Genomic DNA, 259,817 nt, shown 5'->3' on the forward strand with positions numbered 1-259,817 from the left:
TCACTCAATAGGAGCAGATCCCTCTGCACTGACTGGATATAGACTGTCAGCTCTTGGGACTAATCCTGACACCATTCTAATACCAGCACAGAGAAGAGATCCCTCAATAGGAGCAGATCCCTCTGCACTGACTGGATACAGATTGTCAGCTCTTGGGACTAATCCTGACACCATTCTAATACCTGCATAGAGAAGAGATCACTCAATAGGAGCAGATCCCTCTGCAATGACTGGATACAGACTGTCAGCTCTTGGGACTAATCCTGACACCATTCTAATACCAGCAGAGAGAAGAGATCCCTCAATAAGAGCAGATCCCTCTGCACTGACTGGATACAGATTGTCAGCTCTTGGGACTAATCCTGACACCATTCTAATACCAGCAGAGAGAAGAGATCCCTCAATAAGAGCAGATCCCTCTGCAATGACTGGATACAGATTGTCAGCTCTTGGGACTAATCCTGACACCATTCTAATACCAGCAGAGAGAAGAGATCCCTCAATAGGAGCAGATCCCTCTGCAATGACTGGATACAGATTGTCAGCTCTTGGGACTAATCCTGACACCATTCTAATACCAGCAGAGAGAAGAGATCCCTCAATAGGAGCAGATTCCTCTACACTGATTGGATACAGATTGTCAGCTCCTGGGACTAATCCTGACACCATTCTAATACCAGTACAGAAAAGAGATCCCTTAATTGGATCAGATTCCTCTACATTGACTGGATTCAGATTGTCAGCTCTTGGGACTAATCCTGACACCATTCTAATACCAGCACAGAGAAGAGATCCCTCAATAGGAGCAGATCCCTCTACACTGACTGGATACAGACTGTCAGCTCTTGGGACTAATCCTGACACCATTCTAATACCAGCACAGAGAAGAGATCCCTCAATAGGAGCAGATCCCTCTACACTGACTGGATACAGACTGTCAGCTCTTGGGACTAATCCTGACACTATTCTAATACCAGTACAGAGAAGAGATCCCTCAATAGAAGAGAACACACATCATACACTCAGTGAGATGAGATCTCAGCCTCTAGAGGCCGCTATGACTGCTCAGGCTCCATCTTGTCGGGGTTCTCTTCTGTACGGTTCGGTCTCCGGGAAGATGGCCGCCGCTCCGATTAGGTGAGGGAACGTCACACGTCGGACGTGGGGATTCCGGAGGATTACCCAGAATACACAGCGGGAAGATGGCTGCCCGGAGGTGAGAAGTACTCTGTGTGAGGGGTGTAGTGGGAGGTGTAAGCAGTGTAGGGGGTTGTGAAGGGTGCAAGCAGTGTAGTGGCGAGTGAGGGGTATGGTGTTGGGGTGTAGTGGGAGGTGAAAGCGGTATAGTGTTGGGGTGTGAGGGGTGTAGTGTTGGGGTGTGAGGGGTGTAGTGTTGGGGTGTGAGGGGTGTAGTGTTGGGGTGTGAGGGGTGTAGTGTTGGGGTGTGAGAAGGTGTAGTGTTTGGGTGTGAGGGGTATAGTGTTGGGATGTGCGGAGGTGTAGTGTTGGGGTGTGAGGGGTATAGTGTTTGGGTGTGAGGGGGTGTAGTGTTGGGGTGTAGTGTTGAGGTGTGAGGGGGTGTAGTGTTGGGGTGTGAGGGGGTATAGTGTTGAGGTGTGAGGGGGTGTAGTGTTGGGGTGTGAGGGGTGTAGTGTTTGGGTGTGAGGGGTGTAGTGTTTGGGTGTGAGGGGGTATAGTGTTGGGGTGTGAGGGGGTATAGTGTTGGGGTGTGAGGGGGTGTAGTGTTGGGGTGTGAGGGGGTGTAGTGTTGGGGTGTGAGGGGTGTAGAGTTGGGGTGTGAGAAGGTGTAGTGTTGGGGTGTGAGGGGTATAGTGTTGGGGTGTGAGGGGTATAGTGTTGGGGTGTGAGGGGTATAGTGTTGGGGTGTGAGGGGTATAGTGTTTGGGTGTGAGGGGTATAGTGTTTGGGTGTGAGGGGTATAGTGTTTGGGTGTGAGGGGTATAGTGTTTGGGTGTGAGGGGTGTAGTGTTGGGGTGTGAGGGGTGTAGTGTTGGGGTGTGAGGGGGTATAGCGTTTGGGTGTGAGGGGGTGTAGCGTTGGGGTGTGAGGGGGTGTAGCGTTGGGGTGTGAGGGGGTATAGCATTTGGGTGTGAGGGGTGTAGTGTTGGGGTGTGAGGGGGTATAGCGTTTGGGTGTGAGGGGGTGTAGCGTTGGGGTGTGAGGGGGTGTAGCGTTGGGGTGTGAGGGGGTATAGCATTTGGGTGTGAGGGGGTATAGCGTTTTGGTGTGAGGGGGTGTAGTGTTGGGGTGTGAGGGGTGTAGTGTTGGGGTGTGAGGGGTGTAGTGTTTGGGTGTGAGGGGGTATAGTGTTGGGGTGTGAGGGGGTATAGCGTTTGGGTGTGAGGGGGTATAGCGTTTGGGTGTGAGGGGGTATAGCATTTGGGTGTGAGGGGGTATAGTGTTTGGGTGTGAGGGGTATAGTGTTTGGGTGTGAGGGGTATAGTGTTTGGGTGTGAGGGGTATAGTGTTTGGGTGTGAGGGGTGTAGTGTTGGGGTGTGAGGGGTGTAGTGTTGGGGTGTGAGGGGTGTAGTGTTTGGGTGTGAGGGGGTATAGTGTTGGGGTGTGAGGGGGTATAGTGTTGGGGTGTGAGGGGGTATAGTGTTGGGGTGTGAGGGGGTGTAGTGTTGGGGTGTGAGGGGGTGTAGTGTTGGGGTGTGAGGGGTGTAGAGTTGGGGTGTGAGAAGGTGTAGTGTTGGGGTGTGAGGGGTATAGTGTTGGGGTGTGAGGGGTATAGTGTTGGGGTGTGAGGGGTATAGTGTTGGGGTGTGAGGGGTATAGTGTTGGGGTGTGAGGGGTATAGTGTTTGGGTGTGAGGGGTATAGTGTTTGGGTGTGAGGGGTATAGTGTTTGGGTGTGAGGGGTATAGTGTTTGGGTGTGAGGGGTGTAGTGTTGGGGTGTGAGGGGTGTAGTGTTGGGGTGTGAGGGGGTATAGCGTTTGGGTGTGAGGGGGTGTAGCGTTGGGGTGTGAGGGGGTGTAGCGTTGGGGTGTGAGGGGGTATAGCATTTGGGTGTGAGGGGTGTAGTGTTGGGGTGTGAGGGGGTATAGCGTTTGGGTGTGAGGGGGTGTAGCGTTGGGGTGTGAGGGGGTGTAGCGTTGGGGTGTGAGGGGGTATAGCATTTGGGTGTGAGGGGGTATAGCGTTTTGGTGTGAGGGGGTGTAGTGTTGGGGTGTGAGGGGTGTAGTGTTGGGGTGTGAGGGGTGTAGTGTTTGGGTGTGAGGGGGTATAGTGTTGGGGTGTGAGGGGGTATAGCGTTTGGGTGTGAGGGGGTATAGCGTTTGGGTGTGAGGGGGTATAGCGTTTGGGTGTGAGGGGTATAGTGTTTGGGTGTGAGGGGTGTAGTGTTGGGGTGTGAGGGGTGTAGTGTTGGGGTGTGAGGGGTGTAGTGTTTGGGTGTGAGGGGGTATAGTGTTGGGGTGTGAGGGGGTATAGTGTTGGGGTGTGAGGGGGTATAGTGTTGGGGTGTGAGGGGGTGTAGTGTTGGGGTGTGAGGGGGTGTAGTGTTGGGGTGTGAGGGGTGTAGAGTTGGGGTGTGAGAAGGTGTAGTGTTGGGGTGTGAGGGGTATAGTGTTGGGGTGTGAGGGGTATAGTGTTGGGGTGTGAGGGGTATAGTGTTGGGGTGTGAGGGGTATAGTGTTGGGGTGTGAGGGGTATAGTGTTTGGGTGTGAGGGGTATAGTGTTTGGGTGTGAGGGGTATAGTGTTTGGGTGTGAGGGGTATAGTGTTTGGGTGTGAGGGGTGTAGTGTTGGGGTGTGAGGGGTGTAGTGTTGGGGTGTGAGGGGGTATAGCGTTTGGGTGTGAGGGGGTGTAGCGTTGGGGTGTGAGGGGGTGTAGCGTTGGGGTGTGAGGGGGTGTAGCGTTGGGGTGTGAGGGGGTATAGCATTTGGGTGTGAGGGGTGTAGTGTTGGGGTGTGAGGGGGTATAGCGTTTGGGTGTGAGGGGGTGTAGCGTTGGGGTGTGAGGGGGTGTAGCGTTGGGGTGTGAGGGGGTATAGCATTTGGGTGTGAGGGGGTATAGCGTTTTGGTGTGAGGGGGTGTAGTGTTGGGGTGTGAGGGGTGTAGTGTTGGGGTGTGAGGGGTGTAGTGTTTGGGTGTGAGGGGGTATAGTGTTGGGGTGTGAGGGGGTATAGCGTTTGGGTGTGAGGGGGTATAGCGTTTGGGTGTGAGGGGGTATAGCGTTTGGGTGTGAGGGGGTATAGCGTTTGGGTGTGAGGGGGTGTAGTGTTGGGGTGTGAGGGGGTATAGTGTTTGGGTGTGAGGGGGTATAGCGTTTGGGTGTGAGGGGGTATAGCGTTTGGGTGTGAGGGGGTATAGCGTTTGGGTGTGAGGGGGTATAGTGTTGGGGTGTGAGGGGGTATAGTGTTGGGGTGTGAGGGGGTATAGTGTTGGGGTGTGAGGGGTGTAGTGTTGGGGTGTGAGGGGGTATAGTGTTGGGGTGTGAGGGGGTATAGTGTTGGGGTGTGAGGGGTGTAGTAGGAGGTATAAGAGGTATAGTTTGAGATAAAGTGGGGGTGTGAGGGATATAGCGGTGGTGTCATGAGTATAGTGAAGTATAAGAAGCATATTGTAAGGGGTTGAGGGGTATACTGAGGTGTTGGTACAGGTTAGTGGGTGTATAGTAGGAGGTGACAGTTCATGGTGGGGTGGTGTACAGTGGGGTGACAGTTCATGGTGGAGAGGGTGGGGGCTGTATAGCAGGGGGGTGACAGTTCAGGTGGTGTGGGTAGGGGTTGACAGTTTATGGTGGAGAGGGTGGGGGATGGTGGGGACAGTTCATGGAGGTGTGGGTGAGTTTATAGTAGGGGGTGACAGTTTAGGGTGGGGGGTGTATAGTTGGGGGGGGGGCAGTTCATGGTGGAGAGGGTGGGGGGGGTGACAGTTTATGGTGGAGAGGGTGGGGGGTGGTGGGGACAGTTCATGGAGGAGAGGGTGAGTTTATAGTAGGGGGTGACAGTTTAGGGTGGGGGGTGTATAGTTAGGGGGGCAGTTCATGGTGGAGAGGGTGTAATGGGGGGGGGGTGACAGTTCATTGTGTAGGGGGTGACAGATTAGGGGGGGGTGAGTTTATAGTAGGGGGTGACAGATTAGGGTGGGGGGTGAGTTTATAGTAGGGGGTGACAGTTTAGGGTGGGGTGTATAGTTAGGGGGGGCAGTTCATGGTGGAGAGGGTGTATGGGGGGTGGGGGTGACAGTTCATGGTGTAGGGGGTGACAGATTAGGGGGGGGGTGAGTTTATAGTAGGGGGTGACAGATTAGGGTGGGGGGGTGAGTTTATAGTAGGGGGTGACAGTTCATGGTGTAGGGGGTGACAGATTAGGGTGGGGGGGGTGAGTTTATAGTAGGGGGTGACAGTTTAGGGTGGGGGTGTATAGTTAGGGGGGGGGCAGTTCATGGTGGAGAGGGTGTAATGGGGGGGGGGGTGACAGTTCATGGTGTAGGGGGTGACAGATTAGGGTGGGGGGGGTGAGTTTATAGTAGGGGGTGACAGATTAGGGTGAGGGGGTGAGTTTATAGTAGGGGGTGACAGTTTAGGGTGGGGGTGTATAGTTAGGGGGGGCAGTTCATGGTGGAGAGGGTGTAATGGGGGGGGGGGTGACAGATTAGGGTGGGGGGAGGGGTGTATAGTGATGGTCTGGTAATAGATGAGATGACAATGTGTTTTTTTTTTCATTTACAGGTGAACCGCTCACTGTCTGTGTTGCTGCAGATGTTCTTAAAGGAGGCGGAGCTGTCATTTCACAAGGAGGCGGAGCTGTCATTTCACAAGGAGGCGGAGCTGTCATTTCACAAGGAGGCGGAGCTGGAAAGTAAGAGAATGCACCAATAAAATTGTATCCTCTGCCATAAAACGTCTCATTCTGTCTGGCCAGTTTTGTGATTTGTATTTCTTAGTGGGGCAGTCCAGTTAGGAAGGTGACATCACAGTCTGTGTTAGCATTAAGGAATATGGGGTTGTCACCTTCTCCTCCCTGGCCTGGTGGTGAAGAGTCATTTTTTTCATTCTTTCTCCTCCTGTCAGTTCCCAGACACTGCAGTAGTGATTGTTTCCTTGCACAGCCCCTCTTCCAGTCTGAGGGCAGCGCTGTGCGGGTGATGTGAGGATGGATTTCGGTTCTTACACTTCCTGTGTTGACATCCATTTGATTGTTTTAAGGAAGTGATTTTCTCCTCCGGCTTGCTAAGCTTTTGGTTGCAGTTATCTCTGTGGGGATAATGATGGTTCTCTGGTCCCGTGTCTGCATTGTGTATGAGATGTAGATTTCGGGGGAGGTATTCTCTGATTGGTAGTGACAGAGCAGTCAATACTGTAACTACCCCCCCCCCCCCCCCCACCACACACCTTCCCCCGTATCTCTGGATTTTGACCCTCTCCACATCTTCACTGCTGATGGACTTTGGCCGCATGTCGTAGTCTTGTAAGTCTCGCCTGGCTGCTCGGAGTGTTGGTGATCCGGAGCACAGGGCAGGATGCCGGCTGTCTGAGGCAAGTTTGAGACCCTGTACTGTGTGTCTAGGAGGGGTGGGGGCAGGGATTGAGTATGTGAAAGGGGGCGGTGGGCAGTTATTGGGACATTGGGGGTGACAGGAGTTGGGGGATTTTTTTGAGGAATAAGGTTAATTGGAGGAAAAAAGGGGATTAGGCCCATTTTTGAGTGGGTAGGGTAGGAGTTTTATTACCAGTGGATGTTGTGAGATGAGGAAGCGGGGGTCAGTGATTGGGGGATATGGGGGTGCTAGTGATTGGGTGCAGTGATTTGGGAATATGGGGAAAAGTTGCAGGCAGTGTTTCTGTGTTAATAGAGTATTGGTGAACCCAAGCACGGAGCAGAACTCTGGGCACCCGACTGGTCTTCTCAAGGCAAGTGTGTGTATGAGGGGATTGGAGGGAGGCAGTGATTGGGGGATATGGGGGTGCTAGTGATTGGGTGCCGTGATTTGGGAATATGGGGGAAGGTTGCAGGTGGTCTTCCTGTGTTAATAGAGTATTGGTGAACCCAAGCACAGAGCAGAACTCTGGGCACCCAACTGGTCTTCTCAAGGCAATTGTGTATGAGGAGGTTGGAGGGAGGCAGTGATTGGGGGATATGGGGGTGCTAGTGATTGGGTGCCGTGATTTGGGAATATGGGAGAAGGTTGCAGGTGGTCTTCTTGTGTTAATAGAGTATTGGTGAACCCAAGCACAGAGCAGAACTCTGGGCACCCAACTGGTCTTCTCAAGGCAATTGTGTATGAGGAGGTTGGAGGGAGGCAGTGATTGGGGGATATGGGGGTGCTAGTGATTGGGTGCCGTGATTTGGGAATATGGGGGAGGGTTGCAGGTGGTCTTCCTGTGTTAATAGAGTATTGGTGAACCCAAGCACAGAGCAGAACTCTGGGCACCCGACTGGTCTTCTCAAGGCAAGTGTGTGTATGAGGGGGTTGGAGGGAGGCAGTGATTGGGGGATATGGGGGTGCTAGTGATTGGGTGCCGTGATTTGGGAATATGGGAGAAGGTTGCAGGTGGTCTTCCTGTGTTAATAGAGTATTGGTGAACCCAAGCACAGAGCAGAACTCTGGGCACCCGACTGGTCTTCTCAAGGCAAGTGTGTGTATGAGGGGGTTGGAGGGAGGCAGTGATTGGGGGATATGGGGGTGCTAGTGATTGGGTGCAGTGATTTGGGAATATGGGGGAAAGTTGCAGGTGGTCTTCCTGTGTTAATAGAGTATTGGTGAACCCAAGCACAGAGCAGAACTCTGGGCACCCGACTGGTCTTCTCAAGGCAAGTGTGTGTATGAGGTATGAGATAATTGGGGGGATGTGGCTGGGGGGGTGGGGGGCTGGTGGCAGCAATTGATGGTGGAGAAGGTTGTGGGTAATCATTGGGGGGGGGGGGGTGATAGGAATTGAGGGATGTGATTTAGGGATGATGTTAATTGGAGGATGTGTTCAGAGAAAATGGGATTCATTGTAATTTTTGAGGGAGGAGGATATGGATTGGGGCCAATGACTGGTGGATGTTGTGAAAGGGGGTTGGGAGCCATGATTGGGGGAGGATGGGCTAGGGCTGTGATGGTGAACTTTGGCACCCCAGATGTTTTGGAACTTAATTTCCCATGATGCTCAACTACACTGCAGAGTGCATGAGCATCATGGGAAATGTAGTTCCAAAACATCTGGGGTGCCAAGGTTCGCCATCAATGGGCTGGGGGAAGTGATTGGGGGATTTTAGGGCTTGGAGCAATGATTGGGGGATGGTGAGGTTTGGGGACAGGGATTTCAGGAAGGTGGTGGTTGAGGACCGGGATTGGGTTGTACAAAGAATAGGGAAAATTATTGCTGTTCATTGGAAAATTGTGGGCAGTGATTGGAGGATGATGGGGGATTTGGGCAGTGATTGGAGGATGATGGGGGATTTGGGCAGTGATTGGAGGATGATGGGGGATTTCTGCAGTGATTGGAGGATGATGGGGGATTTGGGCAGTGAGAGGAGGATGATGGGGGATTTGGGCAGTGAGAGGAGGATGATGGGGGATTTGGGCAGTGATTGGAGGATGATGGGGGATTTGGGCTGTGAGGGGAGGATGATGGGGGATTTGGTCAGTGAGAGGAGGATGATGGGGGATTTGGGCAGTGAGAGGAGGATGATGGGGGATTTGGGCAGTGAGAGGAGGATGATGGGGGATTTGGGCAGTGATTGGAGGATGATGGGGGATTTGGGCAGTGATTGGAGGATGATGGGGGATTTGGGCAGTGATTGGAGGATGATGGGGGATTTGGGCAGTCATTGGAGGATGATGGGGGATTTGGTCAGTGATTGGAGGATGATGGGGGATTTGGGCAGTGATTGGAGGATGATGGGGGATTTGGGCAGTGATAGGAGGATGATGGGGGATCTGGGCAGTGAGAGGAGGATGATGGGGGATTTGGGCAGTGATTGGAGGATGATGGGGGATTTGGGCAGTGATTGGAGGATGATGGGGGATTTGGGCAGTGATAGGAGGATGATGGGGGATTTTGGCAGTGATTGGAGGATGATGGGGGATTTTGGCAGTGATTGGAGGATGATGGGGGATTTGGGCAGTGAGAGGAGGATGATGGGGGATTTGGGCAGTGAGAGGAGGATGATGGGGGATTTGGGCAGTGATAGGAGGATGATGGGGGATTTGGGCAGTGATTGGAGGATGATGGGGGATTTGGGCAGTGAGAGGAGGATGATGGGGGATTTGGGCAGTGAGAGGAGGATGATGGGGGATTTGGGCAGTGAGAGGAGGATGATGGGGGATTTGGGCAGTGAGAGGAGGATGATGGGGGATTTGGGCAGTGATTGGAGGATGATGGGGGATTTGGGCAGTGAGAGGAGGATGATGGGGGATTTGGGCAGTGAGAGGAGGATGATGGGGGATTTGGGCAGTGATAGGAGGATGATGGGGGATCTGGGCAGTGAGAGGAGGATGATGGGGGATTTGGGCAGTCATTGGAGGATGATGGGGGATTTGGTCAGTGATTGGAGGATGATGGGGGATTTGGGCAGTGATTGGAGGATGATGGGGGATTTGGGCAGTCATTGGAGGATGATGGGGGATTTGGTCAGTGATTGGAGGTTGATGGGGGATTTGGTCAGTGATAGGAGGTTGATGGTGGATTCGGGCAGTGATTTGAGGTTGATGGGGGGTCTCTGTCCTCATTGGATGGATTGATAGCAGCAGGAGCCGTTGGCTTCCGCTGCTGTCAATCAAATCCAGTGACGCGGTAGCGGGGCACATTTTCGGTTTTGTTTTTGGCCAGGCATTTTCAGTTTTGGCACCATTTCCATTCAGTGCAACTCTAGTTTGAGGGTCACAAGAGTTCATCTGTGATGATGATAATAGGGGGATGTGATCAGAGAGGATGGGGATTAGGGGCATTTTATTTGGGGGAGGTTGGGATGGTTATTGTGGAAAGAGGATGACAAAGTACAGATTTAGGGGTGGGGCAGGAATGGGGGGGGGGGGGGATAATGAGAGATTAGGGCAGTGCTGAGGAATGATTAAGTTTGAGGGTCACAACAATTGGGGAATGACGTTAAACGGAGGTTGTAATTGGAGAGGATAGGATTAGGGTTGTTCTATTTGGAGAAGGATGGGGGAAGGTTTGGGCATTGTGGTTAGGCATCAATGGATGATGGGATTGGGGCAATTATTGGCAATAATGAGGGTTGGGGGAAGGATTCGGGTGAAGTGAAGTTATTAGAAGATTAGGGGGATTGGGGGCAGTAATAAGTTGTTATAACCAACAAAGGCAGTGATAGGAGGATGATGGGGATTAGGGGCAGTAATTGGGGTGTGATGGGGGCTGGGGAGGGGATTAGGGGATGATGAGGAGTTGAGGGAGGTGATCAGAGAAGATGAGCATCAGAGACATTTTTTTGTGGGAGAAAGGGTCAGTGATGGGCAATTCGTGGGAGATCAGGGCAGTGATTGGGGGATGATAGGGGGTTCACAGTGACAGGAATGGAGGAATATGATTGGGCCATCTAACCAGAGAGGGGTTGGGTATTGTGGAAGATGGTTGAGGGATAATGGGGCATTGGCTGGGGGAGGGGGGATTGGGGGCAGTGATTAGGGGATGATGGTGGGTTAAGAGAAGGAATTGGGGGATCAAGGGGGTTGGTGGCGATGATTGGGGGATGATGAAAGATTAGGGACAATGATTGGGGGATTATATGGGTTGGGGGCAGTGACTTTGGTATAATGAGGCATAATGGCAGTGTTGGATGGATATTGGAAGTTGTGTGTATAGGTTGGGGAATAATGGGGTTTGGGGACAGTGATGGGACTCTGTTATAATGGAACGATTTAGGGATTGGGGATGATGAAAGATTAGGGACAGGGATTGGGGAATTATGGAGGTTAGGAGCAGTGATTTGGGTGTAATGAGGGAAAGTGGCAGTGATTGGGGGATAATGGAGGTTAGGAGCAGTGATTGGTGGATAATGTGGGTTGTAGACAGAGATTGGAGGCAGTGATGGAGTGTTATAAGGACAGGGGCAATGATTGGGGGGATGACGGATGGAGACAATTAATTGGGGATGACGGATAGGGGCAATGCTTGGGGGGATGACGGATAGGGGCAATGAATGGGGGATGACGGATGGGGGCAATGATTGGGGGGATGACGGATGGGGGAAATGATTGGGGGGATGACGGATGGGGGCAATGATTGGGGGATGACGGATAGGGGCAATGATTGGGGGGATGACGGATAGGGGCAATGATTGGGGGATGACGGATGGAGACAATTAATTGGGGATGACGGATAGGGGCAATGAATGGGGGATGACGGATGGGGGCAATGATTGGGGGGATGACGGATGGGGGAAATGATTGGGGGGATGACGGATAGGGGCAATGAATGGGGGATGACGGATAGGGGCAATGCTTGGGGGGATGACGGATGGGGGCAATGCTTGGGGGGATGACGGATGGGGGCAATGCTTGGGGGGATGACGGATGGGGGCAATGCTTGGGGGGATGACGGATGGGGGCAATGCTTGGGGGGATGACGGATGGGGGCAATGCTTGGGGGGATGACGGATGGGGGCAATGAATGGGGGGTTGACGGATGGGGGGTTGACGGATGGGGGCAATGATTGGGGGGATGACGGATGGGGCAATGATTGGGGGGGAATGATTAGGGGGGTTGACGGATGGGGGCAATGAATGGGGGGTTGACGGATGGGGGCAATTATGGGGGTTGACGGATGGGGGCAATGAATGGGGGGTTGACGGATGGGGGCAATTATGGGGGTTGACGGATGGGGGCAATGATTGGGGGGGTGGGGGGTTGACGGATGGGGGCAATGATTGGGGGGAATGATTAGGGGGGGTTGACGGATGGGGGCAATGATTGGGAGATGACAGATGGGGGCAATTATGGGGGTTTGGACAATGATGTGGGGTTGATGGGGATTGAGGGCAGCAATGGAGTGTTACAATGATAGGTGCAGTGATTGGGGGACGATGGATAGGGGCAATGATTGGGTGTTGGGGGCAATAATTGGAGGATGATGGGGGTTGGAGGCAATGATTGGGTGATAAGGGCAGTGATTGGAGGATGATGTGACAGGAGTTGAAGGATGTGATTGTAGCGGATGGAGATTAAGGGATGATGGGGTCCCTGGTGGGTATTGAGGGGAGGGGGTTGAGGAATAATGAAGATTTGGGGGCATTTATGGGGTAGAGAGGTATTTGTATTATTATTGATCTGCTATAATATTAGTCAATTTGGTAATTTTGTACAGAAATGCTCTGGAATATTTCTGGGGGATATTTTGGGTTGGGTGTTCCGCGCTGATGTGCAGCAGTGTGAGGAACAATTTTGGGGTGCGACAGCCAAGAGACAGTGGTAGAGCAGGCAGTCACATGATGTTCCTATCGTTTTGCGTCCTCTACTCTGGTGTCTGTATGACGCCCCCCCATTCCTTCCTCCGGAGGTGCCAGCCTATGCCTGTAACACAATCAGCGTCTTGGCCGTCTCCACTGATATTTTACACTCCGGCCTCTTGTTTTCCAGAAATGTGAGCCGGGGTTTATGTTGCCGGTGTAGGTTGGGGTCATGGAACGCTTGTAGATGAGGCGGTGAAAGGAACGCTTTGTGCACTCGGATGTTTGTAAAAAGTGGAGTCTTCCTTCTGTGTCCTTGGCTTTTTTACAGTCTAGTTTTTTTTTTTTTTCCCCTCATCTTTTGACATTGCACTGTTCTTAGTCAGATGGGGACTACAAGTATCAGCAGAGCTATAAGTAGGCTTGTAGTTCTGCAGTGTCTTTTGGCACTTGTTACATTTTCTATGAATATTTCGGGTGGAACATGTGACATGTTCAAGATCTTGCCACCAGTTCTGCCAAAGATCTTGCAACCAGTTCTGCCAACCCCCCCCCCCCCCCCCTGGTGTGACAGCGGGCGGGGATCCTCTCCCCGCACCCGCTGATCGGTGAAGAAGATGACTGGACAGAGCTGTCTTGTCAGCCTGTCCTGTTGTGACTTATCACAGCACAGCCGGCGAGGCAACCGTGCGCAGCCCCTACCCAGAAGTGCTGGATTTTTTTTTTGTGTAGTTTATTTTGGGGTTGACTTACAAAAACTGGAGTGTGCAAAATCTGCTGCAGCTGTGCATGGCAGCCAATCCGCTTCTAACTTCAGCTTCTTCAATTGGGCTTTACCAATAAAACCTGGAAGCTGATTGGTTTCTATGCACAGCTGCACCAGATTTTGCACGTTTAGTAAATCAACCCCAATGTGTCAAATGGCGCTTTTCCACTGCATGGAACCGAACGGTTCGGCTCGCTTTTGTGCTTTTCCACTGCATGGTACTGCATGGTACGGTGTAGGAACGGTTCGGTACGGCTGCGCTTTTCCACTGCATGGAACCGAACGGTACGGCTCTCAAAAACAGTACCACCTCGATTGTGGTTCCAAGAGGTACCATCTCCGGTACCATATCCCACAATCCTTTGCATGCAGTCACTACTAGCCACTGATTGGTCAGAGAATCCCACCCACCCCGTTGTTATCCCACCCACTTAACTTTAGTACTACTTTAGTGGAAAAGCAAACCGTACCGAACCGAACCGTTCCAATACCGTACCATGCGGTACCAGCGGTGGAAAAGCAAACCGGGCCAAGCAGGGCCGAGTAGAGCCGAGCCGGTACTTGCAGTGGAAAAGTGGCAAAAGTGATTCATTTGAACGGGCTGCTAATGCATTATGGTTCGGCCTGTCAGACTTGCATTTTTATCGACGCAACACAACACCACTCGCAGGATGCGGGTTACTGCGTGATTTGGTGCACTGCTGGTATGTTGAATTAGTGCCTTGCTGTGCTTTTCAGAATGAAAGAATAAGAAAACTTCCTCTGGCAAACAAAAAAAAGAAAATAACAACCAGAGTGTGGCAAAGGAGGGGGGGGGGATGAGGAGGAGGAAAAGCAGAACTTCCCCTTTTGGGTGAAGTTCCTCTTTAACCACTTTACCACCGGAGGATTTTGCTGTCTTACGTCCGGGCCACTTTTTGCTATTCGGCGCTGTGCGACTTTAACTGACAATTGCGCGGTCGTGCGACGCTGTACCCAAGCTAAATTTACGTTCTTTTTTTCCCACAAACAGAGCTTTCTTTTGGTGGTATTTGATCACCTGTGAGATTTTTACTTTTTCCGCTATAAACAAAAAAAAAAAGCGTAAATTTTGAAAAAATAACAATATTTTTCACATTTTTTTTTTATATGAAATTCCCTCAAAAAAATGTAAAAATCAAAATTTTTTTACATTTTTGGCCAATTTGTTTTCTGCTACATATGTTTGGTAAAGCAAATCACAATAAGCCTATTTTGATTGGTTTGCACAAAAGTTATTGCGTTTACTAACTAAGGGAAAGATTTCTGTCATTTTTGGAGTAATGGCGGCGATCTGCTTTTTTTTTTTTTTTTTTTTTTTTTTTTTTTTGCGGGACTGCGACATTGCGGAGGACAGATCAGACCCTTGACTGACATTTTTTACACTTTTGTGGGTACCAGTGACATTACTACAGTAATCAGTGCTATATATATGCACTGTTACTGTAAAAATGACACTGGTAGGGAAGGGGTTAATTTTTATTGGAGGGGTTAATGTATGCCTGGTGCTTACTAACCTGTGTGGGGGGAGGGGACTGAGTGACACAGGGACAGATCGCAGGTGTAGCTATGCTGAATCCTGTAATCTGTCCCTTAGGAGATCCGCCCGCTTTGTTTACACAAGTGGGCGGATCTCCAGACTCGATTCCCCGACGATTGGGGAAGAGCAGCGGTGATCACCGCTGCTCCTCCGCTGGCCCGACTCCCGCTGTGACTGAATACAGCGGGAGCGAGCCTCCGGCGGCGCTCCTGCGCCGCCCACAAGGGGAGGAGTCCAGTGACGTAGGTCTACGTCTCTGGACGGGAACGAGCCACATTGCTGCAGTAGAGCTCGAGTGAGCGGTTGGCAAGTGGTTAAAGTTGTTGTAAAGACTTTGTTTCTTAAAGCGGTAGTATTCTCCACTTTTTAACTTATACCTACAGGTAAGCCTATAATAAGGCCTATAATAAGGCTTACCTGTAGGTAAAATTAATATCTCCTAAACCGTGAATTAATTTTACCTGCATGCAGCCACTGACACCAGCGGCGCATGCACTCTGAAGGTCCGGCGGAGCTCCTTGCCGGAAAGTGAACTCCCGCGTGCATGCGCGGGAGTGACGTCATCGCGGCTCCGGCCACTCATAGCGCCTGAGCCGCCGAACCCAGAAGAGACTGCAGAGGGGACACGACAGTGCCCTCAGTGGTGTCCGGGCGACCTTGTGGGGGCTTCGTTCTAAGGTAAGTATTTCATAATGTGCTAGTATGCGATGCATACTTGCACATTATGCCATTGTCCTGCAGGGTTTTTTTCTCCTCGGGAGGGGGATACTACCGCTTTAACTTCATGCATTCTATTCATAAAGGTAAAGGACCTATGTGCAGCCCTCTAAAACTTACTTGAACCCCATCCTGATCCAGTGATGTTCAGGAGAGCAGTGGCTCTTCTAGGGCTCCCGTTACTGTCAATCACAGCCAGTGAGTTATTTGGGGGGGGCACGAGCCATGATCCTTGTATATGGACACACAGCAGCGGCTTGGGAGTGAGCCTGCACGGGTGCCCCCATAGCAAGCTGCTTGCTATAAGGGCACTAGGCAGGAGGGAGGGGCCAGGAGCGCCAGCAAGAGACCCGAGGAGAGGAGGATCTGGGCTGCTCTGTGCAAAACCAACTGCACAGAGGAGGTAAATAATAATAATAATAATAATAATAATAATAATAATAATAATAATATTTTTATATAGGATTTATATAGCGCCGAAGGTTCACACAGCACTTTACAACTTAAGGGTAGACAGTACAAGTACAATACATTTTATTACAGGAGGAATCGGAGGGGCCCTACTCGTTAGAGCTTACAATCCAAATAGAACATGTTTGTTATTTTAAAAAACAAACAAGCCTTTAATATCACTTTAAGGGCTTGTCTTGTTCACACCACAGTTTCTGTGTTTCGGTTACATTTTTGCGTACGTCTTTACGCATTTTTTTTGTGTTTTTATGATTTCAATGCATTCCAGTGCTGTTTTTTTTCTGTTGAAAATCCTTTTCATTCAGCACAATGTGTATTCCAGTGCTTTTACATGCATTTTTTTGCAGTGGGTTCTACTTTTGGTGAAAGCACAGACTGCAGCGGTGTGAACTATGATCGTTGAAACTGGAATGCGTTCTGGATGCATTTTTAAAAGTGCACTGGAAAGCATCTTGTGTAAACCAGCCCTCAGTGCACACCGCTGCTGTGTCTCAGCCAATCAGGAGGGAGAACCTCGGACGACTGACAGACTCGTGGACATTGCTGGACAGAGAGGGACCTCAGATAAGTGTTGAGGGGGCTGCTGCTCACAGAAGGTTTTTCTATCTTAATGCTTAGAATGCATTAGGATAAAAATGCTTCAGACTTTACAATCCCTTTTAACATAATGTGCGGCCCTTTGGGATATCAGGGGCCACATTTGAGACCCCCTTTAGCTCATAAGTTGACAATCACTGCTATAGAAATTTGTGAGAGACTGAAAGTTGGATGAGGGCTACTAACCTCTGACTGCGTTATAGCCGAATGACGGCTACAGCACGGTCGCATATTTCTGGTGTGGAGTCTGTTAACCACTTAAGCCCCGGAAGATTTTACCCCCATTCCGACCAGGGGGTATTTTGCGATTCGGCACTGCGTGACTTTAACGGACAATTGCGCGGTCGTGCGACGCTGTACCTAAACGAATTTGGCGTCCTTTTTTTCCCACAAACAGAGCTTTCTTTTGGTGGTATTTGATCACTTGTGCGATTTTTTGATCACGCGCTATAAACAAAAAAAGAGCGTAATTTTGCAAAAATAACAATATTTTTCACATTTTTTTATATGAAATTCCCCCCAAAAAAAATGTAAAAATCAAAATTTTTTAACATTTTCGGCCAATTTGTTTTATGCTACCTATGTTTGGTAAAAAAAATCGCAAAAAGCGTATTTTGATTGGTTTGCGCAAAAGTTATCGCGTTTACTAACAAAGGGAAAGATTTTTGTCATTTTTGTTGTTTTTTTTTTTTAACGCGTAATGGCGGCGATCTGCGATTTTTTTTGCGGTACTGCGACATTGCGGCGGACAGATCGGACCCTTGACTGACATTTTTGACACTTTTGGGGTTACCAGTGACATTTCTACAGTAATCAGTGCTATATATATGCACTGTTACTGTAAAAATACACTGGTAGTGAAGGGGTTAACTTTATTTGGGAGGGAGGGGCTGTGTGTGTCCCTAGGGGCGTGCTTTCTACTGTGATTGGCTGTGGCTTCAGCTGTAAGGACACTGATCAACGGATCTACATAGTAGATCCATGTGATCAGTGTCTTTGCAGCGAGGAGAATGACAGGCAGCTTGTTTACACAAGCCGCCTGACTTTCTCCCTCTCCCCCGCCGATCACCGAGTGGCCGGCGGACATCGGGTCCGCTGGTCACACGCACGGGGGGGTCCGTGACCACGCGGGAGCGGGAGCGTGCCTCCGGGGGCGCGCGCTCGCTCCCTAGACCCTCACAAGCAAGCAACGTAGCCCTACGTTCGTTTGCCTGTGAGGGGCTGACCGCCGACGTAGATAGTCGTGCGGCGGTCGGCAAGTGTTTAATGTCCTCCCAAAACCCTGTCCCCAGGGCATGCATCGGGAGCGCTCTGTGATCACTGTGTCCTTACATTGCCCTTGATGTGGCCCATTGGCGCGGCCTCGTTGTCGCCCATTGGCGCGGCCTCGTTGTCGCCCATTGGTGCGGCCTGGATGTGGCCCATTGGCGCGGCCTCGAGGTCGCCCATCATTGAAAAAGTAAAATTACTTCTTTTCAAAATTTTATAACCGAAATGAGGACTTTTTTTTTTTTTTTTTTTTTCAATGTTTTCGGGGTTTTTTTTGTTTAGCAAAAAATAAAAAACCCAGTGGTGATTAAATACCACCAAAAGAAAGCTAGATCTGTTAAAAAAAAAATAAGATACAAATTTCAGTTGGGTACAATGTTACATGACTGCGCAATTGTCCTTCAAAGTGCGACTGAAAATTGACCTGGGCAGGAAGGGGATGAAAGTGCCCGGTAGGCACGTGGTAAAGTGCAGCCTCCACCCAGGGATGAATGCCCAAAATGCAAGCAAAAGGGTCCGGAGCTTCTTTGGGGCGACCCGGAGCGACCTGCATAGACTTCAATGTTATGAAGTCCGTGCCGGCCGCTCCGAGGTTGCGGTGGGAGCAGCGCGCCGCAACCTATGAGGTCGCCCGGCAAAGTAGCGTCGCCCCAGTGTGAACGGGGCCATAGAGTTTTAAAGAAAGTACAGCTAAAGCTTGTTTGGCTGTACTCCTCCTATGAATCACAGGAGATCAGTTCGTTTTGCACTCCTGTGACCCGTTTTCAGCAGACAGCGGGCTGAAGTCCGCTGTCTGCGGACATCACAGAGCTGGTCCAGGCTCGGGCAAGACCGTGACAATGGAGTTGGGATCCACCCACATGCCTGGACCGACACCCGGCTCAGCCTCTCGGGGACCCGCTGAGGGCCTGAGCTGGCTGCTCCCACCCCCTCCATAGCCCAGTGCTCCAGTAAGCACTAGGGGGAGGAGAGGGCAGAGAAGAGAGCGGTAACTGACAAGTCACCAGCTCTCTGCTCAGGGAGCTTTGAGAACCGAATGATCACTTGCGTTTGATCGCTCGGCTCTCATTGTTTACGCTGGCTGGGGACCGATGCTGCATCCACCTAGGTAAGTATGATTGGGGATAACACATCCCATACGTCTCTTTTAAAGGCTGCTGGCACTGGGGCCGGACGGTGCTGATCACGTTTTATGAGCCTAGGCAGAGTCATTGACTGGAGCTGGAGGATGGCGCCTAGGCAAAGTCATTGACTGGAGCTGGAGGATGGCGCCTAGGCAAAGTCATTGACTGGAGCTGGAGGATGGCGCCCAGGCAAAGTCATTGACTGGAGCTGGAGGATGGCGCCCAGGCAAAGTCATTGACTGGAGCTGGAGGATGGCATTTATTGATAAAAGGTGGAGCTATTTTGCGAATGTTGCTGTACATTGCTAACATAAAGTTCGACTTTATTCCCAGACGCCACTTTATAGGTGACGCTGCCATGTGTCCCTTGGTGGAGCGAAGCTGATCTCCGGGCAGAATGTGGAGGGTGCAGACAGAGTGGCATTTTTCTGGGAAGATTTGTACAATGGCGACCCATATTATGGAGGGTGTAGCGAGGCTCGGGAGGAAGTTCTGGGCAGGTTTCTTCATTGCCTCCACGTGCGCGGTCGCACTTCTCATTCCTCACGCTGCTCAGGTTACCAGCCCTGCCAGGTCTTGTCTGGACGTGGGAGGGTGATGGAGTGTTTTTGTCTTGTGTGTGTTTTTCTGGCGTACGACTGCTCTCCGCATTCTTCCAGCTACGAGTCAGAGCGGCACGCTGTTTCTAGCCTCCGGGCACAAACTTTTTTTCTTTACAGGAGACATGAGAAGGGAGGGGCAGCGCTACGCGTGTCTTCACCTGGTTACACCTGGAGCCCACAGGCGTGCCTCATGAGGGGTGGAGGAGGGGAGGACGCTTCTACACGAATAGATCTCTACCACCACCTGGTGCTGGAGGGGCCCATTACAAGCGCTTAGCACCACAGCGTATAGTATATACCCTCCACTGCCCATGGTGAGGGCTCTGTGTGCTGCCAAGGTGGAGGCTCAATCTTCTTTTTGATCTGTACTGTGCTGAGTGTTTATAGGTAAGGTAGCACTACTTTGTGGGGATGACTCCCTCTGCAGGTTGTTGTAGAGCAGTGCTGTATGGTGATGGCTCCCTCTGCAGGTTGTTGTAGGGCAGTGCCATATGGTGATGGCTCCCTCTGCTAGTTGTTGTAGGGCAGTGCTGTATGGTGATGGCTCCCTCTGCAGGTTGTTGTAGGGCAGTGCTGTATGGTGATGGCTCCCTCTGCAGGTTGTTGTAGGGCAGTGCCATATGGTGATGGCTCCCTCTGCTAGTTGTTGTAGGGCAGTGCTGTATGGTGATGGCTCGCTCTGCAGGTTGTTGTAGGGCAGTGCTGTATGGTGATGGCTCCCTCTGCTGGTTGTTGTAGGGCAGTGCTGTATGGTGATGGCTCCCTCTGCAGGTTGTTGTAGGGCAGTGTTGTATGGTGATGGCTCCCTCTGCAGGTTGTTGTAGGGCAGTGCTGTATGGTGATGGCTCCCTCTGCAGGTTGTTGTAGGGCAGTGCTGTATGGTGATGGCTCCCTCTGCTGGTTGTTGTAGGGCAGTGCTGTATGGTGATGGCTCCCTCTGCAGGTTGTTGTAGGGCAGTGCCGTATGGTGATGGCTCCCTCTGCAGGTTGTTGTAGGGCAGTGCCATATGGTGATGGCTCCCTCTGCTAGTTGTTGTAGGGCAGTGCTGTATGGTGATGGCTCCCTCTGCAGGTTGTTGTAGGGCAGTGCTGTATGGTGATGGCTCCCTCTGCTGGTTGTTGTAGGGCAGTGCTGTATGGTGATGGCTCCCCCTGCTGGTTGTTTTAGGGGTGTGCTGTATGGTGATAGCTCCCCCTGCTGGTTGTTTTAGGGGTGTGCTGTATGGTGATAGCTCCCCCTGCTGGTTGTTTTAGGGGTGTGCTGTATGGTGATAACTCCCTCTGCTGGTTGTTTTAGGGGTGTGCTGTATGGTGATAGCTCCCCCTGCTGGTTGTTTTAGGGGTGTGCTGTATGGTGATAGCTCCCCCTGCTGGTTGTTTTAGGGGTGTGCTGTATGGTGATAGCTACCCCTGCTGGTTGTTTTAGGGGTGTGCTGTATGGTGATAGCTCCCCCTGCTGGTTGTTTTAGGGGTGTGCTGTATGGTGATAACTCCCCCTGCTGGTTGTTTTAGGGGTGTGCTGTATGGTGATAGCTCCCCCTGCTGGTTGTTTTAGGGGTGTGCTGTATGGTGATGGCTCCCCCTGCTGGTTGTTTTAGGGGTGTGCTGTATGGTGATGGCTCCCTCTGCTGGTTGTTTTAGGGGTGTGCTGTATGGTGATGGCTCCCTCTGCTGGTTGCTGTAGAGCAGTGCTGTATGGTGATGGCTCTCTCTGCAGGTTGTTGTAGAGCAGTGCTGTATGGTGATGGCTCCCTCTGCTGGTTGTTGTAGGGCGGTGCTGTATGGTGATGGCTCCCTCTGCAGGTTGTTGTAGGGCGGTGCTGTATGGTGATGGCTCCCTCTGCAGGTTGTTGTAGAGCAGTGCTGTATGGTGATGGCTCCCTCTGCTGGTTGTTGTAGAGCAGTGCTGTATGGTGATGGCTCCCTCTGCAGGTTGTTGTAGAGCAGTGCTGTATGGTGATGGCTCCCTCTGCAGGTTGTTGTAGGGCAGTGCTGTATGGTGATGGCTCCCTCTGCAGGTTGCTGTAGGGCAGTGCTGTATGGTGATGGCTCCCTCTGCTGGTTGCTGTAGAGCAGTGCTGTATGGTGATGGCTCCCTCTGCAGGTTGTTGTAGAGCAGTGCTGTATGGTGATGGCTCCCTCTGCTGGTTGTTGTAGGGCAGTGCTGTATGGTGATGGCTCCCTCTGCAGGTTGTTGTAGGGCAGTGCTGTATGGTGATGGCTCCCTCTGCAGGTTGTTGTAGGGCAGTGCTGTATGGTGATGGCTCCCTCTGCAGGTTGTTGTAGGGCAGTGCTGTATGGTGATGGCTCCCTCTGCAGGTTGTTGTAGGGCATTGCTGTATGGTGATGGCTCCCTCTGCAGGTTGTTGTAGGTCTTCTGGAGAAATACTGAATAGTGATGGCTCCCTATGCCAGTTGCTATAAAGCCGTGCTGTATGGTAATAATTCTCTGTACCGGTTGTTTTAAAACGGTGCTTTTATGGAGGTGGCTCTCTGCCTTTTGTAGCGCTGTGCTTTAGGCGATGGCTTACTCTGAAGGTTTTGTAAAACAGTGCTGTGATGTCTTCCTCTACCAGTTATAGGGCAGTGCTCTATGATGGCTCCGTCTGCTGTTTTTTGAGCACTGCTATATGGTGACAGCTCCCTCCGCTGGTTGTTGGAGGACAGTGCAGCAAGGAGACAGCTCCCTCTGCCGGTTTTTGTAGAGTAATGCTGTATGGTGATTGGTCCCTCTCTGCTGGTTGTTGTAGAGCTGTGCTGCAGGATGATGGCTCCCTCTGCTGGTTGTTTAAAGGCAGTGCTTTATGGTGATGGCTTCCTCTGTGCTAGGTAATACTAGTCTTGAGTTCTGTTGCTGGTGTGGCACTGGCAAGCCCTCTTCTTTCTGTGATGTCCTCCACCTAGATAAGAGTGGGGCATTGTGGTTATGAGGACAGGGTTGCATGTGTCAGGTGATGAAGGTGAGAATGGGATGGAGAGAAGGACAGATAGGTGTGTGCTAGGTGGTGAGGATGGTATGGAGAGGAGGACAGATAGGTGTGTGCCAGGTGGTGAGAATGGGATGGAGAGGAGGACAGAGGTGTGTGCCAGGTGGTGAGAATGGGATGGAGAGGACAGATAGGTGTGTGCCAGGTGGTGAGGATGGGATGGAGAGGAGGACAGATAGGTGTGTGCCAGGTGGTGAGAATGGGATGGAGAGGAGGACAGAGGTGTGTGCCAGGTGGTGAGAATGGGATGGAGAGGACAGATAGGTGTGTGCCAGGTGGTGAGGATGGGATGGAGAGGACAGATAGGTGTGTGCCAGGTGGTGAGGATGGGATGGAGAGGACAGATAGGTGTGTGCCAGGTGGTGAGGATGGGATGGAGAGGAGGACAGATAGGTGTGTGCCAGGTGGTGAGGATGGGATGGAGAGGAGGACAGATAGGTGTGTGCCAGGTGGTGAGGATGGGATGGAGAGGAGGACAGATAGGTGTGTGCCAGGTGGTGAGGATGGGATGGAGAGGACAGATAGGTGTGTGCCAGGTGGTGAGGATGGGATGGAGAGGACAGATAGGTGTGTGCCAGGTGGTGAGGATGGGATGGTGTGGTGAAATGGACATTAGGTGTGAATCAAGTGGGGAGGACAGGGATAGGGCATCGGCTGGCATTCAGGTGCTGATTTTGCCATGACACAAGGTGCTGTAATGACAGGTGTCTGTGCTCATATTTCACAGGTATAATGCCGATTCCAGCAGCTTGAATTACTTCATAGCGACCAGGACTTGGTACAAAGACCGCAGATCCCTCTCTGGAGATGGCAGCATGCGAGTCTGCAGAGGAGTGTCCTTATCAGGTGAGCCCCCTATCCTGTAGCTGACATATGTCGATATCTCCTATCCTCTTGCATTTAGATTTTATCATGATATCCCACTTACCTGTTACTGACATTTTCTCAATATCTCGTCTTCTTGTACCTGGACTAATTCCCACGTCTCCCTTCCCTAATCCCAGCAATATTTCAATATATCACGGCGTTGTACCTGAGATTATCCTGATATATCCCCTCCCTCTTCCTGGCATTATCCCAGTCTCTCAACCCACTGTACCCTAGATTATCTGGATATATCCTCTCCCTCCACCAGGCGTTAACAGGCAATGTCACATTTCTGTGTTCTAGTTGCAGTTTGCATGTTGCATGCTCCTTTGTTTTCAGGTTGTGCGTTGTTTGCTAGGTGCAGATTGTGTGTAGCAGCTCCGGTATTCCTTTGTAAGTGTTGTAATGTGTCTGACTGGCAGTTGAGGGAGCCGTCTGGCTGCTCCAGCTCCATGTTATTTGATGTCTCGTGTGGAATTCCTTAAGTCACCTGACTTGCACTTTGCTCTTTCTTCTCTCTCACAAACTCATTTCATTTCAGTACATTACCCCCCCCCCCCCCCCCCCCGTTCCTTTCGTTCTTCACTCTGCTTTACTGACATTCTGGCCTTCAAGCTTTGCTCCCCTGATACTCCAGCCTCCTCTCTCTGTTTCCTTAACCCTCCAGCTCTGGTCTCCTTGCTCTACTGCCCTGATAACCAGGTCCTGCAGTTCTAGAACCCTGGCCTTCAGACCTCCCACTTCTGTGGGTCTCGCCCTCCAGCCTCCCAGCTCAGTTCTTGCCCTCCTGTCTTCCTTACTCTCTTGCCCTCTTCCTCTGCCCTGCCCGCTCTGTTGCCCCACGCCCCTGCGACCTCCTTCATTAGTTGCCTTGCTTTTCTCCAGCCTACCTGCCCTGGTGCCCCCACCCTCTGGCCTCCCTGTTCTGCTGCCCTTGCCCCCCAGTATCCCTGCCCTCAGGGAAGCATCTTTTGTTGTGTCTTTCTATACGCTTTGATTCTGGTGTATAACTTGTGTTTGTCCTTTCTCAGGAGTCCTGATCAGAAGAGAATCGTCCAGCTGATCCCGGGTCAAGCTCTTGCGGTGAGTCAGAGCAGATATCACATACTGGGGTCCTGGATCACTTCTAACGATATTGTTATGTATTACCTTGTGGAGCCTCAGGCGGCTTTCCTAACTGAACAGAACTAAGTCTCCAATGCAAATCTATGTGACCTCCCCTATACCTTAAAGCGGAGTTCCACCCTGGTTATACTTTTTTTAATAAAAATACCCCCGGGACAGTCAGGGCTAGTACATTCCACAATGGCTAGCCTCTGATCTGTCCCGGGTTGCACTTACCTTTTTAGGAGAAATACTTACCTTGAAAAAGTATTGTCCAGCGCTGCCATCTCAGGTGTGGGCAGCTTGAAGCCAGCGCGATCCTCTTCTGCGCGCGCACGGGAAGTGACGGCGGGGCCGGTGCAGTGGATCGTGGGACCGAATAAGAAGGAAGAGGTTCCTTCTTCTTCGGTCCCACGATCCACTGCACCGGCCCCGCCGTCACTTCCCGTGCGCGCGCGTCATCCCTCCACAGCTTCTGGGCATGCCCAGAAGCTGTTTAGAAGGGAATGACGCGCGCGCACCGGAACTGACGTCGGGGCCGGTGCAGGCGCATTGATTCCTGGAAGCGATGACGTTCAGCTCCCAGGAATCATTGCAAAAGCCAGGAAGTGACGACTCGCCGTGGCCGCCGAGGGGAGGAAGAAGGAAGTAAGGTAAGTATATTTTCTCTACAAGGTAAGTAAAAAAAAGAATTGCGATTATCCATTTGTTTTTCAGGTGACCCGGAGCGAGAAGATGGAGGTAAGTATAAATTTAGGGTGGAACTCCACTTTAAGCCTCATACACACGCAACGATTGTTGGCCGTGAATTTTCGGCCAACGTCCGATCGGCCAATTGTCGGCTTGTTAGTATGATGCTTCCGACAGCCGACTGCGACTTTTCGGCCGAACAAAATCTGGTGTGCAGACTATAAAATTTTTGTTGGCCGTCAACAGAACGGCCGATTGTTCGTCAGTCAGTACAGATTTCGGCAGACAAAAATCAGATGAGCAAGACTGGGCATGCTCAGAGAAGAAAAAACACACGGAAAGTAAACCATCACATGACATCACTTCTGAAGTTGGTTGTTGTTGGCAGTCCAGAGCACATTTCAACCAACACAACAACACTGGACAAAAGACGGCCGATCGGTCGGCCAACAATCGTTGCGTGTGTACGAGGCTTTACACAGCCATGTGTGCTGTCTCCTATACCTTACCCTTGGTACTTACGGTACTCTAATGTGTGTGCACAGCATTTTTACCCCATGCCAGGACAGTCCTGCACAGTTTGAGAAGTGGTTGTGTGCAACTTTCTGTATTGTGTCTTGTCACATCCTGGGTGTGTGATATTTGATGAATGAGTTCACTGTGTATCCACCACCCCTCCCCCCCACTTTGTTCTGTCTGTCGGGTTGATTGATCAGAGTTCCTCCACTGACAGATCAATACTCAGCCTGTGGCTCCCTGTACTGCATGTTCTGAGTGCCATGTCTTTACTGTGTGCCCTGTACCCAACATCCTGACACCCTCTGCCTTCACAGAATCTCTTCTCGTGGATCCAGAATGAGCAGCATTGCCCCTTCCAAGAAGCCGTACCGCAAGGCTCCTCCACAGCACCGAGAGACCCGTCATGACCCACCTGCAGCGCGGGGGGAGGAGTCTCCAGAGCAGCCAAGTAAGGTAACTGCACTTCGGGGCCCTATTTACCAGAGAACTTGTTTCAGTAGAGCCGTGGCTGTGGAATTGAAGGAGGCCGAAGGCTCAGATATTGGTAATCTTAGCTGTTCCTCCTCCTGGTCTCTAGCGTCCAGCAATGATAAGGACGCCGAGTGGGGGGGTACGCGGGGGTTCAGGTCACAGACGTTGCTCCGCAGGGTGAAATCCCTCCGCAGTCGGGGAAAACAGAGCCGAGTTCCGCGTCTCAGGGGGCTGCGACGGTTCCTGAGCCGCAGCGAAGAGAATGTTGCCGTGTCGGAACAAGGGAAACATGAGGGCAAAAGCCGCAGCCTGGAGCGCAGCCTGGTCTTCAAAGAGCCGGCAGAAGTCCTGGCGCCAAAAAAAACCCGCCAGTCAGCCACCTCTCAGCCTCTAAAAAGTATCCTGAAGCACCCAGGGACCCTTAACATCAGCAGCAAACTACATTCAGGCCAGGCCCGTTTTGAGAAATCCCGATCACCTCTTGCTTTGTCACCTTCTCCAGGGGATGCAGGGAGAGGCAGATCACCATCACCAGACCGAAAAAGTCAGCAGGACAAAGCAAGCTTTTCCAGGTTCCTGGATGAGATCACCTCTAGGGTATTAAGCCCGACGAACCTGCAGACTGGCAGGAGGAGAGGAGTCGGTGCCAGCACTGATGAAGAAGGCCCAGGTTCTGCTACAAGAACACCTGGAAACAGCACCGGAGCTGCGATAGAGGACCGACCTGAGAAGAGTTTAGAAAGGGCGGGAAGACGGAGATCCATTTCTCCTGCTCAACGGAGAGGTCATAAAAGGTCGCCCGATACCAGGGAAAGAACCAAGTGCGGGCCAGCTGAATCCGACCATCCAGGGTCGTCATTTTCTGGACACACATCCACGGAGTCAGAACCCAAAGAGGGGTATAGAGGGAAATCGGCCACCCAACACAGCAAGGAGCCTTCCCAAACCCCGTCAGAGCTCAGCTACTTGGATACAGAGTCCCTTTCCTCTGTTTCCCACTGGAGTCCTGAGGGGAAAAGCCCCTCACCCCGTGCATCGCCTTCACTGAATACCACCCGAAACAAGGTCAGTGTTCCATGATGTCACCGTCGTGTCCCCGGTTCCATGGATGTTGCCCTGACTTTTACCCGTCGATTTACCTTTCACCCATTAATAAGACCAAACCATCAAATGTGTAACCGTCACACACCGCATTATTTTATGTGCTTCTTCATCTGCTTCCCATCATCAGTCTATATGTGTCATGTTTCCCTGTCCTTCATCTTCAGCCTCTCCATGCTTGATCTTCTCTTTCCTGTCCTCCATCCCTGACCTCTACACTGTCTTCAGTTTTCTTTTTCCTGTCTCCATCCTTGGCCTCTATACCCCCCCCCAACTTTTTCTTTCCGGTCTTCCATCCCTGACCTCTACCCCCGGTCTTCAGTTTTCCTTTTCCTGTCCTCCATCCCTGGCCTTTATACCGTGCCTTTTATTTTTATTTTTTTCTGTCCTCCATCCCCTTGCCTCTACCCTCTTTCGTCAATTGTCTCTTTCCTGTCCTCCATCCCTGACCTCAACCCCCTATCTTCCATTTTCTCTTTCCTGTCCTCCATCTCTGGTCTCTCTCTCCATCTTCATCCTCTTTCCTGTCCACCATAGCTGGCCTCCAAACTGAATTTTCCATCCTCCATACTTGGCCTCTACTCCCCATTTTCCTTCCTCTTTCCTGTCCTCATCCCTGTCCTCTTCCCCTGTCTTCAGTATTCTCTTTCCTGTCTTCTCTCACTGGCCTCCACTCATCGTCTCTTTCCTGTCCTCCATCCCTGGCCTCTGTTCCCCATTTTTCATCCTCTTTCCTGTCCTCCATCCCTGGCCTCTTCCCCCGTCTTCAGTATTCTCTTTCCTGTCTTCTCTCACTGGCCTCCACTCATTGCCTCTTTCCTGTCCTCTATCCCTGGCCTCTGTTCCCCATTTTTCATCTTCTTTCCTGTCCTCCATCCCTGGCCTCTTCCCCCATCTTCAGTATTCTCTTTCCTGTCTTATCTCACTGGCCTCCACTCATCGTCTCTTTCCTGTCCTCCATCCCTGGCCTCTTTCCTGTCTTATCTCACTGGCCTCCACTCATCGTCTCTTTCCTGTCCTCCATCCCTGGCCTCTGTTCCCCATTTTTCATCCTCTTTTCTGTCCTCCATTCCTGACCTCTACCCTTGTCTTCAGTATTCTCTTTCCTGTCTTCTCTCATTGGCCTCCACTCATCGTCTCTTTCCTGTCCTCCATCCCTGGCCTCTGTTCCCCATTTTTCATCCTCTTTCCTGTCCTCCATCCCTGGCCTCTTCCCCTGTCTTCAGTATTCTCTTTCCTGTCTTCTCTCACTGGCCTCCACTCATCGTCTCTTTCCTGTCCTCCATCCCTGGCCTCTGTTCCCCATTTTTCATCCTCTTTCCTGTCCTCCATCCCTGGCCTCTTCCCCCATCTTCAGTATTCTCTTTCCTGTCTTATCTCACTGGCCTCCACTCATCGTCTCTTTCCTGTCCTCCATCCCTGGCCTCTGTTCCCCATTTTTCATCCTCTTTCCTGTCCTCCATCCCTGGCCTCTGTTCCCCATTTTTCATCCTCTTTTCTGTCCTCCATTCCTGACCTCTACCCTTGTCTTCAGTATTCTCTTTCCTGTCTTCTCTCACTGGCCTCCACTCATCGTCTCTTTCCTGTCCTCCATCCCTGGCCTCTTTCCTGTCTTATCTCACTGGCCTCCACTCATCGTCTCTTTCCTGTCCTCCATCCCTGGCCTCTGTTCCCCATTTTTCATCCTCTTTCCTGTCCTCCATCCCTGGCCTCTTCCCCCGTCTTCAGTATTCTCTTTCCTGTCTTCTCTCACTGGCCTCCACTCATTGCCTCTTTCCTGTCCTCCATCCCTGGCTTCTGTTCCCCATTTTTCATCCTCTTTCCTGTCCTCCATCCCTGGCTTCTGTTCCCCATTTTTCATCCTCTTTCCTGTCCTCCATCCCTGGCCTCTTCCCCTGTCTTCAGTATTCTCTCTCCTGTCTTCTCTCACTGGCCTCCACTCATCGTCTCTTTCCTGTCCTCCATCCCTGGCCTCTGTTCCCCATTTTTCATCCTCTTTCCTGTCCTCCATCCCTGGCCTCTTCCCCCATCTTCAGTATTCTCTTTCCTGTCTTATCTCACTGGCCTCCACTCATCGTCTCTTTCCTGTCCTCCATCCCTGGCCTCTTTCCTGTCTTATCTCACTGGCCTCCACTCATCGTCTCTTTCCTGTCCTCCATCCCTGGCCTCTGTTCCCCATTTTTCATCCTCTTTCCTGTCCTCCATCCCTGGCCTCTGTTCCCCATTTTTCATCCTCTTTTCTGTCCTCCATTCCTGACCTCTACCCTTGTCTTCAGTATTCTCTTTCCTGTCTTCTCTCACTGGCCTCCACTCATCGTCTCTTTCCTGTCCTCCATCCCTGGCCTCTTTCCTGTCTTATCTCACTGGCCTCCACTCATCGTCTCTTTCCTGTCCTCCATCCCTGGCCTCTTTCCTGTCTTATCTCACTGGCCTCCACTCATCGTCTCTTTCCTGTCCTCCATCCCTGGCCTCTGTTCCCCATTTTTCATCCTCTTTCCTGTCCTCCATCCCTGGCCTCTGTTCCCCATTTTTCATCCTCTTTTCTGTCCTCCATTCCTGACCTCTACCCTTGTCTTCAGTATTCTCTTTCCTGTCTTCTCTCATTGGCCTCCACTCATCGTCTCTTTCCTGTCCTCCATCCCTGGCCTCTGTTCCCCATTTTTCATCCTCTTTCCTGTCCTCCATCCCTGGCCTCTTCCCCCGTCTTCAGTATTCTCTTTCCTGTCTTCTCTCATTGGCCTCCACTCATCGTCTCTTTCCTGTCCTCCATCCCTGGCCTCTGTTCCCCATTTTTCATCCTCTTTCCTGTCCTCCATCCCTGGCCTCTTCCCCCATCTTCAGTATTCTCTTTCCTGTCTTATCTCACTGGCCTCCACTCATTGTCTCTTTCCTGTCCTCCATCCCTGGCTTCTGTTCCCCATTTTTCATCCTCTTTTCTGTCCTCCATTCCTGACCTCTTCTCCCGTCTTCAGTATTCTCTTTCCTGTCTTCTCTCACTGGCCTCCACTCATCGTCTCTTTCCTGTCCTCCATCCCTGACCTCTACCCCTGTCTTCAGTATTCTCTTTTCTTCTGTCTTCTCTCCCTAGCTTCTAGTCCTTATCATAGTCTCTTTCCTGTCCTCCATCCTTGGACTCTACCCCCCATCTTCACCCTCTTTCCTGTCCACCATACTTGGCCCTTGCACCCTATCTTCCATTGTCCCTTCACTGTCACCCTGGCCTCTCTCCTCTGACCTCAATGTGAATGAATACTTTTCATCTTCGGTCCTCTCCTCTGTATCCTCTCTCCCATGTCCATTAACAGTCTGCCCCTCATTTTATGCTGTAACCTCCATCTTTGTTCTCTGCTCAGTTTGTCCATCTCGCTCCTCTGTGACTTCATATTACCATTTGTTTTCTGTGGTTACCTGACTCTTGAACCCTTGTCTTCCTTCCATGGAGCCCCTCAGATCCCTTAAGACACTGATGGAATCTCTCCCCCTTTCTTTTCTGCCTCTTTCCCATATCGGTGGTCCTGGCATCCATCCCTCCCCTATTTTATCAGTGACATCTGCCGAGTTTACCTTTCATCACCTATTGTTGGTGTGTTTAATGTTATCTGATAAAATTATTCTGATCATTCATAGCTTTATGGGAATACCCCTCTCCGTTTGTTTTTATTGGATTGGGTTTATTACTGGAACCGTTGTAATATGTACCAATTGCACCATTCTTAGTAGACACACTTGGCACAGCGGGCAGATTTTCCAGATATATTGGGACCAAAATCAGAGAAATGGGAGGGTGTTGGTGACCGCCAGTATCCTACTGTGCTTCTCATACAGCTTGGGGGGGGGGGGGGGGGTTCTTAAAATACATTTCATCCTTCTTTGAACTCCCCCCCCCCCCCCCCATCAGTTTGGAGTGACCGAGGTTTACCAAATTGTGCAGTAATTCTGTTAATTGCTCCGGTAATGGGATTATCCCCCCCTTGAACATAACTGATTGTAAACCCTTATACCTAGTGAAGTGACTGGCCTCAGGTTATACACAGATAAAACAAATCCTCCTACATAGGTTGTACCTGTTTATCAGCAGTCTTCTCTTCTCTACATTCCTTTAAAGTCCAGAATTTATAGAGCTTTTCTGAAAAGTCAGAAAAAAAGGGAGCGGAGAGCTGAAGTTAGAGCTCAGTGAGGAGAGCTCTGATAAGTGATTGGAGGAACGCGACACCCCCCCCCCCCCTTCACAACGGAACAGAGCTGAGGCTGTCAATCGCAGCCTGTGTGCTGGAGCTCCCTCCCCTGTCACCCTTTTTTGTCTTGGTGTCAGGAAAAATTGTCCGCAGCAATTTATGCTGATCGCAGAGGAAGGAGTCAGCAAACAGAAATAACACTTAGTACTGGATTAAGACAAGTACACGCTATAGAGGGATATGCTTTGTTTTATTCATGAGGTTTACAACCACTTTAAATTGCTTCATTTTGAATATTGCAGCAATCTGCATATGTTGAGATGAGTTTGGGGTGTGTTGCTTAGACTAGACTGGTTGACATTGTATTTTGTTGTGAAGAAAATCCACGTCCTATTATTGTGGGGATGCATTTCCCCAGCACATGGACAGCCGAGATGAGTGAAGATGCCAATGTCCACACAGCCGCAGTTACAGGTGGTAGATTGAGAGCGGGGGGGGGGGGGGGGTTTTGGGGTCACTCATAGCTACACTACAAATGTCAACCTAACATGGAAACACACACACACACACACACACACATATATATATATATATATATATATATATATATATATATATATATATAGCATTTAAACACGAAGAAAGTTTGCTTCTATAGTGAAGCTCAATATGTGAGAAGTGACCGAGTTATATAAACCTGTAATTGTATAATGTAGTGATTTGAGTATGGTAGTAAGGGGTACACGGTATGTGGGTAGAAAGGGGGCCATCTGTGGCACAGATGGGTACACTGGGGGGGGGGAGGAGGGCTGCAGTGATGGAAGTGTAGTGAGGAGGGGGTAAGCGGAGAGGCACATGAGGTGATGGAAGTTTGGAGGTGGGGAGGCGATGGTATGCAGGAAAGGGGTATGCAGTACAATGGGCTGGTAACTAAAGTAGTGCAGGATGGGGTACGGAAAAGCCAGTGACAGTAGTGGAGGGGGAGACACATAATATGCGGGGGCTGTGATATAGTGAGGGGGACATTTACAAGCTGTATTGGGGGGAAGGGGTACAAGTTATACAGGGGCGTTTGGGGGGATGTGGAAGGGAGATGTATAGACGGCCAGTGACTGGACTGGAAGTGTTGAAGGGTACACAGGGCTATTAATGAGGCTGTGTGGTGGGGGGGGGGGGGGTGGGAAATCACACAGGGCCATAGATGGGACTGGGGTGGGGAGGGCTATGTGTGTGGCCAGTGACAGGACAATGGCAGGAGGGGTTGGGACTGCTGTGGGGAGGAGAATGTAGGACCAGTGATGGGACTATTGAGAGGAGGGGTACACTGGGCCAGTGATGCGACTAATGTGGGGAGGGGTAAATTGGGCCAGTGATGGAACTATTGTGAGGAGGGGTACATTGGGCCAATGATGGGACTATTGCGAGGAGGGGTACACATTGGATCAGTGATGGGACTAATAAGCGGAGGGGTACATGGGCCAGTGATGGGACTAGGAAGAGGAGGGGTACATGGGCCAGTGATGGGACTAGGAAGAGGAGGGGTACATGGGCCAGTGATAGGACTAATAAGCGGAGGGGTACATGGGCCAGTGATGGGACTATTGTGGGGACGAGAATGTAGGGCCAGTGATGGGACTATTGAGCGGAGGGGTACACTGGGCCAGTGATGCGACTAATGTGGGGAGGGGTGCATTGGGCTAGTGATGGGACTATTGAGAGGAGTGGTACATTGGGCCATTGATGGGACTGTGGTGGGGAGGGGTACACTTGACCAGTGATAGGACTAATGTGGGGAGGGGGGCATTGGGCTAGTGATGGGACTGTGGTGGGGGGGGGGGGATACACAGTACCTAGAGATGATGAAGGGGTAAAATGTTAAAATGTTGGCAGTTACTGACTCTCTCTCATTCCTATTTCAGGAGCCATCAACAGAAGGAGACAGAATCAGGTAGGTTTTTATGCTCTCACCTGATTCTACATCATTCGAAACCTCATACAAAGTGACCTATTTATTATCAGGTCTTACCCACAGAAACCACCCAGATACATCTTGTCAGAGGATTGTAGGTTGCTTGCTGAGGGTTACTACCTTCTGTCTTGTTACACCATCCCAGCAGACTGGACATTCAAGTCCCTTCAGTAAGCAGGCAGGATCTGCATTAAACAAGCGCCAAAATAAAATCTGTAACAGGATAAACCACCTACAGATTATATGGTTTTCATTTAGTCTGACCGAAATGAGAGATTTTGATTGAGAGAGGAACAGTAAAGCACAACCGCAGGAGGAAGAAGCCTGCCTGTATTATAAGCAAATTTGACTGCCATACAGATATATTTCCAGTCTTTACAATTGTTGCAGCAGTGAAATGTTGCTTTTCCCCTTTTGTAAATGGCCCCTGTGGTGGGATCTGCTCCCATCAGGAGGAATCCCAGCGCTCTCACCCCCACCCAAAGCCATATTACGTCCTGCTATTCACAATGAAGTGTCGGCTCATCCCTCTTCTATTTTTTGAATGGAGGGGGGGGGGGGGGGGGGTCACATGATTCCCAATGCAATCTGCAGAGAATGAATCTAGGCCACGGGGGAGAGTCCATAGACGGAAACAAGAGGGGTTAACTGGTCTCCATAGTAAGGTGCTCCGGGGGGAAGAGCAATCAATGATGAAGCTGGTCAGCTCTGTTGGAGGGATTAGATGAGGCAGCATCCATCGCTGTGATAACCCCTGTCTGAAGAACTCACACTGTGACCTCATTCAGTCAAGCAAACTGCCATAACCCAGAGCAACCAATCCTCAGTCGAATATTCAGGTGACCCCATTGCCGGTTAAAATCCAGATTGAGGGAAGTATTCTTGGGGTGGCGTCATCCTGTGCTCTTGCCTGAAATTAAAAATTTTTACCATAAGATCTACATTGAACCAGTCATTAACATTTGTTGTGTTGTTCCCACTATGTCCATCCTTCCAGGTCGCTCTCACATGAATTTGCATTATTATTGCAGGTACTTGTATAGCGCCATAAATTAATGCAGCACTTTACATACAGTGAATCCAGAAAGTATTCACAGCGCTTCACTTTTTCCACATTTTGTTATGTTACAGCCTTATTCCAAATCCGATTACATTCATTATTTTTCTCAACATTCTACAAATAGGAAAGAAATGTATCGGTGCATGTTTGTATTCCCCTCTATAAATGAATAATGTTATCTATGCTTCTAAAGTGCTAATGCATCACAGTGCCTCATAAATCTTTCATAATACTCCATATCAAAAAATCTCAAACAATGACCATGTCAAAAAGTGCAAGTGCAACTAAATCTGTGCAGTGCATTTAAAAAATAAATATATTCATCATAATATAAATACCAAAAATATCTGTGCAATATGATCAAAACCAATGAAAAGTGTAAATGTATAAAAATATATCAAAAAAACAAAATTAAAGCGGAGTTCCGGGCTCAAAAACAAATTTGGCCCATCCGCTTGCTGTGAATGCCCTGCAAAACAAATGGATACTCCTGAATTTTTTTTTTCTCAAATCGCCTTTCAGGACAGCACCTGGAGGGAGCGCAGCAACGCCCACTTTACAGGAAACACTTCAAGATAAAAACTCCTCCCCTTCCACCATGCCTCAGTTGTTGTGTTTCCTCCGCCATGCATGGAAGCACTTTTAGGAGCTTGGTTGGGGCTGCGCTCTCTCCACAGGGAGAGGTGTAGTATTGCCCATGGTTGTATGTTAGGAAGACCATCTCAGCTCCCCTCCCTGAATCAGCAAAGGGGGTACGCTCTGGAGCCACTAACCTCGCTCGCTCGGGGAGAGCAGAGATCCGTCGGTGGGACAGCCTGGGTGTCAGGGGCCGCGGTTGGGCAGATCGAACAGTCGGCGGTGAAAGTCATTTGTTTTTTTTGTTTTAATTTCCCGCATTTCGGCCCTGATCCCGGAAGACGCAGCGGCGTCAGTTCCGGTAGGTGGACCGCCAATGGAGGCGTGACAGCGTTGAGCTCCGGCCGTCAGAACGCAGGGGTCAGTTGGCAGGTCAGAGGCCGGTGCCTTCCGCTTCCGGTCAACAGTGGGGGACGCAGAGAAGCGGTACTTGGATGCAAGGAGAGAATCTGTCAGCACGCTGCACCTGTTCAGTATGGAAGAAAGGACTGCAGTATCGGTGGAAGCAGGCACCGTAAACACCGGCCAGGCTCAGGTAGGAGAGGTACAGCGGTGCCTCTTATTTCCTTACTATTGAGCTTTTTTGTATTTGTTGTATCCTCCTTGGGAGTCCTGCCCTGCAGTGCTGAATATGTTTATCTCAGTCAAGCAGGATGTGCGTTTTTGGGAATCCTTTTTCTTTACTGTGGGTCTCTATTTTCCTTTATCAAATCACAGTGGTGGTCTTTTTGTTAAAGGTATTTTTTGTTGGGGATCCATGGTGGCTTCTCTCTTATAGGTTAAAGCCACAGTGAAGTACTGGAATCAGAGTGGAGTCTGAACCAGGAAGTATTTTTGGAGAATTAGTGAAATTCAGGCCCTCTCAGTGTCAGACCTCTTTCTGACTTTTTTTTCAGATCGAGTTGTGCTGCGTACAGACCCAGCTTTTCTTCCAAAGATTGCTTCATCTTTTCATAGGTCACAAAAAATTGTTACCAACCTTCTCAACTCCTAAAAATACTCGTGAGGAATCCTTTCACACATTGGATGTGAGGAGATGTTTTCTTCAGTTCCTCCTCATAACTAAAGAATTTAGAAAATCAAATGCATTATTTGCTGTCTTCTCGGGATCTCGCATATGAGAAAAAGCATCCAAGAGCACTCTAGGCAGATGGCTCAGATGGGCTATCGAACAAGCTTATGTAGCTCAAGGTGTAGAACTCCAGAAGGCATTCTAGCACATTCCAAAAGGTATGTGGCAACCTCATGGGCTGAAAGGGCCGGTGCTTCGCCTGAACAGATCTGCAAGGCAGCTACCTGGTCCAGTTTCTCAACCTTCCTAAGACACTACAGGTTGGACTTGTCAGCTCAGGATCAAGCCTTCGGCAGAAAGGTTCTGCAGGCAGTGGTCCCACCCTAAGTGTAAGTTACTCGCTTATCCTCTCCAGGTGCTGTCCTGAAAGGCGATTTGAGAAAACCGAAGTTACTTACTGGTGACGGTATTTCTAGGAGCCTTTCAGGACAGCAGCAGCTACCCTCCCTGGTTTGGTTTATAATCTATTGTAAATGTTTAACCTACGGTAGTTGTTGTTTATGTTCTATTTTCCAGCATGTTGGAGGTTACTCTAAACAACTGAGGCATGGTGGAAAGGAGGAGTTTTTATCTTGAAGTGTTTCCTGTAAAGTGGGCGGAGCTGCGCTCTCTCCAGGTGCTGTCCTGAAAGGCTCCTAGAAATACCGTCACCGGTAAGTAACTTAGGTTTTTCTTTACTTACCTTGTTTTTGAAGAAAGTATACTTGCCTTCCTTCTACTTCCTCCCTCTGCAGCCGTGGCCCGCGCTGTCTCTTCCGGTTTGCGATGACTCCTGGGAGCTGAACGTCATCGCTCCCAGTAGTCAATGCGCCTGCACCGGCCCCGCTCGTCAGTCCCGGTGGAGGCGTGTCATTCCCTGCTAAACAGCTTCTGGGCATGCTCAGAAGCTGTGCAGGGATGATGCACCTGCACCGGAAGTGACGAGCAGGGCATTCTGGGACGAAGAGGACACGGAAGAGGACACGCTGGCTTCAGCTACCCCCATCCGAGATGGCAGCGATGGAGAAGAAATTTTCAAGGTAAGTATTTCTTCTAAAAGGTAAGTGCGACCCGGGACAGTTCAGAGGCTATCCATTATGGAATGTACTAGCCCTGACTGTCCCGGGGGTATTTTTATCTAAATTTCACCCCTGAGGCCGAAACTCCGCTTTAATTCATCAATAAATTCATATAAAACAGGCAAAAATTAAAAAAATTATTAATAATAAAGAATATTCAATCTTCTTGTCCCAAAGTCCCAAATGAATAGAAAAGGTGCAAAAAAATTGTCCATCAAATGATACAATTTCTTCTGTGAAAAAATGTGCAAAACACCCAACATGCTTCTTCCACCATACCCCCCAAACTGACTCACCAGATGGGGTAGCTGGTCAGATTACAAACCAGCAAATGTTCCTTATTTGTATACAATTTCCAGCAGGTTGTTTCTAATTCCAAAGGATGGTTTTTCCCATCTTCCCATATAGGTGTTCTCACAGGTCCCGTAGCTACTCCTTTGTTATCTTGACTGTGTTCTTAGGGTCATTATCCTGTTAGAAGATGAACCTTCGCCCCAGTCTGAGGTCCAGAGCGCTCTGGAGCAGGTTTTTATCAAGGATGTCTCTGTACATTGCTGCATTCTTCTTTCCCTCAATCCTGACTAGTCTCCCAGTTCCTGCCACTGAAACACATCCCCACAGCATGATGCTGCTATCGCCATGCTTCCCTGTAGGGATGGTATTGGCCAGGTGATGAGTGGTGCCTGGTTTCCTCCAACCATGACCCTTGCCATTCAGGCCACAATGGTCAATCTCGGTTTCATCAGACCAGAGAATTTTGTTTCTCATGGTCTGGGAGTCCTTCAGGTCCCTTTTTGCAAACTCCACGTGGGCTGCCATGTGCCTTTTACTGGAGGAGTGGCTTCCGTCTGGCCACTCTACCATACAGGCCTGATTGGTGGAGTGCTGCAGAGATGGTTGTTCTTCTGGAAGGTTCTCCTCTCTTCACAGAGAAATGCTGGAACCCTGTCAGAGTGACCTTTTTTTTTCTGGGAAAAAACGTGCCAAACACCCAACGTGGTCCTTCCACCGTATCCCCCAAACTGACCCAATAGATGGGGTAGCTGGTCAGATTACAAACCAGCAAATGTTCCTTATTTGTATACAATTTCCAGCAGGTTGTTTCTAATTCCAAAGGATGGTTTTTCCCATCTTCCTATATAGGTGTTCTCGCAGGGATAGGTGAGGGTAAGATTTGAAAGAAAGGAAGAATACAAATAGCGTAATTCCGTAAAAAAAATCTTCACCTGATGGAGCTTGAGAGGTCCTGCAAAGAAGAATGGGAGAAACTGCCCAAAAATAGCTGTGCTAAGCTTGTAGCATCATACTCAAAAAGACTTGAGGCTGTAATTGGTGCTAAAGGTGATTCCACAAAGTATTGAGCAAACGCTGTGAATACTTATGTACATGGGATTTTTTCGGTTTTTTTATTTTTAATAAATTTGCAAAGCTTTCAAACAAGCTTCTTTCAGGTTGTCATTATGGGGGATTGTTTGTAGAATGTTGAGAACAATAATGAATGTAATCTGCTTTGGAATAAGGCTGTAACATAACAAAATGTGGAAACAGTGAAGCGCTGTGAATACTTTCCGGATTGACAGTATACAGTACATACAGTGTTCAGCATAAAATGAGTACATCCCAACAGATTTGCCAGAAAACCTTTACTTTCCTTTCAGAATCAACATTTTCTATGGGGCTCTATACTACAAAATCCTCCCACAAATGCGAGCCATCGATTGCAACCAAGATTTGTTAATTTGCACACACAAAAAAGTATTTCTCTAAAGCTGGATACACACTATACAACTTTTGTTGTTAGATTTCTTTTAGATTTACCTCCAACTATGTAGTGCAAGGGGGCCGGCCTGATTGCATACAAATGGAAAATGTTTCGATTTGACCTCATATTATATGGTTTTGATAAATCTAAAGGAAAAAAAATCTAAAGACAATCGTATAGCGCAGTGGTCCTCAACCCTGGCCTACAGGGCCCACTAACAGGCCAGATTTTCAAGATAACTGAAATACATCCCAGGTGAAATCATTTGCTGCTCAGTGATTGCAGTATTCTAGTCTGCATCTCCCCAAGGTAATACCTAAAGTCTGGCCTGTTAGTGGGCTCTGTAGGCCAGGGTTGAGGACCACTGGTATAGCGTGTATGGCCCATAACAGATTCATTCAAGACCATGTTGCAAAACTAATTTCCCCCCCAAATGAAAGCCTTAGGGCCCCTTTCACACATGGAGTCCGTTCAGATCCGCTTGTCAGTTTTTGTGGCGGATCTAAACGGACGCCCCATGCATCCGTAAGGGGCATCGGATGTCAGCGGAGACATGTCCGCTGACATCCGATCCATCAAAATCGGACGGATGGAAACCCACCCTATTTTCCATCCGTCTGGCGGATTGGATGAGAACGGACAGGAGGTCTATTCCCATCTGATTCCCCCATAGAGATGAATGGGGACCTGACAGCTGTGTCTCCGCACACAGCGCAGAGACACAGCTGTCATCCGCCTGCTCCCCCCGCTGAGAAAAACAGAGTCCGCCTGTGGATTCCATGTGTGAAAGAGCCCTTAGGAGTAAAGCTATATTTTAGACGAAAAAATCCTAATTAACAAGAATTCAACTAGATGTGAGTCTAATTATTCATTTATCAGGCGTCCATCAGACAATTGAATATAAAAGGGCGTTACTTGACAAAGAAAACACTTCACATTTCATGCTGTCAGCAATGGCACCAGATGGAAGGGAAATGCCACAAGGCCCTGAGAAAGAAAATTATTTATTTAGATAAGAAAGGTGAAGGCTACAAGAAGATCAACAAAGCTTTACTTACCAGTCAGAATACTGGAGCAAAAGTGATACAAAAATTTTACAAAGATGGAACTGCAATCATCTCACAGAGACGTCTGGGCCGTCCGTGGAAGTTAACACCTCAACAGAAGCGTCTTCTGATGAAAAGGGTTGAAGAAAATCGCCATGCAAGTTCACTGCAGTTAGCTAAAGAAGTAGAAAGTTAAACTGGGGTGGTTGTTTCCCGTGACACAATACGGTGTACACTGCAGAGGGATGGCATGCATGGATGTCGTCCACGAAGAAAGTCTCTCCTAAAGCCGATGCACAAAAAAAAGCCTGCATAGAATTTGCCAGGGCCCATGCTAAAAGACGACGACTACTTGGACTCTGTGCTCTTGAGTGATGGGACCAAGATAAATGTTTTTGGAACTGATGGCTTAAAAAGGTGAGGAGTACAAAGAAAATTGCATGGTGCCTACAGTGAAACATGGTGGTGGCAACATCCTTCTGTGGGGCTGCTTGAGTGCTGCTGTGGTGTCGGGTAGCTGCATTTCATTGATGGTACCATGAATTCACAGATGTACTGCTCTATATTGAAAGAGAAGATGCTACCATCACTCCGTGCCCTTGGTCGTCGTGCACTTTTCCAACATGACAATGATCCAAAACACACATCTAAGGCCACTGTTGCATTTCTGAAGAACCGGGTGAAAGTGATTCATTGGTCGAGTATATCTCCTGATCTGAACCCAATCGAACACCTATGGGGAATTGTGAAGAGACAAGCATCCCTCTCCATCCAGCATCCAGGCTCTAAAAGAGGTCGTTCTTGAAGAATGGGAAAAGATAGATGTTGCAAAATGTCGCTAACCTGTTCATTCCATGCCTAGAAGACTTGGCGCTGTCCTTACAAATCCTAGTGGTCAAACAGAATACTAGATGGAGTCGTTTTTGTTGTGGGGTGTATTCATTTTTGCATCAACTAATTTGAGTATAACTGAAGATTTTGTAATCTTAGTTATATTATTAAAGCGGAGTTCCGGGCACAAAAACAAACTTTTTTTTTTTTGTGCCCATCCGCTTGGTCTCCCTCACCTGAAAAGGAATTGGATAGCTAGGCATTTTTTTTTTTCACTTACCTTGTAATTGGAGATTGAATATACTCGCCTATTCTCTACTTCCTCCCTCTGTGCCGCGGCTCCGATGTCACTTCCTGTCTTGCGATGATTCCTGGGAGCTGAACGTCATCGCTCCCAGGAATCAATGCGACGGCGCCGGCCCCGCTCGTCACTTCCGAATTCCCCGCTAAACAGCTTCTGGGCATGCCCAGAAGCTGTGGAGGAATGCGGCGCCGCACCGGAAGTGACGAGCGGGGCCGGTGCAGGCGCATTCTGGGAGAAGAAGACGTGGAAGAGGACGCCGAAGAGGATCGCGCTGGCTTCAGCTGCCCACAACAGAGATGGCAACGCTGTGAAAGAAATTTTATAAGTGAGTATTTCTTCTAAAAGGTAAGTGCGAACCGGGACAGATCAGAGGCTAGCCATTGTGGAATGCACTAGCCCTGACTGTCCCGGGGGTATGTTTAACCACTTTACAACCGGAGGATTTTGCTGTCTTCCGTCCAGGCCACTTTTTGCGATTCGGCGCTGTGCGACTTCAACTGACAATTGCGCGGTCGTGCGACGCCGTACCCAAACGAAATTTACGTCCTTTTTCTCCCACAAACAGAGCTTTCTTTTGGTGGTATTTGATCACCTGTGCGATTTTTACTTTTTGCGCTATAAACAAAAAAAGAGCGTTTATTTTGAAAAAATAACAATATTTTTCACATTTTTTTTATATGAAATTCCCCCCAAAAAAGATGTAAAAACCAATTTTTTTAAAAGTTTTTTGCCAATTTGTTTTATGCTACATATGTTTGGTAAAAAAAATCGCAATAAGCGTATTTTGATTGGTTTGCGCAAAAGTTATTGCGTTTACTAACAAAGGGAAAGATTTCTGTCATTTTTGGTGTTTTTTTTTTAACGCGTAATGGCGGCGATCTGCGATTTTTTTTTTGCGGGACTGCGACATTGCGGCGGACAGACCGGACCCCTGACTGACATTTTTGACACTTTTGGGGGTACCAGTGACATTACTGCAGTAATCAGTGCTATATATATATGCACTGTTACTGTAAAAATGACACTGGCAGGGAAGGGGTTAATTTTATTGGAGAGGGAGGGGTTAATGTATGCCTGGTGCTTACTGACGTGTAGGGGGGGAGGTGACTATGTGATTCATGGACAGATCGGATGTCCAGCTATGCTGAACAGTCCGATCTGTCACTCCCTGTCACTATGGAGATCCGCCCGCTGTGTTTACACACAGCGGGCGGATCTCCAGACTCGATCCCCGACGATCGGGTAAGAGCAGCGGCGATCGCCGCTGCTCCTCCCCTGGCCCGACTCCCGCTGTGAATGAAAACAGCGGGAGCGAGCCTCCGGCGGCGCGCAAGCGCCGCCCAGAAGGGGAGGAGTCCAGTCACGTTAATACTACGTGACTGGACGGGAACGAGCCACTCTGCCGCAGTAGTATTCCCGTAAGCGGTAGTAAAGTGGTTAATGAAAAAACATTTTCGTGCCCGGAACTCTGCTTTAACAAAGAAACTCCCTCCCATTTCATGCTGTCAGCAATAGCACCACATGGAAGAGAAATGTCACAAGACCTGAGAAAGAAAATTATTTATTTAGACAAAGGTGAAGTCTACAAGAAGATCAGCAAAGCTTTATTTACCAGAATACTGGAGCAAAAGTGATACAAAAATTTAACAAAGATGGAACTGCAGCCATCTCACAGAGATCACACACACACACACGTGTGTGTGTGTGTGTGTGTGTGTGTGTGTGTGTGTGTGTGTGTGTGTGTGTATATATATATATATATATATATATATATATATATATATATATATACACTGTCTATTGTACATTCACATCAGTCCCTACCTTCAAGGAGCTTACAATCTAAGGTCTTTGATTGGTTGAAATAGATGGGCTTGGGTCTTTTTTAAAACCAGACTAAGTTTGCAACTAAGGTCCTTAACTCCTAATCATACATAATATACTAGGGCTAGTTCGGACAGGAGCCAGTTAACCTACCAGCATGTCTTTAGAATGTGGGAGGAAACCGGATTTACCTGGAGGAAACCCGCCCAGGCACAGGGAGAACATGCAGACTCCAGTGGTTGTGATTTGCATTTGGGTTTACAAAATCTGACAATGCCGACTGCTGCTTTTGGAAAAATGCTAGATTGATGTTATTCTGTCCCTCTGGCTTCAATACCTTGAGTCGCTGTCCTTTTACAAGTATACAACTAGAGAAGCCATAACTCCTGATCTGTGTACCCAGCAAAGCGTGTCGTGGACAGCCGCACATGAATGATTTAGTGTGGAACACAAACACTGTGTCTTGGTGTAAAGTTTCACTCGCTCTCCAGTTACCGCCAGTTGAGACTCTGTCATTGTTCCTCGCACATTCTGCAGTATAGACTGCATTCATCATCATCCTCTAAGACTTAACATGGAGCCCCATGAAAGGTAATTGGGTTGATTTACTAAAGCTAAAATTACTGTGCACTCTGTCTTTGCAGAGTACAACTGCACTTGTATTTGCTCCAGAGCTTAGTAAATGAGGTGATGCTTCACTTTATTACAAGTACTTGTATAGCGATGTCAATGTACGCAGCGCTTTACATATATACAGTATATTGTACATTCATATCGGCCCCTAACTCGCATTCATACGCACATTTTGCAAAGAACACCCAATAGCATGCAGGGAAAATAAAAAAAACAGCATTTTTGCTTGCACAATTGGATGATGGAAGTTGGTAGGTCTTCCATTTACTAAGCTCTGGGGCAAATACCTTTGCAGAGTGCAACTGCACTTGTAAAGTGCACATTCTATTTGGCTTTAGTGAATCAACCTCTTTATCTGTAAGCCAGCACTGCTCAGCCGCCTGCAGTTGGTACTAGCCCCAACAGGCGGGTTATTTGGTGACCACAGAGAAACATACATAAATGCTGTTTGATTTTGTACTGATTCAATGCAGATGTTCCTCTGAGGCAGTATGCTGGGCCCAGTGTCTCCCAATCACTATCCGCCATCCTCTGAGTTTATTTAGAGTCCTGAGATGTAATGATTCTGCTGTATTTAGGGCAGGGCAGTATGGGGTCTCTATAGAGAACGATGGACAGAAATCATCCAGGAGGTCTGATCAGTGTGTCTGCATTGATAGCACATGGCAGTGTGTCTCTGGTTTTCCCTATTGGTTGTTTGCGATTGGGGTATCTGTGGTAATATCACATGTCAGTGCCTGATTGGTGTATCTGCGGTGATATTACATGGTGGTGTCTGATCTGTGTTTCTGCTCTAATATAACATTGCTATTTGATATGACTGATCAGACATGGCCATGTGTGATCGGTGTGTCTGCAGTAGTATCACATGGTGGTGTGTGATTGATATGTGTGCGGTGGTGCCACATGGCGGTGTCTAAACCTTGTTGCTGCAGTGATTGCACATGGTAGTGTTTGGTGTGTCTACAGTGGTGCCACATGGGGGGTGTGTGATCCATGTTGCAATGATTGCATATGGCAGTGTCTGATCCATGTTGCTGTAGTGATTGCACGGGGCAGTGTCTGATCCGTGTTGCTGCAGTGATTGCACATGCTAGTGTGTGATTAGTGTGTCTACGGTGGTGCCACATAGCGGTGTCTGATCCGTGTTGCTGCAGTGATTGCACATGGCGGTGTTTGATCCATGTTGCTGCAATGATTGCACATGGCGGTGTCTGACCTGTGTTGCTGCAGTGATCGCACATGGTGGTGTCTGACCTGTGTTGCTGCAGTGATCGCACATGGTGTTGTCTATCCCGTGTTGCTGCAGTGATTGCACATGGTGGTGACTGATCCGTGTTGCTGCAGTGATTGCACATGGCGGTATCTGATCCGTGTTGCTGCAGTGTTTGCACATGGCAGTGTCTGATCTGTGTTGCTGCAGTGATTGCACATGGCGGTGTCTGATCAGTGTTGCTGCAGTGATTGCACATGGCAGTGTCTGACCTGTGTTGCTGCAGTGATTGCACATGGCGGTGTCTGATTCGTGTTGCTGCAGTGAATTCTTGACAGTGTTCCCTAGGGTGCCTGCAGTAATATCACATGGTGTGTAATAAATGATGTACAAAAGAATGGAGCAGCTGTGCATGGCAACCAATCAGCTTCTGACTTTAATTTTTTTTTTTAACTGCGTTTTACTTAAAAATTCAGACATAGACCAATGCAATTACAGCATCATATTACTATTACATAAAATAACAGGATAATCATTGTGGGGGTGAATAAAATCCCCTACATTAAACATAAGATTCAAGATAGTTCAAGAAATAAACTGACATTTTAGCAATATAATGTCTGTAAAACCTTATTAACCAGTTCGAATAGGTAGGTAAAAAAGAAAAATCTAAAACCTGACTTTCATTTTAAAGCTTAAAGTGGTTCTAAAGGATGGGTGTTTTATTTTACCTTTAAGCGGAGTTCCCCCTTCCCCCCATACTGTAGCTACTGACTTTTAATATTAGGACACTTCCCTCTCCTGGAGTTCAGTGATGTTGGCACCGCAGTCATTGGCTGTCGGGTGCTGCCGCCGCCATTGCCGGTCAGGGAACCCAGCAGTGAAGCCTTGCGGCTTCACGGGCGGGTCCCTTCTGCACATGCAGATTGGCTTGGCGGCAGGGGAAGGAGAAGGGGGCCAAACTTCCGAGGGACGGCGGCGTGGCGCCGTCTCCCGGAAGTGGGGAAGGGTATCTGTCAAAAACAGGTACCGGTTCCCCCCTGAAAGGTGCCAAATGTGGCACCGGAGAGGGGGGGAAGCAAATGAGCGGAAGTTCCACTTTTGGGTGGAACTCCGCTTTAATGTATTCTCTGCATTAGCGTAAAAAACAACCCACTATTTCTCTCCCCAATCTCAAAACACTTACCTGGACCCGTAATGGGATCCAGCATTGTGCCCAGCTGCAGTCTTCTTTCCCCTCTCTGCCTCTTCTCACTGGAACTCAGGCCATTGGCTCCTGCTGTTGTCAATTGAATGCCGCAAAGAGAAACCGGGGGGGTGGGATGGGGGTAGCATATGAACGGAAGTTCCACTTTTGGGTGGAACTCCGCTTTAATATATTCTCTGCATTAGGGTAAAAAAAAAAACAACCCACTATTTCTTTCCCCAATCTCAAAACACTTACCTGGACCCGTAATGGGATCCAGCACTGTGCCCAGCTGCAGTCTTCTCTCCCCTCTCTTCCTCTCTTTTCCCTGGAACTCAGGCCGTTGGCTCCTGCTGCTGTCAATTGAATGCTGCAAAGAGGGACCGGGGGGGGGGGTTAGCCCTGCTGTGTGTGTGTCTATCTAGCACGTCTCAATAGAGACTCACACAGTTTGGGAGAAAGCACGCACGTGTGCCTCCATAGCAAACTGCTTGTTATGGTGTCACACAGAGAAGAGAAGCCAGGAGTGCCACTGGGAGACCCCAGAAGTGGAGATTCTGGGCTGCCCTGTGCAAAATGATGGCACAGAGCAGGTAAGTATAACATGTTTGTTATTTTATTAAAAAAAAAAAAAGAGACTTTACAGTAATTTTAACTAAGCAAGCTGAGGTTGGAAATGATTGGTTACAATGCACAACTTTAGTAAATTCCCCCTATTGTGCCTGCGGTAATATCACATGACTATATTGATTGAGGTGTATGCAGTAATATCACATGACTATATTGATTGAGGTGTATGCAGTAATATCACATGATGTTGTCTATGAATATTGGTGATTTTGCTTGTGCTGCAGTGTTGTCACTTACATCTATTTATTTCCACCATTTCCTCACAGCTTCCTGCAGCTCCAGAATGATGAACTCCGCCGACGCTTGGCGTATGCTACAACAAAGATGGAGGCCATGGAACATGAACTGGATGCTGGCCGCCATTACTTGGAGGTGGAGTTAAGCCGTAACAGGGAGGAACTGGAGAAACTTAAGGACAAGTTTCGGCGGTAAGTACAGAGGGGGTCCTTTTTAATGTCTTTGCACAGCAGAGTCCAAATTGTTTGCCTGTTAAGGGAAAATACTCTCTATAGGCATAGTATAATGTACAGCTATAATAGTTTCCCTTGTCTCTCCTCCCCATCCCCCATCACTGGGCCTTTCTGTTGGTCTTTTCTCCACCAGTAAGATCTAGTTTGCCATTTTTATTTTTTTTACTATTAATGGCGGCGATCTGCGATTTTTAGCAGGACTGCGACATTGCGGTGGACAGATCAGACCCCTAACTGACATTTTTGACACACTTGGGGGGGAACCAGTGACATTACTACAGTAATCAGTGCTAAAAATATGCACTGTTACTGTAATAATGACACTGGCAGGGAAGGGGTTAACACCAGGGGCGATCAAAGGGTTAAATGTGTACCTAGGGGGTGTTTTCTAGCTGTGTGGGGGCCAGACTTGGTGGATGAAAACAGGGCTCTCCTGTGTTCCGAAATAACAGGAACACAGGAGCCCTATTTCAATCAGTGACAGATGAGCGGTGTGCCGTCTTTACAACAGCACACCGCCTTCTGTCAGTCCCTGCAGCGATCGCTGGGTTCCTGATGGCCATCGTGTCCACCGCACCCGTTGCTTAGCTGCATGGCTAGAGAGTTGGCACACGAGCGCTCGACCCGCGAGCCGCTGTACAGGTACTGCAGTTTGCGCAGGAGAGCCAGCCTGCCGCAGTATATCTGCGGCGGCTGGTCTTTTAAGCGGTTAAGGTAAAAAATCTTTTCCATGTCCTCAATCCTGAGCTGTGCCCGTCTGCAGCAGTGCTGTTCTCTTCCCTCCTCTCACAGGAGGCTCAGCAGCAGTGGGGAGCCATTGGCTTCTACTGCTGTCAGTCAAATCCGGAGTGCAGGAGGCTGGTCTGAGCTGCATTTTGTATGTCAGTAGACACAGTGCGGCTCGGCATCAAGCCCGCACGAGCTCCCCCATAGCAAACGTCTTTCTGAGGGGACATACAGAGAAAAGCAGGAACCAGGAGCACCAGCGGTGGAACCTGAAAAGAGGAGGATTGGGGCTGCTCTGTGCAAAACCAATACACAGAGCAGGTAAGTATAACATGTTTATTTTAGAAAAAAAATTTTTGAATTTTTACAATCCCTTTAAATTGCGGAGGTACAAGTCTGCAAGAAAATGAGTTATCGCAAGAGCAGACTTGCCACATGTGTTGGATTACAAGGTAAGGCTGGATTTCGGGTTTAAATTGGGTTAAAGAAGAATGCTTGTAAGAACTCCAGCTGCCACTATGCCAAGGAACAATAGCAATGTACAATGGAGAGGTACCATGTTTCTACTTCTCTTGCCTGATCCTGTGTCCTTCCTTCTCCTTATCTTTTTCGGAGGACGCAGTTTATTCTACTCTAGTACGCACACGTCAGATTTTTCAGGATTTTATGTCCCCTAAAAAAGGGGTGGGGCTTGAGTAGAAGAGTGTAAGTCGATGTGATAAATTTGAGCGTGGCTGCTATTTTTAACGTGCGCCTCTTCCACCTCTGATATGTTATGTCTGGCAGGTTACAGAACAGCTACACGGCCTCACAGAGGACCAATCAGGACTTGGAGGAGAAGCTGCACACACTGGTAGGTGTCGGTCATATGGTAGCCAGGTTAGTAGTGTGCTGTGTGTGAGATCTGTGGGGTGGCCACACACACACAGCAGTATTTCTGAATTGGGAGCTGTGGACTGGTAGAACCTGATCAGTTCTTAGGGGCTGTTTAAATAGGTTCACAATGACACTTTGGGGAAGATTTATTAAAACTGGTGGAGCTGTGCATGGTAGCCAATCGGCTTCTAAATTCAGCTTGTTCAGTTAAGCTTTGACAATAAAACTTGGAAGCTGATTGGCTACTATGCAGAGTTGCATCAGATTTTGCACTCTTCAGTTTTAGTAAGTATATTGGTCTCAGGTTTAATGACAAAGTAGAATCCCAGCCTCAACCTAACTAGTCTTAATGTCCCTAACCCTACACACACCTATGCTGACTAACCTGTGTTAAAATAAGTATATATATATATACACTTATTCTACGCCAGCTTTTTTTTTTTTTAATTTTGATGATTATGGCTTACAGCTAGGGACACCCCAAAATTCAGTATATCAGAAAACTAGGGAACTTTGGACTTGATAAAACAGTGGACCAACACCAGCAGATGACATGGCTCCCCAAATCCTCCCTGACTGTGGAAAATTTTGCATTTCATTTGGAAGTCAAGGTCTCAGAGTCTGGAGGAAGAGTGGAGAGGCACAGAATCCAAGTTGCATGAGGTCCAGTGTGAAGTTTCCACAGTCAGTGATGATTTGGGGAGCCATGTCATCTGCTGGTGTTGGCCCCACTGTGTTTTATCAAGTACAAAGTCAGCGCAGCCCTCTAGCAGGAAATTCTAGAACACTTCATGCTTCCCTCTGCTGACCAGCTTCATGGAGATGCTGATTTCATTTTCTAGCAGGACTTGGCACCGCCCACACTGCTAAAACTACCAATACCTGGTTTAATGATCATGGTATCACTGTGCTTGATTGGCCAGAAAAATCGCCTGACCTAAACCCCATAGAGAATCTGTGAGGTATTGTCAAGAAGATGATGAGAAACTCCAGACCCAATAATGCAGATGAGCTGAAGGCCGCTATCAAAGCAAGTGGGCTTCCATAACACCTCAGCAGTGTCACAGGCTGATCGCCTCCATGCCACGCCACGTTGATGCAGTAATTCATGCAAAAGGAGCCCCGACCAAGTATTGGTATAGTGTATACTATACTGTACATGGACATACTTTTTCAGTAAGCCAAAATTTCCTTTATTAAAAATCCTTTTTTTTTCTATTGGTCGTATGTAATCAAATTTTCTGAGATACTGAATTTTGGGGTGTAACTAGCTGTAAGCCATAATCATCAAAATTTAAAAAAAAAAAAAGAAATGTTTGAAATAATATTCTGTAACGCATCTATATAAAATAGGATTTTCGCTTTTTGAATTGAAATACTGAAATTAACTTTTTGATCTAATTTTTTGAGATGCACCTGTATTGTCCGGCCACAGACGGTTTCCCTGCTTTTTTAAAAGGAGTCCGGTGCAGTTTGGTTCACCGGTTCAGGTGTGATTCAGGTGCGAATTGTTACTTGAAATTGCACCTGAATCGGACTGGAAAAACGTACAGGACTCTTTAAAAATGCACCGTGGCCGGCCCACAGTTATGTGAACTGACTCCATAAAGAAGGCTGCCGGTTCACGTCATGTGTATTGGATGCGGTTCAAAACGCATCCAATTTGCATACATGTGAACTGAGCCTTTGGCTGGAATTCTACTTAAATGGATAAAAAACACACACCAAAATTCTGGTCGGTGGCTTTTTTTTTTTATGCACCACCTTTTTATAGAATCTTCCACACTTTGGGGGATCATAACCCCATAGACTGTTTGGGCATGCTCCTGATAATATGATCACATGATCTGGAGCCTGTCCTATTGGCTCCTGATCTTCACTGTCACCTGGAGCTGTTGGTAGCAGTGCGGTCCCAGTGATGGGTGTGCGCAATTAATCATGCTCCTAGCACAAAACATATGGCCTTTCACATGTATGTGGCAGCATGGCATAAGGCCCACCTCTGTGCTGCCCACATATATGTGTACAGCTGGCAGCAAGAAGATAAAAACTTATTTTGTTTTCCTTCATTGTACATTTTCTGTTGACACCTGCTGCATTTTAAAAACTAAGATTGAACCTACAGGATAAAACCTGGTACACAATATGAGGTTTTTTTTTTCCGTTCAACCCAGTGGGTTGAACAAAAAACCCGTCGGCTCCGGTCTCAGCCGCTGTACTAATGATCCAACGTTAGTACAGTGATCTCCCCCGCTAACCTGTTGTGTTCTGACATCAGAACACTCTGGTCAGCGCTCTTATTGGCTGAGAGTGCTGATTGGGAGCCGGTCAGCTGCTGGTTTTTCAGCATGCACGTCTGACATACAGGCCGAATGTCGGCCGTTTTGTATTGAACCGGCCGATGTCACCAAGCATTCGGCCCATGTGTACGGGGTTTAAGTTCAGCTGTGTAACAGCGTGCTTCATAATTGTTGTAACCTCTTCCTGAGGTTTTTTTTCACGTTTTCTAGAATTTGTCCTGAAATTTGTTTTTCTGGAGATGAAAAGGTTCCATCTTTGTTCTTAACGCGAGGCGGTCCGTCTTTTCCCTCAGCCGACCAGTCCTATCCACCAACTAAAGATAAACTCCATCATAATCCCCAATGGAAAATCAACTCCCAATAGACATGAATAGGGTAGAATGGGGCTCACTGGAGAAAGGAAGGCGGAGGGGCGCCCACTGTGTGGCGCCTCAATAAGTGGCATGATTACACAGTGCTGCATATTTGGTGTGGTGTAAGGAAGCATGGTTAAATAGAAGCCTGTGCAAATTCACAGTGCACACTGCAGATGTTTAAGGGCTCATTCGGATGGGCGCTGAGTCCAGTCCTCCATGCTGAGCTGCTTTTTGCTTCATTTGCATCCACCTCGAAGCTGCGTGCAGGCAACCCATGGAAGTGGAAGCAGACACAGCAGCTGCAACGACACATTCACGTGTCAAAATTTAACATGCAGGCAGGAGCGGGTGCACAGATTATAACGCAATGTCTGCATTCGGATATCTCCTGCCCGCATGTCAAATTTTGAAATGCGACTGGGTCCGTACAGCCGCTGCATCTGCCTCCTCTTCTATGGGCTGCCAGGATGCAGTAAAAAAGCCTTTCAACACGGAGGACGGGACTCTATTGTCTCTGGCATTAGACGGCTTATATATGACATGCCGACCTCTGTGTGTGCTGATAGCAGTGTGCCTACAAGTCCAAGATGCTTCATGGTGCAAATTCCATCCTAAGAAGTTGGAGATTTGGCTCACTGCCGCCTCATTCTTTTGGTCGTTGGAGCACTGGGCATGCCAAATCCCCAAGTATAAAAGAACACACCAGTTTCTTATCATTTGTAGCATTTCTCAGCATGTTGAAATATGATGGATGTCGGACTGATCATTTGCAGGTGATGATGGTGGTCCACGAGTGGGTGGTTGGTGGTTGAATGGTTTAACCAGAACAGTGGTTGTTGGGTGGCACCCTCACTTTAGTTGACATACTTGTGGAGGTGCTGTGTAATCTCTGTGTACTAATCTGATTTCCTTCTAACTCTCTCTCTCTTTCTGCCTCACATGGTCGGTTTTGCAGGCCTCGTTCAGCCAAAGCTGGATCTATTCAGTTGCGTTTGGTAGCTGTAGTGTGAGGGGGGATGGTTGCACTTGGGTTCCTTGTCTTGTCCTGTCTGGGTCACCTGGGCCCTCGCCTACTATATGAGCCTCTTGTCTGAATCCTCCGCAAAAAAAAAAAAAAAACCCTCCCCTCCGACAGCTTTGGGATTCTGGAATATTTGATACCTCAGCTGTATCTCTCCTCCTGTATGATGAGCACTTCTGTCTCTCCTGTGTAAGAGCACCCCCTAACCCCTGTCCTGTACCCACCTGGTTGTCTCTCTGATCCACACTGATCGTATCTCTCCTGTTTAATCTGCAGATAAAGAAAGCAGAGATGGACCGCAAGACGCTGGATTGGGAGATTGTGGAACTCACCAATAAACTTCTGGATGCAAAAACTACCATTAATAAACTGGAAGAGTTAAATGTCAGTAAAGTGTGTTCTTAATGATGCAGTGTTCTTCCAGTCTTTTCATACCTCGCTTTTTGTAGCTACCATACTGTGCCTACCATATCTTTCCTACCTACCTATTTTACCATACACATTGTGGCTAACCTGCCCACCATAACTACCCCCAACTGCTCTTCCTACCATACAGTACCTATCCTACCTTCTATATCTACCCTGCCTATCATACCGTGCCTACACTGCCTACCATATCTTCCCTACCTAGCCTACCATCCATACCTACCCTTCCTACTACACTGTTCCTACCATATCTTCCCCACATACCCCTCATACCATACCATGTCTAGCCTGCCTACCATATCTTCCCTACCATACATAATGTAACTGCTCTTCTTGGCATACCATGCCTACCCTGCCAACCATATCTACTATATACCTACCCCACCCACTCTTTCTACCTTACTGTGGCTCCCCTGCCTACTGCATTTAGCGTACATACCTTTTCTAACATACTGTGCGTGACCTGCCTTCCATATTTTCCCTTCCTACTATACTATGCCAACCCTGCATACCATACCTGTACCTTTCCCGACTACCTACATTTCTCTCATAGGAAAGTCACATACAAAACCTGTAAAGAAAGACTAAAGTAGGGAACATGTAACAAAGCTAATTAACCTCAAGCTTAGAGCTAAATCTTAAAAGTGTTTTTCTAAACTCACAGCAATGAAATTAGTCTGTATATGCAGTAAAGCATGCTTGTTATACTTACTGTGGAACCTAAGGGGTTAGTCCTCCGCATTGTGTAAAAAGGCTGTTTGATCCTGTATCCTCCGATCCTCCCCTTCTTCCACTGTCTCCAACCCATCTCCTTATAAAATAGAGCAGGGGTCTTCAAACTTGCCTAGTCATGTCTGTGAATGTCAGTTTTACAATGCCTCATGGGATGTGTAGTTCTGCAACAGCTGGAGGGCCGTAGTTTGAGGATCCCTGGAATAGAGCCTTGGGGGCAAGCTGCACATGCTCAGTTTGGTGTGTATTGCTAGAGAGTGGTTTTTTTTTTTTTTTTTTTAAATCTTTTGGGGAAAGTGTATGTGATCAGCACAGGGCCAATCGGCACTGTCCAGACATAGGGGTCAGGGGTCCTGCAGCCTCATAGAACAAACAGGGGAGAATGAAAACTCCTCCTACAAGCTTTAACCAGACACTGATAGAAGTCACAAGACTGCTATATGCTGCTGATGCGAAAAGGTATTTAGCAATTTATATTTGCAAAAACTATTGCATTTACATGTTCTGTCTACTGTGGGAGAGCAGATATAGTGACTGCAGGCTCCTGGGTTTAGTAACACTTTAACCTACTTGTATTTCTCTATCGTCCATCAACAGACGCAGCCTCATCTCCATGAGCTGAGTGGGTTTATGTTCCTCCCATCAGGAGTAGTCTAGGCAGGAAAATTTGAATATACACGCCCAGGGGGCTGTCCTTCCAGGCATAAACCCCCACTGCATTGCCATCTTTGGTTCCTCCTCCCCACTTATCAACATGCTAATGACATTTTCAAATCCATCCTTTCCATTTTCATTACATACCTTTTAGACCCATTGTTGTAATTTGTGCTCCTCTGTGCAATGCAGGCAGATCACCGGCTGGTGAGAGGGGTGCACTGAGTGCTGTACAAAGCTGTTCCCAATATGATTACAGCACCCTGGCTTGGTACTCTTCTCAAGAGCCCTCAGTCCTGATGCAAGCAGTAGGCTGGCTCTTGGGAGGAGTTATACAAATATCTAAATGCTTTGGGTGGGTGTCAGCCTGGATGTGTGGGCACACAGACACAGCTGATTGCACCTCCCAGCACCCGGCAGCTTTGTCGATAAAGCTGTTTTGAATGAATTTCATTCATAACAGCTGTGTTTCTTATGTTATTGCTGTGATTGGCCCACAGCTATCATATGGAACCTGTGGAAATGACAGAACCCTGAACCATGTGATAGCTGTGAGGCCATCATAGCACAGAATAGTACATTACAGCTGTTATGAATGTAACCCATTTTATGACCGTGCAAAACATTGCTGTTACAGTGATCATCGCTGTTAAAATTACCCTCTGCACTAACTTTGTGTTTTATAGAGAAAGGACAGTTAAAAGCTCATAACATAAAATAGACAATCGATACAGACACAAAAAGCAGATATACAAATAAACACGAATACAGTATATAAAACACTCAACAAGGGAAAGATGAGATAAAAGGCAGGAGGGCGTCAAGCATTGAACTTGCAGCAAGACTTAAAGCCTAACTCCACTTTTAATGTCCCTTTAAAGCGGTAGTATATTCCGCCATTAAACTTTTACCTACAGGTAAGCCTATAATAAGGCTTACCTGAGGGTAAAATTAATATCTCCTAAACCTACACGGTTTAAGAGATATTCGCCCTGCATGCAGCTACTGACACCAGCGGCGCATGCACTTTGAAGGTCCTGCGGACCTTCGGAGCTCTTTGCCGGCTCCTTGCCGGAAAGTAAATTCCGGCGTGCATGCGCAGGAGTGATGTCATCGTGGCTCCGACCACTCGCAGCGCCGAAGCCGCCAAACCCGGAAGAGACGCCGAGGGAACATGACAGCTCCATCAGCTCTGTCCGGGCGACCGTGTCGGGGCTTCATTTTAAGGTAAGTATTTCATAATGAGCTAGTATGCGATGCACACTAGCTCATTATGCCTTTGTCCTGCAGGGTTTTTTTTTTTGTGAGGATACAACCGCTTTAAATAGTTTGGGTCAAGCTGAGGCTACCTACAGCTCATACAGTGCACCCAGCAAGCGTGTGCAGTAAATAGTTATTTTGGGCCCAAACAAACTATTTAAATCAGGGGTGGGGAACCTTTTTTCTGCCGAGGGCCATTTGGATATTTATAATATCATTCGGGGGCCGTACAAAATTATCAACTAGCCTGTTCTATTTTGTCAAACATTTAATAAATTCACCCCTAATGTGATGGCTGGAACTGCTTCTCTTTGGTGAGGTGTGTGATGTTAGCGGGTATTGATGATGCTGCTACTCCCAACTATTTTCCAGGTTTGCGCCGGTCAGTCTGGTGCGCAATCGACTTTGTGGTGGGAAGTTTTGAAAAGAACTGCTGGTGGGAAATGCTGGCTGCTACTGCTGGTGGGAAATGATGGCTGGTACTGCTGGCTCAGGCTGGCATTGCTGGCTGGTACTGCTGGCTCAGACTGGCATTGCTGGCTGGTACTGCTGGCTCAGGCTGGTACTGCTGGCGGGAGACTCAGGAGCGGCGCTGCGCTGGAGGAAGATAGATGAAATGCTTCCTGTATTGGTCACAGGTGGAGTGAATTTGAAATCACTCTGCCTCTGACTCAGACTTTCAGGACTGAGCCCGAACTATACAGCAAATATTGTCTCTATTCTGACAGCTCAGCTGAGAGACACAGACTCAGCGGCAGCCTGGGGGGCCGGACCAAATGATTTCACGGGCCGCATACGGCCCTTGAGCCATAGGTTCCCCACCCCTGATTTAAAGGAACAATAAATGTGGAGTTAGGCTTTAAAGCCTTTTTCAGGCAAACATTAACCCTCCTCTAACTTATCCAAGACCGCGGCTTTAGGTTACTAACAGGGACTTTTTGCTTTGTAGCGTCAGTTGAAGAGTGTGGGAATGGGATGGTTAATTAAAGCATGGAGATGGGCTTTAAAAGGGTCAGGGCTCAGTCTTAGTAATGTTTGCCTGTGTTCCTAATTCTCCAAGCACAAGTACAGGTTCATGGTGGAGTAAAGGCCTGTATGTAAGAATTGTGCCCGTGTTCACAAATTCTTTATTGATGGATTTGGGTCAGCACTGCGGAAAAATCCTGTTGTCCTACTTTCTCCCTTTCCAGGTATGCCTTGGCTTGGATCCCTGTTTGTCTCTCTGACCGTTTGTTTCCTGTTGTGCAGATCCTGTGTGGTCTGAGGTGAAGAGATTTCTCTGTTTATATACTTATGTGTCCCCTCTTTTTCAGGAGCGATATCGCCAAGACTGTAACCTCGCTGTTCAGCTACTCAAGTGCAACAAATCTCATTTCAGAAACCACAAATTTGCAGATGTAAGTACGCCCTTCACCCACTCTGTACAAGAGGTTGTTGGGTTAAGTGGGGTACACACTAGAAGAATATCTGCCGAAAAATTCCCGTCCGAGGTAAAATCGTACAATTTTCGGCTAGTGTGTACACAACTTTTAGCAGCCGATGCCGACATTTTCGGAAAAAAAAAAAAAAAAAAGCGAACGAGAAATTTAGTGAACATTTATGCACTGGCAACTAAAAACGGTAATGAACGCTGAGCAAGAGACAGAAAAATCTGAGGATATTTTGTCCGATTTCCGTCAAGTGTGTACGGGCCTTTGGCTGTAGTTATGTATGGTGAGAGGGGCAGGAGTAGGGTTGGGCTGTAGGCATGATAAGAGGATTGTGGTGAGATGAGGCTGTTGATGGCAGGTATGATTAGTGGATTATGGTAGGGTTATACCGTAAGGGGAGGACGCGGCAAGGGGAGGTAGGTAAGGGTGTTAAGCTGTATGTACATATGGTAAGGAGATTGTGGTATTGTTGGGTGATAGGTAGGTATGGTGAGGGGATATTGATGAGGTTGGGCTCTAGGTATACAGTATATGGTGAGGGGATTTTTGCAAGGTTAGGCAGTAGATGTGTATGATGAGGGGGTTGTGGTGGAATTAGGTTGTAGGTATGTTTGGTAAGTGGATTAAGGCATGGTTAGGCTGTAGGAACATTTGGTGAGGGTATTGGATTTGGTGATGCATGGTAAGGGGGTTTTGGTATGTATGGTAAGGGGGGTTATGGTGGGGTTAGGCTTTTGGTACATATGGTAAGGGGGTTGTGATAGGATTAGACTTTAGGTACATATGGTAAGGGGGTTGTGGCTTGGTTAAGTTGGAAGATAGCTAAGGGGATTGTGGTAGAGTTAGACTGTGGGTATGCAGTATATGGTAAGGGGATTGTGATGTGGTTAGGCTGTAGGTACATATGGTATGGGGATTGTGGTTGGGATAAGTTGGAAGGTAGTTGGGTAAGGTAGGGGGATTGTGGTAGAGTTAGGCTGTGGGTATGCAGTATATGGTAAAAGGGTTGTTTGTGGTTAGTCTGCAGGTACATATAGTAAGGGGACTGTGGTGAGGTTAAATTGTAAAAAAAAATGTGACTACACCCAAGCTTAGTAGTAAAACAATATGGTGTAACAACTGGATGATTAGCTGCTGCTGATGACAAAGGTATGTTCCTTTAAAGATAAATAAGGTATCAGCGCTGCTAAACTACATATACTTAAACAATAAAGTGCTATACAATCATATACAGAATAAAGTACTTAGTGCAAAAGTCCTGATATCTCACATTGTATAAATACATAAAGTCCTTCTGTACATCAAAGTGCCAGTGCTTGAAATACAAAAAAAAGGTGATTCACTCAGTGCTCCCCTTTCGTGTCCTCACCCTCCGGAACAATGAGAAAAAAACGGCATCTGGTGCTGAAAAAGCACTATGGCTAGTATATAAATTCTTTATCTTCCTCCTAGTTGAGCTGGGTGTGTATCATATGCCAATGAATCCTGTAATACTTGATAGAATATTTTCTCTTTTTGACTCCCAATAGTAAGTTTCATGGAATTGAGAGAGAGATCCTCATAGTGTAAAACTGCTTACTTTATTAAAAATTGTATAATAATACTTATACAAGTAAAATTCGGCGTACAAAAATCTTGTGGTGTCCGCCACGGCGGCATGCGTTCCAACCACCAGAAAAGACGTCAGACGTTAGTCCCCTGCTTGACGCGTTTTGCCCCTCCCACTGGGCGTCATCTGAAGCTTCAGATGATGGCCAGTGGGAGGGGCGAAACACATCAAGCAGGGGACTGACGTAATTTCCGGTGGTTGGAACACACGCGGCGGCGGCAGACACCGCAAGATCTTTTTATCCCGAATTTGCTGAATTGTACTTGTAAGTGTATTATTATACAATTTTTAATAAAGTAAGCAGTTTTACACTATGAGGATCTCTCTCTCAATTCCATGAAACTTACTTTCAGGAGTCTTAAGGAGAAAGAATCATTCCATCGAGTATTACAGGACTCATTGGCATATGATACACACCCAGCTCAACTAGGAGGAAGATAAACAATTCCTATACTATCCATAGTGATTTTCAGCACCAGATGCCGTTTATTCTCATTGTTCCGGTGAGTGGGGACATGAAAGGGGAGCACTGAGTGAATGACTTTTTTTTGTATTTCAAGCACTGGCACTTTGATGCACAGAAGGACTTTATGTATTTATACATTTTGAGATATCGGGACTTTTGCACAAAGCACTTTATTTATTCTGTATATGATTGTATAGCACTTTATTGTTTAAGTATATGTAGGTTAATTGTAGCTTATATGGTGAGAGGATTTTGGTGAGGTTAGGCTGTAAGTTTTTTATGATGATAGGGTAGATAATTGTGATTCCAAGCATGAATTGGGGGTGCGGCATTGATCAGGGTATAGGTGTGTCATCCCTCATCTGTATGTCTCCCACAGTTACCGTACAAGCTGCAGGACATGGTTAATAAACATCTGCAAAGCTCGACTTCCTGTCCTGGATCGGGACAAGATACCCCTCCGCCAGTCCTGTCACAATCCGATGTGGTGCCCACTTCTGTGATTGCTCGTGTTTTGGAGAAACCGGAGTCACTCATTCTGAATTCGGCCATGTCCAGCAGCGGTAGCGGTCCTACAGCCGAAGATGTCTTTGTCCACGTTGACATGAGCGGTTCTGGTCAGCAGCAAAATGGCGTCCTGCAGAAACAGGGGAGCATGGACAGCGGCGGTGAAGATGCAGCAACTTTTGAAAAACTGAGTCCCTACCCCACCCCTCCACCCCCGCACCCGATGTACCCAGGCCGTAAGGTAATAGAGTTCTCAGATGAGAAAGTTCGGATCCCCAAGAACAGTCCACTACCCAACTGTACCTATGCCACTCGGCAAGCCATTTCCCTCAGCCTCGTACAAGGTGAGAATGGGAGCCCAGACAGGCATCGTACCGTACCCAACAGCCCCGCATCTTCAGGCAGCTACCCGCAGCGTGCTCGAAGTGCTGATAACCCTGCACGCTCCCCGCTAAGCAGTGCTGCCCCTAGTTCTGCCAGCTCTGAGGAGGACATGTTGGCAAACTGGCAGAGGATGTTTGTGGAAAAAGCACCCCCTAGCACAGATGGATCATTGGCCCATCGCACGTCTTACAACCGGGACACCGCCCTTGAATTACAGCAGAGATTCAGTCGCTCTATGCAGGAACTGAGCCTTGCAGCTCAAGCTTTCTCCGAGCGAGAGTCCTCCGGTAACAGCTGGCTCAGCAGTCGGGAGTCCAGTTTTGATGTGGAGAGCTCCAGCACAAAGAGGGGTCATCTGCCCAATGAGTATGGCAAGGACTTCTCTAGGGAGGAGGCTCAGGACCTTCTCTCTGGGGGGGTGGAAGAAGAGGACGACTTGGAGGAGCCACCAGCCATTTCTGAGGACATAGAGGAGGAACAAGAACTAGAAGATCAGGTCCAGGAGATCCACCTAGAACCAGAACCAGAGCCAGAAACATTTTTGGAAAAACCTCCAAGCGGCCGCCCACACCGCAGCCCAAAAAGGATGGGTGTACATCACCTGCACCGCAAAGATAGCCTGACACGAGCGCAGGAACAGGGGAACTTATTGAACTAGAGGTGGAGCTCCGCGTGTGCGGGCCGCATCCTCGCCTTACCGTATATGCAGAAGATCAGGCCTAGAGCTTTGTCACCTTTCTGGGCTTGCTCTAGTCATCTGTATGTCTGCATCCATTTCATGTGTGCACTACTGGAGGTGGGTTTCCCTCTGAGGTGTCATAGGAAGGCAGGGCCATTCACACAGGAGGAAGTAGTAATTCTCCTCTGCCAGGGCCTGGTATGTGGTTCTGCCCCATAGTCAGAAGGGACCCTGGAGATGGGTGTGCTCTCTGGGGTGTCAAGGTGAGGAGCTAATGAGGCAAATGGGCAGTGAATATGGATCCTGTGACCAGGACGCATTAGGATATGGAGAGAAGATTTATGACCCTTCATAGTTTTGGGATTGGGGAAAGGGGTAGCTGTATCTACACAAATCTCCGTACTACATCTCATGTATTAAAGTGTCGGAAATAAGAATGGTTCTTGTTCAATTTCAGTCCCATTGCCTTTCTTCTTCTTCAGCACATTAGAAAAAGCAGCACAGAATTTCCTCTGGGTAACACGGACTGTTCTTAGGCCTCACACGGCCAATAAATGCCCTCCTGCGGATTTCTGTGGTGGGGTATACTGCGGATACTTTCAGCCAGGATCCCGGGTGTTATGATAAGCGGCGTCTGCTCAGTCTGTACAACTGAATGATAGGCTGACAGGAGTGGCGGCTTTCTACCGCTGTGAGCATGTATCCTGCACATCTACCGTTAACTGCAGTTAGGGACAAATGTCCACCCCCTGGACACAGTCTGTCTGCATCCAGGGGGGAAATCTGTCCCTAACTGCAGGTAAACGCTAGATTTTCAAATACATGCGTATGGATGCTTACAGTGGCCCGGGGCTCCTGGCAGGTTGTCATTCAGTTGTACAGGCTGGGCAGCCCCCCGCTGATCGAGACTACCTGTGATCCCATCTGCCAGTATCCATAGTAGGACACGTCTTGGCTGTGTGAATGAGGCCCTAGTTCAGTCCCTTTTTATGCATTGTGCCGAAGGTTCCTGCCAGTATGGAGCTCAGAGAAGAAAGGATTTATATAGTGTTGCAATATACTATTTATATAGTGTTGTCAAAAGCGGGACTTTGTGTGCCACAGGGAGGATACACACTACAAGTTTGCTAAAAACATCTTCAATACATAGTTAACATAATAAAAATCACACAATCGTCCGACTGCCATGTAGATTTTGATAACTTGGTGCGTGAATCAAGTTCCCAAAATGGCGTAATGGATCAACACGTTTTGCAGTAACACTTGCTTCAAGATCCACACCTTGGTCGACGCGTTTCGTAGTAAAACTTTCTTCTTCAGGATCCACGTCTTTTGAATGCAACCCAATGTAGCTTTAAGAATTAAACAAAAATGCCTCAATAACCAGCATGGAAAAGATATTTATCAAACTAAAATGTGTACAAACAAATCAAAATCATGTTATTTTGATCAATATCTTTCGCACGCTGGTGGTTGGTATGTTTTTGTTATATTTTTATAGATAAATGGGTTGCATCCAAAAGCCGTGGATCCTGAAGTAGCAAGTGCTACTGCGAAACGTGTTGTCCCATTACTCCATTTTGGGAACTTGATTCATGCACCAAGTTATCAAAATCTTTGTGGCAGTCTGACTACTGTTTTTTTTTTTTTTTATCTTTTAACTGTAATAAAGATTTGTAGTGTGTAATTCTACCTGTGGCACACAAAGTCCTGCTTTTGACTCCCCTCTTTTCCCCTTTATGTGAGAATGTTTAGATTAGTAGTCTCCAAACTGCAGCCTGGGGGCCAAATGCTGCCTTTTGTTTGTCTCTATCTGGCCCTTGGGACACTATTCCTCCCATTGACACTAACCGTGGGGCATAATTCCTGCTACTGACATCAACACTGGGGCACTATTCCTCCCACTGACACCCAACACTGGGGCACTATTCCTCCCACTGACACCATGGATGGGGCACTATTCCTCCCACTGACACCATGGATGGGGCGCTATCCCCCCCCACTGACACCATGGATGGGGCGCTATCCCCCCCCACTGACACCATGGATGGGGCGCTATCCCCCCCCACTGACACCATGGATGGGGCGCTATCCCCCCCACTGACACCATGGATGGGGCACTATTCCTCCCACTGACACCATGGATGGGGCACTATTCCTCCCACTGACACCATGGATGGGGCGCTATTCCCCCCCCCCCACTGACACCATGGACGGGGCGCTATTCCCCCTCCCCCCCACTGACACCATGGACGGGGCGCTATTCCCCCTCCCCCCCACTGACACCATGGACAGGGCGCTATTCCCCCTCCCCCCCACTGACGCCATGGACGGGGCGCTATCCCCCCCCACTGACACCATGGATGGGGCGCTATCCCCCCCCACTGACACCATGGATGGGGCGCTATCCCCCCCCACTGACACCATGGATGGGGCGCTATCCCCCCCACTGACACCATGGATGGGGCGCTATTCCCCCCCCCCCCACTGACACCATGGATGGGGTGCTATCCCCCCACTGACACCATGGATGAGGTGCTATTCCTCCCCCCACCACTGACACCATCGATGGGGCGCTATCCCCCCCCCCCACTGACACCATTGATGGGGCGCTATCCCCCCCCCCACACACTAACACCATGGAAGGGGCGCTATCCCCCCCCCCCCCACTAACACCATGGAAGGGGCGCTATCCCCCCACCGACATCAATGATGGGGTGCTATTCCTTCCCCTAGTACATGTTTACAAGTACTAGGGGATGGAATTGTTTGTATTGTTTACTCCCACTGATCCCATGACAGTTTCTACTCCCAATGGCCACAGCCTGGCCCCCCAAAAGTCTGAAGGACAGTAAACTGGCCCTTTGTTAAGAACGTTTGGAGACCGCTCGTGTAGATTAATAGGACGGTGCCCTGTAATAATTTATTTAGATAGAAAATTATGGTAGCTTCTTGTCTACCAGATAGAACATCCTCACCCAGTGTAGGGAATTGTGTTGGATTAGTGGAAAACAAAGAAATCCCCCTAGGGATGGGACTATGTAGGCAACCACACTTCCAAATAAGGTAAAAAAGTATATATAAATGTATTGTAAATAAAAACAATTCATAGGATAAGAATATACAAAGGATTGTGACCAAATATTATTCACATAGGTGCATGACGTATAATAAAAATGACATAGGTATGAGAAACAATAATAAAACCACAAAAAATGTAAATGGTATGCGGTGTGAGTCACCAATGCGTGATATACATGTGTAAATCCTCCGAACTGACGCGTTTCAGGCACAGCTGCCTTTCTTCAGGGGTATAACAATGGAGAGATATGATTTCCAGACAAATGTACATGGCGACAAGAGAGTCGCATGCAGATAAAATCACAAAGGGCACCGCTGTGGAAGATGGTGTATCTGGACGGAAACTGCTCCTGGGTGGCACGGACAGAAGCCGTCGTCTCCCCTGTGGTTCCAGCAAGGATCCCCTGAAAAATTGGGTCAGTATGTGGTCCCCTATGGCACTTTTCCACTGCAAGTACCGGCTCGGCACTGCTTGGCCCAGCTCGGCTCAGTTTGCTTTTCCACTGCGTGGTACGAGTCGGCACCTTTCAGCACTGTATAGGCTCTACTCGGCTCGGTTTGCTTTTTCACTAAAGTAGTAAGTGGGTGGGATTACAACGATTCTCTGACCAATCAGTGGCTAGTAGTGACAAACAATCAAGGCTGCATGCAAAGGATTGTGGGATATGGTATAGATATGGCCCGCTTGGAACCCCAACCGCGATGGAACTGTTTAAGCGAGCCGTACCGAACTGTTCTAACATGTACCATGCAGTGGAAAAGCGCCAAACCGAGCCGTACCATGCAGTGGACAAGCGCCAATAGAGAGTAACTTGGAGTGGTCTGCATCACTATCAGTATGTTGCAAAGGAGAAACTGTGCTGGTAAGGTATGTCCAGGCAGGTATGGTACTGCACGTCAGCCGGAGATGGGAATTCCGCCTAATGATGCAGTATGGACCTTCGCTGGTCGTCTGAGGGGCCAGGCAGGAGTATGTGGCGGGATGAGGAGATCCAGACGTCAGCAGCAGCAGCAGTCGCTTTGTATATTCTTATCCTATGAATTGTTTTTATTTTCAATAAATACATTTATACAGTAAACCCCCCTCCGTTGCGGGGGTTACGTTCCGGACCCAGCCGCGAAAAGTGAAAATCCGCGAAATAGAAAAACCTTATTAAAATGCATTGTAGGCATGTTTTTTTTTTTTTTTTTTTTTTTACTGTCACTGTACGTGTAAAAGCATTTTAAAGTCTTTAAACACACTTTTAAAACAATAGAAACTCACGGACCCTTGACTGACATTTTTGACACTTTTGGGGTTACCAGTGACATTACTACAGTAATCAGTGCTATACATATGCACTGTTACTGCAAAATGACACTGGCAGGGAAGGGGTTAACTTTATTGGGGAAGGAGGGGTTAAGTGTGTCCCTAGGGGCGTGCTTCTAACTGTGATTGGACATGGCTACTGGTGTAGGAACAGTGATCAACGGTCCTACATAGTAGAACCGTATGATCACTATTCATACACAGGGGAGAATGACAGGCGGCTTGTTTACAGTAGCCGCCTGCCTTTCTCCCTTCGCGGCGGACGATCGCGAGTGACCGGCGGACATCGGGTCCGCCGGTCACACGCACGGACTTCTGAGGGAACGGGGCGTGCGCTCGCCCGCTATTGGCTCACAATCAAGTGACAGGCGAGTGACGTACCCATACGTCACTTTGCCTGGCCGCGGCTGACCGCCGCAGTATATGTACTTGCGGTGGTCAGCAACCGGTTAAACACATAAGATACTGAGACACATAGCAAGAGCTATGGTAAACCCAAAAATATTTCATTTTTAATGATTTATATAGTAAAATAACATTACAAAAAAAACCCGCAATATACCGGGACTGCAAAAACTGAACCGCGATGGAGCGGGGGTTTACTGTATATACTTTTTACCTTATTTAGAAGTGTGGTTGCCTACAAAGTTCCATCCCCAGGGGGATTTCTTTGTTTTCCACTTTGCATAGGGACGATGGCAACCCACATCCAGGGTTTCCAATAACCGGAGACTCTCTACATTGTGTTGGATTAGTAACTATCAGTGGAGCCAATCACCCGTGAAAGATACTCCACCTAACATCGGTAAGTCGCGTGTCTGCCTGTTTTGAAGGGACCATCCTTTCCTCATGGCCTGGTAGGAATGTCTATTCTCCTTTGTCAGAAGATGATAATCTCCAAGAAAAGGCAATGCATTTAAAAACCAGAGACCCCCCCCCCCCCCCCCATCACCTCGCAAGACTCCTCTGACATCCACCCACAGGACCCCTCTGACAATCTAAAGAATAGTTCACAAACCAGAGTAACCCACCTCCACCCAAGCTCCAGAGTTGACACAGTCGGCAATCCCTCCTGCAATGTATCATCTGTTTTCTTGTGGTTTTGTTTATTTTTTGTCTTTATATATAAATATATTTTTTTGTCTTTGTGGTGGTGAAATTCTGCCGGTGAAATTTCATCAGAGCAGGGCGCCGTCATCTTTTTGAGCTTTGGTTTGTGTTCTGTGTCCTCGGACGACGCCCATCGCACCCACTCTCGTCTGCACACTTCCTCTGTTCCTCGGACGCTCCACCTTGTTCTGTGTGGGAGAGATCTGCTCCGCCATGACACCATAGAGACATTTTATCTATATTTTTGTACCCGCTGCAGTATTACTGTCACTGAGCGTCTAACGTCTCCGCGTCCTTCTGATCTAAGACTGTTAACCTCACCTAGATTTATTTTCTGACATGTTTTCAGAGCTAATGTCTATTTTCCAATAAGAATAAACTATTTTAAAAGTAAAGTGTCTTAATCAGTGAGTCTGGAATGTGCTGCCAGGGCTTTCCCTCTATAAGTGGTGGGTTCTGTCACTGATTACAGCCAGGAAGCAAAGAGAACCTGTGACAAAGCAGAGTACCCCGGACGGAGCTGCCATTCCCTGACTCACAGACTAGAAGGAAGCATGTGTTGTTTTGGACAGAGAAATGCAGTGCCTTGGAAAAGTATTCATAACCCTAGAAATTTTCCACATTTTATCATGTTACAACCAAAAACGTAAATGTATTTTATTGGGATTTTATGTGATAAACCGACACAAAGTGCCACATAATTGTGAAGTGGAAGGAAAATGATAAAAGTTTTTCAAAATGTTTTTACAAATATTTGAAGGTGTGGCGTACATTTGTATTCAGCCCCTGTACTCTGATACCCCTAACTAAAATGTAGTGGAACCAATTGCCTTCAAATAGAGTCCACCTGTGTGTAATTTAATCACCGTATAAATACAGCTGTTCTGTGAAGTCCTCAGAAGTTTGTTAGAGAACATTAGTGAACAAACAGCTTAGTCATTTTGCCCATTCTTCTTTGCAGAATAGCTCAAGCTCTGTCAGATTGGATGGGGGAGCGTCTGAACAGCAATTTTCAAGTCTTGCCACAGATTCTCAATTGGATTTAGGTCTGGACTTTGACTGGGTCATTCTAACACATGAATATGCTTGGATGTAAACCATTCCATTGTAGCTCTGGCTGTATGTTTAGGATCGTTGTCCTGCTGGAAAGTGACCCTCCCCCAGTCTCAAGTCTTTAGCAGACTAAAAGGTTTTCTTCTAAGATTGTCCTGTATTTGGCTTCATCCATCTTCTCAACTCTGACCAGCTTCCCTGTTCCCGCTGAAGAAAAGCATCCCACAACATGATGTCATGTTGTGACAAGCCAAGGAACACACCAGACAGGTCAGGGATAAAGTTGTGGAGAAGTTTAAAGCAGGATTAGGTTATTTTTTTTTTTTTTATATCCAAAGCTTTAAACATCTCACTGGGCACTGTTGAATCCATCATCCAAAAATGGAAAGAGTATGGGACAACTGCAACCCTACCAAGACATGGCCGTCCACCTAAAGTGACAGGCTTAAAAAAGCAGCCAAGAGGTCCATGGTAACTCTGGAGGAGCTGCAGAGATCCACAGCTCAGGTGGGAGAATCTGTCCATAGGACAACTATTAGTCGTGCACTCCACAGATCTTCCCGTTATGGAAGAGGGGCAAGAAGAAAGCCATTGTTGAAAGAAAGTCATAAGAAGTCGGTTTGCCGTTTGCGAGAAGCCATGGGTGGGGACACAGCAAACGTGGAAGAAGGTGCTCTGGTCAGATGAGACCAAAATTCATCTTTTATTTTACCTAAAAGCAAAATGCTATCTGTGATGGAAAACTAACACTGCACATCATTCTGAACACACCATCCCCACCGTGAAACATGGTGGTGGCAACATCATGTTGTGGGGATGCTTTTCTTCAGCGGGCACAGGGAAGCTGGTCAGAGTTGAGAAGATGGATGGAGCCAAATACAGGACAATCTTAGAAGAAAACCTGTTAGTCTGCTAAAGACTTGAGACTGGGGGAGGGTCACTTTCCAGCAGGACAACGATCCTAAACATACAGCCAGAGCTACAATGGAATGGTTTACATCAAAGCATATGCATGTGTTAGAATGGCCCAGTCAAAGTCCAGACCTAAATCCAATTGAGAATCTGTGGCAAGACTTGAAAATTGCTGTTCAGACGCTCCCCATCCAATCCGACAGAGCTTGAGCTATTCTGCAAAGAAGAAGGGGCAAAAATGTCCCTCTCTAGATGTGTGAAGCTGGTAGACATTCCAAAAAAAACTTGCAGCCGTAATTGCAGAGAAAGGTGGTTCTACAAAGTATTGACTCGGGGTGGGGGGGGGGGGGTTGAATACAAATGCACACCACACTTCACATATTTATTTGTAAAAAAAATTTGAAAACCATTTATCAATCATTTTCCTTCCACTTCACAGTTATGTGCCACTTTGTGTTGGTATATCACATAAAACCCCAATAAAATACATTTACGTTTTTGGTTGTAACTTGACAAAATGTGGAAAATTTCAAGGGGTATGAATACTTTTCAAGGCACTGTATAGCGTCAATGACAGGCTTCTCACATGGGTGTACTGCCAGGTGACGGCACACATATTAGTAGCCAATATGTGATGTTGGATCCTGTGTTCATAGGGTGCAAGTTGGGTATTCCTAAGGCCTAACTATACATTTCTTTATCAACCATTGAGGGACATAGCAAATTCAGATACAGTCAAGTCGTACTGCTGCCTACAGGTGCATTCTGATAACAAAAAAAAAAAAAAAAACTGCAGCCAGCCCGCCTGTAGGCAGTATGTCTGTTATTTCTAGTGTTCTAGGAAGATGGATTTTTCATCAGGACTGCTCTATGCATCGTTGCTGGAGCTGATCTGTATATGCAGCTATAGGGAATCGTTTTCTTAAGCCTGACTTTGGATTTCTGTACCCGGATCCTGGAAGGTGACTAAATAGCACTGGATTCCACTTGTGTTTTTCCAAACATCAAGTATTGGTAAAAGTTAGCCTCAGTGTGCTTTCTGGGTCCAATGCCAGTGGCATTGCCTCAGTGGTTGCTCTGTCCCTGGAGCCTCACTCTGTTGAGTAGGTAATATGGACTTCGCTTAGGAAGCCGCCTTACTATTTGCACCACTGGGTGCTTTTCAAATCCCTTGTTACTACTGGTTTACTGTGGAAAGGGTTATCTCTGAGGGATTGATCAATGAAATCCACTAGGTGGTGGGTTGTGCATATGTGCTCCATGCTCTTTCCCTCTATTCAGCATAGAAGAAGCATCATCCTGCCTTGGAAAGCACCATGTGGAACTCTGATCTGTGGTCCATTCCTACAGTCACCCAAGCCATCTGACTTGAATCCATATCAGCTTCCTTGGTTTTTGGGTACCTGAGGCCTTACCGCACCATTTGGGTAGTTGTATTATTTCCAAGTGGTTGCAACATGTCTGTTTATTGACCCAAAAGAAGGACAGGCTCGCTGCTACGGGTGACCCTAATCTATACTCCAGTGGTCCTAGGGTCGTATCTTCAATGCCCTCTGAGGGTTTTGACGTTTCTGACATTTGGAATCTACTCAAGTTTAGAGTCTACATTATCGGAGTCTACTTTAGCTGTGGTGGGTGAGGCTTAGGCCTCCACTGCAGTCACACATGACTTTGGCCAAATTCTCCCAGCTCCTTACAGGTACTGACAGCAGAAGTTGCAAGCACTCATAAAACCAGCAGAGGCATCGGCAGCAGTGACCATCTCTTGCTTAGACCATCACAGTCGATCTCTAGATTAAAGCCTCGTACACACGATCAGATTATAGGAGGAATAATATAGGATTATAATATAGGAAAAACTTTTGTCCATTTTTTTTGTTGCATGCTAGTCTCAAATCGACAGTGAAGAGGTTACTTTCAAACAAAAATTCTCCTACGACAGAATCAACTTCAGAAGTGATGTCATGTGTTGAATTGTTTTGTATGTATTCTTTCGTTTCCGAGCATGAGTAGTTTTGCTCTTACGATTTTTTTCGGATGAAAACTGTATTGATTAAATGAAAATCGGACATTGTGTTCACGTACGATAAAAAATTTATAGCCTGCACATCCAGTTTTTGTCGTCCCAAAATTCGTAATCGGCTATTGAGAGCACTATGCTTACAATCCGAAAATCGGCAGGTTGTTCGTCGGACTAAATTTTACTTCCGATTTTCTTATCGTGTGTACGGGCTTTAATGTTGATGGAACAGTCTCCGGCCAAGCCCCACCTGACAGTGTCAGAACCGTTCCTCTTTGAGAGGGAATTTGTAAAATTGGTAGTCTGTACCCACTGTGGATCTGCCACTGACTAACTTTATAAGGGAAACTACTAGACATGTAAGGGGTTTGACTACCTTTTTAAGGATTCTGTTGACCAGCATTTGGTATTTCTCCTGGCAAGTTCCACCACCTCTATCTTATGTTGGCAGTGACTTTAATCTGTCAGACCATGGCAGAATGGGTTAGATTCCTCAAAAAGGATCTCTCCACCGCCCCAGTAGAGCCCTACTTAATTGAGTCCTTGGAACAAAGGTCTGGAGCTTTATGCTTTGATGTCCATTCAGATATTCAGAGCTGCTGGGAAGCTGATGCCACCTGACATCTTGGGTCTCCACTGATTACCTGCATACAGTCACTTAATGCCCCGTTTCCACTGAGCTTTCTGGTACGGTTCGGTACGGTACGCTATTTATGCCGTTTCCATTGTGAATGGTACCCTAATTCCGAACCGTACCGTACCACTTTTTTGGTACCCTTTCGTTGGGGTACCAAGCACATTAGTACCGTACCAACAGGGTGGAGCTACACTCGGCAGAACTTTGATTGGTTGACAGGGAATCGTCTATCACAGCTTTCCTGCTACACTACGCCTATCATGAAAGGGTACTATTGGCGGTGGAAACGCAAGGTGTACCGTTCCGAACCGTACCGTACCGTACCGTACCACTCATTAGGGACAGTTCAAACATCCATTCTTGCTCCCAGTCGCTCGTTACTCAATAAACAGTCCAGGAGATTTGGTTTTATATTTATTGTGGAACTTGGATGGGAGATGGGAATAGTGGGATACTCCAACTTGAACTATTCACAGTAGATAAGGACAACTCTCACTTGACCTCACCAGGTTATTTTGTGGAAGCAGACACACTGCTTTGACAATACTGCCACTTGTATGGAGGAATTAAGTCTTTCTCTCTTTAGCAGTAGACTTGATGCAACTACATTATCTTCAGGACACTCGCTAGCATCCATTTTAAAGGACCCATCCACTGACTCTTCTAGCAGAAAGGGTGGCCCTCTCAGAATATGCCCCACAACACAGATCTGTACTCACTGTAGGCAGAATCGGATCCTTTCCAGTTTCTCCCCTTCATCAGCTCTTCAGGACATCTGGTTTCAGCTATTCCGACTCTCAGGTTGACCACCTGAGGCTACATGGCAGCTTCTACAGGAGAGGGGCAGCCACCCCCTCCCTCCCGGGACCCCACTCGCCAGCTAAAAGACCCCAAGCACATGTGCCCCTGGCATTTAAACAGTACCCCAGCATACACGGAGGCACTTTCCTCTGCCAATCACTAGGGCTGTAGTAAATGCCTGTGTACTCATTTGTCAGGTTTCCTCCCACTGTCCAATATGCCTCCCTATTGGACCAGTGTGAAACACTCCAGACAAATGGAACTGCACCTGAACACCATGAGCAGACCTCACTAATAGATCCTGCTCTCTGGTAGGCAGAGAGCAATATAATTGTACCTGGCAATCTCTCTTCTAGCACCTACCTAGGAGGGAGCTACACTTGCTTGACTGTCAAGGGATGTAGTCTCTTAGAATCTATAGTTAATACTATCATCAAGGACTCAATGGGAGGTCACATCATAGTCCTTCTTCTATGTGGGAGGTCCAGGGAGAGGTCAGCTGAGTCCTTTCCTTCTCCCTCATCTACTTATGCAGTAGGTGCCCCCAGAGCCTGACTTGCACATTACATAAAGCTAAAACTCAGATACTGGCTAGGCTTGCTAGAAAAACTTGGTGCATTCCAAATTCTACAAATGGGAGGCTGTTTTTGCAACCTTGCAGATCTTGTGGTAGCTTGCTTTTCAGGTGCAGAGAGCTCCTCTATAGGCGAACAGGCTAAAACCTTGCCTTTGGCACTGCAAAATCTGTCTGCATCTAGCCTTGCCAGGTTTCAGTGTTAACAATTATCTGTCACCTGTAGGAGGTAATAATCGTCTCTTGATGGAAAGGTCCACAGCTTGCTAAACAAAAATGGCAACTGACCCAAATGTGTGACTAGCTTTTAGAACAAGGTGCACATGTAAGGGCTATGCACACAGCAAACATAACAAAATGTATTTCCCACCACACTTACCAGCTAGTCAGAAAATGTTTTTTTTTGCACATCATTTGCAAAATAATGTATATATAAAAGCTGCACTTCCTTGTCAAGGTCCCTTTGCATAGTGTGATCCTAACACTAATCTGTGTTAAAATGTTTCCATGCTAGAGCATCTATGGCAATGGATGAATTAAGGGCAGATATGCCCAGGCATCCCTAAATGGCGGCCCATGATCCAGGTCTGTCCCACCTCAGTTCCGCCATTTGGGAGCCAGTTTTTCACCTCAGCTGCTGTGGAGCAGTGAGTCAGGCTAGATTGCCGGGAAGCACAGCTGCTTAGGATGAAGAGCAGCTGCTGGAGCTTCACCATCCGGTGATTGGTTGTTTGTTTGGTTGCTGGGACCGCCCTGGGCATGCCCACAAGCTGTGCAGGGATGATGCGCCTGCAGCGGAAGTGACGGCGAGGCCATTGCAGTGCATTGTGGGACCAAAGAGGACGCAGAAGAGGACTCGCTGGCTTCAGCTGCCCACACCTGAGATGGCAGCGCTGGAGAAGAAATTTTCAAGGTAAGTATTTCTTCTAAAAGGTAAGTGCGACCTGGGACAGTTCATAGGCTATCCATTGTGGAATGCCCTAGCCCTGACTGTCCCGGGGCTATTTTTATTAAAAAATCATGTCAGAGGCCGGAACTCTGCTTTAACTCCAGCAGCTGCCGATCCCACCCTCCATCCAGAGCTGTGTTTTTCTCTCGCTCTCTGCTCTGCTTACCTGTAACTGGTCACTACAGCAAGGAGCACTGGAAAGACAACCCTTATAAAAAAAAAAAAGTCCAAGCTCAACTTATCGACCAAGCTATGACCAACCAAATTGACCAGTCCAACAGTATGCGTTAAAAAACGGGTTTCTGCTGCCCCCCCCCCCGTGTGCTCTACAGCCCCCCTCGTTCCTACAGCTCTGCAAGGTTCCCTTCCCTCTTCCACCTGCTGCTGCGTGGGATCTGTGAGGATGAAGCATTTTCTGAATGGAGAGTCACTGATCCCCACCGATCACTGATTCTGTCCGTTCATAACTGAAACACAGTAAACTGTGTTTACTATGCTTCAGTATGTGAATGAATGGGAAGCTCTGTGCAGAGCTATTCCCTCTATTCCTCAGAGGAGATGGAAAGCCGTATCCTTCTTCTCCTTTCTCTTTTTTTTTAACACAAAAAGGTGCTTTATTGAAATAATTAAAACATGGCACAGAAAACATCAACAAACAGTTGTAAACGTAAATAGTGCAATACAAAGTGATTGTAGATAAGCCGGGAATAGGATAATACCTGAGACACAGAAATATAGTATATAGGAAATCCCCGGTAATCAAATGCCGAAGAGAGGCAGAAAGTTCACAGCAAAACATCTTATAACGTTACAACAGACATTGGAGTCTTGTTGTTGATTCAAAATTCGATGTAAACTATTGGATATTACATATATCAGTCACAGTACTGCAATGTGGCTTCAACTCCTTGACGGAGAAGAGGATAGAAGAGAGTCCGTCAAGGAGGCGAAGCGGGGGGGGGGGGGATAGAGGAAAAAAGTGAGAAAGAAGAGACAGTTGAACAAACAAATGGATGAGGAGGGGGGGTAGGGGATATGGGGGGGGTAGGGGGCAAAGGATAATGGGGGAGCGGATAATGATCTGAGAATTCCCATATCAAGCCTAAGAGCTCAGGAGTACAGGTCGTGTTTGTGCTATCTAGAGGGTATTAGAGAAGGGTAATATCTTGAAGGGATTACATCACGTGGTAGATTTCAGTGCGAGGTATTCTTGAGAGGTTGTAAATAGGGACCAATTAGCCCACATTTTGTGAAATGGTTCATTCCTCTCAGTTTTCATGGCCACTGTCCTTTCCATTTCGTACAACTGATCAAGTTTCATGATCCAATCTCTGAGGGGGGGGGGGAGCAGTCGAGGAATTCCACTGTAAGGGAATTAGGCTCTTAGCGATGTTCAACATGTGTCTTACCAAGGAAGACTTGTATTTCTTGTAGGAGAATGCATTAATATGAAGCAAAAACGTGGGAGCATCGTAATCTAGATCAAGCCCTGTTATGTGCTTAATCCAGTGAGAGATTGACTTCCAAAAAGGTTTAATTTTAGGGCAAGACCACCAGATATGTAGAAAACTACCCTGGTCTGCATTGCATCGCCAGCATCTCTCAAATGCACTAGGGTACCATTTTTTAAGAGTCACCGTTGTTCTATACCATTGCATTCTAACTTTGAACGAATTCTCTTGTAGTTTAGTGCTAATAGAGCATTTATACGAGAAAACACATGACCTCCTCCATTGGATATCAGTAATTTTTTTGCCAAGAACCCTTTCCCAACTGCATTTGTAGGAATCAGGTACGTTTCCATTTGTAGCATTCAGCCATTTGTAGGCCAAGGAGGTGACTCTCCTAAGAGGAATTTGGAGTAAGCAGTATCTTTCAAATTCAGTGGGTTCCCTATACAGGAGGGTTCTGTTTTTGTGGTTTTTGAGGAAGTCATGTATCTGCACGTAATTCCAGTACGTCAGTGGATGTCTAGAGGAGCATTTGGATTTTAATGTCTCAAAACTCAGAATTTTCCCATTGCAAAAGCATTTGGCAGCTACTAGGGGTGTCAGTTTCCCATTTGCCAATCTGATCAGTGAGTTATTCTGTAACCCTGGTGGAAAGTCCGGATTGTTATATAGACATGTGAGTGGGCCTGGGTAAGATGAGAGGTTGTATTTTACCATGTCTTTACGAAATATGTTGAGGGTGGTGCTTATCAGTGGGTGTGTTTTAATCTCCTATGGGTAAGTTAAATGATTGGACCATAGTAAATGTTGTGTGTGGAACTGGGTCCAGTGTTTTTCAATATTAACCCAATCTTTGGTCTTATCGTGGCAATGCCAATCGATAATCCTTGTAAGGTGAGTGGCCATATAATACTTATAAAAATTGGGCATACCCATCCCTCCATCTTCTCTATTACGTTGTAGGTATCGAAAATTAATTATTTCTCTGTCTCAAAGGTGGAATATCAGAGGTCTGTTTAGACTCCTGATATTTCACCAAAGCCCCCAACAGGGCTCCTAAAAAATTGTAAAAAAAATATTTAAAAAAATAATATTGTTAAAAAAAAATGAATAAAACAACTTGTAGAAAAAAAAATTAATAAAAATAAAAAATTACTGACACCAGTGGCAGAACTACCACACACACATTGCACTTGCGATCATCCCATGCCTTCTGCCACCAGGCTGGGGGGGAAGGGTTTCTTGCATCGGGGCCCTGAAGGTTCTAGTTATGCCTCTGAGCATAGTGATAATGCATTTAGGGTGTAAAACAGGCGGTTAGAAGGCAACATATTGCCTTTTTACTGCCTGTCAAATGCCTCTGAAAAGCGATATGGGCATTTTCTTGCTAGTACTATGAACAACCCGTAAAAAAAAAAAAAAAATCACTTATGATTTGTACACATATAAGGTTCCATGCACATGGGACGTTAGAAAAAACGTGCTGCAAAGCTAGTTCTGACGCCGGGAAAAAGCAGCTGTTAAATGTGCTTTCAGTAGCTTTTTCCATTGACGTTATTGCATATTTGGCCACGTTGCTTTTAGCAGCGTTTTTTCTGCCTCCATTCAAAATCAATGGTTCCCTATGGGAGCCTATTGATTTGAATGAAAGTCGCACCGCAAGTCGGATCAGGATGATCCGACTTGCGGTGCGACTTACGCTGTGAAAATCTTGAGGGGGAACTCCACGCCAAAAATGGGAAAAAAAACTGCATGGGGGTCCCCCCCAGGTTCCAAACCAGGCCCTTTGGGTCTGGTATGGAATTTGAGGGTAGCCCCACGCCGAAAAAACAGCGTGGGGTCCCCCCCAAGATCCATACCAGACCCTTATCCAAGCACGCAGCCCGGTAGGGCAGGAAGGGGGAGGGGATGAGCGAGCGGCCCCACCCCCCCTGGACCATACCAGGCCACATACCCTCAACATGGGGGGGTGTTGGTGCTTTGGGGCAGGGGGAGCTCTGCACCCCCCCACCTCAAAGCACCTTGCCCCCATGTTGATGAGGACAAGGGCCTCATCCCCACAACCCTGGCCGGTGGTTGTGGGGGTCAGCTGGCAGGGGGCTCATCGGAATCTGGAAGCCCCCTTTAACAGGGGGGCCCCCCAGATCCCGGACCCCCTCCCTATGTGAATGGGTATGGGGTACACTGTACCCCTACCAATTCGCCCCATAAAAGGCAGTGTATGTAAATAACGACCGGAGAAGTTTTGGAAAGTTTATTAAAAATCTTCATCCATACTTCTCCACTCTGGTCTTCTTCCTCTCCGCTCTTCTTGTCTTCTGCTCTTTTGCTGTCCGCTCTTCTGCTGTCTAATCTTCTGCTCTTTTGCCCTCGGCTCTTCTTCCTCCGGTCCTCCTCCGACGCTGTCCCCGGTGATTATGCCGGTCTCTGCAGCTTGTTATATAGCCATTAGGGGCTATATAACATGTCACAGTCTAAGGGCCTGGTTTGGAACCTGGGGGGGGACCCCCACGCAGTTTTTTTCCCATTTTTGGTGGAGTTCCCCCTCAAGATTCTCACAGCGCAAGTCGCACCGCAAGCCGGATCATCCTGATCCGACTTGCGGTGCGCCTTCCATTCAAATCAATAGGCTCCCATAGGGAACCATTGATTTTGAATGGAAGAAAAAAAAACGTAGAACGTGGCTGAACGTACTTCATCATGGTTGGTCCCGTTTTTGCGTTTGAAACGCCGGGAAACACACGTTCGAACGCAAATAATTGCGTTCCAAAAAACGTCCCTGAACTCAACTGCCTACAAATGACTGTAAACGACCCTGTGTACATGGACAGATAAGATAACATGCAGGTGGGCTTAGGGGCTCCTGAAAAAAAACGCCCAACTGCTCCTAAACAGCCATTTACAACGTCCCGTGTACATGGAGCCTTTAGGGGTCAGGCTTAAAAGTAATGTGCACACACACACACATATACATACTCATATATAAGTACATATATATAAATACACACATATATAAGCATACACATATAAGTGCACACACACACATACATAGATATATACAGTGTGTATGTGTGTGTATATATATATATATATATATATATGCACATATGCAAACACATATAAACACACACACATATATACAGTATCTCACAAAAGTGAGTACACCCCTCACATTTATGTAAATATTTTGTTATATCTTTTCATCTGATAACACTGAAGAAATGACACTTTGCTACAATGTAAAGTAGTGAGTGTTCAGCTTGCATAACGGTGTAAATTTGCTGTCCCCTCAAAATAACTCAACACACAGCCATTAATGTCTACACTGCTGGCAACAAAAGTGAGTACACCCCCTGAGTGAAAATGTCCAAATTGGGCCCAATTAGCCATTTTCCCTCCCCGGTGTCATGTGACTCGTTAGTGTTACAAGGTCTCAGGTGTGAAAAAAGAATTGTTGCGCTACATAAAGATGGCCTAGGCTATAAGAAGATTGCCAAGAACCTGAAACTGAGCTGCAGCACGGTGGCCAAGACCATACAGCGATTTAAATGGACAGGTTCCACTCAGAACAGGGCTCGCCAAGGTTGACCAAAGAAGTTGAGTGCACGTGCTCAGCGTTGTATCCAGAGATTGTCTTTGGGAAATTGACGTATGAGTGCTGCCAGCATTGCTGCAGAGGTTGAAGGGGTGGGGGTCAGCCTGTCAGTGCTCAGGCAATACGCCACACGCTTCATCAAATTGGTCTGCATGGCTGTCATCCCAGAAGGAAGCCTCTTCTAAATATGTTGCACAAGAAAGCCCGCAAACAGTGTGCTGAAGACAAGCAGACTAAGGACATGGATTACTGGAACCATGTCCTGTGGTCTGATGAGAACAAAATAAATGTATTTGGTTCAGATGGTGTCAAGCGTGTGGCGGCAACCAGGTGAGAGGTATAAAGACAAATGTCTTGCCTACAGTCAAGCATGGCGGTGAGAGTGTCATGGTCTGGGGCTGCATGAGTGCTGCCGGCACTGGGGAGCTACAGTTCATTGAGGGAACCGTGAATGCCAACATGTACTGTGACATACTAAAGCAGAGCATGATCCCCTCCCTTCGGAGACTGGGCCGCAGGGCAGTATTCCAACATGATAACGACCCCCAAACACACCTCCAAGACGACCACTGCCTTTCTAAGGAAGCCGAGGGTAAAGGTGATGGACTGGCCAAGCATGTCTCCAGACCTAAACCCTATTGAGCATCTGTGGGGCATTTTCAAACATAAGGTGGAGGAGCGCAAGGTCTCTAACATCCACCAGCTCCATGATGTCGTCGTGGAAGAGGACTCCAGTGGCAACCTGTGAAGGTCTGGTGAACTCCATGCCCAAGAGGGTTAAGGCAGTGCTGGAAAATAATGGTGGCCACACAAAATATTGACACTTTGGGCACAACACTTTTCACTTAGGGGTGTACTCACTTTTGTTGCCAGCGGTTTAGACATTATCCTCAGAGAGTTCTTTGCCATGAGGTGCCATGTTGAACTTTCAGTGATCAGTATAAGAGAGTGAGAGCGATAACACCAAATTTAACACACCTGCTCCCCATTCACACCTGAGACCTTATAACACTAACGAGTCACATGACATTGGGGAGGAAAAATGGCTAATTGGGCTTAATTTGGACATTTTCACTTAGGGGTGTACTCGCTTTTTTTGCAAGCAGTTTAGACATTAATGGCTGTGTGTTGAGTTATTTTGAGGGGACAGCAAATTTACACTGTTATACAAGCTGTACACTCACTACTTTACATTGTAGCAAAGCGTAATTTCTTTAGTTTTGTCACATGAAAAGATATAATAAAATATTTACAAATATGTGAGGGGTGTACTCCTTTTATAAAATGTCAGAGTACTGTACCTTAACTTCCTGTACAGTATTGAACTGTAGGGGGAAGCAGAGAGCACAGCACACACTGTGCTTTCACTTTCTTAAAGCGGAGTTCCGGGCTCAAAAACAACTTTGGCCCATCAGCTTGCTGTGAATGCCCTAAAAATCAAATGGATACTCCCGAATTTTTATTTTCTTTACTTACCTTGTTTTTTTAATAAAGTATTCTTACCTTCCTTCTACTTCCTCCCTCTTCGGCCACGGCCTACGCCATCTCTTCCTGCTTGCGATGACTCCTGGGAGCTGAACGTCATCGCTCCCAGGAGTCAATGCGCCTGCACCGCCCCCACTCGTCAGTTCCCATGCAGGCGCGTCATTCCCTGCTAAACAGCTTCTGGGCATGCCCGGAAGCTGTGCAGGGATGACACGCCGGCCCCGGAAGTGACGAGCGGGGCTGGTGCAGGCATTCTGGGACGAAGAGGACGCCGAAGAGGACGCACTGGCTTCAGCTGCCCACATCCGAGATGGCAGCGCTGGAGAGGAAATTTTCAAGGTAAGTATTTCTTCTAAAACGTAAGTACGACCTGGGACAGTTCAGAGGCTATCCATTATGGAATGTACTAGCCCTGACTGTCCCGGGGGTATTTTTATCTAAATGTCATCTCCGAGGCCGGAACTCCGCTTTAAGCCCTTGCCGCTCCTCCTATCTAGCATGATGCCTGGTCGCGATGGCAACTCCTGCACGTCCGCCCCTGCTGCAGGGGCAGACCCAGAGGTGGTTCATGTCACGCCAGCTGGAGCCAAGAATGGTGGTTTGCGATAATGGCACAAACCTCCTGTCCACCCTTAGGAAAAGTTGACACGTCCTCAATTTGGAGGTGCAGCGTTTTTTAAATAGGTACCCAGGGTTGGAAGATCTGCTGAAGCAGTCCAGAAGAGTCTGTAGTCATTTCAGTCATACACAGCCAGTGCTCTGTTGAAATTCAGTGGGAATTCCACCTGCCTGTAAACTGCCTGATTTGTGACATGCCCACCAGGTGGAACTCAACTTTGGCAATGCTGCAGCGGCTGCACATACAGCAGAGGGCTGTCACCAAGTACCTGTCTGAGTATGGCATAATGATAGGCTATGATTTTTTTTCCTCACGCCAATGGCTGCTGATAAAGGATGCATGCACTGCACTGTCACCATTTGAGGAGACCACAAGGATGGTGAGCCGTGACAATGCATACATCAGTGACACAATCCCCATTGTGTTCCTGCTAAAGCGGACTCTGCGTGGCATAATGGGCAGGGCACTCGAGGCAGAACATTAAGAGGAAGAGGAGGATTTCCTTTCCTCTCAAGGCCCACTTTATGCAGACACTATTCTTCCTACGCCACAGAACATACAAGAGGAGAGGGAGGAGGAGGAAGAGGAGGAGGATTCTGGAAGCTTTGGAGGCATTGAAGCAGAGCAAGACATATGTCAACCCTTAACAGATGGTTTTCCATCCCCAGAACCCTTGGAAGTAGTACGTGGCTTGGAGGAGGCAGTTCCAGATACTATAATCCGCGGTGACCCCGAAGAGTCTGCTTCTCATGCTTCCGCAAACTTGCGGTGCATGGGACCCCTTATTCTTCAAAGCCTGTGAAAAGACCCGAGAATACGTGGCTTTAAGGAGAAAGATCATTATTGATTGCCAAACCTCCTTGACCACTGTTGCAAGGGGAAGTCTCGGAACTCATCCCATCCCCACAGAGGGAGCAGAAGATGAAATCTCTTGAGGACACCTTAAAGAGGAATTTATATAACACCTTTCCCGACTCTGGTAGGTTACAGTCTGGTGGAAAAGATTGTTTTGAGGCTTATTTTCTGTTGAGGCTTCTGTCAAGAGAGGAGTGGTGGAGAAGTGGGACGCCTCATTGATGCCTTTCAAAATTTTTTTGGTCCTCAGCGCCCAGGGCTGTCAGCTTCCACATCCCATCGGCAGCATCTTCATCATATGGTGGGAGATTATCTAGCAGCGAAAACAGATATAGAGAGCTTTCAAGTTGACGATCCACTGGGTTACTGGGTCATGAGAATAGACTACTGGCCAGAACTTTCCCAGTTTGCAATAGAGCTGCTGTGCTGCCCTGTATCCAGCATGCTTTCTGAATGGGCATTTAGTGCTGCCGGAGGTTTTGTGACAGATAAGAGAGCGCGTCTGTCCACAGGCTCCGTGGACTGGCTGACATTTATCAAAATGAATCAATCCTGAATTAGCAGAAACTATCAATCCTTTGATGCTGATGTTGCTGCTAAGAGTGCTTTCTGGCATCTCTGAAATACTGTCTAGGCTGCCTTGCTTTGTGGGTGTTGATTTCATCTGGAAGAATTTTTTTGGTGTAGGTTTATTGGGCACAATTTACACCCAAAGACCAATATTTACATATCTGTTTGACAGGTGCATATAATTTAAAATTTTGACAGCAGGGCCAATTCTTGCTTTCATCAAGATTTCCTCAAAAGGGTTATGGTATGAAGGCACCACTGACACCTGAAGACCAATTTATCTGCACCTGTTTGACAGGTGCATATCATTTACATTTTTCACAGCAAGGTCAATTCTTGCTTTGATCATGAGTACCTTTATAGGGCTACAGTGTGAAGGCACCATCAACGCCCAAAGCCCAATTTTTCCGCACCTGTTACTTCTATCCAAAGTCTGGGAAAGAGACACCAGAATTTATCCAAAAAATTCTCTAATCTTGTTCCCAGTGTGCACTACATTGTGGCCTCATCGTACAGACTGGCTCCACAAGCAGTTGTTTATAAAAATAACGAAAGCTTGAATTAAAAAAAATTTTTTTTGGCTTTATATATGTCATTATTGCTGCAGCCGGCTCTATACATGGTTCAGATGTGCCACATTACAGGAAGACTAGGGGGGATCCCCCAGGAACTATATTAATTTAATTTTTAATTTTTATTGTTATTTCTCATTTTGATGGTTTCACTTTAGTCATCAGTAAATCACTGCTCATTAGAAAAATTTTGATTTTTACAAAGTTTTTTTTTTATTGATGCATATCCCCCAGGGCAGTACCTTTTTGATTTTTCCAGTTCAGGTCCCATAGACCTCAATGGGGTTTGTTATTCGGTCCCGAACTTTTGCAATGTTCTAAAGTTCTGCCACGAACCAACAGGGGGGTCGTTTGGCCCATCTCTATCTGTGAATAAACAGGTGTCACACAGGTGGCCCTTATTTAAGAAGGAAGGCAGCAAATGTTGTACATGCTGGGTATAGTGCATTTCTCACTAAAAATCTGAGTAAAATGGGTCGTTTCAGACAGAAGAACAGCGTACTTTGAGTAAAAAGTTGATTGGAGAAGGGAAAACCTAAAAAGAAGTGCAGAAACTGATGCTGCTCAGCTGAAATGATCTCAAATGCTTTAAAATGGCAACCAAAACCAGAAAGACGTGAAAGAAAATGGAAAACTACCATTCGAATGGATCGAAGAATAGTCAAAATGGCAATTGATCAGCCGATAATCAACTCCAGGGTGATCAAAGAAGTTGTAAAGTTACCTGTGAGTACTGTAACAATTAGAAGACACCTATGTGAAGCCAAGCTATCAGCAAAAAAACCCCGTAAAGTCCCGGTGTTGAAAAAACGACATGTGCTGAAGAAGTTTACTATTTGCCAAAGAACACATTGACTGGCCTAAAGAGAAATAGTGCAACATTTTGTGGACTGATGAAAGCAAGACTTTTCTTTTTGGGTCTAAGGGCTGCAGACAGTTTGTCAGACGACCTCCAAACACTGAATTCAAGCCACAGTACACTGTGCAGCATGGTTGCACAAGCATCAAGATATGGTGATGTTTCTCATACTATGGTGTTGGGCTTATTTATTGCATACCAGGGATCATGGATCGTTTGAATACATCAAAATACTGGAAGACCTCATGTTGCCTTATGCAAAAGAGGAAATGCCCTTGAAATGGGTGTTTCAACAAGACAACAACCCCAAACACACCAGTAAGCGAGCAGCATCTTGGTTCTAGACAAACAAGATTAACGTTTTCGAGTGGCCAGCCCTATCCCTGGACCTTCATCCAATAGAAAACTTGTGGGGGTGACATCAAAAATGCTGTTTTCGAGGTAAAATCAAGAAATGCAGAGAAATTGTGGAATGTAGTGCAATCGTCCTGGGCTGGAATACCTGTTAAAAGGTGCCAGAAGTTGGTGGACTCCATGCAATACAGATGTGAAGCAGTTCTCAGAAACAGTGGTTATACAACTAAATATTAGTTCAATTATTTACGGGAAAGCTCAATCTTCAAGCATTTTTCAGTTTATACAGCAAATGTTTGAGTTTGTAAAGAAAAATGCAGCCACTTTGGAAAAGCCTAATATTTCTTTTTCTTTACTTTCTGTAACATAATAACAATTTTGAAACATTTTTCTTCATGTTTTATTTGGAATAGACTGTGTAGTGTTCCCAATGCATTTGTGTGTATGGAAAGAAAGGTTTTAGAAGGATTGTGATCTTTACTTACTTTTTTAAACACACTGCTATTTTTTTTTAGCAGAACTTATGTCCAACGGAGATGGTTTTACTTTCCAGCATCAGTCTGTGTGAAAAAATGTAGGCATTACACCTGATGTATCGCCATCTAGTAGGTTTCTGTTGTTTAGGAACTTTAATCTTGGTGCATATGGGAGGCCACTATATTATTCCAGCCCATCAAAAACACTTAAGCCATGATTGGTGGTTTGAGGTCATGTGACCTCAGCTGGGCACAGCTTGTTATTCAGGGAACCTATCCCGGGCCAGTACCAAGCAGATGGCAACTTCACCGTTCTGTAGGCCCTGAAGAGGATCTCCTGATCTTAAAATACCTACCGCTACGTCCTGTATGGAGAGAACATGTGACACTCCCCCCCCCCCCCCACCAGGGCCAGGACAAGGGGTGGGCGAAAGGGTCGGCTGCCCTTGGCGCAATGGTTTACTCTCCGAGGGTGCATTCCTTCTGTTACAAGGCTGACAGAAGTAGTGACAGCGGCAGTGATTTTGACAAGTGAGTGACTGCTGGGCATAGGATCCCCTAAGCTTGCACATTGTGAATAGGGGGGCACAGTTTGACATCTTTGCCCTGGGCGCTGGGTGACCTTGTCCCGGCACTGCCCCCCTCACACTGTGCCTGAGCAGCCAATCAGCTGGTGCAGGTGCAGTCACATGGGAGTGGAGCGTACAGCCTTATGTAGTGAAGAAGGATCATCTGCCAATGTATTCTGACTTCAAGTTGATGCTCTACATGCTTCCTCCAGGACAGTCACTCAGAAAGCATGAAAGGCAGACACAGCCAGGAAATCCGCACTTCCAGGAGGTCCCAAATGGCCTCCTGTATTTTTCTCAGTGCATTATATACAAATGGCAAATTCACTTTTATATCAGCACCAGACCCCCATACAATTCCAACATATACATCACATACCAATGGTCACTTCTTCACAACAAACTTTATTGAGCTGCTTGTGCTTGAACAGTGGACGAGCTCCACCCCATGCAGTGCCCACCACTCCCCCCCCCCCACACTCAGGCACAGCTGAGCATCGTTTGCCCCCCCCCTCCCCCCGGAGTGGTTGAGATCAGCAGTTTGTGCCATTGATAAAGTGCTGGGTTTGTTTCCCTGTGCAGATTCATCTGAATATATTCTGTATTTATATATCATTTATATCTGAACTCTGTCATTTCCCCAGGAACCACTTTCCCAGGACACACACACCATCAATAAATACAATCTTCCTGTGTTCTCCGGATCTGTGCAATATGTGAAGAGGATAGCCCTGTCCTCAGGCATGCAGCCGCTCAGGACGCCAGGATTCGGGTTATCCTGAATAAGTGCAATGTCGTGTCAGTGTGCTCACATCTCAGTCTCAGCGAGGAGGCTGTCCCCCAGGCCAGAGGTTAGGAGGACTCTGTGCGGTCCGGGACCTGTGGAGGAGGAAACACAGAACTATCACAGACACTTCGGATAACACTCCACCCAACTCTAGTACTGGACACACAGCAAGAGTTACAATACACACACTGCCCTCTGCCATATCCTGCATACTCTGCACATACTGCCCACTGTCATACCCTCAGCACCCCTCTTCTGCACATACTGCCCACGGTCATACCCTCCACACTCCTTTTCTATACATATTGCCCTCTGTCATACCCTCCACACTCCTTTTCTATACATACCGTCCACTTTCATACCTTCCACACTCCTCTCCTGTACATACTGCCCACTGTCATACCCTCGGCACCCCTCACCTGCACATACTGCCCTCTGTCATACCCTGCACACTCCTTTTCTATACATACTGCCCTCTGTCATACCATCCACACTCCTTTTCTATACATACCGTCCACTGTCATACCCTCCACACTCCTCTCCTGCACATACCGCACACTGTCAAATCCTTCACACTCCTCTCCTGCACATACTGCCCCCTGTCATACCCTCCACACTCCTCTAATACACATACTGTCCACTGCCACATCCTTCATACTTCTCTCCTGCACATACTGCCCACTGCCATACCTTCCACACTCCTCTCCTGCACATACTGCCCCCTGTCACATCCTTCACACTTCTCTCTTGCAAATACTGCCCACTGTCACATCCTTCACACTACTCTCCTACACATACTGCCCACTGTCACATCCTTCACACTCCTCTCCTACACATACTGCCCACTGTCACATCCTTCACACTCCTCTCCTACACATACTGCCCACTGTCACATCCTTCACACTACTCTCCTACACATACTGCCCACTGTCACATCCTTCACACTCCTCTCCTACACATACTACCCACTGTCACATCCTTCACACTCCTCTCCCACGCATACTGCCCACTGTCACATCCTTCACACTACTCTCCTACACATACTGCCCACTGTCACATCCTTCACACTCCTCTCCTACACATACTACCCACTGTCACATCCTTCACACTCCTCTCCCACGCATACTGCCCACTGTCACATCCTTCACACTCCTCTCCTACACATACTACCCACTGTCACATCCTTCACACTCCTCTCCCACGCATACTACCCACTGTCACATCCTTCACACTACTCTCCTACACATACTGCCCACTGTCACATCCTTCACACTCCTCTCCTACACATACTACCCACTGTCACATCCTTCACACTCCTCTCCCACGCATACTGCCCACTGTCACATCCTTCACACTCCTCTCCTACACATACTACCCACTGTCACATCCTTCACACTCCTCTCCCACGCATACTGCCCACTGTCACATCCTTCACACTACTCTCCTACACATACTGCCCACTGTCACATCCTTCACACTCCTCTCCTACACATACTACCCACTGTCACATCCTTCACACTCCTCTCCCACGCATACTACCCACTGTCACATCCTTCACACTCCTCTCCCACGCATACTGCCCACTGTCACATCCTTCACACTCCTCTCCTACACATACTACCCACTGTCACATCCTTCACACTCCTCTCCCACGCATACTGCCCACTGTCACATCCTTCACACTACTCTCCTACACATACTGCCCACTGTCACATCCTTCACACTCCTCTCCTACACATACTACCCACTGTCACATCCTTCACACTCCTCTCCCACGCATACTACCCACTGTCACATCCTTCACACTACTCTCCTACACATACTGCCCACTGTCACATCCTTCACACTCCTCTCCTACACATACTACCCACTGTCACATCCTTCACACTACTCTCCTACACATACTACCCACTGTCACATCCTTCACACTCCTCTCCTACACATACTACCCACTGTCACATCCTTCACACTCCTCTCCTACACATACTACCCACTGTCACATCCTTCACACTCCTCTCCCACGCATACTGCCCACTGTCACATCCTTCACACTACTCTCCTACACATACTGCCCACTGTCACATCCTTCACACTCCTCTCCTACACATACTACCCACTGTCACATCCTTCACACTCCTCTCCCACGCATACTGCCCACTGTCACATCCTTCACACTACTCTCCTACACATACTGCCCACTGTCACATCCTTCACACTCCTCTCCTACACATACTACCCACTGTCACATCCTTCACACTCCTCTCCCACGCATACTGCCCACTGTCACATCCTTCACACTACTCTCCTACACATACTGCCCACTGTCACATCCTTCACACTCCTCTCCTACACATACTGCCCACCGTTACACACTTTTACACTCCTCTCCCACACATAATGCCCACTGTCACATTCTTCACACTCCTCTCCTGCACATACTGTGCACTGTTCTGCCCTCCACACTCCACTCCTGCACGTACTGTCCACTGTCATACCCTCCACACTCTCCTGCACACATTGCCTGCTGTCATACCCTCCACAATCCTCTCCTGTACATGCTGCCCACTGTCATACCCTCCACACTACTCTCCTTCACATACTGTCCACTGTCATACCCTCCACACTCCTCTCCTACACATACTGCCCACTGTCATACCCTCTGAACTTATCTGCACATACTACCCACTGACATACCCTCCACAATCCTCTCCTGCACATACTGCCTGCTGTCATACCCTCTGCTCTCCTCTGCTGCATGAACTGCCCGCTGACATACCTTCACACTCCTCCCCTGTATATACTGTTCACAGTCATACTATTTGAACTTTTCTCCTGCACATACTGCCCGCTGTCATATCCTCCGCACTCTCCTGCACATACTGCCTATTGTCATATCCTCCACAATCCTCTCCTGCCCATAGTGCCCACTGTAATTCCCTCCAAACTCTCTTGCACATACTGTCCACTGTCATACCTTCCACACTCTCCTGCACATACTGCCCACTGTCATACCCTCTGCACTCTCCTGCACATACTGCCCACTGCCATATCCTCCGCACTCTCTGCACATACTGCCCACTGTCATACCCTCCACACTCTCCTACACATACTGCCCATTGTAATACCCTCCACACTCTCCTGCACATACTGCCCACTTTAATACCCTCCTGCACATACTGCCCACTGTCATACCCTCCACACTCTCCTGCACATACTGCCCACTGCCATATCCTCCGCACTCTCCTGCACATACTGCCCACTGTAATACCCTCCGCACTCTCCTGCACATACTGCCCACTTTAATACCCTCCTGCACATACTGCCCACTGTAATACCCTTCACACTCTCCTTCACATATTGCCTGCTGTCATACCTTCCATGTAGCTTTTGCCTAAACTTTCATAAATAATAGACGAAAAATGTAATTACTAATTCGCTGTCTTTAACACTCCTCACATACCTAGATTGCTCTTCAGCCCTTTCTCCCTGACAGGGGGCTCCTGCCCGGGACCTTCACTCTCCTCCTCGTCCTCCCCTTCAGAGAGCAGGTCAGCGATCTGCTGCTGCAGCTCCACGCTGATGTTGTTTTCAGATAGGACAAGGGTCCTCAGTGGTGTTGGATAATTCTGGATCATATCCAGCAGGATCTGCAGAAGACAGACCGTGAAAACTGAACATTTCCATCAAACTTCGGTCTCAGGATATCGTCCATCTGTCAACAAACACTGCAGTCTTAGGAAAATGTCCTTCTGCCTGTACACACTGCGGTCTCAGGATAATGTTAGCCATCCGTCTGTACAAACTACAGTCTCAGGATAATGTTAGTCCACCCTTCTATCTGTACACACTGTGGTCTCAGGATAATGTTAGTCCATCCTTCTGCCTGTACACACTGCGGTCTCAGGATAATGTTAGTCCACCCTTCTGTCTGTACACACTGTGGCCTCAGGATAATGTTAGTCCATCCTTCTGCCTGTACACACTGCGGTCTCAGGATAATGTTAGTCCATCCTTCTGCCTGTACACACTGTGGTCTCAGGATAATGTTACTCCATCCATCTGTCTATACACACTGTGGTCTCAGGATAATGTTAGTCCGTCCATCTGTCTATACACACTGCGGTCTCAGGATAATGTTAGTCCACCCTTCTGTCTGTACACACTGTGGTCTCAGGATAATGTTAGTCTGTCCATCTGTCTATACACACTGCGGTCTCAGGATAATGTTAGCCATCCTTCCGCCTGTACACATTGTGGTCTCAGGATAATGTTAGTCCATCCTTCTGCCTATACAAACTACAGCCTCAGCATAATGTTAGTCCATCCATCTGTCTGTACAAACTACGGTCTCAGGATAATGTTAGTCCATCCTTCTGCCTGTACACACTGCGGTCTCAGGATAATGTTAGTCCATCCTTCATCCTGTAAACACTGCGGTCTCAGGATAATGTCCATCCACCCGTACACACTGCGGTCTCAGGATAATGTCCATCCACCCGTACACACTGCGGTCTCAGGATAATGTCCATCCACCCGTACACACTGCGGTCTCAGGATAATGTTAGTCCATCCTTCTGCCTGTACAAACTACGGTCTCAGGATAATGTTAGTCCACCCTTCTGTCTGTACACACTGTGGTCTCAGGATAATGTTAGTCCATCCATCTGTCTTTACACACTGCGGTCTCAGGATAATGTTAGTCCATCCTTCATCCTGTACACACTGCGGTCTCAGGATAATGTCCATCCACCTGTACACACTGCGGTCTCAGGATAATGTCCATCCACCCGTACACACTGCGGTCTCAGGATAATGTCCATCCACCCGTACACACTGCGGTCTCAGGATAATGTCCATCCACCCGTACACACTGTAGTTTTAAGATAATGTTCATCCACCCCTACTGCAGCTACGGGATAAAATCTATCCATCCATACATACTGTGGTCTCAGAATGATATTCGTTGGTCCATAGCACTGCGGTCTAAGGATAATGTCCAGCTGTCTATACTCACGTCAGTCTCAGGATAATGTCCGTCTGTGCACACTACGGTCTCAGGATGATGCTTGTCTGTACATATTGCAGTCTTAAAGAGGTTGTAAACCCCAATAAAAAAAATAAAAAACATGTAAGACAAAGGCATAATGAGCTAGTGTGCATCGCATACTAGCTCATTATGAAATACTTACCTTACAATGAAGCCCTCCGCACTGCTGAGAAGGCTGTCATCTTTGCTGGTGTTTCTTCCGGGTTTGCGGGCTCCGGCACTGCGAGTGGCTTGAGCTGGGAACTGCCGGTCACCGCACAGGGCTTTGAAGAAACGGCACAGGCGGGCATTCCTTCAGAGCGCATGCACCGATGACATCACCGGAGGCGTATACAGTAAATATCTCCTAAACCTTATTATTGGCGTATCTATAGGTACAAACAAACCAGGGAACTTTACTTCCTCTTTAAAGTGGTTGTAAACCCCCCTCTCTAACTTGTACCTATAGGTAAGACTATGATAAGGCTTACCTATAGGTACTGTATATATCTCCTAAACATGTACCGTTTAGGAGATATTTACTTTGCATGCAGTCAGTGACATCACTGGGACATGCGCTCTGAAGGAGCGGCTGCCCGTGTCATTCCCTCAGAGCCCTGAGCCGTGAACGGCAGCTCCCGTGTGCAGTGGGGGTTTTAGGCATGGGCGAACGGGGAAGCCGCCCGGGGCGGCATTTTTTCATGACACGTGGGGGGCGGCATGACAGTGTTCCCCAACCCCCGAGCCGCGGACCGGTACCGGTCCGTGGATCAAATGGTACCGGGCCGCCCGAGGAACTTTGAATAATTTCACTGTGGCAGCCGAGCCGAGGCGCAGAGCATTGCTCCCCCCTGAGCCCGCCCATTGTGTGACAATAGCGAATGAAAATTCGCTATTGTCACACTGATCCTCCTCCTGGCCAATCAGGGAGCGGGTCCTCCCGCTTCCTGATTGGCCGAAAGGCAAACCCCACGCCATTGGCCGAGGAGGAGGCGCCGCGGGAGGACTGAGGAGACGCAGGGAATCCGGGGACTGAACTGAAGAGAAGTGAGGTAAGTGCACGGACGGGTCTCGCAGGGGGAACGCTGGCGCTCTGCATTGAAAGGTGGCACGCTGGCATCTCTACATTGAAAGGGGGCAATGCTGTGGCACTCTGCATTTATTGGGGGCATTGCTGTGGCACTCTGCATTTATTGGGGGCAATGCTGTGGCACTCTGCATTTATTGGGGGCATTGCTGTGGCACTCTGCATTTATTGGGGGCAATGCTGTGGCACTCTGCATTTATTGGGGGCAATGCTGTGGCACTCTGCATTTATTGGGGGCAATGCTGTGGCACTCTGCATTTTTTTTTGGGGGGGGGGGCGCCGGGAGGGAGTCTTGCCCGGGGAGCAATTTAATGTAGAACCGCCACTGCCCGCGCGCATGCGCAGGAGTGACATTATCGCTGCTCCGGCCGGAGAGCGCGAACCTGGAAGTAGGATGGCTGAACATGTCGGCCGTGTCACCGGTGAACGGGCAGCTCTGCGGGGCTTCCTTCTAAGGTAAGTATCTCATAATGAGGCAGTATGCGATACATACTACCTCATTATGCATTTGTCTTTCAGTTTTTTTTTATTTCTGAGGTTTACAACCTCATTAAAGTGATTGTAAACCATCACCTTATAAAACAACCCATTCAGTTTAAAAAAGAAATGAAATGCAAAACAGTTTTGTATACATATATATAAAAAAAAAAAAAACACACTATAAATATCTTTTTTCCAGTTTTTATAAGTGATCACATTCCTCTGTTCTCAGCTGCATAGGAGCTTCCCAGTGAATGGCTGTGCAGTGTGGGGGTATGACAGGTCAAGTCTTATCATTGGAGGAGAGCACACTGAGTTCCCAGCACAGCTAGAGAATTGAACACGATGTGCTCTCCTCCTTAGTGTGGTCAGTTTTTAATAGGAAAGCAGAGGGAATGGCAGGAACACCAGGGATTTCACATAAAGGAAGCAAAACAAAGAGAACAGGATACTTTCTCATACAAGTACATGGCACAGCAGACACATATCAGGAAAATGAAGTGTTGGGGTAACAAACGCTTTAAGATAAGGTCCATTTATCCACATGTACACACTGAATTCTCCATCAAGTTGAGCCGTTGAGTTGAGGAATATAAATGCTGGAATGTCAGTCTATATGGGCAGCCATAATGACATTAGCTAATGACAGGACACAAAGTTGTCCCCTGCGGCCATTATGAGCAGTCTGTATGTGTGGGGTGACATCATGACAAGATGAAATCCCATAAGACACAAATCCAGGACCCGAAAATCAGGACTCACCTGGGCCGACAAATTGCTGAGACCCGTTCCTTCCAAATCCAGAATTTCCAGAGTCCGGCTAGAGGCCACACACACAGCTAGCATAGAGGCGATGTGGTCACCTGCCAAGACACAATCACAGACATATAATGTATGCCAATACATTTTAAGGTCCAATCTCCATACTCAGGTGCTCTATTATGCTAGGGGCCCGAAGCATAATGTTAATGCAATGTGATCATCTGTCTTATAGGATCTGACAGTAGCACACACACAACTTCAGACTGTTGAGGCTTCTGACAAATGCCAGAGTGGCCATCCCGCACCTGCCATATAAATAGAACATTGTCTGGGTGCAAATAAAATATGGGGGGGGGGGGGGGGCTCCTCTTCTTACCCAATGGGTTGTAGTCCAGGTTCAGGGTTCTCACTTGAGAACTGTGAGCCACGGCAACTGCCAGACGGGCCCATCCAGTGCAGGTGATGGCTGGATTAGCAGACAGGGTCAGTTCACGAAGTCCTGTACAGACAAATATAAAGGAACACCGCCAGTGGTACGGCACCAATCATCCAATTAAGTACATCACACAGACAGACAGATATCACAAACACAGAAAGAAGGGTCCATCTCACACTATTACTGTCTAGATCAGAGACAGGCAATCTAATGCCTCGTACACACGCATCGATAGTTGGCAGACCGATCGGCCGTCTTTTGTCCAGTGTTGTTGTGTTGGTTGGAATGTGCTCTAGACTGCACACAAATTTTCTCGGCCAACAAAAACCAACTTCAGAAGTGATGTCATGTGCTGGTTTACTTTCGGTGTGTTTTTTCTTCTCTGAGCATGCCCAGTCTTGCTCATCAGATTTTTGTCTGCCGAAATCTGTACTGACTGACGGAAAATCGGCTGTTCTGTTGACGGCCAACAAAAATTTTATAGCGTGCAGACCAGATTTTGTTCGGCCGAAAAGTCGGAGTCGGTTGTCGGAAGCATCATACTAACAAGCCAAAAATCGGCCGATCGGACGTTGGCCGAAAATTCACGGCCAACTATCGATGCGTGTGTACGAGGCATTAGGTCAGGGTGGATGTGTGATGTCATTTTCAGTGGCACCTGGAAGATCATCTAGTGCAGAGGCTCGGACTGGTTTGCTGATGGACTGTTGAATCCCAAGGTGGGCCACTGCTCTCTACAAATACCCCTCTGTACCCATTTTCATGACATTTCATTACCAGCAAAGACCTGCCTGAGGACATTGTAGAATGAAGAAGTCCGCCCTCCAACCCTCTTCTTCTACCCAGTGGAACCACCTGCTGTGGCAGCTATAAAGATAAAGCCTTTCTGATGGTGCAGGAATTGGGGCCAATCTGACACTAATTGTGCCCATAAACTAGACAAAAAATAATTTAAAACCTGTCATTTGGATAGTTCTTTTTCCCCCGTCCATTTACAGTGGAAATAAACCCTGTACCTACAGGTAGGCCTATAAAAAGGCTTACCTGTAGGTACAGTGATTATTTCCTAAACATGCATGGTTTAGGAGATATTCACACTGCATGCAGGTGGTGACATCACCGACGCATGCGCTCTGAAGGGACGGTATACCCGTGTCGTCCCTTCAAGGCTCTGTGCCGCGGTCCGTGACTAAATGATGTCATTGCGGCGCAGCTAATCAGATGGCCAGAGGACGCGAACCCGGATGGAAGACCAGGTGAAGACAGATACATACATATAAGCCAGCACAACATGGATCTTGCAAAGCAGTCCGAAGAAACTTTTAATTGGAAAAAGGGATCACATCAGGAACAGTGCAACGTTTCGGAGTCATGTAGGACCCCTTCGTCAAGCAGGTGAAGACAGAAGCGCCTGTCAGCGGTGATAGCGTGGCACAGGAGGGCTTTGTTCTAAGATAAGTATTTTATAATGTGCTAGCCATGGCTTTTTTTTCTCAGAGAATAGGTAACGGAACTCCCCCTTTTTAAGTCACCCCTTGTCTCCGCCCCTACCCACCTCCGAGCACCGTTTCTTGGTTCCACCCATTACCCACCTCCGAAGACCACCCCTTTTAGATAATACAGTAACATTTGTGGTACTAACTAATTTGTATTGAGCTTGTTAATGATAACAAGAAAAGCAGTAGAATAGATCTCCTGCAGCCAGCAACAATGGACCACTCACAACGAAACACCCCCATCCCTAGCAGCAACAACAGATCTCCTCGCAGCCAGCATCAGCAGACCCTCTGGAAGAATAGATCCCCCCCCAGCAACAATGGACCACCTACAAGAAAATACCACCCCCTTCCTCAGCAACAATAGACCCCCGGAAGCAACAATAGACCTCTTCCTCAACAGTAGATCCCTCCCAGAAACGACTGACCCCCCAGCAACATAAGACCCACCCTTAGCAACAATAGATCCCCTGCCAGCAACAACAGATCTCCCCAGCAACAGACCCCCCTGCAATAATAGATTCCCTCCAGTGACAATAGATCCCCAGCAACCAGCATCAACAGACCCTGCAGAACACCTCCAGCACCCCTTGCCATTACATGCATTCAGTCCTGGAGGTGCCGGAACTGCGTTCCCCCGCGTTCCCGCTGAAAAAAAGCTCTGCTAGCACATTATACCTTGCAAGTTTAAAAAAATATATAAAATTGGTGAAGTTTACTACCGCTTTTATGGGCATATCGATAATCGGCTGTGATGTTTTTGAGCCAAAAAAATCAAAGGAAAAATTTGGAAAACGTCTGCTGAGCAAATAATAAATTGAAAGGTTAATGTGTTTCTCGTCCATTAAAAAACAAAATGTTGGTACTGCGCATGTGTGAAAAAAACTTTAACCCGGAAGATAAACGTTCGTGTCAATGAACGGTCATGTCTAAAATAAAGAGTATAGCAATAGTACACACAAGAAACATACAACCTTCCAGATAAGGCAATTTTTATATTTATACATTTTTGTTCTGTGAATGTTTCCTGAGAAAAATAGAGACCAAAATACTGCAATGATAAAACAATTTGTTGTTTGAAAATGACATGATGGCAATATCATTTGCTCTCACAACTGCATTCGTTTTTCGAAAATGCGCTCGATTTTTCAACTGGTGTATATGGCTAGCATTAATGTGGAAAATCTTGCTGATCTCTAATCTAGATACAGCGGGTAAAATAAGTATTGAACGCGTCACCATTTTTCTAGGTGAATAGATTTTAAAGGCACTATTGACATGAAATGTTCACCACATGTCAGTAACAACCCATGCAATCCACACATACAAAGACACCAAAACAAATAAATTCAGAAATGAAGTTATATGTAATAAGACAAGGAAAAAGTATTGAACACGCTAACTGAAAATATATATATTTTTTTTTACACTTTTTTTATTGGCAAATAGAAAAAACATTGGTACAGTAGCCTAAACGCGCAACATGAGCATAGAAGAGAATGAGGTTCATTACAAAATACAGAGCATCCGGAAAGTATTCACAGCTCTTCACATTATCCACATTTTGTTATGTTACAGCCTTATTCCAAAACAGATTAAATTCATTATTTTCCTTAAATTCTACAAACAATACCCCATAATGACAATGTGAAAGAAGTTTGTTTGAAATCTTTGCACATTTATTAAAAATTAAAATAAAATCTCATGTACATAAGTATTCACAGCCTTTGCCATGACACTCAAAATTGAGCTCAGGTGCATTCCGTTTCCACTGATCATCCTTCAGATGTTTCTACAACTAGATTGGAGTCCACCTGTGGTAAATTCAGACATGATTTGGAAAGGCACACACCTGTCTATATAAGGTCTTACAGTTAACAGTGCATGTCAGAGCACAAATCAAGCCATGAAGTCCAAGGAATTGTCTGTAGACCTCTGAGACAGGATTGTATGGAGGCACAGATCTGGGGAAGGGTACAGAAAAATTTCTGCAGCATTGAAGGTCCCAATGAGCACAGTGGCCTCCATCAACCATAAATGGAAGAAGTTTAGATCCACCAGGACTCTTCCTAGAGCGGGCTGCCCAGCCAAACTGAGTGATCGGGGGAGAAGGGCCTTAGTCAGGGGGGTGACCAAGAAGCCGATGTTCACTCTGACAGAGCTCCAGCATTTCTCTGTGGAGAGAGGAGAACCTTCCAGAAGAACAACCATCTCTGCAGCATTCCACAAATCAGCCCTGTATGGTAGAGTATCCAGATGGAAGCCACTCCTCAGTAAAAGGCACATGACAGCCCGCCTGGAGTTTGCCAAAAGGCACCTGAAGAACTCTCAGACCATGAAAAAAGAATTCTCTGGTCTGATGAAACAAAGATTGAACTCTTTGGCCTGAATGGCAAGCATCATGTCTGGATGAAACCAGGCACCGCTCATCACCTGGCCAATACCATCCCTACAGTAAAGCATGGTGGTGCCAGCATCATGCTGTGGGGATCTTTTTCAGCAGCAGGAACAGGGAGACTAGTCAGGATCGAGGGAAAGATAAATGCAGCAATGTACAGAGACATCCTTGATGAAAACCTGCTCCAGAGCGCTCTGGACCTCAGACTGGGCCGAAGATTCATCTTCTAACAGGATAACAACCCTAAGCACACAGCCAAGATAACAAAGTAGTGGCTATGGGACTGAATGTCCTTGAGTGGCCCAGCCAGAGCCAAGACTTGAACCCGAATGAACATCTCTGGAGAGATCTGAAAATGGCTGAGCACCAACGCTCCCCATCCAACCTGATGGTGCTTGAGAGGTCCTGCAAAGAAGAATGGGAGAAATTATCCAAAAATAGCTGTGCTAAGCTTGTAGCATCATACTCAAAAAGACTTAAGGCTGTAATTGGTGCCAAAGGTGCTTCAACAAAGTATTGAGCAAAGGCTGTAAATACTTATGTACATGGGATTTTTTTTGTTTTTATTTTTAATAAATTTGCAAAGATTTCAGACAAACTTCTTTTACGTTGTCATTATGGGGTATTGTTTGTAGAATTTTGAGGAAAATAATGAATTTGTTCCATTTTGAAATAAGGCTGTAACATAAAATGTAGAAAAAGTGAAGCGCTGTGAATACTTTCTGGATGCACTGTAAGTCTAGTTCCACAATAACAGATATGCCGCAAAACACAGCATAACAGTAATACATGCTCTCGGCAACACACCATCTCAGAATGATGAAGGCTAAAAAGAGTCAGATAGATCATACATATATTCATCAAAACATGAACATTCCCATTAACTCTATTAACCAAAGCATTTAGCAAATCTCTCAAGTTTTAGTAATGGTAAGGGTAGAAGAACACCATGCATCCCACACCTTGTATTTATTTGGGCAACCCCTATGTTCAAAAATGAGTTTTTCATAGGGTAACACTTGATTTACCATTTGTATTCACTTACGGACAGAGGGAAGGGTAGGTTGGATCCACTTAAGTGCCACAGCTTTACGGGTCAAGAATAATGTTTCCATTAGCATCGTCCTGGTATGTCTTGGCCACTGTTCCACATCCAGAACGCCTAGCAAACATATCAGTGGGGTACATGGTACAGGTATAGATAAGATCACAGACAGTAGATCCGTCACCTGCTTCCAATACTGTGCAATACCAGGACATAGCTACATAATGTGCAAAACCTGCACGTGGACAAGTATACCGTGCACATGCAGGAGCAGGTAAGTGATGCGTGGCATGCACTCAGACTAGGGGTTAACCATGATTGATGTAACATATAAAGGTGTATTAGTTTGTTATTTACGGACGGGGAGACAGAAAAATGGGATGAACATAGTTACATAATTAGTCAGGCTGAGACACAAGTCCTTCTAACTTAACCAATACAATAAAAACCACACAACCATACAATCCCATATGCACAATCCTATACCCACAGTTTATCCAGAGAAAAGCAAAAAAAAAAACCCCAGCAAAGCAAGATCCAATTTGCTACAGCAGGGGAAAAAATTCCTTCCTGATTTCCCAAGAGGCAATCAGATATTCCCTGGATCAACTTTACCTATAAATGTTAGTACCCAGTTATATTATATACACCTAGGAAAGAATCCAGGCCTTTTTTTAAAAGCAATCTACTGAGCTGGCCAGAACCACCTCTGGAGAGAGTCTATACCACATGTTCACAGCTCTTACGGTGAACAAAACTTTCCGTATTAGGAGACAAAATGTATTTTTCTCTAGACGTAAAGAGTGCCCCCTTGTCCTCTGTGATGACCTTAAAGTGAATAACTCAACACCAAATTCACTACATTCTTTCTCTTAGTCCTCATCGGACAAATCAGGAATTAGCTGTTGCCATTTAGAGCGTATTGCTAACAGAGTTTTGCTAATTGTAACAGACAATGTAAAGGAACCGTGGCCCACACTGTGTTTGTGGGCTTCCGTAAGAATACCGCTCCCTTCAGTCTTGAACATAGATATCAGATATTACAGCCACCCTACATACAAAACTAGCCAGAAACTAGCTTGTAAAGATCTGGAACCTTTATTGAACAAACTCACACCAAATGTATACCACACACAGGTCAGGTGCCTGATTACATTAGCATATGCAGATGAAATTGTGTACAGAAATATAATTAACTGGAGCTATTTACCTAGCCATCTGGACAGAAACAATAGGTGAGTTATTTAACAATGGGACAGACATGCTTAACAGAAAACACATCACACCTTAATACACAGACAATAGCAGGAGACCACCAGTAACAGACTGTCCATCTCTTACAATGAAGAACATGGAACAGAGGCCAATGTGATTAGCTCTTTCAATCAACATGTTCAGAATCAAACAGGCCAAGAACAGTCTCCATATATTTTTTGAGGTATATGGTTGTTAAATATTACTGTCCATTTGAAGTAATCCAAACCATATTCTCAGTGTCCATTAAGTAGCTGTCCATCATTTCCTTGGTCATCCTGTGTCGCTAATAGACACAGGGTGACCTACACATAAGAGGGGCCTAGGGAGCTGAAAGAGGGATTTCTCAACCTCTCTAAAAGGTAAGCTGTGTTCCACAGGTCCCCCAACCAAAGTTACTCCCGTCACAGACAATAAATGTGAGTAAAGAGTCGAGATAAGACACCTAGGTCCTTGTGACCGCAGTACACCTATCAATGGGTACTCCGAAAAATTTGTGTCATGGGCACCAACTTGAGTTTGTATCACATGCATGAGCTGGAGATACCTATAAAAGGCAGTTTGGGGAAGTTCACATTTCCTCTGCAATTCATCAAAAGAAGCCAAAGTATTGCCATTATATACATGCTCTAGAGCAGGGGTGTCAAACTCAATTTCATCGCGGGCCGCATCAGCATTATGGTTGCCCTCAAAGGGCCAGTTATATCTGTAAGATTAGATGTCCAGAGTTCCCCACACCCCCTTACACCCTTACATGAGATGTCAAGAGCCCCCCACCATCAGAAGTCAAGAGTCACCCACCTTTCCTTAGATCACAATGCACCTCCTTACCTTGTGCTGCTGCCAGGAAGAAGATTCGGTGGATTTGGGAAGAAGAAAGTACAGGGTCTGGAGAAGGACCAGAGGAGGGCTGGAGTCAGCTTCCAGAGTCTGGTGAATGCTGAGTCCAGGGGAGGCAGAGACAAGGTGGTGTTGCAGCTGCACAGAGAGGTGCAGGATCTGTAGGAGGAGTTCTGCCCTCCTCTATGCTGCGGACTACTGAGAAGGGGGGGGGGCAACAACGAGTCTTTCTGCAGCTGCACAGAGAGGCGCTGGAACTTCTGCTGCCAACTACTGAGAAAAAGTGGGGGCAGAGACAATGGGGGTGCTGCAGATGCAGGCAAGGGCCACATGAAATGGCCTGGGGGGGGGCCGCATTTGGCCCGCGGGCCTTGTGTTTGACACCTGTGCTCTAGAGTAAGCATTCCCCTACGTTCCCAAAAGGAGTAGTCTGTAAATTGCTGTAGATGGGAAAACGTCAGAAAGGGCAGAGCTGCACTAATGTCTTCAAAATCTGCAAGTCTTTTGGCATTTCTCCACACCATACGGGCTAGAGTCAGTATCAGTATATGTTCCCCCACCCAATGTGGTCAGAGGTGCCTCTAATGCTACCAATAGGTGTTTAAGTACATGGGCAAGATACAACCCAACCACTGCCGGCGTAACCGGTACTAGCCAATCAGTGAAGTGGCGCAATTGCCCAGCAAGGTAATAACAATATAAGTTCGGTAATGCCATTCCCGTATCAACCTTAGGACGTTGTAAGATAGAGAATTTAGGCTTCTGTCTATTGTTAGCCCAAATGAAGGAAACAAAAAATGCATCTAGGGTTTTAAAAAATGACTTAGGCACTGAAATAGGCATATGAGATGTCACATGTAAACATTTAGGCAAAATAATCATCTTTATATTGGGGATTTATGTTATGGGAAGCTTGGCCCACACATTTAGCTTAGTTTTATTCACCTGGAGTAAGGGGTCCAGATTAGCCTTTAAAACGTTAGAAGGAGATAATGTAATAATAATCTCCATGTTTTTGAACAAAGACACTACCCTAAGGGGGCTTGGCTTATTACTACAGGAAAGGACCCTAAATGAAAAAGGCATTAACGCCAATTTCTGCCAGTTAATTTTGAGGCCCAAATAAGTGCCAAAGTTATCAATAATCGGCATTGCTGCTTCTAATGAGGTGGCTGCATCTTGCATATATAGAATAAGGTCATCTGCGTACAAACCTATAGTGTCAGCCCTTTCACCCCATAGTGATGCCCTTCAGGAGAGAAGACCGCTGAAACCTCCGTGCCAAGGTCTCTATAGCCACTGCAAATAATACGCTAACTGAAATTTATTTAAAACTTGGAACAAAATCCTTTGTTGGTAATGACAGCTTCTAGATGCCTCCTGTATGGATGAACTAGTCGCATGCATTGCTCAGGTGTGATTTTGGCCCATTCCTCCATACAAAAAGTCTTCAAATCTTGAAGGTTCCGTGGGCCTCTTCTATTAACTCTGATCTCTCGTTCTTTCCATAGATTTTCTATTGGATTCAAGTCAAGTGATTGGCTGGGCCATTCTAGCAGCTTTATTTTCTTTCTTTGAATCCAATTGAGAGTTTCCTTGGTTTTGTGTTTGGGATCATTGCCTTGCTGACATGTCCCCCCTCATTTCATCTTTATCACCCTGGTAGATGGCAGCAGATTTTTTTTATCAAGAATGTCTTGGTAAATTTTTCCATTCATCCTTCCTTCCTTCAATGACATGAAGTTTGCCAGTACCGTATGCTCAAAAACACCATGATGTTCCCACCTCCAAATCTCACTGTTGGTATGGGGGTGTCTTTGGGATGATGTGCCATTTGACCTCCAAACATGGTGTATAATATGGCATCCAAAGAGTTCAATTTTGGGTTCATCTGACCAGACTATATTCTCCTAGTATTTCACAAGCTTGTCTAAATGTTGTGCAGGAAACTTAAGACGAGCTTCAACATGCTTTTTCTTCAGCAATGGAGTCTTGTATGGCAAGCGTGCATACAGGTCATGGTGGTTGAGTGCATTACTTATTGTTTTCTTTGAAACAATTGTACCTGCTAATTCCAGGTCTTTCTAAAGCTCTCCACAAGTGGTCCTTGGCTCTAGGACAACTCTTCTGATAATGCTTTTCACTCCTCTATCAGAAATCTTGGTAGGAGCACCTGGTCGTGCCTGGTTTATTTAAATGTTTATTTATAAATGTTCTTTCCACTTCTGGATTACGGCCCCAACAGGGCTCACTGGAACATTCAGAAGTTTAGAAATCCTTCTGCCATCAGTATGTTTTGCAACAATAAGGTTGTGAAGGTCTTGACTGAGCTCTTTGCTTTTACCCATTATGAGATGTTTCTTGTGTTACACCTTGGTAATGGGACACCTTTTTATAGGCCATCAGTAGAGACTGAACCAGCTGATATTAATTTGTACTGACAAGGGGCAGGATTGCTTTCTAATCACTGATAGATTTCAGCTGGTGTCTTGGCTTTCCATGCCTTTTTGTGCCTCCCTTTCTTCAAGTGTTCAACACTTTTCCCTGTGTCATTCCATTTTATTACACATAACTTAATTTCTGAACTTATTTTATATATATATATATATATATATATATATATATATATATATATATATATACACAGTAATCCCCCGCTCCATCGCAGTTCAGTTTTTGCGGTCCCGGTAATTCGCGTTTTTTTTGTAATGTTATTTTACTATATAAATCATTAAAAATGAAATATTTTTGTGTTTTCCATAGCTCTTGCTATGTCTCTCAGTATCTTTTATGTGTTTAAATTAGTTTCTATTGTTTTAAAAGTGTGTTTAAAGACCTTAAAATGCTTTTACACGTACAGTGACAGTAAAAAATCATGCCTACAATGCATTTTAATAGGGTTTTTCCATTTCGCGGAAATTCACTTTTCGCGGCTGGGTCCGGAACGTAACCCCAGCAATGGAGGGGGGTTTACAGTATATATATATATATATATATATATATATATATATATATATGGATTGCATGGGTCGTTACTGACATGTGGTGAAAATTTCATATCAATAGCACCTTTAGAAATATATTTACCGAGAAAAATAGTGACACGTTCAATGCTTATTTTACCCAGTATATATTCCAGCCCCCCCCCCCCCCCCCCAAATTGGTTGTGACTCCTATATGGTTATTAACCACTTCCGGTTCGGATGGTTTTACTCACTTAATGACCAGGCAATTTTTTGCTATTCGCCACTGCGTTATTTTAACTGACAAATGCGTGGTCATGTGATGATGTACCCTAATTAAAATTGATGTTCTTATTTTCCCACAAATAGAGCTTTCTTTTGGTGGTATTTGATCACTTTCTGCTATAAAACATTCCCTAAATAAAAAATGTAAAAATCTATTTTTTTTTATCATTTTAGGCCAATATGTATTCCGCTCCATATTTTTGGTAAAAAAAAAAAAAAACAAATCACAGTAAGCGTATATTGATTGGTTTGCCCAATCAGTCTACAAACTAGGGGAAAGATTTATGTATTTTTTATTTATTTATTTTTTACTAGTAATGGCGGTGATCAGCGATTTTTTGCGGGACTGCGACACTGATCAGACACCTAACTGACATTTTTGGGGGATCAGTGACATTACTACAGTAATCAGTGCTAAAAATATGATATGCACTGTTACTGTACTAATGACACTGGCAGAAAAGGGGTTAACATCAGGGGTGATCAAAGGGTTAAATGTGTCCCCAGGGAGCGCTTTCTAACTGTGTGGGGGATGGACTTGCTAGATGAACACAGACACCTGTGTTCCTAAAAAGGGGGGAACAGAGGATCCCTGTGTTTATCACTCACAGAACTGCGGTCTGCCGTGTTTACATCAGCAGACCGCCCGTCTGTCTCCACGGGGAGTGATTGGCTCCCCTTGTGTGGCCAACCGGCATGTGCGCGCATGGGCGCCCCCACTAGCTGTCTCACAAAGTGACGTACAGGTACGTTGTTTCGCAGTTCAGAGCGGACCTGCTGCAGTATAAGTACGGCAACTGGTCGGCAAGTGGTTAATAAGCCAATAATAGCTTTGTAGATGAAAGTGCTGGGCCTGGGAACAGACATCACTAAGAAATGTTATCCTTGAATCTCCTACGATTGATGATACTAAGCACTGAGATGGTGTGAAATGCATTGGTTTCTCCTTCAGCCCCCCAAGTGTCTTGTTTTTACTATTGAAGATGTCATTACATCAATTAGGCCCCCTTCTCACAGCGCCTCCGTGGAACAGAGGCAGCGGGGGATCACTGAGTAGGCGGATGACAGGTCCTGTCCGCTCTGCACACGGACACAATCCCACTCTCCTCTATGGGAAAATCGGATGGAAACAGAGCACCTGTCCGTTTTCATCCGATCCTATCAGATCTAATTCCCCAGACCGATGGAAAAAATGACCACTATCCGTCTGGATTTTTGGGATCAGATAGCGGCGGATTTCCGTGGACAAGTGTCTGCTGACATCCCCTGCTCCATAGGGGAGACTGGAGGGTCCAATCAGGTCTGCCTGAAAAGCTGACAGTGCAGCCATCCAGCTCTCCTGCATCTACCTATTGCATGATGTCCATAGGACCCTCACAATGTACATAGAATCTATCTAGGGATGCTACTGAGGGTTAGAATGGGTAAAAATTCCCACAATCCATTATGTCCATAAATCTTATCTATCCTCCAGCTTACAAATTTTCTCTGGTGTTAATTCTCATAAGTGGAAACTCTCAATATGTGAATTTACAACTACAAATATCCGTCATCTTCCCTTGTACCTGAGATGCATTTCACCAACAGACAGTCCGAATATCCCTGACTGAGATTATGTATAGTTCGTTATTCCAATACAGCCTAAAGTGGGGTACACACTAGTAGAAAATCTGCCGAAAATTCCCGTCCGAGGTAAAATCGTACGATTTTCGGCTAGTGTGTACACAACTTTCAGCAGCGGATGCCGACATTTTCAATGAAAAAAACCGGAAGGACAAACACCAAAATTTTTATCGTCTGTCCCCAGACGACCAATTTTCGATTATGATCCAATTAAACTCTTGATGAGGATTTTAGAAAGTTATGCCAATGTTCAAATCTCTTTTCCTGGCGCCAACATGGCAGCATACATGTGGTAATATGCTGCCATGGATTGGTGCCAGGAAAGGAAAAACTAGATTTTTGACTTACCGTAAAATCCTTTTCTCTGAAGTTCATTTACAGACGCAGCTTCATATTCTTCTTGACCATTGGGATATGCTGCCCCCTACAGGAATAAGACACTAGGCAGGAAAAAAAACTTTACCACGCCTATGGGGCAGTCCCTGCAGGCATACACCCCACACACTCTGCTATAGGCTTCAGTTTTGTTGCAAGCAGTGTTTAGAAGGTAATAATAACCCATCCCACTCATAATTAGAGGGGCGGGTGCTGCGTCTGTCAATGAACTTCAGAGTAAAGGATTTTACGGTAAGTCAAAAATTCAGTTTTCTCTATCGTTCATTGACAGACGCAGATCCATATTCTTCTTGACCATTGGGACGCCCCAAAGCAGTATTTGCATGAGGGGAGGGAAAACAACGCAGAAAAGATCTCAATTCCCCAAGGGCTAAACTTAGCCAACCAGATAACACGAAGCTCAAAGCTCACCTAGAAACAACATAAACCCTCAAAGAGACAAATTGCTCTTTTAAACAGCAGCCTGCAAAACCTTGTGGCCAAAAGAAAAGGATGCCAACAGATCTACTTTGTAGAATTTTGTGAACGTGTGCACAGACGACCAAGTTATCGCCTTGCAAACTTGCATTACTGACGCCTGATGGCGAAAAGCCCAAGAGGCACTCAGCGCCCTTGTAGAATGCGCCTTCACAGGGAAAGGAGGAAACTGACCCCTAAGTGAATAAGCCTGTACCACCGTCTGTCTGATCCATCTGGATATGGTCGCAGCAGATGCAGCCAACCCCTTTCGAGGTCCTTCCATGAGGACAAAAAGAACCTAAATTTTCTGAAAGATTCAGTAACCGCCAGGTAAACTCTAATTGCTCAAACCACATCCAAAGAATGTACAGCAATTTCCTTGGGATGCTTGGGACAAAGTGAAGGCAACACAATGTCTTCATTCAGGTGGAAATCAGAAACCACCTTTGGAAGAAAGATCTTTATCTCTGTGGACCACCAGATAAGGTGAACGGCAGGACAGCGCCACCAATTCAGATACTCTGCAGGCAGAAGTAATAGCCACCAAAAAGGCAACCTTCTGAGACAGTGAACGCACAGGAATCTCCCTAATTGTTCTCAAAACTGAGGTTTTTGAAGAGCAGACCATACCAAATGAAGATCCCAGGAGGAAGCGGGAATCTCCTTGGAGGAGCCATATGGCAAACCTCTTGAATAAAAGTGCGAATCAAGGCATGCGTAGCTAAAGGACGTTGGAAAAACACAGCCAAGCCGACACTTGGCCTTTGATAGTGCCCAAAGCCAACTGCTGTTCAACCCCTTTTTAAAGAAAGGTCAAAATCCTAGCCACCGAAAAAAGGCGAGGATGCACCTTCAGTGATTCACACCATAAGAAGTAAGATTTCCACGTACGATTATAAATCTTCCTAGAAGTAGACTTTCTGGCCTTCAACAGTGTAGCAATCACTGAGTCAGAACGACCTCTATCCTTCAATACCTGGCATTTAACAGCCACTCTGTTAAAGCCAGCGACTGTAAAGCAGGATGGAAGATTGGCCCCTGAGACAGCAAATCTTCCCCAAGAGGAAGTCTCCAAGGAGCATTGACGACCAACCTTACCAGATCTGCATACCAAGACCGGAATCCCTTCCACCTCTATCCTGCGCAAAAGCCTTGGCAGGAGTTTCAGCGGAGGGAACGCATAGATCAGTCGATACTGATCCCAAGGAGCCACCAGTGCGTCTGAGGCGTCGGCCAGAGGATCCCGAGACCTGGCTACAAACCTCTGAACCTTCTTGTAGAGGCGAGAAGCTAACAGGTCGAGGTTGGGTGTCCCCCACTGAACACACAGGAGGTGAAACACCTCCAGGTGCAGAGACCATTCCCCCTGATCCAACACCTGACGACTCAGATAATCCACCTGCTAGTTTTCCACACCTGGGATGTGCACTACAGAAAGGGCTGGAACAAAATTTTCCGCCTATTTCAGGATCTTGGCCACCTCCCGGGTGCCCCCTTGATGATTGATGTAAGCCACGGCTGTGGCATTGTCCGATTGAATCCGGACTGGACAACCATGTAAACGATTTGTCCAGTGACTCAGGCAAAGCTTTATCGCTCTGAGTTCCAGAATATTGATCGGAAGTTTGGACTCTTCTACTGTCCAGGACCCCTGGACACACAGCTTCCCTAGCACTCCTCCCCAGCCAGACAGGCTGGCGTCTGTGGTTACCTCAGTCAAATACTAGGGGGGGGGGGGGAGGACTTGCCCTGGCGTAGTGCTAACGAGTGAAACCACCATAGAAGAGCAGTCTTTGTGTTGTGACTCAACCGAATCATATTATCTAAGGACTTTGGATCCTTGTTCCATTTGACAAGAATTTCCTTTGTAAGGGTCTCGTGTGGAACTGAGCAAACTGAACCGCCTCGAAGGTTGACACCATCAGACCTAAGGCTCACATGCAAGTCAGCAGAGAGGACAGATTGCTGGATAACAGCAAACAAATCGCCCCCTGCAGCTTATCCAGGGGAAGAAAAACCCTAGCCGAAGCAGAGTCCAGAGTCAGGCCCATATAATCCAGTTTTAAGGATGGTACCAGGGCAGATTTTTTTAAATTGATGTTCCAACCAAACTCTTGCAGAGTCTGTACAGTGATTGTCAAGTCGCCCAACAGGGCTTAATGTGAATCTGCTCTTAAGAGGAGATTGTCCAGGTACCCCAGTACCGCAATCCCCAGTTGTCACAGTAATGCCAATACCAGAGCCAACGCTTTGGTGAAGACCCTGGGGGCAGAGGCGAGACCAAAGGGTAATGCCACAAATTGATAATGCTCCTCTCCTACAGTGAAGCAAAGAAAACGCTGGTGTCCAGCGTAAATAGGGATGTGTAGATTTGCATCCTTGATATCGATGGAGGCCAAAAAGTCTCCTTGGTGTAGAGACACCACTACTGAGCGAATGGACTCCATTCAAAATTTCTGTACTCGCACAAAGCGGTTCAGAGCCTTGAGGTCCAGGATTGGACGTACTTTGCCTACTTTCCTGGGCACAGTGAACAGGTTTGAATAGAACCCCTGACAGTGTTCCTGTGAAGGAGCCGGCACAATCCCCCCTTGTGACAGCAGATCTTGTACCACCTCTTGTAGATCCCTTAACCGGTCTGAAGATAGGCGTAGATTGGACGGGAAGAACCTGTCTGGCGGTCGAGACCGAAATTCGATCTTGTAACCTGATCAGATCAGTTTGTGGACCCATTTGTCCAGAATCAAGGAAGTCCATGGTTCCGGAAAGAAGCAAAGACGTCCCCCCACCCCAGATATGGGTGAGGGCGTCTCTTTATGCAGACGGGGATTTGTCTGCAGGTTTGGATTGGCCTGTTCTCGACCCGACCATGTCTTCTTGGAACCCCCAGAAGACCTAAATGGCTTAGATCCTTTATCCTGCGTGGCGGAGGTACGAAAGGGCTGCCTGTTGGCTGTGAAATAACTCCCCCATCTATTACGCGGTGGCTTGCCCTTGTCGGATTGAGGAAGAAGAGAACTCTTCCCGCCTGTGAGTCCTTTAACTCATCCAATGACGAACCAAACGGTCTCCTGAAAAGGGGAGATCTGATAGAGCCTTTTTTGAGGCCTGATCTGCAGACCAGATTGTTAGCCACACCATGTGTCTAATAGCTACCCCCACTGCAGACACTCTGGCTACAAGGGGGGCCGCATATAGCGATGCATCACATATAAATAGTAGGGCTTGGACCATCTGGTCCGTTAGCTCTGTTAGGCCCGGAGAGAGCTGTTCCGTTTCCAAGTCACTTTTTAGTAACTTTGCCCATTCCGTTATGGTGTGGGACAACAGAGTGATCACAAAGATCAGTTTAAGTATTGAACCCGCTATCAGGTGTAAATGGCGGGACAGAGATTAAATCCGTCTATCCACAGGGTCTGTAAAGACTGGGGACTCCTCGTCTGGGACAACAGTAGATTTGCTCAGTCTGGAAACCGGATGGTCCACCTTCGGTGGTATGGTCCATCTTGTAGACACCGCATCTGCGAATGGGTAGCGCCTTTTAAAACGCCTTGGCACCACTAACATCTGTTTGATGCGCCCCCTACTGTTCATTGACAATATTGAAAAAAAGTTCCGGACAAGGGAAAACCTTGGCTGACTTCTGGGATTTGCGGGTGCCAAAAGACACCTGCGTCCCTGACGCTGCAGAATCATCCGCCATTTTTAGAGTTTCCCCGCATTGACACTATAAGTGCCTCCACCAGCGCGTTTTCTCATGTGGCTGCAGACAAGGATATGTCATCCTCACCATCCGAGTGTGATGATGCAGAAACCACAGGGTAACCTGCGTCTGCAGCGGCCATATCTACCTCAGAATCTGAGGATACAGGAGAAGCAGAAGAGGGCATAGGGAGCTTTTTACTAGTGGTATTTTTGATAACCATATCCACTTTTGACATCAGGTTTTCCAAAACTACCATTAAGGCAGACAGCGGTTACGACCCAGAGGTCCCCGCAACCGCAAGGAGGGGATCAGTAGGTGAAATTTGTTCCTGGGACTCCATTATGAACCCTGGAAAAACACAGTGTCACTTTAAGAAAACTGCAAAAAAACAGGCCGCACCGCTGCACCAGCGGTACTACAAATCCCAGCCACTAGCACTGCCAATAGCAGGGTGAGCGAGGAAGAAATACCTGGGTTATTCACTAGAGTAAAGGCCTAGTTGCTCCCTGCTGTCCAGCAATCGCAGACTCCAAGAAAATGGCCGCCCAATGCATTCCTATGGGGAAACCACAAAAATATGGCCGCCCATGCATTTCAATAGGGAAATCTGCAAAATAAGGCTGAACGATTATACAGCAAAATGGCGGCCCCCGTGGCGCACCATGCGGTCTCCCGGACCCCCTAAGGGGTCCAAAAGATAAGTGGCATCAGGGGGTCCCCAGCAGATTAGGGGTTGACACTTACTCACCATGCCAACGATATCGGGTGGGCACCACTCCGGACAGACTGCCTCTCCACACGAGGTGGGGGTGCTGACGGCCAAGGGGTACTCTGCGACTCAGGTCAAACAAGGTCGTGTGTGTCCCGGCAAGGTGTTCACTCGTGGGGGCTCTGTCGTGGCGAGGCCTAGCGCTGGGCTATAACCTGCACACGCTCGCTGGCCGGGCTGGGAGACCTTACGGATCTAGAATATCCAGTCAGAAACCCAGTCCCGCTGTTGATTGCAGTTCTCTCAGGAACATAACTAGTTAAGAAAATACAATTTTTAACAAAGGTTCCCTTTAAAATAAAAAATCAAGCTAAGACCGAAGTCCCAGCAGGCAAGTAGAGTCTTCTCCTAAACTAGGCAGAAACAAACTGAAGCCTATAGCAGAGTGTGTGGGTGTATGCCTGCAGGGACTGCCCCATAGGCGTGGTAACATTTTTTCCTGCCTAGTGTCCTACTCCTGTAGGGGCAGCATGACCCAATATGGAGCTGCGTCTGTCAATGAGCAATAGAGAAATTACGGTATTTGATCCAATTTTCAGTTTTCCTGGTGCCAACATGGCAGCACACTACCACATGTATGCTGCCATGGATTGGTGCCAGGAAAGGAAAATTACGGTAAGTATTTGATCCAATTTTCTGGTGCCAAAATGGTAGCATACTACCACATGTATGCTGCCATAGATTGCTGCCAGGAAAGGAAAATTACGGTAATTATTTGATACAATTTTCTGTTTTTTCAGCAAAAAAAATCCTAAAAAGCTGAAGGAAGAAAGCCCAGATCACCACTCTGAGCATCTAATATGAACACAGAAATTGGAAACCCAAGGCATGTGCCAGGTCAGACATGCAATGTCATTTTCAGTGGTACCCAGGACAACGGTGTTGTGCATCCAGAATACTCCAGTGGGCCACTGCTGTCTACAAATACAGCGCCATTGCCTGTAATTGATAGCTCACTAAGTTGTCAATTACAAAGCTTGGCCTGTCCTGTCTGTGGCCCAGCCACCTCCATGACATTTTAAACATGCCAGTCTAATATCAGTGACATTCCGGTACCAGCATAGGTCCTCTTATGGCTGCTGATGTTGTTTTGTGAAGAAGCCTGCCCACCCACTCTCTTCCTTTTCCTAACTAAACCTCCAGCTGCAGCAGTTATTAATGTAAACCCATGTTTTTAATAGTGCAGGAACTGTGGGTGGTCTGAGGTGTGAAGCTGCACAAAATGGGGGTGATCTGAGGTGTGAAGGTGCAGGAACTGGGGTATTGTAAGGTGTAAAGTTGCAGGAATTGGGGTGATTTGAGGTATGAAGGTGCAGGAATTGGGTTGAACTGAGGTTTGAAGGTGCAGGAATTAGGGTTGATCTAAGGTGTGAACGTGCAGGAATTGAGGTGATCTAAAGTGTGAAGCTTCAGGAATTGGGGTTGACCTGAGGGGTGAAGGTGCAGGAATGGCAGCTGATCTGAGGTGTGAAGGTGAGGGAATTGGATAAGAGCTGAGGTGTGAAGGTGGGGAAATTGGGGTGATCTGAGGTGTGAAGGTGCAGGAATTGAGGTGATTTGGAAGATAAAAGGTACAGGAATTGGGGTGATCTGCGGTGTAAAGGTGCGGGAACTTTGGTGATCTGAGATGTGAAGGTGCAGTAAACAGGTCTATAGTGGGGGTAGTGGTGCACTTTAAGGTCTAAAAATCGGTGTGAAGGTGCAGGAAATGGAGTGATCAGAGGCATTATGGTGCAGGAAATGGGGTGATCTGAGGTGTGAAAGTGCAGTTATTGGGGTCGTCAGAGGTGTGAAGGTGCAGGAATTGAGGTGATCTTATGAATAAATGTGCAGGAATTGGGGTAGGCAAGGTGTGGGTATTGAGGTGATCTGAAGTATGAAGGGGCAGGAATTGTGGTGGTCAGAGGTGTAAGGGTGCATAAATTGGGTTGATTTGAGACATGGAGGTGCAGGAAATGGGGTGATCTGAGGTGTAAAGGTGCAGGAATTAAGGTGGTCAGGGGTGTGAAGGTGCAGGAATTGTGGTGGTCAGAGGTGTGAAGGTGCAGGAATTGTGGTGGTCAGAGGTGTAAAGGTGCAGGAATAAAAGTGGTCAGAGGTGTGAAGGTGCAGGAATTGAGGTGGTCTGAGGTGTGAAGGTGCAGGAATTGGGTTGGTTATAGGTGTGAAGGTGCAGGAATTGTGGTGGTCAGAGGTGTGAAGGTGCAGGAATTGAGGTGGTCAGAGGTGTGAAGGTGCAGGAATTGAGGTGGTCAAGGGTGTGAAGGTGCAGGAATTTAGGTGGTCAGGGGTGTGAAGGTGCAGGAATTGAGGTGGTCAGGGATGTGAAGGTGCAGGAATTGTGGTGGTCAGAGGTGTGAAGGTGCAGGAATTGTGGTGGTCAGAGGTGTGAAGGTGCAGGAATTGTGGTGGTCAGAGGTGTGAATGTGCAGGAATTGTGGTGGTCAGAGGTGTGAAGGTGCAGGAATTGAGGTGGTCAGAGGTGTGAAGGTGCAGGAATTGAGGTGGTCAAGAGTGTGAAGGTGCAGGAATTTAGGTGGTCAGGGGTGTGAAGGTGCAGGATTTGAGGTGGTCAGGGATGTGAAGGTGCAGGAATTGTGGTGGTCAGAGGTGTGAAGGTGCAGGAATTTTGGTGGTCAGAGGTGTGAAGGTGCAGGAATTGTGGTGGTCAGAGGTGTGAATGTGCAGGAATTGTGGTGGTCAGAGGTGTGAAGGTGCAGGAATTGTGGTGTCAGAGGTGTGAAGGTGCAGGAATTGAGGTGGTCAGGGATGTGAAGGTGCAGGAATTGTGGTGGTCAGAGGTGTGAAGGTGCAGGAATTGTGGTGTCAGAGGTGTGAAGGTGCAGGAATTGTGGTGGTCAGAGGTGTGAAGGTGCAGGAATTGTGGTGTCAGAGGTGTGAAGGTGCAGGAATCGTGGTGGTCAGAGGTGTGAAGGTGCAGGAGTTGAGGTGGTCAGGGGTGTGAAAGTGCAGGAATTGTGGTGGTCAGAGGTGTGAAGGTGCAGGAATTGAGGTGGTCAGGGGTGTGAAGGTGCAGGAATTGTGTTGGTCAGAGGTGTGAAGGTGCAGGAATTGAGGTGGTCAGGGGTGTGAAGGTGCAGGAATCGTGGTGGTCAGAGGTGTTGAAGGTGCAGGAATTGAGGTAGTCAGAGGTGTGAAGGTGCAGGAATTGTGGTGGTCAGGGGTGTGAAGGTGCAGGAATTGTGTTGGTCAGAGGTGTGAAGGTGCAGGAATTGAGGTAGTCATAGGTGTGAAGGTGCAGGAATTGTGGTGGTCAGAGGTGTGAATGTGCAGTAATTGTGGTGGTCAGAGGTGTGAAGGTGCAGGAATTGAGGTGGTCAGGGATGTGAAGGTGCAGGAATTGTGGTGGTCAGAGGTGTGAATGTGCAGGAATTGTGATGGTCAGAGGTGTGAATGTGCAGGAATTGTGGTGGTCAGAGGTGTTAATGTGCAGGAATTGTGGTGGTCAGAGGTGTGAAGTTGCAGGAATTGAGGTGGTCAGGGATGTGAAGGTGCAGGAATTGTGGTGGTCAGGGGTGTGAAGGTGCAGGAATTGTGGTGGTCAGAGGTGTGAATGTGCAGGAATTGTGGTGGTCAGAGGTGTGAAGGTGCAGGAATTGTGGTGGTCAGAGGTGTGAAGGTGCAGGAATTGAGGTAGTCATAGGTGTGAAGGTGCAGGAATTGTGGTGGTCAGAGGTGTGAAGGTGCAGGAATTGTGGTGGTCAGAGGTGTGAATGCGCAGGAATTGTGATGGTCAGGGGTGTGAAGATGCACCATTCCTGCAACATTAGAAATGCAGGTGTTTTACAGTCATACCTGCAGGAGGTTCTACTGGGAAAAGAAAAAGGAAGCCTGTAGTCCCTCAGGCAGTTGGACAACTGGTCAGAAACATCATTTAGGTAGAGGTACAGAGACTGAACAAATCTGACACCAGTGAAGGTTTTCTCAGACATAAATGTCACCACTATATGAGTTTTGTAAAAATAAGGCCAACAGGCCACATACGTCTTCCATTGCTGGACTACAATCATATGGTATAAAGTTTATAAGGTTGACTGCCAGGAAGCTGTCACAGCACTGACAGGCATTACCCAGCATTCCCTGCCATGCAGCTGCATGTACACCAGGAGTGGGAATACCTCTGCCTCTTTTGATTGGTTTTGTGCCGTGACAGCATCCTAACGGGTATTGACTAAGATCTGAATGCGCCTGAGCTCATCTCTTATCCCTAGAGGAATTGATGGAGCATTTCTTTAAACAGCTGATTTTCTCTGCTGCTGATTGGCTCACACCTTTTGATCAAATATCTAATGATTTTTTGTATGTATAATCTGGATGCATGAGTGTTCCATTTTATCTTTTCCTCTGTTATGTTTTTTTATGCCCAGATGCTCTTTGATGAGTACTTTGTAGTCTTTTTTTGGTTTGTGGTGGTGAGGAAGGAGGAGTATACCCCCCCCCCCCAAAAAAAATTTCTGTTATCAATAAAATCCTATTCTGGGGCTAAATCTGTCCTCCTACGTCATACTGAGCTGATTCTGACACTAAGCCATATATAAGAGCTCTATCACCTAAATAATAAGCCCAGAAAATGTAATTCACACAGTGCAAACCTCCAGATTGGTTCCCTAATTATATTTACAGCCTAGCACAGACAGTGTAAGATGGAGCTGCCATAGACCACACTATGTCCGCCAGATGGTCTGCTAGAGACTCCGAGTCTGGCCATTGTATGAAGTGCTTGTGTACTTCTACTTCTCCTTAACCTACTGCTGCCTGCCTATCACTGCAGACCATCTCCTACCTACAAGCAACAGCCATCTCCTACCTATTGCAACCTACATACCACTGCCAACCATCTCCTACCTACTGCCAATCATCTCATACGTATTAATCACTGGCAACCAACTCCTACTCATGTACCACTTTCAACCATGTCCTACCTACTTACCACCCTACCTACTGCTGCCTGCTTACTGCTAACAACCATCTTCTACCTACTGCAGCCTACGTTCCCATGCCAACCATCTTCCGCCTACCTATCACTGCAAATCATCTCCTATCCACCTATTACAGATAATCATTTCCTACTTACTTACCACTGCCAACCATCTCCTACCTACCACTGCCAACCATCCAATATGTGCCAATCACTGCCAACCATCTCTCACCTACATACCACTTTCAACTGTCCTACTTACTGCGGCCTACCTACCACCAACCATCATCTCCAACCTACTGCAGCCTACCTACCATTGCCAACCATCTTCCTACCTACTGCTGACAATCATTTCCTATCCATATACCACTGCTAACCATCGCCTACCTACTGCTACCTACCACCGCCAACCATCACCTACCTCCTATTGCTGCCAAACACCTCATACATACATACCAATTTCAATCATGTCCTACCTACTGTGGCCTACCTATCACCAACAACCATTTCCTACCTACTGCTGCTTACTTATTACCAACAACCATCCCCTACCTGCTGCTGCCCACTAACCACTGCCAGTCATGCCTTGCCGATTGCTGCCTATCTACCACTACCAACCATCACCTACCTACTGCTGCACACTAACCACTGCCAGTCATGCCTTGCCGATTGCTGCCGATCTACTACTACCAACCATCTGCTACCTACTGCTGCCCACTAACCACTGCCAGTCATCTCTTACCTACTGCTGCCTACCTACCACTACCAACTATCTCCTACCTACCTCTGCCTACCACTACCAACCATCTCCTACATAATGCTACCTACTTACCACTGCCAACCATCTCCTACCTACTGCTGCCCACTAACCATTGCCAGTCATCTCTTACCTACTGCTGCCTACCTACCACTACCAACCATCTCCTATCTACTGCTACCTACCTACCACTACCAACCATCTCCTACCTACTGCTACCTACCTACCACTACCAACCATCTCCTACCTACTGCTACCTACCTACCACTGCCAACCATCTTCTACCTACTGCTACCTACCTACCACTGCCAACCATCTCCTATCTAATGCTGCCCACTTACGACTGCCAGTCATCTCTTACATATCTTCTACCTACTGCTACCTACCTACCACTGCCAACCATCTTCTACCTACTGCTGCCCACTAACCATTGCCAGTCATCTCTTACCTACTGCTGCCTACCTACCACTACCAACCATCTCCTATCTACTGCTACCTACCTACCACTACCAACCATCTCCTACCTACTGCTACCTACCTACCACTACCAACCATCTCCTACCTACTGCTACCTACCTACCACTGCCAACCATCTTCTACCTACTGCTACCTACCTGCCACTGCCAACCATCTTCTCCCTATTTTAATTTTCTACCTATCTATGTATCTACTAACTCACCAATAGTAACTGTATTTTGCAGGTGCACTGGAGACAGACAGATGAAAGACAGCTGGTTGGAAAGATGGAGGTCTCACCTGGCTTGGCTCCATCAGGGGGGAGGAGGCTACAGATCAAACTGATGCCCTCGTCACCAAGTAGACAGTCCCCGAGGTCTAGGGAGACCAGGGAGGGGTGTCCAGCCAGTGCCGGGTTCAGGAGGGCGAGTCCGGTGTCAGTTAGTGGGTTCCCATGTAGGCTGTGTGCAGGACAGACAGACAAAAATCTTAGAATGTCATGGAGTAACCCTAATCCTCCCCCACCCACCCACATAAGGCACACTACTCACAAGAGGGACTGCAGCGAGCGGTTCTTGTGCAGGGACTGTGCCAGTTGCTGGACGCGGGAGGCACTGGACACCACGCCCAGGTTAAGGTTCAACTGAACCAAGGAGGGAGACTGAGCCACCCCCTGACACAGCCGGGCGAAGTCCCTGTCTGAGAGGAGGCACCCGCGTAGGGAGAGAAGCCGTACTGTGCCCTCTGTCAGCCCCTCACATACCCCCTTCACCTCCGCCCCAGACAGGGTCTCCCCCGACATCTGGATAGAGCCTGGCAACATCCTGCAGACTCAGCAGAGGCCTGTTAGTGGTTTGTGTGGTGCCAGGCAGGTCACAGTTGGATATGGTGCCAGGTGAGGTGCCCCCACACACTGGCCTGTTACAGCTGGGCGTGGTGCCAGGCAGAGTGCCCTGACAGGCTGAATCTGGTATCCACCACCACCTAATGCAAACCAGAAGAGAAATGTTAAATCACAATTTACACTGGGAGGAATAGGGAATTACCCCCCCAGGAGTACAGACTGCATAGGGGAACTACCCCCCCAGGAGTACATACTGCATGGGTAACTAGCCCTCCTCACCAGGATTACATACTGCATGGAGAACTACCCCTCCCCCCAGCAGTACATACTGCATGGGTAACTACCCTCCCCCCCCAGGAGTACATACTGCATGGGGAACTACCCCTCCCCCACAGGAGTACAAACTGCATTGGAAATTACCACCCCCCCCCCCCAGGAGTACTTACTGCATGGGAAATTACCCCTCCCCCCAAGAGTACAAATTGCATGGGAAACTACTCCTCCACCCCAGCGGTGCATACGGCATGGGAAACTACCCCTCTCCCCTAGGGAGTACATACTGCATGGGGAACTACCCCTACCCCCAGCAGTACATACTTCATGGGAAACTACCCCTCTCCCCCAGGAGTACATACTGCATGGGGAACTACCCCTCCCCCCAGGAGTACAAACTGCATGGGAAATTACCCCCCCCCCCTCAAGAGTACAAACTGCATGGGAAACTACTCCTCCCCCAGCGGTACATACTGCATGGGAAACTACCCCCCCCCCCCCCCAGGAGTACAAACTGCATGGGAAATGACCACCCCCCAGGAGTACAAACTGCATGAGAAAATACCCCTCCCCACGACAGTGCATATTGCATGGGAAATTACCACTCCCCCAGGAATACATACTGCATGGGAAACTAGCCAACCCCCCAGGAGTACATACTGCATGGGAAACTACCTCTCCCCCCAGGAGTACATACTGCATGGGCAACTACCCTTGCCCCCCCAGGAGTGCATACTGCATGGAGAACTTACCCCTTCCCCCATGAGTACATGCATTGGGAATGATGAATCCACCCCCTTCACTACACTCACCCTGCCCTGGGAGCAAATACTGCAAGGGGGTGCTAGAAAAGGAGGGGGTGAAGAGAGAAACAGATGTTGGTAACAACATCCTTACAATCTAACCTTAGCTCCACCCCTTTCCATCCTAACTATATAACCTTCCTCTATATACTAACTATCTAGCCATACCTCCCCCATCCTACCTAACTCTCCAACCCTACAACCCCCCGCCTACCTAACTATCCAACCCTACCACCCATCCTAACTATATAACCCTACCTCCCCTATCCTAACAATCTAACCCTACCTCCCCCATCCTACCTAACTATCCAACCCTACCACCAATTCTAACTATATAACCCTACCCCCACCTCTTTCCATCCTAACTATATAACCTTCCTCTCTATACTAACTAAACCTACCTCTCCAATCCTAACTCTCCAACCCAACCCCCACCCTAACTATATAACCCTACCACCCCTATCCTAACAATGTAACCCTACCTCCCCCATCCTACTTAACTATCCAACCCTACCACCCATTCTGACTATATAACCCTACCACCTCTATCCTAACAATGTAACCCTACCTCCCCCATCCTACTTAACTATCCAACCCTACCACCCACCCTAACTATATAACCCTACCACCCCTATCCTAACAATCTAACCCTACCTCCCCCATCCTACCTAACTATCCAACCTTACCACCCATTCTAACTATATAACCCTACCCCCAACCATTTGCATCCTAACTATATAACCTTCCTCTCTATACTAACTAACTAACCCTGCCTCCCCCATCCTAACTATCCAACCCTACCACCCATCCTAACTATATAACCCTACCCCCACCCCTTTCCATCCTAACTATATAACATTCCTCTTTATACTAACTATCCAACCCTACCACCCATCCTAACTATATAAACCTATCACCCCCCCCCATCCTAACTATATAAACCTACCACCCCCCATCCTAACAATCTAACCCTACCTCCACCCCTTTCCATCCTAACTATATAACCTTCCTCTCTATACTAAATATACAACCCTACCTCCTCCTATCCTAACAATCGTACCCTACCTCCCCCCATCCTAACAATCTAACCCTACCCCACCCCTTTCCATCCTAACTATATAACTCTACCCCCACCCCTTTCCATCCTAACTATATAACTCTACCCCCACCCCTTTCCATCCTAACTATATAACCTTCCTCTCTATACTTACTATGCAACCCTTCCTCACCGCATCCTAACTATCCAACCCTACCACCCATCCTAAGATTCTAACCCTACCGCCCCCCATCTCTTTCTATCCTATCTAACCCTACCAACCCCCTCATCCTAACTATTTACCTCCCTCCCATCCTATCCAACCCTACCCCTGACGTTCCTAACTATCTAACCCCATCTCTCCCCAACCTATCTACCCCCACCCCATCCAATCAGACTCCCCCTCTCCCATTCTAATTTTTTAACCCTCCCCTCATCTTAACAGTCTAATTGTATCTCCCAATCCTAACAATTTAACCCAACCCCCCCATCTAACTCTACCCCTCCTCCATCCAAACTAGCCCTATCCCCTCCTTATCCAGCCAAACTATCCAACACTACCCTCTGCCTCCCCCATCTTAACTATCTAACCCCCCATCCTAATTAACGCTAACCCCCATCCTAACTGTCTAACGCTACCCCCCAATCCTAACTACCCTATCCTCCCTTCCCCATCCTATCTATCCCTACCTCCACCCACACCTAAACTATGTAACTCTGTACCCCAAAATAATCTCCTTGGCCACTTGCTGACCGCCCTATAGAACTTTTACTGCTAAAGGGTGACAACCGTGCGCAGGATCACGTATATAATGTATATACCTAATCCTGCACTCAGGCCTGCAGGGCGCCACTGATGGGCCGCTTCTGCTGTGATTATTCACAGCAGTAGCCGATCTTCCACACCCACCGATCGCTAGTAAAACACAGAGAACGGAGCTCTGCCTATGTAAACAAGTTCTGACAGGGTGGGGGGGGGGGGGGACTGATCCTGCGGTCCTGCAAAGCAGGGACTAGAACAGATCTCTTCGTTTAGTGAAAGCAACTCCCACACAGTGTACAAAAAAACACTGGCTAGGCACACAATTAACTACTTCAGCTCCAGAAGGTTTACCCCCTCCCCCTTCATGATTAGGCCATTTTATGCGATACGGCACTGCGTTCGTTTAACTGCCAATTGCGCGGTCATGCAACACTGCACCGAAATAAAATATATGTCCTTTTTTTCCCACAAATAGAGCTTTCTTGTGGTGGTATTTGATCACCTGTGTGATTTTTATTTTTTGCGCTATAAACATGTAGCACCCTACAGGTAGGTGCTAGATAAAATATAGTGGGCTTTGTCTGCCTAACAGCAGAGCCATGTTTTCTTTTGTGAGGTAGGTTGTCATGGCTACCAAGTATCTGCTGTGAGGGGAGTCTCCTCACTGGCTTCTCATTGGGCAGTGAAGGAAACCCAATCAGGGACACATTTAGGCTTGTAACTACCCCAGAAGGCAGATTCTGCCGCAAAGGATTCTGGGAGTGGGTATAAGTCTGAGGGGAGTGCGTGACACGTTGTCTTTGGCGGGAGCAGAGTCCCAGGAAGGAGAGTACGGCTGTCTCTCCTCCTGTCTGAGGAAACGGATATCTCGGGGTGTCGTCTGAGGATCCAGAGAGAGTGCTGAGTGAGCTGAGGGGATCCGGTGGGCCGAGAGCCTGCGGAGAGAGAGGGGTCCAGTCCCAGGAAAGCCTACACAGGTCGTGAGTACTGAGGATCGCCCCTGGGGTCTGCCTGAAGTTAGAGGGGACCACTCTGGAAGATGTTCTGGTATCCAGTGTCAGCTAGCTGGTAAAGGGGGTACCTAGGTTGAGGACCCTGAAGTTGCAGAGGGGATACATAGTCAGTGGACCCTGAAGAGTCAAGCTAAAGGGGGCATCCACATCCGCCCCGGGTGCCACTCACTGGGGGGGGGGGGGGTGTCAGGCCGGTGTCCTGCCCAGCGCGGCCAGCCCAGCCCGCATCTCTGTGTGAAGGCAGCTGCAGATGTGGAAGCTCCTTCAGTCCGGGCTGCTCGCGGGGGGGCGGTCAGAAGAAGGTAAGTGCCAGCAGTGCTGTGCAGCCTCGTGTGTGCTGAATAGGAGGGGGATGGGGCAGCTGTATAATATAGAGTAATTGATATTTCCATATTCCTCCTGCTGCCGCTGGATGCCTGATTCTCCTCCTCTCCCTCCTGCAGGCATTCAGCGGCTGCAGGAGGAATATGGAAATATAAATTTCTCTATATGCAGCTGCCTCATCCCCCTCCTAAACAACTTATTTTACTGGCCCCCCACTTCTCTCCAGCCCCCCCCCCCAGTGCTCTTAACCCCCCCTAGTGATCTTAGCCCCCCCAGTGAACTTAGCCCCCCCAGTGTTCTCAACCCCCCCCCCCACTGCTCTTAATCCCCCCAGTGCTCTTAACCCCCCTCAGTGCTCTTAACCCCCCCAGTGCTCTTAACCTCCCCCCGTGCTCTTTAACCCCCCGGTGCTCTTTAGCCCCCCCCACTCATGCTCTTTAGTCCCCCCCGTGCTCCTTAGCCCCCCACCCCCCGGTGCTCTTCAGCTCCCCACATTGCTTTTTACCTCCCCCTATGCTCTCTGGCTCCCCCAGTGCTCTCCACCCCCCTGCGCTCCCTGGCTCTCCCCTAAGTGATTTCCAGTTCCCCCCAGTGCTCTCCAGTTCCCCCCCTCCCCCCATGCTCTCCATCTCTCTGGTTTTCCCTGCCCCCCCCCCCCAGTGCTCTCCACACCCTGTGCCTTCCAACCCCCCTGCATTGCTTTACAAACCCCCCACTTAATTCTCTCCATCCCCCCCCCCTGCCCTTCAGCTCCTCCAGTGCTCTCTGCTTTCCCGGTGCTCTCCGGCCCCCCAGTGTTCTTCTATCTTCTATCGTGTCTGCAGTCTCTGACCTTCTCTTGTATCATGTCTGCAGTCTCTGACCATCTCCTTTATCATATCTGCAGTCTCTGACCATCTCCTGTATCATGTCTGCAGTCTCTGACCATCTCTTGTATCAGGTCTGCAGTCTCTGACCATCTCTTGTATCAGGTCTGCAGTCTCTGACCATCTTTTGTATCACGTCTGCAGTCTCTGACACTCTCCTGTACTATGTCTGCAGTCTCTGACCATCTCCTGTACTATGTCTGCAGTCTCTGACCATCTCCTGTATCATGTCTGCAGTCTCTGACCATCTCCTGTATCATGTCTGCAGTCTCTGACCATCTCCTGTATCATGTCTGCAGTCTCTGACCATCTCTTGTATCAGGTCTGCAGTCTCTGACCATCTCTTGTATCACGTCTGCAGTCTCTGACCATCTTTTGTATCACGTCTGCAGTCTCTGACACTCTCCTGTACTATGTCTGCAGTCTCTGACCATCTCCTGTACTATGTCTGCAGTCTCTGACCATCTCCTGTACTATGTCTGCAGTCTCTGACACTCTCCTGTACTATGTCTGCAGTCTCTGACCATCTCCTGTACTATGTCTGCAGTCTCTGACCATCTCCTGTATCATGTCTGCAGTCTCTGACCATCTCCTGTATCATGTCTGCAGTCTCTGACCATCTCTTATATCATGTTTGCAGTCTCTGACCATCTCTTGTATCACGTCTGCAGTCTCTGACCATCTTTTGTATCACGTCTGCAGTCTCTGACCATTTCTTGTATCACGTCTGCAGTCTCTGACCATTTCTTGTATCACGTCTGCAGTCTCTGACCATTTCTTGTATCACGTCTGCAGTCTCTGACCATCTACTGTATCACGTCTGCAGTCTCTGACCATCTCTTATATCACGTCTGCAGTCTCTGACCATCTACTGTATCATGTCCTCGGTCTCTGACCATCTCCTGTATCATGTCCTCAGTCTCTGACCATCTACTGTATCACGTCTGCAGTCTCTGACCATCTCTTATATCACGTCTGCAGTCTCTGACCATCTCTTGTATCATGTCCTCGGTCTCTGACCATCTCCTGTATCATGTCCTCAGTCTCTGACCATCTACTGTATCACGTCTGCAGTCTCTGACCATCTCTTATATCATGTTTGCAGTCTCTGACCATCTCTTGTATCATGTCCACAGTCTCTGACCATCTCTTATATCATGTCCCCAGTCTCTGACCATCTCTTGTATCATGTCCGTAGTCTCTGACCATCTCCTTTAGCATGTCTCCTATCTCTTACACAAACTTAAACACATTGATAATAGTATTAGCTATCTGTTAATGCCAAAGGTAGGACTGTGCAGGGGAGGCAGAAAGTGCAAAAGGGGGAACTATGATTAGAGAGACGGAGGGCAGACTGCAAGGGGCACTGTCATGGGGGGCTGGGAAATGTGTGCAATAAATATTCTTGAAAGCATTACAAATTTTTGTGGGTGTTTTTACATTTTAAGTTTGGGGGAGGTGCCAGATATAGGATCCGCCCCGGGTGCTAAATGCTCTAGGTACGCCACTGATTCGAGCTTAAAGGAGTATCCCACTCATTCCCTTCTCCCATCCCCTTTAACTTATGATAAAAACCACAAACAAAGATGCCGGAGTTGTTGCTGCTTCAGTTGTCACACCCAGGGACTCAGCTCACATGGGCTGGAGAGGATTCCGGTACTAATGGCAGACCCACATCAGGCCACAGGCCTGGAAACCTCGCTACAAACAAAAAAGAGCGACAATTCTAAAAAAAAAAAAGAAAAAAAATATATATATTTTTCACGTTCTGCTATAAAACACATCCAATAAAAAATAAAAAACTTAAAAAATCAAATTTCTTCATTAATCTTAGCCAATATTTATTCTGCTACATATTTTTGGTAAAAAAAAATCCCAATAAGCGTATATTAATTGGTTTGAAAAGTTATCGTATCTGCAAACTAGGGGAAAGATTTATGGAGTTTTTATTTATTTTTACTAGTAATGGCGGTGATCAGTGACTTACAGCGGGCTGCGATATTGCGGCAGACAAATTGGACACAAAGTGACACTTTTTTGGGGACAAGTGACACCCATATATTGATCAGTGCTAACAAAATGCACTGTCACTGTACTAATAACTGGCTGGTAAGGGGTTAACATCAGGGGTGATCAAAGGGTTAAGTGTGTGCCTAACCTGTGCTTGGCTGCTGTGTGGGGGAGGTGCTTGTAGTAGGGGAAGGCAGAGATCCATGCCCCTGCTTTGCAGGAACACAGGATCAATGCCTTCCCTACTGACAGAAGGCGATCTGCCCTGTGTACATAGGCAGACCGGTGCTCTGCTTGTGTCCCGAACAAACTATGGATCTCAGCAAACGTTGAGTCCACCGGACCTGTGATTGGCTCCCACTGTGTCCAATCACAGCAGGAGCAGGTTGCCAGCAGCGTGCGTGCACGCCCCAGACCCAGAAGTGCAGGATCACACACAATTCTGTACAGGATACAGTATGCGGTCAGCAAGCAGTTAACTATTTGTTCGCCCCTGAAGTTAACCCCTTCCCAGTCAGTGTCATTAGTACAGTGACAGTGCATATTTTTAGCAGTGATCGCTGTATTCGTGTCACTGGTTCCCCACAAAGTGTCAGTTAGGTGTCAGATTTGTCCCCTGTAATATCGCAGTCCCTCTATAAGTCTCTGATCGCCCCCATTTGTAGTATAAAAAAATAAATAAAAATTCCACTATATATCCCCTAGTTTGTAAACGTGATAACTTTTGCGCAAACCAATTAATATACGCTTATTGGGATTTTTCTTTACCAAAAATATGTAGCAGTATAGAAATTAGTCCTATATTTATGAAGAAATTAGATTTTTTTTATTGGAAATGTTTTATAGCGGATATTGTGATCAAATACCACCAAAATAAATCTCTATTTGTGGGGAAAAAAGGACACCAATTTTATTTGGGTACAGCGTCGCACGACCGCGCAATTGTCAGTTAAAGAAACGCAGTGCCGAATCGCAAAAAATGGCCTGGTCATGAAGGGGGGTAAATCTCCCAGAGGTCAAGTGCATAACACCTAACCTCCTAATCACCTAACTCCTCCCCCGACATAGTCACTGACTTTCCCTAAAAAAGGAATCGCCCCTCTGGGGGTAAAAGGGAGGAACCGCGACACCCTGGTAGGGGCAGAGTTACCCCTATAGGGGAAACCGGAGTGGACTTGCCCATGTGGGGGTAGAGGGGAGGAGCCGGGACACCCTGGAGGGGGCAGAGTTACCCCTATGGGGGGGACCGGAGTGGATTTGCCCAGGTGGGGGTAGAGGGGAGGAGCCGGGACACCCTGGAGGGGGCGGAGTTACCCCTATGGGGGGGACCGGAGTGGACTTGCCCAGGTGGGGGTAGAGGGGAGGAGCCGGGACACCCTGGAGGGGGCGGAGATACCCCTATGGGGGGGACTGGAGTGGACTTGCCCGGATGGGGGGGACATCACTCTGTGTATAGGGAGGGAGGATCTCGGGGGTTGCCCCTGAGGGGAGATAGGGATGTTGTGAATTACCCGATCCCCGGGGTGACATGGGCCGGTTCCGGGGTCTCCGCTCCTCCTGCTGATGCCGTCCTGTTTCTATGACAACCAGCGCGTCACCCCTGAACTCCGCCCACTCCCCTGGATCGTCAGAGAGCATCTGCAGTCCCGCCCAAACACGTACGTCATCGTAGGACTCCGCCCAGCTGAAGAACGTAAGGACGCATCTACGGTCCCGCCCACACAACGTCAAAACGCACGTAACCACCAAATCCCGCGCTCAGTAAAGACGTCATGACGCCCAACCAAGTACGTCACCGCGTAATCTGCGCATACCAAGAACGTCATGACGCCAACCACGTGCGTCCACCACCTTCCTTTTACCAGCAGCGCGTCAGAGCCGTAATCACTTCCGGGTCCTTTTCGCGCGGCTGTGTGTGTTCGCGGTAGCCGCGCTGTCTGTTCGCTAACATGGAAGACCCCGCCGCAGGTGAGGTGGAGCCTCCCCCCTTCTTTTGCCACATCTGTAAAATCGCCTGCGCTTCGGCAATCAATCTCCACAGTCACTTCTTGGGTATGAGACACAGAAAGGCAGAAGAGGCCCTGAAAGGTAACAAGGAAGGGGGTGGAGAAGATGGGGGAGAGGAAGCTTTGCCTCCGAAACCAAAGGGGACCCTGGAGGACCAAATCAAGGCCTGCCAGGACTCGGAGCCCGCGCTGGGCCTGGAGTACATCTACGAGTACCATGGTCAGCACTACAGCCGATACGAGTGCAAGCTGTGCAACTGCTTCCTCGGCCGCAACCAAATGTTCATGCATATCGTCGGAGCCAGACACCGGGTCCAATACCTGAGCTTACACCATCCCGACCTCGGCATAACACAAGACGTTATACCCAAGGGACCAAAGAATCTCAAGAAGTTGCGGCAAATCTGCGTTAAAGTGGAGGAGGAGTTCGGGACAAACAAAATTAATGTGGTGCAGGGGGAGGACAAGATGTTCAGTCATGACACTCAACCGCCCCCTTGTGTCAATTACCAATCAAATCCACAGATCCCCATGCCAGACTTCACCAACGATGAGTTTTTTGAGGAAGAGAAAACTAAACCCAAGCCGTCGCCCAAAGAGAGCTTGGTTACATTCCGACAGCTGAAGGCAGCCTATGAGGAGAGCCAGAGGAAGCAAGCCATGCGCAAAGCAAACCACTCTCATTTAATTGCAAGAATACAGAAGGACCAACTGGCTATTAAAGGACAGGAGAACCAACCAACTGCTGAAGGAGAAGAGAAGGACCAACCAACTTCTGGAGGGCAGGAGATGGACCAGTCGGCTGGTGGAAAAGAGGAGGAGCAGTCTGCTGGTGGAGGTGAGGAGGAGGAGCAGTCTGGTGGTGGAGAAGAGGAGGAGCAGTCTGGTGGTGGAGTTGAGGAGGAGGAGCAGTCTGCTGGTGGAGTTGAGGAGGAGGAGCAGTCTGCTGGTGGAGTTGAGGAGGAGGAGCAGTCTGCTGGTGGAGTTGAGGAGGAGGAGCAGTCTGCTGGTGGAGAAGAGGAGATGGAACAGTCTGCTGGTGGAGTTGAGGATGAGCAGTCTGCTGGTGGAGAAGAGGAGATGGAACAGTTGGCTGGTGGAGAAGAGGATATGGACTTGTCAGCTGGTGAAGGTGAGGAGGAGGAGCAGTCGGCTGGTGGAGGTGAGGAGGAGGAGCCAACGGCTAAAGGACTGAAGGACCAGCAAACTTCAGAAGGTCAGGGGAAAGACCAAACAGCTACTGCAGGACAGGAGAATAAAGAGAATCTAAATGATGAAAGTGGCGATAGGGACACGGACTGTAATCCTAAGATGGCTTTCCCCAAAAGAAAGGAAATGTTTGAGTTTTTGGAGTACTTTCAGGTTTTGGAACTTCGTGAGGTTCACTTCCTCATAAAAGTGTCTGAGAAACTGGGGAAAGCCTTGGTTCGCCATAAAAAAGATACGGAGATGAAAAAGATGGAGTCCAACATCAACGCACAAGATGGGAATAATAACCAGTTTATAGAAACTTCTCTTACAAATCAAGAATCTTTGACCAACGTTCAGAACCAGCAGGGAACCATCTTACCTCCAGAGGTTCCAGGTTCTGTTTCAAACCCAACACACTCTGAAGAGGAAAAACAGACAGCCATTAAAAGCAACCAAGATAATGGGCTTTCTGCAGACCAGCTTAGTAAAGAAGATCCATCACCACCCCTCAGGGCAGAGTATAAACGTTCAAACAAAAAGCTCACCTTCCGTATTTCTGGAGTTCCGACAGAAAAGAACCCGCTGGTCTCCAGTGAGACGCTATCAAACATGCAACAAGTCTTTGCAGTTAAAAGTAATCCAAACAGGATGATGGCTCGTTTAGAAGGTAAAAATCTTGAGGATCCAATGCCATCCTCTGAACCTGAATTTGATAGCACTGGAGATGTTCAGGAGGAGAGCTCTTCATCATCAAAGCTGAACGATCGAGAAACTTCTGAACAGCCAAGACATGTATTGCCCAAACCAACGGATAGAGCTGGTGCCAAATATACTGGAGATCCATTTCCAAAGGAAAGTTTGGACAAGAACCCTTCTAGACCCTCTTATCCACACGAACTCTTAGGAAATTCTGTTGGCGCTCGTACCACTCGGTCGGCCCATGTCCCTCCTCGTGAGCCCATGAGAAGCTCTGCTGATCCTCGCTTCCCTCCACGTGAACCCATGAGAGGTTCTGCCAAGCCTCGCCTACCTCCACGTGAACCCATGAAAAGCTCTGCCAATTCTCGCTACCCACCTCGTGAGCCCATGAGAGGCTCTGCCGATCCCCGCTACCCAACTCGTGAACCCATTAAAGGCTCTGCCGATCCTCACTTTCCTCGTCGTGAGCACATGAGAGGTTCTGCAGATCCTCACTTCCCTCCTCGTGAACCCATGAGAGGCTCTGGCGATCCTCACTTCCCTCCTCGTGAACCCATGAGAGGCTCTGGCGATCCTAACTTCCCTCCTCGTGAATCCATGAGAGGCTCTGGCGATCCTAACTTCCCCCCTCGTGAACCCATGAGAGGCTCTGGCGATCCTAACTTCCCTCCTCGTGAACCCATGAGAGGCTCTGGCGATCCTAACTTCCCTCCTCGTGAACCCATGAGAGGCTCTGGCGATCCTAACTTCCCTCCTCGTGAACCCATGAGAGGCTCTGGCGATCCTCACTTTACTCCTCGTGAACCCATGAGAAGCTCTGGTGATCCTCACTTTACTCCTCGTGAACCCATGAGAGGCTCTGGCGATCCTCACTTCCCTCCTCGTGAACCCATGAGAGGCTCTGGCGATCCTCACTTCCCTCCTCGTGAACCCATGAGAGGCTCTGGCGATCCTCAATTCCCTCCTCGTGAACCCATGAGAGGCTCTGGCGATCCTCACTTCCCTCCTCGTGAACCCATGAGAGGCTCTGGCGATCCTAACTTCCCTCCTCGTGAACCCATGAGAGGCTCTGGCGATCCTCACTTCCCTCATCGTGAACCTATGAGAGGTTCTGCTGATCCTCACTACCCACCTCGTGAACCCATGAGAGGCTCTGCCCCTCCTCATGAACCTATGAGAGGTTCTGCAGATCCTCATTTTCCTCCTCATCAACCTATGAGAGGTTCCACTGGCTCTGCTTTTCCGAGAGCTCCAAGTTCACAGGAAATGTTAAGAAATGCAGCAGATTCTGCTAGAACCCCTGATGCCTACAGACAGCTGGGCAATTCTTCTGGTCCTCAATCTAGAGCCCCATTTGCTCAACCGTTAAACAAGGCACCACCTACCTTCCCTATGGCAAAGGATGATGTTACTGCCAAATTTTTTGAAAGCCTCAGGGACATGGAAATTTCTGAGGTGACTGCAACCCTAAACCAGATAACCAAGACAAATCCAGCTTTCCAAGGGATTCATGTCCCAAGCCTTGTACGCTATTTAATGGATACAGGAAAGCTGAAATCAACCCAGTAGCGCCCAGTGAAGGAACTAGAAGATATTTTTTTTTTTTCTGCAACTTATTCCATGTGTACAGTCTCTATCGAGTATACAATTTATTTGTAAGTGACATTATTTTATGACCTTTAACAGTAAAACATACAGAAATGTTCACATCTATATTGCCTGCATTTAAAAATGAGAAGTCTATTGCTAGGCCCTGTAATGGGCGTCTGGGGCCAGGCAGTGTAAAATTCCGGCATATTTCCTGGCTCAGGAACCACAGTGTACAGCATGTTGACCACTTCAGCCCCGGAATGGATTTGCCCCCTTTCTTTTTTTTTTTTTTTTTTCTTTTAAATTTTTATTGGAATTTTAATTAATTTCTACAATAACATTTACAATTATTTGTTACTTCTGACTCATTGCTTGGTACATTTAACAACCGTTAGGAAAATTAAGACAATTATGAGAATTACAGGAGTACAAGGTAACGGGGGAAAAAAAAAACCCTTTTCTGACCAGGTCCTATTTTGCGATTCTGCACAGCGTTATTTTAAGGGACAATTGCGTGGTCGTGCGACACTGTACCCAAACAAAATTGACGTCCTTTTTTTCCCATAAATAGAGCTTTATTTTGGTGGTATTTGATCACCTGTGCGATTTTTGTTTTATTTTTTGCGCTATAAACAAAAAAATGACAATTTTGAAAAAAAAAATATATATATATATATATTAGAGCTGCACGATTCTGGCCAAAATGAGAATCGTGATTTTTTTGCTTGGAATAAAGATCACGATTCTCTGTGTAACATCTTTTGCATTATAAAAAAAATTGGGATAACTTTACGGTTTTGTTTTTATTTTTTTATTCATTAAAGTCTATTAATTGCGTTTTGAAAGACTGCTGCGCAAATACAGTGTGACATAAAAATTTACAACAATCACCATTTTATTCTGCAGGGTCTCTGCTAAAAAAAAAAAATATAAATGTTTGGGGGTTCGAACTACTTTTCTAGGAAAAATAAACTTATTTAACTTGCAAGCAACAAGTGTAGGAAAAAGGTTTAGTCTTTAAGAGGTTAAACTTCCTTCCTCCGGCAGAGGGAAAGAAAAGATACAATGTAATCATTTGTGTTTACAGTTCAGTGGGAGACTTAGGCCCCGTTCACATACAGGCGACGCTACTTCCAGGGGCGACCTCCGAGGTCGCGGTGCGAGCAGCGCGCCGCGACCTTGGAGCGGCCGTCACGGACTTCATAACATTGAAGTCTATGGCGGTCGCCTCCTGGTTGCCCCAAAGAAGCTCCGGACCCTTTTTCTAAGTCGGAGCGACTTGTGTCGCTCCTATTAGAACGGGTCCGCAGCTTCCCTATGGAAGGCGACCTGTGAGGCGACCAGGTCGCCTTAGTGTGAACGGGGACTAATGCTGATAGGCTTTTGTGGGAGGCTTTTTTTTTTTTTTGACAGCTGCTCCCTCATAGCTATGTAAAGAATCCAGCAAGTGTCATGTTAAGATCGTCAGGGGGAGTGAATCGCGATCTCGATTCTGTTACGATTAATCGTGCAGCTCTAATATATATAAATATAAAATTTATATGTAAAAATCAAAATTTGTTTTTTAACATTTTAGGCCAATTTGTTTTCTGCTACATATTTTTGGTAAAAAAAAAAATCGAAATAAGCGTATTTTGATTGGTTTGGGCAAAAGTTATCGCGTTTACTAACTACGGGAAAGATTTGTCCTTTTTTTTTTTTTTTTTTTTTTTTGTGGGACTGCGACATTCCGGCAGACAGATCGGGCCGCTAACTTGACATTTGACACTTTTGGGGGGACCAGTGACATTACTACAGTAATCAGTGCACTGTTACTGTAATAATGACACTATCAGGGAAGGGGTTAATACTGGGGGTGATCAAGGGGTTAAATGTATGCCTAATGCTTACTGATGTGTGTGTGTGTAAGGGGGGGGGGGGGTTTGTGACAGGCACAGAGATCAGTTTCAGCATAGCTGAAACTGCTGATCCCTTCCTGCCTGTCTCTGAGAAGATCCGCCTGCTTTGTTTACATAAGCAGACAGATCTTCTCTGTTTCCCGGACAATCGCAGGGGAGGGGGTCAGCGACAATCGCCGCTGCTCCTCCCATAGCCCACCTTCCTCTGTGTCTAAACACAGCGGGGGGCGTGGCTCGCGCCGCCGGAATCACATTCATTGCAGTCACGTATTACTGTGGACGGTCAGCAAGCGGTTAAAGCCATTAACTTCTGTTCACTCCTGGATGGGGAAATGCTAACTTTATGTCCTACAGTCCCAGGTATAGGGCAGTACTTGTGTAAAGACTGTCTGCATTTAGGGGAGTACGTTCGTATTCATGCACGTTTACACAAGTACTGGCATATACCCACCTGCAGCCATTGACTTCCAATGGTGGCTTTATTCCGCACCTGGAAGGGGAAATATGCCCAAATTTTACAGCCCTCAGGAGCCCATGTACAGGGCCTTAATGTGCAACTGCAGCAGAGACTTTTTTTGCATAGTAGAGGGGGTTTAGATCTGTCAGGTGGTTTTTTTTTTTTTTTTTTTTTTTGCTGTCCTTGTCCCCTCCTTTTTTTGTCCTGGAGACCATTATCAACGAGAGTGAAAAAAAGCCCAAATCTGGAGCCGTCGCCAGCATAGGAACTAATCCTTGCTTTGGAGACAACTGCCTGTTGGGGCTATTGGACAGTGAAAGGAAATCTCCTGAGTGGGACTCCAGATTAGGGATCGACCGATTATCGGCAATGCCGATATATCAAGGGCTGATATGCACTTTCCCTGATTTATCAGAATCGGCCCGGAGGTTACCGATCTTGTCGATATTCAGGGAAAGCGCTTGTACCGGAGTGATGTCTGCAGCTAGTGGCATCACCCCGGTACCGGCGTCCATAGCTGACGGTCAGCTGTCTTGTAATGACAACCGATGCGGCTGAGAAGCTGCTCGGCTGTCATTACAAGGAGCGGGAGGGGACGTCTTCCGCGGCTCGCCCGGGTCTCCCGTCCCACTGGGAGACGCGGGCATCCTACCTCCACAGCAGCCAAGGAGAAGACCCGATCAAAGCCGCATTCTGCTCTGATCGGGTCTCCATGTAGAAAACCCGGAAGTGATGTCATGACATCACTTCCGGGTACTCGGCGGCAAATTAAAAAAAAAATGTGAGCATTCAAAACAGGCAAACCTGGCGTTTTGAATGCTTTAAGTGCAGAGGAGGGGTTTGGGGTCTTTTATGGCACTTTTCCACTGCAAGTACCGGCTCGGCTCTACTCGGCCCTGCTTGGCCCGGTTTGGTTTTCCACTGCATGGTACCGCATGGTACGGTGTTGGAACGGTTTGGTACGGTATGGTTTGCTTTTCCACTAAAGTAGCACTAAAGTAAGTGGGTGGGATAACAACGATTCTCCGACCAATTAGTGGCTAGTAGTGACAAACAGTCAAGGCTGCATGCAAAGGATTGTGGGATATGGTACCGGTACGGCCCTCTTGGAACCACAACCGAGGTGGTACTGTTTAAGCGAGCCGTACCGTTCGGTTCCATGTAGTGGAAAAGCGCCACCGTACCGAACTGTTCCTACACCGTACCATGCGGTACCTTGCAGTGGAAAAGCACAAAATCGAGCTGAACCGTTTGGTTCCATGCAGTGGAAAAGCGCCATTAGACCCCCAGATCCCTTCACCACAGTACATTTTTTTAATAAAAAAAAAAATAATAATTTTTTTTTTTAATGTCCTAAAATATCGCCGATACCGATCTCTGATGACCAAAATATCGGGATCGGCACTAAAAAAACGATATCGGTCGATCACTACTCCAGATGGCAAAAAAACTTGACTGGGCTTATAACTAGGGTTGCACCAATGCCGAGTATTTGCAAATGCTCCGGGATCCGAAACCAATACCTTTATGGTGCAGTTTGAGCTCAGACAAAATGAATGGGCTCAAATCGCACTGTAAACAATTGGTTGTGATTTGAATAGAAATGCAGTACGATTCCTGTCTGAATCACATGCAGTTTCCCGCACCGCTCCTGTGGGAACCCAGGCTTGTCATAGTGACTTCAGCCTGGGCTCACACAGGAGCGGTGCAGGAAACCACATGCAATTTCGGGCAGGAATTGAAGCGCATTCCAGTTCGAATCACATGCGATTCTTTGTAGTGCGATTTGAGCCCATTCATTTTGTAAGGACTCAAATCGCACTGCAAAAGTTTTGGTACTCGGTATCAGTGTCGGTACTCGTGCTTGCCGGTAAAAAAAAAAAAACGGTCTTTACTACCCTCCTTTTTTTGTTGTGTGAATCCAATATATACCTAATTTACCTTTTTGGGTTTGAAGCTATCGGAAATGCTTCCGCAGGTCCCCTCTGCATTATTGTAACATGACTAGATTCTTTGTTTCTCCTGTAGTAAACTTACATTTACTGATTTATGAACTTTTTTGTAGTTCTGCCATCTCTACTTAATACCCAAAAGTATTTCTATATTGTATAAATGACTGATCACTGTTGGAGTCTTGCACGACTTTTCCTGTATGTTTATAGCTTCCCTCCCCTCTCTTGTTTTTGTATGATTGAATATAAAACCTTAATAAAACTGTCAATTATAAAAAAAGTATCGGTGACACCCTTGTTATAATATAACTTTACTCCTGCATTTTCCTGTTTATTGCATGATGTCTAGTGGGGCACTGAAATTTCGCCAACCGAAAATGGGCCTATCCCATTTCACCCGAAAATGGGTCAAAGGTGTCGAAATTAATGGCCGCCGCGAAGAAGGGGGGCGCAGCACAGGTTTCAAAAATCCCGCCTCTGGCCGGCGGCTCACCTCTCATTGATGTCACTACTACGACGAACACACCGGGCAAGCGGCCAGCCCCTAATAGCTATAACTAAGTGAGCCCTTCGCTTCCCTGTCAGGTGGGTATCTCCGCGGAAAGGGAAGGGCTCACTTAGTTCTAGCTATTAGCATCCGCCCGCCCAGTGTGTTAGTTTATACACATAGTCATAGTAGTGACATCACTGAGAGGCGAGCCGCCGGCCAGAGGCAGGATTTTTGAAAGGAAGGACCGAGAAGGAGCAGAGAGTTCGCCTGCCTGTGACATGGAGGTGACGCCATGCGGGAAGAACCAAGCATGTAAATCCCACCACAAGTAAGCAGATTGCCATCATCATGGAAGGCTGGGGGGGGAGGGGGTTGCTGAGGCGAGGTTAATTACCAATGGTATTTGTATTATGCAGCATGAGGGGCTTAATGTATTGCCACTGGTCACTGATGCATTAGTGACCGACAAGTGGAAGTTAATTAACCCCTTTGTGCTGCATTAGTGCAACCAGTGTTAATTAACACTGACACTGGTGCCACTAATGCAGCACAAAGGGGGTTAACTGCCACTGGTCGGTCACAAATGCATCAGTGACCAGTGGCAATACATTAGGCCCCTCATGCTGCATAATACAAATACCATTGGCAATTAAATTAACCACTTGCCAACCCATCAAAATACATATACTGCGACAGGGTGGCAGCTACAGGTGTACATCGCTGCCTTTTTCTGGCGTATGCCCCTGTTCTACCTATTTTAAAATAATTTGGGGGAAAACAGTCATTTTCGGTTTTGGTTTTCGGCCAAGGGCCTCCTGAATGTTTGGTTTCGGCCCAGAATTTTTATTTCGGTGCATCCATAATGATGTCCATAGGACCCCACACTGGTGGATCAGCACCTCACAGTGTACATAGAATCAATCTAGGGATGCTACTGAGGGTAAGAATTGGTAAAAATTCCCACAATCCTATAAATCCTATCTATCCCCCAGCTTACCAGTTTTCTCTGGTGTTAATTCTCATACGTGGAAACTCTCAATATGTGAATTCCCAACTACAAATATATCATCTTCCCTTGTACCGGAGATACATTTCACCAACAATCCAAATTATACCCTGAGATTATGTATAGTTTGTTATTCCTATACAGCCTTAGCCACGTGTCATCATCCCATCAATCCAAATGTTCATAACAAGCCAGCCTTATTTCGGACTCCATTTAATTCATATAATTTACACCCGGTGTAGGGCAGTTTTTTTTCTCACCAGCCAGGGCTGCTATGGGAACCAGGATGATGCCAGGGTTCATCAACCAGTCTACACGGTCTCCTCTGTGGACCAACCAGTTGTGGGTAATCTACAGAACATCTGGTCCTACAGAGAAGGTACACAGACCATCTCCTTTCATCTGGTAAGGTGACCGAACTATGATAAAACATCCAAACAAGAATGATCAGGGATTATCGTTCTCCCCTCATGTACATCCAACTGGTATAGACTACCTGGACATCATACTAATAAATATTTAGTAGACTTGGCAATCGGTGAAAGACAAAGAGCGCCACCTGCCACCCCTGTCCTTTTGAGTCATTTTCAGAAGATTATGATCCAATTACACTCTTGATGAGGATTTTAGAAAGTTGTCCCAATGTTCAAGCCTCTTTTCCTGGCGCCAACATGGCAGCATACATGTGGTAGTATGTTGCCATGGATTGGTGCCAGGAAAGGGAAAATTACGGTAAGTATTTGATACAATTTTCCTAGTGCCAACATGGTAACACACTACCACATGTATGCTGCCATAGATTGATGCCAGAAAAGGAAAATTACGGTAATTTCATACAATTTTCAGTTTTTCCAGAAAAAAAAAAAAAAAGAAGAAAGCCCAGGTCACCACTCTTGAGCATCTAATACGAACACAGGGATAGGCAACCCAAGGCAAATGTGCCAGGCCAGACATGTCATTTTCAGTGGTACCCAGTGTTGTGCATCCAGGGCACTCCAGTGGGCCACTGCTCCCTACAAATACAGCGCCATTGCCATAGACTGTAATTGATAGCTCACTAGGTTGTCAGTTACAAAGCTTGGCTTGGCCTGCCCTGTCTGTAGCCCAGCCACCTCCATGACATTTTAAACATGCCAGTCTAATATCAGTGACATTCTGGTTCCAGCGTAGGTCCTCTTATGGCTACCGATGTTGTTTTGTGAAGAAGCCCGCCCACCCACTCTCTTCCTTTTCCTAACTGAACCTCCAGTTACAGCAGGTATGAATGTAAACCCACGTTTTTAATAGTGCAGGAACTGGGGGTGGTCTGAGGTGTGAAGCTGCAGGACATAGGGTGATCTGAGGTGTGAAGCTGCAGGAACTGGGGGTGATCTGAAGTGGGAAGGTGCAGGACATGGGGTGACCTGAGGTGTGAAGGTGCAGGAACTGGGGGTGATCTGAAGTGGGAAGGTGCAGGACATGGGGTGATCTGAGGTGTGATAGTGCAGGAATTGGGGTGATCTGAGGTGTGAAGGTGCAGGAATTGGGGTGATCTGAGGTGTGAAGGTGCAGGACTTGGGGTGATCTGAGGTGTGAAGGTGCAGGACATGGGGTGATCTGAGGTGTGAAGCTGCAGGAACTGGGGGTGATCCGAGGTGTGAAGGTGCAGGACATGGGGTGATCTGAGGTGTGAAGGTGCAGGACATGGGGTGATCTGAGGTGTGAACCTGCAGGAACTGGGGGTGATCCAAGGTGTAAAGGTGCAGGACATGGGGTGATCTGAGGTGTGACGGTGCAGGACATGGGTTGATCCGAGGTGTGACGGTGCAGGACATGGGGTGATCTGAGGTGTGAAGGTGCAGGACATGGGGTGATCTGAGCTGTGAAGGTGCAGGAACTGGGGGTGATCTGAGGTGTGAAGCTGCAGGAACTGAGGATGCTGAGGTGTGAAGGTGCAGGAACTGGGGGTATTCTAAGGTGTAAAGGTGCAGGAATTGAGGTGATTCGAGGTATGAAGGAATTGGGTTGAGCTGAGGTTTTGAAGTTGCAGGAATTAGAGTCGATCTAAGGTGTGAACGTTCAGGAAATGGGGGTGATCTGATGTGTGAGGGTAAGGGAATTGGGGGAGATCTGAGGTATGAAGGTGCAGGAATTGGGGTGATTTGAGAGATGAAGGTGCAGGAATTGGGGTGATCTGCGTGTAAAGGTGCAGGAATTGGGGTGACCTGAGATGTGAAGGTGCAGGAATTGGGGTGATTTGAGAGATGAAGGTGCAGGAATCAGAGAAAAGATATACATGTGCTCAGACCCCAATAGCTTGTTCATATATTTGAACTATCAGGTGCTGAAGGGGTGTGACCACATATTAACACTACAAGGGTAGTAGTAATTGTGGCGATCCGTGACTTACAGCGGGCTGCGATATTGCGGCAGACAAACTGGACACTAAGTGACACTTTTTTGGGGACAAGTGACACCCATATATTGATCAGTGCTAACAATATGCACTGTCACTGTACTAATAACACTGGCTGGGAAAGGGTTAACATCAGGGGCAATCAAAGGTTTAACCATATCCCTAACCTGTGCTTGGTTGCTGTGTGGGGGAGGTGCTTGTACTAGGGGAAGGCAGAGATCCATGCCCCTGCTTTGCAGGAACACAGGATCAATGCCTTCCCTACTGATGGAAGGCGATCTGCCCTGTGTACATAGGATGTAAAAACCAGTGAAAAATTAGGTGTATCTAACAAATATCAATATTCAAACCATGTAATTGAAGAAATAAAGTGCAACAAATAAATACTGTAAATATAAATAGTAATAAATAATAAAGCAATACTAGCGGTACTGTGACTGAGGAGTATATAGAACTCCGCTGAAAAGGAAAAAAAAACATCAATTAATTGGCAAAGTGCAAAAAGTGATGGTTTAAAAATCCAAAAAAGTATTGTAGCTCTACTCCCTTGGGAGCTGCTGGTTACGGGTTACCCTTAGCAACAACATGACAATTCAGCGTTTTTCAAAGTAATTTTGGCTCAGTCAGGAAACAGTCTAGGAGCTTTGGTTTTTGTGTTTTTATTTGAGAACTTGGACAGGAGAAGGGAATGAGTGGGATATTCCAACTTGACTGAACTATGCACAAATTGCTGGGACGACTAAATATTGCTGGTTGCGGCAAGGCTGCTGCTTCACTTCGTCAATAGCAGTGAAGAAGTAGTTAATGAACTATTTTGATGAACTAGACTTTACTGCAGAACATTCTTCAGGGCCCTTCCTGGCACGCCCTTTGTTCCTATTCTTAAGGGTTATTTAACACGGCACCCCCTTTACTGTTACACTTCCTGTGTGAGCTAGCTCCTTGATCCCCTGACTTCTCTGGAGTGGTCCCTCTTCCTGGGCAGACCCTATGGCAAATCTCCTGGCACTCACGGACACTGTTTTTCCCGAAGAGACTCTGCCAGAAGCTCCACTGTCAGCACTCTGGATCCTCTGCAGCTCAGCTCCACTAGGCCAACCGCCTAAGACCACCTTCCTCACACCTGCAGGAGGAGAGACAGCAGTCCTCCTCCTCCTCCTGGGACTCGGCTTCCCCCCAGAAGACGCCCTGTCACATGTCCCCTCAGTATTTATCACCAATCCCAGGATGCATTGCAAGAATGCCCTCCCACTGGGACTGTCATAAAACACGATGTGTCACTGGCTATGTTTCCTCCACTGTCCAACAAGCTCTCATTTGATGCAGTGGGGACACACCTGAAAACATGTGACAGGCAACTTAATAGATCAGGCTCCCCTGATAAGCAGCAGGAGCAATAAATGCTTTACCTAGCACCTACCTAGCACCTACCTACCTAGGAGGGTGCTACATCATGTCCATATAAAAATAGATGATAGAAGTCAAATCCCAAAGTATAATCAATGTTCAATGGTGATTCGTGACCGAAAAAGCATGCGTGCTCCCCCTCTCTCCCAGGACAGCACTCACCAGATAAACGAACCCCCACAGGGGCAACGAGCATCAATTACAGTAACGATGGCGCTTCTGTATATGCCCAGTGTCTGAAAAAAACACGCATGCCAGTAGATTGGAAGTCTTATCTCAATGGGCACGGATATATAGGAATAAAAGTGTCCTCATAGTGTCATTCAGTTATTAAAAAGGATTTATTGAAATAATAACAATATACTCACAAACTATCAGTAACAACACACAGTAAACCGAGTTCTTTCGGAGACGACACTTCTGGAACGCCTTGCGTTCCACGAGTCGGAAGTGAGCGGAAGTTACATGGTGACGTTCTACGTGTTTCGTCTGTGTGATGTCATCAGGAGCAGCGCCACCTACGTCTATTCCGCATAACAAGTAGTCTGTGGTTACTAGGCAAGGGGGATGCAGAAAACCGGAAGAATTTGTAGATGGCTAATCCCGCTGCAAATATAATGAACCACCCAGCCGTTTCCAGGCAGCAGGAGGCAACAGAATAGGTAAACAAAAAAAAACATGTATACGACCCATCTCGAGCAATAGAGTTGGTTAACTGTAAGGACAATGCTGATAGTCCAAAGAGGGGGAAATCCAATTAAGAAAAAATGTATATCATGTATATATAAATAATAAAAATATATTTACTACTAGTATCTCACAAAAGTGAGTACACCCCTCACATTTTTGTAAATATTTTATAATATCTTTTTTTATGTGACAACACTGAAGAAATGACACTTTGCTCCAATGTAAAGTAGTGAGTGTACAGCTTGTATAACAGTGTAAATTTGCTGTCCCTTCAAAATAACTCAACACACAGCCATTAATGTCTAAACCACTGGCAACAAAATTGAGTACACCCCTAAGTGAAAATGCCCAAATTCGGTCCAATTAGCCATTTTCCCTCCCCAGTCTCATGTGACTCGTTAGTATTACAAGGTCTCAGGGGTGAATGGGGAGCAGGTGTGTTAAATTTGGTGTTATCGCTCTCACTCTCTCATACTGGTCACTGGAAGTTCAAAGTGTCACCTCATGGCAAAGAACTCTGAGGATCTGAAAAAAAAGAATTGTTGCTCTACATAAAGATGGCCTAGGCTATAAGAAGATTGCCAAGACCCTGAAACTGAGCTGCAGCATGGTGGCCAAGACCATGCAGCAGTTTAACAAGACAGGGTCCTCTCAGAACAGGTCTCGCCATGGTCAACCAAAGAAGTTGAGTGCACGTGCTGAGCGTCATATCCAGGGGATGTCTTTGCATAGACGTATGAGTTATGCCAGCATTGATGCAGAGGTTGAAGGGGTGGGGGTGGGGAGGGGGGGTCAGCCTGTCAGTGCTCAGACCATACGCCGCACACTTCATCAAATTGGTCTGCATGGCTGTCATCCCAGAAGGAAGCCTCTTCTAAAGATGATGCACAAGAAGGCCCACAAACAGTTTGGTGAAGACAAGCAGACTAAGGACATGGATTGCTGGAACCATGTCCTGTGGTCGGATGAGACCAAGATAAATGTATTTGGTTCAGATGCTATTAAGTGTGTGTGGTGGCAACCAGGTGAGGAGTACAAAGGCAAGTGTGTCTTGCCTACAGTCAAGCATGGTGGTGGGAGTGTCATGGTCTGGGGCTGCATGAGTGCTGCCAGCACTGGGGAGCTACAGTTCATTGAGGGAACCATGAATGCCAACATGTACTGTGACATACTAAGGCAGAGCATGATCCCCTCCCTTTAGAGACTGGGTCGCAGGGCAGTATTCCAACATGAAAATGACCCCAAATACACCTCCAAGATGATCACTGCATTGCTAAAGAAGTTGAGGATAAAGGTGATGGACTGGCCAAGCATGTCTCCAGACCTAAACCCTATTGAGTATCTGTGGGGCATCCTCAAATGGAAGGTGGAGAAGTCAAGATCCTTAACATCCACAAGCTCTGTGATGTCATCATGGAGGAGTGGAAGAGGACTCCAGTGGCAACCTGTGAAGCTCTGGTGAACTCCATGCCCAAGAGGGTTAAGGCAGTGCGGGAAAATAATGGCGGTCACACAAAATTTTGACACGTTGGGTCCAATTTGGACATTTTCACTTAGGGGTGTACTCACTTTTGTTGCCAGCGGTTTAGACATTATTGGCTGTGTGTTGAGTTATTTTGAGGGGACAGCAAATTTACACTGTTATACAAGCTGTACACTCACTACTTTACATTGTAGCAAAGTGTCATTTCTTCAGTGTTGTCACATGAAGAGATATAATAAAATATTCACAAAAATGTCAGGAGTGTACTCACGTTTGTGAGATACTGTATACAATATGTGCACATATAACGTATGTAAAAATATATAAACATTGTGCACATATATAGATAGTAAAATATATAAATTAGATTCATAACCAAGCCTGTGCCCTAGTATACACAATAAAAAATGGGTATATAAAACCAAATATAAAATGACTTCTAGGACTCAATACCAGCATAAAAAAAATGGGTACAATATTTTCTCCCTAATAAAAAAGTTTGTATACAAAAAAAAAATGTGTACAAAGGCAAATATGGAATATAAAGATATGGAAGCAGATGGTAAGCTCAACCTCTCCTAAGGGTTGTATCTGAGTATGTTGGGCCTACATAGGAGGTTGGTAATATTGGGCCTACATAGGAGGATGGTATGCAATTGAGAAGGATAAAGGAAAAGAGGATAAATTAGACAATAAAGGCCATTGGTGTTATAGGCCTGACCCAAATGTGACTAAAAGAAACACTACATGCAGAAAAAAGATTTTTTATATATACAGAAAGGAAAAAAAAGTGAGGAAGATATAATGTGGAATAGTACATAGATATCCAGATACAATGGAGACTTAAAAGTTGGAAATAAAACAGTTAAAGTCAATATCGAAGTTTCACCCTTTGGGCAGTGGCGGCTGGGGGTTGCAAACAGAAAAAATCTAATAGGCATTGCTTTGCGGCAAAAAATTGCATGACTTTGAGGTCACAAAAGTGTGAAAGGGGCCTTCAGTAATCAAAGTATAGTGTGCCCCCATCAATGCAGAGTTACTACAGCGTACCCCCATTCAATGCAGAGTTACTACAGTGTGCCCCCATTCAATGCAGAGTTACTACAGCGTGCCCCCATTCAATGCAGAGTTAGCACAGCATGCCCCCATTCAATGCAGTGACCAGCGTGCTGTGCCCCCATCAATGCAGTGACCAGCGTGCTGTGCCCCCATCAATGCAGTGACCAGCGTGCCGTGCCCCCATCAATGCAGTGACCAGCGTGTCGTGCCCCCATCAATGCAGTGACCAGCGTGTCGTGCCCCCATCAATGCAGTGACCAGCGTACATGCCCCCTTCAATGCAGTGACCAGTTAGCAGAGTTAGCACAGCAAAAAATTGCATGACTTTGAGGTCACAAAAGTGTGAAAGGGGCCTTCAGTAATCAAAGTATAGTGTGCCCCCATCAATGCAGAGTTACTACAGCGTACCCCCATTCAATGCAGAGTTACTACAGTGTGCCCCCATTCAATGCAGAGTTACTACAGCGTGCCCCCATTCAATGCAGAGTTAGCACAGCGTGCCCCCATTCAATGCAGAGTTACTACAGCGTGCTCCCATTCAATGCAGAGTTAGCACAGCGTGCCCCCATTCAATGCAGAGTTACTACAGCGTGCCCCCATTCAATGCAGAGTTACCACAGCATGCCCCCATTCAATACAGTGACCAGCGTGCTGTGCCCCCTTCAATGCAGTGACCAGCGTGCTGTGCCCCCATCAATGCAGTGACCAGCGTGCCGTGCCCCCATCAATGCAGTGACCAGCGTACATGCCCCCTTCAATGCAGTGACCAGCTTGCCGTGCCCCCTTCAATGCAGTGACCAGCGTGCCGAGCCCCCATCAATGCAGTAACCAGCTTGCCGTGCCCCCATCAATGCAGTGACCAGCTTGCGGTGCCCCCATCAATGCAGAGACCAGCATGCGTGCCCCCTTCAATGCAGTGTGGGCCCCCCCCCAGTGCATTTACCTGGAGCCCTGGAGCAGCCGCGGCGGCAGCTTCTCCTCAGTCCCGGCGGCGGCTTCTCCTCACTGTGTCCCCCCGCGGTGCGTCTCCTCCAGTCCTCCCACTCCCACATCCTCCTCTGCCAATGGCATGAGGTTTGCCTTGTGGCCAATCAGGAAGCGCGTATCGGACGCGCTTCCTGATTGGCCAGGAGGAGGATCGGTGTGACAATAGCGAATTTTCATTCGCTATTTTCACACAATGGGTGGGTGTCATGGTCTTACCTTCTTGCTGTTCTCCTTCGTTTGACATGTGCTGGCGGCCATCTTGGTTTCTGGGTTTCTTGTAGCCTCCCACCCTGCGGCTCCTCCTTCCCACTGGGAGGAGCTGGATGCCTAGCTCATATATATAGGAGGTCTGTGGCTTCAGTTCCTTGCTTGGTCCTCCTGTGTTCACATGCTTCTAAGACTGCTGCTGCTTCTGGTCCCTGATCCTGGCTTCGTCTGACTACCCTGCTGGTTCCTGATCCTGGCTTCGTCTGACTACCTTGCTGGTTCCTGATCCTGGCTTCGTCTGACTACCCTGCTGGTTCCTGATCCTGGCTTCGTCTGACTACCCTCCTGGTTTCTGACCTCTGGCTTCGCAAGGACTCTGCCTCGGTTTCGCCATCCGTTTGGACTTTTGCTTTACAGCTTGATTTTCAATAAAGCCTTCTTATTTTCACTTATCTGTTGTTGTACGTCTGGTTCATGGTTCCGTGACATTAGGACCAAGCCATGAATTCTGACGGTACAGGGCCATCCTCGCTACCCACGCTGGTTGCCAGACTTGATCAGCAGGATCACCTGTTGGGTCGGTTCGCCGTGGCGTTGCAAACTCTGCTTGAACGCACGGCTCATTTCGCTCCCGTTGCCGACGGGTCGGTTGTCGCTCCTGGGCCCGCTCCTACTGCCGCTCCGGTTGTTGCGCCAGAGTCTACCCCGACACCTGTTGTTGCGCCTGCGGTGTTTCGGGGTATGACCGGTTCTGCCCCCCTTCCACAGCGCTTTGGGGGAGAGCCAACTCAGTGCCGAGGTTTCCTTAACCAGGTGGGCATTTATTTCGAGTTGCTGCCACATGCCTTTCCTACTGAGAGATCAAAGGTGGGCTTCTTAATTTCGCTGCTCTCGGACAAGGCCTTGGCCTGGGCCAGCCCTTTATGGGAGAACAACAATCCGGTGGTTGCCGAGTTTTCCGGTTTTGTTGCTTCTCTTCGGAGGGTATTCGATGTGCCGGCTCGTGCTGCCTCCTTATGTCCATCAGACAGGGTTCACGATCCGTAGCTGAATACGCCATTGAGTTTCATACCCTGGCAGCAGAGGTGGGCTGGAATAATGAGGCTCTGGTCGCTGCTTTCTCTCATGGTCTCTCGGATGCCTTGAAGGATGAGGTTGCAGCTAAGGACCTACCAGTGGAGCTCGAGTCTCTTATTTCTTTCTTGATTTTGACTGACACCAGACTCAGGGAGAGACCTTCCTTTAAGGAGAGTCTGCGGAGGCCTCCTAACAGATTGGCGCCTACCTTTGCTGTCCCACCCGTGCCCCCCTCTCCTCCCACGCCTCCTGGGGATGACTTGGCTGGGGGTGAACCCATGCAGCTGGGCTTTGCTCGCCTGTCCGAGGGGGAGAGGGTACTCCGAAGACGCGAGGATCGATGCATGTACTGTGATCTCGGTGGGCATTTTCGGTTGGCATGTCCGAACCGTCCAGGAAACGCTCGCACCTGAGATCCTGTCGGGGGCAGATCTTGGGTGGAGTCTCCTCGTCCCCGGTTTCCCGTGTTGACAAACCACTGATCACTGTTGTCCTCTCCTGGGTCGGGGGCTCTGTGACGACCCAGGCGTTGGTGGACTCTGGTGCTGGTGGTTTGTTCATTGATAGTGTGTTCGCTGCCGCCAATTCCATTCCTCTGCAGGCCCGAGGTTCTCCACTGGCTCTTGAGGCGATAGACGGCAGACCCCTTCTGCCGCCACACGTGACTCATGAGACCCTTCCAGTGGGGATAGCCATTGGTGCCGTTCACAGAGAGTCGGTCTGCTTCCAGGTTATTTCGTCTCCACACTACTCGGTGGTCTTGGGGTACCCCTGGCTCCAGAAGCATAATCCGACTTTCGATTGGAGATCGGCCGAGATCCTCTCGTGGTCACCGCAGTGTGGGGCTAGTTGCATCCATGGGCCTGTCAAGTTGCTGTGTACTTCCTCGGACTCTCTGTTGCCTCCTGAATACGAGGAGTACCGGGATGTATTCGATAAGGTGCGCGCGGTTGCCCTACCTCCGCACCGCCCATACGATTGTGCCATCGAGTTACAACCTGGTGCCGTTCCTCCTCGTGGCAAGGTCTATCCACTGTCGGTAGCGGAGAATGAGGCCATGGAGGAGTACGTGAAGGAGGCGCTTTCACGCGGACACATTCGCAAATCCTCGTCCCCGGCAGGGGCTGGATTTTTCTTTGTGAAAAAGAGGGGCGGTGAGTTGAGGCCTTGCATCGATTACAGGGGTCTCAATCGCATCACGATCAAGAACGCTTACACGATACCCTTGATTTCCGAGCTGTTCGATCGCCTTAAAGGGGCCACGGTCTTTACCAAACTCGACCTGAGGGCGGCATATAACCTTGTAAGGATCAAGGCGGGCGATGAGTGGAAGACCGCGTTTAACACCAGGACCGGTCATTATGAATCCTTGGTTATGCCCTTTGGGTTGTGCAATGCGCCCGCAGTCTTTCAGGAATTCATTAACGATGTTTTCCGTGACCTGTTGCAGCAGTGTGTGGTGGTCTATTTGGATGACATCTTGGTATATTCTGAATCCATGGAGACCCACATTCTGGATGTCAGACGAGTGTTGCAACGGTTACGAGAGAACAAGCTGTTCGGTAAGCTTGAGAAATGCGAATTTCACCGATCCCAGGTAACCTTCTTAGGTTACATCATTTCCGCTGAGGGGTTCTCCATGGATCCTGAGAAGGTTTCGGCTGTCTTACAGTGGCCCCAGCCCAGTGGTCTTCGCTCCCTGCAGCGCTTTTTGGGCTTCGCCAATTATTATCGGAAGTTCATCAGGGACTTTTCCATGCTAGCCAAGCCTCTCACGGATCTGACCAGGAAGGGCAGTAATTCCCAGGTCTGGCCGCTCGAGGCCATCCGAGCTTTTGAGGCTCTAAAGTCCGCCTTTGTGTCGGCTCCGATTCTGTCCCATCCCAACCCTGGGTTGCCCTTTGTCCTCGAGGTGGACGCGTCTGAGACGGGAGTAGGCGCCCTTCTGTCTCAGCGTAGAACACCAGAGGGTCCTCTGCTTCCTTGTGGGTTTTACTCCCGGAAACTGTCTTCCGCGGAGTGCAACTATCAGATTGGTGACAGGGAGTTATTGGCCATCGTGCAGGCCCTTAAAGAATGGAGGCACTTGCTCGAGGGTTTGGTGGTTCCGGTCCTCATCCTGACGGACCACAAGAATCTGACCTACCTTTCTGAGGCCAAGAGATTGACACCACGTCAGGCCAGGTGGGCTCTGTTCTTGTCACGTTTTAATTACGTGGTCTCCTACCTACCCGGTTCCAAGAGGGCGGATGCCTTATCACGGCAGTACTCCGACCTGTCCAGGGAGGAGTCGATTCCGACTTCGGTCATACCTCCGAATCAGATCCTGGCCGCCATTCGCACCAGCCTGACCTCTCCCCTGGGTGAGCAGATTTTGGCGGCTCAATCTGGTGCTCCCTCTGGGAGACCCAACGGCAGATGTTTTGTGCCTCAGGAGTTGCGCACTCGGTTGTTGCGAACCTACCATAACTCCAAGACCGCGGGGCATCCTGGAAAGAATCAGCTGTCCTGGGCTGTTTCACGTCTGTTCTGGTGGCCTTCCCTACGTTCCGACATCGCCGCATATGTAGCGGCATGCTCCGTTTGTGCCCAGAGTAAGTCCCCTCGGCACCTTCCGTTGGGCCTTCTGCAACCCATAGCCACCGGGGAGCGCCCATGGTCACACCTGGGGATGGATTTCATTGTGGACCTCCCTGCATCCCGAGGCCATACGGTCATTCTCATGATTGTGGATCGATTTTCCAAAATGTGCCACTGTGTTCCTCTCAAGAAGTTACCCTCTGCACAGGAGTTGGCCACGATTTTTGCCAGGGAGGTCTTCCGGTTGCACGGTTTGCCCAAGGAGATTGTGTCGGATCGGGGGAGTCAGTTTGTGTCCAGGTTCTGGCGCGCCTTTTGCTCCCAGTTGGGGATTCATCTCTCCTTCTCCTCGGCCTACCACCCTCAGTCCAATGGGGCCGCAGAACGATCCAATCAGGCCTTGGAGCAATTCCTTCGTTGCTATGTCTCCGATCACCAAGACAATTGGGTTGACCTCCTGCCTTGGGCTGAGTTTGCCAGGAACACGGCGGTGAACTCTTCCTCTGGAACGTCTCCCTTCATGGCCAATTATGGGTTCCAACCTGCCGTGTTACCGGAGGTATTCTCTTCCCAGGATATTCCGGCTGTGGAGGATCACCTTTCCGTCCTACGTGCTTCTTGGGTACAGATCCAGAAGTCCCTTGAGGTCTCTGCGCAGCGCCAGAGACTCCAGGCTGATCGCAGACGAGCGCCTGCTCCTTCCTACCAGGCCGGAGACCATGTATGGTTGTCCACCCGCAACCTCAACCTTCGAGTGCCCACTCCCAAGCTGGCGCCTCGCTTTGTTGGTCCCTTCCGAGTGCTTTGCAGGGTAAACCCGGTAGCCTATGCCCTTGCGCTTCCTCCTGGCATGCGGATCTCCAACGTGTTTCATGTTTCCCTGTTGAAGCCACTGGTGTGTAATCGTTTCACTTCCTCGGTTCCTCGGCCTCTTCCGGTCCAAGTGGGCAATCGTGAGGAGTATGAGGTGAGCAATATCCTGGACTCACGCCTGGTCCGCGGTCGGTTGCAATTTTTGGTTCATTGGCGTGGTTATGGTCCAGAGGAGCGTTCCTGGGTTCCCTCCGCAGATGTCCATGCTCCTGCCTTGCTCCGAGCCTTCCACGCACGCTTCCCTCAGAAACCGTTCTTTACTCCGCGGAGGAGGGGCCCTTGAGGGGGAGGTACTGTCATGGTCTTACCTTCTTGCTGTTCTCCTTCGTTTGACATGTGCTGGCGGCCATCTTGGTTTCTGGGTTTCTTGTAGCCTCCCACCCTGCGGCTCCTCCTTCCCACTGGGAGGAGCTGGATGCCTAGCTCATATATATAGGAGGTCCTGTGACTTCAGTTCCTTGCTTGGTCCTCCTGTGTTCACATGCTTCTAAGACTGCTGCTGCTTCTGGTCCCTGATTCTGGCTTCGTCTGACTACCCTGCTGGTTCCTGATCCTGGCTTCGTCTGACTACCCTGCTGGTTCCTGATCCTGGCTTCGTCTGACTACCCTCCCTGGTTCCTGACCTCTGGCTTCGCAAGGACTCTGCCTCGGTTTCGCCATCCGTTTGGACTTTTGCTTTACAGCTTGATTTTCAATAAAGCCTTCTTATTTTCACTTATCTGTTGTTGTACGTCTGGTTCATGGTTCCGTGACAGTGGGCTCGGGGCGCACTGCTCTGACCGTCGGCTCCACCCTTTGCATCACCCTATAAGAGCCTCTGGCTCTAATCAGGTGATTTAAAAAAAAAAACTCATTAAGCTCCATGCGTCTGGCGCCCTGCATGCAGACATCGGCCGCCACTGCCTTTGGGTTATACTCCAGCTGGTATATCCACTTAGTTTTGTTGTGGGAAATTCTTATCTTTTTGTTATCACCCCTCCAATGACCCTTGATGGTATCTATCCCATAAAATATTAGTCCCTCTGGATCCTTGTTGTGTACTGCTAAAAAAATGTCTGGATAGGATAAGCTTTGGGAACCCCTGGGCATTTGGATGATGACAGCTAGAGGTGGGTATGTACCCATTCCTATCAGTTGGCTTAAAAAATGTCCTCATCCTCAATCCATTTCCTTCCCTATCAGTGGCAGCTGGTCATAAGGGGCGCCGCCTCCCCTATCCATGCGTCCGGCCCCGTAATCTACATGCAGGGCGCCGGACAAATAGAGTTTAATGGGGGGTTTAATGGCTCTCACATGGCTAAAAAAAAGGGTGGGCTCAGGGCGCAGAGCAGTACGCCCCGAGCCCACCCAGTTGTGTGACAATAGCGAATCGAAATTTGCTATTGTCACACGGATCCTCCTCCTTGCAATCAGGAAGCGGGTATTTAGACCCGTTTCCCGATTGGCCTTAAAGGAGAAGCCATGCCATTGGGCATGGAGGAGGAGGGAGGAGACGCAGAAGATGGGGACGAAGCCGAAGCTGTGAGGGTGAGTGAGCGGGGTCCTGTGTCCACTCCTCTCCTGTCTCCCTGTGGTCCGGGGGGTATGGGGTGATGGTGTGTGGCCTGGTGTGGTCTGGGGGGGGGGGGGATGGTGCGCTTCGGTCTGCCGCCCCGGCCCATGGAGCACCTGCCGCCACTGTTCCCTATACATTTGAAGATTCAGGTAATCTACTTGTTCTCTATTCCAATTACAGGTGAAGGTGATACCATATCTATTCCTATTAATTTCCTTAAGGAACTCTTCGAGGGAGGATTCAGCTCCCTCCCATAAGATGATAATATCATCTATGTAAAGCCTATAAAACTTAAGGTGTGGTCTCTCTGTATTGTATATCTGTTCCTCTTCCTACATATCCATAAATATATTGGCAACACTTGGTGCATAGCGGGCCCCCATGGCCACACATTTGGTCTGTACATAAAAAGTATTACCATACCAAAAATAGTTGCTTTCCATCGCCAATTCAAGGCCTTCCAATATATATGGGACCTTTTCCCGTTTAAGATCTGTAATCTCATATAGTGCCTTCTTTACCCCTTTTAATCCATCCGGTTGGTTAACTTTACTAATGGCTGTAGTAATATATCAAGGTATTCCTCTAATCTAGAGAACAAGGAATCCACTCCACTAATAATGGGCCTGCCGTGGTATCTAATCTTTTATGAATCTTAGGTAAATAATAAGTCACAGGAGTTCTTGAGGATTCTGGAAGAAGGTATCTAGCCTCTTTAGCTGTCAAAATGCCCTTATCTTTACCCTTTTTGATATAGGCTTTAAGTTTTTACTCATATAATTTCCTAGGGTTATACTTTAATGTTATATGTTCCTGCGACTTTCAAGAGATTCTCCATCTCTTCCTCATAGTCCTGTTTCTTACCAGGTTTCTTTCCTCATAGTCCTGTAATATAACCAGTCCTCCCCCTTTGTCGGCTGGACGAATGACAACTTCTTTCTTCTTTTCTATGCCTTTAATAATTCTTCACATATGCCTGTTTCCTTTTTTCTTTATTTCCACCTTGTTAATATCTTCCTCCACCATCTTCTTAACCACTTCCCGCCCACCCTATAGGGAACTGATGGCGGGAAGGTGGTTACATTATCCTGACCGGAGGTCATATGACGGCGGCAGGATAATGCACTCTGCGCGCCCCCCCCTCGGGGCACGCGGAGCGGCGATCGGTGCTGCGGTGTGTCACTCTGACACACCGCATCTCCGATCTCGGTAAAGAGCCTACTGACATAGGCTTTTTACCATGTGACCAGCTGTGTCCAATCACAGCTGGTCACATAGTAAATAGGAAGAGCTGTTGATCGGCTTTCCTCAGTTCGTGCCTGACAGGCACGAGTAGAGGAGAGCCGATCTGCGGTTCTCCTGACAGGGGGGGGGTCTGCACCGGTAATCAGAGCATTGATTGCCAGTGCAGACTCTTGGGGGGGTGCCACTAGAACAACCAGGGATGCCCACACATGACCCCAGGGATGCCCACCCATGACCCCAGGGATGCCCACCATGGTCACCAGGGTTGACAATCAGGGCTCAGGGAGCCCCCCAGTGCCCGCCCCATCAGTGCTGCCCTCCAGTGCCCATCATTGCCATCTATCAGTGCCGCCCACCAGTGCCCATTATTGCCCACCAGTGCCGCCTATCAGTGCCACCTATCAGTGCCGCCTATCAGTGCCCACCAATGCTGCATATCAGTGCTACCTATCAGTGTCACATATCAGTGCCCATCAGTGCTGCATATCAGTGCCGCATATTAGTGCCACCCCATCAGTGCCTCCTCATCAGTGCATGTCAGTGCGGCCTCATCAGTGCTCATCAGTGCAGGAAAAAACGTATCTATTTACAAAATTTTATAACAAACAAAAAAACGTTTTTTTTTTTCAAACTTTTCGGTATTTTTTATTTGTTTAGCAAAAAAGAAAAAACCTTGTGGTGATCAAATACCACCAAAAGAAAGCTCTATTTGTGGGAAGAAAATTACATAAATTTGGTTTAGGTACAGTGTTGCATGACTGCGCAATTGTCATTCAAAATGCAACAGCGCTAAAATCTATAAATTGGCCTGGACAGGAAAGGGGAAAAGTGCCCGGTATTTAAGTGGTTAAAAGCCCCCATACATTAATTTCCTGGTGATTTGGGATTAAATAAAAATTGGTTTCTCAATCCAGTATGTTTAAAATCCATGGGTTGGGGAGGTGTACTCTCTCCTTTAAGATTCAATTTTTTTTTCATATTTAATATTCTCATGAACTTCTGTAGGTCAATGAAGACCTCACATTTATCAATATCCTTGTTATATCCTTGTTAGGGACATCATTCATTATATTTGCAGCGGGATTGGCCATCCACAAATTCTTCGGTTTTCTGCGTTCCCATTGCCTAGTAACCACATACTACTTATTATCTAGAATGGATGTAGGTGACGCTGTTCCTGATGATGTCACACAGACGAAATGCGTCACCACGTCACTTCCACTCACTTCAGGGTCATGGAACGCACGGCTTTCCAGAAATATCGTCTCCGAGAGAACTCCACTGTGTGTTTTCACTGATCATTTGTGAGCATATTGTTATTATTTCAATACAAATGAATTTTTGTAAGAACTTACCGTAAAATTATTTTCTCTGAGTCCTCGCACAGACTCAGCTCTTCAATGTTTCTTAACCAATGGGTTATGCGCCCTCTACAGGAGTAGACTAGGCAGTGAAAGCTTTCACTTGGCATGCCTATAGGGGCTATCCTACACACATATAACCCCAGACACACTGTGCTCATACATCAGTTTCGTAGCAAGCAGTGAAAGAAAACACAACCAACCCCAAAGTAGAGGGGCGGGACTGCGTCTGTCAGAGGACTCAGAGAAAAGTATTTTACGGTAAGTTCTTACAAAAATTAAATTTTCTCTTACGTCCTCTGACAGACACAGCTCTTCATGGTTTCTTCACCAATGGGACGTCCCAAAGCAGTGTAGGCATGAGGGAGGGAAGAATGCAACCAACAACAGTTAATGTATGTAACGCTCATGCGTTTTTTGTTAGTGAATGGATTTGCAGCTGCAGAATTATTACACTCAGTAGTCATGTAGAGAATGTGTTGAACAACATATCCAACTCTCAGGACTTCATCACTGTGTACAGCCTGTTATGCAAATATACATACACTCAATATGATGTTCCTGGAGTGATAGAATGTATATGATAGAATAGAGGTGAGAGACAGGCAATAGAATGGTGAGCACTTAGTAGTAGTATTCAGGAGAGTGGTAGGTGATGATAGTATGCAGATAGGTTTTAGCAATCATGTATAGTAACAGGTGGTAGGGGACAGCAGATGAAGTATGCAAGAGAGAGTAACCTAGTGCAATGATAGGTGATGGTAGTCCCAAGAGCTAGCAATCTATGCAGATGATAGAAATAGCTTAGATAGTAATAGTCCATTTAGTATGCAGTAGTAGATAGTGAAAGTTAGGTTGAGGAAGGAATCCCCTGCGGGGTACTTATCACTAGATGGGTTAGTAGTAGCAAGGTCCAAGAGTAATGGAGTAATCCGGTAGCAAGATACTGGATCGGTAGCGAGGTTCCGGTCTTGTTCAGGCAAGGGGAATAGCTTGAAGCTCCGGCAGCATTGGACAAGACAAGGCAACATGCGGTTTGAACGAGCAATGAGTGAGAGAAAGCCGGCGATTGAAATAGCCGCTCATAGCGGCGCCCGGCGATGACGTCATTGCCCTTAAAGGTGTATGCGTTCCATTTGGATAGCAAGATTGGACGCAATATTAAGAGAGAAATGTGGAAATAAGGGTACCAGAGGTACCAGAACATTACAGTGTATCCTCAAGGCTAGAAAACGTAGCCAACAGGGCAACAGAAAGCTCAACCAACACCAACAGGAGCTTACCCCAAAACAAAAATTCACCCCTGAAAGAGAACAATAAATCTCTTCAGCAAACAGTGGCCTGCAAAACTCTGTGGCCAAAGGAAGCATCCGAGGATGCCATCACACCAATCTTATAGAATTTTGTAAAAGCGTGTACAGACGACCAGGTTGCCGCTTTACACACCTGCGCCACAGAAGCCTCATGACGAAAAGCCTAAGAGGCACTCAGTGCTCTAGTAGAATGCGCCCTCAAAGGGAAAGGAGGAACCTTACCCTTCAATGAATAGGCCTGAACAATAGTCTGTCTGATCCATTTTGATATGGTTGCAGCAGACGCAGCCGAACCCTTACGAGACCCTCAGGAAGGATAAACAGGAAATCAGACGTCCGAAAGGACTCCATGGCCAACAGGTAAACCCTGATCGCCCGAACCACATCCAACAAATGCAAGGCAAATTCTTTGGGATGCTCGGGTTTCGCACAGAGCAAAAGGCAAAACAATATCCTCATTGAGGTGGAAAGCGGACACCACCTTAGGTAGAAAAGATTGGTTAGGTCGCAGAACAACCTTATTCCTATGAACGACCAGATAAGGCGAACGGCAAGAGAGAGCCTCAGACTCAGACACCCTGCGAGCAGAGGTGATAGCCACTAGAAAGGCAACTTTCTGAGACAACAAAGACAGAGAAATATCTCTGATATTTTAAATGGGAGGTCGTTGCAGAACAGACAAAACCAAATTCAGATCCCACGGAGGTAATGGGGATCTCCTCGGCGGAACCAGATGACGCAACCCTTGAATAGAAGTGCGATTTAAGGAGTTAGACGCCAAGGGACGTTGGAAGTAAACGGCTAAGGCCGACACCTGACCTTTAATCGTGCCTAAAGCCAAACATTGCTCCACACCTTTCTGCAAGAAAGCCAAGACCCTCGCCACCGTGACGTAGCGAGGATGCAACCCTTACGACTCACACCAGGCAATATACAACTTCCAAGTACGATGATAAACCCTCCTGGACGTAGTCTTCCTAGCTCTCAACAAGGTAGGAATCACAGCATCAGAGAGACTTCTGCCTCTCAACACCTGACTTACAACAGCCAAGCCGTTACAGCCAGAGACCGTAAAGTAGGATGGAAAATCGCCCCTTGAGACAGCAGATCTCCTCTCAGAGGCAGCCGCCAGGGAGGCCCGACGACCATCATTACTAGGTCTGCATACCAAGACCGGCGAGACATGTCTGGGGCCACCAGAATCACCTGCACTTTCTCCACGTCAATCTGGACAACAGTTGAATCAGAGGAAAGACATAAATCAGCCGATATCGGCTCCAAGGCACCACCGTGTCTGTGGTGTCTGCCAGAGGATAAATAGCGGAGAGAGCTGGAACGCGCGCCCCGGCCCAAGTCAGAATCTCGGACACTTTCTTGGCCGCCCAGGGCACTCCAGGTGCCCCCTTGTTGACTGAAGTAAGCCACAGCCGTGACATTGTCGGACTGCACCCGAACCGGGAGACTGAGCAGCCAAGGTGTCCAATGGAGCAGGAAGAGTTTGATCTCTCCGAGCACCAAACACTTATCGGTAAAGATGTTTCCTCCACCGACCACATTCCTTGGGCACAGAGCGTGTCCAACACCCCACCCCAGCCCGTCAGGCTGGCATCCATGGTGACCACCGTCCACAACAGCGGCTGGAACGACTCACCTTGGCTCAGAGCAGGCGACAGAAGCCACCACGATAGCTCTGACCTCGTGAGATGGCTTAGACATATCATCCTGTCCAAGGACTGCAGGTCCTTGTTCCATTTGGCAAGGATCTCTGCTTGTAGAGGCCTTGTGTGAAATTGGGCAAACGGGACTGCCTCGAAGGCCAATACCATCAGCCCCAGGGACCTCATACAGGTCCGCAGGGAAGAGAGATCGTTGTCCATAAGGATCCTGTTCTCGCCCTGCAAAGTCTGAAGTTTTTTCTCTGGAAGAAAGACCCTCGATTGAGCGGAGTCCAAGACCATGCCCAGATAATTCAGACGTACTGACGGGGTCAGCGCAGACTTCTGGAAGTTGAACCCGAACTGCTGAAGCGTTTGAACCATGAAGGACAGGTCACCCGCCAGGGTGGCACAAGAGCTCGCCCTCAACAGGAGATTGTCCAGATAACCGAGGACCGCAATCCCCTTCTTGCGTAGCAAAGCTAGCACCAGGGCCAAAATCTTGTGAAGACTCTGGGAGCAGAAGCTAGCTGCGAAACGGAGTTACCGCTGATGACCCTCGTAAATAAGGATGTGCAAATGCGCATCCTTTAATTCGATAGAGGCTAGAAAATCTCCTTGGTTTAAAGATGCCACCACCGACCGGATGGATTCCATCCAAAACTTCTGTACCCGTACAAAGCGGTTCAGCGATTTGAGGTCCAGAATTGGACGCACCTTGCCCTCCTTCCTGGGCACCGTGAACAGCTTTGAGTAAAAACCTTGAAACCTGTCCCGCTGAGGAACCGGGACTAGAACACCCTGTGCAAGAGGATCTTGCACTGCCTCCCTGAGATCTGCCAAACAATCCGGAGACAGAAGGATATTTGATGGAAAGAACCTGTCTACTGGGCGAGACCGGAATTCGATCTTGTACCCTGCATGAATCAATTAGTGAACCCATTTGTCTGGAATCAGAGATGTCCAGGGTTCCTGAACGTAACGCAGACGTCCCCCCACCCCTGAACCGGGTGAGGGCGTCCCTTCATGCAGAGGAGGACTTGTCCGTCATAGCAAACTGACCGGCCTTGGGCTTACCCAACCAAGCCTTCTTGTTTCCTCCGGAGGCTCTGAACGGTTTTCCTTCTTCCTGCGCCCCTGAGGCACGAAAAAGCCCCTGGTGAGCCTTGAAGGAAGGCCCTCTCTTACTGCGAAGCTCCTTACCTTTTGCGGATTGGGGGGAGAAGAGTACTCTTACCCCCTGTTAGACCCCTGATTAATTCATCCAAGGAGTCACCACAAAGGCGTTCACCCAAAAAGGGAAGATCAGACATGGCCTCCTTAGAAGCCTGGTCCGCTGACCAGCTCTTCAGCCACACCATGCTATGCTGAGCTGATTCCCACCGCAGACACTGGCAACCAGAGGAGCCACGTTCAGGGCTGCATCACACATGTACACCATGGCCTGGGGCATCTGATCCGTGAGCTCAATTAGAGTAGTAGGAACTGACTCAGCTTGCAAGTTGCTCCTAAGCACCTTGACCCATTCTGTAACCGTCTGAGAAACCATGACGGAGGTGAACAGAGGTTTAGGAATCAAACAAGCCAGGAGGCGGGGAAATGATTCCATGCGCCTGTCCACCGGGTCCTTAAACACCGGGGAGTCTGCCACGGGAACCACAGTGGATTTATTCAACCGGGAAACAGTGTGATCCACCCTAGGTGACACTGTCCAGCGTCTGCAAAGGGATAACGGCGCTGAAAGCACTTGTGCACCACCAGCATGTGCTTAGTGCGCCGCCATTGCTCATTCACGAGATCTTGAAAATCCTCGAGACAAGGAAAAACATGACCCGACTTCTGGGCTTTGCGGGAGCCAAAGACAACCCGCTTTTCCTGACTGTGTGGGCTCATCATCTATTTGCAAAGTTTCCCTTACTGATCGAATCAGTGCTTCCACCAGTGCGCGTTCCCGCACCGCAGCTGAGGAGGACTCATCCTCCTCGCCTTCCGACTGTGAGGACAGGGATCCCTCAGGGAGGGCAGTGTCTGTAGCAACCACATCAGGCTCTGAATCAGAGGACTGAGGGGGCATCGGCCGTTTTTGGCTAGCAACTTGTTTTATCACAAGATCCAGTTTGGACGCCAGAGTTTCTACTACTGCTGACAGAGACATGAGGGATAGCGATCCTGAAGTTCTGGCATGTGCACATGTGAAGTCTGAGGGGGAATTCATGTCCTGGGACTCCATTCGCAGGTTGAAAGAAAAAAGCGTACAGTCCCTTTAAATTGCGGCCGCGGGATGTACTGTGCTATACCGTTCTGCCACCGGAGTCCCCCATTAAGGTTGCATGAGCAACATGTGCAGGAGGAAAGCCCACCAAGACAGAAGGCCCCTGTACTTTACCCGCCTGGAGCAGCAGCGCTGTGTCTGTCTTCAGCTTGCAGAAAATGCCGGACAGGAAGTGACCAAACAACACTAGAGGACAAGCAGTGCCTGTAAACACACAGGCTAACACAAAATGGTGCCTAATGTTAAAGTATAGGAAGCTCAGGGAAAATGGTTGCCGCCCCTACAGCGTGAATGCCCACACTTAAAATGGCGGCCAAAAACGGCGCCAAACACTCAGGGAGCTAGTAAAGATGGCTGCTGCCCTTACACAGAAGCAGCCTATGCCCACACCTAAGATGACAGCCGAAAACGGCGCCAAGCTTTAAGGAAAACCCAGGGATGAGGCCTTTGCGGGAATCCACCTGAAGGGATCCCCCAGGACAGGGTCTCCACCACAATACCCCCCAAGCGTCGGATGCTGCTTTAGCACCCCCAGTGGAAGTGGGGAGGGCAGGACCTGTCCTGACAGGCCTGGGGGATCTTTCAGAGGGACACGGCTCTTTTATCCCCAGGAGTGGGCCCACATCACCCCCACAGATATCTATCCCAGGGACACAGGGGGCGTGGCATCACTCACCGTACCATGGACCGGGGGGTCTCCGCTCCGAAACAGCTTGCCTCCCACCCTGAGTGGGGGTGCTGCCAGTCAAGAGGGGTACGCTGCAACTCAAGGCGTTCAAGGTTGATGCGTCCCGGTAAAGCATCCGTTCGCAGGCTCGTCCCCATCCACAGGGACTCTGTCGTGGCGAGGCCTGGGCGGACCACAACCTGCTCCCGCTCGTTGACCAGGTTGGGAGACCGTAAGGATACAGATTATCCAGTGCGAAACCTCAGCCCGACTGACACTAGCTAGCGATAGTGAGTAAAGAAAAAAAAAAAGGTAAATATTTCTCAAAAGAAGGTAAATACTGAGACCGAAGTCCCAGCAGGGAACCTAGGTCCTACTTCCTTACTAGGCAGCAAGAAACTGATCTATGAGCACAGTGTGTCTGGGGTTATGTGTATATGACAGCCCCTATAGATGTGCCAAGTGAAAAGCTTTCACTGCCTAGACTACTCCTGTAGAGGGCGCATAACCCATTGGTGAAGAAACATTGAAGAGCTGCGTCTGTGAGAGGACGTAAGAGAAATCCTTTTTAATAACGGAATCACACTATGAGGACACTCTTATTCCTATATATCCGTGGCCATTGAGACATGACTTTCAATCTACTGGCATGTGTGGTTTACACACAACTGGGCATATACACAAGAGCCATCCTTACTGCAATTGATGCTCGTTACCCCTGGGGGGGTTCGTTTATGTGGTGAGTACGGTCCTAGGAGAGAGGGGGAGCATGCATGCTTTCACAGTCACAAATCACCATTGGAGATTGATTATACTTTGGGATTTGACTACTATCATCTATTTTTATATGGACATACTTTTTTGCATTTTTATACCATCAATTTGTGTACAAATGTCACTTTTTGAACTTTGCCACTTTATTGATGTTTTTTTTCCTTTTCAGCGGAGTTCTATATACTCCTTAGGCCTCTTTCACACAGGCGTTCCCTATGTTTGTATATCACCCGATCCGTTTGCAGGTGATATACGGACATAATGCATGTCAATGGGATTGCGGATGTCAGCGGGTGATCATCCACTGACACCCGATTAGCATCCTTTCAGTTCTGTTCCGTTTTTTGGAAAGGAACAGAACCCTATTTTTCTTCTGTTTCGGTGTCATCCACTGACAAAATCGGATGTCAGCGGTGTCATCCGCTGACATCCGCAATCCCATAGACATACATTATGTCCGTATATCATCCGCAAACGGATGGGATGATATGCGGACATACGGACCGGATGACACAAGTGTCATCCGCGTCCGTATAAAAAAAAAAGTGCCGGAGCGGATCGCAATACGGTCCGCTCCGTGTGAAAGAGGCCTTAGTCACAGTACCGCTAGTATTGCTTTATTATTTATTACTATTTATATTTACAGTATTTGTTGCACTTTATTTCTTCAGTTACATGTTTTGAATATTGATATTTGTTAGATACACCTAATTTTTCACTGGTTTTTAACTCCCTCTTGTATCGGGCAGCGCCATTTACCTCTCTCTTCTTTATCCACTCCAATCTCCTCCAGAGAGGTAACTCCGCCCCCACCAGGGTGTCCCGCCTCCTCCCTTCTACCCCCCAGAGGGGTGATTCTTATTCAGGGAAAGACAGATCATCACAAAACTGGACAGATTTATGCAGGGATGATAGTGGGTACTGAGGATGGGGAGGTGGTAGGTGACTATGTTGGGGGAGGAGTAAGATGAGAAGGAGATTAGGTTACTTGACCTCCGGAAGATTTACCCCCCCCCCCCCCTTCCTGACCAGGCCATTTTTTTTTGCGATTCGGCACTGCGTTACTTTGAAAAACGATGGTGTACTCGCGCCTAGGTATTTAGTTATGGTATTTTGGGAAGCAGCAAGTATTCAAGAACACTACCGAGGTAGTAATCTCATAGGTAAATGATGGATATATGAAAGACCGCGCTACCCTGATAATTTCCTGTGACAGTATAAATAAAAATATAAAAGGTGTCTGTGCAATCTTATACCAATGCTCATATAATAACTTAGTAAGATGGATAAACAATATATATATATATTACTGTGAGATACCGTGATTCTTCTTAAAGTGCAACGTGCTGATGATACATATGCTGTATAATATACCACTCAGAAGATAAATAAATAAAATATAAAAGTCCAATGCAAGCAAGTCCATAAAGTGAATACAAAATGGTAAGTGCAAAAAACGTGCTCAAACACTGCCGGTGTGGGGATAAAAGTGCTGCGTGCCGGTGATCCTTGGGTTCTCACTCTGTGCCCAGGGGTAAGGTAGCACACTTACCGGAAGGTGTGGATTCCAATGGCTTACGCCAAGAGGAATCGAAATCGCTTTGTCTGCTGCTCCTGTATATCGATAGGTGGGTGGACGGTCTCCTTATGGATATAGGTAAGCGTTCAGCATGTAAGAAAGAAGGTAGAAGCTCCTCATAGTGTAAAAAGGTTTTTCCTTTTATTAAACTTCAACTTCATAAAATCAAATCAACATCAATCTTCCCATACAACTTCCAAGAATAAATCCATAAAACCCCCGATCGGTACTGCAGACTTTAAAAACACTCCAAATGTGGTAAAAACACTCCAGATAAAAACGTAAGGTGACACAGCAAAAGCAAACTCGACCCAAAAATGAACTGTGGGGTCAATATAGTAATGAGAAACGCTCTTGGAGCTCCTATGGTGCCTCGCGGCTGGGATACCACATCCTATGTGGTATCCCAGCCGCGAGGCACCATAGGAGCTCCAAGAGCGTTTCTCATTACTATATTGACCCCACAGTTCATTTTTGGGTCGAGTTTGCTTTTGCTGTGTCACCTTACGTTTTTATCTGGAGTGTTTTTACCACATTTGGAGTGTTTTTAAAGTCTGCAGTACCGATCGGGGGTTTTATGGATTTATTCTTGGAAGTTGTATGGGAAGATTGATGTTGATTTGATTTTATGAAGTTGAAGTTTAATAAAAGGAAAAACCTTTTTACACTATGAGGAGCTTCTACCTTCTTTCTTACATGCTGAACGCTTACCTATATCCATAAGGAGACCGTCCACCCACCTATCGATATACAGGAGCAGCAGACAAAGCGATTTCGATTCCTCTTGGCGTATGCCATTGGAATCCACACCTTCCGGTAAGTGTGCTACCTTACCCCTGGGCACAGAGTGAGAACCCAAGGATCACCGGCACGCAGCACTTTTATCCCCACACCGGCAGTGTTTGAGCACGTTTTTTGCACTTACCATTTTGTATTCACTTTATGGACTTGCTTGCATTGGACTTTTATATTTTATTTATTTATCTTCTGAGTGGTATATTATACAGCATATGTATCATCAGCACGTTGCACTTTAAGAAGAATCACGGTATCTCACAGTAATATATATATTGTTTATCCATCTTACTAAGTTATTATATGAGCATTGGTATAAGATTGCACAGGCACCTTTTATATTTTTATTTTTATTTATACTGTCACAGGAAATTATCAGGGTAGCGCGGTCTTTCATATATCCATCATTTACTGCGTTACTTTAACTGACAATTGCGCAGTCGTGCAACGCTGTACCCAAATAGAATTGATGTATTTTTTTCCCCACAAATAGAGTTTTCTGTTGGTGGTATTTGATCACAATATCTACTATAAAACATTTCCAATAAAAAAAAAATCGAATTTCTTCATAAATTTAGTACCAATTTGTATTCTGCTACATATTCTTGGTAAAAAAAAATCCCAATAACCGTATATTGATAGGTTTGCGCAAAAGTTATCACGTCTACAAACTAGGGGATCAATAGTGGAATTTTTATTTATTTATATTTTATACTACAAATGGAGGCGATCAGCGACTTTTAGCGGGACTGCGATATTACAGCGGACAAATCTGACACCTAACTGACACTTTGTGGGAACCAGTGACACGAATACAGTGATCAGTGCTAAAAATATGCACTGTCACTGTACTAATGACACTGACTGGGAAGGGGTTAACAATCAATTTTTGTACAGATGTCACTTTTTGCACTTTGCCACTTTATTGATGTTTTTTTCCTTTTCAGCTGAGTTCTATATACTCCTTAGTCACAGTACCGCTAGTATTGCTTTATTATTTATTACTATTTATATTTACACTTGTAGCACCCTACAAGATAGGCGCTAGGTAAAGTATAGTGGGCCTTGGCTGCCTAACAGCAGGGCCATGATTTTCAGTCAGGTTGTTATGGTTCCCAGGTGGGGCTGTTGAGACTGGGGAGTCTCCCCACTGTGCTCCATGAGAGGGTTCTTATTGGGCAGTGGAGGAAACCCGGCCAATGGCACACCCAGGCTTGTATCTACCCCAGAAAGGCAGATTCTGCCGCACAGCATTCTGGGAGTGGGTAAAAGTTCTGAAGGAACGCATGATGCAGCGTCTTTGGCGGGAAGCAGAGTCCCAGGAGGGAGAGTACAGCTGTCTCTCCTCCTGTCAGAGGAATTCGGGTGTCCCAGGCGGCTTGCCTGAGTGGACAGCGATGTCATAGTTCTGACTAAGCAAATCTAATTTCGTGAAACGCGTCAACTATGCCTGTCCCGTCTCTGATTTTTTTGTATATCATGGATTTTTGAACTTTCAATAAACACATTTTATTTACTTTTCACCTTCAAGTCGAGTGCGGTTTTTTACTTCTATCTACACAGCTGCTGGGATTGCGGATCTAACGAGCACCCGACTTGGATGTCTTGACATTATACACCTGAGCGGTTTTCTCCTTGTGTGTGCTTCAACTGAGTGGACAGAGAGCTGAGCTGCAGAGAGGATCCGGTGTGCCGAGGACCAGCGGAGCTGAGAGAGATCCAGTTTCAGGAAAGCATTCCCAGTTCTTGAGTATTTCAAACTGCCCCTGGGGGTCTGCCTAGAGAGATCGGACCACTGCGGAGAAGGTCAGAGGGATACAGGAGCTAGCTAGCCGGTGCAGGAGCAAGTGTAAAGGGGGTGCCAGTGTTGACTGTGAAGTGTAGAGGGGGTTCCAGTGTTGACCCTGAAGTGTAAAGGGGGTGCCTAGTGAGAGGACCCTGAAGTGCAAAGGGGGAGCCAGTGGTTGGGCCCTGAAGTGTAGAGGGGGTGCCTAGTGAGAGGACCCTGAAGTGCAAAGGGGCGCCAGTGGTTGGGCCCTGAAGTGTAGAGGGGGTGCCTAGTGAGAGGACCCTGAAGTGTAGAGGGGGCGCCAGTGGTTGGGCCCTGAAGTGTTAACCACTTAAGCCCCGGAGGATTAGGCTGCTCAAAGACCAGGGCCTATTTTGCGATTCTGCACTGCGTAAATTTAACGGACAATTGCGCGGTCGTGCAACGCTGTACCCAAATGAAATTGACGTCCTTTTTTCCCACAAACAGAGCTTTCTTTTGGTGATCACCTCTGCGATTTTTATTTTTTGCGCTATAAACAAAAAAAAGAGCGACAATTTTGAAAAAATAACAATATTTTTCACATTTTTTTTATATGAAGTTCCCAAAAAAAAAAAAATGTAAAAATCTAAATTTTCTAACATTTTAGGCCAATTTGTTTTCTGCTACATATTTTTGGTAAAAAAAAAATCACAATAAACGTATTTTGATTGGTTTGCGCAAAAGTTATTGCGTTTACTAACTAAGGGAAAGATTTTTGTCATTTTTATTGTTTTATAACGAGTAATGGCAGCGATCTGCTATTTTTTTTTGCAGGACTTCGACATTGCGGTGGACAGATCGGACCCCTGACTAACATTTTTGACACTTTTGGGGGTACCAGTGACATTACTACAGTAATCAGTGCTATACATATGCACTGTTACTGTAATAATGACACTGGCAGGGAAGGGGTTAACTTTATTAGTGATCAACGGGTTAAGTGTGTCCCTAGGGGCGTGATTCTAACTTTAAAGGGGCGTGGCTTTTGATGTAACTACAGAGACATAAGATCCTACATAGCAGGATCGTATGATCTCTGTAGTTACACAGGGGAGAATGACAGACGGCTTTGTTTACATCAGCCGCCTGCCTTTCTCCCTCTCCAGCGGGAGATCGCGAGTGGCCGGAGGACATCGGAGCCGCCCGTCACTCGCGCGGGGATGTGAGGGAACGAGCGGGGGCAGGAGCACACCTCTGGCGGCGTGCACTAGCCCCTAGAGGCTCGTGGGCGAGCGACATACCGGTACGTCGCTTTGCCCAGGAGGGGCTGACCGCCGCAGTATATGTACTTGCGGCGGTCGGAAAGTGTAGTGTTGAGAGTTGCAGCAGCAGTTACAGAAGCTACCTCAGTCAGGAAGGACTGGAGGGAGCCATGTTCAGGACTTTTGAGCTACCCCGAGTGTCAGAAGTAAAGTACAAGTACAGTAAGTCAGCGTTTTTCAAGCGCCAGCAAGCGTTGGTCGGCCCCCAGCCGGCATCAAGGCAGCGCTGAAAGGCATTTTTCTTCAAAGTGTCCCCGTTGTTCCTAGTTGAGCCAGAGGAGAATCCCACTCATTCCTTTCTCCCATCCCCGATATCAAATAAACAAAACAAACCAAAGATGGCGGAATGTCTCCAATCTCACACTGCGGTATTCAGCTTAAATGGGCTGAAGGTGTCACCGGTAACCATCAGGCCCAATACCTGGAAATCCTGCTACACAATATTTATTTGTTGCACTTTATTTCTTCAGTTACATGGTTTGAATACTTATATTTGTTAGATACACTTAATTTTTCACTGGTTTTTACTCCCTCTTGTATCAGGCAGCGCCATTTACCTCTCTCTTCTTTATTCATTTGTATCCCTGTGTTGGGATAATATATGAGGTCGGCTGCAGCTGGGTAGGTACACCATAGTGCCGATTTTTACATACACGGGGGATTGGAGTGGACTTGCCTGGATGGTGGTAGAGGGGAGGAGCTGGGACACCCTGGTGGGGGCAGAGTTACCCCTATGGGGGGGGGGGGGGGACTGGAGTGGACTTGCCTGGATGGGGGTAGAGGGGAGGAGCTGGGACACTCTTGTGGGAGTGGAGTTACCCCTATGGGGGGGGGGGGGACTGGAGTGTACTTGCCAGGATGGGGGTAGAGGAGAGGAGCAGGGACACCATGGTGGAGGCGGAGTTACTCCTATGGGGAGTATTTGAGTAGACTTGCCCAGATGGGGGAGAGGAGCTGGGACACCTTGTTTGGGGCGGAGTTACCCCTAAGGGGTGGGGACTGGAGTGGACTTGCCCCGATGGGGGTACAGGAGAGGAGCCGTGACACCCTGGAGGGGGCAGAGTTACCCCTATGAGGGGGGGATTGGAGTGGACTTACCCAAATGGGGGAGAGGAGAGGAGCCGTGACACCCTGGAGGGGGCAGAGTTACCCCTATAAGGGGGGGATTGAAGTGGACTTGCCCAAATGGGGGAGAGGAGAGGAGCGGAGTTGGGACACCTTGTTGGGGGCGGAGTTACCCCTATGGGGAGGGATTGGATTTGCCCAGGTGGGGGTACAGGAGAGGAGCTGGGACGCCCTGGTGGGAGCGAAGTTACCCCCATGGGGGGGATTGAAGTGGACATGCCTGGATGGGGGGTAGAGGAGTGGAGATGGGACACCCTGGTGGGGGCGGAATTACTCTTATGGGGGGATTTGACTTGCCTGGATGGGGGTAGAAGGGAGGGGATGGGACACCCTGGTGGGGGCAAAGTTACCCCTATGGGGGGATTTAAGTGGACTTGCCAGAATGGAGGTAGAGGGGTGGAGCCAGGACAACCTGGTGGGGGCAGATTTACCCCTATGGGGGGGGGGGGGCGAATGGAGTGGACTTTCCTGGATGGGGAGAAGCCAGGACACCCTGGTGGGGGCGGAGTTACCCCTATGGGGAGATTGAAGTTGACTTATCTGGATGGGGGTAGAGGGGAGGAGCCAGGACACCCTGGTAGGGGTGGAGTTACCCCTATATGGGGGGGATTGGAGTGGACTTGCCCGGATGGGGATAGAGGAGCAAGGACACCCTGGTGGGGGCGGAGTTACCCCTATGGGGAAAATTGGAGTGGACCTGCCCAGATGGGGGTAGAGGGGAGGAGCCGGGATACCCTCTTGGGGCGGAGTTACCCCTATGGGAGGATTTGAGTGGACTTGCCCGGATAGGGGGGACATCACTCTGTGTATAGGGATCTCGGGGGTTGCCCTTGAGGGGAGATAGGGATGTTGTGAATTACCCGATCCCCGGGGTGACATGGGCTCCTCCCGCTAATGACTTCCTGTTTCTATAACAACCAGCGCGTCACCTCTTAACTCCTCCCAGCTAAAGGACATATGAACGCACCACCCATCCCACAACCGTCATGACGCACCTGTGCGACCACATACGTAACCACCATAATCCGCGCTTTGTAAAAACGTCACGACGCACTTGTGGTCCCGCCCAACTAATACGTCATCGCGTAATCTGCGCATACCAAGAACGTCATGACGCTTCTGCTGTCACGGCCAACCACGTGCGTCCACCACCTCCCCTTTACCAGGAGCGCGCGCCAGAGCCGCAATCACTTCCGGGTCCTTCTCGCTCGGCTGTGTGTGTTCGCGGTAGCCGCGCTGTCTGCTCGCTAACATGGAAGTCCCCGCCGGAGGTGAGGTGAAGCCTCCCCCCTTCTGGTGCCAAATGTGTAAAACGCCCTGCTCTTCGGCAACCAGTCTCCAAAGTCACGTCTTGGGTATCGGACACAGAACGAAAGAAAAGGCCCTGAAAGGTAACAAGGAAGGGGGTGAAGGAGAGGAAGCGTTGCCTCCGAAAGCAAAGGAGACCCTGGAGGACCAACTCCAGGCCTTCCAGGAGACGGAGCCTGCGCTGGGCCTGGAGTACATCTATGAGTTCCACCAGGATAATGGCTTCACCAAATACGAGTGCAAGCTCTGCAACCGCTTCCTCCGTCGCCACCAAATGGTCCTGCATATCATCGGAGCCAAACACAGAATCCAGTACCTGAGCAAACACCATCCTGTCCTTGGCATAAAAAAAAACACTAAAATAAATGGACCATTTAAACTCGAGAAGTTGCGGCAAATCTGCGTTAAAGTGGAGGAGGAGTTCGGGACAAACAAAATTAACGTTGTCCAGGGGGAGGACAAGATGTTAAGTCATGACACTCCATCGCCGCCTCCTCCTTGTGTCAGTTCCCAATCAAACCCGCAGATCCCCATGAAAGATGTTTTGGAGGAAGAGAAAACTAAGTCCGAGCCGTCACCCAAAGAGAGCTTGGTTACATTCCGACAGCTGAAGGCAGCCTATGAGGAGAGCCAGAGGAAGCAAGCCATGCGCAAAGCAAACCACTCTCCGTCAACAGCAGAAATACAGAGGGACCAGCTGGCTGCTGGAGGACAGGAGAACCAACCAACTTCTGGAGGGCAGGAGATGGACCAGTCGGCTGGTGGAGAAGAGAAGGAGCAGCCGGCTGCTGGAGAAGAGAAGGAGCATCCGGCTGGTGGAGAAGAGAAGGAGCAGCCGGCTGGTGGAGAAGAGAAGGAGCATCCGGCTGGTGGAGAAGTGATGGACCAGTCGGCTGGTGGAGAAGTGATGGACCAGTCGGCTGGTGGAGAAGAGAAGGAGCAGCCGGCTGGTGGAGAAGTGATGGAGCAGCCGGCTGGTGGAGAAGAGAAGGAGCAGCCGGCTGGTGGAGAAGTGATGGAGCAGCCGGCTGGTGGAGAAGAGAAGGAGCAGCCGGCTGGTGGAGAAGTGATGGAGCAGCCGGCTGGTGGAGAAGTGATGGAGCAGCCGGCTGGTGGAGAAGTGATGGAGCAGCCGGCTGGTGGAGAAGTGATGGAGCAGCCGGCTGGTGGAGAAGTGATGGAGCAGCCGGCTGGTGGAGAAGTGATGGAGCAGCCGGCTGGTGGAGAAGTGATGGAGCAGCCGGCTGCTGGAGAAGTGATGGAGCAGCCGGCTGGTGGAGAAGTGATGGAGCAGTCGGCTGGTGGAGAAGTGATGGAGCAGTCGGCTGGTGGAGAAGTGATGGAGCAGCCGGCTGGTGGAGAAGAGGAGATGGACCAGTCGGCTGGTGGAGAAGAGAAGGAGCAGTCGGCTGGTGAAGGTGAGGAGGAGAAGCAGTCGGCTGGTAGAGGGGAAGAGAAAGACAAGCCAGCTGCTAAAAGACAGAAGGACCAAGAAACTTCGGAAGGTCAGGAGAAGGACCAGCCAGCTACTGCAGGACAGGAGAATACAAAAGAGAATATAAATGATGAAAGTGACGATAGTGACACGGACTGTAACGCGAACATGGCTTTCCCCAGTAGAAAGGCAATCTTTGAGTTTTTGGAGTACTTTCAGGTTTTGGAACTTCGTAATGTTCACTACCTCATAAAAGTGTCTGAGGAACTGAGGAAAGCTTTACATAGCTATAAAAAAGATACGGAGAGGAAAAAGATGGAGTTGAACATTACTGCACAAGATGGGAAAAATACCCAGTTCATAGGATCTTCTCTTACAAATCAAGAATCTTTGACCAACGTTCAGAACCAGCAGGATACCATCTTACCTCCAGAGGTTCCAGGTTCTGCTCCAAACCCAACACACTCTGAAGAAGAAAATCAGACAGCCATTGAAAGCAACCAAGATAATGGGCTTTCTGCAGACCAGCTTAGTAAAGGAGATCCATCGGCACCCCTCAGAGCAAAGCGTAAACGTTCAAACAAAAAGCTCCGTATTTCTGGAGTTCCGACAGAAAAGAACCCGCTGGTCTCCAGTGACTCGCTATCAAACATGCAACAAGTATTTGCAGTTAAAAGTAATCCCACCAAGATGATCAAGAAAAGTTTGGACAAGAACCCTTCTAGACCCTCTTATCCACACAAACTCTTAGGAAATTCTGTTGGCGCTCGTACCACTCGGTCATCCAATGTACCAGAGCCCTTTAAAAATGTTGCCGGTTTCTCATCTTCTGTAGCCCCAAATGCACAGGAACGGATGAGGAATTCAGCTGCCCGTGTCCCTCCTCGTGAGCCCATGAGAAGCTCTGCTGATCCTTACTTCTCTCCAAGTAAACCCATGAGAGGTTCTGCCAATCCTCACCTACCTCCACGTGAACCCATGAGAGGCTCTGCCGATCCCCGCTACCCAACTCGTGAACCCATGAGAGGCTCTGCCGATCCTCACTTTCCTCATCGTGAACCTAGGAGAGGTTCGTCAGAGACTCGCTTCCCTCCTCGTGATCCCATGAGAAGCTTTGCTGATCCTCCCTTCCCTCTGCGTGAACACATGAGAGGCTCTGGTGATCCTCACTACCCACCTCGTGATTTCATGAGAGGCTCTGCAGATCCTCACTTCCCTCCTCATGAACCTATGAGAGGTTCTGGTGATCCTCATTTTCCTCCTCATCAACCTATGAGAGGTTCCACTGGCTCTGCTTTTCCGAGAGCTCCAAATTCACAGGAAATGTTAAGAAATGCAGCAGGTTCTGCCAGAACCCCTGATGCGTACAGACAGCTGGGAAATGTACCATATACCTTCCCTATGGCAAAGGATGATGTTACTGCCAAATTTTTTGAAAGCCTCAGGAACATGGAAATTTCTCAGGTGATTGCAACGCTAAACCGGATTACCAAGACAAATCCAGTTTTCCAAGGGATTCATGTCCCAAGCCTTGTACGCCATTTAATGGATACAGGAAAGCTGAAATCAACCCAGTAACGTATTCAGGAAAGAACTAGAAGATTTTTTTTTCTGCAACTAATTCCATGTGTACAGTTTCTGTCGTATATACAGTTTTATTTGTTAGTGACATTTTGTAACCTTTACCAGTAAAACACGCAGAAATGTTCACATCTATATTGCTTTCATTTGAAAAATGAGAAGTCTATTGCTAGGCCTTGTATTTATGGGTGCCTGGGGCCATGCAGTGTAAAATTCCGGCATATTTCCTGGCTCAGGAGCCACAGGTGCTGCGTACAGCTGGTCAAAGCCATTGATTTCTGTTCACTCCTGGGTGGGGAAATGCTCATTTTATGTCCTACAGTCCCGGGTATAGGGCAGTAGTTGTGTAAAGACTGTCTGCATTCAGGGGAGTATGTTCGTTCGTATTCATGCACGTTTACACAAGTGAAAAACAACAAAAAAAGAAAGGGGCGCACCGACCTAGTGCATCACCACTAAAAATGTTTATTAAAATAGTATAAAAATAAGCATTATACTCACAAACCAGATGTGAATATCGCACATAACATCATGTTCAACATAGGGTTTCCAAGGTGGCCAGGGTACTACGCGATGCTGGATGGCATGCTGTGTACCACATAATAAACCACTGTGCCTGGGCTGACGTGTTTCGAGGGCAAACCCCCTTCCTCAGGGCCAAAAGTATGCATGTGATGCTGTCAGCAGCATCTTTTGGCTCTAAGGAAGGGGGTTCGCCCTCGAAAGGCGTCAGCCCAGGCACATTGGTTTATTATGTGGTACACAGCATGCCATCCAGCATCACGTAGTACCCTGGCCACCTTGGAGACCCTATGTTGAACATGTTGTTATGTGCGATATTCACATCTGGTTTGTGAGTATAAAGCTTATTTTATTAAAAATTTTTAGTGGTGATGCACTAGGTCGGTGCGCCCCTTTCTTTTTTTGTTGTCTTTCAGCTGTTTTCGGACACCCTTGCTCCTGAGGGGGCGGCAAGACCAGTAGTCATATCCATGTAAGCCCGTTGGAAGTGTTCCTCTCCCCCCCCCCCCAATTGTTTTTTCACTAGAGCGCAGGAGGTTTGTTTTGCATCTTGACGTTTACACAAGTACTGGCATATACCCACCTGCAGCCATTGACTTCCAATGGCGGCTTTATACCGCACCTGGGAGGGGAAATACGCCCAAATTTTACATCCTACAGCCCTCAGGAGCCCGTGTACAGGGCCTTAATGTGCAACTGCCGCAGAGCCTTTTTTTTTGTTTTTCATAGTAGAGGGGGATTAGAACATCTGTCAGTGTTTTTTTGCTGTCCTTGTCCCCGCTTTTTTTGTCCCGGAGACCATTTTTACAAAGAGTGAAAGAAAATCCCAAATCTGGTGCCGTCACCAGCATAGAACTAAAGGGGAACACTAATCCCTCACTTTGGAGAAAACTTCCTGTTGTGGCTGTTGGACAGGTAGTAAAAGGAAATTTCTCCAGTGGGACTTCAGATGGCAGAAAAAAAAAAACCTGACCGGGCTTATACATAGGGTTGCACCAATACCGAGTATTTTCAACTTCTCCAGGACTCGAAACCTTTTGCGGTGCAGTTTGAGCTCAAAACAAAATGTATAGGCTAGGGATGCACCAAAATTTTCGGCCGAAAATGGGCCTATCCCATTTCGGCCGAAAATGGGTTGAAAATGCTGAAATTAACGATCTGTGCATTAATGAACTAACAGGGCGGGCGCCAATAGCTGTCACTATGTGAGCCTTAAAGCGGAGTTCCACCCGAAATTTATACTTACCTCCATCTTCTCGCTCCCGGTCACCTGAAAAACAAATGGATAATTGCAATTTTTTTTTTTTTTTCACTTACCTTTTAGAGAAAATATACTCACCTTACTTCCTTCTTCCTCCCCTCGGCGGCCACGGCGATTCGTCACTTCCTGGCTTTTGCAATGATTCCTGGGAGCTGAACGTCATAGCTCCCAGGAATCATTGCGCCTGCACCGGCCCCGACGTCAGTTCCGGGGCGCGCGCGTCATCCCCTTCTAAACAGCTTCTGGGCATGCCCAGAAGCTGTGGAGGGATGACGCGCGCGACCCGGAAGTGACGTCGGGGCCGGTGCAGTGCATCGTGGGACCGAAGAAGGAGGAAGAGGACCGAAGAGGACGCGGAAGAGGATCGTGCTGGCTTCAAGCTGCCCACACCTGAGATGGCAGCACTGGAGAAGACAATTTCAAGGTAAGTATATCTCCTGAAAGGTAAGTGCAACCCGGGACAGATCAGAGGCTATCCATTGTGGAATGTGCTAGCCCTGACTGTCCCGGGGGTATTTTTGTAAAAAAATGTATAACCAGGGTGGAACTCTTAACTTCTCTTCAATTCCCTGTCAGCGGCACAATGTACATGAATTAACTGACACTCCGGGCGGGGGGAGCGGCCGCTAATAGATATAACTATGTGATCCTTCACTTCCCTGTCAGCGGGACTGTGTGAATGAACTGACCTGACAGCGGGCGGGGGGAGCGGCCGCTAATAACTATAACTATGTGAGCCTTCACTTCCCTGTCAGAGGAGATACCCGGTGTGTCAGTTCATTAATGTACAGATCGTAGTAGTAGTGACATCACCGGGAGGCGGGCGGCCGGCCAGAGGCGGGACTTTTGAATAATGGACACCGGAGGAGCTGAGTGAGTAGGAGAGGGAGGCGGGGGGGGGGAGGAGCTGAGGCGAGCTTACCATTGGTATTAGTAATATGCAGCATGAGGGGGTTAATGTATTGTCACTGCTGCATTAGTGACCAACCAGTGGCAGTTAATCAACCCCTTTGTGCTGCATTAGTGCAACCAGTGTTAATTAACACTGATACTGGTTGCACTAATGCAGCACAAAGGGGTCAATTAACTGCCACTGGTCGGTCACTAATGCATTAAAGACCAGCAGTGGCAATACATAACCCCCTCATGCTGCATAATACAAATACCATTGGTAATTAAATTAACCTATTGCCAACCCGTCACAGTACATATACTGTGACAGGGTGGCAGCGACAGGTGTATGTCGCTGCCTGTTTTTAGTGTATGCCCCTGTTCCATCTATTTTAAAATTATTTGTGGGAAAAAGTCATTTTCGGCCAAGGGCATCCTGCATTTTCGGTTTCGGCCCACAATTTCGGTGCATCCCTAGTATAGGCTCAAATCAAACTACAAACAACTGCTTGTGATTTAAGCAGGAATGCAGTGCGATTCCTATCTGAAACCACATGCGATTTCAGGCAGGAATTGCAGCGCATTCCTGTTCAAATCGCATGCGATTCTTTGTAGTGCGATGTGAGCCCATTAATTTTGTAAGGGCTTAAATCGCACTGCAAAGGTATCAGTATTCGGTATCAGTGAGTACTTCGCCAAAAGTATCGGTGCAACCCTAGTTATAACCCTCTCTTGTTCCTGCATCTACCTATTGCATGACGTCCTTAGGGCCCCACACTGCTGGATCAACACCTCACAATGTACATAGAATCTATTTAGGGATGCAACTGAGGATAAGAATGGGTAAAAATTCCAGCAATCCTTTATGTCCATAAATCCCTTTCTATCCCCCAGCTTACCAATTTTCTGTGGTGATAATTCTCATACGTGGAAACTCTCAATATGTGAATTTCCAACTAAAATATCTGTCATCTTCCCTTGTACCGGAGATACACTTCACCAACAGACAGTCCGAATATCCCTGACTGAGATTATGTATAGTTTGTTATTCCAATACAGCCTAAGCTAAGCCACGTCATCATCCCATCAATCCAAATGTACATAACAAGCCAGCCTTATTTCGGACTCCATTTAATTCATATAATTTACACCCGGTGTAGGGCAGTTTTTTTCTCACCAGCCAGGGCTGCTATGGAAACCAGGATGATGCCAGGGTTCATCAACCAGTCTACACGGTCTCCTCTGTGGACCAACCAGTTGTGGGTAATCTATAGAACATCTGGTCCTACAGAGAAGGTACACAGACCATCTCCTTTCATCTGGTAAGGTGACCAAACTATGATAAAACATCCAAACAGGAATGATCAGGGATCATCATTCTCCCTCATGTACATCCAACTGGTATAGACTACCTGGACATCATACTAATAAATATTTAGTAGACTTGGCAATCAGTAAAAGAGAGAGTGCCACCTGCCACCCCTGTCCTTTTCAGCCATTTCAAAAGACTATGATCCAATTACACTCTTGATGAGTATTTTAGAAAGTTGTCCCAATGTTCAAATCTCTTTTCCTGGCGCCAACATGGCAGCATACATGTGGTACTATGCTGCTATGGATTGGTGCCAGGAAAGAAAAATTATGGTAAAAATGTGATACCATTTTCAGATTTCCTGGTGCCAGCATGGTAGCACACTGCCACATGTATGCTGCCATGGATTGGTGTCAGGAAATGAAAATTACGGTAATTATTCAGGTACAATTTTCCATTTTTGCAGCAAAAAAATTCTGAAGGAAGAAAGCCCCTCTCTGGGCATCTAATACCGACACAGGGATAGACAACCCAAGGCATGTGCCAGGCCAGACATGTCATTTACAGTGGTACCCAGGACAACAGTGTTGTGCGTCCAGGACACTCCAGTGGGCCACTGCTCCCTACAAATACAGTGCCATTGCCATAGACTGTAATTGATCGCTCACTAGGTTGTCAGTTACAAAGCTTGGCCTGCCCTGTCTGTGGCCCAGCCACCTCCATTTCATTTTAACCACTTAAGCCCTGGAGGATTTGGCTGCTAAACGACCAGGGGGTATTTTGCGATTCGGCCCTGCGTGACTTTAACAGACAATTGCGCGGTCGTGCGACGCTGTACCTAAACGAATTTGACGTCCTTTTTTTCCCACAAACAGAGCTTTCTTTTGGTGGTATTTGATCACCTGTGCGATTTTTTGATCATGCGCTATAAACAAAAAAAGAGCGTCAATTTTGCAAAAATAATATTTTTCACATTTTTTTTATATGAAATTCCCCCCAAAAAAATGTAAAAATCAAAATTTTTTAACATTTTCGGCCAATTTGTTTTATGTTACCTATGTTTGGTAAAAAAAAAAAATCGCAAAAAGCGTATTTTGATTGGTTTGCGCAAAAGTTATTGCGTTTACTAACAAAGGGAAAGATTTTTGTCATTTTTGTTTTTTTTTTTTTTTTTTTAACGCGTAATGGCGGCGATCTGCGATTTTTTTTTTTTATTTTTTTTTTTTTTGCGGTACTGCGACATTGCGGCGGACAGATCGGACCCTTGACTGACACTTTTGGGGTTACCAGTGACATTTCTACAGTAATCAGTGCTATATATATATATATATATATGCACTGTTACTGTAAAAATACACTGGTAGTGAAGGGGTTAACTTTATTTGAGAGGGAGGGGCTGTGTGTGTCCCTAGGGGCGTGCTTTCTACTGTGATTGGCTGTGGCTTCAGCTGTATGAACGGTGATCAACGGTTCTACATAGTAGAACCGTATGATCATCTCTCATACATAGGGGAGAATGACAGGCAGCTTGTTTACACTAGCCGCCTGACTTTCTCGCTCTCCCCCGCCGATCGCAGAGTGGCCGGCGGACATCGGGTCCGCCGGTCACACGCGCGGGGGGTGGGCCTCCGTGACCACGCGGGAGCGCGCCCTCGCTCCCTAGACCCTCACAAGCAAGCGACGTAGACCTACGTCAGTTTGCCTGTGAGGGGCTGACCGCCGACGTAGATAGTCGTGCGGCGGTCGGCAAGTGGTTAAACATGCCAGTCTAATATCAGTGACATTCCGGTACCAGCGTAGGTCCTCTTATGGCTGCTGATGTAGTTTTGTGAAGAAGCCTGCCTACTCTCTTCATTTTCCTAACTGAACCTCCAGCTGCAGCAGGTATTAATGTAAACCCATGTTTTTAATAGTGCAGGAACTGGGGGTGGTCTGAGGTGTGAAGCTGAACAAAATGGGGGTATTCTAAGGTGTGAAGGTGCAGAAATTGGTGTGATTTGAGGTTTGAAGGTGCAGAAATGAGGGTGATCTGAAGTGTGAAGCTGCAGGAATGGCAGCTGATCTGAGGTGTGAAGGTGAGGGAATTGGGGAAGATCTGAGGTGTGAAGGTGCAGAAGTTGGGGTAATCTAAGGTGTGAAGGTGGGGTGATCTGGGGTGTAAAGGTGCAGGAATTGAGGTTATTTGAGAGATAAAAGGTGCATGAATTGGGGTGATCTGAGGTGTGAAGATGCAGGAATTGGGGTGATCTGCAGTGTAAAGGTGGGGGAACTGGGGAGATCTGAGGTGTGAAGGTGCAGGAAATGGAGTGATCAGAGGCATTATGGTACAGGAATTGTGGTGGTCAGAGGTGTGAAGGTGCAGGAATCGAGGTGGTTAACTCTATAGGTGGGGGCAGAGTTACCCCTATGGGGGGGGGGGATTGGAGTGGACTTGCCCAGATAGGGGTAGAGGGGAGGAGGCGGGACACCCTTATGGGGGGGGGGGATTGGAGTGGACTTGCCCGGATGAGGGGAGGAGCAGGGACACCCTGGTTGGGTCAGAGTTACCCTTATGGGAGGGGGATCGGAGTGGACTTGCCCGGATGGGGGTAAAGGGGAGGATCCAGGACATCCTGGTGGGGGTAGAGTTACCTCTACGGGGTGATTGGAGTGGACTTGCCTGAAATGGGATAGAGGAGAGGAGCGGGGACACCCTAGTGGGGGCAGAGTTACCCCTATGGGGGGGATTGGAGTGGACTTGCCCAGATGGGGGTAGAGGAGTTGGGACACCCTGGTGGGGGCGGAGTTACCTCTATGGGGGGCGGGGGGATTGGAGTGGACTTGCCTGGATGGGGGTAGAGGGGAGGAGCTGGGACACTGGTGGGGGTGGAGTTAACCCTGAGGGGGGGTTTGGACTTGCCTGGTTAGGGCTAGAGGAGCAGCTGGGGCACCCTGGTGGGGGCAGAGTTACCCCTATGGGGGGGGGGGATTGGAGTGGACTTGCCTGGTTAGGGCTAGAGGAGCAGCTGGGGCACCCTGGTGGGGGCAGAGTTACCCCTATGGGGGGGGATTGGAGTGGACTTGCCCAGCTGGGGGTAGAGGAGAGGAGTCGGGACACCCTGGTGGGGGCGGAGTTACCTCTATGGGGGGCGGGGGGATTGGAGTGGACTTGCCTGTATGGGGGTAGAGGAGATGGGACACCCTGGGGGGCGGAGTTAACCCTATGGGGGGGAATGGACTTGCCTGGTTAGGGGTAGAGAGGAGGAGCCGGGGCACCCTGGTGGGGGCAGAGTTACCCCTTATGGGGGGGGGGATTGGAGTGAACTTGCACACATGGCAGTAGAGGGGAGGAGCTGGGTACCCTGGTGGGGGCGGAGTTACCCCTATGGGGGGGGATTGGAGTGGACTTGCCCAGCTGGGGGTAGAGGAGAGGAGTTGGGACACCCTGGTGGGGGCGGAGTTATCTCTATGGGGGGCGGGGGGATTGGAGTGGACTTACCTATATGGGGGTAGAGGAGATGGGACACCCTGGGGGGCGGAGTTAACCCTAAGGGGGGGAATGGAGTGGACTTGCCTGGTTAGGGGTAGAGAGGAGGAGCCGGGTACCCTGGTGGGGGCGGAGTTACCCCATAAGGGGGGATTGGAGTGGACTTGCCCAGATGGGGGGACATCACTCGGAGTGTATAGAAGGGATGATCTCGAGGGGGTTGCCCCTAAGGTTCTGGGGTCCCTGCTGCTGATGCCATCCTGTTTCTATGACAACCTGCGCGTGGACTCCGCCTACTCCACTTTAACGTCAGGGAGCATCTGCGGTCCCGCCCAACCACGTGTGTCACCTCTGGACTCCGCCCAGTCGAAGAACGTAAGGACGCATCGACGGTGCCGCCCACCCAAAACCGCCATGACTACATACGTATCCACCGTATTCCGCGCTCAGTAAGAACGTCATGACGCACCTGTGGTCCCGCCCAACCAATACGTCACCGCGTAATCTGCGCATACCAAGAACGTCATGGCGCTTCTGCTGTCTCGGCCAACCACGTGCGTCCACCACCAGGAGCGCGCCAGAGCCGCAATCACTTCCGGGTCCTTCTCTGTGTGTGTTCGCGGTAGCCGCGCTGTCTGCTCGCTAACATGGAAGAACCCGCCGCAGGTGAGACGGAGCCTCCCCCCTTCTGGTGCCACATCTGTAAAATCGCCTGCGCTTCGGCAATCAATCTCCAAAGTCACTTCTTGGGTGGCAGACACAGAAGGGCAGAAGAAGCCCTGAAAGGTAACAAGGAAGGGGATGGAGAAGATGAGGGAGAGGAAGCAGAGACTGCGAAACCAAAGGAGACCCTGGAGGACCAAATCAAGTCCTGCCAGGACTCTGAGCCCGCGCTGGGCCTGGAGTACATCTACGAGTTCCATGGTCACGGCTACAGCCGATACGAGTGCAAGCTGTGCAACTGCTTCCTCGGCCGCAACCAAATGTTCATGCATATCGTTGGAGCCAGACACCGAATCCAGTACCTGAGCTTACACCATCCCGACCTCGGCATAACACAAGCCACTATACTCAAGGGACCCAAGAAACTCAAGAAGTTGCGGCAAATCTGCGTTAAAGTGGAGGAGGAGTTTGGGACAAACAAAATTAATGTTGTGCATGGGGAGGACAAGATGTTCAGTCATGACACTCCACCTTCTTGTGTCAATTACCAATCAAATCCACAGATCCCCATGACAGACTTCACCAACGATGAGTTTTTGGAGGAAGAGAAAACTAAACCCAAGCCGTCGCCCAAAGAGAGCTTGGTTACATTCCGACAGCTGAAGGCAGCCTATGAGGAGAGCCAGAGGAAGCAAGCCATGCGCAAAGCAAACCACTCTCATTTAATTGCAAGAATACAGAAGGACCAGCTGGCTATTAAAGGACAGGAGAACCAACCAACTGCTGGAGGAGAAGAGAAGGACCAACCAACTGCTGGAGGAGAAGAGACGGACCAACCAACTTCTGGAGGGCAGGAGATGGACCAGTCGGCTGGTGGAAAAGAGGAGCAGCAGTCGGCTGGTGGAGGCGAGGAGGAGGAGCAGTTGGCTGGTGGAGAAGAGGATATGGACCTGTCGGCTGGTGAAGGTGAGGAGGACCAGTTGGCTGGTGGAGGTGAGGAGGAGGAGCAGTCTGCTGGTGGAGAAGAGGAGATGGAGCAGTTGGCTGGTGGAGAAGAGGATATGGACCTGTCAGCTGGTGAGGAGGAGGAGCAGTCGGCTGGTGAAGGTGAGGAGGAGGAGCAGTCGGCTGGTGGAGGTGAGGAGGAGAAGTCGGCTGGTGGAGGTGAGGAGGACAAGCTGACTGCTAAAAGGCAAAAGGACCAGCAAACATCAGAAGATCAGGAGAAGGGCCAGCCAGTTACTACAGGACAGGAGAATAAAGAGAATCTAAATGATGAAAGTGGCGATAGGGACACGGACTGTAATGCTAAGATGGCTTTCCCCAAAAGAAAGGAAATGTTTGAGTTTTTGGAGTACTTTCAGGTTTTGGAACTTCGTGAGGTTCACTTCCTCATAAAAGTGTCTGAGAAACTGGGGAAAGCCTTGGTTCGCCATAAAAAAGATACGGAGATGAAAAAGATGGAATCCAACATCAACGCACAAGATGGGAATAAAAAACAGTTTGAAGGAACAAATCAAGAATCTTTGACCAACGTTCAGAACCAGCAGGGTACCATCTTACCTCCAGAGGTTCCAGGTTCTGCTCCAAACCCAACACACTCTGAAGAAGAAAAACAGACAGCCATTGAAAGCAACCAAGATAATGGGCTTTCTGCAGACCAGCTTATTAAAGAAGATCCATCGCCACCCCTCAGGGCAGAGTATAAACGTTCAAACAAAAAGCTCACCTTCCGTATTTCTGGAGTTCCGACAGAAAAAAATCCACTGGTCTCCAGTGAGACGCTATCAAACATGCAACAAGTCTTTGCAGTTAAAAGTAATCCAAACAGGATGATGGCTCGTTTAGAAGGTAAAAATCTTGAGGATCCAATGCCATCCTCTGAACCTGAATTTGATAGCACTGGAGATGTTCAGGAGGAGAGCTCTTCATCATCAAAGCTGAACGATCGAGAAACTTCCGAACAGCCAAGACATGTATTGCCCAAACCAACGGATAGAGCTGGTGCCAAATATACTGGAGATCCATTTCCAAAGGAAAGTTCGGACAAGAACCCTTCTAGACCCTCTTATCCACACGAACTCTTAAGAAATTCTGTTGGCGATCATACCACTCGGTCATCCAATGTACCAGAGCCCTTTAAAAATGTTGCTGGTTTTTCATCTTCTGCAGGTCCAAATGCACAGGAACGGATGAGGAATTCAGCCACCCGTGTCCCTCCTCGTGAGCCCAGGAGAGGTTCTGCCAATCCCCACTTACCTCCACGTGAACCCATGAAAAGCTCTGCCGATCCTCAATACCCACCTCGTGAATCTATGAGAGGCTCTGCTGATCCTCGCTACCCATCTCGTGAACCTATGAGAGGTTCTACTGATCCTCGATACCCAACTCGTGAACTCGTTAAAGGCTCTGCCGATCCTCACTTTCCTCGTCGTGAGCCTATGAGAGGTTCTGCCGATCCTCACTTCCCTCCTCGGGATCTCATGAGAAGCTCTGGCAATTCTCAGTACCCACCTCGTGAACCCATGAGAAGCTCTGATGATCCTCAGTACCCATCCCGTGAACCTATGAGAGGTTCTGCTGATCCTCACTTCCCTCCTCGTGAACCTATGAGAGGTTCTGCCGATCCTCACTACCCACCTCGTGAGCCTATGAGAAGCTCTGGCAATCCTCACTACCCACCTCGTGAACCTATGAGAGGTTCTGCTGATCCTCACTTCCCTCCTCGTGAACCTATGAGAGGTTCTTCTGATCCTCACTTCCCTCCTCGTGAACCTATGAGAGGTTCTTCTGATCCTCACTTCCCTCCTCGTGAACCTATGAGAGGTTCTGCTGATCCTCACTTCCCTCCTCGTGAACCTATGAGAGGTTCTGCAGATCCTCGTTTCTCTTCTCATGAACCAATGAAAGGATCTGCTGCTCCTAATTTTCCTCCTCGTGAACCTATAAGAGGTTCTGCTGATCCACATTTTCCTCCTCATCAACCTATGAGAGGTTCCACTGGCTCTGCTTTTCCGAGAGCTCCAAGTTCACAGGAAATGTTAAGAAATGCAGCAGATTCTGCTAGAACCCCTGATGCCTACAGGCAGCTGGGAAATTCTTCTGGTCCTCATTCTAGAGCCCCATTTGCTCAACCGTTAAACAAGGCACCACCTACCTTACCTATGGCAAAGGATGATGTTACTGCCAAATTTTTTGAAAGCCTCAGGGACATGGAAATTTCTGAGGTGACTGCAACCCTAAACCAGATAACCAAGACAAATCCAGCTTTCCAAGGGATTCATGTCCCAAGCCTTGTGCGCTATTTAATGGATACAGGAAAGCTGAAATCAACCCAGTAGCGCCCGGGGAAAGAACTAGAAGATTTTTTTTTTTATTCTGCAACTTATTCCATGTGTACAGTTTCTGTCGTGTATACACTTTTGTTAGTGACATTATTTTGTGACCTTAAACAGTAAAACATGCAGAAATGTTCACATCTATATTGCCTGCATTTGAAAAATGAGAAGTCTATTGCTAGGCCTTGTAATTATGGGCGCCTGGGGCCAGGCAGTGTAAAATTCCGGCATATTTCCCGGCTCAGGAGCCACAGGTGCTGCTTGTCAAAGCCATTGATTTCTGTTCACTCCTGGGTGGGGAAATGCTCATTTTATGTCCTACAGTCCCGGGTATAGGGCAGTACTTCTGTAAAGACTGTCTGCATTCAGGGGAGTACGTTCGTATTCATGCACGTTTACAAAAGTACTGGCATATACCCACCTGCAGCCATTGACTTCCAATGGCGGCTTTATTCTGCACCTGGGCGGGGAAATACGCCCACATTTTACATCCTACAGCCCTCAGGAGCCGATGCACAGGGCCTTAATGTGCAACTGCAGCAGATACTTTTTTATTTTTTGCATCGACGGGCAGTAGAACATCTGTCAGGTGTTTGTTTTTTTGCTGTCTTTGTCCCCTCCTTTTTTTTGTCCCGGAGACCATTATCACTGAGAGCGAAAGAAAATCCCAAATCTGGAGCCGTCACCAGCATAGGAATAAAGGGGAACACTAATCTTGCTGAGGAGATTTCCCTCACTTTGGAGACAACTGCCTGTTGTGGCTATTGGACAGGAAGTGAAAGGAAATCTCCCCAGTGGGACTACAGATGGCAAAAAAAAAAGGGTTTATACATAGGGTTGCACCAATGTCGAGTATTTGCAAATTCTCCAGGACCCGAAAACCAATACCTTTTACGATGCAGTTTGAGCTCAGACAAAACGAATGGGCACAAATCGCACTGCAAACAATTGCTTGTGATTTGAACAGGAATGCAGTGCGATTCCTGTCTGAATCACATGCAGTTTTCATCACTGCTCCTGTGTGAACCCAGGCTTGACTTCAGCCTGGGCTCACACAGGAGCAGTACAGGAAACCACATGCGATTTCAGGCAGGAATTGCAGCGTGTTCCTGTTCAAATCACAAGCAATTGTTTGCAGTGCGAATTGAGCCCATTTGTTTTGTAAGGGCCCAAATAACACCGCAAAATGTATTGCTACTCGGTATCAGTGAGCACTTTACCAAAAGTATTGGTACTCTTACTTGCCAAAAAAAAATGTATCGGTGCAACCATAGTTATAACCCTCTCTTACTCTCCCAAAATGGGAAAAAAGACTAGTTCTACTTTAAAATCTACAAAGCTCATCAATAACTCAATTTATAACGCAGGACTGTATTTTCTACAAATCCGTTTCACTGTTGGCTTTAGATTTAATGAATAAATCAGTTTCTTTCAACCTGACAAGTGAGATGATATAATTAAACCAAAAAACAGAAATGGTCAAACCTGCAGATGATGCATCTTACCAATCCAGCGGCCTACCTCAACCTTTGAGATCCGCATCCTTGGGTTTCATACTGCAACCTCCTGCGTACACGCTCCTGTTGTATTTCATCCGGGGGATAAAGGTTTAGTACATCGGGAATTTGTATATAGCGGGTTGCCATGCCTAAAGGAATAAGCAAAGAGTTAGAAATTAGAAAAGGAAAGGGGGTGCTCTCTTTCAGTGCTGTAGCCATTGTTAGCCACCAGCTGCTCATTTACATATAGGAGGTGAAGCTCTGCTGTCACATGACTGCTTGAAAGATTAAAAAAGGTATTTACATTGGGTTTTCATGCAGAGTAGGCAACACTTTAAACCTGGGTGAATTTGGCCTTTCTTTAACATAAAAATCAGTGTTTGTCACGGTACACCAAAGCAAAGGCAGTGTTGTCAAGGTGCGCCATGGCAGAGGCAGTGTTGTCATGGTGCGCCATGGCAGAGGCAGTGTTGTCACGGTGCGCCATGGCAGAGGCAGTGTTGTCACGGTGCGCCGGGTCAAAGGCAGTGTTGTCACAGTGTGCCGGGTCAAAGGCAGTGTTGTCACGGTGCGGGAGGGTTGTCACGGTGCGCCATGACAAAGGCAGTGTTTTCATGGTGCGCCGTGGCAGAGGCAGTGTTGTCACGGTAGGCCGGGGCAAAGGCAGTGTTGTCACGTTACGCCGGGGCAAAGGCAGTGTTGTCACGGTACGCCGGGGCAAAGGCAGTGTTGTCACGGTTGCGCCGTGGCAGAGGCAGTGTTGTCACGGTTGCGCAGAGGCAGTGTTGTCACGGTGCGCCGGGTCAAAGGCAGTGTTGTCACGGTGCGCCGGGTCAAAGGAACGTTTGCACGGTGCGCCGGTGGCAAAGGCAGCGTTGTCACGGTGCGCCGGTGGCAAAGGCAGCGTTGTCACGGTGCGCCGGTGGCAAAGGCAGTGTTATTGTGAGCAAAAAGTAAATTAAGGGGTGCATTTATACAAAAAAATGCAGTTATTTGTTCCGTGAAACTGCACATACATTTGATTTGTCCAAATAGATCAAAAAAATCGAACTAAATTTGGCTATTTTTTCTCTAGGTTGAATGTTATTCATTCATGCAGAATAGAGGTTATCAGGAAAATACCGCATTATGGCCACTAGATGTTGCTAAAGGTAATAGGAAATAAATACTTCCATCTAGTTAGCCATAATGTGGTATTTTCCTAAAACCACTCTTATTTTTAGGCCTGGTTCATACCTACGCAGGTTGCAATTGATGCATTTTCCCAGTGAGTTTTTTTTTTACATGCATTTTTGGGGAGTGTCTGTTGTCCTGAGAGAGAAACCAGCAGAAATGCAAACTCTGCATTTTTTATGCGTTTCCAAAAATGCAACCTGCTGTGGGGAAAAAAGTTCCTGATCCTTTCCAGAAAACGCACTGGTGGAAAATGCACAGGTGTACACATGACTCATACGAAAACATGTTAAACGGACTGTAGTGCGTTTCTTCAAAACTACATAAGTGTGAACCAGGCCTTAAAGTGTTACTTAAGTCCACAACAGTAAAATCAGTGTGTATATGCAGTAAAACATACTGGTTATACTCACTGTGGAACCTAAGAGGTTAATCCTCTGCATTGTGTACAAAGGCTGTTTGATCCTGTCTTCTCTAACCCTCCCCTTGTTTTACTGTCCCCAATACATCTCCTGATAGAACAGAGCCTTGGGGGCGCACTCTGCACATGTCAGTTTGGTGTTCATTGCTAGTTTTGTTTTTCTTGAGAAGGGTGTGATCAGCACATGGCCAATTAGCACTGTCCAGAAAGAGGGTAAGGGGTCCGGCAGCGGCATAGGACAGTCAGAGTAGAATGAAAACTCCTGAGACTGCTACAGTATCACACAAAAGTGAGTACACCCCTCACATTTATGTAAATATTTTATTCTATCTTTTCATGTGACAACACTGAAGAAATGACACTTTGCTACAATGTAAAGTAGTGAGTGTACAGCTTGTATAACAGTGTAAATTTGCTGTCCCCTCAAAATAACTCAACACACAGCCATTAATGTCTAAACCGTTGGCAACAAAAGTGAGTACACCCCCAATCCGCCGATCCCTGCTGAGCCGGTGGATGACAGCTCCTTGCTGTCCTTTATGGGGAGATCGGATGATAACAGACAGGCGGTCCGTTCTCATCCGATCCTCCAGACGGATGGAAAATCGGGTTTCCATCCGTCCGTATTTCACGGATCGGAGAGCAGCGGGTGAAGGCGGAGATGTCACCGCTGACATCCGCTGCTCCAGAGGGATGCATGGAGCATCCGATCAGGTCGGCCTAAAAAACTGACAGGCGGATTGGATCGGATCGCCCGTGTGAAAGGGGCCTTATAAGGTCTCAGGTGTGAATGGGAAGCTGGTGTGTTATATGTGGTGTTATCGCTCTCACTCTCTCATACTGGTCACTGGAAGTTTAACAAGGCACCTCATGGCGAAGAACTGAGAATCTGAAAAAAAGAATTGTTGCTCTACATAAAGATGGCCTAGGCCAGTAATGGCAAACGTTGACACCCCAGATGTTTTGGAACTACATTTCCCATGATGCTCATGCACTCTGCAGTGTAGTTGATCATCATGGGAAATGTAGTTCTAAAACATCTGGGGTGGCAAAGTTTGCCACCACTGGCCTAGGCGATAAGAAGATTGTGAAGACCTTGAAACTGAGCTGCAGCACAGTGGTTAAAGTGGAGTTCCACCCTAAAATTATACTTACCTCCATCTTCTCGCTCCGGGTCACCTGAAAAGCAAATGGATAATCGCATTTTATTTTTTTACTTACCTCGTAGAGAAGAAAATATACTCACCTTACTTCCTTCTGCCTCCCCTCGGTGGCCACGGCCCGTCATCACTTCCTGGCTTTGCAATGATTCCTGGGAGCTGAACGTCATCGCTCCCAGGAATCATTGCGCCTGCACCGGCCCCGACGTCAGTTCTGGGGTGCGCGCGTCATTCCCTTCTAAACAGCTTCTGGGCATGCCCAGAAGCTGTGGAGAGATGACGTGCGCGCACCAGAAGTGACGTCGAGGCCAGTGCAGTGCATCGTGGGACCGAAGAGGACGCAGAAGAGGATCGCGCTGGCTTCAAGCTGCCCACACCTGAGATGGCAGCGCTGGACAATACTTTTTCAAGGTAAGTATTTGTCCTAAAAGGTAAGTGCAACCCGGGACAGATCAGAGGCTATCCATTGTGGAATGTACTAGCCCTGACTGTCCCTGGGGTATTTTTATTAAAAAAAAAGTATTCCAGGGTGGAACTCCACTTTAAACAGGACAGGTTCCACTCAGAACAGGCCTCGCCATGGTCGACGAAAGAAGTTGGGTGCGTCATATCCAGAGGTTGTCTTTGGGAAATAGACGTATGAGTGCTGCCAGCATTGCTGCAGAGGTTGAAGGGGTGGGGGGTCAGCTTGTCAGTGCTCAGACCATACGCCGCACACTGCTTCAAATTGGTCTGCATGGCTGTCGTCCCAGAATGAAGCCTCTTCTAAAGATGATGCACAAGAAAGTCTGCAAACAGTTTGCTGAAGACAAGCAGACTAAGTACATGGATTACTGGAACCATGTCCTGGGGTCTGATGAGACCAAGATAAACTTATTTGGTTCAGATGGTGACAAGCGTGTGTGGTGGCAACCAGGTGAGGAGTACAAAGACAAGTGTGTCTTGCCTACAGCCAAGCATGGTGGTGGGAGTGTCATGGTCTGAGGCTGCATGAGTGCTGCCGGCACTGGGAAGCTACAGTTCATTGAGGGAACCATGAATGCCAACATGTACTGTGACATACTGAAGCAGAGTATGATCCCCTCCCTTTGGACACTGGGCAACAGGGCCGAATTCCAACATAACTACCCCAAACACACCTCCAAGACGACACCACTGCCTTGCTAAAGAAGCTGAGGGTAAAGGTGATGGACTGGCCAAGCATGTCTCCAGACCTAAACCCTATTGAGCATCTGTGGGGCATCCTCAAACAGAAGATAGAGGAGCGCAAGGTCTCGAACATCCACCAGCTCCGTGATATCGTCATGGAGGAGTGGAAGAGGACTCCAGTGGCAACCTGTGAAGCGGTGGTGAACTCCATGCCCAAAAGGGTTAAGGCAGTGCTGGGAAATAATGGTGGCCACACAAAATATTGACACTTTGGGGTGTACTCACTTTTGTTGCTAGCAGTTTAGACATTAATGGCTGTGTGTTGAGTTATTTTGAGGGGACAGCAAATTTACACTGTTAAGGGCCATACACACTATAAGATTTTCTGAAGACTTTTTCCTTCAGACTTACCAAAACCATATATGAGGTCAAACCTAAACACTTTCAATTTGTATGCAATCTGGCAGGCCCTTGCACTACATAGAAAAGGTAAATCTGAAGGAAATCTAACCACAAAAGTTGGATAGTGTGTATCCAGCTTTATACAAGCTATACACTCACTACTTTACATTGTAGAAAAGTGTCATTTCTTCAGTGTTGTCACATGAAAAGATAATAAAATATTTACAAAAATGAGGGGTGTACTTACTTTTGTGAGATACTGTATATACTACTGATGAGAAAAGTTATTTAGCAGTTTATATTTACTACAATAATTACATTTCCATGTTCTGTGTACTGTGGGAGAGCAGAATTAGTGAATACAGGCTCCTGGGTTTAGTAACACCTTAACCACTTGCCGTCTGCTCACTAGAGCACTACTGCGGCAAAGTGGCTCGATAACGTCTGATGACGTAGACCTACGTCGCCGGACACTCCCCTTTCTCAGCGGCGCGCGGGCGCCACTGGAGCCTCGCTCCCGCTGTATTCAGTCACAGCGGGAGTCGGGCCAGGGGAGGAGCGGCGGTGATCGCCGCTGCTCTTCCCCGATCGTCGGGGAATCGAGTGTGGAGATCCGCCTGCTTGTGTAACACAAGCGAGCGGATCTCCTAAGTGACAGGCAGGGTTCAGCATAGCTGAACATGCGATCTGTCCCTGTGTCACTCAGTCACCTCCCCCCACACACGTTAGTAGGCACCAGGCATACATTAACCCCTCCCTCTCCAATAAAATTAACCCCTTCCCTGCCGGTGTCATTTTTACAGTAACGGTGCATATATATATATATATATAGCACTGATTACTGCAGTAATGTCACTGGTACCCCCAAAAGTGTCAAAAATGTCAGTCAAGGGTCCGATCTGTCCGCCGCAATGTCGCAGTCCTGCAAAAAAAAAAAAAAAAATCGCAGATCGCCGCCATTACTCGTTAAAAAAAAAAAAAAATGACAGAAATCTTTCCCTTAGTAAACGCAATAACTTTTGCGCAAACCAATCAAAATACGCTTATTGTGATTTATTTTTACCAAACATAGGTAGCAGAAAACAAATTGGCCAAAAATTTAAAAAAAAATTAGGATTTTTAAATTTTTTTGGGGGGGAATTTCATATAAAAAAAGTGAAAAATATTGTGCTCTTTTTTTGTTTATAGCGCAAAAAGTAAAAATCGCACAGGTGATCAAATACCACCAAAAGAAAGCTCTGTTTGTGGGAAAAAAAGGACGTAAATTTCGTTTGGGTACGGTGTCGCACGACCGCGCAATTGTCAGTTAAAATCGCACAGTGCCGAATCGCAAAAAGTGGCCTGGACGTAAGACAGCAAAATCCTCCGGTAGTAAAGTGGTTAATGGCTTAGATACCATTTGACCTTGAGAGAGAATAGAGCCTAATAATCAATTTTTCCCTAATTTGCACAAACTGATTGTACAAAGTTTCACAAGAAAAATGGCTCTGCAGATTGTTTTTTTGTTTTATTTCTTTAAATACGATCCTTAGGCCTCGTTCCCATGGGTGTACTTTAAGTAACCCCACTTTTGTTGAAAACCCCCCCCCCCCCCCCCCCAGGTGATCTCTGTACATTACAGGGATTTTAACGAACGTTGTTGCAGATTCCTACCTTTTTGTTATTCTGTTTGTTTGAGAGAGGGAATCCCTCAGAATCTGGTGAAGCTGTGCATGGTAGCCAATCAGCTTCTAACTTCAGTTTGTTCACAATATAAGCTGGAAGCTGATTTGTTACTATGCAGAGCTGCACCAGTTTTAGTAAATAACCCCCTCTGTGTCCATGTGGAAAAGAAAATCTGTACGGAAGTGATTTTATATTTATCAATCAACTGCTGCACACGCAGGGCTCTGAGGAAAGTGGCAGGGTCTGCATCCATTTCGACATTATTTCCCCATGCAAGTATCGCGCCAAAAATGACATTTGTGTTGCAGGGGATGCCCAAAATTGGACATGTATTTTAGTGCAGACTTCTTGGGAAAAATTTAGTGAGCCAATCACACAAGCAGGATATTAAATTTCTGGGGAGCACTCTGTATACAGAACACCTCCAGGTTTATATGTTGCATTTTACAGAAAATGACAGAGCTGCAGATTGAAAAGGAAAGGTCATCTATAATAATACTCATCCACTTGCCCTCCGGAAAAAAAGATTTACACCACCCCTCCTTCATGACCAAGCCAAATTTTGCCATTTGGCAATGCGTTACTCTAACTGACAATTGCGCGGTCATGCAACACTGTACCTAAATTAAATTTATATATTTTCCCCCACAAATAGAGCTTTCTTTTGGTTGTATTTGATCACCTGTGCGATTTTTTTCTTTTTGCTCCAAGCACTGTATATTTACTATTTACGTCGGCAAAGTGGCTCTCTCATAATAAACATCATTTGCCTGGGAGGAGCTAGGGGGCGAGCGCGTGCCACCGGCGGCGCACTCCCACCCCCGATCGTCAGCGGGGAAGCCAGTGCGGGTGTCAGGTGGCTCCGATTGCTGCCTGACACCGGCGATCGCTCCCCGCTGACAGAGAAGGACGGATGGCTGATGTAAACACAGCCGAACGTCCTTCTCCCTCGGATGATCACAGAGGCAATGCGATCCTGCTATAATGATATCTCACAAGCCACGCCCCCGACAGTTAACACGCCCTTAGGCTTACATTTAACCCCTTGATCACCCACAGGGTTAACCCCTTCCCTGCCAGTGTCATTATTACAGAAACAGTGCATATTTTTAGCACTGATTACTGTAGTAATGTCACTGGTACCCCCAAAAGTGTAAAAAAAAAAAAAGTCAGTCAGGGGTCCGATCTGTCCACCGCGATGTTGCGGTCCCGCTAAAAATCGCAGATCGCCGCCATTACTAGTAAAAAAAAAAAAAAAAAAATGACATCTTTCCCGTAGTTGGTAGACGCAATAATTTTTGTGCAAACCAATCAAAATATGCTTATTGCGATTTTTTTTTTTTTTACCAAAAATATGTAGCAATAAACAAATTGGCCTAAAATGTTAAAATTTTTTTATTTATTTATTTATTTTTTGGGGGGAATGTTCTATAGCAGAATGTGAAAAAATATTTTTTTTTTTTGCAAAATTGACGCTTTTTTTTGTTTTTAGCACAAAAAATAAAAAAAATCGCAGAGGTGATCAAATACCACCAAAAGAAAGCACTATTTGTGGGAAAGAAAGGACATCAATTTCATTTAGGTACAGCGTCGCACAAATTGTCCGTTAAAGTAACGCAGTGCCAAATCGCAAAATAGGGCCTGGTCATTAAAGCGGAGTTCCACCCTGGGACATTTTTTTTAATATAAATACCCCCGGGACAGTCAAGGATAGTACATTCCACAATGGCTAGCCTCTGATCTGTCCCGGGTCGCACTTACCTGCAAGAAGAAATACTTACCTTGAAAATGTATTGTCCAGCGCTGCCATCTCAGGTGTGGGCAGCTTGAAGCCAGCGCAATCCTCTTCTGTGTCCTCTTCCGTCTTCTTCGGTCCCACGATGCACTGCACCGGCCCCGCCGTCACTTCCGGTGCCGAAGCGTCATCCCTGCACAGCTTCTGGGCATGCCCAGAAGCTGTTTAGCAAGGTATGACTGACGTCGGGGGCCGGTGCAGGCGCATTGATTCCTGGGAGCGATGACGTTCAGCTCCCAGGAATCATTGCAAAGCCAGGAAGTGACGAATCGCCGTGGCCGCCGAGGGGAGGAAGAGGAAGTAAGGTAAGTATATTTTCTTCTAAACCAGGTATGTAAAAAAAAAAAAAAAATTGCGATTATCCATTTGTTTTTCAGGTGACCCGGAGCGAGAAGATGGAGATAAGTTTAATTTTAGGGTGGAACTCCGCTTTAAGGGGGAAAATCCTCCGGTCTGAAAGTGGTTAAACAAAAAAAAAAAAAAATACCGAAAATTTTTTTTTACTTTCTGCTATAAAACATCCAATAAAAATTAAAAAAAATAATTTCTTAATAAATTTAGGCCAATATGTATTCTGCTACATATTTTTGGTAAAAAAAAAAATAATAAAAATCCCAGTAAGTGTATATTGATTGGTTTACATGAAAGTTATAGCATCTATAAACTATGGGATATATACTGGCATTTTTTTCTCCTTTTTTATAGCAATGGCAGCAATCAGTGACTGATAGCGTGACTATGATAGTAATGCGGGCAATCTGACACTTTATGGGAACCAGTGATACTAATAGAGTGATCAGTGCGAAAAATATGCACTGTCACTGTACTAATAACACTGGCTGGGGAAGGGGTTAACATCAGGGGAGATAAAATGGTTAACTGTGTGCCTAGCCAGTGTTTGTGTACTGTGAGCTGCTTTCACTAAGAAACGTGCTGTTTTTATTCCTTTGCATTGCAGGGAAACAAAAACCAGCCCATAGCGGGTGCCGGCGGTCATTCATTGGCCAGCACCCGCTGATCGGCTTGTGCTGTGACTCATCACAGCACAGCAGGGGGCGCCCTCTACCTGGAAATGCTGGATCACGTACTAGGTATGTGATCCAGCACAGGAGAGCCAGTCTGCTGCCATATATGGGAGGTGGTCGGTAAGTGGTTTATTACAATATGACTTGTGTCGCACTTGCATATGCGTTGTTTCTTTTATTTGCTATTTTTTCCCGCAAAATGTGGAGTTACACATTAACCGCTGCCCACCCACGTCATTGTAAAATGCAGGGCGGGAATAGCAATCACAGCTAATCACAATAGACAGTGTCTACACACGGTCATTCAGAAAAAATATTTGCTTATACCAAACATAGTATGTAAAAAAAAAAAATCATGATCAACTCCCCAGAGTGGTATGGTGTTACTATGGTAACACTGTATTGCTTTGGTCACAGTATGTTAAAGAAAAAAATTTAAAAAATGAAAAAAAAAAAAAAAAAGTATCAAAATATATATTCCCCCCCCCCTCGTCTTTTAGGACAGCCACCTCTGAGAGACCTTGGCTCCTCCCTTCTCAGGAAATGCGCTTCAACCATGTAGATTTAAACCCCCTGTCAGCCGGTGCCCTTCAGTTCTGGTGTTTCCTCCGGTGGGGAGAAATCGCCAGGAACGAGGGCTGAAACAGGCAGGAAAGCTGAGGCTGTGTTTCCTGTCGGGAGGCTAAGGTCTCTCCAATGCGCCGCTAATGGTCTGAGTAGGGAGCCGGGACTACCTATTGGGCTGCCTGGTGTCACCCCAGCTTCTCCTGGGGGGGATCTGAGGTTTTAGGGGGTCCGCTCTTCGTTGCTCGGGAAGTGCTGCGGAGGTGCGGCTGGTCCTCCCGCATCTTGCTGCCAGCAGTGGAGCTTCCGGTTGGACCAGGTGGTGGGTGACATCACTTCAGGTAGAGGCGGGCACTTCCCCTGAAAGTTCAGTGGCTTCCAGTTCCGGCCGCGGGGGATTTGAAGAGCGGGCTGGACACTGGGGGACAGCAGGCTTGCGAGCATTCCTGGAGATGTCAGAGGCATAGGCCACAGGGACTGCTCCAAGTGAAGCCAGCACCAGCCATTCCAAAGTAAGGAGAAACCTGGGGTGGTGTTCCCTTACTTTCCCCCCACCAGCTCCATGGTGTAGTTCCCCCCTTGGTGGTCTGGAGGGGGGGGGGGGGGTGATCTGTGGTGGTGGTTCTGGGACCCTGGTGGTGGTCAGTCCTAGGTACACTCCTGAGGGGGCATGCTGTGCTTGCATGTGCTGGGGGGCCCAGTTTGGGTGCTTAGTCTTTGTCCATTTATTTTGTGTTCCAGGGTAAGGCCTCACACAAGTCTAAATCACCACATAGCTCCAAGAGAAGATGCCCATCATGCAATGCTACTATGGGAGAATTCTGGAACAAGGCGCTTTGTAAAGAGTGTGTTGAGGGCCTAGTTAAGGAACATTCGGCGAAGCAGTTTACTGATCCGACTGCATCTGTCAAGGAGCTTTCCAGCACCTTTCAATCACTTAAGGATTTATTTTCGATTTCACGGTTTCCTCAGGGCCAGGCTTGGAAACTGTCCTGGATCGGACGGCAGACAGGAAAAAATATTTTCCTGTCAAGTGTGGAGGCAATGAACAATTTAAAAAAAAGAGGTCTTTCCCTCAGAAAATATTTTCTGCCCTGAGGACTGAGGGGCAGAAGACAATCTTGGGGTCAAAGGGGCAGAGGTGTTTCGCCCTCCTAAACAGCCCAAGGAAACTCAATGACGAGCTGGTCACGGTGGGAGGAAGATTGGGGAAGATAAAAGGAGGGGTTATCGTTTGGAGTTTTCAAGCCCCCCTCCGAGCAGGATGTTCTTCACCGAATTACCAAGATGCATGGAAAAGGCGCCAGCCTTACTTTCCTCCCTGGAAGAGCTGGAGGAGCAGAGGGTCATGGGGAAGGTACCACCGAAGGAGATAGGCGGAGGGTTTTATTCCCACGTTTTCATCATACAGGAAACCTTCAGGCAAGTTCAGGTTTATCCTGAACCTTAAACACCTCAGTTGCTTACAAAAGATTCAGGATGAAAATGATCTTCTCGATAAGGGCTATCCTTCCCTCAAACTGCTTCATGGCCTCGATAGACCTGAGAGACACCTACCTGTACATTCCCATATCAGAATGGTGTCAGAAGTTTCTCAGGTTGGCCATAAGGACGGCAGAGGGCATGTTTCATCTGCAATTTCGGCCCCTTCCATTCGGCCTGTCCTCTTCCTCCCTCATCTTCACCAAGGTCATGGCAGAGGCCTTGGCTTACTTGCGGCTCAGGGGCGTTTCAGTTATTGCCTACCTGGACGATCTGCTCCTGATTGCCCCTTTTTAGGAACAGTTGTCCAGGGACCCAATTGCGTCAAGACGATTCTTGGAGAGCCTGGGGTGGCTCCTAAATCTGAAAAAGTCCAGTCTGGTGCCAGCTCAAAAGGTCACCTTTCTGGGCTACGAGTTAGATTCCACACTTCAGAAGGTCTTTCCTCCTTTGGAGAAGAGTCAGAAGATAGAAAGAGCTATAAGCCTATTACAGAGCAGTCGGCCTATATCAGTAAGACAAGCCATGTCGGCACTGGGGTTGCTAATGGCCGCAATTCCGGCGGTACAGTGGGCGGGACTTCACTTACGCCATCTACAACTGTTTATCTTAGGGGTGTGGGACCCAACTCAGCGCTCTCTAGATTCCCTGGTGCATGTACCTGTATAGATAAAAAGATCCCTCTGGTGGTGAAGAAGGGTCTCAAACCTGTCTCAAGGTCTCTCACGGGTCCCATCAGTGTCCAGAGTCATCACTACAGGCGCATGTGGCACAGGTTGGGGAGCACACTTGGACTCCCAACTGGTGCAAGGGTCCTGGATGAGTGAAGATTCCAGGCAATCTTCAAACTGGAGAGAATTGAGAGCAATTGAGCGGACTTACAGAGCCTTCCAGACAGAACTACAGGCACACAATGTGCAGGTCCGCTCTGACAATTCTGCAGCAGTTGCTTATGTCAACCGACAAGGGGGAACAAGTAACAAGCCTCTGTGGGCTCTGGCAGAAGGAATTCTTCAGTGGGCCAAAGCCCTGTCCGCGGCTCACCTAAAGGGACAATTGAACCAATTGGCTGACATCCTGAGCAGAAAAACCTTAAAGGAAGGTGACTGGACCCTCAATCAGGACGTCTTCAGGTTGATCACCCAGAGATGGGGGATGCGGTATGTGGATCTGTTTACCTCTCGGCAGAATACGAAAAACGCAGCTCTTCTTCCTGAACAGGTGGGACGGGGCACTTGGAGTGGATGCCCTCGCTCAGAGCTGGCATTTCTCCAGATGCTATGCCTTCCCCACCAACTGTACTAATACCAGCAGTCCTAAGGAAGTTTCAGAAGGAAGACACTACCCTGATCCTCATTGCGCCACAGTGGCCCAGGAGTATGTGGTTTTCGGTCCTGAAGGGTCTGGCTGTGTAACACCCCTGGATTCTACCAGTTCAGGAGGACCTTCTGTTTAAGGGTCCAGTTTCCTGTCCCCAGGTGGAGCGCTGGAATCTCGGAGCCTGGCTTCTGAGGAAGAGTTGCAAAAAAGCAAGAGGTTTTCGTATCAATTGGTGGAGACTCTGCTTAGTAGCAGGAAACATGGGCCATTTACTTTAAGACCTGGAAGCATTTTATCAGCTGGAGTGAAGAGAGCTCCTTGGATGTAGGCAGCCCAGGGGCAGTGCTGGAATTTCTGCAAAGTGGGGTAGATAAAGGTTTAGCGGTCAGCACCCTAAAGAGTCAAGTTTCGTCAATAAGTGTCTTTTTAAAAGTATCCTTAGCCAAAAACCTTTAGGTGATTCGATTCTTTAGGGCCTTAAACAGGCAGAGTCCAATGAGCAATCCCCCTTTTCCTATGTGGCATCTATCTGTGGTTCTATAGGCTCTCTTAGGAGAGCAGTTTAGGCCTATTAAGTCTTGTGCGGTGAAGTTTTTAACCCTCAAGTTTTAGTGGCGATCACTACCGCCATTAGGGTTAGTGAACTGGAAGCTCTGTTAGGGCTCCTTTTCTACAGGTTTTTCCGAATCGTATTGTTTTTAGGACAGATCCGGCTTTCTTACCAAAAGTAGCCTCGAGGTTTCAGAGAGACCAAGAAATCTTTTTACCATCTTTCTGTTTGAATCCTGTGAGTGAAGGGGAGAGTAACTATCATAAGTTAGAAGGTGTGTCCTTTAGTACATGGCTCGTACAAAAGAATTTAGGAAGTCTGATTCCTTATTTGTTCTATTTTATGGCTCTAGTAAAGGTTATAAAGCCTTTAAGAGTTCTTTAGCCAGATGGCTTAGGTTGGCCATTAGCCAGGCCTATGTTTCAAGCGGAAAGGAGGTCCGGTGGGTATCAGGGCACATTCCACTAGGGTTGTGGCGACTTCCCAGGCGGAAGGGAGGCCACCACCGAGCAGAGCGATTCCATGCGGAACTTTCGAACGCGCACAAAGCGGTTCAGAGCTTTCAAGTACAGAATCGGACTCACTTTGCCCTCCTTTCTGGGCACAGTGAACAGATTCGAGTAAAACCCCCGAAACCTGTCCCGATGAGGCACCGGGACGATTACCCCCTGAGCGAGGAGATCCTGTACCGCTTGATGCAGGTCCTGCAACCGCCCTGGGGTCAAATGAAGATTTGAGGGAAAGAATCTGTCTGCCGGCCGTGAAAGAAATTCGATCTTGTACCCTGATCGAATGACTTCCTGAACCCACCTGTCCGGAACTCGGAGCAGCCAAGGTTGGAGGAAACCGCGCAAACGTCCCCCCACCCCTGAAATGGGTGAGAGCGCCCCTTCAGGCAGAGGCGGACTGAGCCGCCGCACCAGCTTGGCCGGATTTTTGTTCTCTGGCCACCCTGGCCCTTGAAGGGTTTTCCCTTGTACTGTGCCTTGAAGGCACAAAAGGACCCCTAATTAGGTTTAAAGGCGGGACCCCGCTTGCCTCGGAAAAACTTGCCCTTATGATTCTGGGGCAGCAGAGTGCTCTTGCCCCCAGTGACTCCCTTAAGCAATTCATCCAGGAATTCACCAAAAAGGCAAGATCCCGCATAGGAAATATCAGCTACCGCCTTTCTGGATTTCTGGTCAGCCGACCAGCTCTTCAACCATATCAGTCGGCGGTTAAGCACTGCGACACTGGACAGGCGCGCAGCCAATGGGGCCTCATTTAAGGCCGCATTGCACAAATACATGACCCCTTAATAAATCTGGTCCACCATCTCCACAGTAGTGAGGGGGCAGAATCAGCCACGAGAGTGCATCTGAGCACCTTGGTCCAATCCGCCACAGCCTGAGCCGCCATGACAGAGGCGAAAATAGGCTTTAGCATGGAACCCGCCACCAGGTAGGTGTGGCGGGCAAGAGATTCCAGCCTCCTATCCGTAGGATCCCTAAATACCGGAGAATCTTCGGTGGTAACCAGAGTAGCCTTGTTCAATCTGGCTAGTGTGATCCACTTGAGGAGCCACACACCAGCGTGCAACTGTAGTAGACACAAAAGGGTAGAGCAGTTGAAACCTTTTTGGCACCGTGAAGGTGTGTTTCAAATTGTGCCATTGCTCATTCACAGTGTGATGAAACTCAGCGGGGCAAGGAAAAACCTGCGCCGTCTTGCGGGTCCTGTGTGTGCCAAAAGAGGACACAATGCCCGGAGGATTGGGCTCATCCTCTAAATGTAGTGTTTTTTTAATGGCAGAAATCAGCGCATCCATAGCTGCGCGTTCCTCGGGCATCCCAGGGGGAGATTCTTCCACCCCTGTAACCTCCGCCTCCCCCTCAGACTCTTGCGGGTCCTGAGAAGAGCGAGACCCTGAAAGGGGCACGCTACCTACAGCAACCATGTCACACTCAGAAGAAAAATAAATCCTAGGCCTTTTTCTAGCAGCACGTTCAGTCATCAGCACATCCATTTTGGACACCAAAGTCGCCACAACAGCAGCCAAATTAGTCAGGGTAGAGGATTCAGAGGAACTTGAATCCCCCACCAAGGCTGGAGGGAATTTGCTGTCCTGGGATTCCATTGCAAGAAAGTTTTTTTTAAAGGTACTGGCCCTTTAAGTGCGCCGCAGACCCCGCAGCACACCGCTACAAAGACTGTGGAACACAGACCCCCCGCAGGGACAAACTGAAAGCCAGGAAGATTGCACAATGGAGAAAAGAAGGGCAGCAGAAACAGAGCCCCACAAGTGTGTTACCAGCGCCGTCGGTTGCTCCTGAGTGAAGGAATGAAGTGATGTCACCGCCAGAGACTGAACTGAGGTTTGCAGGCTAAGGAAACATGGATGCCTATGCAAAGTAATGGGAGGCTTCGGCAAAATGGCTGCCGAAATGTGCTAGGAACGATCGTTTGCCACACACAAGATGTGTGGCAATACAATGCTACATACAATGCTGTGTAAGCGCCCACAGTGAAGCCAGACATGCTGCCCACACCTAAAATGGCGGACCGGCGGTTTTTAACCCCGCAGCTGTCGCCGCACGTGTCTGTACCTCCAAGCACCCTAATGTGACACAGGAGAGGGATCCCCCAAAACCCCACACAGCGCTGGCTGTGAGAGAAAAAACCCCTGCAGGGATCGGGATCAGGGAGCCCAAAACGCACAGACATAGGGGACACCACAGACACACAGGACTGCCGACCCCAGACAGAGGCCCCACACAGAGTGTACTTACCTGTACCCGATGGCGTGGGGTGCCTCATATCAAACGGGAAACCGCCCGCCCTCAGATGGCAGGGGAGTGCCGCCAGCCAAAAACGCAGGACACCAGTAGTGCACGGACGAACCGTACATGTGTCCAGTGAGGTAGCCACCTCACAGGCTGCATCCCTGAGGACAGGGATGGGTCGTTTGCGAGGCCAGGGCGAACACATAGCCTGCTAAACGCTCGATGGCGGGCTGGGATTCCATCTTACCCTCTGTCCTGGAGAACCAGGACGACCAGTCCGATTCCCAGCTCCGCAAACGCCGTCTTCATCCGTAGATCCGACTAACTAACGCTGACAAAATAAACAGCTAGTAATGCAAAGAAAAAATGACATTTTCAGAACATAAAATTACAAAATAGAAGAAGGCTGAGACTGTAGCCTCAGCACAGGGATGCCTGACTACTCCTGAACTAGGCAGAAGACAAACTGAGTTGGGATGGCTATTGCAGGGGGGTATTGGACCAGTGGGACAGCCCCCATGGGTGTGTCTATATAAATGCTTTTGTTTTACCAAGTCTTTTGCCTAGCTACTCCTAAAGAGAGGAAGTCAATACCCCATTGGTGAAAACTGTAATAGTGGGTGGCGACTGTCGGAGGACGTAAGAGAAAAACAGTGTTACTCTTACTGGTAACGTCTTTTCTAGGAGTTTTTCAGGACAGCACCTTTACTCCCCTGAAGAAGTTCTGGCCATAAGACGGTCAGAAGAATGGAGGTTGATATGATATGTCTGTGTCTCCCCAGCTGGTCAGAGGTAGAAAAACTACATGGTTGAGGCGGTTTTTCCTGAGAAGGGAGGAGCCAAGGTCTCTCGGAGGTGGCTGTCCTGAAAGACTCCTGGAAAAGATGTTACCGGTAAGAGTAACTCTTTTTACATACAGTCACCAGCCAGTGTCCCTGATCACCGCCAAACCAGTTATATGATGATGCTTTACTGTACTGGTTACAGTATGTAAAAAAAATGTGAAAAAAAAAAAATACAAACTTCAAAAAAAATGTGCCATGCCTCTTACTAAATACCTCAGACTGTCTACTTTCCAAAAAGGTAATTTGGGAGATTTTTGTACTGTTCTGACATTTTCAGATCTCAAGAAATTAGATAGGCCATCAGTACATCAGGATTGATCAATTTTTAGATGAAAAAAATTAATAATAATTATATATATATATATATATATATATATATATATATATATATATACATATACACACACACACACACACAAGTTTGTGGACTCTATAACTTTCCTACAGACTAAATAATATACATGATTTGGGTTATTTTCACCAAAGAAATGTAGCAGAATACAATTTGGCCTAAATTCATGTAGAAAAAAGAATGCAAATAAATAATCTAACAGAAACAAAGAATAACATGTTTTTTTCTTTTTCAAAATTTTGGGCCATTTTTTGTTTATAGCGCAAAAACTAAAAAAAAATCCCAGAGGTGATTAAATAAAACCTAAGAGAAAGCTCTATTTGTGTGAGAAAAATGATAAAAATTTCATATGGGTACAGTGTTGCATGACCGCTCAATTGTCATTCAAAGTGTGACAGAGCTGAAAGCTGAAAATTGGCCTGGGCAGGAAGGGGGTGAAAGGGCCCGGCGAGGTGTTCAAGGCTCATGCGAAGGCTGTGTCTCAATTGAGATGAATGGCCTGTATAGGATGCTTTAACCCTCCTCTTATGTTAGAATTCCGTTACTATCCATGATGTTAACGGGTCGGTTTTGACCCGTGTTTTAAATCAGCCATAAAATACCCTCTGAATAATTATTTATCATCAAATTTGTTTCTTACCTCTTGGTTACCTTGTTGGGCTTCTTTATCCTTGAAAAGATTGGTTTTAATATTTTTGGTGTGACCCCTTAGACCTTTCTTTTGATAGCATACCTCTCATTTTCAAATTTAAAAAAATGGTAAAATAAAGTCAGCAACTCTGAAATGTATTGGTCCTATGTTTCTTCACTTTATTTAGAGAAGCAGACAAGCAGGAAAAGAGATAGGCCCCTCCCTAACTACAGCTCACAGGGTTGAGAGGTGATTGGCTGTCAGTGTTACTAAGCAGAGAGAGTGTTTATGATTTCAGTTTTGGCACTTATTAGTGTCCTATAATCCTATATTATAACTGGGTCAGAATTGACCCTAACACCATAAACGTCTTAATTTTCACCACAGTATTTTATAATTTAGTGAAAAGGATTCTTTTTCTATTACATTGTTTAAATAGAGGTTCCTGACAAAGTAAAAAAATCTTGATACAATAAACAAATTTATGTGATACTTATAGACATTCAAAACCTGAAAACGGGTCGGTTCTGACCCTAACATAAGAGGAGGGTTAAACACCTATGCATGCCTGTGTAGGCAAACACAGCCCTCTCATATATGTACACTTAAAATAGAAGTTCACCCTAAGGCTTGATTCACGCCTATGCATGTTGCTTTTGTGCGTTTCTGTAGTGCTTTTTGCTGTGCTTTCCACATTTTTTTTTTTTCTATGCTGTTTTCTCTGTTTAAAAATGTATTTATTTTTTTTCATTTTTTTGCGAAGTTTGTTGTTACACAGATTTAAAAAACGTGAAAAAAAAATAGCGGTACAAACTACATGCTTTTCTGCAGCTTCTCTATTAAAGTCTATTAACCACTACGTCGTAGTACTACGTCGCTAGCCTGTGAGGGTCTAGGGAGCGAGCGAGCGCCCCTGGAGGCGCGGTCACGGCCCCCACCCCCCCCCCCCGCGCGTGTGACCGGCGGACCCGATGTCCGCCGGTCACTCGGCGATCGTCGGTGCAGAGGGAGAAAGGCAGGCGACTGATGTAAACAAGCCGCCTGTCATTCTCCCCTGTGTAGGAACAGTGATCAGACGGTTCTACTATGTAGGACCGTTGATCACTGTTCCTACACCTCAAGCCACAGCCAATCGCAGTTAGAATCACGCCCCTAGGGACACACACAACCCCTCCCTCTCAAAAAAAGTTAACCCCTTCACTGCCAGTGTAATTTTACAGCAACAGTGCATATGTAGAGCACTGATTACTGTAGAAATGTCACTGGTGTCCAATCTGTCCGCCGCAATGTTGCAGTCCCACAAAAAAAAAAAAAAAAAAAACGCAGATCGCCGCCATTACGCGTTTAAAAAAAAAAAAAACAATAAAAATGACAAAAATCTTTCCCTTAGTTAGTAAACGCAATAACTTTTGAGCAAACCAATCAAAATACGCTTTTTGCGATTTTTTTTTACCAAACATATGTAGCAGAAAACAAATTGGCCTAAAATGTAAAAAAATTTTGATTTTTACATTTTTTTTTTGGGGAATTTCATATAAAAAAAATGTGAAAAATATTGTTATTTTTGCAAAATTGTCACTCCTTTTTTGTTTATAGCGCATGATCAAAAAACGCACAGGTGATCAAATACCACAAAATGAAAGCTCTGTTTGTGGGAAAAAAAGGACGTCAATTTAAATTTGGGTACAGCGTCGCACGACCGATCAATTGTCCGTTAAAATCACGCAGTGCCGAATCGCAAAATAGGCCCTGGTCAGGAAGGGGGTAAAATCTTCCGGGGCTTAAGTGGTTAAGTATGTCTGTGAGAATGAAGCCTTAATGTTTCCTCTGAGCACCAAAGCAAATGTAGTGTTGCCACTGATCACCAAAGCAATTCCAGGTTTCACACTAAAGAGATTTATTTATTTTTTTTATTTGATTTCCTATTACATCTAAAACTCATTGATCACATCACACCAACATACCGTGAGCTGAAGATCAGAAAATGATTTTGGGGGTTCTTTCAGGGTAAAGAGGTTGGGATAGGCTGCTACAAAACATACCCATCAGACATCTATATCTTTTACACAGTTATTTGCAGACAAGTTAGGAGGTGAATTCTAAATTTTTATGGATAATGGAAGAGAGGACAATGTCAATCTTTTCCATAAATGGTCACTGCTTTGAAGATGGATTTTTGGTCAAAAAACTCAAAACTTGTAACCGTACATTTATTACGTCTCTTCTGGCCTCTATTCCATACACGTCTGAAGCAGACCTTTGGGCCCCCTTCCACACTTGTGCGACTTGTCCTGCAACTTGGGACTGCAAAGTCGCATTACAAGTTGTACCCCATAATTTCCAACGGAGTACCATTCATATCTGTGCGATTTCAAAGAAGTCCCTGAAATAATTTGGTCCGACTTTGATGTGACTTGAGGTCCATAGACCTCAAGATTACACAGGCATTGCTTCAAGTCACGCGACTTTCAGGTCGTACAAGTGTGAAAGGGGCCTTAGGCTGGGTTCATACTTATGCAAATTGATGTAGGTTTTCCCCGCATCCAACTTGCATGACAGGAGAGTGTGGCTGCCTCTCAATGGTGCCGGTTCACACATCTCCGGAATGGCCGAGGAGCGGTCCTGTTCCTCTTTAGCTTCGCTTTCAAACCAGGCAAAAATTCGGACCCAATTCACCCCTGAAGCAGTAAAGGGGGGTGGCACTGGACTCCCTGCTAGGAGCCACTCCACAAATAGTCTGAACCCAGCCTTAGGTTTATTTACTAAAGCTAGAGACTGAAAAATCAACCTCACTTCTGCATAGAAACAAATCAGCTTCTAACCTCAGCTTGTTCTATTAAAGAGGAGTTCCACCCCCCCCCAGGAAAAAAATTAAGTCAGCAGCTAAAAATACTGTAGCCGCTGACTTTTTAAATATTAGAACTTACCTGTCCAGAGAGTTCCCGCGATGTCGGCACCCAAAGTCGATTTTCGTATCGGCTCTCAGGTGCTGCCACCGCCATTCAGGGTAAGGGAACCCAGCAGTTCCCTACTGCGCGTGTTGGCAAAACGCACTGCGCTGGCGGAGGAAGAAGGAGGGAGGCGGAACTTCCGAGGGACAGCGCCGCACAAGGGGGGGGGGGGAAGCATATAAGAGGAAGTTCCACTTTTGGGTGGAACTTCACTTTAAGCTTTGGCAATAAGCTGACTGGTTTCTATTCAGAAGTGAGCCTGATTTTGCACTCTCCAGCTTTAGGAGTCCAGCGATGTCGGCACCGCAGCCGATGTTTCCATTACATTGCCAGTAAGGGAACCTGGCAGTGAAGCCTTCCGGCTTCACGGTCGGGTCCCTGCTGCACATGCGCGAAGCGTGCTGCACATTCCTATTGGCTCGGCAGCGGGGGAAGGAGCCGAACTTCCGAGGGATGGCGCCACGGCGCCGTATCCCGGAAGTGGGGAAGGGTACCTGTAAAAAACAGGTACCACTTCCCCCCCTGAAAGATGGCAAATGTAGCCCCAGGGGGGAGGGGAGGAAGAAAAAGAGCGGAAGTTCCACTTTTGGGTGGAACTCCGCTTTAATGGTTTAGGGTGGAGCCAGGCCAATAAAGGAACCCACATATCTTATAAAGCAGAAACTGACTCCTGGGTGCAGTGCTGGCTCTGGGGCCCAGTGGAATGTACAAGGACCCGGTTTTCCTAGAACCAGCACAGGGCCATGTGAGCTGTCCATACAGGTAAACTTGAAGAGGCTGACACCCAGGAGGTGATGACAGGAAATGTATACGGAGTGGAGTCAGATATGTAAAATCACAGATCCGGCAGGGAAAACCTTTAGTTTTCAGTGCTTGGAATTACTCCGCTGATCTTTCATCACCAATTTCCAGACTAGATATACCCCCCCCCCCCCGGAGTCCTCAGACCCCCACCCACATGAAACATGAGAGGAGAACAAGACGGTTGCACACCATGGAAAGTTCAATTACTGGAAACTTTATTGCTTTGTACCCGCCATCAAAGAGTCCCTGCCTGGGGACTTTAATGTAATGAAACACATCAGAGAAGGAGGTCCAAGGCAGGGACCCTTTTCTTGTTTGTCCAGAACAATAGGTGCCAGCATTTGAACTTTCCAGGCGTGCAGCTGTTTTTTTTTTTCCTTTACACCTTCCTAGACCCATGTGATCTATGGGGCATAAGACAAGCTCATGCCAGTGTTCAGCATCCTGGTCTTTAGGAGAGTGAATTCAGGTTTGAGAGCAGAGCCCTTTACTTTGTTGACTAATAAACCTCTCCATCCACGGACGCGTACCGACCGAGTCCCTCCAACCCACGGTAGTGTGCCTTCACCGCTGATATTAATGCATGTGATAAAGTCCTTTGTTCCATCCCAGGGCTTCTGATCGCTGCAGCCACTCTCTGTCTGAATGCACTGATCAGCAATTCTCAGGGAGGGTTTCTATACAATGACAACAATGGACTAGGTCTGTGTAATGTGTGTTGAAATGACCATTTGTGGTCTCCATCAGAAGCCAATGGGGCAGGGTAACAACGCAGGAGCACAACTTGGAGACAGAGTGTTATCACCCTAGAACAGGTTGCTTGAACAAGGACCTTCATGGCAGGATCACCCCAGAAATATGTATTAGAAGATTGAAAATGACATTAACAATGTATAATAGGAGCTGACTCCAGACTGAGGTTGGCCCTGACCCCTAGAGGAAGGAGGACTTGGAGGGAGTCACACCGCTCTACATTTATTATGAAGCTTAAAATAAATGATGAATTCATGAGACAATAAAAACCAAACTATACAAAGGAATGGAAGGAATTCTGTACATGGGTGGAGGCGGATTGTCCACCCAGACAGACAAAAGCTCCATAAAACCGCTTCCTGTAAAGTTTACATCAAGGCTCAGGCCACTGGGGGAAGGGGCTGACCAAACTCTTATCAGCATCATAAAATAAAATTAGTGTGCAAGGAGGGGGGTAGGGGACCCTTTGTAGAAGGAGAAGGGGGCATTTACCCCTTTACAGAGAGCCAGTCCAAAAGAAGAACCCAGCAAACCCAACTGGGCACCATTCTAAGGAATAATCCTTGGAACCCTCATACCATCCCCATAGGATAAGTGACCAGCAGGGGTCAGTCTTTGAGAAAGTCTTTTGTAACCACATCACTTCCTGTCGTGTGACCTGCGCTCAGCCGGACTGGGCGGGCACGGCCTGGAGGGTCACATTCAAAACCAAGTTGGTGCCCAAGGGCAAATCACGAGCGACTCTCTGGAAAGGGGGCGGCATGTTCGGTCCATCCAGCGTGTCCAGGATACCTGCCGAGGAGAAGGGCACAGCAGGTGAGCGGGTGCGGGAAATAGCACAGATAGGAATCATCATTTTCCACCCTTTCCCCTTACCGGCTCCACCCAGAATACCAATCAAGCTCCCAAACTTGCAGTATAGGGCTCGTCCACACTCCCCATAAGCACAATAGTAAAGGGCTGGCCCAATGCTGATTGCAACATTTTGTGTGATTTTAGTGTGAAAAGGGGCCTTACTGTGGTCTGCGTGCTTCTCTATGCAATGCAAGCAGATCATGGCAGGGTACTGTACAGACAGAGCTTCCTGAAACATCACAGCACCATCAGTGCTCCTCTCAATAGCCTTCAGTCCTGATGCAAGCAGAGGGCTGGCTTTTGGGAGGAGTTATGCAAATACTAACCGCCTAACTGGGAAAATACATCATTAGTTTGACAATACACACCGGGGTTATGGCTGCAGCTGTATGCTATAACCCCCGGTATTTTCTTAGGAGATTCTCTCTTTCATATAAAAGAGATCCCTATGAATTTGCCCCAGGATCATTTTTAGAAGCAGCGGGAGAGGTGTCCCCCGTCCCCCATCCCCCTCCTGACACTTCCCGGTGGTGTTCAGGCTTAAAGAAAAATAAATAAATTTAAAAAACCTTGAAAGACAAAAGGCATAATGAGCTAGTGTGCATTTCATACTAGCTCATTATGAAATACTTATCTTGGAATGAAGCCCCTGCAGCGCTGCCCAATCACCACTGACACAGCCGACATGTTCAGCAGTCTTCCTTCCGGGTTTGCATCCTCCGGCCATCTGATTGGCACAAGGACAGGAACACAGGCGGCCGTTCCTTCAGATCGCATGCGTCAGTGATGTCACTGGCTGCATGCGAGGTAAATATAGTTACATAGTTTGTGAGGTTGAAAAAAAGACATCCGTCCATCCAGTTCAACCTATGATGTGTGTGTGTGTGTGTGTGTGTGTGTGTGTGTGTTTGCTGTTAACCGTACATTGAATACCCCTGTATGCTGTATATATATCTCCTAAATGGTGCATGTTTAGGAGACATTTACAGTACCTATAGGTACAAGCTTTACTTTCTCTTTAGGTTACCGATCACTGAGCCTGGGAACCATCCGGCGCAGGCAGTGTCTTCCTCTAGAGATTACAAGATGGCCACCGATGATCTCTATGCCCTTGGAGGACTGGAGCGATATCATGGCATCACTTCTTGCTCTCAGGCCATGTAAACATGTTTTCTCTTTGGTTCATCGACTGACACAGCACTCCATAAATCATAACTACTGGGTTATATTGCCTCCTCCAGGAGTAAGACTAGGCAGAACAAATAACACCTGGCTACGCCCATGGGACCTACTTGGCTTGGTATTGTCGGGACTATTGGGTGTAATTAACTAATACAATAAAAATGATTTTAAAAGCCATGTATATGCCATATTATGCATATAAGATTCTGAACAGGACAGGATCCATTTTGTTAGGAGTTCATGGGAAGTTCATGTTCTTTTACAAGATGCCTTTACATAGTCTTAAGTTCTACAGAAAATCCTTGTAAGTCTGCAGTCATAAATAAGACCCCTTTACACATCTCATCAGATAAGAATCAATTGGCGAGACATCGTACTAGTCACTCGTGGCTAGTCTGGCCTGTTATCTTATCTGTATATAACAATGAACAATATAGTCAGTATATTTCTTTTAAAGGATTATTTAAAAATAAGTTTTAGAAAACATCATCATATGTAAGATGTATTAACGATAGTACATTGTATTCTTATTAATATAGAAGTGTGAACATGATACTTATGTATATATATATTATATATCTAATTATTATATAAGTATACTTTTCTATGATGTGTAAGGACTTGTGCGTCTTAAAAACATATTACTTCATTTCAAGGCATGTGGTAGGAGTGTTTATATAAGAATTACTTTGGACTGATCAAGGTGTTGTAAATCCTATAGGCCAGACATCTTAATTGACAGTGTAAGACACAGACAAGTGATTTAATGGGCTCTCACTAGTCAACAGGTCATCAAGGTCACTTTTAATAGTAGGCCATTGTATGTTATGACGTATGTTAAAACAAAATTTAATAAGTAATGCAACACTGCCCCTAGTGGATGTTTAATTTTAATTTCCAATAATTGATTATAGTAATTAGATGCTTTTAGTGACGTGGAGATTATATGGTAATGAGATCCCCGCCCATACTCCAGGGGGGGTTTAAAAATCCTGCTAAGAGAGGGGAAGAACTGAGGACTGAAAAGATCGTGAGGGAGTTCTGAGACCATTGATCCTATAACCAAGACAACGTGACTTCTCAGACAATAGAATTTGGCTGGTAAAGTATGTTCCTATTCTTCATATAGATATTTGATCTGCCTTATTTAGATGCACTTAACTGACCCATCACCTAATCTGTAGCATCAAGATTTGAAGTTAAATCATTCTAACTGCAGTATGATTGGTTTAATTCTTTTATCTTGGGATTTAAGCTGATTCTGGCTTTTAGTAAAAGGGTTCAGTTGTGATGTATTCTTTATGGTAGGTTAAGAAAATAGAAACATATTTTATCAATACAATCTGGACTTTTTAAGGCATGGTCCAACAATGTTGATCCATGCAACTGTATTTAAAACATAGAAATTGAATATCTGTTGAATGAGAGAAGTCACATGTCAAACCTGTCATATTGGTTGCCATCTTTTATGTAGACTGTCACTTATATTTAAAAGTCTTTGGTTATGATCATTTTATTATTCTGAGATAATATTCTTTGATTTTATTCTCATATTACCTTTGTGATATATACTATTGCATTTTATTGAAACTGTATGTTTATCACCAATTATATTTTTGACATTTATTTTGCACTGAAGTATTTAATAAATATATATATTTTTGCACAGAATTGTATCCTCTATCTTCAGTTTAGTGTCACTTAAAACGATCTTGCATTTTTATGATTTATAGAAATAAGTTGAGATTCTCCTAACTTACAGATCTTTGCTTATTTGTATAAATAGACACTGTTATATCAGAGCAGTATAAACATTCTGACAGTATATAACCCCCCTCTCTGCTTTAGGTAATCAGTTTTAATCTGTGTAGTCAGGAGTAAGGGGACCTAGGCTCTCGGCTGGGATCTCTGGTCCTAACAATTTTTTTCTCCTTCCTTACAGCTTTTTTTGTTTTTTCTCTCTAGGGAGGTCTACAATCAACTGCCAGGGAACGGGCTGGATAATAAAGATCCAGTGGTCCCCCCAGCCCAGCCAGCGAGTGCATGCAGACCGCAGCTACATGCTAGGTCGGCCGCCACATAGCCTCATGGACAGAGGCTGGCCCACGAGTTAAAGGTCTCGCAGGGTCGCATACGACTGGGCTTGGGTCTGAGTCGCAGCGGTCCCTTGGCTGACAACTCTCCTACTTCGTGGCGAGGATTCTGTCTAGAGCATTATCCGCAGCATGGAAGGGTAAGTACAGTCCCCCCTCTCCCCTTTTGGCATTTTTTTTTTTTTTTTTTTGGGGTGGATGCGGGTGACCCCCAGGGACAGTCGGACCTCCCTCCTCCCATCCTTAAAAATCCCTCAGTGAGCTGGGCTACCCCCCACTCCCTTTTCCCCCTGCCTGGACCAGTTGGTCCACGGGCTGCAGTTTATTTGTGATGCAGCTTTGGATACAGCTCCTGTGCTTTCCAAACTTTGTTTCAGCGGTGGTGATTAGGCTCGTGCTGTTGCTTAAGAATTGGTCCGCCCCTTCAAGGCGATCGCCTGTTTGGGGCTACCCTGGAGGACATCATTAGGGGTATCACGGGGGGGGGGGGGGGGTGTGGGATTCTTTCATGCTTCTGGGACGGAGAATAAGGGAAATAGATCTTTCAAAACTTCCCTGGTCTGGTAAGCCTAGAGCTAGCTTCTATGGACACACAGGTAAGACCCCTTCAGCATGAAGGTATGCCTTCACCCATTATTGGGGTGGGGGAACATCTTGGCTGGTTTCCAGGCCTTGTGGACCTCCATGATTCTTTTGGGGGTACCAAGGGGGACAAAGATTGTCCTTTTCAGGTTTTTTAGGTCCAGAGTCTCCTTGTGCGGATTTAATTCATGTAAAGGTTCAGGAGATGTCAGAACTACCTAGGGTCCCCCCTTATCCCTGTCCAAGGAATTGATTTACCTAGGTTTGATTCCAATTCTGACCAGGGTGGTCCTCCCCCTGGACAAACTTCAGGGACCACAGACTGATTCACCGGCTGCTGTTACACAGAGTTCTCTCTCTCATTTAGCATACAGGTTGTAAGTCTGGTGATATCAACCTTCAAGACAGTTCTGTTTGCACAGTCCTACATGCAGCTCCTGTGTCCTGGTTAAGGACTCTTATGTTTAGCCTTGGGTTATTTTTCCCACCCCTCATTTTCCTTTTGCCACTGCTTTTGGACGTCCCAGTAGTAATGATTTATGAAGTGCTGTGTCCGTCGATGAACAAAAGAGAAAATTGAATTTTTGTACTTACCATTAAATCCAGTTCATTGACGGACACAGCACCCACCCCTCTATGGAGTTCTGATACTTCTAATACTGCTTGCTACTAAACTGATTACCTAGAGCAGAGAGGGGGGTTATATACCAGCTGGGGACGGCCCATGGGCGCAGCCAGGTGTTTTTTGTTCGGTCTAGTCCTACTCCTGGTGGAGGCATTATAACCCAGTAGTTATGATTTATGGAGTGCTGTTTCAGTCGATGAACTCAGAGAAATAGATTTTACAGTAAGTACAAAAATCACATTTTTTTTCCTTTAACCGCTTATGGACTGAGCTCAATTCTGACACACGTTGTTTTACAGGTTAAAAATCAGTATTTTTTGCTAGAAAATTACTTAGAACCACCAAACATTATATATTTTTTTGCAAAGACTCTGGAGAATAAAATGCTGGTCGTTGCAATATTTTTTGTCACACGGTATTCACGCAGCAGTCTTTCAAATGCCATTTTTTTTGCAAAAATTTAAATTTCACTGCATAAAAAAAAAACTAAACAGTAAAGTTAGCCTATTTTTTTTTTTTAATTTTTTTTTTTAATATATTGTGAAAAATGGTGTCACGCCGAGTAAATAGGATACTCAACATGTTACGGTTTAAAATTGCGCACACCTGTGGAATGGCGACAAAACTACGGTCAATAAAAATCTCCATAGGCGACGCTTTAAAAATTTTTTAACGGTTACCAGTTTACAGTTACAGAGTAGCTCTTTTTTTAAAGCATTGCTCTGGTTCTGGCGATCGCGGCGATACCTCACATGTGTGGTTTGAACAGCAATTTAATTTGGAAGGCATGACTTCCGTATATGTTTACTTTCGTGCGCGAGCTCACGCCAACGGTTAATTATTTTTTTAAATTTTAGCACAGGTTTAAAAAAAAAAATAAAAAATATGATCACTTTTATTGCTGTCACATGCAATGTAAACATCCCTTGTGACAGTAACAGGCAGTGACAGGTACTCTTCATGGAGAGATCAGGGGTCTAAAAGACCCCAGACCCCTCCACTGAACTTCAATGTATTCAAAATGCATAAAAAAACGGCTCTTTTGAATACTGTCACTTTTTAAATTCGGCGCCTTTAGCCGCCAAGTAACCCGGACCTAACGTCATGAATGCCGCCTCCAGGTTACGTCATCAGAAACCCGATCTAAGCCGCATCCGGCTTTGATCAGGACTCCAACCTGGTGGGACGGGAGACCCGGGCAGAGCCGCGGAAGCGGCGGGGTGGGCGTCCTCCCCTCACTGAGGTAACGATCGAGCGGCGACCGAGCTGCATCAGTCGTTACTGCCTGAAAGCCGACTGCCGGCTCTAAAAAAATGGTACCTGGGATGATGCCTCTAGCTGCAGGCCTCACCCCGGTACAGCCACTTACTGCAGCTGATGTAAGGCTACGTTGATTTGCGGTAAGTGGTTAAGCAAAAAGATAAAATATATATATATATATATATATATATATATATATATATATATATATATATAAATTTTTTGATTTTAAGGGCAGAGGAGGGATTTGGTGTCTTTTAGACCCCCAGATCTCTTCATAAAGAGGATCTGTCATGCTGTATTGTTATTGCAAGGGATGTTTACATTCCTTGCAATAGCAATAAAAGTGATCACTTTTTTTTTTTTTTTTTTACAAAAAAAAAAAAAAAAAAAAAAAAAAAAAAAAATGTAAAATGTTACCAAATAAAAAACAAAAAAAAAAAAAAAATATGTTTTTTTTTTTTAAAGCAACCCCGCCCCCTGTGTGCTCATGCATAGTAGTGAACGCACACGTAGGTCACGCCCACATATGTAAACAAGTGTTCGCATCACACATGTGAGGTATCGCCATGAACGTCTGAGCGAGAGCAATAATTCTAGTGCAAGAACTCCTCTAACTCTAAACTGATCACCTGTAGAATTTTTTTTAATTGTCGCCTAAGTAATGTAGTTTGGCGCCTTTCCATGAGCATGCAAAATTTGTAAGCGTGAGATATCTATTTACTTGGCATAACATCATCTTTCATATTATACAAAGAAATGTGGGTGGGTGTGTATGTGTATATATATATATATATATATATATATATATATATATATATATATATATATATATATATATATATATATATATATATATATATATATATATATATTATTTTTTTTTTTTAATATATATGTTTTGCAAAAAAATTGCATTTGAAAAACCGCTGCGCAAAAACCGTGTGACATAAAAAATTGCAACACCCGCCATTTTATTCTCTAGTGTCTGTTAAAAAAATTCTATATAATGTTTGTGTGCTCTATGGAATTTTCTAGCAAAAAATACTATTTTTTTTACATGTCAGAAAAACGCTGAGTGGTTAAAATGCATTGATGGGCGGGTGTCAATCTGGAGAAATGGGTGTTTCAATGCAGGGTGTATTTGCATGCAGACCACCCTAGGTTATGCCTGCATGTGATACTGAGCCTCTATGATTAAAAGAACTGAAATATAATAAATGTAAGGGGGTCGGGGAGGAAAGTGCTAGATGTCATCCAGCCAGGTAGTGAGGGGGGCTCTGACTTGCTGCAGCTATTATTGCACACTATGAGAAGCTCACAGTGTGCAGTGAAAGCAGAGTAAGCAATTTCAGTATAGCAGAGGAGCCGGTAAAACTGTGCCAGACTGAAGGGAGGTACGGAGGTCAGATTTAAAAAGGTAACCTCTCTGAGATGAAGCCTGAACAAACAACCTTTTAAAAATTTTCCTATAACAGGTCCACTTTAGGTCATTATCTTTACCCCAGCAGAAGCCATACCAGACCCCTCTGCGTACAGACGATGCCCATACATAGGAAGTCTCCTTACCTTCCACCACCTTGTGATAGGCGAAGTGCAGGTACAGGAGGAACAACATGTGCAGAGCGACTAAAATGCCGCACAGGATCAGACGCTGCGTTTGACCGACTGTACGAGACAGCAACACCGCCACCTGCAGGATGACAAGGGAACAGCGTGAAATTAAAGCACAGTAATAGAGAGTGGATATGAACTCCCCTTGTGGGGTCATTCCTCACCATGCGCAGGGTAGACAGGCCACCAATCACCAACCAGAAGATGTAGAAGAGAGAGTGGAAGTGAATGTTGTAGGTGATAAGGAGGACTACGCAGTGTCCAAAGAGACCATAACCCTGCAAGAGAAGAGTGTCACATTGAGCGTCCGCTCTACATACATTTAATAACTTCTGGACCGGAAGGATTTTCCCTTCTTAATGACCAGGCCCTATTTTGCGATTCGACACTGCCTTATTTTAACGGACAATTGCGCGGTCGTGCGACGCTGTACCCAAATAAAACTGACGTCCTTTTTTTCCCCACAAACAGAGCTTTCTTTGATCACCTGTGCGATTTTTATTTTTTGCGCTATAGACAAAAAACAAGTGATTTTAATGTCAATGTTTTTTTTCTATTAAAAGAACAAACATGTTATACTTCCCTCCTCTGTGCAGTTGGTTTTGCACAGAGCAGCCCCAATCCTCTTGGTTCCCTGGTTAGAGCTCCTGGTCCCTCCCTCCTGTTGAGTGCCCCCACAGTAAGCAGCTTGCTATGGGGGCACCTGAGCTGAGCTGCAGCTCCTTGTATCCATCCAGACACAGACCTGCCATTCAGGCCCCACCCCCTCTCTCTCCTTAATTGGCTAACTTGGTTTGTTTGACAGCAGCGGGAGCTCTGTGGACGGCTGAGGCACTCGTGAACATCGCTGGATAGAGATGGCGCTCAGGTAAGTATTAGGGGGGCTGAGCAGGCTGCTATACACAGAAGGCTTTTTATCTTCATGCATATAAATACAAACGATGCATGGCGCTCTTGCAGTCCGGGACACTGCGGCCATCTTGATGGTTGGAAACACACACCAAACATTACACTAGGAGGATTGTCCCATTTATTCCCACATTACAATCTTTTCTGTATGGAGAAACAATGGAGAGGAAGGCTGTGTTGAAAAGCCAATAGGACTCCAGCGCCTATAAATTATCTACTACTTCCATAGACCATTGTAGTGAAGGTCTATGCCAGTGATGGCGAACCTTAGAACTCCAGAGGTTTTGTAACCACATTTCCCATGATGCTCAACTACACTGCAGAGTGCATGAGCATTATGGGAAATGTAGTTCCAAAACATCTGGGGTGCCAAGGTTCACCATCACTGGACTCTATGCTAACTGGTAAGAGGCTGTGGAATTGGGTGTCGGTAGTGGTCTCCATAACTCACTATCAGAAGATTTCACTTGTGTTCCCCCTTGGATGCGGGTTCTTGTGAAACTGATTAGCGCTGCACCTGTTCCATTACAGATTTATTAGAAAGACCCACAATAACACAGGATTCCCAGAGCACTATGGCTTTAATCCCAGTTCACACTGGTGCGATGCGGGAAACCCTGCGATTCAGTGCCGGTTCCCGCATCGCACAGTGGTTCACACTGAGATCCTGAGATGGTGCAGGAATCGGATTGCATAGGTGTGAACACCCATGCGATCCGATTCCAGTGCAAAAAAAAAACAAAAACAAAAAAAGAGCCCTGCACCATTTTGGTGTGAATGTGATGGGATTTCAGCCAGTTTGTATGGCTGAAATCGCATTGCACAGACATCGCTTGTGATCTGCACAGTAATGTGGTGGCAAATCACATGCAATGTCTGGCATTGCACTAGTGAGAACTGGCACTTAAAGTGGTAGTATACTCCGCTTTTTAACTTTTACCTACAGGTAAGCCTATATGGCGAACCTTGGCACTCCAGATGTTTTGTAACTACATTTCCCATGATGCTCAACTACACTGCAGAGTGCATGAGCATCATGGGAAATGTAGTTCCAAAACATCTGGGGTGCCAAGGTTCTCCATCACTGGCCTATAATAAGACCTAGAATAAGGCTTACCTGTAGGTAAAATTAATATCTCCTAAACCTACATGTTTAGGAGATAATTCACCCTGCATGCAGCCCCTGACACCAGCGGCGCATGGGATTTGAAGGTCCGGCTTATCTTGCAGCACCTTCAGAGCTCCTTGCCGGAAAGTGAACATCCCGCGCACATGCGTGGGAGGGACGTCATCGCAGCTCCGGCCACTCACAGCACCGGAGCTCTGAACCCGGAAGAGATGTTGAGGGAAGATGTCAGCTCCCTCAGTGGTGTCCAGGGCGACCATGTCGTGACTTCGCTCTAAGGTAAGTATTTCATAATTTGCTAGTATGCATCGCATACTAGCACATTATGCCATTCTCCTGCAGGTTTTTTTGGGATACAAATGCCTTAAGTAGACAACATTAGTATTAGGTGCTTGCTTTCAATCACAGTAACTGATTGAAACATCAGATGCAGCAATAGGGGGGAGGAATCACTGTTCTAGTCTAAAGGAGTCACTGAAGTATTAGGGGGCAGAGTCTCTTCTCAAGAGGGAGACGGTGGAGTCTCTGGTCTGACTTTTACAGCTTGAGTTATTGAGGTCTGTAAACAATGGGCTTTTTCAACAGTAAAGCACCTTTGGGATGTGGTGGAATGGGAGATTGGCATCATGGATGTGCAGCCGCCAAATCTGCAGGAACTGCGTGACACTATCATGTCACTATGGAGCAAAATCTATGAGGAATGTTTCCAACACCTTTTTGAATCTATGCCAGGAAGAACGACGGCAGTTCTGAAGGCAAAAGGGGGTCCAACCCGGTACTAGAAAGGTGTACCTAATAAAGTGGCCGGTGAGCGTAATTCAAATGCCATCCTAGAGGCATGTGACTGGTTGCGCAAACCATTTATCCCACACCTTTTGGTATTTAGCTGGGCATCCTCTGTGTACATCAATGGTGGGGTTGAGTTCACCTTTCGTACCCACGCCTCAAATAAAGGGGGGGGGGGGTGTCTGCATTCAGTTACATGCAATCACTTTGTGAGCAGTAAATAGCGGCAATACTTTTTTTACCTAGCGCCAAAAATGCAGGTCTTTGGCGGTTATACAACCCACTGGCTTCAATAATCTAACACTGGAATACTAGTACTCACCAGCAGGGAGAGGGTCTGCAGCATGGTGATCTGAGAGTTACACAAATAGGCAACAAAATAAATGAAGGATGAAACTCCAAGCCAATATCCAAAGCAAGTTCCGATAGCAGTGCCCATGAGTGTGCCCTCCACCTGTATGCCAAAGAATAAACTATTATATCATTACACTCCATCTTTTACCAAACCCTCCATCCTATCCCATACCTTACCCTCCATCCTGAACCGTACTGTACATCCTGTACCATATCTATTACCCATACCAAACTCTCCATTCTATACCCGCATACATCATCCGATCCATTACTGCACCTTCCACCTTCAACCAAACTCTTCATCCTACACCACATCCTCCATCCACAACCAAACTCTCCATCCTACACCACATCCTCCATCCTACACCACATCCTCCATCCGCAACCAAACTCTCCATCCTACACCACATCCTCCATCCACAACCAAACTCTCCATCCTACACCAAATCCTCCTACACCACATCCTCCATCCACAACCAAACTCTCCATCCTACACCACATCCTCAATCCACAACCAAACTCTCCATCCTACACCACATCCTCCATCCACAACCAAACTCTCCATCCTACACCAAATCCTCCTACACCACATCCTCCATCCACAACCAAACTCTCCATCCTACACCACATCCTCAATCCACAACCAAACTCTCCATCCTACACCACATCCTCCATCCACAACCAAACTCTCCATCCTACACCACATCCTCAATCCACTCTCTTCATTCTTTACTGCATCCACCATCATATCTCATACTCCATCCTATACCACATCCTCCATCCACAACCAAACTCTTCATCCTATACCTCATCCACCATCCTATATCACCAGCCAAACCCTTCAACCTGAATTGTACTGTACATTCTATACCGCATCCCATCCCAAAATCTCCATCCTATACTGCATTCACCATCTTATCCATTACCACACCTTCCATCTTCTACCAAACTCTCCATCCTACAGCGTGTCCTCCATCCCCATTAGAGCTCTCCATCCTATACAGCGACTGCCATCCTATTCCATGAGATTTCCTTATTCCCAACCATCTCTCCATCCTATACCGCATCAGCTATTCCATCCATCATCCTATCCCACATCCTCCATCTCTATTCAAACACTTCATCCTGACCCATACTGCACTTCCTGTACCACAACATCCACCATCCCATCTCAATCTTTCCATACTAAGGGCATCCCCCATCCTATCCAATACTGCACCTTCCACCTTCTAGCAAACTCTCCATTCTGTACTGCATCCACCATCCTATCCCATACCACACCATCCACCAAACTCTCCATCCAAAAACAGCATCCACCATCCCCAACCATCCTTTACCACATGCACCATTTTATCCCATACCACACACTCTACCCCCAACCAAAATCTCTATCCTACAGCACATCCACCATTCTATCCCATACTACACCATCCACCATTCTATCCCATATTACACCCTCTACTCCCAAAAAAATTCTCTATCCTAGAGCACATCAACCATTCTATCCCATACTACACCCTCCACCCCCAACCAAATTCTCTATCCTACACCACATCCACCATTCTATCCCATACTACACCCTCTACCCCTTAACAAATGCTCTATCCTAGAGCACATCAACCATTCTATTCCATACTACACCCTCCACCTCAAAACCAAATTCTCTATCCTACACCACACCCACCATTCTATACCCTCCACCCCCCAACAAATAACTCTATGCCACATCCACCATTCTTATCCCATGACGCAAACTGCACACCAACCAAACTCTCTGTCCTCAACTGCATCCCCCATCCTATTCCATACTACATCCTCGAGCCCCAACAGCACCCTTCCTCCTAAACTGTACCTCATATCCTGCACCACTTACACCAATTGATACCGCACCCTACACCCCCTTATTGCCCTTACTCCCTTACAATGACAGTTCCAGATGATTTCATGCCATGTAGCAGAATGGCCACCATGGTAAACACCAGCATAAGAGGTCCATACAGCTCTCCAGCAATTTTCTGCAGACAGAAAAGGGAACCATGAGACATTTTTTATCCATCAGTAAACCAGATCAGGGGTAGATTAGTCATGACTGGGCTGTCATACACACCTGGGGAAAGTTGATCATCCTTACAGGGATCATTGACTCCAGCAACCTGGGGGGAGGGTGGGACAGGAAGAAATGTTATGCTGGTGAAAATCTCCTGAAGACAGCAAATTAACATATTTTTATTTACCTAATATGTTAAGACAAATAACAAGAACTTTATACTGATATTGTAAATAACATTCTGAATACAGAAAATGCCTTTGTAGACACCTGTGCAACTCCATGACTGTTCTCTGTGTGCAGATAATACTGCCCCTGTGTGCAACATTAATATTCCTCCCTCCCTCTGAACAGTCCTCAGACCTTCCACTTATATCTGTACTGGAGGTCTTATCCTCTGCGCTGTCACCTCACCATGGGGGTCCCACTCACCGGTTCCGGACCTGTATGGGCTCCACATCAAAGTACGGGCGCAGGATGTCTATGTTGGCATAAAGATTGAAGGCCTTAGAGGCCTGCCGCTTCCCCGCCTGCCACATCTGAGGGAGAAAAAGAGTGAGTAACCCCGACTGGGGAGACAGCAGGCAATACGAAGAGTGAGTTGGCCACCCAACCTCACAAACAGGTTAATCAGAAGTAAGGTCTAGATGGAGGGGTGTGGGTGAGGAGAAAAAGAGTGCATATTTTGGACGTGGAGAAGAGTGGGGGAGCAGAAGTGGGTGGGTAACCCAGGCATAGAGGACAGTGGGTGAGGAGAAGAGGAGTGGTCAACCCAGACACAGAGGAGAGTGGGAAACCCAGACACAGAGGAGAGTGGGTGAGGAGAAGTGGGGTGGGTAACCAGACACAGAGGACAGTGGGTGAGGAGAAGTGGGGTGGGTAACCAGACACAGAGGACAGTGGGTGAGGAGAAGTGGGGTGGGGTGGGTAACCTGACACAGAGGTCATCGGGTGAGGAGAAGAGGGGGGAACCAGATACAGAGGACAGTGGGTGAGAAGAAGAGGTGTGGGTAACCAGGCCAGGTGGACATTGGCTGAGGAGAAGAAGGATGGGTAACCAGACACGGTAGACAGTGGGTGAGAAGTGGGGTAGGTAACCACACATGGTGGACAGTGGGTGAGAAGTGGGGTAGGTAACCACACATGGTGGACAGTGGGTGAGAAGTGGGGTAGGTAACCACACATGGTGGACAGTGGGTGAGAAGTGGGGTAGGTAACCACACATGGTGGACAGTGGGTGAGAAGCGGGGTAGGTAACCACAAATGGTAGACAGTGGGTGAGAAGCGGGGTAGGTAACCACACATAGTGGACAGTAGGTGAGAAGCGGGGTAGGTAACCACACATGGTAGACAGTAGGTGAGACGTGGGGTAGGTAACCACACATGGTATACAGTAGGTGAGACGTGGGGTAGGTAACCACAAATGGTAGACAGTGGGTGAGAAGCGGGGTAGGTAACCACACATAGTGGACAGTAGGTGAGAAGCGGGGTAGGTAACCACACATGGTAGACAGTAGGTGAGACGTGGGGTAGGTAACCACACATGGTATACAGTAGGTGAGACGTGGGGTAGGTAACCACACATGGTAGACAGTAGGTGAGAAGCGGGGTAGGTAACCACCCATGGTAGACAGTAGGTGAGAAGTGGGGTAGGTAACCACACATGGTGGACAGTAGGTGAGACGTGGGGTAGGTAACCACACATGGTAGACAGTAGGTGAGAAGTGGGGTAGGTAACCACACATGGTAGACAGTAGGTGAGAAGCGGGGTAGGTAACCACACATAGTGGACAGTAGGTGAGAAGTGGGGTAGGTAACCACACATGGTAGACAGTAGGTGAGAAGTGGGGTAGGTAACCACACATTGTAGACAGTAGGTGAGAAGCGGGGTAGGTAACCACACATGGTAGACAGTGGGTGAGAAGCGGGGTAGGTAACCACACATTGTAGACAGTAGGTGAGAAGCGGGGTAGGTAACCACACATGGTAGACAGTGGGTGAGAAGCGGAGTAGGTAACCACACATGGTAGACAGTGGGTGAGAAGCGGGGTAGGTAACCACACATGGTAGACAGTAGGTGAGAAGTGGGGTAGGTAACCACACATAGTGGACAGTAGGTGAGAAGTGGGGTAGGTAACCACACATAGTGGACAGTAGGTGAGAAGCGGGGTAGGTAACCACACATTGTAGACAGTAGGTGAGAAGTGGGGTAGGTAACCACACATGGTAGACAGTGGGTGAGAAGCGGGGTAGGTAACCACACATGGTAGACAGTGGGTGAGAAGCGGGGTAGGTAACCACACATAGTGGACAGTAGGTGAGAAGTGGGGTAGGTAACCACACATGGTAGACAGTAGGTGAGAAGTGGGGTAGGTAACCACACATGGTGGACAGTAGGTGAGAAGCGGGGTAGGTAACCACACATAGTGGACAGTAGGTGAGAAGCGGGGTAGGTAACCACACATGGTAGACAGTAGGTGAGACGTGGGGTAGGTAACCACACATGGTATACAGTAGGTGAGACGTGGGGTAGGTAACCACACATGGTAGACAGTAGGTGAGAAGCGGGGTAGGTAACCACCCATGGTAGACAGTAGGTGAGAAGTGGGGTAGGTAACCACACATGGTGGACAGTAGGTGAGACGTGGGGTAGGTAACCACACATGGTAGACAGTAGGTGAGAAGTGGGGTAGGTAACCACACATGGTAGACAGTAGGTGAGAAGCGGGGTAGGTAACCACACATAGTGGACAGTAGGTGAGAAGTGGGGTAGGTAACCACACATGGTAGACAGTAGGTGAGAAGTGGGGTAGGTAACCACACATTGTAGACAGTAGGTGAGAAGCGGGGTAGGTAACCACACATTGTAGACAGTAGGTGAGAAGCGGGGTAGGTAACCACACATGGTAGACAGTGGGTGAGAAGCGGGGTAGGTAACCACACATTGTAGACAGTAGGTGAGAAGCGGGGTAGGTAACCACACATGGTAGACAGTGGGTGAGAAGCGGAGTAGGTAACCACACATGGTAGACAGTGGGTGAGAAGCGGGGTAGGTAACCACACATAGTGGACAGTAGGTGAGAAGCGGGGTAGGTAACCACACATAGTGGACAGTAGGTGAGACGTGGGGTAGGTAACCACACATTGTAGACAGTAGGTGAGAAGTGGGGTAGGTAACCACACATAGTGGACAGTAGGTGAGAAGTGGGGTAGGTAACCACACATAGTGGACAGTAGGTGAGAAGCGGGGTAGGTAACCACACATAGTGGACAGTAGGTGAGAAGCGGGGTAGGTAACCACACATTGTAGACAGTAGGTGAGAAGTGGGGTAGGTAACCACACATGGTAGACAGTGGGTGAGAAGCGGGGTAGGTAACCACACATGGTAGACAGTGGGTGAGAAGCGGGGTAGGTAACCACACATAGTGGACAGTAGGTGAGAAGTGGGGTAGGTAACCACACATGGTAGACAGTAGGTGAGAAGTGGGGTAGGTAACCACACATGGTAGACAGTAGGTGAGGAGAAGGGCAGTAGGTAACCAGGACACAGAAGCTGACACTCACCTCATCGGCCACTTGGCGCCCCAGCTGACCCTTTATCCCCTTCATGCCCAGGAAAGCTCCATCCTCTTCTCCCTCCTCGGGGACGCCGTCCGCCTCTCCCTCCTCCTCGTCCTCCTTCATCCTCTGGTGGATCTCCCCCATGTCCTCAAAGCTGGAGCCTGACGTGTCATCCATGTTCTCCATGTCAATCACCGCAGCCCCACCCCCGCTCTGCAAGAGAGAGAATCCCCCATCAGTGAATGTGGAATGGAAGGCCGGGGGGAGGGGTATGTATGAGGGTCTCATATGGTGTCAGGGGGTCTTCTGAATTATGGGGGGGGGGAGCAGGTAGTGCTGGGTGAACTCTACATGCCAGGGAGAGTGGGAAACAGTATGGGGGAAGACTTGCATTTGGTCAGGTATAGTGGACAGATAAGGGGACCCCCAGAGGTGGGCAGTATTGGGGGGGGATCAGTATCGGGGAGGGGTTGCATATGGAGGGGTCTCCTACTTTGTCAGGTATAGCGGAGGGAGAAGGGGACCCCCAGAGGTGGGCAGTATGATGGGGGTTGGGCTTGGTAGTGGGTGGAGGGTGAGTAATGGAGAGACCCCCCAGGTGGTGAAGGTGGGGTGTCAATGCTAGTTAGGCCCATTGTTGGGGGTGGGGAGGCCCAGATATGGAGGGAGACCCTTGTGGGTGCTCAGGTGGGGGAGGGGGCCTCATATCTATGGAGGGGGTCAGATGGATGGTAATGTGGTATTGGAAATCTCCTGTATTGGAGGGGGTAGACATTGGGACAGTGAGAGTGGGAGGGGCTAGTAATTAGGGGTCACCTGCACATCGTCCTGGAAGCCACCCCAGTCTGGGAGATTCCTGCCCCCCGGAGCCGCCATTCTGCCCCTCTTGGGGTTTTATCCGTTCTTCTTCCTGACACCCGGAAGTAAACAGGAGACGTGGAGGGGCGGAGCTGTAAGCTGAATCTCCCAGCTGACTTGCTAAGGGTTCGGACAGCCATCTTGCTGGAGGCAGGCTGTCCAATAGGTAGGCGAGGTTTGGCCGCCATATTAGAGGTGGCAGTGGTAGGCGGCCCTGTGGGAGGAGTCAGAGATGGCGGCGGTGGTGGAACAGATGAGAAGCCGCGTGGTGCTGGGAGAATTCTCACTGCAGCATGTAAGTGACCTACCGGGGACATACCGCTCAACCACCTACCTTCCACTGCCCACCCACCTACACACCTCCTACCATCTACTGCCCACCACCTACTGCCCACCCAGTTACACACCACCTACCTTCCACTGCCCACCCACCTACACACCACCTACTCTCTACTGTCCACCCACCTACACACCTCCTACCTTCCACTGCCCACCACCTACTGCCCACCCAGTTACACACCACCTACCCTCCACTGCCCACCCACCTACACACCACCTACCTTCCACTGCCCACCCACCTACACACCACCTACTCGCTACTGTCCACCCACCTACACACCTCCTACCTTCCACTGCCCACCACCTACTGCCCACCCAGTTACACACCACCTACCCTCCACTGCCCACCCACCTACACACCACCTACCTTCCACTGCCCACCCACCTACACACCACCTACCTTCCACTGCCCACCCACCTACACACCACCTACCTTCCACTGCCCACCCACCTACACACCACCTACCTTCCACTCACCACCCACCCACCTTCCACTGCCCACCCACCTACACACCACCTACCCTCCACTGCCCACCCACCGGCACCTACACACCACCTACCTACAACACCACCTACCTTCCACTGCCCACCCACCTACACACCACCTACCCTCCACTGCCCACCCACCGGCACCTACAACACCACCTACTCTCTACTGCCCACCCACCTACAACACCACCTACCCTCCACTGCCCACCCAGCTACACACCACCTACCCTCCACTGCCCACCCAGCTACACACCACCTACCTTCCACTCACCACCCACCTACCTTCCACTGCCCACCCACCTACACACCACCTACTCTCTACTGCCCCCCCCCCCCACCTACAACACCACCTACCTTCCACTGCCCATCCACCTACACACCACCTACCCTCCACTGCCCACCCACCTACACACCACCTACCTTCCACTGCCCACCCAGTTACACACCACCTACCTTCCACTGCCCACCCACCTACACACCACCTACCCTCCACTGCCCACCCACCTACACACCACCTACCTTCCACTGCCCACCCAGTTACACACCACCTACCTTCCACTGCCCACCCAGTTACACACCACCTACCTTCCACTGCCCACCCAGCTACACACCACCTACCTTCCACTGCCCGCCCACCCACCTACACACCACCTACCTTCCACCCACCCACCAACACACCACCTACCCTCCACTGCCCACCCACCGGCACCTACACACCACCTACTCTCTACTGCCCACCCACCTACAACACCACCTACCTTCCACTGCCCACCTACACACCACCTACCCTCCACTGCCCACCCACGGCACCTACTCTCTACTGCCCACCCACCTACAACACCACCTACTCTCTACTGCCCACCCACCTACACACCACCTACCCTCCACTGCCCACCCACCGGCACCTACACACCACCTACTCTCTACTGCCCACCCACCTACCCTCCACTGCCCACCCACCGGCACCTACACACCACCTACTCTCTACTGCCCACCCACCTACAACACCACCTACCCTCCACTGCCCACCCACCTACACACCACCTACCTTCCACTGCCCACCCAGCTACACACCACCTACTCTCTACTGCCCACCCAGCTACACACCACCTACCCTCCACTGCCCACCCACCTACAACACCACCTACCCTCCACTGCCCACCCAGCTACACACCACCTACCCTCCACTGCCCACCCAGCTACACACCACCTACCTTCTACTGCCCACCCAACCACACACCACCTACCTTCTACTGCCCACCCAACCACACACCGCCTACCCTCCATTGCCCACCTACACACCACCTACCTTCTACTGCTCACTCAAATCCTACCTTCTACTGCCCACCCACCTACACACCACTTACCTTCTACTGCTCAGCCACCTACACACCACCTACCTTCTACTGCCCGCCCAACTACACTACCTACTGTCTACTGCCCAGTCACCTACACACCACCTACCGTCTACTGCTCACTCAGCTACATCCCCCCCCCCCCCCTCTTTCACTCATGTACTGCCTATCAGTCTGCCCTCTCGGAATGTTAGGGGCAGCTTCCCTAACACATGAAGCTGACCATTCCGCTTTCAGCATTCATTTCTGTGCTTAAGTCGGATAATCCAATTGGCTGCTCCAGTCACAAGGACCCTGGGGGGAGCGGAATACGGCTCTGTGTGATGTCACCTGTCTGTCTTCTCTCCGGTAGGTGCACAGTACGGATTTCCCCGGGAATTACCCTGGATATGACGACACCTGGGACCTGGCTCGCTTCCAGAAGGTGAATGTGTGACCACCATCATGGGGGAGGGGTCAGCTGCAGGTACATGACCACTCCACTGATAATTCCCACCCATATATAGGCCTGTCAGTTTGACATCAATAATATGTAAACTTCTGGAGGGGATAAGGGACTATATCGTAGAGTTTGCTAAAGACAACAACATCATCAGCAGTATTCAGCACGGGTTTACAAATGGGCATTCTTGTCAAACCAATCTCTTAACATTCTACGAGGAGGTGAGCTGTGAGCTAGATAGGGGGAGACCAGTGGATGTGGTGTACTTGGATTTCGCTAAGGCGTTTGATACAGTTCCCCACAAGCGCTTAATTTATAAAATAAGGTCTGCAGGTATCGACAGCAGGGTTTGCTCTTGGATACGGAACTGGCTAAAAAGGCGTGTCCAAAGGGTGGTAATAAACAGCGCATACTCAGACTGGTCTGAGGTAGTAAGCGGGGTCCCCCAAGGCTCAGTCTTGGGACCAACCTTGTTCAATTTATTTATAAACAGCATTGAGGTCGGGATCAGGAGTTCTATATCAGTTTTTGCAGATGACACAAAATTGGGCAGGGCAATAACAGCACAGCATGAGGCAGATATCCTACAGAATGACCTGGACAAAATAACGGGAGTGGGCAACGACATGGCAAATGATGTTTAAAATGTGGAGAAGTGTAAGGTTTTGCACTTGGGGACTAAAAACATAAAAGCACAATACACGTTAGGAGGGGAATCAAAAATGGGGAAAGATCTGGGAGTCTTGGTTGATGATAGACTAAGCAAAAGCATGCAATGTCAAGCGGCAGCTGCCAAAGCCAGCAGAATATTGGCATGCATAAAGAAAGGGATGTATTCCAGAGATAAAACTATAATCCTTCCACTTTATAAAACTCTGGTCCGACCGCATCTGGAGTATTCTGTCCAGTCGCCAGTCCTCAGGAGGGATGTGTTGGAGCTGGAGAGAGTCCAGAGAAGGGCAACTAAACTAATTAGGGGATTGGAGGATCTTAATTATGAAGAGCATCTGCAATCGCTTGATTTATTCTCCCTGGAGAAGAGACGCCTGAGGGGGGACATGATGGCAATTTATAAATATCTCAATGGGGATCTCAGCTTAGAAAAAAAGCTGTTCAGTCGAAGGGGTTGCATGAGGACTCGAGGGCATACAATGTGATTAGAGGAGAAGCGTTTTAACCTCAGGCAATGTGGTGGGCTCTTTACTGTTGGGGCCACAAGATTGTGGAATTCTCTACCACAAGAGGTGGTTTCTGAGGGAAGTATGGTGGCTTTCAAAAGACTCTAAGACTTACATCTCAAGGATCAGAACATTCAGGGGTATGAGAGATTACAGCCACACACACCTACACAGGTTGAACTGGGTGGACTATTGTCTTTATTCAACCTCACCTACTATGTAACTATATAATGACACTTAACAGACCAACCCATTATCCCATCCCTATCCACCAAGCCCTGGGGGGGGTCAGCTAAGGCGTCAGAATGATCTTCGTGTATCCATATAGCTTTTTATCTCCACCTTCCCTGGAAGACTCTGCCATGGTAGTGGACCTCCATACACTCCTGCCCCGTGGGTCAATGCAGGCTCTTGATGTTTCCAGTCTGCAATGTTACAGGACAGTCAGCTGTGTCCACAGTTCTCCAAATTGGCAGTGGCAGGTCACATGGCCTCAGAGGATTGGGGGAGGGGGTTGTTCTTTACCCAGTGACATCTTCATCCCTCCTCTTCTGCAGAATTTCCGGGTGGAGATCACCAAGATGGAGGACGACCTCCTGGAATTCGACATGGTGGGAATAGATGCGGCACTGGCCAACGCATTCCGGCGCATCCTTCTGGCTGAGGTATGACTGATCCAGTAGGTGGGCGGGGCTTCACTGGAACCTTATGTTTTCCATTTATGGGCCCCTATTTACAACAGCTGTCATGGTGGTCCTCTGGCTTCAGTACTGTGTTTTATAGGGCAGGATCAGTGTGGGGGTGGCTGGCACTGATTGGTCGGTGACCAATGTTTTCCTCTGAGCTCTCTCCACTTGGGTCAAGGCACAGAGTCGGGATGGTTTGGATCCGCTGTCAGGTTTTTATTGCTGTGTCCCTGTTGGGAAGATTTCCCACCACTTCCTGTTGGGGTTGCTGAGACAGGAAGTGAAGGGGGCACAGGGAAAAACTAACAGAGGTTCCAGTCCTTCCCAATACACCCAGCTCCACTGTAAATCGAACTCCAGATAAAGGAACTGAACAGATATATATGGGAAGGGCTGGGCCTGTAATTCTGTGCAGCAAGTTTTGTGTACTCTGCCGAAGGGTGGCACCATTGTTCTCTCTGCAGTGACCTGTGTCACCAAGCTCTGCCTGAGGATAGTGGTGTCACCCGCCTGGCTGGGTTTTGTAGCCTGTATGGGAATCACAAGACTGGCTGAATAGGTTTACTGTATATCCATCTTCACTCCAGGTGGTTTTACCCCCTTCATGACCAGTCCTTATTATTTTTGCTATTCGGCACTGCGCTATTTTAACTGGTAATTGCGTGGACATGCAACACTAATATCTATCTAAAAAAAATAAAGGAGATGGAACACTTTTTAATCAGAGTAGAGCATCAAGTCACTTAAACTCCTGGGATATTGATCTGGTCAGGTAAGTAGCGGAGGGGGTTGTTAAGCCGTTTCAACTGCTTTGGTGTTAATGAAATTAAACAAGTTCCCCAAATGGGCAACATCAAGACAACCTCCAAAACAGGAATGGTTTTACAGGGGGAGGCCAATGAATTTATTTTTTTTCCTTACTCCTCTTTTCTGACTGTTTTTCACTAGTTTTGCATTTGGCTAGGGTCAGTGTCACTACTGTTAGCATGAGGAGATACCTGGACCCTATAGAGGTTTCACAGGCAGTCCAACTCCTCCAGGATGGCACATCAATACGTTCCATTGCCAGAAGGTTTGCTGTCTCCCCCAGCACAGTCTCAAGAGCATGGAGGAGATTCCAGGAGACAGGCAGTTACTCTAGGAGAGCTGGACAGGGCCGTAGAAGGTCCTTAACCCATCAGCAGGACCGGTATCTGCTCCTTTGTGCAAGGAGGAACAGGATGAGCACTGCCAGAGCCCTACAAAATGACCTCCAGTAGTGTTAATGTCTCTGACCAAACAATCAGAAACAGGCTTCATGAGGGCTTGACATCCTCTAGTGCAGCCTTTTTCAACCAGGGTGCCCAGGCACCCTGGTGTGCCTTGAGGTTTCTTCAGGGGTGCCTCAGCAAAATGCCCCCAACATTGTATGCAAGGCAGCGGATGGATGAAGCCTGCCTTTTACGTTACATAAAGTCACAGGTTTTCATTGTGCACCGTCACGACCCTCTAGCTGTAAACCTGCTAACGACCAATGACAATGACACAAGGAAAATGTCAGTCTCCTGCGTAGCATGCTTGTTTGACTCTCAATCTGCTTCTCTCCATAAGTTTTGGGGTCATATTAGCTGAGTGATGGAGAAAACTGAAGAAAAAGAAAAACATTGAAATACTAGTCAGTACCAATTTGTACCTCTAATGTTGGGCGTCCTACGTGTGTGTATGTTTCTGCATTATGTAAAACTATTAGAATAGTTTTTACATTTTAGGATGGGGTGCCTCAAGACTGTCCCTAATTTTAAAGGGTGCCTCGAGCCGGTCCATAATTTCTGGGGTGTGCCTCGACTGAAAAAAGGTTGAGAAACACTGCTCTAGTGAGCCCTGTGCTCACTGCCTGGCACAATGGAGCTTGAACACCAGAATTGGCAGATCCGCCACTGGCGCCCTGTGCTTTTCACAGATGAGAGCAGGATTTTTCCTGAGCACATGTGACAGACGTGAAAGGGTCTGGAGAAGCCGTGGAGAATGTTATGCTGCCTGTAACCTCGTTCAGCATGACCAGTTTGGTGGTGGGTCAGTGATGGTCTGGGGAGGCAAATCCATGGAGGGACACACAGACCTCTACAGGCTAGACAATGACACCCTGACTGCTATTGGGTATCGCAATTAAATCTTGGACCCATTGTCTGACCCTGCACTGGTGCAGTGGGTCCTGAGTTCCTCCTTGTCCACAACAATGCCCGGCCTTGTGGCGAGAGTATGCAGCCAGTTCCTGGAGGATGAAGGAATTGATACCATTGAATGGCCCCCACTCTTTCGCCTGACCTAAATCCAATAGAACACCTCTGGGGCGTTTCGGTCAGTCCGACGCTGCTAGGTTGCACCTCAGTCTGTTCAGGAGCTCAGTGATGCCCTGGTCCAGATCTAGGAGGAAATACCCCAGGACACCATCCATCCTCATTAGGAGCATGCCCCGATGTTGCCAGGCATGCATACAAGCACGTGGGGAACATACAAACTACTAAGGACCATTCTGAGTTGCTGCAATGAAGTTTCAGCAAAATGGACTAACCTGCTGCATCATTTTTTCACTTGGATTTTCGGGTTGTCTTTGAACTCAACCCTCTGTAGGGTGAGAATATTCATTTCCATCAAACGATGTGGCATCCTTTCCTTCCTAACACATTACCCAGTCCATACCAGTATAGATCCCAACACATTACCCAGTCCATACCAGTATAGATCCCAACACATTACCCAGTCCATACCAGTATAGATCCCAACACATTACCCAGTCCATACCAGTATAGATATCCAGCATGATATTTTTCCTCATTGAGATGTGATGTGTTTTCAAAGTGTTCATTTAATTTTTGTGTATATATATATATGTGTGTGTGTGTGTGTGTGTGTGTGTGTATGTGTATATATATATATATATATATATATATATATATATATATATATATATATATATATATATATATATATATATATATATATATATATATGTGTATATATTCTCACACACTAAATTACCAAAAGTATTGGGACGCCTGCCTTTAGACGAACTTTAATGGTATCCCAGTCTTAGTCCGTAGGGTTCAATATTGAGTTGGCCAACCCTTTGCAGCTATAACAGCTTCAACTCTTCTGGGAAGACTGTCATGACTGCCTGGCTCGCAGTCTCTGCTCTAATTCATCCTAAAGGTTTTCTTTTGGGTTGAGGTCAGGACTCTGTGCAGGCCAGTCAAGTTCCTCCACCCCAAACTCGCTCATCCATGTCTTTATGGAACATGCTTTGTGCACGGGTCAAAATCATGCGGCGGGGGGGGATTATGGTGTGGGGTTGCTTTTCAGGGGTTGGGCTTGGCCCCTTAGTTTGAGTAAAGGGATCTCTTAAAGCGTCAGCATACCAAGACATTTAGGAACATTTCATGCTCTCAACTAGAGCTGCACGATTAATCGTTAAAAAAATCACAATCTCGATTAACCCCCCTTTTGATCTTTAACCACTTGCTGACCGCCGCCCGACTATATACGGCGGCGGTCAGCCCCTCCCAGGCAAAGTGACGTACCATTACGTCACTAGCCTGGGGGCGAGCGTGCGCCGCCGGAGGCTCGCTCCCGCCCCCACTTGTACCAGAGGAAGCCCGCGCGTGTGACCGGCGGACCCGATGTCTGCCGGTCACTCGCGATCGTCGGGCAGAGAGGGAGAAAGGCAGGCGGCTAGTGTAAACAAAGCCGCCTGTCACTCTTCCCTGTGTAAAAGCACAGATCACTCGGTTCTGCTATATAGGACCGTTGATCTGTGCTATTACAGCACTAGCCACATCCAATGACAGTTAGAAGCACGCCCCTAGGGACACACTTAACCCCTCCCTCTCCAATAAAATTAACCCCTTCCCTCCCAGTGTCATTTTTACAGTAATAGTGCATATGTATAGCACTGATTACTGTAGTAATGTCACTGGTACCCCCAAAAGTGTCAAAAATGTCAGTCGAGGGTCCGATCTGTCCACTGCAATGTCGCAGTACCGCAAAAAAAACAACAAAAATGACAAAAATCTTTCCCTTAGTTATTAAACGCAATAACTTTTGCGCAAACCAATCAAAATACGCTTATTGTGATTTTTTTACCAAACATAGGTAGCAGAAAACAAATTGGCCAAAAATGTAAAAACATTTGATTTTTACATTTTTTTGGGGGGGGGGGGGGGAATTTCATATAAAAAAATGTGAAAAATATTTTTTGCAAAATTGACGCTTTTTTTTTTTTTTTGTTTATAGCGCATGATCAAAAAATCGCAGAGGTGATCAAATACCACCAAAAGAAAGCTCTGTTTGTGGGAAAAAAAGGATGTCAAATTTGTTTGGGTACAGCATCGCACGACCGCGCAATTGTCCGTTAAATTCACGCAGTGCCGAATCGCAAAATACCCCCTGGTCAGGAAGGGGGTAAAATCTTCCGGGGCTTAAGTGGTTAAAACTGCATGACCTCGATTCATACAGAGCTGTTCTCTGCCCACTCACAGCTGTGAAAAAAATGGAAAAAAAAAGCCTCCAGCAAATGTTTCTCAACATTAAGGCTGAGAGATGACTATAAACACAATGTTTTACAATGTATCATTTCATTCTTTTCGATCAAAGGAATGAACTTCCATCTATAAAGGAGGGTAGTTTAACCTCTTAAAGACTACGTTTTTTTTTTTTGTAACACTTTTTGCTTGCAAGTTAAAATCTGTATTTTTTGCTAGAAAATTATTTAGAACCCCCAAATATATATGTGTGTGTGTGTGTGTGTGTGTGTATACCTTTTTTTTTTTTTTTTTTTTTTTTTTTTTTTTATGGACCCTAGAAAACATGGCGATCGTTGCAATCTTTTATATAACACTGTATTTGAGCAGAAGTCTTTCAAACGCAGTTTTTTGTGAAAAAATACACTTTAATGAATTTAAAAAAAAAAAAAAAATACACTAAAGTTAGCCCAATTTTTGTAAAAGGCGATGTTATAATTTTTTTGCTTAGAATAAAGATCACGATTCTTGGTGTGATTCATTTTTTCCAGAATCGTGCAGCTCTACTTTCAACTTTGTGGGATGAGTTTGGGGATGACACCATAGTTCACCCCTCCTGGAGAAGGAGGCGGAGCCTCTCAGGTCAGAGGTGACATGTAAGCAGTGTCAGCTTGGCAGCTCTGCACCAGAATCCTGGGGAGCTATAGGGGGGCCCGGATTCACAATACCCACTGCATGCTCTGCAATAGACCAGGAGATGAGAGGGGGCAAGGCTAGCTGACACCCTATTTGAATTTGCCTTTTATATATTAAAACTAAAGTTTGATTTGCTTATATTTTTGTTTCCTCCCTCATGGACATGCTAATGAAATTATTAAACAAAAGCTTTCCATTGTCTCATTACATAATTAAGGCAGGCCTACACTGTAAATTTATTTCCTGCAACCCGAAAGAATTTTGCAGGGTTCCCCCATCAACACAGACCATGCTGACAGGGGAATCCCTCCTGCCGAGCAATTCTCTACTCCCTGCAGGGTGACCGGGCAGGGGACATCATCCCTGCCGGGGGAAGACCGTGATTATCGCTAGCAGTTATAGCAACCGTTAGCAATAATTGCAAGAAAATCTGGCAGGCTGGTTATACCCAAGTTGATCGCTCTACTTGGTACATAAAGCCTGCCCATTAACTGCTTGAATCTCGGCCGGTTCATGTTGAAGTGGCCGAGATTCGTACCACTTATGGCCAGCCTTAGTTTAGAATGTGTCTCCTGTGCTTCTCCATGGAATGCAGGCAGGTCGTGGCTGGTAGGAGGGGCCTGCAGGGTGCTGTACACAGCTTTCTGAAAACGCCACAGCACTCCCCTCAAGGGCCCTGATAGCAAGCAGTGGGCTGGCTCTTGGGAGGAGTTATGCAAATATCAATGATGGGTGGGTGAGTCTGGAGGAGTGGGTGTTCTAAGCAAGCTATATTTGCATGCAGACCACCCCCAAGTAATGCCCACATGTGATGCGCAGTATTCATAATTGGAAGTACTAAATTCTAAGGAATGAAAGGGGCGGGCCAGGGACAGTGAGGCTATATCTGCCTCCGGGCCAGAAAGTGGAGGGTGATCTCCCCAGACCCAAGAGGGTTCTAAACCCTCAGCACTCCTTCCAAATTTTTTTTTCTCTCCCTGTGCTCAGTCTAAAGGGTTATCCCCGTTTTCTCTGCAGGTCCCCACCATGGCCATTGAGAAAGTCTACATCTATAAGAACACATCCATTATACAGGACGAGATCCTCGCCCACCGCCTGGGCCTTATCCCCATCCGTGCAGATCCTCGCCTTTTTGAGTATCGGAATTCGGGTAAGTAGAAGGTAAACCCTCTCTGTACCGAACTGCATGTAATATGAGGCTGTTAGAGTCCTTCACAGCTGCTCTCGCCCCCCCCCCCCCCCCCTCTAGATGATGCAGAGGGAACAGAGATTGACACACTGCAATTCGAGCTGAATGTGAAATGTACGCGGAACCCCCGGGCGGCTAAGGACTCCTCCGACCCCAGCGAGCTCTACCTGGACCATAAAGGTGAGATGTCTGTTCACCGTCTGGGCCCCCACTGATGCTACCCTCTCCACCAGGAGTACAAGGGGCTTCTCAATCTTCCCAGCACCCCCTAAAGGTCCTCCAGAACCCGCCCTCCAATGTGGCTTCCCTCTCCCTGCTATTTCTTTCTGGACACCCTTATCCCCTCCCCCTGTGGTTGCCCCCTAACACCCTGGGGCTGCCCAATCCCTCCAGAACTACCCCCCCCCCCCCCATGAGTCCTCCTTTGACACTGCCCTTCCCTTCTGGACTCCCTTAAACCCCCCCTTAGGTTGCTCCCTACCACCTTGGAGCTGCACCATCTGTCTAGAACTGGCTCCCCCAATAAGGCTTCCCTCTCTTGGGCCTCCCCTAATACTGCCCTGTCCTTTAGGACTCTCATATCCCCCCTCCTCCTGAAGTTCCCCTAACACTAATTGGGGCTCCCCCATCCCTCCACAACCCCCCCCTTGATGCTGCCCTGTCCTTCTGGACTCCCTTATCCCCTCCTATTGAGGTTGCCCCCTAACCCTAATTCAGGCTACCTTTACCCAGGGGCTGCCTCATCCTTTTAGGACTGTCCCCCCCAATGAGGCTTCCCTCTCCCTTTGTGCCCCCTCTAACAGTTTTTTTCCCTCTGCAGTGTACACCAGTCAGATGAAGTGGCTGCCTCAGGGGAACCAATCTGATCTCTTCCATGACATTGATCCGCCTCGGCCCGTGCACAGCGACATCCTCATCGCCCAGCTTCGGCCCGGACAGGAGATCCACGTCATTGTGCACTGTGTCAAGGGAATTGGTAAGCTACCCAGAGGGAGGAGGTGAGAATCGGGATGGGGGAAGGATAGAAACATGGGAGCTATCTTTGCCGACTAAAATGTACAGGCCTCCTGGGTGGTCATCCTTATTCTTGGCTTCACTACCATACAAGTCAGACCTGGAACAAGCCTGCTGCTAACCTGTAGCACTCTGGGAATCCCCTCCTATATTCAAAGTTTGTATCTAGACCCAAAATTATTTTAGAAGATTTCCAAATTCTATGTAAAGTTTTTACTATCCCTAGGCTGTTGGTCCCACCTGTCCATTTCTTTAAGGCACAGAGTCTCTGTCATATTTTATTCTGTAATTTATTACCCCTTGTAATATTTAGTTAATCTAATTAAAAAAAAAAAAAAGTAAATAATGACAAAAAGGCATCACATGTGAGAAAAGCCGGCATCTCTGCTAAACTCTGTGTTCACCCTGCAGGAAAGGACCACGCCAAGTTCTCCCCCGTGGCCACAGCCAGTTACCGCTTACTGCCGGAGATCACGCTGCTGCAACCCATAGAGGGTGACCTGGCGGAAAGGCTGCAGAAGTGTTTCTCGCCCGGAGTTATCGCGGTGGATGATGTGAATGGTGAGTTTTGTCTATCTACCTCAGTGTTGGTTTCTTCTCCTAGTACTTAACAGGTCTGCCAGTCTCTTCTGTCATTGAGGAGAATTGGGATTGGCAGTGGATGGTGTGATTGGCATGCAGTCTAGCTGCTGGTGATGAGTGTTGCTCTTCTACCACGTACTCCATAGACTTGCCAATCTCTACTTCTATTAATGAAGTTTCAGGTCTTGATATGCATTTACACTGGTGGTGAGTAGTGTTCCTCCCCCTTATGTGATGAGTCTTCTGGTCTCTCCCATTATCAGTGAGGATTGTTTGGTGGGGGGGGGGGGGGGGGGATTCCATCACGCTGGTGGTGAGTGTTGCCCATCACTTTCCTACATTTAGCTGTATTCTGTAGAAGTCTGAGGCACCTGTAGGCGGTTGAGCAGTTTTCCTTGTCACCCATATAATGTGGTGCGGTTTTCCATATTATTGGGGCATCCATAGACTATAGTGCAGTTTCCCCATTATTAGGGCAGCCATAGGATGTAGCATAGATTTCCTTGTCCTTCGGCTATGCATAGATGCGTATTGTAGCTTTCCCCTTCATTGGGGCATCCATAGGCCATAGTGCAGATTTCCTTGTCATAATGCTATGCATAGTCCGTATTGCAGCTTTCCCCTTCATTGGGGCATCCATAGGCCGTAGTGCAGATTTCCTTGTCATTAGGCCATGCATAGTCTCTAGTAGGGATGCACCGAAATGAAATTCTTGGCCGAAGCCGAATAATAATGAAATGTTTGCTCTCTCTCGCTCTCGCTCTCTCTCTCGCTCTCTCTCTCGCTCTCGCTCTCGCATGCAGGCAGCCTTGTAAATTTTAATTGCAGATACAGGGCACTGGGAAGGTCAGGGTTTATGTGGTAACATCAATTACTCAGTGACAGTCAGTGTCAGTGTGGACTCGATCAGATTATAGTGACAGTCTCTCATAGTGGTGGTAGTAGGAGGCTGGAGGTTGACTAGTAGGAGCCTGGAAAGGAGCACAGCCGCATACAAACATTACTCACTCGTGCACTGCAGCCCGCCCCACACATTCAGTGAGTCTTACTCTCCTCCCTAGTTTTTTCAATGGCACATTCAGGAAGCCAATCACGCCGTGAGTAGCGGCACAGCGGAACCAATCATGTGTGCAGGCACGCGTGATTGGTTCGCTGTGCAGCTAATCACGGCGTGATTGGCTTCCTGAATGTGCCATTGAAAAAACTAGGGAGGAGAGTAAGACTCACTGAATGTGTGGGGCGGGCTGCAGTGCACGAGTGAGTAATGTATGTATGCTCACCGCTGAAGTGTCCCGGCTCCACGGAAGTCTGTGAGTCCTCCTGTCCTCCGAGTCCCTTCCCCCTGTAAATATCGTGACCTCAGCGATATGAATATCGCCTACGGCCACAGAACGATAGTCGATATCATATCGACTATCGTTCAGCCCTATTGTTCGGCACAAAATTATTCGGCCTTTTGACTTATTCGGCCGAACACCGAAAGTGCTATTTTTTCTATTTTCGGCCGAATAATGTTCGGCCACCGAATATTCGGTGCATCCCTAGTCTCTAGTGTAGCTTTCCCGGTCATTGGGGCATCCATAGACCGTGAATGCAGTTTTCTTTGTCAGAGCATGCAGAGTCCATAGTGCAAACAACTGGCCACTGCCCCCACCTAGCCACTGGCCTTCACAACAAGGAGCACATGGAAGGGCAATGCATGCAAAACAAAAACAACTCAAGTCTGCAACCAACTGAGTTATCCTGTCAGTTTTCGTTAAACAGGGGTTTAGTTTGCACACATTTGTTAATACATGCGTAAGCTGCAGAGCTGCTCTAGGGCACCCCAATATTAGTGCAGTCCTAACTCCTGGAAATTTGAAAGCCTCCATAGTAGAAGCACATGCGTTCTAATAGATAAACGCAAGTGAGCCTGGAAGGAGCCCACCCCTCCTTAACCACATCCTGCCCAGCCTATACCAGAATGACTGCCGGGCGGGGGATCAGTTATCCTGACTGGGCGTGATATGGCGCGCAACGCGGTGATCGGTAGGGCGGTGTGTCGCTTCGACACTCCACATCTCCAATCTCAGTAAAGAGCCTATGTCGTAGTATATTTAGCTTGTGACCAGCTGTCAAACCACAGCTGGTCACATCGTAACTAGCAAGTGCCGTTTATCGGCTTTTCCTCTATTCGTGCTGACAAGGCACGGGTAGAGGAGAGCCGATCAGCAGCTCTCCTGACGGGGGGACGAGGGGGGGTCTGCACTGATAATGAGCACATTGATTTATCAGTGTAGACCCATAAAGGATGTCTACCAGGGATGCCAGCCCGTGCCAATAAGGGATGCCTATCAGTGTGGCATATTAGTGCCTCACCCTCAGTCCCCGTCAGTAAAGGAGAAAACTTATTTACAACATGTTATAACTGAAACAAAGAAAACTTTTTTTTTTTTTTTTCAAAATTTTCGGTCTTTTCTTTTTTATTTGTTAAGAAAAAAATAAAAACCCAGTGGTGATCGAATACCACCAAAAGAAAGCTTGATTTGTGGGAAAAAGAATTCATATGGGTACAGTGTTGCATGACCAGGCAAAATGTGACAGCGCTGAAAGCTAAAAATTGGCCTGGGCAGGAAGAGGGGGGGGGGGGTTGAAAGTGCATTAATAGGCCATAGTGCATATTTCCTTGTCGTTATAGGGTGTAGTGCAGTTTTCCCCACCATTGGGACATCCATAGGCTGTAGTGCAGATCTACTTGTCATTAGCCCATGCATATTCCGTAGTGCAGTTTTACTCGTCATTGGGGCATCCCTAGGCCGTAGTACAGTTTTCATTGTCATTTCCTGTAATGATCTGCATTGTGTTAATTCCTTCAGGGAAGAAAGTTGCCCGTGTAGAAAACTCGCGGATAGACACGTGTAGCAGAGAGATCTTCCGCCACGATGACCTGAAAAACGTGGTGCGCATGGCAAGGGTGCGGGACCACTTCATCTGTGAGTACGGCGTTCGCTGTGTGTTTACTGTTTAGAGATTTTCCTACAGCAGGGATTGTAGTAGAGGAGTGGGGCACAAGAGATTACTGGAAGAGTAAGCAGGAGGTACTCCATGAGCAGATCTCCATATTTGGGCTCTAGTGTGATCCTGTAATGTGGAGGAAGCTATGAAATCTGAGAGAATCAAATCTTCATAAATGCAAAATAGGGGCACTGCTGCATTGTCTGACCCCAACACTGAGCTAGATTGGAGGGCGGTGCCTGGGGAACAAGGACAGCCCACAGAGGTGTAGCAGAGGGACCCCTGTGTCTAACCCAAACACTGAGCTAGGTTGAAGGGTAGTGCTTTAGGGACAAGAACAGCCCACAGAGGCAGAGCACAAGGGTCTGCTTACCCAACACTGAGCTAGATTGGAGGATGGTGCATGGGGAAAAAGGCTAGTCCACATGAACAAAGCAGAGGGACTGCTATGTCTGCTTACCCCAAGCATGAGAAAGAATGGAGGGCGGTGTCTGGAACAAACACCATTCACAAGGATGGAGCAGAGGATCTCTTGTCAATGCCACCTCTTCCCTACTGACATTGAGGACCCATTTAGACCTGTCCATTTTATTATGTAGTATTTAATGCATGTGTGTTGCATTATGGCTGTCCATTTAAATGAATTTGCTGCCAAAGTACCATAATGGAACAAAAATCTGATATGCAGCAGTTCTTCGATGTAACGCACCACAAGGCTTGTGTGTTGTGGTGCATTGCAATACGTGCTTCAGGTGGGTTGGAGTGCTATTGAGAATTAATGGCATTGCAACGCGCAAATGCATATAACCTGTGTTAATGCAATGCACTGGAGACTTCTAGAAAATGGACCCTGTGTTTAACTGGGAGGGGCTGTGTCTGAGGGAAGTGTATAGCACAAAGGGGTGGAGCTTCTGCTGTCTCTGTATCCACTATTTTAAATCGGTAGATATTGGGTGCCCTGAATTAATTTCTTTCCCTCTTCAGTTTCCATAGAGTCTACTGGTATCCTGGCCCCTGACATCCTGATGAAGGAAGCCATCATGGTTCTGATGGGGAAATGTCGCCGCTTCCTGGATGAGCTGGATGCAACACAAATGGACTAAAGCTGAGGATGCGTCATCTTTTCTGAGGAGCTGGGCCAACACAGTGTTTGCTGGAAGCACTGGCTGCATGCTGAGAGACTGTTCAGATGATTGGTTCTGTGTAGGACTTAACCACCAGTTGCATGGTGCCCTTATACTGCCAGCTAAACTGTGATTGGATCATGTGTTCCCTGCTTGTGGCAGGGGTACTGCTCACGGTATGGAGAGTCTGTGAACCAGAGAGGGGTAAATTATTGTTCTTTTCAGTCTATTGGATGAGAATGCTGAACATTTTGGGCAACAGATCTTTTCCCATATTTTTTTTTTATGATTCCAGAAGATGGCACAAAATTGATCTGTTGTAGGATGAGGGTTCTGCCTGAGAATAAAATATTGCAGGGGGATGCTGACGTGTTATGCTGGACGTATATGGTAACATCTTTATGGCAATCTGATGTGTACATTCGCAACTGCTTGAAAATGTCACCATACAATGTGCAAATAATAGAAATGAGAACTGTTTTATCAGGTATTGAAGTGTCCAATGGTTGCATTTATCTGAGCGTCTCTGCCAGTCTGTGCTGACAGCTAACAGTCACATTTAAAGTGGCTCTAAAGGCAGAAGGTTTTTTTTTCCTTAATGAATTCTATGCATTAAGATAAACCTTCTGTGTGTAGCAGCTTCCCAATACCTGAGCCCCCTCTTGATCCTGCAATGTTGCAAGAGCACCTTGGCTGCCCAGGACTCTCCCTCCTGATTTGCTGAGATACAGCAGTGGGCGCCATGGGCTCCTGCTGCTGTTGATCTAAGTCAGAAAGCCAATGAGGAGAGAGGGGGTGGGACTGAGCTGCAGCTCTGTGTCTAAATGGACACAGAGAAGCGTCTCGCCTCGGGTGCCCCCAAAGCAAGCTGCTTGCTCTGGGGGCACTCGACGGGGAGGGACCAGGACCGCCGGCAGGGGACCTGAGAAGAGGATCTTGGCTGCTCTGTACAAAGCCAACTGCGCAGAGGAGGTAATGCTAGCCATAAAATTGTTACCATATCTGTTTGGTTCGACCGTTCGTTCATTTTTCGTCCAGTTAATGGACACAAATAGACAATCAATTTTAACTTTTCAGAGCTGAAAAATCGAAGGAGCAGGTTCGAAAATTCTGCTGACTGATAAATTGAAAGGTTAGTGTGTTTCTCGCCCAAACTGTTTGCACTAGGCATATGTGACAAAATGAACGAAAAACTGATTTATGTCCATTGAACTATTTATCGGTCAAAATTTGGCCAATACACGATGGCAAAATTGTTTGTTATTCAAAAACGAGTTTGAACGATTTTTCGGCTAGTGTATGGCCAGCATAAGGCCCCTTTTTACACATTCCAGTCCGTTGGCGGACTCCATTTATCTCAGTGGGGGGATCCATCCTCTGATCCCCCGCTGAGCAGGCAGATGGCAGCTGTGTCTCAGTGCTGTGTGTGTGCTGTCGGGTCCCGCTGTTCTCTATGGGGGAATCGAATTGGGAATGCACCATCTGTCCATTCTCATCCAATCCGATCCACTGGACGGATGGAAAATAGGGTTTCCATCCATCCAGATTTGACGGTTTGGAATGAATGTCAGCGGACATGTCTCCGCTGACATCCGATGCCCCAGAGAGATGCATGGAACATCCGTTCAGACCCGCCAAAAAAACGGACAGGCGGATCTGAATGGTCCATCTGTGTGAAAGGGGCTTTAGTATACCATGGTTTGTTATTTTTAATAAAAAAAAAAAAAAAAAAAGTTACGTCCCATCCCTTTCGCAGCCGTTGTCGGTCCTCTCCTGCACAGAGCTTGCACTGCTAGAAACTGGACTGGATTGGCTGCAGAATAGGTAAATACAGCAATTTTTTTTTTTTTTTTTGCTTTACAGGCTAGATAGATTAGGGTTAGAATTGGGGATTGACCGATTCTCTGCAAAGCCAACATATCAGGGGGGGCTGATATGCACTTTCCCCGATATATATTGGAATCGGCCCCTGAGGTTACCGATATTTTGGGAAAGTGCATGTACCGGAGTGATGACTGCAGCTAGAGGCATCACCCCGGTACCGGCATCCATAGCTGACGGTCGGCTGTCTTGTAATGACAACCGATGCGGCTGAGAAGCTGCTCGGCTGTCATTACAGGGAGTGGGAGGGGATGTGTCTCCCTCCCTCCGTGGTTCGCCCAGGTATCCCAGGCAACCAGCCTGCCTGGTTGCTGAAGAGAAGACCTCATCAAAGCTGCATTCGGCTCTGATCGGGTCTCCATGTAAAAACCAGGAAGTGATGTCATGACATCACTTCCGGGTACTTGCTGCCAAATTAAAAAAAATTACAGCATTCAAAACAGCTAAACTTGGCGTTTTGAATGCTTTTAAGTGTGGAGGAGGGGTTTGGGGTCTTTTAGACCCCCAGATCCCTCCACAGGAGTACCTGTCAAAGAAAAAAAACATTTTTTTTAATGTACAAACATATCGCCTAATATTGGCCGATACCGATATGCGATGACCAAAATATCGGTATTGGCAATAAAAAAAAAATGATGTTGGTCGATCACTAGTTAGAATGTGGCAGAGAGCAAGTTTAAAATTAGTTAGGTTTTTGCCTGAACTTTCACACTTTTTTTTTTTTTTTTTCTTTTGTTTGTTACCCAAGAAAAAAAAAAAAGATCCTGTTCCCTTAAAGCATGAATAACCACACCATGCTTGTGCTGAGTAATTTGGCCCCTTTTTCCTGATCCTGCCTGGCTATAAAAATTAAGAAATTGGTGGTGGTAGGGAGGACTCCAATCTGATGCAGCCAGGCTGTTGATCCACCTTGCCACTTAGGTAAGTTTGGGTTTAAAGCCCCGTATACACGAGAAGAAATTCGGCCGGGAATTTTTCGTCCGACGACTGATCTGCTGATTTTCGGCTTGTTAGTATGGTGCTTCCGACAACTGACTTTTCGGGCCGAAAAAATCCTGGTGTGCAGGCTATATAATTTTTGTCGACCATCAAAACACGTCCGATTTTCATCTTATTAGTACAGATTTCGATGGGGAAAAATCTTATGAGCAAGATTAGGCATGCTCAGAGATGAAAGAACACATAGAAAGCAATCCAACACATGACATCACTTCTGAAGTAGAATTCTGTCGTACGGGAAAATTTTGTGTGCAGTCTAGAGCACATTCCAACCAACAGACACCACTCTGGACAAAAGACGGACGACTGGTTGGCGGAAATTCATTGTGTGTGTGTACGAGGCTTAAGTCTCTTGCCAGAAGACTTGGTGAACTACATTTCTCTTCGGGACACTCTCCTCAGTATCCCCTTTCTGGATTGCTGACACCCGTCTATCCTACTTTTGGGGTGGCTCCCCTCAGGTCAGGCCCCTTGACAGGATCCCCTGTACTCGCAATACTGTTTTTTTTAGGGTCTCCAGTGTCTCTCTACTCAGTCAGTTCCTAGACCTCTGGGTTCAGCTTCGTTCTTCTTGCCCTCAGAACGACCTCCTGATGCCATGCGCCACTGCTACAGAGGAGGAGGTAGCCGCCACTCTCCAGCCAAAGACCCTGCAGCACATGTGCTCCTGGCTTTTATACAGTATTCCATAATGCACCGAGACAGCTGGTGTCTGCCAATCACCGGGACTGTATCAAAGCCTGTGTACCCATTGGTCAGGTTTCCTCCCACTGTCCAACATGCCTCCCTATTGAACCAGTGTGAAACACTATCTAGACCCAATGAATCACACACAGAGCAGACCTAACTCACAGATCCTGCTCTCTGGTAGGCAGAAAGTAATATAGATTTGCCTGCTGCTCCTCTGATAGACAGAGCCAAAAACTATACTCTCTCACTAGCACCTACCTAGGAGGGTGCTACTAAAGTATAAATAAAGGCAAACTTTTTTTTTTATTTTGGATAGAGTGGAGAGAGATTAGAACACCTGTCAGTTTTTATTGCTGTCTGTGCCCCCGTTAAGAACTTCCCCCTTTTCCATTTGTCCTGTTTACCATTATTATTGAAAGTAAATCCCAAAATTTTGGGTTGCCCCCAGAAAAGTAATAAAAGGGAAATCTTCCAATGGGAACACTAGTTCTGGTGCCCTAGCGGGACCCAAGGAATTCCCTTAATTCCTTTTTGGCTACGGGACAGGAAGTGAAGGAAAATCTCTGCAATGGAACACAGATGGTGAAAAATGAACCTCTTTACCACTGCTCACATTGCTGCTACTGCAGCAATGTGGCTCGTTATCGTCCAGCGGCGTAGACCTACGTCGCTGGATTCCGCCCCCTGTGGGCGGCGTGCGCGCCCGCTGTTTTCAGTCACAGCGGGAGTCGGGCCAGGGGAGGAGTGGCGGCAATCGCCGCTGCTCTTCCCCGATCGTCGGGGAATCTAGTTTGGAGATCCGCCTGCCTGTGTAAACCGAGCGGGCGGATCTCCTAAGTGACAGGAAGTGACAGATCGCAGTGTTCAGCTTAGCTGAACACTGCGATCTGTCCTTGTGTCATTCAGTCACCTCCCCCACCAGCACCAGGCGTACATTAACCCCTCCCTCTCCAATAAAATTAACCCCTTCCCTGCCAGTGTCATTTTTACAGTAATCAGTGCATATATATATAGTATATATATGCACTGATTACTGCAGTAATCAGTGCATATATATAGCACTGATTACTGCAGTAATGTCACTGGTACCCCCAAAAGTGTCAAAAATGTCAGTCAAGGGTCTGATCTGTCCGCCGCAATGTCGCAGTCCCGCAAAAAAAAACGCAGATCGCCACGACTACGCGTTAAAAAAAAAAAACACCAAAAATGACAGAAATCTTTCCCTTAGTTAGAAAACGCAATAACTTTTGCGCAAACCAATCAAAATATGCTTATTGTGATTTTTTTTTTTTACCAAACATAGGTAGCAGAAAACAAATTGGCACAAAAATTTAGATTTTTACATTTTTTTGGGGGGAATTTCATATAAAATTTTTTTAAAAATATTGTTATTTTTTCAAAATAAATGCTCTTTTTTTGTTTAAAGCGCAAAAAGTAAAAATCGCACAGGTGATCAAATACCACCAAAAGAAAGCTCTATTCTCTATTTGTGGGAAAAAAAGGACGTAAATTTCGTTTGGGTATGGCGTTGCACGACCGCGCAATTGTCAGTTAAAGTCGCACAGCGCCGAATCGCAAAAAGTGGCCTGGACGTAAGACGGCAAAATCCTCCGGTGGTAAAGTGGTTAAAAAAACTCACAAGGGTTATGATCCGTCCTTGCTTTATCCAAAGTGGGGAAAAAAAGTTTTGCCTATGGTTCTACTTTAAAGTTTGGAGAATCAGTACCGTTGTGATCATGTACAATATGAATTGCACTCTACTGTAGTGGCTTATTAATGGTAACTTAACCCTTGAAGGAATTATCTGCAGAACCTTTGGTTCAGCACTCACGTTTGTTCTGATACAGAGAGGGCGATACCAAGACTTTGGAAGAGGAACTGTACGGAGCAGCCAAGTGGAATGTCTGTGGAAGGGGATTCTTGTGGACATCATTATGTGCAACAGTAAAGACCAACCACCACCAGTGGAGAGGGAGGAGTGCTGACAGTTAAATGATGAACCCCACTTCCCCAGTACTAGGTACAGGGCATGGGTTCACCAATAACAGGTTGGGGCAGAGCTGCTTAAAATCATTTTGTCTAATAAATACATTTGGCAGAAATATAGAAGTGGCCATCACTGACCTTCCCCTGGAAAATACTAGTTCCCTGGCTGTGTCTGGAGTCAACATCATCATGATGCTCCTCAACAAAACCCACCCACAGGCTAAGAAACGATTAAACATTTAACCCATACATGCAGCCTTTTTTTTTTTAATTTTAAAAACCCGATCTTATAAAAATCTAGGGGACGTGAAAGGACAGAAAGAAATGCCCCCACACCCAGAGACTGACAGACAGCAGCTATTGGGACCTGACATTCCTCCATGCCTTTATATATGCCCCTGCTCGCCAACTGTCCTTCACAAGATCCCGAATCCTCCAAACCCCACCCAGAATGTTGTGCACCACCACCTTGACAGGAAGGCCTTTTTTTCTAGTGGAAAATTGACACCATGCATTCCACATGAAGTATTAAACTATAAACTAACAAAAAAAAAAAGTTTTGAAATCAAAATCCCAGTGAGTCTCAAAAGCTCTGTATGCCCATGCTGTGTAACTCAAACGGGAAAGGAAAGGGATACCCAGAGCCCCACCTGTTATATAGACTTCTATATTAAAGGGACACTGAAGCAAGAAATGGTCCATTGTCTCTTCCACACCGCCACACTCTACTCTTGGACAGCCCTGGTTCTCCACAGAGCGATGCTTCAGGCTGCACTTTACGTAGAGTTTGCCATGAAATGAGTGCCAGACCAAATCCCAAAAATTTAAAGGAATTCTCTCCAGATTCATCAAATACAAACCTTCCAGCATACCAGGGCCCGGGCAATCCCTCAAGGCCAGTGGCTCGCTAAAGGCAGACTAAACAACCCTCCTCTCCAGGGCCTTCCTAGGAAGAGACTTGTCCACTGTCACTCACCACTGCCAAAGCATTATTAGGCATGGAGCAACATAAGTCGGGAGCTTACCATGTCAGACTCTCAGGCTTTTCACTGGGACAGTCAGTCAGTGTAAGATGGGGCAGAAACAAATGTGACTGGCTCAGTGTTCTGTGTACAGCCCTGCAGAAAATGTCAGAGCTATATAAATGTAGAATAATAGTAAAAATATGTGACTGTGGTGAGGACATTAGAGAGTGAGCTCCTCTGGTGAATAGACAGGACTGGCTCAGTGTTCTCTGTACAACACTGCGGTATATGATGGTTCCTCTTTAAGCGTCCTTCCCCAGCATATGATGAAATATTGGTAGGTATGAGGTGGGGTCGGAATGACATAAATCTCTTATAGCGCTCAGGGGACTCATGATATGAAGAGCTGTAACAATAAAATCTGAGAAACAGGAAGTCACTGAGAGCTGATTCAGGAAAACTTTGCAGAGTATAAAAACACGGCGATATATCTGGCTGAAGGTCGGGCTCTCGGCGGAGTTCAACATTCCCGAATTCAGCAGGTTGGAAAGGTTGGGATCGGAATGCCGTGTGAACGGCTTGGCACCTCGATCACCTTCTAGATTTAAAATTATTTGTTACATAATTGGCTGCGGTATGGGTGCCCTACATTGTGAAATAATAAATTAGACAAAATTTGCAAAATATGTAAAGCTTATGATTGGCTGGAGTGGATTCTTATTGCTGCAACCAGTGCAGGGATCATTCACACAATGGAGTGTGTTTATTAACATAGTTGCAGTATGATTTTTATAGACTTTAAAAACATTTTTCTCTTACGTCCTCCGACAGTCGCCCCCGCCTCTAAGTCATCACTGTCGGGTATTGACTTCCGCTCCGCAGGAGTAGCTAGGCGTAAAGACTTAGTCAAAAGAACAAAGGCATTTGCATATACACACCCATGGGGGCTGTCCCATCTGGTCAATACCCCCCTGCAGTGACCACTCCCAACTCAGTTTTCTTTCTGCCTAGCGTCAGGAGTAGTTAGGATTCCCTGTGCTGGGGCTACAGTCTCAGCCTAACTAATCTTTTATTTGATTTTCTTTGAAAATGTCAGTTTTTTCTTACTTTACTAGCCGTTTATTTTGTCAGCTTTTAGTTTTTAGTCGATTCTTCGGATGAAGATGGATCATGCGGTGCTGGGATTCGGACTGGCCGCCCTGGTTCTCCAGGGCAGAGGGTCAGATGGACCCCCAGCCCGCCATCGAGCGTTCAGCAGTGGTTCGTCCTGGCAATATGAAGGACCCATCCCTGTTCGCAGCAGGGATGCAGGCGTGAGGTGACTACCTCACAGGACACATCTGCAGTGTCATGTCCCTGGCTAACGGCACTCCCTGTCAGATGAGGACAGAGGTTTTCCGTTTTGAGAGGCTCCCCAGGCCATCTGGTACAGGTAAGTACTTCTGTGTGGGGCCTCTGTCTGGGGTGGCAGTCCTGTGTTGCTGTGTGTCCCCCATGTCTGTGCCTGTGTGACTCTCTGCTGCGGTCCCTGCGGGGATCGCTTGGGCATGCGCTGAGGTGCTGTCTGTGTGGGGGTCTCCTTCCCTGTGTCACTTCGGTGCTGGTTGGGGGTGCAGACTGTGTGTGTGGCGGCCGCAGCGGAGTGAAACCGCACGGTCCGCTGTTTTAAGTATGGGCAGGCATGTTTGGCTTCACTATGGGCTTTACTACATGCCGTTTTGGCGCCATCCGTCACCATTTTGCGGTACCAGAACGATCGTTCCGACCGCATGTCTGGCGGCCATTTTGCCGGAGCCTTCCATGCAATCCTATGGGGCAGCCATTTTCCCTGAGTCATGCAGCCTATAAGTTCAGCCTACTTTGTCAGCACTTCCTTTTCCTCTGGAGCAGGACATCGGTGGTAACACTCTGTGGGGCTGCAGGTTATCTCTCTTAGTATCTTTCTGTATTGTCGCTTCTGGCTCCGTTTTTTCTTCTCCTGTTTGGGGGTCTTTGTCACAGTAGCTGTGGGCTGCGCACTCCGCGGCGGTCTTAAAGGGACAGTACACAATTTATTGCACTGTTGTTTTTTCACCTGGAGCAATGGATTCTCAGGATAGCAAATTCCCCCCAGCTCTGATGGGGGTTCCCAGTTCTCCTGTGGCCCCTCTGAGACCTGATTTGGCCGCTGTAGTGGCGACCTTGGTGTCCAATATGGAAATGTTGATGGCTGAACGTGCTGCTAAAAAGAGGCCCAGATTGTCTCTCTCCTTTGATTCAGATGGTGATATGGCTGCTGCGGCGAGCATGCCCTTTTCAGGGTCTCGCTCATCCTTAGACCCGCTGGGGTCTGAGGGGGAGGCAGAGGTGGAAGGGGTTGATACCTTCTCCCCGGGGTCGCCTGAAGAGCGGGCGACCATGTCCTCCGGGCATTGTGTCCTCATTTGGGACACACAGGACCTGCAAGTCGGCACAGGTTTTTCCCTGCCCAGCTGAGTTTCATTACACTGTTAATGAAATGTGGCGCACTTTAAAACGTCCATTCCTGGTTCCTAGTCTGTTCAAATTGCTCTATCCTTTTGCACCGGCTACAGAATCACGATGGTGTGTGCCTCCACAGGTGGATCACACTGTGGCCATGTTAAACAAGGCTACCTTGGTTCCTTCTGAGGATACCCCGGTTTTCCGGCATCCCACGGACCGGCGGTTGGAGTCTCTAGCTCGCCATTCCTATATGGTGGCGGGCTCGTTGCTCAGGCCCATTTTCGCGTCCATTTTGGTGGCTCAGGCGGTGGCTGATTGGACTAAGGTGCTTAGGAGCAACCTCGTGTCTGATGTTCCGCCTGCCCGGCTGGAAATGGTGGATCAAATCTACCACGGAATCATGTATCTGTGTGATGCGGCCTTAAATGAGGCCCCTTTAGTAGCACGCCTCTCTAGTGTCTCGGTACTTAACCGGCGACTGATCTGGCTGAAGAGCTGGTCGGCTGACCAGTCCTCTCGGAAAACAGTTGCTGATTTTCCCTATGCCGGTTCTCGCCTTTTTGGCGAGGCGTTGGATACCCTGGTGAAAGGCGTCACAGGGGGCAAGAGCACTTTGCTGCCCCAGAACCCGAAGAACAAGTTCTTTTGTGGCAAGCGGGGTTCTGCACCTAGATCCACTCAGGGGTCCTTTCGTGCCTTTCGGAACCAATCCAAGGGCAAGCCCTTCAAAGCCCAGGGCGGCCAGAAGAAGCCGGGCAATGCCGGCTCGGCGGGTCAGTCCGCCTCTGCCTGAAGGGGCGCCCTCACCCATTTCAGGGGTGGGGGGACGTTTGCACGGTTTCCTCCAGCCTTGGCTGCTCCGGATTTCGGACAGGTGGGTTCAGGAAATCATTCGATCAAGGTACAAGATCGAATTCCTTTCCCGGCCGGCGGACAGATTTTTTCCCTCAAATCTTCATTTGCCTCCTGGGCGTCTGCAGGACCTGCACCAAGCGGTGCAGGACCTTCTTGCTCAGGGGGTGATTGTCCCGATGCCTCATCGGGACAGGTTTCGGGGTTTTTATTCAAATCTGTTCCCTATGCACAGAAAGGAGGGCAAAGTGCGTTGTCTCCATCGGTTCGTCTTCCCTATCTGGGAATGATTCTGGACTCTGCTCAGGCAAAGGTGTTCTTGCCGGAGGACAAGCTCCGGACCTTGCAGGACAAGATCAGGTCCCTCAGGGACAATCCGTCCTCGTCACTCATGACCTGTATGTGGGGCCTGGGGTTGATGGTTTCGGCCTTCGAGGCGATTCCCTTTGCTCAGTTTCACACGCGGGCTCTCCAGGCGGAAATCCTGGCCAGGTGGGACCTGATTGCCTCAGTCTCTGGAGCTGAGCATCTCATTGAGTCGTCAGACCAGATTGGCTCTTCTGTGGTGGCTCCAGTCCCCTCCGCTGTTGTGGACGGTGATTACCACGGATGCCAGCCTGTCGGGCTGGGGTGAAGTCCTGGGCAACCTGTCTGCCCAGGGCACTTGGTCGGAGGAGGAATCCTCCCTCCCGATAAATGTGCTGGAATTGCGAGCGATAAAACTCTGTCTCTTCCAGTGGTCGGACCGACTTCGGGGCCGTCCTGTTCGGGTACAGACGGACAATGCTACCGCGGTGGCTTACTTTAACCACCAAGGGGGCACCAGGAGTGCCCGGGCGGCCCATTTTGTCTTGGGACGAGACTCATGTCCCAGCAATCTCAGCAGTTCACATTCCGGGTGTGGAGAACTGGCAGGCCGACTATCTGAGCCGCCAGACCCTGGAGCAGGGGGAATGGTCCCTGCACCCGGAGGTCTTCCAAATGCTGTGTGCGAAATGGGGATCCCCGGACGTGGATCTGTTCGCATCTAAACCAAAAGGTGGAAAGGTTCGTGGCAAGTACGCGCGATCCTCTGGCGGACGCCTCGGATGCGTTGGTGGCCCCTTGGCATCAGTATCGTCTGATGTATGCCTTTCCTCCGATTCAGTTGCTATCCAGGTTCCTCCGCAGGTTAACCTTGGAACCGCACCTGGTGATTGTGGTGGCGCCGGACTGGCCACGCCGGTCCTGGTATGCCGACGTTGTTCACCTGGCAGTGGCTGCCTCTGCGGGAAGATCTCCTGTCTCAGGGTCCGATCTTCCATCCTGCTTTACAGTCGCTGGCTTTAACGGCCTGGCTGTTGAGACCCAGGTCCTGAGGGACAGGGGTCTCTCCCCTGAGGTCATCCCTACCCTTGTTAAGGCTAGGAAAACCTCCTCTGGTAAAATCTATTACCATACCTGGAAGGCTTACTTCGCCTGGTGCGAGTCCAGGGGGTTCTCCCCTTGCTTGTACTCGGTGTCGGCCTTCCTCCAGTCTGGTGTAGACCAGCGTTTGGCGCTGGCCACGATCAAGGGCCAGGTATCCGCACTGGCTATTCTTTTCCAACGCCCTGTGGCGTCTCATTCTCTGGTTCGCACCTTCATTCAAGGTGTGCGACATTTGGCTCCTCCCAGGAAGGAGCCCTTACCTCCATGGGACTTGAACTTGGTTCTGTCCGCGTTACAGCATGCTCCCTTTGAAAACATTTGGGATATCTCGTTGCCTCTGCTGTCTAAGAAGGTTGCCTTTTTGGTGGCGATCACTTCGGCTCGAGGGGGTGTCAGAACTGGAAGCGTTATCTTGCCATTCTCCGTACTTGATGATTCACCGGGATAAGGTGGTTTTGCGTCTGCATCCCTCCTTTCTTCCTAAGGTGGTCTCTGAGTTCCATATTAATGAGGACATTGTCCTGCCTTCGCTTTGTACGAAGCCTAAGCATCCCAAGGAGGTTGCTCTGCATTCCTTGGATGTTGTCAGGGCGTTCAGGGTTTACCTGTCGTCTACGGAATCATTTTGGAAGACGGATTCGCTCTTTGTCCTTCCTGAGGGACCTCGGAAGGGCGTGGCTGCATCTGCAGCGACTATTGCCAAATGGATCAGACAGACCATTGAACAGGCATATGCTTTGAAGGAACGGGTTCCACCCTTCCCTGTTAAGGCGCACTCTACCAGATCTGTGAGTGCGTCCTGGGCCTATTGGCATCGGGCTTCGGTGGCCCAGGTGTGCAAGGCTGCGACTTGGTCGTCGGTGCACACTTTTTCGAAATTCTACAAAGTAGATGTTCTGGCATCAGCTGATGCCTCCTTTGGCCGCAAGGTTCTTAGTGCGGCAGTGCCATAATGGACCCTTGTTTTTTTCTTGGTCCCTGGCTGTTGGTATTTGCTTTCCTGGGCTGTTGCTCCTGTTGAGCATTGTTTTCTGTTGCCCAGAAGGTTCTCTTACGGTGCATGTAAGACTCCTTTCTCTAATGTGGGTACTGCGTTGCCTTTCTACGGTTGCGTCTCCCACCCCTCATGTCTATACTGCTTTGGGACATCCCAACAGTGATGACTTGGAGGCGGCGGCGACTGTTGGAGGACGTAAGAGAAAACTGAATTTTTGTAAAATCTTACCTGTAAAATTCCTTTCTCTGAGTCCTCCGACAGTCGCCGCCCCCGCCCCTCTTTTGGGGTTGTCTTGTTACCTACTGCTATGCTACCAAACTGAGTTGGGAGTATTCACTGCAGGGGGGGTATTGACCAGATGGGACAGCCCACATGGGTGTGTATATGCAAATGCCTTTGTTCTTGTTCTCATTGTAAGTCTTTATGCCTAGCCACTCCTGCGGAGCAGAAGTCAATACCCAACAGTGATGACTTAGAGGCGGCGGCGACTGTCGGAGGACTCAGAGAAAGGAATTTTACAGGTAAGATTTTACAAAAATTCAATTTTTTTCACTGTATGATACTATTATGATTTGCAGTGCATTGCAACACATTATCGCAAGTTGGAACATGCTTTGGGAAATTCATCATTTTTTTCAGCGTTTACTGAACTCCTAGGTGCTAATTACCATAGGAGGTCGGCCATGTTTCTGTTTTGAAACAATTCCACATCACATCCTTGCTTTGTTTTTTTGCTCTGCGTAAATGTGAGTACCTTGTGTGCTGCTTTTTTGATATTTACAGTTTAAAGGATGTCTGCGCAATGATAGCTTTTTTACTTCTTCCTGGAACATATGAGGTTTGTGCTGATGTGGCTTATATCCATGAGATCCACTGATTGAACGTCTGGCATATGCACTATTGAAGGTGCTGTTACCCATGTGCATCTGGTAAGAGTCTGTCTATGTGGTTTTCTCTTGGTTGTAGGATCTACTGGAACTTTCCCACTAAGGCCCCTTTCACACATGCTGTCCGTTTGTCCATTTTTCATCCATCCGTTGACGGATGAAAAACGGACATCAATGCATCTCTATGTAAAAACGGATGAAAGACGGATAACAACTGACGAAAAACGGATAACAACTGACGTTGTGTGAAAGGGGCCTAAGCCTTTTTTTTGTCTCACGGGAGGAATACTTGTGGAGCACTGTTATTTTGAGCGCTGCTTTTTATATGAACATAGACTCTATATAGGCGGAGTTGGCCATCACACTCACTTTAGTTCCAGCCCAACCTCCTCCTCAAAATATGCTGGGAACGCCCATCACAACCACTTTACAGGTTGGTCCTACCTGGATATCACCCCCAAATATGAAGGTATTGCCCACACACATCCCATATCTCCACAACGCATGCCTTTTTTTAATTACTACACGTGCAATATCTCAAATAAGGTTGATGCTTTGATCCCGCGACACAGCAACAGCGGGACAAAGAGCCAAGATGTGATGATTGTCGAGGCAAATCCGGGACAGTTGATGACAAAAAAAAACACAGGCGAAAGCTTTTTTCTCTGTGTAGCGCTACCCCTATAGGAGCCGTTTTATGATGCTTGTCCTCAATGGTTGCCCTAACCTTGCAAGTCTCCTGACATCTCTGACACTCTGGGTTCAGACATGTTTCAAATAAAGAGAGAAATGCAATAGACACAATTTTTTAGTGACACCTTTAGGGGGGGGAGACTTATTGGTCTGTCTACTCCCTCTGAAACCTCAATGTTAAAAAAGGAAAAGGAACCTGATCGGGGGAACTCTGGTTTAAGTGGTTAAAGTGATTGCAAAGAATCACCTTTTAAAACAAGCCAAAAGGTTTAAAATCTAAATAAAAGGCAAAATATTTTTGTATAGATATAAAAAAAGAAACCTAAATACCTTGTTTCCATTGTTTTTTTTTTTTTTTTTAGAAGTGAGTACCTTCCCTCTGTTCTCTGCTGCATAAGAGCTGGTAGGAGAGGAAGCAGCAGCCCCCCTTAAAGGAAAAAGGAAATAAAGGAAAATTATACAAAAAAAAATTAGTTAAACCCACAAGTGTTATAAAGCGTTATAAAGCTATTTTCTTTATACTGGCTTTTGAAATTTACAAATGCACAATTTAGAAATTGGATGAAAGGTTTAGCACTGGGAAACTCTTTTTGAAAGATAAAAAGTGCATTTTATTTATAACTATATAGATCAGACCATAATGAGGGACAAATGAGGAGGAAAGGGGGACAGATGGACTTTGTTCCAAATGAGGGACAGTCCCTCGAAATCAGGGACAGTTGGGAGCTATGAGAAAAAGCTCACTCATAGTCCACTGGAAAGTGTCTGTCGCTTTTCCACTGCATGGAACGAATCGGTTTGGCGCTTTTCCACTGCATGGTACCGCATGGTACGTGTTAGAAAGGTTCGGTACGGTTTGGTACAGCGGCGCTTTTCCACTACATGGTACGGCTCACGTTAACAGTACCACCTCGGTTGGGGTTCCAAGCGGGCCGTACCTATACCATATCTTACAATCCTTTGCATGCAGCCTTGATTGTTTGTCACTACTAGCCACTGATTGGTCAGAGAATCGTTGTAATCCCACCCACTTACTACTTTAGTGGAAAAGCAAACCGAGTGGAGTAGAGCCTATACAGTGCTGAAATGTGCCAACTCGTACCACGCAGTGGAAAAGCAAATTGAGCTGAGCTGGGCCAAGCAGTGCCAAGTGGAGCCGAGCCGGTACTTGCAGTGGAAAAGTGCCATTAGATGGAGCCAGTACTTGGCTACATCTGCAACTTTCCTTTAGATATTGTGGCTGCATTCTTTTACTTTTTGTAGGCCCTTTCTCTTGGTAATTCTGCCAGTACCGCACTTCCTGTCTTAGGATGTCTCCACTCTGGATGGAGCAGAAACCCTTGCACAGCAGCATTGTCAATCTGGGGGGAGGGTGGTGTTAGGAGCACTAGCAGATTAGGATGGCATTGACTAACAAATTAAAGCCAAACCTCATCTCACACTTTATAAGTAGTTACAGCAACACAGGGGCGTAATTACAGGGGTTGCAATTGCAACCGGGCCCCATGCTCCAGGGGGCCTGTGCGGCTCCCCTGTACACCTGGATAGGAGGGGCGGCGGGGGCAGCATGTTGAGAAATGACTGTCCTTTTTCCTCCTGTAGCTGCAGGAGGAGATTGGTTCCTCTGTATGCTGCCCCCGCCACTCCTCCTATCCAGTTCACTTGTGTTCTGCTGTCTCTGGGCAGGGGTCGGTAAATATGTAATTTACCAGCTCCTTCCTTTTCTGAATGGACAGAGTCATAGTCAGTGACATTGTAAGAAAAATTAAATAAAATGACAAAAAAGAATACAATTTAAAATACCAAAAAATAAAAACCAATGACACCAATGGGTGAACTTCCAGGGTCGCATAGGTCACACTTGCAACCGGGCCCTGGCATGCCACCATCGTGGGGAGGCCCCATGATGGCAGGAAGGGGGCCCACTGCAAAACCTGTGAAAGGGTCCCGCTGCTGGTCCATCCATGGCCCTGCAATGAGAGTAAAGGGCCCCAGGATCAGTGGGAAGAGCCCCAGGCTTGAAGGGAAGGGCCCCGGCCAAGGGTCCGGGGGCCCTTCATGGTTTCTTTCACCGGGGCCCTGAAGGTTCTGGTTATGCCTCTGCAGCAACGGGTTTTTTTTTTTTTCCTTTTGGGACAAAGGTTTTACATAAATTAATAAAAGCTGACCATTGTAAGCATCCCCGTCAGAAGTAAATGGTTTGTTTCAACTCTTTTGGGTTTCATTTATACAGGATAGTTTGTAGTGCTTATTGACTAATACTAGTACTCTAGTATGGTGATAATAACTCATCTTCTTGGAGTCTGTACAGTGCATGTTGGCCAGTCTAAAGAATCTTTTTTTTCATTCAATAAGTTTCTAATGATTTTTTACAGAGTTAACAATACTCCAACATGGAGGACAACAGTAGATGAAAATTAGCAATAAAACAGTAGTATAAACAGATTAAACAGTTTAAACAATATCCAGTCTAGAATATAGAGATCATTTGTGCGACATAACATAACGACAGTACATATGGATCCGAAGTCGTAACAGGACTCCTCCGTCCGGAACCCGCAGGGATCTATGTCTCCAGGACAGAGGAGGTCCAAGTCTAAAGAATCTAATATCCCAGAGAGGGGTGCTGTATAGGCTCCTGTTAATGGGCTCTAGTATGTGGGGTGATGGTGCCCATAGACCTAGATTCCTGTAGAGATGTAAGTTCAGGAGTAACATAGAATGTCACTTTAGGTGATCTCCTTCTGGAAATGCCAGCTCTTGGTAGTTTCTGATGGATATTTAATGTTCTCCATCTTGGAGTGTTTATCTGCAGCATATGGTTAATGTCAGGTGGAGTGCAGAGTCCTTCGCACACGATAATCCAGAAGTCCTGATAATAAATCATAATCCCCTGCACCCCCCCAGTCCCTGATGGAACATTATACTAGAATTTACAGCAAGGCGAGAGGTGAGAACGATAAATCAAGCAGAAAACATCTACATCCACAGCTATTTAGTATTAGAAAACTCCACTCAGACGCGGATGATCTATTCTATGTCCTCTAATTTGCCCTAGAAAAAAATGTCAGTAGACGCCCTTCAATTAGGGATGGAGAGCGAGGACTAAATTTAGAAGTGCAGAAGCTGAGCTGTGAGAAAATTGCCGGTGGGGGCATCAGATGTGGAAAATCTGATGTTTTAAAAACCCAACAGAACACAACTAAAGCCAAACTCTACCAAAAAATGATTTTGTTTTAGCTGTGGATATAGCGGGAAAGGGTTACATTTATCTCTGCCTGTGACCCCGTTGGAGTGATTGTCCCTCACTTCCTCTCCATTAAAATGGGGAAGGGATGGTCACAGAGATAGGAAAACACAGATAATAAGATAATTATTGCCATATGTGTTAACCCACTTTCATTGTAATCCAGTTTGCTTTCTCTGTCCTGTCCAGGAGATGAAGGGAAATTTCCTGACGGCCTCCTATAATGCCGAACACCTATGCTCACCTTAACCACTTAAGCCCCGGAAGATTTTACCCCCTTCCTGACCAGGGCCTATTTTGCGATTCGGCACTGCGTGACTTTAATGGACAATTGCACGGTCGTGCGACGCTGTACCTAAACTAATTTGACGTCCTTTTTTTCCCACAAACAGAGCTTTCTTTTGGTGGTATTTGATCACCTGTGCGATTTTTTGATCATGAGCTATAAACAAAAAAAGAGCGTCAATTTTGCAAAAATAATATTTTTCAAATTTTTTTATATGAAATTCCCCCCAGAAAAATGTAAAAATCAAAATTTTTTTAACATTTTTGGCCATTTTGTTTTATGCTACATATGTTTGGTAAAAAAAATTGCAAAAAGCGTATTTTGATTGGTTTGCGCAAAAGTTATCGCGTTTACTAACAAAGGGAAAGATTTTTATCATTTTTGTTGTTTTTTTTTTTAACGAGTAATGGTGGCGATCTGCGATTTTTTTTTTTTTTTTGCGGTACTGCGACATTGCGGCGGACAGATCGGACCCTTGACTGACATTTTTGACACTTTTGGGGTTACCAGTGACATTACTACAGTAATCAGTGCTATACATATGCACTGTTACTGTAAAAATGACACTGGCAGGGAAGGGGTTAACTGTATTGGAGAGGGAGGGGTTAAGTGTGTCCTAGGGGCGTGATTCTAACTGTGATTGGACATGGCTGCTAGTGTAAGAACAGAGATCAACGGTCCTACATAGTAGAACCGTCTGATCTCCGTTCTTACACAGGGAAGAATGACAGGCGGCTTTGTTTACATCAGCCGCCTGCCTTTCTTCCGGTGTAACGGACGATCGCGAGTGCCCGGCGGACATCGGGTCCGCCGGGCACACGCACGGGGGTGTCCATGACCGCACGGGAGCGCGCCTCTGGCGGCGTGCGCTCGCTCCCTAGAGCCTCACAGGCTAGCGACCTAGTACGTCGCTTTGCCTGTGAGGGGCTGACCGCCGCAGTAAATAGTCGTGTGGCGGTCGGCAAGTGTACCTGTACTTACCCAGAGAGAGCTAAGCCCACATGTACTCACTCAGAGTTATCTGAGCCCAAGTGTACTCACCCAGATAGAGCTGAGCACACCTGTACCCAAGCCTAACTGTACTAACAGCAACTTTTCTTGCTCTGAGGAAGGGGGTTCGCCCCTGGAACGCGTCAGCCCAGCCATAGCAGCCCCATACGGCACACTGCATGCCATTCAGCTTTGTGTGAGACCTTGGCTACCTTGGAGATTTTATGTACTATGTTGATGTGTGTATTATCACACCTGCCTTGTGAGTATACTGTACACTTTTTAACATTTTAATAAATGGTTTTAGTGGTGATGCACTAGGTCGGTGCGCCCCTTTTCTTTTGTCTCCTAACCCAGAGCAACCTGAGTGTACCTGTGTGCAAACAGAATGAGCCAATCACACCTGTACACACTAGTGGGGAGCCAAACAAACCCAGAGGGAGCTGAGCCCACTTGTACTCACTAAGATAGAGATAAGCACATCTCTACCCAACCAGAGGGAGCCAAACACACCTGTACCCACCTAGAAGGAGCCAAATGCCTGTACACACCTAGAAGGAGCCGGGTGCACCTGTACACTTCCATAGGTTAGCTGAGACCACCTGTACCTGCCCAGAGCGAACCAAGCACACCTCTACCCACTCAAAAAGAGCTAAAATCACCTGTACCCACTCATAGGGAGCTAAGAGCAACTGTACCCAACTAGAGGTAGCTAAGCCTATCTGTGTCAACCCAGAGGGAGCCAAACACACTTGTACACACCCAGATAGAGCTGAGCCTACCTATAGCCACCCAGAGAGAGCCAAGTGCACCTATACAAACCCAGAAGTATGCCAAGCCCACCTATACCCACCCAGAGAGGGCTGAGCACACCTGTAACAATCTAGAAGGAGCTAAGCACACCTGTACCTACCAAGAGGGAGCTGAGTGCACATGTAACAGCCTGGAAGGAGCTAAGCAAAGTTGTACCTACCAAGAGGGAGCCAAGCCCACCTGTACCCACCCATAGGAAGCCAAGAGCATCTGTGCCCACTGAGAGGGAGTTAAGGGCACTTGGAAGCTGGGCATACCGTTCTCACCCAAAGTAAGCCAAGTGTACTTGTACCCACCCTAAGCGAGCTGAGCAAACCTTTACCCACCCATAAGAAGCTAAATGCACCTGTATACACCCAGAGGGAGCTAGGTCTACCTGTTCCCCACCCAGAGGGAGCAAACTGCACCTGTACCCAGAGGGAGCTGAGCATGCTTGTATGCATGTGAAATGGAGCCAAGTGCACCTGTACCCAACCATAGGTTAACTGCGCCAACCTGTATCTACCTGGTGGGAAGCAAGCCCATCCATACCCACCCTTAGGGAGCCAAGCACACCTGTACCCAACCAAAGGGAGCCCAACCCATCTATTCACCCCCCCCCCTGATTCTTCATGCAAATGATGAAATGTAATAGATACTTTAATAATGGCCAGACAAGAAACTCAGAAAGTGAAGATTTTCTTTGAACGTTGTATATATAATCACACTGGTAGAAAAAAAAAAAATCACTAATAATTCTCAAGGCTTTAATAGAAAAGCATGGGGTAATAGTGGCATGCTGTGATAGTGACAGTCTGTAGTGGAGGGATACTGTAATGTACTGTAATGTAGAGTACTAAAGTCAAGGATGTGTAATGCACAGAGTGCAGGGTACTCACTGCAGAGAGTACAGGAGTAGGTGGTAAGTAACAAAGAAGAATCCAGGGGTTAGGAGGACACACACAGATTGTAGGGGTCAGGAGTGTGTAACACGTAGAGTTCAGGGTTCAGGAGTACATTAAACACTCAGTGTAGGGGTTTTGGATTACCTTTCATTACTATAATTCTGCTTTCTACTTCTGATGCTATACATGCAAAGTACAGCCACTAGATGTGGCAGTGCCCTTTGTTTTGCCTAGTCTAGAGTCAAACCTCCCAAAGGAAGCAGCTATACCCATTATTCCAGGTCAACTGCCTGTGTCTCCCCAATGAACTGCTAGAGAAGAGAATTTTATGATGAGTAAAAAAAAAAAAACTTGATCAGTCTCTGTGCTGTTGCATGTCTGCTCTGCTTGTAAACTCTCTACTGACCCTAAATAAATTTTAAAAAATGAGACAAAAGTAAAATGACTCCCACCTAAAAAATATCCCTGAGCTTCCTGTACATTTTGGGAAGTATTCTTAGGATACTTGTTTCAGGTCATGTCATGTGTATGGTGTTGTGTCAGGCAT

General features: G+C 47.6%; 5 protein-coding genes across 6 annotated transcripts; 3 read left to right on the forward strand and 2 right to left on the reverse strand.

The window, feature by feature from the left end:
• The first annotated feature begins 5,788 nt into the window (after positions 1 to 5,788).
• On the forward strand, positions 5,789 to 60,790 carry TJAP1 (tight junction associated protein 1). 2 transcript variants are annotated; one of them, XM_082252152.1, is made up of 11 exons: positions 5,789 to 5,830; positions 23,184 to 23,302; positions 24,355 to 24,406; positions 25,951 to 26,089; positions 33,303 to 33,331; positions 46,874 to 47,035; positions 48,590 to 48,656; positions 52,291 to 52,320; positions 52,633 to 52,740; positions 56,742 to 56,825; positions 59,313 to 60,790. In XM_082252152.1, exons 4-11 carry the CDS (start codon positions 25,973 to 25,975, stop codon positions 60,480 to 60,482), a joined length of 1,767 nt encoding a protein of 588 aa, XP_082108278.1. In that variant the 5' UTR covers positions 5,789 to 5,830; positions 23,184 to 23,302; positions 24,355 to 24,406; positions 25,951 to 25,972; the 3' UTR covers positions 60,483 to 60,790. The 2 variants fall into 2 exon arrangements, with proteins under 2 accessions (XP_082108278.1, XP_082108279.1); XM_082252153.1 differs by lacking the exon at positions 52,291 to 52,320.
• Positions 26,111 to 27,300, forward strand: LOC309550203 (uncharacterized protein; the record flags this gene model as incomplete). Its single annotated transcript, XM_082250619.1, has 1 exon — positions 26,111 to 27,300. A coding segment is annotated over one exon (1,077 nt), but the record flags the coding sequence as incomplete, so codon positions are not given.
• Positions 60,791 to 84,853: 24,063 nt separating the features above from the next.
• Positions 84,854 to 125,916, reverse strand: LRRC73 (leucine rich repeat containing 73). Its single transcript, XM_082249148.1, has 7 exons — positions 125,762 to 125,916; positions 116,870 to 117,302; positions 116,619 to 116,779; positions 92,873 to 92,995; positions 92,497 to 92,597; positions 88,602 to 88,788; positions 84,854 to 85,233 (listed from the first exon to the last, which is right to left on the reverse strand). Exons 2-7 carry the CDS (start codon positions 117,139 to 117,141, stop codon positions 85,163 to 85,165), a joined length of 915 nt encoding a protein of 304 aa, XP_082105274.1. The 5' UTR covers positions 117,142 to 117,302; positions 125,762 to 125,916; the 3' UTR covers positions 84,854 to 85,162.
• Positions 125,917 to 205,277: 79,361 nt separating this feature from the next.
• Positions 205,278 to 222,762, reverse strand: YIPF3 (Yip1 domain family member 3). The gene is made up of 9 exons (XM_082251427.1): positions 222,602 to 222,762; positions 221,789 to 221,998; positions 218,656 to 218,762; positions 218,284 to 218,329; positions 218,099 to 218,191; positions 216,145 to 216,276; positions 213,166 to 213,279; positions 212,957 to 213,080; positions 205,278 to 205,582 (listed from the first exon to the last, which is right to left on the reverse strand). Exons 1-9 carry the CDS (start codon positions 222,659 to 222,661, stop codon positions 205,455 to 205,457), a joined length of 1,014 nt encoding a protein of 337 aa, XP_082107553.1. The 5' UTR covers positions 222,662 to 222,762; the 3' UTR covers positions 205,278 to 205,454.
• Positions 222,763 to 222,840: 78 nt separating this feature from the next.
• Positions 222,841 to 239,277, forward strand: POLR1C (RNA polymerase I and III subunit C). Its single transcript, XM_082252009.1, has 9 exons — positions 222,841 to 222,938; positions 225,179 to 225,250; positions 227,004 to 227,111; positions 233,342 to 233,474; positions 233,574 to 233,693; positions 234,334 to 234,489; positions 234,939 to 235,088; positions 237,965 to 238,081; positions 239,088 to 239,277. Exons 1-9 carry the CDS (start codon positions 222,876 to 222,878, stop codon positions 239,204 to 239,206), a joined length of 1,038 nt encoding a protein of 345 aa, XP_082108135.1. The 5' UTR covers positions 222,841 to 222,875; the 3' UTR covers positions 239,207 to 239,277.
• Positions 239,278 to 259,817: the final 20,540 nt, after the last annotated feature.

This window comes from Pelophylax lessonae, assembly GCF_965119305.1.
Source record: "Pelophylax lessonae genome assembly, chromosome: 3".
Lineage (NCBI taxonomy): Eukaryota > Metazoa > Chordata > Amphibia > Anura > Ranidae > Pelophylax > Pelophylax lessonae.

Excerpts from the sequence above, each read along its gene's own strand:
- TJAP1 (XM_082252152.1), top strand. The coding sequence starts at position 25,973 with ATGAGCAGCATTGCCCCTTCCAAGAAGCCGTACCGCAAGGCTCCTCCA. Across the intron at positions 48,657-52,290 it reads AGGAGAAGCTGCACACACTG|GCCTCGTTCAGCCAAAGCTG; the intron begins GTAGGTGTCGGT and ends TCGGTTTTGCAG. Across the intron at positions 52,741-56,741 it reads ATAAACTGGAAGAGTTAAAT|GAGCGATATCGCCAAGACTG; the intron begins GTCAGTAAAGTG and ends CCTCTTTTTCAG.
- LRRC73 (XM_082249148.1), bottom strand. The coding sequence starts at position 117,141 with ATGTTGCCAGGCTCTATCCAGATGTCGGGGGAGACCCTGTCTGGGGCG. Across the intron at positions 88,789-92,496 it reads TCAGCAATTTGTCGGCCCAG|ATCCTGCTGGATATGATCCA; the intron begins GTGAGTCCTGAT and ends TGTCTTCTGCAG. Across the intron at positions 85,234-88,601 it reads AGGGCTGAAGAGCAATCTAG|GTCCCGGACCGCACAGAGTC; the intron begins GTATGTGAGGAG and ends CCTCCTCCACAG.
- YIPF3 (XM_082251427.1), bottom strand. The coding sequence starts at position 222,661 with ATGGCGGCTCCGGGGGGCAGGAATCTCCCAGACTGGGGTGGCTTCCAG. Across the intron at positions 218,330-218,655 it reads CCCATACAGGTCCGGAACCG|GTTGCTGGAGTCAATGATCC; the intron begins GTGAGTGGGACC and ends CCCTCCCCCCAG. Across the intron at positions 216,277-218,098 it reads AATCATCTGGAACTGTCATT|GTGGAGGGCACACTCATGGG; the intron begins GTAAGGGAGTAA and ends TTTGGCATACAG.
- POLR1C (XM_082252009.1), top strand. The coding sequence starts at position 222,876 with ATGGCGGCGGTGGTGGAACAGATGAGAAGCCGCGTGGTGCTGGGAGAA. Across the intron at positions 225,251-227,003 it reads ACCTGGCTCGCTTCCAGAAG|AATTTCCGGGTGGAGATCAC; the intron begins GTGAATGTGTGA and ends CCTCTTCTGCAG. Across the intron at positions 227,112-233,341 it reads GGCGCATCCTTCTGGCTGAG|GTCCCCACCATGGCCATTGA; the intron begins GTATGACTGATC and ends TTTTCTCTGCAG.